The following is a 246,952-nucleotide window of genomic DNA, read 5'->3' as shown; positions in this document are numbered from 1 at the left end:
AACCGCGCGCCGTACCCGAACCCCGCACAAATATTTTTAAACACCGTCCAACGCCGCCGCCGCCGCCGCCCTAAACCCGACCTATATGACTCGCTCCGTGAAAAACAAAACAAACAGATGATAATAATAAACAAATAAAAAGCGTACAGTTCCGGTGGTGTATAGCTGCAGTCGTCGTAGTCGCCGTCTTAGTGTCAACTCACCGTGTCTTCCCCTCATAGTCCACTACTTCCGTAGCGGATTTTTTTTTTTTTCTATCATTCAATCGTTACGATAACTTGACGGAGATCGTATTTGGATCCGACACGCATCTCGTCCCAAGCGCGATGGATATCGGATAGATCAAATGTTTTTTACCTATTCGTTCGTGATAACGGCAAAAACGGACCGTATCGTTATAACGATATCTACGTGTTTATAATATTTCAACCGTAAATACTTCATAATTTCAGGAAGTATGTTCTTATAGTATGGTAACAATGTGTTGTCAAACCACCTATCTTTGCCGTTTCGTATTAAACCGATGTAAAAGAAAGTAATTTATTCATTCGCAACCGTCGCACTAATAATAATATAAGGGTAAATTATTTTGAAAGTGGAACGCACTTGTTGCTAACCATAGTAAAAATAACAATACTAACAGTGAAAACTTATCATTACGTTGGGACAGAAATCAAAAAAAACTGTGTAAGTTATGGTATGTGCATGTACAGCGAAAGTTCGTTTTGTTTGGGTAAAACGAGTTTCTCCTCTAGATGACCCTACATTCACCACCCGTTACAGACTATAAGGAAGAAAAAAGAAAAAAATACAAGGGGTAGGAACACCGACGATCATTAACTGAATGACGCCGTTCGTGTATTATGTGTTGGAAAGGATATTCACTTCCTTTTAACGCGCACTATATCCTATATATAACCAGCAAAAAACAAATGTGACCCAGTGATAACTGGAAACATCAAACGTTGAGAGTGTATGTGTAATTTTTGAGAATTTAAAAACAGTACTTTTACGACAATACGTAATGATATAATCCCTAATTTACTTAAAATTTCATAAATTTTATATATAATATACTGCACAACTGATAGCAAAATTAATACTATATTCATATAATATATTAGTTTAAATTTTAACTACCTATTCTATAATATAAATATTAATCATGATATAAAATCTATAAAATAATTATTTACATATTTTTGATAAGTTAATAAAAGTTTATAAATCTAAATTATTATAACTCATACAATATTTTTAATTTATATTTAAGAAATGTATTATCAGTGTCAAAGAAAAAATTTCATACTAATATTTAAATGTTGAAAGTACACATTTAGGAAGACGTATTAAATTTTGACTTCAGAAATATAATATTATGATAGCAAAGTTTCAAACAAAAGTATTCACCCAACCGTATAAAATGGCTAAATATAGAGTTTGGATTTGTTATCAAATAGTGTTGCCAGAAACACAACAAAACAGAATAAGTACACACGATAACAGTTCTTAAAGTGAACAGTCATATCATGAACGACAAATTCAAATGAAAAAAACAATAATCTCTCTTTCTCCAGGATCAACGAACTGATGCAAGTAGAAAATATAATATGCTTGAAACACGGCTTTTACAGCAAACATTGTTTTAAGTGGAATAATTTCAAATTAGGTCAACAAGTTTACTTAACGTAGTTGAGAAATTATTTGTAATGTACCGTGTTTTATTTTATTTTGAGAAAAAAGTACGTAAATATATACATCGCAATAACACGTAATAAATTTAAATAATACTTATAGATCACTATATTTTTTGCACCATCAACCACTTTGATAAATTAAAATTTATTTGAAATAACAATAATAACAAAAAAATTGATATGGACTATGCTAAAATACTTTATACGACATTTGATCTTATAAAAATAAAATCTAACTTGTAAAATAATCATTTATTATATTTTATGTGAACTCGGGTGTATATAACTTATTGCTTTGAATAAAATATAGCATTAGAATTTCACGGACTACCAATTAAGATAGGTTTGGAAATATTTAAGCAATGAATCAAACAGCTTTCACTAGTGGAACAATATAAAGATATATTTTTCTTATCGTAAAACTGCTTATAATATATGCATACTTATTTTATTTATTTTTTTTTCGATATCGCAATATTTTACTCAAAAATTTCACGATACGATATTGGCATGAAAAGTGTATAAAATATTAAAATGTATCGATAGAAACTCTTTAAGTCACAATTTTTTTTTTTTTACACATGATTACGTTTAACATTTATTTTATGAAAATGATTTAGTATAATAATATACTATTATATTATTTATACCTATCACAATGATACTTATGAATTTAATATTTGTTGATCACTAAGTAAGTATATAATTTCATATTTTAGAATAGAATATTCTATTTTATTTTATCTATTTATTTTAATTTTTAAATTTTACTTGATTTCTTCTTATTGTATAATACTTCATAATTCTAAAATATATTTTGTGTTTAACTATATTATACTATGCTAATGCAATTAATATTAATTAATTAATACAATAATGGGTTATTTTCTGAAATTAACTTTGATTATCGCCTCTTAAAAAAATTATACAATTATTTAAAATAAAAAAAAAAACTGATGTTCTTTTTCAATAACTCTTATAGAAAAGAAAAATAGCAAAGTATTTTAAATATATGAGTTTAAATAGAATAATATACTAATTATATTATAACTTATAAGTCATAAATATTATTTAAGTATAGAAATAGTTTATATTTACATATATAGACCAAATATTTTTTTTTCGAATTCTCAAGCATTACAATTTAAAATTTAGGTACTATAAAATAAATTGTACACAATACAACATAAATGAATAATAATCCTGTCTCGGATTATGATAACAATGTGTGATCTTTTGACATAATTTCATTCCATAAAGAATATTTACAAACAAACATTAAAGTAATAAATTGAGTATCATGAAAATTACGGTAAAATAGAGTTAGTTGAGTACACATTAAATTTAAATAGGTACAACAAATATAAGGAGAGTAAGATAAGGAAATATGCATTTAAATCATTTTATGTGAATGTCCATATAAACATAACTATATTTGTGTAGAGTAATAATAATAAAAGTAATAATATTCTTATAATAATAACAATAAAACATAAACTATAATAATCATTCAAGGTAAAATTGTTTGACAGAGAAGTAGTCAATAAAATCTAAGAAAAATAGTTTTATTCAGTACCTACTTTCTTGAGGAGATATGCTATTTCAACAGAAACACTAGTATAAAAAAATTTTAAATATACAAAAAATAAAAATAAATTACCAAGTTATGTAATACTTAGGTTAAGCGTTATCAAAGTAAAAAAAAGATAAAATACGTACAATGTTTTAGTTTTTAATAATACTATTTTGATTTTAACTGATTTCGTATTAAAAAAAAAATACAATTTTTAGATAGGAAAAGTATGTAACTTATTGTCTGTGCAGTAGGCGTAAAGTATATCACATTATTGAGAAGTCACTGAAATTATGTATTAAATTTTAATACAATAATAAACAATAACATATAAATTAATATTTTATTATGTATACATATAGATATATGACGAGCAGAAATTTGTTTGAATGAATTTGACGATAACTTATATTTTCCGTTATATTTTCCGTGAGTAATGAAATATCAGAATTAAATTTAAAAGTTTAGTAATAAATAAAGAATGATAAATCGTAAAAGTCTATATTATTGTTTGAAAGAAGAATTCTACTATTTGAAAGATTTGGTTTGATAACAGAACTTAAAGAAGACTCTAATAGTTCATTAAATGAGAAAAAAGAAATAGTCTGCACACATCGATTGAAAAAAAATTCTAGTTGTATAAATACATTGTATGGTTTCATTTCAAGCTATAATATACATGTATAAATATATAATATATATATATGGATTAATCCAATTACTTATTGTGACTTTTTGTAAAGATTCTATTAGTTTTGATTAAGTAAAAAAAATAATTGTATAAATACAATATGTAAACAAAATTCATATTATTATTTTTAAATTTGATAATTAAAAATTAACATTTTAATTTTTTTAAATTATTTCATTTATCTTTAAATATGTTTTGGATTCTATCAGCATATGGTATCCTTTTTCATACTATTTATATTAAAATATAAATATTATATACATAGATCGATATTTTTTGTTAAATCGCTATAAAACCTTAAAATAATTTTAATCGTCAATATAAATATTTAAATATTTAATATGCTCTTAAATTTCTTAAACTCTAATAATTTAAGATACATTAGAAATAAACCGAATTTTGGACGATCCTCATTGTTTTCAATGGTTTATACAGATACTATAAAAAAAGAAAAAGATTAAGTTCGTATAATAGATACATAATTATTTTTGAAGCTTAGTATATTTTAGTGGATAAGATAGGAATTATAAGAAGTGAGTAATGTAAAGAATAAAAGTGTATACAGTATACTTAATATTTATTACAGAGTTGAAAATTCCAAATATTTCATTTAATTTCTAATTTTTTTTAAGTTTCATCACTATAGACATTTTTTTTGATCAAAACTATTAACTACTTAACCTAATTTAATACTTACCTACGCTTATTGTGAAAAATTGTGAACATATCGCATATTCATTATAATTTTTATGATAATAATAATAAAAATGAATATTTTTTCTTGTTTATGAACTGTATTTTAAAAGCATTTTGTTAAGTTTCCGTAATTTAAAGAATTCAATTTTTGATTTTAGTTATTACCATAAACTAATTGAAATTATTTTAAATTTTCCAATATATTTTAATATAATATTGTATTTTAAGTGCAAAATTATAATAACATTAAAAAAAATTAAGTTCATTACTATTAAAAATATGTTACATTTACAAATGTTTTTAAATGGCAATTGATTTTGTTTTAATCCTTTATGTTTGTTATTTACCAACACACACATAAACATCACATTTTAAACGAATGCATGCAATCAAGTTAAACCTTGAGCTGTAAAAGGGTCTGTTTTATCTTTCAAGCTGTAGCTTAACCACGGCCGGCGCCTTTAATCTGACCTTTTAATAGAAAAACGGATTAATATCAAATTTGGGAAACAACAGATAGTGTCGCATTGGAGTACATAACCATAACAATTCCAATTTTATTTAAAAATTCATTAAATTCAATTTAAAAAGTGCATATAAGTTATTAAATTAACAACTTACTAATAAAAAAAATTTAATAATTTAGCTATAATTTTAAGTTACATATTAAAAAGGTGAGCTATTGGGTACCATTTTGTTGTATTGTAAGCGTTAAGTAATGTTATGATATGACTGTAATATTATATTACAAAGTAATATATATTAACCATTAATAAATGTATAATATTACTAACACTGTTATACATAAATATTATGTTCAACGATTAAGTAAATTCAATGATACCATTGTGTACGAAAAACGATTCTCAGCGTAGAAGATCAGCCTATACCACAAATATATTCCATGAAATGATTTTTTTTTTAATATTTTTACTTAATTAAATAATTTTATTATTAGTATTACGGTAGTTTCATTGATATAATAACATATTGTATGCATTAAAAGTTTTAAATTTTGTTTTGGAGGTTAACGGTGGTGATGAAATTGATGATGTTAGAGATTGACTGGGAATGATTATAAACTATTTTAACATTTAATTGAAGAGGCTGTAGTTTGTTCTGGTGTTGAGTTGTATTCGGCACTCGGTGAGAATATATTTGATTGTGACTTACACACCAAAAGCTATACAAATTGGGGATTCTTCCTTGGATATTAAGGAAGCTATGAATGATTTTTAGTGTTTTGATGGGGAAGGTCCAATTTTAAATTTTGTGTTTAATTTAATTTAATAGAAAAGATATTTATTTGTGATACCATATAAATTGGTACATATTTATTTATTTTTATCATTTGTATGTTCCTGTTTAAAATAATTTGTGCGGACAATGATAGAAGAGATTTAATAGTAATTTTGACTACATGATCACCTAACTCGTTTCATTTTATGTTTGAATGTCCATGTATCCAAAAACCTTGATTTGGTTATTATTGTTATTTATTAAAATTTAAATCTTAATGAAAATATGTAGGATAATATTTTATGGATTATATGTATTTTAATATAACCGATTGCGCTGAGAAAGTCTATGAAGATGTCGATAGTTTAAAGATGATAGTCGGTTATAAGCTCAAGAACTTTTATAAAGCCCATAGATTCTACAGTAAAAATTTAGCTAGGAAGTTTGTAAATCCATTTTATGTTGTTTCATATTACTGCAGCTCCGACTTTGTTTTGGATTTTTTTTAGTGAAATAATGTTTTTATATTATAACAAAATAACTAACATCGTTATTCGTAATTTAAATATTTATTTTTTTTCAAATTTGAATTTAAAATATCTATAAAAAAAACAATCATAACTATATTATATATTTTTTAGATTTTTAGTTACACGAAAAAGCACACATCATTGTAAAATCAATACATTCATCGCTCCGCTTAGAATCCGCAATTTTACATAATTTTTATTTTATTTATTTATTTATTTTTTTTTTTTTTTGAAAACATTTTTTTCAATTTTAAATCTAAAAAAATAAACTTATTCGCTAATAAAAATGATTAAACGGTATATAAAAGATTATTAACAATATTTTTATTTATTTATTTATTTTTTAATTTGTATATTATTTGTAAAATATATTGTATGCCTATTTATTTAATATGAATTAACTTTAAAGATTTTCATATTCATGATAAAAATGCATACCTATTAAAATTTAAGAAAACATGCAGCTGGTAATTTAACTAACAAAAAAGATTTAAATTTAACTCCCAACTTATCTCTAGTTCTTTGAATATTATGTACTAGATCATTGATTTTGAATTGAATAACGCTCTCAAAAGTGACACACACTAGACATTTGTCTCACATTATTTTTTAAATTTTTCAATCAAAACACCACGTATTCGTATAAATAAATTGTTTTAATTAATAAAACAATATTATGGTAACTATGAAATATAATTAGTTTACTTGTTAGAACAATGAACAATTAAAATAATCAGAGTTAACAATCAATACAATTTTAAAATTGGTAATCAAAACATTATTTGTTGTACATCTACGTCTGTGATGACATTAAAACTTGAATATATATATATATATATATATATGTGAATGTGACCTATATTAATATAGAACCAATAAATTAAATATTGATTACTTATTAGACATAATAAAATTTATTAATTGTTTTTTAAATAAGTGATGATAGTTAGATAATATTACAATATATACAACAAAATATAATGTAATATCTATGCTAATTGAAAAATATTACATACATAAATTAACTAGTAAACTAGTAAATGACAAAAAATAATAAATATTTATTTAAAATGAAAAACTATAGAAAATATTTTATTGACATTTTATAACACAAATGATCTGTCTGAATGTAGGTACTAGATACCTACTAATGGTATTAATAAATAATAATGGTATCACAAAAAATAATTCATGTCTATCACGTTTAATGTGAATGTATAATATATATACATATAATAACAATATATATATATATTGTTTTAAGATTAAAAGCAAAATAAACACAACGATTTATAAACTTTAGTATGTTATTTAGTGTATGCACCATTTATTATAATGAATGAAAATAAATGTATTCATATTGTAATTAAAATTTAATTCTATGTATAACAGTGATATTATTATAAACCAGTATAATATTAATAGTTAATTATACTTATTTAATTATTAACTATTTGATATACCTAGAATACCTAGATAATCTAATTCAAAACTAGAAAATTAGATAAAAAATATTATTAAGTTAACATGTTTTATTCTCAAGTAAATAAGTAGGATATCGTAAAATAAGTTTTTTTTTTTATTTTAAGCATAATTTATTATAAAAGTAGTGCACTCTATAGAATTAGATTTTAAAAATTATCTTATCAAATATATGTATAGAAATTTAGAACATTTGGAATGTTTAGAACCTAATTCTTTACAAATAAACTTCGTTCATTTATAATTTAGTAAATAGTAGTTAAGTCATTTAGTCATTTATTTATATCTCATAAATTATATTAAAATATGCAAATACAACTATTCAAATTAAATTATAAAATTTGTCTTGCAACTCATTAACTAAAAATCATAAAATCATACAAGAAGCTTCGAGTAAAAGTGGTCAAGAAAATGCCTTAGTAAACTTACTAACATATTCCTATATAAACATAGTATAAATAATATTAACAACCTTTCAAGGTACAGTCACATGACAATTTATTTAACAAATGTACATGTACTTAAATTAGTTGTTCAGTATACATGTTTATTATACCACCAATGTGTTTATTAAATAATTTATAGTTTAAAAAAAAAAAAAGTAAACAAGTAAGTACCATTGCTGAATAGTAAATGTTGATTAGGTCATTATAATGAATGTGTTAAATTTGAATTCAATAATATATTATCGTGTTTAAAAAATGATTCTGAGTAGGAACGATTTGTCAGCCTTTATCATTAAGTATATTTAATGATATGTTGTTGTTTTTTTTTTTTATAGGTATTGCTATTAAAATAGTTAATAAAGTATTATTATTTATCAATATCAATCTATATTAAAAAACATGTTTCAGAATCATCGATCAAAATTAAATTTCATGAATTATTTTAGTTTTTCCCAATTACATATTATGAATTAAGATGACCAATCGACTGATATCAATAGTAATATTAAATATTAGTAAATTTAATCTAACTAGAGCTAATACTTATAACTAATCAACTAATCTATGTTAATTAATATTCTAGAAAGTTCAAAATTGTAATTTACCTACTTATAAAGTACCTATATCATATTACACATTATTATTTATTTTAATAATATCATAATTTGTAGTAAACGGTATTCATAAGCTATAAATAAGGTTATTAATTACATTATTTATGTTTATCATATTATAATATACATATTATTCTATTTTATTCTTACTATAGCTAATATATTAAAACTAATCGTTATTAATTAGTATTTTGGGAATAAATTCAAATCGTAAACATGCATCATATATGTTGTTATTTATTTTAATAACACTATAGAAGACAATGCACACAAGCCATGAATAAGTTAAAGTATATTATATAATATGATATATGTATATTAAGATCAAAGGGTTTATCCACTAAAATCGTTTAATTTAATAAATTATAAACGGGTAAATACTAATAAAATAATAAATTCAATATTATGTTTCATTCTTTTTGCATTATAAATTAGTAATGACTATGGTATTGGGTTTAAAACGGTTAATAAATTAATTTAATATAACATTAACTATTTTCATAACAATAAACACATATTAGATATTGAGTAATATTTAATAATTAAATCAACAAATTTATATGTATGTATATATAGAACAAAAGACAAATAACAATATTAATTCTGAGAAATTCTTTTAATTAAATTTAAATAAAATTACATTGTAATATATTATTTTAGTCTATACTCTATAGAACATAATTATATATGATGCATTTATGCCATACATCTTTCAGATTGAATTTATTCTACTTAAAAATATCAATGGGCAGTTTTTGTTTTTCGTAAATTAGTTTTTATTTTATGTCTCATAGAAATATATCTGATTTCAAAAATGCTGTTGAATGTTTAAAACTGTATAAAATATATATATTATGAAATACTGATTTTGATTTGATGAGACTTTAATTTTAATTTAATTTTTATATTACGCGATTTATGATACTAAATAATATTAGCTATTTTTTACATAATTTTATACTGTCTGTTCACAATATTTTTATAATACCGTGTATTAATTTTGTATTAAAAATCAGTTGTAAAGGAAACCGTTTTTATAGTTTATAAACATTTCCACTAAAGTGGTTTCATTTTTAATATTATGGCAGGACACGTATTTTTCAAATAAAACCGGTATGGGTTTTAATTTATTTTTTAATGATGTGTACTATCACATAAACTATTAAAAATAGAACATGTGTATTATTTTTATTCTTAAACGAAAGAAATTTTAATGTGCGTGTGACATTTTTCACGAGATAACATTATTCTGTCGCATGCTATTTAGATACCTGGGTTTATGTACGATGTTCCTTGATTTATTTCAAATGGAAACTGAATTAAGTACCCATCTACCCACAACCGTGCCACGTGTCTTTTCACTCGCGTGAAGTTATACGTGAAGTTATACCATTTGTTAATTATCTTACAACAGCAAATCGTGTCAAAGTCTTCATCTGCTAGTGTTTTGGGATTCGCAAATACAAACGGACTTCAGTCCGTCAGGTTTATACACTATATGGTTGTCTTGAAAGTTCCAATTAAACTTCGGGTGGTATCTGCGTGAAATATTTAAAAATAACTTTCATTGTCCTTACACATGTCGCATCTGACAAATTGATTTACGGACGTATACAACGTCATGATTGTGGCTTAGTCTCACCGCAGGTTTTTGTTACTTCTTCTCTACCACATTGGTCTGTACAAGCTTGTTTATTATTATTATTATTATTATTATTATTATAAAAGGTACAGGTATCTTACAAAATGTCAAACTAGTTTTTAACATTTTAATCTCACACCAAACAGCACCATGGCAGTCTTTCTCTGAGAATGTATAAAAATTACCAAAAACGGTTTTCTCAACGAGTAGCACATCATTCCGGAAATTAAGTTTTTAACATTGATTTTTGTCTTTTATATATTTTTTTTTTTTTTTGTGCTGTTGCACGCGCATACCGTAAGTAATATTTAATTTGACAGTGGCATTATCAATTATCAAATAGATTATATTATGCGCTCCGGCGGGATATCTTTGAATATTAAATTAAAATAAAACATGTGACTTATAATATATACTTTAATTAAACATTACTATTTATCTACTATTAGATAATAATTACATAAGCACAGAAAAGATTTCTAAACATATATCGTTTTAGTCAAGAGATACAACTTAAATTTTATTATTTTATCATAGTTATTTAACTGTATTTATATTATAAACAAAACAAACAACTAAATTCCATGTACCCACATTGTACAAATTCTTTATATTTAAGTATAATTCATTTTAAAATCATATTTTCTGAAAACAATGTAACATTTTTGAAATGATTTATTTTTATCATATTGATGTTATAAAATTATAAACGCATTATGATATAAATGTTTAATAATAATCATGATAATTTCAAAATATATAATTAGTTATAAAATAAATATTTAAAACATAAAATATGTGAATTTCAAATTCATATACATAATATTTTCATTGGAATTTTAAAACCGTAATGTAAAATAATTTAAAATAAAATAACAACCTAAATAAATTATATTAAAATTAAATAATGTTAAATCAATTACATGTATGATATTGTGGATGTGAAAATGCGTTTCGAATATACACACAGTATAATACGAGTAGGTAGTTTATTTAAATAATCATTTAAAATATCTACTTTAATTTATTGTTTAGGTAATATTCTAAAAATTACTTGAGCCTGAAGTTGTAAAATCAAAATTTTCAGCGATGGTAGTATTTTACAAAAATGCACTTTTGTTAAATATTTAATGATTTTAGTAGTATACTTTTGTAAGTATGCAATTATATACAATGTTTAAAATTATACTAATTTTTAATGGGGCTCTTATAATATTATTTAAAAATATTTAGCGATAAAATTAAACGCCATCATAAAATAATGTAAGTTTTATAGTGTAACTTTTGGACGTGATAAAAATTCAACGTTAATTGTTAACTATTGTTACTATAGAACTATAGAAAATCACTACTTTTTTCATCATCATCACGATTATCACATTTTGATCGAGAAAAAATTATAATTACGAAAAAGTTATTACATGATAAATAAAAAATATGCATTAAACAATAAACTTCGGTCTTTGATTCACTCGTCCATAGAATCCCAACAAATACTTAGGTAACATTTCACACTATACGCACTGTTGTGGCAGTTAATATGATATTAATATAAAATAATTGGCTTTATAATTATTTTGAACCAAATACTGAAACAACAGAAAGCACTTGAAGATATGTTAGAGCAGTTTCCTTCAATAATATGTTTGCCATCAAGAGACTCAATATTTTTAATTTTAGCACCATACTTAAATGTATACGTCCGATTAAACATATTTTTTCAAATTATATTTTTATTTTCTATGTAAATAAAATTATTTAAACTTAAAATTTTACCACCACAAATACATACTTTAGGTATGATTTGAATACGTTTGCCATTAATATTAAATTTTATTTAATTAATTTAATAAAATAAATTACACGAGTAAACCAAATTAATTAGCAACACACTTAAGACTAAACATATCGATTATCGACTGAACTAAAATATCAACGCAGTCAGAAACGCTGCTGTGAACTAGGACGATTCGATGATAGTTATAGTGATCACTATACAGTGTCAGTGTGGAGTGTCCTGCGATCGGTATCATGATTATTATTTAAACGACGTAGCACGTTTGACGTAGTGTTGATACGTATTTAGGAAGGTAGGTATTTGAAATAAATGAACACTTCACTTTATAGTTTATAAATGAAAATGAATATTTTATCTATAAAACTTTTTAAAACACTTGAAAGAATCTAACTCACTATCGTAAACTTGTTGTGCGTAACTTTACAGTTAATTACCTTCTCTATTAAAATAGTAAAAATTTAGATGCTCTACCCGTATTTATGGGTCCTGTCAATGACGTATGGTGGCGTGATTATTCTAATTGTATATCTTGTTAATGTCTACCATGCATTTTTATACATATTATAGTGAAAACAACTTGTTTATTCATTATAGGTTTATTACGTGAGAAACCTGACAATATCGTCTATACCGTTTCAATTATATTGAAAAAATTTATAATATAATCTTAAAATATATCATTTAAACTGTTCGAACACGCCTTGATCTTTTACGCACAATGGATTTCCTAGATATGCCCGTTTGGCTTACATTCGAAAACTTGATCTTCAAACAGACCGTATAATTCGAATAATTATTAATAACTCACTCCAATCATTCGTTTCGCCGAAAAAATATGTACCGTAGCAATACACATCACTTTAAGAACTCGTAAACAGGGAACCGGATAAAACGGTCTCGTGCGAAATATTGTGAAACATAAGAATTACGCATACAAATGGCACGCTATAGCTAGAGTGGATTCGTCAAGGTACGAAAACAAAATATTTAGTATTTCGTACAAAACAAATTCCAGAAAATTGTAAATAATACACGTGATACGCAGTGGAAGTATAATTAGCCATATTATCGCGTATAGTTATGCAGCGGCAGCTACATGAAACGATTTGATCGTTTTCGCGAACCTGTAAAATGCCAAATTATATGTATTGTATATACACAAGTATACCTACGCATTACAGATAGTTATTATTTACTCGGAAGCGGTGTTTTCAATTTTAGTTTTATCGGAATCCGAGAATTGTAAACACACATTTCTTGTTAAAAATAGTAATCGTGTACAAAATAAGATCGAGCCTGTAAATACCGGGTAGAGATAAAATCAAATTTGAGTTAATCCTTCTATATTTTTTTTTTCAAGGTATTCTATTTAATTCGGTTGTGTTATGCCAGAGGCTAAAATTTATAGAATCTCCTCCTTCTCACACGCTCCTCACTTCCCTATCAAACCACGAGGCTTATGGTATACAATTGAACTTCCGGGCTTAATCTAGATCCGAACGTGACGACGGGACGCGAATAATTTCATTTGACGTTTCCATCACGTTTTCTTTTACAGTATTTCAAAATATATTATCGTGTACCCATTGTAATATTATAATCATGTGTATTATCATATTTTATCAATTAATAATATATTATTATAAGTTTACTTACTATTGATTTACATTCGACAAATTATTTGGCGTACGTTGTCGTAGTTGACACAACTTATTTAGTATTCTTGGAAGTTGACACAACTACACAAGTTAAAATATTATATCTTAAACACGTCACAGCCGAAATCCAAACAGATTAACCTGCAAATAAGATATTATATTATTCCAAGTATCTATATCATGGTAGAGAAAAATTTAAAAATGAAAAATTGTTAACTTTTGATTTATGAAGAACTGCGAAAATTCCATATCAATTTTTAACTGTTTTAGAATACATGATCGATACATTCGATGAATTATTAAATATTTTTACTATGCACTTGAAAAATAAATCTACCATTAAATCAATTCTATCAACAGAAAGATGAACGATATTATTCTCATGTAAGTATTAATAAATATGCATGTCAATTCAAATTCCTAAACTTATTATAAAAATTCATGAGAATATAAAAGCAATATACAATATATCTGCTAGCAGGTAAGAGGTATTCGGAATTGTTCGTAAAATACATAGTCACAATATTTTTTTTTTACAAGCGTTTGATGTTCAAATGTTGACGAATTGCATCAAAATCACGAACATTTCAAATCATTTTGTAGTTTAAAACTTGTAGAAATAAAATTTATTTTATATTGATAATTACAATTCTGATTAAACGAAATTACATACTTAAACGAACAATAATGATGTTAGTTATTTTGTTGTGATTTAAAAACATTATTTGCTGAGACTTAAAAATATATGTTAGGTAACTATTTATTCTATGAATCTATTCATACTGTTTTAGGGTAAAACAATACTTAAAAGTTAATAACAATAATATAATATGGTTTAAATGTATTGATATATAATAATTATTATAATAACTAATTCCTAATAATATGCAATGTTTTCTAAAAAAAAAAAAAATAAATAAATCTACCGTAATACCAATAGTAAATACTTTGATAACATTATATGTATAATGTATATGTATGTACCTACATAAATATATATGTAGATCATGAAATATACCTAGATATTGATTGACAGACTGTCTTCGCTCAGAATTTTTTTTTCGTATAAAATTATAAACTTGTATCATTTAATTCAAATTTAATATTTCTATTTTAATTGCCACGACTTGATACCTGCTCCTAAACAGCTAAGTAGTAGGTACTACTATGGTCTACTTTTTTTCTCCAATTATTTAAAAAAATATATTTACCGAGAAATTTATCAAATTTTAACCACCCAAAAGTATCAACAATTAGTTCCTATTAAAAAATATATTGAAGTTGAAAATCAAAGAATTTTTCTAACTGTAATTTTGTTTACATTCACAAAATACAAACCATTGTAAAATCCGGTGTTCGTCAATTGTGCCAATTTTTCTATACTCCTAAAATGTATACATATTTTGCATCGATTGATTTATCACAAACTAAAAAGGTATAAATTGATTGTGTGGGAAAAAAAGTAAAAAAATAATAGCCAATATAATATTTAATTTTAATTAAATAAAAAATAGATATGTTCAAAAGTAAAATTTATAATTTTTTATAAATCGTAATAAATTATAAGTGATAGCTTAAAGTGTATGCGTTAACGTTGTAAATCTATACCTATTAAAAATCATAAGTAACTTGTTGAGAATTACATCTTATTCAGACTTAAATATAATCCTACATGTAACAAATTATAAAAATAAATTAAATTAACAATATAATATGAATCTGCGATTTCTGGTGTAACTTGTAAAATCAATAGATTTATCATTTCATTTAGAACCCAAAGCCTTTGAATTAAAAATTTATCAATGTACTTTAAATAGCTTAAGATTAGTCTAAACATATTGAAAAAACTATTGTTTAGAATTTAATATACGTGTGTACGTGGGGTAAATCCAATATACATGTTAGTTAATAAATTATTATAATATACAATTTTAATATAATAATAATTAATAGGTAAGTAAACAATATTTCAATCAAAACCACCACATTCCCATACGTCATCGCATGGAACCATATAAATAGGATTAGAGTTTCTAGTTTATTTCAGAAGGTAGTAATAGTACTAGGGTTGGCTATTATCCCATATTGTAAGACTATTGTTCGTTCTGGACTGTCACAGCCACATCGCCGTGAGTACATTGTCCTTTTCTGCTGTAGTAGAACTTAAGTATATAATTACTTTTTACTACATCATAGTCAATAAACTAATTTAATGATCATTATTCAAAAGTAAAAGTATTCTGTTTTTCACTTACCTTTCTTGACAACATAACAAGCCTAAATTGAACGTGTTATGTCGTTTAAATAATTGTTTTGGTAACAAATCACAGAGTCCTGTACGGCTGTACAGCGATCTTTACATAAGTAAAATGGAAAATCTGTTTCAAGTCTTTACTCTCTACTATTATCTTGTATTTAAAACAATAAATTACAGCAAAATAACTAAAATAGGAGGTATTTGAGAATTAACTTCCAAACTAAATTTCCAATATAATATTAAATATTTTGAATAAAATTTAATTCAACCCCTAATGAATTACAAATTATAATCATATTACTTAGTATTTTAAATTACTTGTTTTCCTTTCCAAAAAAAAAAAAAAATCAGTTTATTTTCCATAATTTTTCATTAATGATAGTGAAAAATATAATATTTGAATTTTTAATACAACATCAATGCAATTATTGTGTATTTATACAATTATTATAAATACGAGTACTTATTATTTTTGTTATCTAAATAGCCTAGTTTTATTTCAAACCAATAGAAAATTAGCTATCTAAAAAAACAAGGGCAGACAACGTTTTCTGTCGCGAGTAAAAAAACGGCAGATCAAATTCATCCTTTATAGCTATTTTAACACAGAATAATGAATATTGAATTTAACCGAAAACTCTGTGGAATACATGAAGGAAAATTTCGTATACATATAACCCAGTCTATATAAATAATATTACCCATACATTTAGCAATCGCGTTTTGTGTTGTATAATATGACAATGTTTATCAACCTTCGAGTCTATAATAATAATGTGTGCCTATTGATATTAATCTAATAATTTTCTCCGAGAAATTTTTATCAAGATAATGTTTATTTTTAATTTTGCATGTTTAAATTTACGCTTGATATTGCTTAAAACATGGTCTTATATTTAAATCCCACTCTTATCCATTCTAATATTTTAATCTAAAATTCGTTGTTTCAATGTTTTAAATTAAATTTATAATTTGACAAAACCATCATTAATAATTTTATAATTATTAATTTGACTTATACTGTATTTATATTAAACACGATTTAAACTATTAGTAAGTTACTTATTACTTTCATAATTATATATTTTTAATGTTCATTATTAAATCATTAAAACGGTAAATAATATAAAAAAAATAATAATAATAATAATCAAGAGGTTACATACGATTGATAGCGATAAATTAATAATCAATTATGGCATGTTTGACTTACACGAAAACAAACATACCTATACATTATTAGTTTAATATTAGTAATAAATGATGATTTTATCTAAATTTTGAACATATAACTTGAACATAAAAATACAACTATAAATTGTCGATGGGTGTTGTTTTAATATAATTATATTATCATGTAATACTTTATATTTGGAAGAGAAAAAATGTACATTTTGTGTTAGTCTGTCAATAATAATAATTTAAGGTCTTTATTAGATCAAATCGAGTCCACGTGAACCATATAATAACGAGTTAACTGGTTGTTGAAGTAACTAATAACTTATATTATGTAGGTATTGTTTTCTCAGTTTAATCAATACATATACTCAATATTGTATATTATATAACATTGTAGTATTACATAATGTATGGACGATTTTAATTATTTAAGTCTAACTATTAAAAGTGTTTCGAAAATCTTTGATTATTTAATGCTTACTCATAAAACTTATTAAAAATAATATGTAGTTTCAGAGAGGATTATTTCATAGAAGTTATAATATAATTTAAGTAATACCATAAACATAATTAATATTTAATTCTAATTGAAATGTGTGGATAATGAGTACCAATAAATACGATTTGTTAACTTTGTGTCCTTAATAAATTTCTCACTTATCTTTACAACTAAATATTAAATGTAAGCAAGTAACTTAGTTTGATAACAATATGTAAAATTTAACTTCATTTTTTTTTAAGAATTGTAAACCTAATTTTTATTTTCTAAGAATTTTTTCCAACCCAAAAAAACTGAAAATATTATAATATGAGCATTTATCAATACTTCAAAAAAATATGAATTTACAATAGTATTGTGCATTTCCAAGTATTTATAATACATCACAATTTTATAAAAGGTTTTAAATTCATAAAACTCAGGTCTTTTCTAAAATTAAATAACAAAAATAAAATAAATCATGAATAATAAATAAATATATTCATAGAGTAAACAAATAAATAAGAAATTAAAAATAAATAAGTTACTAAAAATGTAAATGTATTCTTATACATTTTGATAACTTTTTTAAGCTTTGTGTAGTTTAAATAGTACAACATTTAATGTTGTATTCGTTTATTCGTATATTATTTAAATATATTTTACTATAAAATCTTTATGATAATTTTTACCTGTTGATTATTATGCATTCGCGACTCATATTTTTTAATTTAAACAAAATATGTAAAAAAAAAAACATTATTTTTATTTGGGAAATTCTTCGTTTAAAATGAATAATGTAATTCTATATAATCTCTTCTATTGTCTCGTATTTTTTTTTTGAAAAAAAAATTAAATGTTATTTCTTATGAATAAATTAAATAAATCTAATTTTATATATTTAGTTCACATTTAATTTTTAATTTTTAAACCATGTTTGAAATAACCTAAACATTTTAAATTATAATCAAAATGTTAAGTAAGACATCTCTACTGATTTTATAACGTTGATTTTTCTATTATAACTTTGTGTGGCATTCAAATACTACGGTATTGTTGTTGTCTGATAGGATATAATGACTTATACAAATTTGAGTTCAGAGTTAAAGCCAAACACTGGCATTTCTTGAAATTTATATCAAAACATTTTGGTAAATATTTTTTTTTTTATTATTATTTATGATTATTTAATTTAATATTTATTGTTTTTCTTACTTAATTTGGTTTATAACCTAAGCATGTATATTTAAAATATTAAATTAATTGTAAAAATATTAAGTACTTATATTATTACATTAAATTATTACAATAATTGTAATATTTTATTTTGAAATCTTAAACAAATATTACATAAAAATTATAAATATTATCAACACTTTTTAATTTAAAGAAGAAATTAATTCAAAAAATACACCTTGAATTTTAAAATTAATAAAATTTAACGTATAATATAAAATATACTAGTTATAATAATATATCATTATTTTAATAGTCATTTGAAACTTATCTACAGTATATTAAACGAAGCTTAATGCTCAGAATCGCTTAAGAATCAATTTTAGTTTATAATAACTATTAATTCATGATTTTAAATATATATAGATCATATTATTATTACGTATTGACATCGCTTAAAACATAATAATATTGAAAAACGTGTTAAATATCTAGTATTTGTACCACAAATGAATACAATGAATGGCGTATGCTATTATGTTGGTATTTTAAACCAGATAGAAAAGTAACATTAAAAACAATTACTTACTAAGAAAAACTTAAAAATCGGCGTTGTTAAAATTGAAATCATGATTATTTCATATTATAACGATTTTCACTACATTCGCTCTATCGTTAAACGGTTGTGAGTGACATGGTCATTTGTTATAGTAGACAGAAAACACAAGACCTAAACGTTTATTCTCTCACCCAAGTTTGTTTTTTAAATGATATAGTTTTTCAAAATTTATTGGGATACACTTAATTGGACAGACGTGGTCTTAATGTATACAACGCTAATGCCTTTCAGTGAAATGCACTGGTCGCAAATCATATACCAAGTTTACCCATTCTCTGTCCGTTATTTGCTATTTGTGCGCCTAAAACGCAAAAAGAGCTTTTTAGAAATGAAAAATGGGTTTGGAAGACAAAACGGAAAATATGCCATATCATTAATCTACAATTATTTGACTCTATATAGAACGCTATTTTATGTTTATAATTTAGTAGGTTTTATTATGATACCAAGAAATGGTTAAGCATTTGCATGCACCCTTATAGCAAGACAAATTACATTAAAACCCAGTTGAATTTTGTAAAACTTTTACAGTTACATTTATAATTTCTATTGCTTATTTTGCAAAATCCTGATAAATGTATACATTTTTATGTTGCATAAATTTTTATAAGAATTTAATTTTGGTAGAATTGCAATTTATTCTTATTCATAAATATTTGATAAAAAATGTTCATAAAAAAAATTAACAACACCCATATATATAGTTATTGTAATAAGCGTAGTATAACATATTATTATTACGAGTACCTAATTATTATGTTTCATAGAAATAAAATGTATATATGTGAGCAAATAATGAAGTAAAATATACAAGTTCCTATACAAAATTGTCTATAATAGAAATATGTTAAATATTATTTAGAGCTGTTATATTATTTTTAATTAATTATTCATATTGTTACAAACAAATCTAGTATATTTATTTTCTAGAGTAGATACCTGGAAGTTGATTTATTTATAAGCAAAATATCAGAAAGACGATTCAGAATACTTATGTTATACATGTCAAAGCATTCATTTGTTTAGGTATATAATAAATTATTTTGGTTGATTTATAATAATTGTGAACTCAAAATGTGTACATTCAATTTTTAATTTCAGTGTTACTTTTTAAGAATGTTGTCATGAAATATTAAACAGTATATATTTTATTTTATATCATGGTACAGTTAAATTGATATCTGGATAACGTTATTAATGGTTATATTTCAATAGTATACATAATATTATTAAGTACTAAAAAAATTTCAATTTTTAGAAATATTCAAGAAAATATATTTATCTCAGATAAAATTATGAATTAATAATCTTCCATATGGTTGATTATATGAAATAAGATAACGGGTGGCCATGACATAAATCACAATTGTAGTCTGTCATGAGGAAGATTTTAAATTTATAAATAAAAAGTTACAAAATATTTTACTAACAATTTTTAATCAAAAACAACCTCAGGGCATATGAACGTCTCAGAATAACAAATCTCTACATTTAAGGATACATAATAATACACTATATTATACAGTATTCTATATTATGTTTTAAACTAGATTAAATGCATACATTATGCACAATAGCGATAATTAATTGTTATAATTTATGGGTTATAATGCAACCAAAGCGTATATTTCTTTAGTAAATTTAACTACCTACGATAAGGAAATCGTATTTTAACATTTAGTGATCATCTAATTACCTGATATTGAGTTGCATGCCTAAGAATTGCTAAGCTATTGAGATTAATTCCTAATAATTGACTGAGTTCCTAACAGAGGTACATTTACTAGGATAATTTTGCATAATTTTCAAATATCAGAGTTTGACAATAGATTATAACACGTTTATAACAAAAATGAACCATGATGGGATTAAACAACAAGTAAATTCGAATAAAAATCAAAAAATGTTATGTATGTAAGCGTAAGAAAACGGCAATTTAAAAATCAAAGGAAAAATAAGAAATGTTTATAAATTAAAATACTATTGTTTTAATGATTTCAGTTATTTATTTGGCAATTTTCAACATTCACCAAATACACCTATCGTACTTAATAAAATATTAAAATAATGAATTTGTAATTCAATTTTTTTTTTTAAATCCCTGCATATTCTATGCGTGTGTTTTATTTGCAAATCATAGAAATCAGTACATGAATATAGGCATAATAGGTATATAACCTATATAGGTATATTACAATAGCCAATAGGTATAAAATATATTATTTAATTATTTACTATTAAAAAAAGTTTTAGAATATATGGGTTTTTTTTATTATTATTGATAATTTACAACTTTGGCAGTAATGGCCATTATATATTTTATTTTTGTATATAAATTATAGGTTGTTTTACATTGAGTTTGAGTATATACATTTATTTGCTTCAGGAAATTAATTAAATTTGTATTGAGCTGATAATTGGGTCCAAGGGCTGCGTTGAGGTTGTATGATATTCTATGTTTGATCCTTTCTTAGTTATACTTTAATATGTTTTATTCTATATAATTTTGTTTTACATTGGAGTCTAGAGTTTGAATAATTATGATGATAAACTAAAAATGTTATATATTTAGGTACATACAATTATATTCTTACTGTTATAAATCGATAAGATTCAGTATCTAATTAAACAGACATTTTTCTATTTTCTAATTAACATTTTTAACATATTAAAGTAACTACAACTTGTTATTCATCCATGTCTTCTAATTATTTTAGTTAACCTCTAAATTTGCTGCTATTTCGATCTATTCTTATACCATTATTTATTTTTCCTATAACATTTTAGTATATTTATAATAGTAATATATTATGATAATAAAGCCTCACCTGTCTAAATTAAATTATTTTTATAATAAAATGTTTTAAAACTGTTATGTTTCTTGGTAAAACGTAATAAATTCAGTGTAGCTAAAATATCCATGAATATCAATATGAAATTAAAAACATTTAAAAACTGTAAGTCAAACCGAAGTTGAAACTTCGGTTAGTCAAACTTCGAAGTTAAATCAAACAATTTTTATTCCAACCACGGTGTTCAGTAATTGCCCAATTACCTAATCCCACCTTTTTTTGTATATACACTATCAATTAACGTATAAGTATACAAATTATCCATTAAGTAGTTATTTCAAATTATTCCAATTAAGTACTATCTATACAAGTATCTTACTTATTATTATAAAAATGAACAATGTTTTACTTTTTAAATATAAGTTCTACTAGTTCTAGTATTGATAAAAAAAAAAAAAATATATATAACTTATTTTCTAGTTCTAGCTATTATATGTATTGACTGATAACATTTAATTTTAACGTTTAAAATCAAGTAGAGTAAATTTATTTAAAATATTTTAAATAATTTACCTCAAAAAAATAACATAATATTTTTTAAATTAGTTAAACCTGAGACATTGTACAAATATTTTTATATTTAAACATAACAATTTATTTTGAAGGCAATTATTATTAGCGTTAAATAAAAAAACAAATTTTCACATATTATAAATCCAATATTACTTTGTCTAAAAACCATAATTATAAAGATTTAAGTAAATAAATTAGAATTTAAAAAGTTTAAAAAAAAAGCTAATGTATTTTTTATTTTTTTTTATAGTTGTATGTTATGTGTTTAAAATTAAACTATTTCAGTTATCTAAAATAATTAAAAATTTTTTTGTGAAAATGGTTTTTAGACAAACACATTAGTTATAAATTTAACTATTGATAATTTATTCTTCACCATTGTTATATTATATAATATAAACAAATATGTGTAAGTATTTTGAAAATAAATGACAAGATTTTATCATACGATTCCTAAAGGCACAATAAAAAAAAAAAAAAGATAAAACTAAATTTTAAAATATATTTATCAGCATGATAAATAATAATATGAATATTTTATGTTGTACAAACATATCTAATACACAAGACACAAATATCTATATTGATACACTTCTTAACAAAATTTACAATTGGTCAAACATTTTAAAATCAAATGCTATAACAAATTATAATTTATTTCAATGTTAATTAACACTTAAATATTTAATATTTAAGTATTTGTGCTTTTTATTCAAAATTAAAAGATTTGTTGAAAAAAAAGATAATATCATAAAAATAAAACAATTGAATTAAATACCACAAATTGATAATTATTATATTAAGAATTTGGTGTGAAGACAATTGTCCAATTTTTGAATGAAATTTAACTTCTTTGTCTTTTTAGACTTAAAAAAAAACTAAATGTAAATATCGTATATTATTATTAATTTTGATAGTTTGTAATGAACTTATTTTAATTTATTTTTATTGCTGGGATGTAAATAATACGAAAAAAATATAATACGTAACTTTAAAAAAGTAAATTTTATAGTGAAAATCATAAAATCATTAAGCTAAAATCAAACCTCGTGAAAAAATGGATTCTTAAAAAAAACATTTTTGTTTATATACATGCATAATTAATGATAAGGTTTTATGATCATACAAGAACAAAATTAAAATTGAGCAATATTTGGTCTGAAATAGTAAGTGATCTTTCCGCGAAATTAAATCCCTGGAAAAAAATAAAACAGTTTCCGAAAACTCTAGAACCATGAGTCAAAGTTATGGTTTTTTAATTCTGATTTGCGGTATTGCCATTATGCGTTGTTGTAATAATATACTCGTTGAACGTAACCGCTAGGAATATCAGCGGGTGGAAACTTTTGTTGTGGGGAGGTATCTCGCACACTTTGAACAATAAGATAATGCAAACAGATAATAATATTCTAATAATAATTATAACAACACGCTCACAGTTATCAATTAGTGTTCAAGTATGATAATTACTACACTCGGCGGCAGTAAATCGCTGTTGACAATAATAATTACGGTACATCAGCTGCTGTTAGTGGAAAAGTTCAACATCAAAGATGAATAACCTTACGACAATACGACGATATAGATATTACGAATATTACGTATACGATGATAATATGGCGTCTATACCATACACTGACAGTTAGTAAAACTAAAATAATAATAATTATAGTTAAACAATCACATATGTTGGTAAGTCAAATGGTCACGATAGTGACGACGTGTGGATATATCAAACGCATCCGTTCGACTCGAATCTAGTGGTCTGCGAAGTATTGTAAAAAAGTATGGTATAGAGAATTCCGAAAGTTGCCGCTGGTCAACTCGTACAAATTTATGAATGTTGAAAAAATTTAAAAATGACTTTAGGTAATCATTACCTACGAGTACATTACGTATTATTATGGTAGAACATAATACAATTCATAGTATTATGTTTTATGAAAATTATTTTACGATTACGTTAATTAATTATTAAAAATCTTAAATTGACCACCAGTAGAATATAATACAGTAGAAGATTGTTTACCTAATAATATTACTCAGAGCAATTTGAATTAATTTGACAATTGTCAATTATGCCTGGGTTGCACGTCGACGTTCTTAGATGTTTGCTGGCTGTTCACCAACTACAAACTTTGGCGTTAAAGAGCATACCGACTTGTTTGCACATCACGTGGATCCGGTTTGAAGCGAAGAGGGTTGATTTATGTCATCACTACATTATAATTTATATGTATAGATAGCTGTAAGGCTGGCGGTGGCCGTCAGGACGTCATTTTCGTGACTGTTGTTGCGCGATAACGATAAATCAGAAATAACAATAACAATCATACCTATGCCTTTATACACTGTCATAAGTCGATTATACTCGAGCGGTATTAATATATTTTTATATTGGAAATGTTAATATAATATTGGTATTATAGTTCATGTCGCTGGCGTTGTCACCGTATGCGAATTATTAGGTAGGATATAATAAAGCTTGGCCTTGAACACAACCGTAACGACGATAATATAATAATATTATAATATAATGGCACACAAGACAAACTCATCGTATGAAATCCGTTAAACATGATGCGATGGCAGGGCGTAAAGACGGTATGGGAAGGGGCTGTATGGGGACTTACCGGAGTTCGTACATTATAGCGCAGGGTACCTATCGCTAATGGTTTATAATCATGTATAATATGTTATCATATCGTCGGCTGCTGCCACTGATGCTGTTCGATTTTTGGTATATTGCGTAAGACAAGCACAGTAATAACAATTCCGGTATTCTCATAGAGTGCAAATACGCGATACGCATATACAGGGTGTTTCTTTTGCCGATACCACAATTACGCTGATAATCACTATAGATTCCCAAATATTAAATTTTCGAAATCTTGCACTTATGCCACATAGTTACTACTATACTTGTCTCATTATTTGTACTTTATATAATACTTGTCCATGTTAGATTCAACTCGATAATGTCTGGGTTTACCTATGCCGTTAACTGATGAATTCTGTCGGAACTTCGAAACTGGTTGATGTAAATCAAACGATAAAACAATGGTATTATACTATTATAATCTCACATTTTATGTTTTTACTATAATACAAAATGGGTCAATATTAATCTTAATGAGTTAAAAACCGTGTGGCATCCATTTATTGTTTTATGCGGAATACTAATTTTTAAACCTAAGTAATTATACTTAATTTAAATAATATAACTTTCAAACTCAAAGAATTTGAAAATGTTGAAATGCTCGTACCTATACGTCGCTAAATATGTTTATTTTAGCTATGAAATTCATCTTAGAACTTAGAAGCACCCTGTACTGTGTACACATGTGTATTATACTCTATATAATCAACTAATAAGCTTCGTATGTGAGATCGGTCTTTTAAGCTGCATACAGTTGTGTGATACCAGATGCAACCGCAATCCTTGATACATTCTATTCATCTACGAAATCGGTGTCGTCTCTGTCGCCGAGTTAACTTCGTCACATTTGTACTGGATATGTGATAATAATTCGATAGCTGGATAACGAATCTCTCTTTAGTTTCCACCACCACCGGTTGGTTTATTACATTTAGTATATTCATTACATAACATAAATTCGTATTTGAAATTAGCAAGAGAAATTGAGTTTACGTATTTTGAAATTAGCATCTTAATAATGTACGTCACTCACGAAGTCATGACTAATTAGTTCTTATTTTATATTAATAAATGAATACGTACAATTGTATAATACAGAACTATTATTATATTTCATTATTGTTTGGCATGAATAGAGAAATCGATCATTATATGTTCATCATAAGACTAATTGAAAAAATAGAGGGTTTTGGCATCATTAGTTTTTCATTCAATTTGTGCCCCTGAATTCTATAATGTAATAAGTAAAAATTAATAATTGATTTTTATCGAATATAAGTGTATAGTGGAACGGTATTATATGCCCCAATCGTATAATATATAATTTACTCTAATGAGTAGTCTACTACTCATTTCAGGGATTGTATTGCAAAATCGTCTTCAGTATTATGGAAAAAATAACCTTCTTAATAATCTCCTAATATTAGGAAACGTATCTAATTTTGGTTTTTTTTTTTAATAATTTGTCAGCTTTAAAACGTCATTATTTAAATAACTAAATATTAATAATTATATTTTATTTGTTATGTTTATTGTGTATCTTATGTACATTTGATGTATAACCATATATGTATATAATTCTATCTTAATAATTTTAAACCTATTTTTTTAATATTACATGCAGAGCCGCGTTTAACGGGGGGCAAGGGGGGGGGGGAAATTGCCCCAGGACGCCAAATTTTGGAGGATCAACATAAAATAAAAAATTTATAATTATAATTTTTTTTGTGTGACTGTATAACTATAATAAGTACATATTATTTCGTTTATAAATATCACGAAAAAGCCGCCGTTTACCGCTGCATATCACAAGGCGATAAGAATTAAGAACTTGTTCTAATAATTGTACTGTTATCGTATAAACTATTTTCATTATTTCTGTACGTTTTTTCCTCAAACATATTCAGTTACAAGTAAATCGTTAGTATTAATAGTGTGTTGAATATAATTTTGAATTGTAATTTTTGTAAGGGCGGCATATTTTGATTTGCTCCGGGGCGGCAACATAGCTTAACGCGGCACTGATTACATGCTGTTAAATATCTTACAAATCTATACTTGAGCCTACCAGTTTTTTATTTAAAAATAAATAAATCAGTACACAGTTGGGGGTTTCTGGTGAAAAGCAGCCACTTTAATAAGCACCAAAATGCATCGTCGGATTATGAATAGCCTGATGTCCGGCAGTGATTCGTCATTTTTAATAATTCGTTCTTTTATTAAAAACTTCGATCTAAGCTTCGTAGCGTAGTACGTCTGATAATCTAGTTCTAATCAAATTTGTTGTCAGTATTTCTCAATCTGTGGATCTGAGAATGATCAGACAGCAGTAGTTTGTCGATTAATTTGCTATGATGGCGATAGAATCAGGTCTAACTTAATTCTAGTTGTGTTGTTGTAAGAACATCAGTCATAAGATTAACCAATGGACTCGTTATTGATACACGGTCTGATAACGAAAAATGGTACAGTTGGAACAATGGTTCTTCGACTGATCGCTATGAAAGCAATTGCTTCAAATAGTTAAAGTTAGATATATATCTTAAAAAACTAATATAATAATTTACCAACAACAGAGAGGCTTAGTTGTGAAATGGACATCCAGGTTAAAAAATATAACTATGACGTGATGGCAGTGGCTCTAATAGCTCTTGACCGATTACCACGAAAACGGCAGTTTTAAAGATGTTATCTATGTTATCTAATTAATCGCTGACAGTGCACTTGGAACTTTTTCATTCCATGAATGTGTATTTTTAGTTACTTTCCCAAGATATGAAGCGGCTGGGCTGTTAGTTATTGATTCTGACTCTTCATAGAGACACTTATAAAATTATCTTGAAGCGTTCGTGAAAACAGAATAACAGCTAATGAGTGAGTATTTAATCATGGTTCGGTAAGATATAAATACCAGTCAATGTCGATAGTTTTTTACCGACGGGTATTCATTCGTTTTAACCACTACTCCTATACTTGTTCTGATTCTTTGCAATATTTCATCATGACAAAAATTACAGCACGCGTGTTATGGTTATGCTATAGTTATTCAATATTGTTTATATTACTATTCTCATCTGATTCACCGGTGTTAAACGGCACCAAGCTATAATAATTTTTGTAACAACTGTTGTTTAATATATATTCAGTGCTTTATTATACCGACTTGATCAATGATATGCTGTACACAAGCTACCGATGAGATTATAAAACAATATTACATTTTTTTTTAACAACCCAACACATGGGGCATCTCGTTAGGAGACACGTATTACATGTTTAGGTTTATATTCGTTTCTAGGTCATCTATACGTACGTTCAATATTTATTTTTGAAACTTTGATAATATTGCGATTTTTTATAATGACACTGCAACAAAGTGATTAATAGGCTTGGTGTGGCATGATGATTGGCTTCAGTCGCTAACGTCAAGCATCGTCCGGTGTCTCTAGCTGCCGGGTGGGTGATCATCTGGATTTTTATTGACAAATCCTTGTCTTATCTTCACGTATTCCAAAACTGTACTGTACCCTACCTCACAGTAAAAACCAACTGCAGACTAATAATCATTGCTGTTAAAGGCTAAAATTTATACATACATACATAAAAAAAAAAAAGTGATTAATACCCAAATTATCCAAGTGGCATATTTTTATCATTTTATTATACGCATCATAAACGAAATAAATGATCGAAAAAAAATCTATACTATTAATTTAAATACTATTTTAAAATAAAGTAAAAAAATATTTTATTTCATACAATCTGTACCTGATAAATAAAAAAAAGAAATAAACATGAACTATTTTGAAATGCATAAGTCACTCATTGATAACATTTCAAACTACTAAGTAAATATACTAGGAAAGTTAAAATATATTTATAATTATTTGCTTGATCTATTTTATTCTATTTATTGAGTTAGATATTAAAACATAAACAAATAAAAAAAAAAAGCCAATTGAATATGATTATTTACCCAGTTTTTATATAGTAAGTGATTTAATATCACACAAAATACTATTTTCTCATTTACGTGAATGGCAGTAATAATAATTATACTATTCTCAGACACTGCATAGATATTGTAAGTACATAAGTACAGTTTATTGAAAAAATTCTAATAACTTTATAAAGCTAATCATGACGTTATTATTATTTTTTTTTTTTTAATAAACCGTCATAGTTCATTTCTTATAATTTCCAGTTTGCTGAATCAATTAAAATAAGCTATGAATTCACATTAAGAATAAGTAATTACAATAAGACTCAAAATATATTATTAATAGTTTTGATCGTGAAAATTCTTTGTTATTTCACTCTTTTACATAATGCAAAAAACGTAAAAATTAATATTCACGATTCCAGTATTATGCATGATATTTTAGTGATTCAACTATACCTCGATAACAAACAAAGTTGTTCTCTGAGTATTAAAATTAAACAAACAATCATAATAAATTAAATTCCTTAATCGTATTGAGATTTTCTTGGAACAATGATGATTTATGAAAAGATTTAAAAGTGGATTATAAATATAAACATTATACAATGTATTATGCATATTGGTACCTATAGTACTTATAGGTACAAACGTTTTTTGACTACATAATCAAGTATACCAAATATTTAATCCATACAATATGAGAGTATATTTTTCGAATTTTAATTGAAATTCAACTACAATTAAATTTAATTGCATTGTTCATAAATTTAAATGTTTATTTTAATATAGTATTAGCAATAATTTAAGTAAACACACAGTACAAGAATGCAAACTTAAATTAATTCATGACATAATTTTTTCAACTAAAATTCTTTTGATTTATTTCGGGTGGACAAAATTCTATTTGTTAGATTAAAATATTAATCACTAAAAAATATAAAACTATAATTTACTAATAAAATAGTATGTTTTATGATATTACACAACACTACATGTAAAATATCTTAAGTAAATATATTGTATATTTATAATAATTATATTAATGCAGTTAATTGCTTCATAATAATTTATTTCAACATAATATTATCATGTAAGAAAACATACTAAACATTCTTCTTTTCTTACCTGATAAATGTTTAATTACTAGAACCAATATAAAATAGCTTAAACATTTATAAGTTATGATGTATACAACATAAATCGTATTAGTTAAATACAAATTAGTTAATTTATTTTTTTTTTTCAATTATACAAAGTGTTGCATTATAATTTTTGATACATATTTTATATATCTTTTAAACATATACATATATAAATATATATATTTTTTCATTAAAATGTATTTGCAATTTATACATTTAGATTTTATAAATGGAGTAAGGGGCTGATATATTACACGAAAAATAATTACTATGTTAGTGGGTTCAATAATATTTAATATCTATAAATTATATCTGTTTAAAATGAATTATCTGTACTATGTAAAATCGTGTACTTGTGTTTATTTTATTTACATCTATATCAGTATGATATAGATACAATTGTTGTCAAATTTAAAATGTACTTTCATTACTTTAATATGATATACATGTATCAAGACTAAAATGATGAACATTTAATTTAAATAATATTACTAAAAATCCAGCTAGTATGACTGCAAATGCGTAATAAATAAAATTCATTCAAATTTATGGTAAATGAGTTCATAATAAAATATTGAGTTTACCTAATAGCTTCTTGCTGTATCAATATTTATATATTAACTGAGTGTGATTGGAAATTTCAAAACTTAGACACTCATAAAGTCATAAATAAAAATTTAAGATAAAAATATATCTGCTTACAAAATTATTCTGGACCAACATTATTATTGATTTAGTTGTGTTTATATTTTTAGAACGTTTTGAATAAACTGACAATAAACTGATTGATAAAATGATTCTACGCGCAAAGATTTAAGATGAATTTAATATCATCGATACAAATATAGTTAAGCGTTGAGTTATGGTTATTGTTGTTTTCAACCATGCCATGTTCTATAGTACTAAGTTGTTATTTATTGTCACATATAAAGACTATTAACTCTCAAACAATCACGAGTCACGACAATAAGCAATATCCAATGCAATTTTGTGGTTTTTAAATGGTATTTAACCGATCAAATGTGATTTTTCTTATTTATTCTTATATTTCACTATTAATTGCATCATTCAAGTTCAATTTTTTAATTCCGAAATTAAAATGTCTTCGTTGAAAAATTAAACATTACACATGAACATGCTTTATTAATATGTATAATGAATATTATAACATATTTATATTTACGTACTTATTTTAATGCTTACTTTCTAAAATGTAGTTATTCTTTCAAATATTTCGTTTAATTTAACTATTTGTAAATTTTTGATTCTACCTTCTTCGTCTCTAATAGTATAATAAAGTTTCGTCTGTTGTTAAAAATAGGATCAATATTATGAAGGTAGGCACTTATTATTTACTTATGTAAAAAAATAAATACATTTTTAATAATTATAAGACAAGTTTTTATTTTGACATAGGTACAATAAACATGTTCCTAGATAAATAATTGATATTTGAGCAGAAGCTTTGTATATTTTTAATTTTTAATAAAACTATCAATACAATAGCATTAATCTGAGTTGTAGTAGATAATTAATTATTACGGGTTTCTTATTAAATTATATACTACACATTTAAGTTTGGTCTTTGGTTTAAGCACTGACACTAAAGATGACAATATCCATTAAGGAATTACGTACATATCAGCTATTCACTAATTAAACTTGATTTTCCTATCATAATTACCTTTGTATTTTATATCGATTAAATAATATTTAAAAATAACTGTCATTAAGTTTAATTTAAATTATACTATATTTAAACTATAAATTATAATGATTTAAATATTATACTATATACATAGATATTTTAATAGTTTAAAATTAAAAATTATTATACTAATAAAATACAAATAAATTATTTTTTATTTAAAAATTTGATATAGATTGTTGTATACGTTTTTACCACCGATTATCTAAATTGTTTGTGATAATATTTATTATTCAATATTGTTCGGAAAGTATTTATTTCAATAAATTAATAACACGCACTAAAATATTATCGTGGTAATATTTTCGCCTTGAAGAAATTTCAGAAAAATATAGGTATTATAAAAGTCTCGCATTATTGGTATTAAACAAACATAATAACTATTATATTTTTCAATAGTCGAGAAAAAAATATATGAGAGAACAAAACATTAATACATTTAAATTAAAGGATTCTAAAACAAACTTTAAAATAGGTATTGTTAGGATGAATTATCTTTTGTTTATTTGAATTAAAAAAATAATTTTATTTCATGTTCAAATCATTGTCAACTGGAGTAAAATCATATCTTATGTTAATATGTACGATATTTTCATAATTATTGTATACTTGTTATGTAATTAATTCATTCTTAATTAGAGTAATAATGTTAACGATTTTGAACTGAACAAGATAACTATTTAAAGTGTTCATTGTTATTTTAAATAAAAACTTCGTTCAATAGGTATTGTGAAAGTACTTCAAGATTTTAATTAAATGTGTGTTACATTTTTTCTATCTATTTTAAATACGTATATATTTTTGTCTATGTCATATGTGTTAGTTCGTATACATAACTTGAGCTTTAAATAAATGACGGGCATCATTCTGTTCGTTATTGTGCCAGTGCTACAGCTACAACATAGACAACATAGACTAATTTTAAAATAATATATTATAAATTTCATATTATTGACATTTTTTGGGCACTTAAGATTAAAATCAATTTAAATTTAAAATTGTATGGAACAAGTTTTTACCTTCCAAAATATGAAAAATTAAATTTATAATATTACTGTAAATAGTGTTTAACCGATCTATAAATATGAATTAACGTAAAAATCTATTCAAAAATAGACAGATAAATAATTTTGTTTTTTGAAAACACAAAAATAGGTATAGAATACACAAATTATTTCATTTAATGATATTAATAGAACAATGGAAGTTATTTTCTCACTGTTTACTCAATTAATTTCGTCTAATTTTAACTATCAAATATTTTACATACCGAAAGTACATTTATTGTATAAACAAAAGTAATAAATCATTATTAAATTTCCAAAGGTACCAAAAATATATTATATAATAATTTGTTTTCAGAATTTATTTTTATAAACTATTTTTAAGCTGATTTATTATATAATATAACGTGTATAGAATAATAGTTTGCCTATATATTATTTTATTTTTACAATAAAACTGTACACTGTTTAAATTTATATGATATTATAAAATTTATTACTAAGGTATAAAATAAATGTAAACTGCAACTATTCAAATTTTATTTTTAATCGCTTTCGAACTAATATTGTGTAGGTGTATGAATTGAATTACTATACATATTTTGGATTTCAGAGAAACGTAAAACTATAAACCGTAATTTTGAATTTAAAAACTTTATTAGAAATATTGATTAAATCTATAGTTTAACAAATACAATTTTATAATACATATTAAACTTTTTTTTATACAATTAAAAGTAATATCAATAATAGAAAAATAATACAAATACATATTACATACGTAATCAATAATTGATAAAGTTATTTTTTTAAATTCGTGTAATTACAAAACATAATGATAAGTTCAGATGACCTATTATTTGATAATTATGTAGCAAACGCCAAAATATATTCTCACTTTTAAAATATTAATGATGTTTATTTTTTTCGTGTTTAGTTTCATAAAAAAATGATAAATGAACTTACCTACCTTATACTTTTTATGGGTTATTATTTTTTACCATTCATCATTCATTATTTTGAAAAATTATATTATGCTCGTCGATTAGCTCCTACGAGCTACGGTACAATTTCTACACAGAATTATCGATTACCCGTCGACCAATATCATATGAAAAAAGCACTTGAAGCTTAAAAAATACAATTTTTTTTTTTTTACATTTATTGAGATATTACATGTGAAAATAATAACTTCCTGAAAATAATCGTTTAATGATGCAATTTATAGTCAGACACATATCACGATTTATTTATAAAAATGTCATTGAGACAGTTTTCAACTTTTTGAATAATATTACCTAAAACTTTAATAACATTATTTTATTAATAGTATTGCAATGCATTTAATCATAGTATCATATTATATGGACTATGATAAATTATCATATGATCTCAAGTATCTTTTTCATATACAGTTATATAATAAGAAAGTGTGGTAATCTAAAAACAAATTATGTTGCAATCTATATAGTGTTTCCTTGAAAATCATTAAACTTTGACAGACTTTCTTGACTCATATGTTAATAATATGAGTATGATTAATGTACATTAATTAATGTTGATAGTATAAGAAACTAGATTTTTTCAACAACTGAGAACATTGTTTGAAAAAAAAATGAAAAGGTCATGAGGAAATTACATGGACTGTATTTAATCATATTGAAGAAGGCCCTTATAATATAAGCGATATAATATATCAATTAACCATTTATTTGCGTATTTTTAATAAAGATGTATCTATTATTATTTATTTATGAACAAGAAATTAAAAAAATCTATAATTATTGCTAAGTATTATTATTTTATAAATTTAAAATGTATAATTACATATTATAAATAAATAACGATATTTGTACCTATATAATTTAAAATATTTTTCAAATTAAAATATTCCATTTTTTTTTTTAACACTGCATCACTTTTCGAATTTACGATTTAATAAATAATAAAAATCTGATTGAATATTATTTAAAATTATATAATAGAAAGTAAATATTAGTTTTTATATTTATTAGAAAATATATAACTCGACATGTCAAGTTTAATGAATAGCGAAAACAAAAGTGACCTGAATTTAAAAATAACACCAGGAAAGAAAAAGTGAAAACGATATTAGTGTAGCTTAGATACTAGGGCATAGCTATATTTAGAGATATTATAGGTAGGCAGATAAACTGGCAATATAATCGGAAAATAATTACCGAAGAATTATAAATTTAAAAATTTGCTCGTATTATGAAGACTTCATAAAGATAAGTAAAAAATTGGTTAAGTGAGTAAAACTTAAAATAAATCATATTTAATAAAATAAAATGTACAACCGAATGTTGGACAATAATTTAAATAGAAAACCATACATAATTCAAATGTATCAACGAATATAGGTATCAAAGATATCTAACACATATGAATCTATTAAATATAAAATGAAAACTAAACCTAATGCGCAGAGTTTTTACAATAATTAACTATCCATCAAGTATTTCTCGGAAATTAGAAGCATTTCCAGAAATTCCAAAATGCTTCCATCGATTACTAGGACAAGACAAGATAACCAAAAAATACCAAAGCCCTGCAGAGTTGGGTTAGATAAACTAATATAGATAAATTATTGTATATAACATCAAATATTTATATCAGATTTGACGGTATTACATTATATTATAAAAGTGAGTAATTGTTAAAAAAATGGTCTAGATGTTGAAGCTTATTAAAGTTTCTTTAAAAATAATCATGACCTTATTTATTTTTTCTCATAATTTGTTTAATAGAATAAGATAAAACAATAAATTTCTTGCAAAATTTTATTCATAAATTTACGATAACAATTATAAATCCCTAAAAGTTATTTATAATGTCAAGATTAAAGTATCTATGTATAATATTAAAAATACTGTATTTTTGTGAGAAAGTATTTTTAATAATATATAATAAATATAATAAACACATTTTTTTTGATATTCTATCAAAAATATATTAATTGATAATTTAATGTGTATTACATAAATAAGTGTTTTCCTTTATTTTATGAACCCAAAATTATACATGTTTAGGTTCAATAAGAAGAGTATGTGCTAAGTGAAATTATTAAGTAAATTAATGTTACGGAAGAAGCTGTAATGAAAACTATTTGGTTTTATTTTTATAATTTATTAGATTAACACCACTCTATATACTTCTTGCGCTTTTGGCATCTTCGATTAATATCCGGAATTGTATAATCTTTGAATCAACGAGTTGGAGTCTTGACCAAGGCAACTTTAGAAAGTTTTATAAACATTTTTTACTGTTTTACTTTTTCTTGATTAGTTGTTGGATACAAATTATTGTGATGAATGTGATTAGGTATATAAAGTAGAGAGATTAGAGGTATTATTATTTTCAAATATAAAGAAACCACAGATCCGAAGTTGATTTTGGAAGAGATTTTTACACAAGCAACGGTCAGATTTTAAGTGACATGTTAATAATTAATGTGAGTTTAAAATATTTTTATATATTTTTTTTTAATTAGAAAGTTTTTAGTAAAATAAACGTTTAGACATAAGTTTACCACCATCTTAAATCTGCGTTAAACATAATTTACCATAGAATATATTATAGTTTAAACTGTATATTAAAATGTTGTCTATGGAGCTTTTTAGTTCTTAATTAAACTTTCATTAAAATATTTTAATTATTATCCAACAAAAATTATATAACTACATTTAACGCGTTTGTGATTAATTTCTAAAAATATTAGTTTTGAATTATATATGTATAAATATATATATATATATATATATAGTAGAAGTAGAGTAACAAATAAATATTAATTGTTATTATAACTATTAATGAATATTATAGTTATTAGACTTTTCAATAATATTCCTTAAACAATAGAAATAGGTATATTATAAAATAATGTAATATAATAATATAACAGTAATATAAAAATTATATGATGCTATAATGCCTAATTTTATAAAATAAAATATAAATAAGCTAATAAAAAAAGATAATAGAAAGATGAAAATCAAAATAATAGAACTAGATAATATGTTATTAGATCATAAAAATGGATTTTAATTTATAATATACATACACATATTTTTTAAATAACTATTCACGATTTAGATTAGGTATTTATTTAAATAAAATAAAACTATACTAGTTTGAAAATGTATCTAAACAATTAATGAAATATGTGGTATTTGATATTATCTTCTCTCCGCAGTATCCATTTGATCTATTTGAATATCGAAAATCAAAAATTAAATTGTGTGTTATCTACAAATTAACTCACAAATGTTTTTAAATTATTCGAAGATGAATACATTTTATATTATAAACTGAAAACCACCAAGATATTGATTCCACAAATTATTTATTTTTTTTTTTATTAGATTCTAATGAGTGCATAATTATTTATTTAAATTAATATCTGTGAACGTTAACACATTTGGAATTGTGAAAATGCTTTAATTTGTAATTATGAAGGTAAATCAGGTGGTAAATTGGGTCAAGTTAGTACTTTCTTTTTATATTCTTAGTTAATTTTAAAATAATCAAAGAAAACTAAAAAAAAAAAAACAACAAAAAACGGAATTGTTGACAAAATGTATTTATTATTTTAATGTGAATTAAAAAATTAATAATTAATACATGCTCAAAATCCATAAGCTTTAAATTTTAATTGCTCAGGCTTAAAATATAATAAAATATTACTCATTGAGATTGATCTTTCAATTATAAAAATATATAGTTTTTAGATAGAACTTTGAAATCGGTAATTATAAATAAAATAAAAAAAAATTAAACTAGTAGGGGCCTAAACATTAAAAAAAAAATTATTTAGTTTATTGAAACTTTAAAAATATTTAATTTTAAACTATGTCTAATACGATATATTTATTCATACCGTTCTAAAATACTTCATGAATCATGAGTATTGATTTATAAGGTTATAAGTTATAAGCTATTAACAATTATAAGTAGATAACGATATATTTTAATAATTATAATTGTATGATATATATATATATATATCATGTTTGTTACCAAAAATAGTCCAATATACCATATTAACAATAAAAAAAATTAATTACCATCTAATATTAATACAAATAAATTATAGAATATCCATAAAAATAGAGTCACAGACACATTGTCTCTTGTAAAAAACGTTTTTTGTAGATATGCAATATTTATTAATAAATTAAAATTTAACACATCTATTTTAAACCTACTATGTAGCAGAGAGCAGCTTTCCTTTATCCAATCTACAGTATAATCATAGGAGATGACCTAACTATTTAATATTCTACTAAATTATTTTAGTGTACCTATGACTTAATTTATTTTAAACTAGGTCAACTAAAACCGTTGACAAACAGTCATTTTAATAATGATGGAATATTATAATATGAAATAACAAAGTAATTAATAATGATTGTGTTCGCATGCTATTTAGTAGATTTTATTGTTATATTTTGTTTCCAACGATGAGGATAATATAATAATAATAATATGCTGTATACATTTTACTATTGAATTATTGTACTTGTGTTTAATTATTATACATTTAACGCGTTGGTTATTAATATTTTATGGTTTATATTTTTATTAATTTATGCATTTTTTTCACTTTAAAATTTAAGATTTGGTTTTTACGTTGCTTTAATTTTACTAAAAAGTAATTTTTGTATCCTACCTGTGATTTTAAATTATATATTTTTTCTTTCAGTGATAATATGACCTATTACTTAGTCTCATAATCTTCTTTTGTAGATTTAATTGTGATCGAGGAGATTAAATTATATTCGTTATTTATTCCATTTATTTCCTAACGGCTATTGTATAACCATTAAGATTTCGAATCTCGCAATTTTTTAAACGGTAACGAATGACATTGATTTTTATTTGTTACCATTTCCTTACACTACGTGCTGCAAAACCAATCATCATAATATGTAATAGTTTTCTCCTCTAAAGCAATATAAAATTCAATAATATATTTATATCATAATATTATATATACTATATGTACCGTCTATACCTAATATATATAATAATATGTAAATATATTATGGACGTTTCTTTCCCGCATCACGAGACTCGTTTTATTCCACGTTCTTCATTTGTGCGTTGCCTTTGATGTATACTAAAGGCGGGTACTAGGTATGTACCAGTGGTACCACTTCTTTGACATGTGATTCCAACTAGCTAGTATTCTTCGCGTCGTATATTTGCGAAAAACGAAAACGCACACATCATATTATTTTGTGGGTCCGTGGCAATTCAATACGTGTTAGAGCGACGTTGGGGATGCGGTCTCTCTACTCAAAAGTTACACGTCATATACATAATATATATCTTCTAATTTGGCCCTCGAGAACTCACTACCGTCGACGTCTGATTTATTTATATTCCGTGTATCGGATGGTCGATCAAACCGAATCACCGAAAACCCGAACGGATTGATTTATTCGCACGCACGCACACACACACAAATATAACACTGTACGTTATCCGCGTTTTTTGCGATTTATACGATCGCAGAAACATATTCCCCGAGACAATTTTTATGATATTTTTATGCGTGCATTCGCGACTCCTCTGATAGCTAATACAATAATTGTTTTATGAGCCGTTAAATTGCGGTTACGGTGAATTTGATATGTTTACACACCTTGGCGGACGTTTGGCCAGTCGCCAATGCGGTAACACGGCAAAAACCGACAGTAGTTCGAAACTGTCATCGACACGGTGGCCCGAACCGACGACCAGCCATTGACGACGGCGACGTCGGTGACAACACAACCACTCGGTCCGCCGCCGTCAGTCACCATTATGCATCCACTGTCCCGATCCGGTGAAATATTAATATCGTTACCTGTTATAGCGTGTACGTCGTGTTCATAATATTATTCCACGTGGTATACATCAGTGGAGTGTGGTGATAAAAGTGGAAACGGTTAACGATATGGCGACGGTATTCTTTGCCGTTAGTTTCACAAAACAAAAAAAAAAAATAAATAAATAAAATAGATTGAACACGTCCATCATCCAATCTCTGTTTCTTGCGTATATTATGCTAATCTGATTCGTTTCCGTCACGACAATAATTGTTGCCAAAAAGCCTTATAAACGACAAATATAATGTAAGTAACGTTTTTCGCTGTAAAAAAAAAAACAATTTCTCGTATATCGATGTTCCTTATAATATCAGCGTGGTCGTTTATTGTTTTGGTAGGAATGGCGACGAGACGTTGTCCAAGTCAGGTAGTTAAAAACTTAAGCACTGTCACATGAGGGTTGTTTAAGTTATGACGATAAAATAAAAATAATTACAAAATGACAAATAGAGAATTTTCTAGTGTGTAAGTCATTAATAACAAAATAAACGAGTACCTCCCTGCACCTACCTAGTTATTTTATATTTACTGACGTTTTTGTTGTATCGTCAAATTAGTTAAATTGATTTTTGATGGTAAATCTATTCATAAAATCTTGCATCATTAAGCCCTCAATATTTACAATACCTACTTAAATTTCTAAAGTACACAATGAGTACACATTATTCTCGTAGGTATTGACCTATAAATTATATATATATATGAATATATTTTTACATAATGTACAATTAAATTAAGAATTTTCTATTCTGATTTGAATAAATAAGCTTAAATCACCTTATGATTATACTTGCTATTTTATTTTTTGTGTTTATGCATATAAATATTTTCCTTAAACTTATAAAAAAATAGATTCAAAATAACGTAAATAACTATCTGTATGTGATTCACAAAATATTGTATATAAAGTTTAAAATAAAAATAAGCTTATTATCGTAAAACTAATAGCTTCTTTCCTCGCACTCATAATTTCGTAATTTAAGAAGTATAAAATTATAAATATAATTTACAGAACGGCGTCGTAGAAATTATGCGATGAAATATTTTGTACAAATATAAGATTTATTTAAAAGTTGTTGCTTAGAAAATAAATATCAGTTAAAATATAATATGTTATTCTAGGTACATTTATTATAATGTGATTTAAAAAGTATCTATAATATTTAATATTTTACCATAGTTTCTAATATTTAGGATTATTTTTATTTTTTAAATATCGTGATCCTGAATCAATGAGGAAATAATTGTTTTATTTTTAATTATTTAAATAAAACTATTTGGTTTCCAAAAATCACTTTTAAACTAAGAATTATTTTACTTACCCACACAAAATATGTGTGAATTAACGAAATTGATATCTAGAACAAATTATTTTCCATGGTATAAACATTTTTTTTTTTTCATAATAAAATAGTAATATATCGATAAATTGTAATTATGTATATACGCAAATACACGAGAGGACAATAATATAATTTCCTAACAGTGAGTCAATATAATATATTAAAAAAGTTGAATATTTAAAGGGAGCTAAGTATAAATTGAAGCTCATTATCGAGCGTTACTATAGGTGACTAGTGGATAAAAAATACATTGCAGTTAGATAGGTACACAATATTATGAATCTCTGTTGAACGCTGCTATTGTATTTTTAAATCAATTACCATTTGTACACGACACCATCTTATACCCAATGCATCACAAATTACACAAACTCATCTGTCTGCTGTCTGTGTCAAACTTAGTTTTTTTTTTTTTGTCGTTCCTCGTGATTTATTTCCAATAATTTAAACGACAACCTCCAAGGGCGAAGAACGAGACAAAAATGAATATAAACTTATTCGGAAACTGTGAATCAGCGTTTTCGAACTACCCTCACTATTCATTTATTCAGTTACAAATCGCATGTATATTTCATTCATATCAATTGAAAAGTGATTAGGAAAATAAATGGTGCGCAAAAACGGTCTGTTCGGTATTATTAAAAAATAATATTTTGTTTTACTTGTTACCATCTATTTTAAAATGGTAATATTTAAATTAGATTTATTTGTTTATAAAAAACCATAAGCAACATGCATTGTATTAGAATTATAAAATTGTATTTTTAATTAGTTTAAATAAAAATGTAATGATAATACTTCTTTTTTTTTTTTTTTTTAATTAGCTATTAGTTGAAAACTATGATAGCTCAACCCTTATGATAATACTTATATGTTTTTTTTCCCCGGCCACTAAGGCTATTAGCTGTGCATATGAACGGTAGTTATTTTGTGTAAGGTTTGATTAGTAGGGTTGGAACACGTAGGTGTATGTGTGTATGCCATGGATTCGTAACTAAGAACTCGTGTGGTCACCCATCCAAGAGCTAGCGACGCTGGCCGATGTTTGACTTTAGAACATATTAGTGACCAAGGCCAGCCACCGCGCTACACAAGACATTTTGTTTGATTTATCAATGATAATAATTGGATAAAAATATCAAGTATAGCATTTTAATTTACTAGTTATAGTTATGATATTCATTTAAAAAGTGTTCAGAAAGAATGTATCTATTAAAATATTATTGTTATGCAATTTACATTTATTACTTAGTTATTTAATTATTTTGTATAAAATATCTATAATAAGAGTAATAAATATTAGCAGCTAATTAAACATTCATTTATCAAAAACCACATGGAGTTTATTTATTCAACTGATATTCGAGCGCACACGCTAATGATTTTCATGTGGAAATTTACTTTAGTATCAGTTTATAATGTTATAGTTTGGCGACCAAAATCGTTAAAATTTAAAAAATTGAAAATTAAATAAATAAAAATCGTATAATAATCATCGTACAAAAATGATACGTAAACATAAAACTAATAACTGATGTAATGAGTAATGACAATATAATTTTTTTATTCACATTCATATTTCACACCGATATGTTACATAATTTTCTTAGAATTTCTATATTAAAGTTCACGATAATAAACGTTTATTTTAACATTAAATGCAATATTTATTTTAGTAAATAAAAATGAATAATTATATATTATTATTTATTATAACTCAAGACTTTCAACATATTTTTCATCATAATAAAAAAAATAAAACAAAATAAAATAATTTTCTGAATCAGTGTATTTTATTTTGTGTACCTTGTACACAAAATTTAAAACTTGAGTTTTTAGAAATTTCTAATAGATTTTTATAATATTGAATGAAGGAATAGACAAATACAATAACAATCACTTTGTGAACAATTGCAGTCAATGTCTAATACTAAAAAGGGGTACAATAAACTAGAGAAAATGTGACATTCTGATTTTATGGAAAAAATGTATCGTCCATCTTAAACATGTCTTTTATTTTTTACACTCGACATTTGGCGTCTTTTTGAAGATATTTTTTCAAACCCTTGTTGTCTAACAAGAGAATTGTCTGCAAATGTGATGTATGAGATGTTGGGAAAAATTGATGTAACATTGTTTGAAAAGTCAAGCTGAACGCATTGTTAATACAAATGGATGCTGCGTGATCCAATATTTGAGGAATCATATCTATATAAGTAAACGTGAGAAAAAGATGCAATATGGTTTCATGAGTAAATACCAGCTCTAAATGATAAAAATAAAATAGGTAATTTGGGTTAAAACGACCGTTGGAAAAAATATTTTTCTTAATCTATGAATCACTGTTTATTTGAAATTTTTTATATATTAAAATAATTAAATAAATGTTATAAAGTTTTATTTACTGTTAATAAAATGCAACAGAAAATATGACTTACATATATTTATATGTATTTAATATTCAAATGATTTTATTTTTATTATACTAAACTATAGTTACTCCTTTAAAATTGTCAAGCATTATAGTTTAACGTTTACTTTAAATATAGGTGTTTATTATAAATTACAGTAATTTATGAAATTAATCTAATAAAAATATAAAGTCGAAAACTATAGTATAATAAAATAATAATATCTTGTTCGAAAATTTATCATTTTAAAAAATGTATGAAGCATAATATTTTTTATATAAACAAATGTATACAAACTATTATCTTTAAAAGTATATTTAATACATAATTATGTTTTGTATAAATACCTAGATGTGACAAGAATTTTATATTTTTTTAAAGTAGCCGAATAAATGAAAAAAAAAATTTTATTAAGAACTATACTGTATTGAAGTCATTAAAAATATTTTATTATACCATTAATACTTAGTATAGTGTCAAACTATTATTCAGATATACACTATTATTATTCATATTTTTATCTTACAATACATTAATAAAAATACGTTAAATAAATATGTGCTGCAAGTTATGAATAAATTATATCATTATGATAATAAAAATAAAAATAAAATAAATATATACAGTTTTGCTTTAATTATACATGGAATATTTAAAATTTTACAAATATTCTATACAAACACAAATTTATAAAGCGACAATTCGTATAAAATCGAGTTATAAAACCATACATACCTATGTATATGTATAAAAATAGATATAAATGGTCACTAATTAAAAACAGTGAATTTATTCTTGATAAGCTTGAAATAATATCATGAACCATGGTTATATAAGAATCAGATTCAATAATATAGATAAATCGTTAAATATCTGCTCCCCTAGAGTATTAATGTTAAGATAGGTAATATAATATAAAGACATAACGATGAAAAATATTAAGTAATGGTAATGCAATTTAATACAATGTTATTAGAGTTGTATTTTTATATTATTATTATAAATATATATTACATATTTTAAAAATAATTCTTTCAACAGTTTTTGATATTTTATAACATTCCTAACATTGACCATTACTCAGTTTACAAAAAAAAAAAAAAAAATAAAAAAAATATTAGCAAATTTGATTAAAATTAAGTTTAAGTATGTAAAATAAGATGTCATTCATAAAATATCTATAAGACTTGAAATTATATTAAAATAATAAACGATACAACTCCTAAGGAGTATGATGACTCTAAATATAATATTTATAAGTTAATAAGAATTATAGTTGTAATCAAAAATTTGTTATAAATAAATAAAGATATTTCTATGGATTTTTAAATAATTGATATTTGTTAATTTAATAAAATGATTTTCTGTTAATTGATGATTAAATTAAAAATTTAAAACTCGCATATCCAACAAGTATACAGACTCGTCGATATGATTTTTTTCTTCTTTAAGAAAAAAAATACTGCCCGGGGGGTTTTCTGGATGTGGCTCAAGTCTTCAATAGGGTTTGGCACTTGAGCCTGCTCTATAAAATTAAATTATTCCTCCTTGCTTCTTTTTATTTATTGATTTGTTCATATCTTGAATATCATACCTTTAAAGTTCATCATGGTAATTCTTTTTCTCCATTTTTCTTAACCTATCAGGAGTTTCTCAAGGGAGTGATCTCTATCTTGACCTTTATAATTTTTTTACTTCAGATGTCTCACGAAACAAAAACAATATCTTTGATACCTACGCCAATGATACATCTATCTTATCCTCTAATAATGACTAATAGTGACTCGGGTGATGCATTCGATGTTTTTTAGCACCACCTTGGCCATATAGAAAAATGGTTCTCTATCTGGAATATTAAGTTTAATGTTAAAAATCTTTACATTTTTCTTTTAATCTTAACAAAAAATGTATGCATATTTTCACCCTTCGAGGTGTTTCTATCCTCTCAAAATCGCATGTAAAATATCTGGATATAGTTTTAGATAAAAGATTAACCTAGGGTTGGCACTTCAAACCTTAAAGAAAATCTTAAGTTCAGTTATTATATCCTGTAATATAAAATTAATCCACATTTTCATTTCAGAACAAAATACTATTAATAAGTCAATGTCATGATAAATTTTGTCACGTAGACCTCAAATTTTGGGCTGTGCTAAACCAACGCAACTAAGAACAATTGAAGCTTTCTAATCGATTTCTCTACATATAATATCACATACGCCTTTTGGTGTGTGTCAAATCACATCTTTCACATAGACCAAACATTAAATCAATTGCAAATTTATTTGAAACTCAGTATGTAAAGTTTCATTCCTAATTACTTAAATGTCCAAATCCTTTAGTCACAAACCAGCATACAGCCTCAATTTCTGATAGCCCAAAGTACGTTAGTGTAATGATCTTTTATGTTCGTCTTCTAGCTGAATTTTGCCAAAAGAGTCCTTTAACTAGATATCTCCACTAATTATTTTTTCAGGTCCATATAGCATTGTTTTGTTAATCAATTTGCTTATTATATATATATATATATATATATATTTTTTTTTTTTTTTAATGGATAGATTGTAAATTTTATTTTCATAAGTAAAAAACAAAATCTCACATCTAATATCAAACGTTAAATATTTTGTAATAACTTTATTAGATATATTATATTAGGAATGTGGTTTGAAAGTTTGTATCTATTATTTGTGTCTATAATTTTTAAATTATAAAAAATAATGTGTGAGTTAAATAATAATACGTTTAAATTAAATTATGAGTTCTATAAATGTATAGATAATTTGATTTATCTCGTAGTATTTCAAATAGTAAATACATATAATCATGTAATTTTTTTTTTGTATCTAAAAACTAAAAATTCAGCTTTACTTTAAAATTGATTAAAATAACAAGATAGCTTACAATTTTTTTTATTTTAATAATATGTAAGTGTAAAATGTATAGTTGAGGTAGAAGTAATACTAACGCAGTTACCAACTCAAGTTCTATTACACAAGTAAAACATTGTTGAATGCATTTACAAGGGCTAGAATATTACATTAAATTATATTGTATCTAAGTTATTATATCTGTTTGAACTAATGTACATTAAATTCACAAGTCTTTTTTAAATTTATTAGTTATATAAAATTAATACTACTATATGTATAACTTTCTATTTAATAAAAAAATGTCAAATTTCATACAAAAACAATGGTGAAGCAGAGAATTATAGCATCAAGCTCATCTGGTATTTTTTCGCGAAATACATTTATATAAATTCATCTTTTGTCTAATAAACCAGACTCTTATTATTGTGGATGTGTTTATATTTTTGTTGCAAATTTATTATGTTATATTAAACTTTTGTGATTACATTAGTGATTTTTTTTTTAATAACTATATTATACTACGTTATACACTTATGCATTATCAGCTTATTGATACAACTATTTCTTTCGAAAAAACAATAAACCTTATACATAAGTAATTTGACTCCATTCTCAATGTACTTTTAAAAAAACTATATCACTTCCGTCTCACTGTGGTATTTAGTATTTAACTATTATCGTCTTTAATCTTAATTAGTGCTGTAAACACCAAATATAATTTTGATAAAATGAATTCAAAAACTTAAAAAGTAAATATTAACCACAAAAATTTGATTTTTTTGCAAATTAATTTTTTTCTTTACTATAATTGGTATTATTTTTTATTTAACCTTAAAATAGACCAGCTTTATTCATTCTAATTTTATACAAAATAATGATACGTATTATCAATAAATACTCATCTATACATTTTATAAAGTCGTATATATATTAAAAAAAGTTTGATAAAAATAAAATTAGGTATCAAATAATTTTTGAATTTAATATAAATAAAATTATTTTTTATAATTCAATATAAAGATATTAAAAATTTATTTAAACACCAATACTCAAATTATTTACTAGATTGATCATAATATATTAATAGTAAGCAATAGCATGTCCAATCGTAATAGTAATTGTTTTATTTGGGGTTTTTCGATAATAGTTATGAATTATTTTATTGATAATGGTTATATTAATATATTACGACATTAAACCAAAATTAAATTATTATAACTTTATATTTAAAGCTGTCATAATCCATAATTATAAAAAAAGATGTGAAAACTATTTTCCGAATGTAATACAATATCACACTAGTGAAAGACCACAACATTTAAAAATAAATTTGCATTACACTGTTTTATGACTATTCGTTTAAAGATTTTGTTTCCACGTTTCATTATTATGTTTATCTGTAACGTGTATGATAAACTAATTTAAGAAAGAAACTTCATCTACTCTGACACGTTAAACCACATGACGAAATCACGTTTTTACGTAAATATTAAACATTTCATATTAATTAATTTTTAATGATTAAAAATAATTAATTGAAATCACATATTTGACAATATAATTTGTGTTAAACTTAAAACTAAAAAAAAAATATATATTGATTTTATTGAATTTACTAGGCATATTATAGTGATTCTAAACAGACTATAAGAATGGCGAAAGCACACGCTTGCATACGTAAAAGTGATGGAAAACATTACTCAAGATGGATTTTTGTAGACTTCTCCCTCCTTTGGATATCTTACTAATTTTACTTGTTAGATACGACTGTCACGTAGCAAGAACTTAATGGTTAACTTTTATTTGTCTTGCCCTTAATACACTTTCACGTGTCATGTTACTGTGTTTACTGAGTTTGGAAAAGTTAATACGTTATATTATTATAACACGTCCTGCACCTCATTGGCGGTATATAAACGACCTAGAAAAAATGACCGTTACACACATATGGTATCTCGTTTTAGCCGATCATTAAGTTTCAGCACGCTGCTGCAGTTCACTGTTAATAATAATAATAATAATAATAATAATAATAACAATAATAATAATAATAATAAAGATAATAATAGTAGCAAAGTAATGACCACGGGCTGGAAGATTAAACTTTTATAAATGTATAGTGTTGTATATTATCTTTTTTTTCAAGAGTGAAATTTATTAAGTATACAGCATAATTTAAGGTTTATTTTACGGGTAAATAAATACATATATTTATAACAATACAAAAATAACAATGTCAATGGTTTGGTTCATTTTATAGAAAACGTAAGTCTTGTAATTTCAATAAAAGTAATCACATAAGTATCGTAGTAAGTGTAGAACAAATTGTATTTATAATCATATTGAATAGATGATTGTAGATTTATCGCATTCACTGAAAGATACGAACACGCACTAAATAGTTATAGAAATACTATATACTCGTATATTTTTTTCCTAATAGTGGCATTAGAAGTTTATTTATAAGCTTTTGTGACCCTTCCATGATGGCCAAACTGGCTGGTGTTAGAAAAATAGCTCGAGGGACTAAAAAAGCATTGTCACACGAAAATAAAAACCATCATACGATAGTAATACATTACGATATAAAATTATATAAAATCGAAAATCAAGACGTTTATCTGAAATGTCAAAATACAATGATTTATTATTAAAAAACAATCATTAAATAATAAAGTCTAAAAGTCATACTATGTTTCTGAACGGAGCTCAGTAGTCATTTTAATCCTATTTGTGTTGCATTGACTATTCAATTTCGGCATTGAAGTAAAATGCAAAAAATTAATTTAAAATAACATATCTTAACCATGTATAATCAATTCATAACTAGTGATTGATATTTCATATCATAGATATATGGTATATTGGACGCAAATCCTAAAATTTTCAAGGATCAATTGGTCTCAGTTTTCTACAAAATCTTGATGGTTCTCTTAAGTGCTTTTTTGACCAATATATCGATGTAGTAGCTAATGTTACTATTTGTTCAAAGAAACCCTCCTGTAGGGACGTTAATGGATTCCCTAAATAAACTACTATCTAAATGGGCACTTCTAACTGTAAATAACATTGTTTGTATTTCAATTCACACTTAATTGTTACACTAATTCTTAACATCAGTTTTAAGCTGCTTACAATTTTATTAAATAAATATCTTAATCTTTAAGTGATTTTTAACAAATTATAAAATTAATTTCTTAACATTTTCACTTAGTTAAATTAAATTATAAATTTATAAGACTGATCACGATAGTTTTTATATTATATAATATAATACAATATAAAATACATACTTATTATTTATAATAACATCAAAAATAATTATTGTTGTTTTTATTACAGTTCAGTTATTAAAAAAAAAAAAAGCTTGAATTATCAAAAAAGGGTGTAAGAGGAGCACCATTCTACTATTTATTAAGTTCCAAGCTAATCACTATAACTGATCTGTGAAATTAGAATTCAATGATATATCGATGTATTGGAAAAACGATTCTAAACGTAAACGGTGTATCAGTCTATATCACCAAAGTGGTATGTTTATTTTATTTAGCTATTACAGTCATTTATTTTACTTAAAATATTAAAATAAAATGATCTAATTTTTTCCGAAAATATTGAATTTATTATATTATCGTATTTAAATATCATAATAAGTATATATTTATATCATGATAATAAATAACAAATTTTATAACTCAAAATTTAAAAAATAATTTTTGTTAATACTGTAAAACAGTGAAAATAGATTATTTTATTATTTAATAGTATATTAATAATAGCAAATCAATAATATCTTAAAATAAATTAAAAATTTAATCGCGTATAGTAAAATTCATAATAATATAAAATACCTAAAAGCTTAAGTATACGAATGTTTTTAGATTATAACAAAATTAACAACATAACATCGTTTATGTATCGTTGAAATAAGTTATTTCATTGTATTTGGAACTTAAAATATCTATAAAAATAATTGTTTAAATGCATTCTTTTTTTAGATTTTATAATTTTAGTATAAATTACTTATGAAAAATCTTGTATTATATTTTTAAAACTTAGACACAAAAAGAAAATGTTTATGAATAGAATATTTAATTAAAAAATAGTTTGAAAATTTTATTACAAATAGAAAATAATAATATAAATAATTTATCGCAAATTCAAATCATTTAATTTTGAGGTAAAAATGTTTGTTTTTTATAATTTTTTGTTTATTTTTCCTGATCATTAAAAATTAAGTAAATACTGGGATTTTTTATTTATCTAACTTTTTATCGAAAACCTTTTAATTGAATCAGTTTATCCATAAAAAAAAAAAACACATTTTACTCAGAAACTAAAATTACCTAAGTTTGTCGATGGTTTTATATATGACATTGGAAGATATAGACTCAGTATTTATTTTAGTCTGACTAAACTATTTAAATAATAATTATTTTTCTTACTCAACCATTACAATTTATAATAGGTACGTATTACATATTTAAAAACATAATAAATAAAACATCCTGCGTAGAGATAAACAAAGCTTTTTGTGTATCTTGGTATAAATAAGTTACTAAAATAAGTTAAATAACCACATAATACGTTTAATGTATTCTGTTGAGCTTTAAATTGCTGTAATCAAAATATTTATTCATTATATTAATATGCTTAGTATTTGATATTAATTATTTTCAATTTAAAATATTTATAATTATTGTAAATATTTCAATTAGACATTACTGATACCATGCGTGTCTTCTGCCTTAGTATAATTATTTGGCGATGAAAATATTATGAGCACATAGTAATTTTTAATACGTATAAACAACACGTTTGATTCAACATAATATGGCACTAATTGATAATTGTGACCATATTATACGATTATGATCGTTTATAATATGTGATTAAAAAACACTTGTTTGGAAGTTATCCAAAATAACTTTTGTAAAATAAGTCTTGATACGCTGTGACAAAATTATACCAACTATATTAACGAATAGTAAATAAGAAAAACTGGCTTTTGGGACAGGGAAGGGCGGTATACTGGGTACAAGATTAAACATGATTTTAGACAGTTTAAATGACCGCTAACGAGTTATGCACGTTCTGGTGGAAACGATTTTCATTGACCGCCGTCCAATTCTATTTTAGCTCCGCGATGTAGTCTGTTGTACGCGTTATTGGCTGTATCATGGAAAGCCTATCAATACCAAGAAACCGTTTAAAATGACCTGAGTTGTTGAAATTTGGATGCATTGGCTTATTTCCAAAGTTTTGAATAACATACGCTTTATATACCAGAAACCTTGAACAAATTCGTGAAGTATATGAAAGTATTTATTTATTTTTTATTTTGGACATTTCTTTTTATAATTTCATTCAATAATTTTGATTTTATTGACGGCTACAAAAATATATTATATGTAATATATAAAACGACATAAATAATTTTAGATATTACAATATGCTATACTATAGAGCTATTATTGGTTGAATAGCATTTTCTTCAGATATTTGTGATGGGTCAAATATGGTGTCAGTGTAAGTCTTTTTTGTTAATATTTACAAAGAAGAATATTGTATATACCCAAGTAAAAAAAAAAAAAAATCAATAAACATAATAGTTCAATAATATAAAATGACAGAAATTCAAACAAAATTAATGTGTAACAATACAGATGTAATGTTGTGGCATAGTGCAATATTATAGACTAAAATTACTTTATAGATATTCAAAAATGTTACGACGTCTAATTAAATACACAGTTTCCAAATCACAACATTTCAATAAATTCTAACTTCAAAAATATAGCGCTATTTATTTTCTATATATTAGCATGATTTTCACATAAAGAAAAATCTTTAATGGCAGTTTGTTTAAAATGTTAAGCCACCAGTCAAGCAAAATATATTAAGTATATTAAAACTCTACGTATAAACTCTATATTAAATAAACATCTACGAGTACATAAACAAAACCATTATTATATTGAGATAAATGGAGAATTATTGAATGAGGCGCCAAAGTTATTGTTAAGTTATACTGCAGAAATCCTGCGCGCAGGGCGTTGTTAAGAGGTTGGCCCATACAACCCCTTAAAAAAATGTACGTTGTATAAAAATAAAAAAAGTATAACCCATTAAGTATTGATTACTATTGATTTCGAATAGGCGCGATATTATATAATAATTTATTAATTAATTTTTTTATTTAAGTAGCACTTGATATAAATGTGTTATAATATACATAATTAACTAATTATCAAAATATTTAGTATTTAATATAAAAGTCCAATAAGAAATTAACAAGAAAACCATATAAGGATTTAAATATGATTTACTTTAAAAATTCACGAGTTAAAAAATAAATTTATAATTGTACAAAAAACTAATTATAATTTTAATTATTGAAGATATACATTTTTTAAAGGTAGAAGTAAATTTTGTTGAATTAACACTAACACAGTCCTCACCTACTCACCACATTTATAACACATATATTTTGAAAATATAAATTGAGGTTAATGCAAGTGTGAAAATATAATATTATGAATAGATAAGTATCTATAATAAATAATTATATAGAGTTAAAATAAAATCATTAATTTAAATAAACAAAATTTGGCTATTAATTATTATTAGCTATAAATATTGTATGAAAAAATAATTAAATACTTTATGAAATTAATATATTGTATATATATATATATATATATATTACCTTTATTTAATCATTTCAAGAAAACGTATATTTTATAAGCATTTAAGCTGTTTTATAATATCATTTCTTTTCTTTATAAATTAAACCATTAACATATAAGAGTAAAAACGAATTAAAGTATTAAACATTATTAATTGTTACAGAAATTAATTAATTGTGTTTGGATATCAAAATGTATTTTAAATGATTTGATTTTATTAGAACTAAGTGCACAGCAGTAAGCCAGGCCAATTTCAAGCATTATGCTATGTTTATCTATATAAGCCAATTCAATTGGCTTTTCTTAACATCATAGCTCTGCTTTTTGATTTTCTTGGCTATTAAAATTTGAAACGTTGGTTGAATAAAAATAGTTAAGAATAATATAAAACTTTGACTATATAATATAAATTCATTTAAACAAGGAATATTTTCAAAGTTTACATTTTTATTATTGTCTGACTCAGTCACTCACTAATTTATTTACTTATTATCAAAGTTATAAGGAATTTCCTGTTTATATAGAAATGTGAAATTTGACACAAAAATTGTTGATATTGTCCAAGTAAAAGCAAAAATATGAAAATTAAAATTTTTTAAAACATATTTGTGTTTTAGGGAAGGAGTTCTAAATAAGTAAACCCATTATTAAAAAAAATCATAATTTACTATAGTAATCAAAACATAAATAAAAAATAAATGTCAGTTTGTACCAAAGAGAAATGGAATTAAATCAACACTTAGGATATTGTTATATTATACTGGATACTGTTTATACTGTCTATATTACTCGATTTCACCAGGGCTAAGTACATTTAGATTGGTAATCTTTTTTATGCGTTGACATAAAAACAAAGTAAGTGGGTTTCAAATAATAAAAGTAATTATAATTGTGCTTATAAGTATTTGATGTTGAGATTTGGTTTTTTTTTTTTTTATGTATTTATAAAAATGTTGTTATTTATTATTGTTTGGTAATATTAAATCAGTAATATGATAATATAGCGTACCTTAAATTTTTTATTTAGATACATAAAATTTCAGTGTACTATCTCTGTTGCGCCAAATGACGTTATTTAAAAACCAGAATTATACTTCCATATATTACTGAAGAAACTGTAGAATAATGATAAGCGTCACTGAAGAGACTTTTTATCTGCTCTAGCAACTCAGCTGTTCTCTTTTATATGGATTTTTCTTCTGCATAAAAAAAATCTAAATGTTTCAATGTCTCATTTGCTTAGCATACAATATTACCATTCATAATCACCAACGTTTAATTTTACAAAATTCTTTATTAAATATTAGGAACTCAAGTTTCTCGTATTACCAAACTTATATAGCTCTATATAGGGTAAGTCTCTAAGGAGTTCATATATTTAACTTTAATCATCGCTGTCATTTAAAAGCTAATAACAGTGTTATTATTGAATACGATCGCTTACAATCTTTATATGGCCAAAATTGACTTCTATTAAAACTAAAAGAATTCATCAATAAAAAATGAAAGATCATACTCAGAGGAAAATATGCTTGATTTTGACAACGTTTAAGAGAAACCAATCACTCAGATCAACAAAATATGCTAAATTGATAATTTAAGATAATATTTAAAACAAATATAATTCAGTCAATGCTTATTAAAAACAAAAACAATGTCTACAATAGTGAAGCCAAAAAAAAAAGTTGTGATATATTAATCGAAAAAATTAAGCATTTAAAAAGGCTAAGTCAAAGATAACTTTATAAAAAAAGTTAGCCTATCAAAGTAGGGATATCTCTATTTTGTCCAAATCCGTTTTATCTGTAATAAAAAACTTCGACATCACAAAATTAAATATCTTGAGTATCTGTACTAGATATTCATATTGATCACATATAAGATACCAATTCAAAAACTAGTCAAGTTTTATGCTGAACAAATAAATGAGCATTTTTACTCATGAAAATGAGAGTAGAAATGAAATTGATGTTATAAACTAAAAAAAGAGTAGACTTGGCCACAATGTATTTATAACTACTTTGGTATTCTTAATTAATTTCTTAAGTAGTTTTAAGTTGGATTTTTAACGGTTATTTAGATTTTATAGGGATAATAATTTAAACTCAATATGATATTTTATCTGAACACATTCAAAGTATATATTTTTTCTTATTCTTTGCATACTACGTTACATTAATTTTGAATCGTTTATGTAAGACATTTATATAAAGAATACATTTTCTATACAAATTTTATATTATTATACCAATATTATTTTAATAGGATTATAATTATTTTATCTAATAAGGTATTTAAATTTTTAGGTCACATGCATATTTATTAATACAATTTACTACAAAATATTGCACATTTTAATAATATATTAAAACCTAATACATGTATACATATCTATATGACTATATATCACAAACCAAGAAAGGAATCGCTATTAGCCAGACTCAGATTTACTGAATGGCTATTATTGTTTAAACAATATATAATACTAACTATTACATAAATTAATACAGATAAAATAGTAAAAATGGATTTTCATTTTTTTTCACAAATTGTATTTAATTTAAGTTTAACTGTAATAATTTATTTTATCATATTATAATATTGTTTTAATTTAAAAACAATTATGCTCGCTTGTATACCCGAAAATATTACTCCTACAATTTATTGGAAGTTATTTAATGAATACACACAATTTGGTGTACAGCTCGGTCAGAACACCGTTTGTCTATGTAAATTCGTTAGGCCATTGAGTGTGGGGTTGATGAAAATTAATGGGACCGTGGTGTGCCACAACTGCTGCACACGTTGTAGCCTCGGCGTTCAATATTGGTTATTATTTTATAGAAAAAAGACTTGAATTCGTGTATAAAAATGTTTAATTTTTTTTCGTTAATTAATACAATTTATAATAGGTTAAAATTTACGCATATTATTAGATATTATATTCGTAGGCATAAAAATTATTTTTTAAAACTTTATACTTATACATATTTCAATACATATCGTACTATACCTAATAATATTTTAGATAAAGACTTAATTTTTTTTTCTAATAAACTTTTGGAAGAATTGCACACCACCCACTTTGAACACTATGAGCCACCACTGTAGAATATGACCGTATTTAGAATTTAAAATGTATTTATGAGAAGATAACATATTCAACTTGAATTTTATTTTTGAAAACGATAATTCTATAATTACTTTTTAATAGTACCTTACTAAAAAAAGATAAAACGTGTTATAGAATAAAATAATAATGATAAAGAGATACAAAGTATTGTTTGAAAAAAATTTATTTATTCTTTTTCCGAATGTAAGTATTGTATAGTTAGTGAAACTGAAAACATTTAGTTTATATATTTTTTTGAATAATGAAAATCCGTAAACTTCCCAAACAATTTTTGACCATACAAATACAATATTAATTGATAGATTTTCCATTTCGTTTGAGTATTAAGCTTCCAAACTAAAAAATAATATTCACGCATTATATATACATACTAAACCTATCCAAGCTTTCAATGATCAAAAAATGGCTGTTTATTTTATAATTTTTGACGTTTTTTTTCTTTGTTTTTTAATATGGAGGGTGCTTATTCTGGCAAACAAAAAACCCCTTGATGTATGTATTTATGTATAAACTAATAACATTTTAAGTGGGATATACCGATATGTATTATAAATAATACTCCATAGGGTTGTGTTTATAGAGACATACGCATAAACTAATGGTATTAAAAGAACGAAAGAAGCACGCTCTGGAATGCGTCTAGGGCTAGGTTTTAAATGAAAACGTCATTCCACACCATGATATTATTTAGTACCACCGGGGATAGAGATATTTTCCTATTTTATTTAAGTAAAAACAAAAAAAAAAAATGCACATTAAGACCATTATTGCTTACATTTCGTCATTTAGTTCATTCTTTTAGAACGTTTATTTTGTTCGTTCACAAATCTTCATTATCAGTTGCAGCCATCGGTCATGCGAAACGTAATAATATTATATTCGTAGCCATAGCAACTGATTTCGATATCACAACAAATGGAGCGCGTGCGGACCCCTACGTGTATTTTAATGTATTTCGATATGGTTTGTCATACAGTTTTTGATTGTATTATTTCGTTGGAAGATTAAATCATAAAAATTTGCTTATAATATTTCATTAAAATTATGAAGTTGAAACATTTGCAGTCGTTGACACAACAAGCGGAGGTAAGTAGTCTCTGGGCAATATAAAATAATACGTAGGCAAACTGTGAGCGAAACTTTTTGAAAATTTCATTGCTGTCAGCAACACAATGTGAATACTTATTTCTAGACACAAGTGACGTATTTGTTACATTTTCCGTTAGTATAGGAGAAGGATTCATAAGTAAAGAGCACGTCTGAGTTTAAATTTTAAGGTTAGTAATACCGGCTGCAAATAATTTCTCTTGACGAATAAAATGTTTTTCAGAGAATATTTGATTATGCTAAACGAAGAGTACTTTTTTATTTTGCATATTAAAGAGTTATACATATTTCTTTGAACAGTGTGATAATTTTAGCAATAAAGACCAAAGTAAAATCGTTCTAAAACTTTTCTATAGTTATATTATAAAGTGAATTTGAAGTTCATTTATCACATTTTGGTAGTATTTGTAAAACGCTTACATTTATTATCAATATATAATATATTTAATAAAAAAAATATGGTTTATATGTCAAACTTCAATTCATACAGATTTTTTAAATCAATTTTATTTATATAAGATTACAATAAGTACAATTTAATATTGGACTTTTTATTTGGTAACTGTTTAATTAATATTGTCTATGTAAAGATTATTTATTCAGTTTTAATATTATTCATCAAAATATTCAACAATATATTATTGAGTATCTAACATTCTTCAATTTGAAACTTTTATTTAATCTATAATAATTAATAATAGTAATTTATAGCTTATCTTACTTATTTTGAATAAAAAAAGGTTTTATATTTTAATAAATATTAGTATAATTCAGGTTTATAGATAAATCGAACTTGTTAATGATTATATTTTTTCTATTATTTGTTTAAATTAAGTCAATTCCTTCGTACATCATTTTTAAAAAGGAACTGAAAAAACATAATATTTAAAATTTAAATTTAAATACTAGTCACTCTATTGTTTAAAAAAAATTATTTAAAACAAATTTAATTTATTCTCATTCTATTTGTTTTATTGGAAATAATTGTGTATAAAATAATATAATTATCTTTTATATCATCATTTTAAGTATTCATAATACTGTTTCTTAATTTAATTTATAACATTAACGTATTTTCCAAATAATATATCGATTCTCATACGTATATTTTTAACCAAATTAATCATATTTTATCACGTTTAGAATCACAAATTTTTGATAATGAAGTATTTTAGTTTCAAAAAATAAAAAAAAAAAGCAAATAATAAGCTATAAGTAATTAAATAAAAAATAAACACTCATTGGAACTAGAATTGTATACACTCACTTATATTTTAACTAAGCATTATTTGACTGGGACAATACGTTTTTTCAACAATTATATTTAATTTTATTGAAAATTGGCATACAGATAAATTTTAAATGTTTTCAATTAACTAAATTTTAAATGTTTTGACATCTTGGTATAAAAATTATGGCTCCCAGGGACTAATCAGCCAATACATTTAATATGGAATAATTAATAAAAATTTTGATTTGAAGAGTTTATTATTAACAAAAATAAACTAATATTATTGTATGCAGGTATATAAATATAATATTAAATGCGGCTTTATTTTTTTTTACTATTTCAGTATTCAAAAAATTAATATTCTGTGAAAAAAATGTATTTTTATGAAAATTTTCCAAAAATATTTTTTTTAAGTTTCGATGACCATGTCAGAAAAATTATGATTAATAAATAAAAATGCATTATAAAACTAATAAATATATGAATTATAGTTAACTTATTATTTTGAAGTTAAACACTATAAAATTAAATAATATATTTTTAATTATAAATGCATAATATGTATAGTTTGCCTGAACCCTTCAGGTAGACAGTGCTCCTAGTGGCAATTTTAATAACTAGCGTAATTTTCAAGTCCATTATCATTATGGTATAATATAAGAGTTGTTAATACCTCTATATATCCACATTCGTTATGTATGTTTAATTGTATTTGTTGTTCCGTTTAGATACACATCAAGAACAATACGAATTAAAATAAATATAAGGTTTAAAAAAGTGCGAAAAATAATATACGAATTAAAAAATGATTTAGTTGAAAATTTATTGTATGTTTAATTTTACAATTTAAACTATTAAAATGTTAAAGTATAATACTATTAAGAACTTTTTACTTTTTACAATGGTTAAATAAGTAGTTTTTAACCTATAGATAAAGTATTTTTATTTTTCAGTGTTGAGTATGTCAACCAATGCCCTTGCCTCTTGCTTGGTGTTTTCAAAATATTAATAAGAAGTTATTGATAATTTTATACTTTATGTGTTTTAAAAATTATTTAATATCTATTGGTTTATTAGCGTAAAGTAAAAACTAAAAGATTTGAATTAAAATCTTAACTGTGTTAAAAACAAATAATTTATAATTGTAAGTCAAAAAGTTTTCTTGCCTTTCTACGTTATTTTTTAAGTTTTAAAATAATAATAACTTATACCTTATAAATTAGCTATTGAAGGCAAATGAATTCAATTTATTTTTAAATAACTCTGGATAATTTTGTCCGTAATATCAAATAATAATACTCATATACTACATTACAATATGGATCAATATTTAATAATTGTACGTAATAAATTAATACCTTTAATTGGCATTCTCCTTGTTATTTAGTTTCAAATCATTTTAATAAGAGCTATGAAATTTTTCGAATAAAATTGTTGATGGTGTTATTCCTATTATTTTACTTAGCCGATCGTAGTTTATTTGTATAGTTAAAAGTGCTCTAATAAAGAAAAGGAATAGTTTGAAATAAATGTTGTGAATTGTTTAATACGAAGAAACATATAACACAGATTAAATAACTGACAAAAAAATAATGAAATGAAAATTGCAGTCAAAATTGCAACTATATTATATCATAAATGATTCTTATCCAAGATACATGTTTGAATTTTATACACACTTGTGCATTTTTTGTTGGTAGCTACCTATTTTATGTCCTTCGATCGGGTAAGTTTCGACAACTGCAATTTAAGTGACATCGACAAGTCGGTGGTGACTGTGACTGAGCTAATAGTACAACTTTACATTACATAATATTATATTTTTAACACACTTCAATGTTGTAAGTTTTCAATTACTTCACTAGCAACATTTTCCACGGGTCACGAGTCGTCGACAAATGTCACGATAATATCCAAATTATATTATTATTAATTTGATTAATCATGGTAAACGGCAGTTTAGTAGCCGTTGTCTTCATCACTAAAATAATAATAGTTATTATAATTGCTATAATTTAAGAGCAACGATAGAATAGTAGTAGCGGTGCAGGAGTTATGTTTATTTTCTTTGTTTTCAACAGGATGGTCCGTTCCAAGTGTTGGCAGCCACGTGGTCGCCTAACAACCAAAAACTAGCGGTATGCAACAACGACAGAGTGGTGTTGCTGTTTGACGAGGCTGGCGTGAAAAGGGACAAGTTTCCCACTAAGCCCGCTGAGCATGGGGTAAATATAAAGTGTATGCAGGCCACTATCAGTCCTCACATATATATATATATATACATTACGCGCAAGCAGACTACTAATCGCTGTATTTATACATTTATATACGTTACGACTCGAACATACAAACACTTTCATGGGCGAGCACGGGACGGGTTAGAGGAGTACAATACTACATGATTGGGTGAAGATATAAAGGGTCAAAGAGATGGTGGGGAAGAGAGTCTTGACCGAACGAGACTATAAAACCATACCCCAAGACTAGCCTTTGACCTACCAAACGTTCACCACGCCTTCGTTTTAACTAGTCTATTTTATTTTTATTGAGGTATACCTACATACCACTGCCACTACCACACTACTGCCAGAATTTTAGGTATATGCGGGAAATGAATTTGTACACGTGTATATAAAATCCCTAGGGAGAGATCGTAAGTGAGTGATCGAAAGTGATTGCGAGAGGGAAATATATGGTCATCAAAGTTTCGAGGTACACTCAGGATATCCACGTAGAAGTACGCCCTATTGTTAAGCTATTATTTTAAATGTTATTCGAACGAATTTAACCTAGGTTATTTAGTTAACTACCAATGATAATAAATATTGTTACTTACATTTTTTAGTTGTTAAACAAACACTTGTCCGAATATTTTTAATAATTCATTATTTGACAAGCATTACCAAGTATTGTATTCACACTTTCTAATTATTTTTATATATCAATGAATAATGAAACATCGTTTCAGGTATATTATTTTAATGTATTTTAAGTTATTATTGACTTTGAGAATTGATGAAAACAATAGCAATTGGATTATAGTACTTAATTTTGCATTAGTATATTAAGATAATTGTATACAATTGATAAGTTAAATTTTTAACATAATCAAAGTTAACTTTTATTTTAAATTAAATAAATGATAAAAAATAATAATACCACTGTCAATATAATATTGGATAAATTGCATAATTAGAGGATATAATTACGTAAATATGAATACGCATGATGGTTTTTTTAATAAAGATAATGCATAATGCATTTATGTCAATAATTTACATTAAATCGCCTTTCAGTATTAATATATGCATTTATATATTTTTATTTGGAAAACATTAAATAAATAATTGTGTTTGTATATTATAGTGAATTATTATATTTTAATAGTTGTCAAAGAAATCAAAATACAACACAAATTTATAACTGACATAATTTAATTTATTTTATATAATCTACATTTATATGAATAAAAATAAAAACAGTATATAAGCTTAAATCACAAAAAATCATAAATCCAGATTATAAAAACAAGGAAAATAAATAACTTTAAATATTATAGTGTATGAAATCTAAACTTCCGTTAAGCCATTTATGAGCATTTGTCAAACAATTTTCAAACTTTTAATGGATATCATTCGATATTGGTAGATTGAAAAATATAATCAGACTATTGAAATATAAGTAAAAGTATTAACTAAATTTAAAAACATACACGCATTTTGTATCACTTCAAATAATGTTTAATTTTTAAAACTATTATACGGTTAATACATTTGATAAAGTTATGTAATTAAACTGATAAAGTAAAAAAATAATACAATCTGACTATTAATTTCGCTAAATTTCTTCGAAAAGGTTTGTGGTTTTTGTTTTGGCATACTGACTAGACTAGGGACTTATATTATAAAGCCTCGAAGAAAATCGTATGATGAAATTATGATTGCAATTGTATTATTGGTCTTTGAAATTATGTAATTTAATTACATTATATTGAACTAATATAACACGAAACTCTAGAAATCCATATAAACAATAAATAAAGTTCTTCATAATAAAATTATATATTTCTTCGACTATTCTCTTCAAATATAGATTTTCAAAATAAAACGTATGATTTTACACAAAATTTATTTTATTTTGATCAAAATTTCTCATATTATTTGTTTTCAGTATTATTTAGCATATAACACATATAACTATTACGTTGGTTATAATTCATAATATTTATATAAATAGATTTTTTTAAATTTAAAATTACATATAATTGTGTTATTTTAATTAATAGTAAAAATATATTAAATGGTATTTTTTTTAAACGTCCTTCAAACATATAATATGTATATTGTACGGCGCATACTAGTTGCCTCCAAAATATACGTATTGCCTCTCATCCTGAACGTAAATAAAAAGTTAATTTACACTAGTTGCCTCCGATGACCAGGTAGTTCATAATTATATAAGAGTTGCCTCCCATATAGAATTAAGTAGTGGTTCATCATAAACTTCACTAAATAGTTCCACATAAATAGGTAATGTTTATTCATTATTAAAAATATCAAAGTTAGTTAAAAAAAATAATATTATAAAAATAAAACATATTATACTACTTATTAAAAATATATAGTGCAGTTAAAAACATCAGTCTTAGGTATAATAATAATATGTAGAATAATGTTATAATAGTATTTTTAGACAAACATTTACTGTCTGGGATACGACATTTATAAAAAAAAAATTACACAACTATAAAAATAAAGTCAAACAAAATAGGAAGTAGAACCTATTATTAGTTAATAAAATAAATGTATAGTAATAATAATATAATATAATATACATATAATAGTAAAAATTATTTATAACATTGCTTAGGCTTGTATTTTTTAGCCAATATTTGTAGGTACTCAAAATTTGATATTTTTTTTTCACTCAGCTTTTTTAATTGGGTATCAATAAAAATTATTTTGTTTCTAATTTGTAATCGTCCATGTAGTTTAGGCTTATTAGAACTTAATATTAAAATTAAAGTCCCAGTCTAAATTAATTTTAAAACTTCGATAAATTTGTATATATTAGGATGTGAAGACTCGAAATAGCTATTAAATTTGCTATGGAAGGATTCGCATACTTTGGTTGTGCGATGAATGCTGGAACTTTTTTCTGCCCATATATGAGGTGGAAAAATTGAATCTTCTGATATATATATAACTAAATAGTGTGAAAATTGAGTTATTTTATCATCTAAAGACTGTTTGGCTGCTAGTTCCATTGAAAACATATCTCCAACTTCCGCTGGGTTAAAAAATGATAAGCCAAATATGTACGTTAAATATTGTCTAATCGAATCGTCATTAGAGTACTGCGAAACTAATCCAAGTGACATTTTATGACATTTTATGCCATCAAGCTTCTCCAAGATGAAATTAACAACCTCTTAGAAATATTTGCCCATATACATATTATAGAATTTTGTATGGCTTTTTCAAAGTCAATATAAATTATGTTTGGCTTAAAATTACTATCTATTTTTAAGCACAATGTAATTAATACATTAAATATACCAGTATATGTTTGTTCACTTTTATCCTTAAACTAAATAAAAGCAAGAGGTATGTAATAATTATTGATAAATCCATGAATAGTAAATAATTGGGTAAAATATTTGGTGCAATATTGAAATGTTCCATCTACACATAAAGTATCAATTTTTACGAGGAATTCCAAATCAGTTTTAGTAGAAAATAAAAAAATTCCGGATTCTATATCGTTTGGTAATAAAAATTGTTCATTTTAACAAATAATATCTATCTCGTCTAAAAAATTATGAACTTCATTTCTCATTTTAGGTAAGTTTGGCAAAATTGAGTTAAGAGCTCGATGTAAATTTTTTTTATGTATAATACATCGGTAGTTGTAATAGTATCTATTTTATGGTGTCTTACTTCTGCATATAATAACTTTGAAGGCCTTTCACATAACAATGTTTCAGTGACTGCTTTTCTTTTTAAAGAGTTACTAATTTCTTGCCTATTAAGTACTTGTTCAGATAATGCTACATGATTATTATGGTTCAACTTACTTTCGTCAAATATTACTTTTTCATTTTCATCTACTTTTAAAAAGGCTTTACATATTTTTGTCGTACAGTTCCACCGTTCTTTATTGAAGGCTATATTTTTTTTGAAAACTAAATTTAAAACCTTTAATTAATTTAACACATTTTCCCTTTTCACTAAATATATTTCGCACTTCACATTGATCAATTCTAAAAACGTTTCTAAAAAAAAAAGATTGTAAAAATAATATCGTACAACGAGAACGAGTATTGGAAATCAACTATATACGTTACTTGATCACGTATATTATTTACTATAACTGAACTTTGCTTAGGTCTGGTTTGCATTATATCTTATCATTACATAATAGAGTATATTATCTTAATGATTAGTCGTATAGATAATATAATCGTATCAAATATAAAATATAATAAAAGTCATAAATTACGACTTTGAAATTACAAACTTATTTTGATACATGATGTTTGAAAATGTTTTGAACCACTTTTATATTTATTACCTGACTAATAGGAGCAACTAGTACTAGATCCTTTTCGTTTATGATAAAATGTAGGATACGTCGGGAGGCAACTCGTATACAAATTATGGGCCTTTTTGACTTCGAGAGGCAACTAGTGTGCACCCATATTATATATACTCGACATTCCCTTTAGAAATATTTAATCATTTTTCAATAATTAGATATTTAATCCCATAAATGTATCCTAGTTCATAGGTTTGGTACATATTGTATCTTAATTAAGACTTAATAACTTACTATTTTTTGTTTATGCTCACCCCTCGATTTCCAAGTTGTTATTTTAATGCTCTATATTACAATACCTAATGACATATTTCCCGGCACGCAATAACTTATTTCAATTTTTGTTTTTTTTTTTTTTCGTTCTTTGTCATAGGCTGGTCGTAAAAGTTATACTGTCAAAGGTTTAGCGTTTTCTCCTGATTCTACGAAAATAGCAGTGGGACAGACCGATAATATGGTGTTCGTATACAAAATTGGTGACAGTTGGTAAGTTACGAAAAAAATTCAGTTATGTATAATTAATGTACAATTGTTATTTGGCGTGCACAGTACACCTTGGTACTAGAATTAACCTTGTTAACTTTACATGTATAATGTAGGTATACATGTATATTTTTACGTACACGTTTGTATATAAAATTCGAATTACAGGGGAGCCAAAAAGGTGATATGCAATAAATTCGGCACACAGTCTCCGGTGACCTGCATGCTGTGGATGTCTGAGGGGCCGATAATTTACGGGCAATTAGACGGCAAGATACGGGCTGCCCACTACAAATCCAATAAATCTCAGACCCTGTACGCCACTGGTTCATGCGTCGTGTCGCTAGCCTCCAAGTAAGCCTTTTCTACAGCTAAATGCACCGCACTCAATACGATTATTTGAATCATACACTCAAATTATTCAATGCACATTTTAAAATATTTTTTTAAATTTTAACCATTGTAATACCTAATTTATAAATTAAATGGTTTTTAATATTAAATCTTGGCAATAATGGTTTTGTTGTGTTGAATTTACATAATATTTTATTGATTTTATACAACGATAGCATATGGTCTTTATGGATTATGACTAGGTACCCATTTTTTTTTTTAGTGTTTTGTAAAAAAATCATTTAAGTATATTATAACTAGATATTTATACAAGCATAGAAAATATTTTTTTTCAAATACCAAAACTTTATCCACGTTCATATAATGTATCATAAAATTAAATTTTACAGAATATATATTTTTTTAAATACCCCAAGGACAATTTCCCATCTTAATAGTGCTTGACACAGTGTTTGTTATTTTTTTTATTTTTTTGACCAAAATCTGTTGATTGAAAAAGAGGCAAAGGAATAAAACCATAAAAAAACTACAACTAATCTTATATAAAAACAACTTGGCTGGTTAAAAAAAAAAAAAAAATGATTAAAAAATAGAATATTGATTTTATGTAATTACTTCTTACGACTTACATATTACTCAATTAAAATGCATTAATACATTATGCTACGTTCTTCTTAAATATTTAATACTAACAGATTACAAGATAAAGATGAAGCATAATTGAATATGAATGCAATATTAAAATTAAATAATTTTAATTTAATATTTAATTTTACTAAATTACTCTATTCAAGTATTTAACTAAAAGTTAACATTAGAATTATTTATTAATTATTGTTATACAGTCGACTTTAGGTAACTTAAACCTAGATATCTCAAGTATAAATAGTTTTCCTCCAGAAAACTTAACATTTAGTTGGTTTTTGATAACTTGCATTTTTTCCTCTCTCTGAATTTTATATTACGGGTAAATAATACACAATATTTTATTTTGTATTGATACATTAATTACATTATACATATATATTACAATGATATTGAAAAATATTTAAAACAAAATTTATAAATACATAATTGAATATGATATGTAATTTATATATTAAATATTAACTTTTTCTATTTTAATTTTAAGTTTGTGTTATGTTTGATATAGTGGTTTGGATATTGAAAAATAGATTAAAAAAACTATGAAACCACCCAAACGGGAATTACAAGATGATATTACAAGGCTCTCAATAACATATTCTCTTTTTAATTTTTAGTATTTAAGCTATGGTGGATTATTGTTTGAATATTCCTTTAGTATATGTTGTTTTATGTTATAATATTCCCACTTATATAGTTTAGTAAAAAATATCAATGTCAATTTCAAAATTATAATCAGTGAAATGCACAGTTGAAGTGATCAATTGATTATGTATACATACAATATAAGATATTTAAAATACGATATTGATTTTATTATTATTATATATTTAGTTAATCAAGTCAACATACCTACATACAGTTTTTACATTGTGATATTGAATTTGAAAAAATAGATTTAACCATACCATAAAAATGATTTTTAGCGAAGCTATCGGATTAATATTATTATACGTAATATTAAATAAAAATTCTTAAATGTTTATTAAAATCTTATATTAAAGTAAACTGTTCATTCAAAATACTATAAAAATATGATGATAGTTAACTCAAAATAAAAAATTACATGAAACTTTTGGAAAAGTGTAGTTCTTGTATCTAGTACATCCATAAAAAATAGAAACCTCCATGCGTCTGTTCAATAAGTATCTTATTTATATGATTAAAACTAACAAATTCACAATTAATTTTACAATAATATAACTTAAAATATTATGAGTACTTATGATGCACGTAATACTTTAAATAAACGAGTCGTAGCTTAAAAAAGTACAATATCTGATATTGACGTACAATATTATCTCATATTATCGTGTATTAATATATACTATGTATTTCATCTAGTAGTAAATTTAAACTATATCTTGATTAAATGTGTTAACTGTTTTAGTAATAACAATTTGACACATTCAATTTAATTAGGCAATAACATAAAAGTAAAAAGTTATTTGTACTTAATTAACCAAACAATTTTTCGCAAAAAAAAAAAATAAATAAATATCATTTTAATTTAATGTTTTAGTAAAAAAAAATTCTTACCATTATTTTTACAAAATTAATATTATTTTAAATATTATTTGACTTAATTGTTAATGTTCTCAAACTACAAATCGTATTTTTATTTATTTATGATTAATATCATGATAAATTTAAATAAATATTTATCACTTATCTTTAGTTATATAAAGAGTATAAATAGTATACAATTAAAACAAAAAAATAGTAATTACATCTAGTTGTTAAATTAATAATATATTCTTAGTTAATTAAAGTTTATTAAACATAATCATACTATTAAAATTTACAGTAAAGGAAATAAAATGATTGAAAACGGTGGTTAATGTTAAATTGTTTTGGATAATGTTCTAAATTATTTATTTCTTCAAAATGCTGAAGCGAAAATTAAATTAAAACTATGTACTATAATAAATATTTTGTGTTGTATGAATATGAAGTAAATTGATTTAATTAAAAAACTAAATTTCCTGCATAATAATAATCACAATATAAAATATAGGTATTTTATTTCTTTATAACATGGAATGGAATTCATCTTTTAAATTATTATTTGGCCATCAACAATATTTAATTTAGACAATAATTTTTTTAAATGTATTAGGTTATATTTTAGAGGAAAATTTTACTTCATATTTGGGTAAATTCATGCATATCCAAATAATACAGGGTTGTTTGATTTCACAAAGAATTTCATTAAAAACATTAATAGACGGAATTGGTTTCATTTTCAAGATATTATTCTTTTCTTATTTTAAATAATATTATATTTTTTTAATAAAAATGGAATATGCAATTGCTTTATTAAAAATATTGTACTAATATATGATTTTGAATAATAGTGTATTACTTTATAAAATTAAATTAACTATATAAACTTAGCTTAACATTTTTTTTTGCATATTTTATGATTTTTAACTAATGTATTCAAATTTAATATCACCATACCTATACATTTTGAATTCTGCAGTAGATATACCATTATATGTGATACTGATAGAAGATTTTTGTGTATTCCTATGTTTTTTCACTGTTTTTTTTTTTTTTTTTTTTTAACAAATATTTAAATAATTTAATAATATGATACACATATGTGAAAATAACACTATATAATATGTATATTGTATAATGTATAAAGTATGTATATAATATATTGTCATATATTATTAAAGGTAAAATTGTATACACACATTTTTTGTTAATTTAGTTTGTCAGTATTTGATAATTTCGGGAACTATTAAACCAGTTTTCACCAAATTTTGCATTATACATTCGTTTTTTAATTCATATAAATATATAGAGTAACTTACGCATGAATTTTGTTTGACATCCAAAAAATTTAATATTGTTTGTTTTCAAAATGACATAGTTATCATTAGTTACAGATATAAAAGAAACTATTGTATAATTTTATAAATATATAAATTAACTTATGTTTATACATAAATACTACTCAGCCGATTTTTACGAACATTAAAGTGATTATTTTAGAAGTATTAAAAAAGTGTAGAGTATAGTTTTAACCATGTTCAAAAATTTACGAAGCGCTCAATTCAATTACATCTTAGAGCGAGGTACACTGATCCCAATTTCGATTTGACCGTGTAGAGATACATAAAATCTGAGAAAACCCTATATAGTGCCATTATTTGTATTTGTTAAATTTCTAGCTAGTATATAATATTAGTAAAATATAATTAATATCTGTCAAAATAAATTAGAGTTACTAACTGATAAATATAATTTAAAATTACAAATTATTTAAAATAAAATTTAATTAGGTACCTAGTAATTAAACATACATTATTTATATTTTAATAGTAAAGTGTCTAAATATGTGATTGCTTAAATTACATAAAAAATTGCATCATTGTTTTAAAATTTCAATATGCTTTGACCGAATATATTTTTATGATAATTTAAAATCTTATATTTTTTAACTAACTTCCATTGTATCTACATAACTTGTAGATTTATTTAGCCTTTTAATAAATTAAACAATTATTATAATTATTAAATATAATAATTTGATTTATTATAACATTATTATATAATTATACTAGGTATATTTAATATAATTAAATTAATTAGGTAAATTTATTTAAAAAAATTGAAATTGTATGTAAATCATGATAATATATTCAGTAGATCTCTAAAATGTTTTTCTACCACTGGAGAACATTTAATATCTTCACAAGCAAATAAAGAGAGTAAAAATAATATTAAATTACCTACCAATACAAGCAATTAGTATTATGAAGCAACGTTTAATATTTTGATTAAATCTAACATCGAATACAAAACCTAGATGATTTCAAACAGTCAATTTTAATTACTGTTATTTTTCAGTACACGTGGAACAGCATTTATATCTGGACATTCTGATGGATCGATCGTGAGATATATAATTACAGAAGGGTCATCGACTGAACAACAGGTTAGTTTGTTTCGGTAATTTTTAAAACAAAATATTTAAATTTTCAAAACTAAACCTTTCAAATTAATTTATGCATAAAAATAGTTTGTATTATTTTTAATAATTATACCAGGCATATTTCTTTAGTTTCTTGAAACTTCATTTATATTTCAATCAATTCATACTATAAAACGTTTTTAATTTAATTTAAAAAAATAAAATAATACATGAATACTGATTTTCTATGAAATAAGAAGATTAAATTATGTTTTTAGAAAATGGCAGTTATAGTTCGTTCTATTGAATGGTAGGTTAACTTGGGTATGAATGTAATAAATATGGGTATGCAGATTGCCAATGCTTAGTCCCTAAAATTAGGACCGTTTCCAACCCTCGAGGGACGGTTTCTAATTAAGTACCTATTCCATAACCATTAATCGGTTGCCCTTTATAAAATTATTCCCAAACCGAAATTTTAACCTCATATTAAAGTTACAATAAGTTAAACTGCAACACCTAAGATAATCCAGAGAACTAAAGCAATGACTGATATCACTATAGACTATAATGATATGGTGATGTAAATATTTTTCACAATAAAATCATTAAAAGGCCAATTTTTTACACATCATGAAATTAATTTGTACGCAAATGCAAAAAAAACCCAATATAATCGTTTGTACAGAAATTTATTTTTTTGAAACAACGACAGAAAGAATCCGTTTATTGCCAACCATGGTTATTATTCGATTATACCTTGGAATTAATTGACAATAAAATCCGACGAGGCGTTCATCATATTTATATTGACGGTTTTTTCCCACAAATTTTTGTGCAGATGTCATATTTTATTCTTCATCGCATCCATTATGAGATTCCTCGATATTATGCTCTGGTAAATATGCAACGTTTCGTAATACTAATGATGTATTTTAAATGTATATGCAATGCCATTATACAGATTATTCTTTGTATAATTCGATTATTATTTATTATACATATTATCTTTTAGATACTCCATAAGAATATTTTTAGAAAAGTATGTGTCAAATTTTTAAATTTTACTTATGATAACTATAATTTAATTTCAATAAATGTATTGTTTTTTTTTTTTTTTTATTTAATTTATAACAAATTATTTTTAAAAGAAAGTTACTATTTAAAAAATAATTTAATTTATTTTTAATAAAAACAGAAACTTTATTTTTTATTTTTTTTTAAGCTTCAACTGCTACGGTTATTAGCTTTTAACAAAAATTAATACTTAAATAAAATTGTACATATCAATTTGTTTTAAAAATCTAATTATTTTGTTGGTGTTGTCGTGGATTGGGCTGAGGGCTTTGTATAATTTTATACAAAATATGTGTATTGTATGTATTATAATTGTTCAAAAATAATAAATAAAGTTCCTTTTGTGGAATAAAAAAAAAGATATACCAATGTTGATTTTAACTTAAAATAAAGCCATACATTTATTTTAATTTTTTTGATGAAATAATGTTCATTTAATAATTTTTACAGTAAAATAATCATGAAATTAATGATTACATTGCAAGCAAACATATTATTGTGTTAAAAGCTTATTATTTATTTTTAAAGCATAATGATAAGAAGGGCGATGACGAGTAATATTATGGGTTACATTATTTTTGTAATATTATTATATTATAATATTATGGATAATAATTACATATCTAACCAAAATTGTAATTAGGATATTTATATTCTCGTTTTATTTTTTTTCTTATTAAATGTTTAATAATACAAATTATTTTTTTATAATATTATGTTATGTTAACAAAAAAAAAATAAAAAAAAAATATGTAAATTGTATTTTCAAAGAACTTGATTATGACTCTCCTAAGCAAGACACTTGGATACAACAAGATAGTTCGTAAGTAAAACAATAAGAAAAAAAGATTTCCCAATAAAAATATAATATTTGTAAAAATAATTACAAACTTAATTGCAAAATGGTGCTACTAAGAGCAATCGCTCGGTCTTAGAATTTCCCATACAATTACATATTCGTGTACATAATAATACGTATACTGGGTTATAAAGTACATTGTTAAATACAATGCTTAAATAATTGTGATTTCATTAAATGTATTACTTTTATAGTTTTAAATTATAAGTAGGGGTACCTATAATATCTACGAACAGATTTTTAAAATGTTTTTTTAACACTTACCTAAATTAATTCTAAATAACTTTCGATTTAAGTGGAACTTGTAAATAATATAGGTAACATTATGTGCGTCATAGCACTATTACTCAATCGTGGCTCTATATGCTTGTGAGCTTCGATAAACAAGTGATGTGTTTTGCTAAACCAAAAGACGTGATGACGCTCCAAAATATTTACGTATAAGATATCTATGCATATAACTTACCTTCATTTAAAACTATAGTTAGCTATAATTTCGTTGCACCGCATAACACTTTATACATTCATAAATTATAACACTAAAATGGTCGAGCAGAGCATCGTTCGGACGAAGAGAAAATTATCGGTAGTCGTTGAGGTTATCTGAACGTGTGTATACCACTATACCACACATTGACAATATGGAACGTGGTCAAGATTGCAGATATCTACCACTATACATGTTAAGGCAGATTTTATACCATGGTGGATGTACTTTATACCTATACCGATGTTCAAAGTGTTAAACTGGATTCATAACAGTCATTATGATTAGTTGTAATCGCGGAATTATGCACAAACTACGATCTACTAGAAAATGTCTAATAATTGGCCGAGTTTAATGTGTTAATATGACATAGGTAACAGAACAAGTAAATGTGAATCCACTAAAAGCATGGTTTACGTTGAAGGTAAGATTCTATTTATACATTTATATGTGCGTGTATGACAAAGGAATTTTTCTTATTATTCGAGATTATAAAATATCAGTGTTATACGATTATGCATACAAAACTATTAGGTCCGTTTTCACGAGTGAGCATTATTAAGAATGGTGTGAACTATGCATTCGCAGTTTGAAGAAATCTTAACAAAACGAGTTTTTATCATTTTGATAAATATGCAGAATTTATAATAAATATTATGGTATACAAGTTTAGAAAAATGTAATATGATTTACAAAATTCTGATCTGATCAAATGCATCATCAGTTTTCAAAGAATTACGAGTCGAGTGCAATTATTCCTCAATAGATAATAGCACATTATATAAGTAATTTATATTATTATTCTTGATTTATTATAGAGATAAATAGTAATTATACAAAAATAACTTAGCAATTTGTATTTCAAAAAAATTGAATGATAAACTTCATGTCAAAATTTTTATTTCTTAATTTATACATATAATATATATTATATTTGTATAATGAACGAACTTAATGATTATCAATTACAAACATAAAAACAATTAATAAATAATAAATCATTTAAAAATAAAAATTAACTTACTTTTGTAAAAAAAAAAAAAAACTTAATGAATAATTAGCTTTTTAATTATATTTTGATGAAATTACATCATAACTATTATAATACATACAATTTATTTATTATTATTTTTTGTATTTATTTAAAACCCATTATTTATTTATTTAGTAATTATATTCATAGTGTTATTTATCGTTATGAAATTGTATATTATCAATTTACGATTATGTATATTATATATATAATAACTAGAAATATTTAAAATCCTAAACGAGAGAATTTTTCGATGAAGCCTGGTATTTTTTTTAGAAAATTTAATTAAATAAATATGTTTTTATGACCACTGTTCACTATTTGGTATAGCTTAAAATGTAAATTTTATAAATTATAATATACAAGTATAAATGAAGGATACATTTTTAAAATCAAAATTAAACTTTGTCTTAATAGTTGTGTAACTCTCTGTTCTATAATGATTTCGAGAATTATAATTTAACGTGGGCAGTGGCCAATGTGATGACCTATATTAAATATAAGATATCTAGGGAGTATTTTTATACCTTACAAATATGTTTACCGTAACTAGGGATCGGTAGATAATAGGATCTTACAGTAGGTTTAATAACAAGGACTTATGACTCAATTACAGATATTATTAGGTTGTATTGCCTACTAACTACTTACAAAGTAAATGAATAATGTTTTATAATGTTAGACGAAGGTAACTAAATCATAGTCGAACAGAGTCTCTTAATGCATCTAATGTGGTGTTCAGAGTCATACATTGTGTGTATTTCTCATAAATATTACATTTTATGTGTGTAAATATAATATTGTATCGATCAGTAGTTAATCCTATTGTATCTGCACGATCTAAATAGTACAGAGTTTATACTATAAAAACAGTATGCAAATACTAATACAATACAGTGGCGATTTTACAAGGGAGTGGATTCTAGAAGATCTGAACCCCCCCAGATCACGAGTTTATGTATAGGCTATGACATATTATTCGCTCGGGGCACTCGGATTTTGACTAGCTATTACTATTTTTATATGCGGATATACGCTTAAACATAATTCTAGTGATTTCATCATGATTATTCCGTATATTTGAATGCTTGCTACTTCTATTCAGGTATTTATATTTTCTCTGAAATTATAACGTTTACAATATCTTTTATTTGTTATAACTTATAATAATAGTGTTCGGGTGTTAGAAGAACATACATTAGCTCAACGATAAATTGACAATCACTTCACTTTTCAGTTGTTGTGTCCGTCGAACGTTTAAATTGTACATTTTTAATCTGGTACGAACTAGTTATGAGTTATTTACGAGTTTATTCACAAATATTCTAAATGAATTTATAAAAAAAAAATAATAATAAAACAAAAAGTTAATTTTATCTTGTAGCTGAAATGCTATGTTATGTTTTTTTTCGTTTTTACAAGAATTAAATTTTATTTAGTAATTATTAATGGGTTAAACTTGTTTTATCTTTATATATTATATGATAATGTAATAGGATGGGCCCCCAGAAAAAATTCAAAAAACTGCCACTGATATAATAGAATACCTTTGCATTTTAATACATGATATATATTTATAATTAAAAGTGAATTAAAAGTTATGAGAATCAATACAAACCATGCGATACTGCACGGTTTTAAAAAAAAAAATTCTATACTCGAAGCGATTTAAGTTTGAACTAAAAAATATATGGGAAAGGATTGTAATTATATAAAAATACTATATTCAGTACAAGTCCATAGTGGTCACAAATGAATATAAATAAATATTGATTTATTATTTTTTACTAAATATCCAAATAAAAAAAAATTATATTAAAATGTATTTTACTGATGTAAACTAATCACGTTTTTGTTTTATGCATAGCTACATAGTATATTATATTTGTATTTTGTAACTACAGTATTATCCTTTGGTTGGGTTAAAAAAAATATACTGTATAACGTGATTGCATTTACGAAACGGCTATTTTGACTTTTTTGGGATTATGGGATATTGGGATGTAGGTAATATTGTATTTTTAATCTTGAAACAAATATCCTTTTAAAAGTATACGTGTGTAAAATTTCAAATTTCAAATGAGTGTTTAAAAACGTGTAACTCAGAACAAAATGCTTTCTAATAAATAAATAAAACCCGTTAAGGGATTTTAATCCGTTGTCGTTCAACATAATAATACAGTATACCATTGAACGAGGAAAAATTTTGAAAAAATAGTATGAAAAACAAAATCGTCAAAACACTTTTAACGACAGGACTGAACGATTATGCAGGGAAAGGGATGTTCTCCGACGGAAACTAATTAAAAACAAAACGCTCTCTAATAAATAAATAAATAAAAAACCGACGTGGGATTTCAATACGTTGTCGTTCAATAAAAAAATATAAAATACATCATTGGACGTAAAAAAAAATGTTGAAAAAATAGTATGAAAAACAAAATTAATGAAACACTTTTAACGGTGAGATACTAACTATTTTTTTTTTTTTTTTTTTTTGGAGGGGGTATCTCCAACATAGACTATTCTACAGTCATAAATATAACATACCTATAATACGCTATGATACTATTGTTAATGATGTTCTAACCGCGAAACAAAGTCATATAGTTTATGCATACGTACGTAGTTATTGCGTGTTACCGCACAGTGTAGGAAATCGATAGTATTATAAAGTTACGCACAAAGTTCGTTTCCGACGTGAATGGCGGCGATTTCGGGTTAACCAAAAAGCATAATATACGCTGCAACGCGTGATCCGCAGACAACGCGTAGGTACCTACATGAAAATGTGACACAGGTTTAGACATTGTTTTGCACGGGGCCTAAATCATCAGTCCCTGAGAAACAACAAACGTATTGAATAGCGGTCTTGTCCCGGGTGTGTTGCCGTTTCAATATTATTATGAGTATAATATTATGTCCAGTTAACGCGTGACGCAATAAATCGTTCATGCTGTATTTAGGACGTAGGTACACTCAACGATCCGCGCAGCATAATATCTAGCGGCGTGCACGCACGCACTCTCAGCCATTCGATTTGAATTTGTACATTTTATTATTATTCTCTCCTTATCCTATAATACCCTTTTCATTCTTTTCCCGTCGTATTTCTATTCCACCAGCACCGACTGCTGTCTCTTAACATTTTTGCGATAAGCCGCTGCGCGTTCACTCACACGTGCAAATAACGACATCGGTTTTGTGATGACTGGTGCTTGCCTCGACCGTAGTCCACGAACATCTTTAGCTTATCTTAAGCCTTGAACATCCAAAACTGGGCTGGAACAACTTTCCTACCACCATTACAAAAATGTACACTTGACTGATAAAAATTATCTTTAAAACAATTTAAAAAAACGACTTGAAAAAAATTCCTTAAAATATTACTTGTTTCGACCTGGTTCAGTGATAATTATATCATATTCTATTATCTGTAAGATAATGTATACTTAACAGAATACATTAGGTACGCCATATAAAATCTTATTTAGATAACTGGGATTTAATTTCAAAATAATCTGTAAATTAAGATGAATCATTTACACGTCTTTGTTTTGTGTAAATACATAATATTATACAATTGCAACGTTACACATATTGACTTTAATGTTTTTTTTTTTTTTTTTACAGTACACATTTTAACTCTAACAAAATAAAATTACAAGTAGGTATACTGTACAGTCAATACTATCTATAAAGTTCATAGACCTAACCTATTGATAGGCAAGTGTTACAGAGTAGTTCCAAGTATTCCATATCTAAATTCTCAACCTACCAAATACGAATCAAAGTCTCTGATTAAAATGATATTTGTATGTATTTATTTTTATTTTTTTTTATAAATATTATTAAGAATGCGCCTTATTAGTTGGACTCAAAACAGTTATTTTACAAAAATTTTGTTAAACTAAGAACTTACATTTGAAAGGTACCGTTATAACTAAATAAGTGGATTTAACCTAGATAAATTACCAATAAAAAAAAGTTGAAATTATTTATTGAATTCCCTGGGATTTGCATTCTATTAATCTGAGCGAATAGACTATAATTTTGACGATAAGTAGATGATTGTATTAAATGGATGAACGTATTAAACACACGAGTATTAGTTTGAGGGTCATTAAAAAGTATTTGACTCAGTAATTCAGGACATATAATTAAGGAATTAAGTGACTTATATAGTCGTCATATCAATTAGTTTTCTTCTTTTTTCAAGCGATTTGATACTATTTTCTCTTGTTAGTTTCTCAAGCAAAACATTTATCTTGTTGGTCCTAAAAGAAAATACTCTGAAAAATCGGTTTTGAACGCATTCTATTTTATTAATTAATCCAGTTTGATGAAGATTCTATATAACTGAACCATATTCCAGGATGAAATTGACTAGAGGGGATTAAAATATTTTGAAACAACTAGGCTTTTAAATTCTGAAGAATTACGCCATATAAAACCGAATACTCAAAAAGCTTTACTACATCATTATAGTTATGTTGTTATCTAAAGATAAATTATTAGATAATAGAATGCTTAAATCATTAATCTGGGTTACAACCGTTAAATCTGAATTATTCATTTTATATTGAAAATAAATAATTGATTTATACGTCGCGAGAGTGAAATTTGCGAGCATTTATGTTCAACCCATTAGCCGTACACCATAGATAAAACTAATCCAAATCCACTTGTAATCTAATATAGTCTTATATAAATAAATAGGTGTACATAGATTTAAGTCATCTGTGGAGATTGAAATAATTGTTTTTAAATATATCTTTGACGTCTTTCATAAAAATTATAAATAATAAGGGTGATAATGCCCACCTCGCGGAACCCCCGATGTAACATTTATAGCCAATAAGACACAATTACCAATTTTTACTTATTGCGTTCTACCATTGAAATATGAATTAAACTAGTTGAACATTTATCCAATAATATCGTTATATTCTAGTTTTTTCACTACAACAGACAAGTCAACCCTATCAAACGCTTTCCTAATTTCAGTGTAAATCGCATCACCTGTATAATTTTGCTAACTAACGATACAAGATCAGTATAGTAGACTAATAGATTGGTTGTTGTTGATTTCACATGACAAAGTCTGTGTTGTTTATCTGAAATTACATAATTAAATACGACTGTGAGTTAGGGTACTAACAATTTTTCAAAAATTGCTTTTCTATTAAATTTTTTATTTTATAAAAAATATTTGACTGCACTGTTTAAAAAGTTATTGAGAAATTGATGCACGTGGTGAAAAAAATTAAATTATAGAAGCAAAGAACAAGAACGAGACAAACAAATGGGTTATATGACGTAAAGTACACATAATACGTACATATTTATGGAAGACATAATATAATGAGAATGAAAAATAAAGATGTTCCAAACTCCGTACCTATATCCTACATATATCTATATAAATATGGACGTGAGTACGTGTGTGTGTGTGTATCTATGCATGAGTATATGTCATATATTATTCGTATGCTATGGTAATTCCAAACGTCCGAACGCGACGTTGGTTGCGCCACTATAATATGAAATACTATATGCCATATGGTATTATTATTACGGTCTTTAAGAAAATTGCTTCGTTATAAAATTCAGAAAACTTAATTGGCTTTGCAAAAACTGTGTCCAATCAAACGTTTCAATAATATTTAATTATGAGTACATACTATATAGTGTATTATTGTACACTACAATGTACAGTATTATTGTGTTACAATTTACATGTAAGTACAATACTGAATAACAATGGTAGTTTTAGTTATAGCATTAATTTTATTTTATTTATTTTATTTTTGGACACTATGAGTTTTATCTTTATAAAAGGAATAAACCAAGTTAAGTGATTTCATAACACTTTTAGGTATACTTATTTTTATCACAATCAAAATAAATATTTAAGAAATTTCTTTTCATATGTAAAGGGGACTCTGAGTCTCACTTTGATTTATTTAATTTTTTTTTTTTTTTTTTAAGTTAACAAAAATGCTCACATAGCTATACTGAAATTATAGAAAAGTTTTAAATTTATCCATAGACTAAACTTTGTAAAATCAAATAAATTTTAATACTAAAATTATAATTATATATTTTATTTTATTTCGTATTTTAGTATGCATAAATAAATGTAATGATAAGAATATAAAATTTCAATTTAAAACTATAATATTTCTTCCAAATAAACTAAAAATTTGTAATCTAAAAATTACAAATTTAAAGCTTGATATCTAATTACTTATACAATATACATACATGTAATAATATATTCCTTCACTTCATGTTCTTTAAGTTTTTGTGATTTTCAACTATGCATAAAGTATTTTAGGTCCAATAGTGATGCAACATTTTAGTCGATGAACTATTTTTTGGATGTTTCATTCTGAAATTAACTACAATTGAATATTTAGGATACATTTAAATCAGATTAAATTTATTCTAGAGTTCCAGTATTTGATTTTAAATACAAAGAAAATTACATAATACATTAAAAAGTTTAATGATAATCGATTCTAATAAATGAGTTTTGTTCACTGTTAAAAAAAAATATCAGCAAAGAAATTAATTAAAACTCAATCGTAAATGGGTGTAATAAAAAAACAAAATTAAAACTTTTTTTGAAGAAATAACTTTTGAATACATATATATTTTTTTTTCGATAACTTTTTATATAATTTCTTTTATACATTTCATATATTTATTAACTGTATTATTAATATTTATTGATAAAGTATTTTTATTTGGATACAAAACTACAAACATATAAATGTAAATAAAAGAATACAATAAAAAAATATAAAAATAGTATGACTAGTTTAATGAAGTGTGTTTTTAATTTTTAAATATTTTTTTTTATAAATAATAAAAGTTATTATTAATTGTACAATATATATATTTAATAACGAAATCTGACACATATGAATATTTTAATTAGTAAAAAATTTAGATTTATTTATATAAGTTTCTCAAATAAAGACAGATACATATTTTATGATCTCTGGGTCTAGTGTGAACCTCTATCCTTTTTTCATATCTAAGCTTAAATAGTTTGTCAAGTAGATAATTTCTGTTCTGTAAAATAGGATTACTTATTAGTTATTATTTCAGGGACGCATTGTTGTTCATCCAGTCCCTCCGTATGCGTTGTCTTGGGCTTCCGGATGTATTATCGCAGCAGGATGTGATTTTTCAGTGCAATTTTACGACCAAAACGGACGATCCTGCAAGCAGTTTGACTATTCACCAGACAGTAGTTGCCCTGACCAAAAAGAGTTTACCGTGAGCTGCAGTAGTCCCAGTGGACAAGCAGTTGTTATTGGCAGTTTCAATAGGTTCGATTTATAAATATTATAATTTATTGATGGTTTTGACAAAATAGATTAAAAATTTTGAAAGAAAAAAATAATCAAACTTTTAAAAACAAAGTCAAATCACATTAACTATCATCTATCAATGTGAAATACCTTTAAACTATGACATATAAACGTTTAAATACATATACATAATTGTTATTAAATACACTTGACATATTTCACGATAATATTTTTTTGAAATATTTATTAATTAGTTACACTGAAAGTATCCATACTAAGAAAATATAAACGCTGTTTACTATTAGATTTAAATTAATCATTAATTATATTTGTTGAGCATAGTATATTTAAGTCGTAAAGAGGCTCTCGCCGAATGCTCATCATAATTTATTGAATTTTATTTTATTAATATTCATATTTTATTTTATTTTTCTTCATTAAACAATAATTTTGCTGTGAATAGTATTGTGACCTATATATAAAACGCACATTAACGTTTTTCACTTTTCCCTGTAATAATTATTTAAATCCTACATTTGAGCTTGAATTAACTTTATGTTTTTCGTTATTTTATACTCTCTGTGAATCTTTTGAAGATATTTTCAGCTTAACATATTATGTGCATCAAAGCAAAAAAGGATACATTCTTTATTAGTGAGAGTGTACAATAATTAAACAGCACGTGTAAGTATTATGTGCTGTGTGCACATACTTTAATATGGATGTGATAAACGAGTTTGGAATGCGAGACTCAAATATCATTTGTAACCATAAAGTTTCAAATTATGTCTAATGTTCAACTTCAGCTAATTTAATGATTTTTGGAAAATAATTTTTACTTTTCATCATCAATACATTTTATAGAATCATACATTTACAGTTATATTTATATTTTATCAAAAACAATTTTTAATATAACAGGTGAAACATTACAGTTATTTAAAAAACACAATAAAAAAAAAAAAAAAGATTATTTATATAATTTATGTACATTATATGAGCTATTAACATTCATATATTAATAAACTTTTATATTTATTAAACACAAATAAATGTATGAAACATAAATATATAAAATCATATTATACTTTACAAACGACATTAAATAATGGCGGAAACATTTTAAAACGGTAATACAATATTTCTTATAGTTTTTTCGTCTTTCATTAAATTTAAAAGTTAACTACTAAAAAATTATCGTATCAATACCAATAAATAAATGCAGGAAATTTTCATGAATAGTATCGTATATACGTTATAGTTGTTACCAAGCACTATGCATATAATAAAGGCTAGATTTTTTTTTCTATTTATAAGTATATTTTTAGTTGATTATTAAAAATATTCTAAATAATATGAAAGTATTCAAATTGTATTCTGAATTTTATTTGATAGAAAATAAGCAAATTATGGTTACAAACCTATATTTTTTTGAATATTTTATAATTATGCTGTTATTAATGATTATCAAGGTATGAATGGAATATTATTATTTATGTTCAGAAAAATTAAGCTCACTTTTCTAATATTCTATGATTTTATATAATAATTGTATTAAAGTTACATTATATTCATTGATATTTTTGTAAATGGTTAATGTTTAACTTAGATTACGTTTGTACTCGTGGAGTCCATCTAAACTAACATGGGAAGAAGAAAATGTAATGTATATACCTAATATGTATACAGTTTCAGCATTGGCCTGGAAAAGAGACGGATCACGTATTATTTGTGGTACTTTATGTGGAGGCATAGAACTCTTTGAATCCGTTATAAAGTAAGAAAATTAAAATATTTATACAAAAATTATTTAATTTATTTAATGCAAATTTATTAAAAAAAAAAAAAAATAGTGGATTGATTATTAATACTTTCAATAGTTTATTAAAACACAATGATTGTGTGATTTAATACATAAGATTAATTAATTCCTTGCTGATATTTTTTAATAAACAATGAATAACATTTCTTCTTATTTATTTATTTTCTATATTAAAATCTATGAAAATAACTAAATTTTACATATATAGAGAGCCACGTACTTATTATAATTTACTGTAGAAAAAATGACATTTTTCATTATTTATTTAATACGATATTTAAACTACTGACAGCTTACAAAATTAATCTCTCTAAAAGACTATCTATGTTAAATATTCGATTTATATCTTATGGCAACATGAAACTTTATTTTTTTAATTTTTTCCATCATAAAAAGTACAAAAAAAAAAAAAAACATAGTACCTAAAACATATTATTTTTAATCGCATTAAATAACCTAATTAAAGTTTATTTGAGTATGGATAATATCAAGTCTTTTATTACATTTTAAAATTTTTATAAATTGATTATAATCATGATAAATCAAATTTTCATTACCTATATAGTTATAACAGTAGTAAATTTGAATAACATGTAAGCTATTATAAATTATTATAAATAATTGGTTATATTATCTTATATTACTAAGTTAGGTATAATAACGTAACACAACTGCTTTTAGGCGGACCATATGGAAAAATAAATTTGAATTGACCTATGTTGGTCCTAGTCAGGTTTTAGTAAAACCACTCAATAACGAATTCAACAACCAATCATCACACGGTGTTATACTTAAATCTCAATATGGTCATGAAATTGAAGACGTTCGACTAATGGGAGAAGATCGATATTTGATTGGTCGTACAAGAGATACTTTGTTATTGGGTAACTGACTGTTAACTAATTTTTTAAGTAGATATGTAATACCGATGTACTTATAAAATAACAACAGTAAAAAAAAAAAAAAATTAAATACTTGAAATCATAATGTATCTATTTATTATTTAATCATGAAATGGTATACCTAGGTTCTGTTAATAAATTGCATAGCCTTAAATGTTTCTAAGAACGAAACTTACATTCCTAAAGCACAAACGAAAATTAAATAAACATAATATACATTAATTAAAACATTGCCAGTGTAATACGTTATGCAACTCTTCTGGCATTTAATAATAATCTTAATGTAAGCCATTGTAATAGGTGATATGGAAAGGAATTTGCTGAGCGAAGTTGTGTGGCCTTATTCTGAAAGAAACGAGAAATTCTACTTCGAAAATCCAAGTGTATGTTTAATTTTCAATAGTGGCGAATTGACCCTCGTAGAGTACGGAAACGACCAGATACTAGCAACCGTCAGGTAATCAAATATGTGATAAAATACTCAAAAAAAATCAACTGCTTCGCTAGGGGCTGAGGGAGGGGTTAATGTAATTTTACTCTTTTTTTCTATCAATTTTTAATTACAAAATCATTATCTGATATAGACGTGATTTAAGCACGGGAAGCATTAATTATAACTAATTGTAAAGAGAAAACTGTCACATCACTCTATAAAAATCTTACAAAATAACGACAAAACTGGCCGAAATAGAGGACCATTAATTACAATTAAAATTATACGCAATACCTATAAATATAACGTATAATCAAAATAAAAACAAATACAATTAAAATAATCTTGGTTGTGTTGTTACTTATTATGTTATTGACTAGATGCTAACGTAATAGTTATTAGATAATTTGATTTATTAGGTATCAGATTTTAACTTATGGTTTATATGACGCAAAGGGAATAGATAATAAACAATTATGAATAAAACGTTGGTAGGTATAATATCTATAACTTTGTCAAACTATAATACATTATTTTTTCTTCAATTCATAAAAAAATGTTCATATAAATATCCCAATATAGGTTTATACAAATATAGATAGTGAATATAAATATTTTAAAATCTTCACTCGTTGTCATATTATATTGTTTAGTTATAATTTGGGAGTGTTTTTAACAGTTACAATGTACTTTTGGTATGGTGTATTTACGATAGAATAACACAGCAATGGATCATTAATTATTTGGAATAGTCATACGCGAAATACGCTATGTGATATAGAAATTTGGTTTTGTTAATTCCGTTAAAGAATTATGAACAATTGTTATAGAATCGGTTTTGCGTAAGATAACCTTAATTCAAAATAATTCAGTCTTGTTTTATATACTTAAAAAATGTACATTAACTACTTCTAAATATAAATGCAATGTAGTTTTACTCTGATAAATAATGTTATCGTAACGATTTCAATCGTTAAATGATGACTTCATATATTATTATCTATATACTTGTAAAATTATATATTTTTATACAAACATTTTACTTTCAACAAAATTATGTTTAAGTCATAATTTGTTAAATTTTTAACACTAAGATTGATTATAATGTTGTGAAGTTTTGATATGGTAATTATATTGGTTTGGTTTAATTTAAAGAAAATTTGAATCGAAACACATTGATTCAGTTTAAAATTGCGTACATGGGAATTCATAAAGTTATTTATTTTTACTATCACTTTGTCGTTGTTCTTATGTATAAACAAAATATATATAATTCATAAATTTCTAAGAATTATTAAAAAAATGATATAATAAGCTATTAATGATTACTACGGAGAAAAATTGAAAAGTTATCTGTGTTCGTAATAATTTTAAGATATTAAAAATCTTTTAAGTAATGAAAAGGTAGAAAATTATTCATACTTCAAACGATAATAGAATTTAATATTATCAAACCACGTTTATGTATATTCTACGAGTTTTAAAAAAACAAGAACATTTTAATTTTCGTCGTATTTTTAAATCTGATAATATAGTTAATATTTTTCACAAAAAATCACATTGTATATTAAAGGTGAATATAATATAGTTTATATATTATTAATGTGTACACAAAATATTAAACTATGTAAAATGTACATTTAAAATATAATCGTTAAAAATACATTAAAATCGAATATATTAAATGTTTCACTTTTAATTAATTATATAAAAAACAAAGAATGCTATACATTTAAGTTTCATAAAATGTCTATTAAAATTCATTAAATGAATTCATCCACTGTTTCTGAAGTTTTACTAAAGCTATTTTGTTGTGAGGTAGATTATTGGCACGGAATCGATCTCGTATTTTGTGGAATATACTCCAAAATCTCTTCGCGATTTGTCATTTAAGCTGCAAAAATCACATGCCTATATATATCATCCTCAATTTTATACCTGTACTTATGTAATGCAGCAATATAATATATAGATATATTGTATTTTTGTTTTTTTTTTTTAGAACTGAGTTTGTAAATCCTCATTTGATCAGTGTACGGCTGAATGAACGCAAACAATTCAACTCAAACGAAGAAAACAAAAAACTCGCCTATTTACTAGACTTAAAGACAATTTGTATTGGTAATAGAAAATAGTATTTTATTATCAACGTCCTATTTTTATATTTTTACTTTTCACTACTACTCTATGCTCATCGTCGAATTATTATATCTTACTAAACTATATATTCTACATTTTACACCGATTTTTATAATTAAATGGAAAACTAAAAAATGCTAGTCTTGGACACTATACTGCTGGTATTTAATGTTGACTTAATTATAATCCAACTTTATCCATTTTATATTATTAATTTATTATATAGTTAATAAAGAAGTTATAATTTGTTTTCTCAAACTGAAAGGTGAAAGTATCTATTTGCTTTTATTAAAAAAGTATACTCTTTATTCTTTATACATATTTTTTATCGGGTACCTTTCATAAAAAAACTAATATATTATTTAAATTATAGTTATTTAATAATTCATTTTAATTTTTAATTGACTCGTATGTACATTTTATTTATTTGGCTATAGAAAATATAATTTAAAAATATTTATCCTTATTGAGCAATGTGTAGTATAGTAAAGTATTTTTATTTAAATATATTTCCTACCTGTTTTATATAAACATTAGGCAACACAGTTGAAAAAAATTAAGCACAATGTCATTAAAGATACACAAAGAAGAAAATCTATTGATAGAATCCTAAAAATTAAAATTGAATTTATTCTTTTTTTGTTTATTTTATTTTTTTTTAATTTTCTTCAAAATACCTCTATATTTTAGTCTCTTTTAAGTCGATGGGGAATATTTAGTGGCAATATAAGAGACATATTTTTAATGAAAGGGTTTGTATGGTTGATTAGTTTTTAATGAAATTTTTTGTAGTTAATTTATGCAAGTTCATTAACTACTTTTTATTTTATACCATTACGAAGGACTGTATTTGTTATGTACCACAGATAACTTGTGTTGAGTCTTAAGGTGATTAACTTGAAAAACTTGAATGAGGCAAATATTTAAGAGTTTTGCAAGAATTCAAATTTGAATTCCATAAAATCATAATGGTCTAATAATTGATTTGTACATGAGTAGTTTACTATTAAGACTCATGTTTGATTTAAGTACATGTCGAAGTAGGTAGAGACGCGAGTTAAGTTGTTTTTCTTCTTTTTTGGTATGATTTTACCATGTTAACTTTTTATCTGGATAGCAAGTTACTCTGTATACTGACGAAGTGAAATTTGTTTTTCGTTAAATTTAAGGGAGAAACATTTTTTTTTATCTAAAAGGAAACTAAAATTATATCTATGACTCAAGGAAATTGAGTTGTATTGTGTTTAGAACGAAATCCAAACTGAAATTTCGGTTATATAATATTATGTTGTACAATAATTAATATTAAATAGTGAAATTCAATGTAAAATTAGTTTTTCAATGAGTTTTTCAAATGTGAATAGTAAATTGAATTAGGAGCCAAAATATTTAAGTATAAACTAAATTGTTCAGATTTGTATTTAGCTAATTCACTTTTTAAATTAGTTATTAAACGATTGTATATAGTATATATTTAGTTTTGTATCAATAACATTTCGTTTTTTGCCTTAATTTTCAAGCGTGATAAATATTAGATTATCGTTTTTATTATTTCTGTATTATACAGTAATGGTACTGGTTTTCTCAATAATTTTCCTTACATAATTTTAAAATCATATTTTTGATACCTACCTTTTTGAATCATTATTTTTTTATCTTTTAGTGGATTTAGTTGTAGGAGTTGTTGATCTACAGATTGGCCACGCGACAAAAATTGATTGGCTTGAGTTGAATGAAACTGGTCATAAGTTATTATATCGAGATAAAAGCACAACACTTACACTTTTAGATGCAAGAACTGGTCATAAGGAAATATTATTGAATGGGTGTTCTTTTGTACAAGTAAGTTAAATAAATTATGTTTCTAAAATAACAACTAATTTAAATAGTTTTTTAATAAATGTAAATTAATTACAAGTTAGTTCATGAAAAATAGTCATATTAAGTAAAAAATATTTATTTTTAAATTTGTACAGTTCAAAAATAAAATCGCTATGATAAATATTCATTTTTATCTTGCTCAACCAATTTACTGCGAAATAATTTAATTTATAATTATTTTTATTATTATTATTATTATTATTGTTAATAATAAGTCTTATTAATTTACAATATATATTTATACTTATTAATAAAATGATAATAGGAATTAAAAGAATACTAAAATAATTTTTATTTAACTAAAATTATGATAATAGAATATTATATTAGTAATACATTTTTCTTAGAAATTTAAAAAAATCCGTTTTATTTTTATGCAAATTCTATAAAATAAAATTTCCTTTTGGAGAAATCATAAATGAGAATTCCATTATAATTCACTAATGAAGTCATAAAAGTTATTACTGTAATAACAATAGCAATAAAATTAATTTTTATCAAAGATATTTGAACTATTTACTTAAAATCAATAACTAGTAATTTTATTCTATATCTAAAAACTAATTAAATTTGTTTTCATTTGAAAGCCTCACGATTCTTGAAAACTAAAACGTTGAATCATACATGAATACAAGATAGGTACTTCTTATAGTCTTACACAGTGGCGGCTCGTAGATAGGGGTGATGGGGCGATCGCCCCCCTTCTAAAATTATCATTTATTACAAATTTATAAGTTTATTATCAATTTTTAATTTTATATTGTAGTATAATATTATCAAAAATAAAAATTGTGTTTTCTATAATATTTACATTATTAAGTATTATGAAAACATTATCAGATAATGGGAGTTTAAAAATAAATCATTCAACACTGTAGCTTCTGAAAATCGATAACCGATAACGATTTACCAAGATCCGCGAGCAGCGCATGCCATGCTTGGGCGATGTTAAAAGTCGCTCGTCATAACTATGATCGGAATACAAAAACTAAGAAGGGGGAACACAATAATAATACTGCCGCCGGGGCGATGATTTTAATCGCCCGATACACATGGATTCCGAACTTGCGTATATTTATTATTTACTTTGTGCAGTCATAACTCGCAATTAATTATTTCAATTTGATATTTTTTTCCAAAAATATATACTGGAATTATTAAGTTTTTAATCGTGGATTCATCCTCACATAAAAATTTTATTAAATTAATTTAATTAAATAACCATTATTAATATTATTTGTGTTCGATACCTACTTTCCATAAATAAGCAATTTTATATCGCCCTCTCACTTTCAAAGCACACGAGCAGCCACTGGTCTTACATTTAACAATATTAAATATTATTTTCAATTGTATCTTATTAAAGGTTGCTTATATTTACAAGGTTAAAAGGAAATTATAATTAATCTGTCAAAATAAATTTATACTAATATATACGTAACATGAATATTGAATAATTTTCCAATGCCAACACACATATACAATAGGTAAAAACACTTCTAAATTCATCAAAATTATTTTTAAATGTGTAAAATAATCATAAAAATTCTCTTGCGCGGAATCCGTCTAATAGATTCATTGTTAATAATTTAATAACGATATTGTTTTTCGTCAAAACACTATTTTATTATAAGAATTTGAATCTATTTCTTTTAACATAAAATTATTTAAATATTACACGAATCATAGAATTATTAATGGCTTTTAGTGTATTTAGTGTTACATGTTGAAAACGTTGTTCTGGATCCCGCGAAACAGTGAACAGTTTTAGTTAATAATTATGAACAGATTCGCATCGAACACAATAATCGTTTTACTAAATAATATCAGATTATTATAGACACAACTCAACCTATGTATAACATTGTATTGTATTTTCGATGAACAGTGGGTGATTGGCAGTGATGTCGTCGTAGCTCAGGGACGACAAGGCGCTTGTGTTTGGTACAATATCGACACGCCAGACCGAGTAACTGTGTTAACAGTGGCTGGCGACGTATTGTCCGTCGACAGAATTTCGGGAAAGACAACGGTAAGTTGTAATATAAAAATACATCAATGGTTCTTATGTTGTAGACACGTAATATTCATAAGTCATAACTCATAATTCATTGCATTGCAATTTTTAAATTCGTAACATAAAACAACAGATGAGCGTACAATAATTAATAGGAAAACAATAGTCGAAAATAGCAATTCGTTCTTCGTCACAGTATTTATAGTAGTTTGATGTTATAACTATTTTTTTTTCGTTATATTTAAAATCATTAAATACAATAATTATTTTTATAAGCATATAATTAATATTATATTTCTACAAAATATGCAAACTATCTTCAACATATTTATTATTTGATAAAAATTTTAATTATTTTGATACAATTTTAAATTATGAAGTTTTTTGAACAAATATTTTGATTTATTAGTATTTTTATTTTGCCTATAACTATTATTAAAATTTTAACTAATAATCATTTCTTTGAAAAAATTTTAACCTAACCTAACCTTGACATTGAAAATAAAATATATCAAAAATAAAATCTTTGTACACATAATCATATTTAATATATTTTAATATAATACAGAACTTTAAAGCCTTTGTAATGGTCTTCTAAATATAAATCTGATAAGAGATAAATTTTATCATTTCATAAATTCAAATTAAACACAAAATAAATGTATAGAATTAATAAATAATTACTGAAATAAATACGTTATAATAATTTACTTAAATAGTAAAATAAGTTAGGGCTCGCTGTGTAAACTTTTATGATAATGAACATTCTTGATTTCCAGATAAATAATTGATATGAATGAACAAGTTTAGAACGATCAAAATTAAAACGATTAATTATATTTTTGTCAATTTATAAAGAACAACAAATAAAGTTAAATCGTTTTTTGTTAACTTATAATTATGAAATTATACTTCGCATTAATCATAGTTATTCATATATCATAATAATAAATACGCTCATACATTTTTATTGATCTATACAATAAACAGAGTAGCATATTACTTTAAAACCAATTCATAAATACATTCCATTATTAAAACGTTTTAAAAAAGAAAAGAAATATGATTTTGAAGAAAATGGATAACTATTTATATTAGTTTTAAGTAATTAGATACTATTCAATTTTTCTGATGGATACAAAGAAAACATTAGATACAGTATAAATAACGACAGGACACTTGGTATAAACTATAAAGATACAAATGAAATATTTCAGTGCATACTTGTTCATTATGATGCACTTTATACTATCATGTTATAATAATTAAGGTTTGGTTTTAAAAAATGTTCCTTGGTTACATTTTAATTATTGTTAATCAGACCTGTCGACGTTCGACTCGGCATAATTTTTACAATGGCAAAGTAATATAGTTATTAACATTAATAAGAATCCGAAACGATGGTCAAAATTTATATAAGTCAAATACTACCTACTTATTTACTTGGCACCCCTATCTTGATTTCCGCGAATGCGTGACACATTAAAACACGTCGTTATTCCCACGAACTGTAGATGGACTTTTTTTCATATGTTTAAGAGTTTATTATGTTACCGGGACAAACTAGTTAAAAAAAAAGAATAATATTTATTATTGTTACTTGATAATAGTGCTCTATTAAAAGCAATTTCATGATAAGGACACAATTTAACACCTAATGAGAAGTACACATAGGCGAGACGTACCTACTTCGACTCACACATGTACGCACGCAAGCAGACATATACAGCTGTGCACTTAGCTAACTTGATACTTATTATGTACTTGAAAAACTATCTATAAGTATTGTTTTATATTATCATCGATATTCCATTCACGTAAGAAAAAATATTCAATGAGATTTAGAAATTATTTTTTTTGAATGGCAAAAATCTTGCAATAAAATATATTTGTAGGTTTCTATTCACGCATATGTCTGATAAACATAAATGAATGTTAAACCTTTTGATTCACCACAATCTCTTACATTATTATTTTTCATTTTTTTCATCTCTTAAATTATTCATGGTTATCTAAGTATAAGTGTGAAGTGTACTTAGTTTAACAGCTATAATTATTATTATTTAGCTACTAAATTCCTGCTACAAGGAATATATTAGTGATGGTTATTAGCTAATTATTATACAACAAAACAAACAGTTAGAATAATGCAAATAATTGGTAAAATAAAATATGGGAATAACTGTTTAAATCAAAAAACATTCTCGATTAGAATATCATACAATAACAAAAAATTAAACTATTTAATGTTTCCGTTAAGTATTAAAATTGAAATTAAAGCCATTAAAATTCTTAAATTTGTACCTTTAATAAATGCAATACTAAAGTTTGCAATTAATGTCAATGAAACAAAAATAACAAAAATTACACAAAAAACGGAGATTTTATATAAATTTGTTAATGAAATAATATAATTTTTTGATTTATTCAGGAACTTAATATAATGAAAAATTGTACTGAGAAGAGTATTACTTAAACATTTTTTTAGCTAGAATGACTAAAAATATCAATATTTTGTTAGATAATTTGAAATTACTATATAATGTATTATGATACAATTTCCCGTACACAACATTTAATTACCTTCTCAGTTTCTAGATCGATTTTTTAAATTTTGTTTTATATTTTATAATTATTATTTTTAGTAAAAGCATGTAATATCAATTTAATGTAACTTAATTGTATTATGAAAATATACTTAGTAAATTCTTCAAATCTTGGTTCTTGTGTTTTAATCATTTAAGCTTTAAAAATTTCATTATGAATCAGTATCCTATGTGGATCTTATAATTTAAAGTGGAGAAGTCATGTAAATTCCATTACCTCCTCGTTTTAAATTAGTAAAACCCCAGACTCCACACTATTATACCATTTAATAAACAAATTTCAGCTCAAAAGTGTTTTCTGAATTTGATAATAAGCTTTGTTAACATAAAAGTATATTATGACATTATTATAATTATGTATGGTAATTAAAGCATTATTGACTAAGCAATATATCTAATAATACACGTAATACGAATTTTATATAAATATATTGTAAGTGAATAATAATTTAAATTAATAACTTAAATTTTATTAATTTACATATATCTAATTTTTAAACTATGCATAATATTATTATAATGTGTTATATTAGTAAAACAATTATTATACAGTTTAAAAACTAAAATAAATATTTTCAGAGGCATCCAATTTTAAGCTTAAAAGTTTATAAAAAAAATTATTGTTTTTAATTATTTTTAGACTTTAAAGTATAGATATGAAATACTTATGAAAAATTTTGTATAAAATGTTTAATATTAATATATACAAAAAAAAAAAAAAAACAAATTCCTATGAATTTTTAATTATAAAATAATTTTCAAATTTTTTAATAATGACAAAATTGTAACATTAAATGAATATAAATATATATTGTGTTTATGTGTTTTTAAATTATTTTTTTTTTAGATAATATAAGAATAACTTGTGTAGAATCTTGTATTAAACTTTTTAAAATCTTAACGTAAAAAATAATTTTTATTGACATTTATGAAAAAAAAATAAAAATTATTTTATAAACAATTTAAAAATTGTTAAAAAAAATTTAAATCTTATACTGTGTAATTAAAATTATATAATAAAAATTTTGTGAAAATTTCAAGTACCTGTCTATTATTTATTTATTTATTTTTTTTTTTTTTGAATTATAATAAAACATCAAAAATAATTAATTATTTTAAAGGTGAATATATATCTTATCAAAAATTGGATTTATATTAAAAATACCCGTTTTCCTTAGTTTTTTGTTTGTTTTTCCCAATTATATAAATAAGTACTAAACATTTTTGAATTTTATTATTTGAAAGTTGAAGTATAGACTAGATCCAATTTTATATTCAAAACTACACACATTTTTGAAAAGTGAAACATTTTATCAACGTTTCATCTACTTATCCACAAAATAAAAAATAAATAAAAAAACATCATAATATTTAAATTAATACATTTTTCACTTCACTTAAAGTTTAAAATAATTCTAGAATATCTAAAAATTATTAAACTTTGTATTATATTTACTCATATTTTATATTTTTTGCAGAAACATTTAAATTGTATACTTTTAAAATACAACATAAAGTCAACTTACTGTCCTTATTTATTTTACCATTATACAATTTTACTAAACCTATTATTTTAATAATATTTATGTAAATTGTTAAAAAAAAAAAAGCTTTACAAATTTTATATTGAATAGAAATAATTATTTTTTATTAACTTCTCATCTAAGAGTTAAAAGAAAAAAATTATAAGTTCTACTAAAAAACTATTTTTTTTCATTAACCATACTATAAATACATCAACAAAAATATAAACATTAAGTTAAATGATATTAAAAATAGTATATTGAGAAAATTACCAAACAACTTTTAACTATTCTATGGTTTTTCAAAATGTAATACTTTATTTTAGTTTTTATATACTATTATCATAAATCAAACGAATAATATTTTCAAACGATCATTATTATCACAAATTTACATTTAATTATTTACATAAGTTAAAAATATACAATTATAAAGAATTGTTTACAATAAATCATTTCAAATATAACTTTATCATGTTAATTATATCGTTTACATTTTTTTTAAAGAAATATTTACTAAGAGAGATAAATCATAATGAAGTAAAGTAATAATAATGATACAGTTAAAGATAAAAACAATGTAAAAAACAATAATATAAGACAATTCTGTAGCTAATTTACATATTTTATTTTTTATTGTTCTCATTAAAACATAATTATGTATAAAAATAACATTACATGCTGTATATAATTTGTTTTACTCTTTATCTATATGTTTTCATTTAAAAATTATTCAACTAAGTTTCAAATATTGTAAATAATTTTGTTTATACGATTTAAAAAAAAAAAACTTTTTCTATTTTTATTTATATGCCATTTATGTAGGTATACGTTAAAAAAAATGATCTATTCTTGAATATTTTTTATTTTTTTTTTGTGTTGATATATGTATAACAATAATATTATGTTTAATAGTCTCTATTATATTTTATTTCATATTTGTTCGTAGATTCGTTGCCAAGAAGGTGAACGACATTACACTTACGACTTGGACGAACGTCTTGTAGAATTTGGCACAGCTGTACACGACAGCGATTTTGGACGGGCTATATTATACCTGGAAAGTTTGGAGGACAGTGATGATCATCAGTATGAAGTTGATGGAATGTGGCAAAACTTGTCAGATATTGGCCTACAGCTAATGAACTTGCCAGTAGCTGCAAGATGTTTGGCAGGTGTCGGTGACTACTGCAAAGCATGGTATTTGCAAGAAACGTATAAGTTAGCTGAAAATTTCGCAAAGGAAAATAGTAATGTATAATTAAATATATTACCTTAGTTTTTAAAAATTATCGTTTGGTATTAGACTTTTATATACCTAATTGATTACAAATTTCATTATAATAACTAAATAAAATACGGGTATTATAAAGTTTCTATAGTTGCGTTTGAAATAATAAATGTATTTTATCAGGTATTTATATTAATTGTACACATATTTTGGTTAAACAGACAAAACAATAAACCTTATTGTTACTATTATCTCAGCTATAATATTTATTTATAAAATTAAAATTAATTAAAATATTTTATGTGAATAATAAAAAAAAAAAAATGATATAATTTAATGGATAGCAATCTTAAAAAAATCAAATAGAAAAATTTGAACTCCTTAGATATGTTTTTACATTAAGTTTGCATTCATATAATGTAAATAATTATTAAATACATATAATGATAAATAATAGATATTTGCATTTTTTACTCAAAATACTTATTATTTAAAAGAGTATAATAGGTTCTTTCAAAATGATCCTAATATTATTGGAATTAGTACAAATTATACTTTTATGTATAATAAATGTACATAGTTTCATTGATTATAAAACGTGTAAATATTATAAAAATATATATTAAAAATAATGAGATTAAAACAAAAATAATAAATAATTATTTTTCAAGAATTAATTCTATTTTTTTAAATGAAAACGTCATTTTATAATATTGTTTGTTAATTATATCTAATTTATTTATAATTTAATCTTGTTTTAAAAATGCAGGAGTTTAGTGTGGCCAATTAACAATTGAAAAATACTTATAAAATTATTAATTATAAAATTAATTACTTATTTGGTATAAATGAATGTATTAATCAATGGTTCTAAAATTACAATTTCAACATATTAAACTAAAAAAAAAACGTTTTACCGAATTAAATGTTTCAACTTCTTTGCATTCAATACTCATGTAACGTTAATTTATTATAAATCTACTCACTCAATAAATTGTCTATTTCTATTTTGATGTTACGTGATAGATACAATTAAATAACAATAAAAAAGCAGAAAATTTTTAAGATATATTTGGGATGAAAAAAACATTTAATAACATAAGAAACAGTCATTTAACTTCCATGCACATTAGTGTAATTCGTTGTATACTCACGCTGGACTTATTGATACTAAGTTTTAATACAATTTTACAAACGAAAACAGTCTTACAAATTGATTTATATTATTAACAATATATTTAATTCAAATAATATTCATAGTTTTCATGTAAATGACATTCATTGAGTAATTAGAATAATTAAATGTTCTAATTATATATATATGTGTGTATCTATATCAAAAATTATTTGAAGATAAATAATTATTTTACGAGTGAATATCGAATTTAGTTAACATTTGAACTAAAAATTCTCATAAAAATTGATTTTTATCAAAATTTATAAAAAATGTTTATTTGTTTTTTACCAATTAAAAAAAATAAGTATTGAGAATTTTCTAATTTTAGTTCTTTTAAGTACAAACTAGATCCAATTTTATATCCAAAATTATACCCATTTTTGAAAATTGAAGTATTTTATCACATTTTTAAAATAATAATATAAACATTTGGTGAAAATATCAAGTACCTAATGTTATATATATATATATTTTTTAAATACCTACAACATATAATATCAAGAAAAAACGTTTAAAGAAAATTAGTAATTATATGGATGAATAGATATTTACTATTTTATAAAAAATATTACTTTTTGAACTTTTAAATTTTCTAAATGCAGTTGTTATTGTGAGTAATTGCTAATACACGAAACGAAATAGTAGCTAAGACTAAAATACTAGGATTTCTATATATCTTTATTATAGTTGTCTACAATAATGCGTCACATACATATTTTATTTTTAATTCTGATTTAGTATATCTTTAACCTTTTAGGTATCAAAGTATAAGAAACTCGTAGATATTTATCAAGTTTTTTTGTATTTATAATTTCCATGTGCACATATTATTTACACGTATTTAATGAACTGTGTTTCTGATAAGTTATCTTATTTATGTTTAATTTAATTTATAAATTTTTAAAGTACGTTACGTTTTATATCGATTCACGGTTTAAATTTAATTTTCAATGAAAATCGAAATTTTTTGGTAGGTGTATAAAATTTCATTTATTTTTTTACATTATATAATATATTGATGTGAACCAATAGAGAAACCATAATATTTCACTCTAAAAATATATTTTATTTAATAGTTATAACTTATAAATTATAATATAAAAAACTTATACTATCCGAAAATATTGTCGACAAAAACAATTTTTAAAGTGTATAATAATCAAAAATATATTAACACTTAAAAAAGAAATTTAATTTAATTAAAATTAAATTAATTATATACGTAAAAGTTTTAAGTTTCCAAGTATAATATTTTTAAATTATAACAAGATAATTAACACCAGTTTTTTTTTTTTTTCATTAAAATAAATACTTTTGTCTGATTTTGAAATTAAAATGTCTATATAAAATAATACTCTTAAAAAAATACGTTAAATTATAATAACTTATATGTAAAGTACACAAATAAATAAATTACACGATCGATTCACTTATATTAAAAGGAGTATAATATAAATAACTCAAGAAATACAAATTATTTTTGATCAAAACTAATAATTAGCCACTTGTTGTATATTGACAATCATAGATAAATATCTAAGATTAAATTTAATTAAACTAATTCAAACTACCGTCGATCTTAACTAATAATTGTTTCTTTTTTATTCTATATTTGATACTTCATAACAAATTAATTACTTAGAAATAACGATTTGTCTAAGCCAATATTTTGTTTAACAATTATTTTAAACAAGTAAGACATTTTAAATTTTCTTTTATTTGTATTTGAGAAAATAAAATGTTTTAAGCCTGTATCAAAATACTTATATGATTAAAGTTACTTTTATGAAATTTATAACATTTAGTATAATTATAGGTTAGTTATTATATGGATTAGTAAATGATATGGATCTTTTAATAATTTCAATAAAAAAATCCTATTAAATTGTAATAATAATTATTTATATAAAATATCGATTTTTTTTTAGATATTATAAATAAATAAATTAATTGTTGTATATTTTTTTATGAGATGTAATTAATAATGACTTAAGGTAAGTCACTTAACATAACTTTAAAATATAATATATGCTATATTATTATTAGATTAATTAAAAAAGCAAACTAATAACAAATATTAAATATTAATTCTTCATTCTTCATTTAGTTATGACTTAAAAAATGAAATCTTATCATTATTATTATTATTTTTTTTTTTAAATCAATACAATAGTTATCTATTTCAAATTTTATTTAATATTGTTTATATTTATTTAAAATATTTTGATGATTATAGTAATAGAAAATACCATATCATGCAATTAAAACACAAAATGTATTTATGTTAATGAATTGTTTCGTGTAGGTGGTGACCTCCCATTAAATATCCATTCAATTACTGGTATAAAAAAAGGTTACATTTCTTAAATGGTTTAATGTAACATAATAAAATTCCTATTTGTGTAGATAAATAAATCTAATATAATTGTAATATTAAATGTAAAGTATTTAACATTTTTTTATCAATAATAATTATATTTACGTGAGTATTTAATTTTGCTTAATATTCATAATATAACATTTTTAAGATCAACATTTTAAAAAGCTAGGCGAAATGTTTAATACACTATACTTACCATCGTGTTTCTATATTTCTATACAACATGTATATACAGACACAAGAAATGATTAATTTAAAATTATAGTGTTTTCTTAATCTTTCGACCAACAGATTCACTGTACTTACCGTTAACGGTCAATATTCATTATTATTCAAGAGAAATAATGAATGAAAGCAAACTGTAAAGAAACGATATCGTAGGCGGTAGTTCATGCTGTATCATTTCAGCACACCGAGGCCATTTATCTTTTGAGGCAAAAGAGAATTCCAGAGAGAATATTTCCCCATTTATAATCACCCAAGTCGTTGTGGAGAATCGCACGGTCGCGACATTTGCAATTATCATAATTTATCGGGTTGATAAAGAGACAAATGTATCGTAAAGGATAAATGACTGAAGGATGGGTGTAGGGAAAAATATGTCTACTATCAATGGACTCGGTACCGCGGCTGTGCAGGATTTATACACACTAAGTTGCAAATTGCACACGGTGATAGACATTGGAAACCCGATCAATGAAAGCGTTCAAGGAATTCTGATGAAAAGAATTTACGGTGTTAAGCTTTTCGTTCGCTATTGTTCTTTTCTTGACGATTAATGTTTTTTCTTGTCACCGTGGTTCAGTGTTGTATGCGCGTACCTTAGTTATAACATATTAAGACTTTAAAAAACAATACTCTCGTATATTTTAATATTAAATATACTTTAATAAGATAGGTATAAGTTTATTTTTAATATTTTGTTGCTCCCCCCTGTATTAGAAAATATTCAGAACACACGAAAACCCATAACACTTTCTACATTCATATCGTTTTACAAAACGATCTCAATAGATATAAATACAACCAGATAAAAAAAAAAAAAAAACTTTTTTTTCTAAAATAATGTAATACAGACATTCCATTAGCTATATGTGGACGCACATAATTTATTATATTTGATAACACAACAAAAGTTTCTTTTAAAATGTTCATTGACGCCGAAGATACTATTCTAATCTATCCGAAGGAAAACATTCGATATTTTATTAACAGTCAGAATCATTAATAATATTGTCAACTCCCTTTATATTGTCTATTTAGTTTTACTATTTCACTTTTCTTTTAATATTTTTAAACCATCAATAGATTTTTTTTTTTTTACAAATTAGCTCTATTTGTTTCAAACAACTAAATCACATATATGTTTTTATAATTGCAATTATTTTAAAATAAATAAAGATTCTTTCATGTATATTATTGTATTAAACACACTTGTAATAATTAAAAATAAAACCAAAAATATTTTTTTAATTTATATAAATTAAAACAATAAGCAACGCAATGAATTTATTATTGAAACTTTATAAAGACTATTTCTATTAACTAATTTTTGACCAAAATGCTATAGATTGTATTTATAAGAATATTTATTCACATATTTATGATTCAACATCGAAATATAGTCACTATAAAAATAAAATATAACTTAATTTAATGAAATTAATCTATGTATACTAAATTAAGTTTCAAAATTATAATTAATATATTTAAATTTTATATAATATACAATACATATGTATACATAAATGTTTAACTTGTAATATTTTATTATTTTAAACAAGTTTTTAACTATAAATTATTTATATAATTCTTAAATAGTATACTTAATTATATGGTTTTATAAATAACGTACTAAACAAAATAGATTAATTAAAAAAAATATAATCATTAAAGATCATTATTTAATCACAGTAATATTAATAATTTTCGTTTTAATTGTGTACTTTAATGTATATAACTGTATTACAATAGTTTTTATATTATTATTTTTCTGTGGACATTTTACTTTGAGCGAAACAAGCTTTTCAAATATTCGCATAACTCTCACTAAATATTGTGTATTTGTACTGATCTTAACCCATTGTGGACTTATTTAACGGAGTGAATGAATTAATATAAGTAGTTTTTTGTTTTATTTTTAGTAGTTTTTTTGTATTACAAGAAAAATTTATCCGAAAATTGTTATTGATATTTAATTAAGGAACACCAAAAAGCATGACATTGACCAAAAACAACTTAGAATATTACTTTTTAAGTGCAATAGTTTATAATTTTTAGCAAAATTTAGTAATTGTAATGCTATATTTTCACATCGAAATAAGCAAAACGAGACCAGATTTCAATACGCAAGTCTTGTCTTCAATCAGGCTTTATTCATTTTTTATTTCAATGATTATTTTGGATTCTGAGTGGCCTATGGACTTAATTGTTTTTTTTTTTAATTATGTTTTTTTTATTTTATGATTGTATCTGTCAATTGTCCAGTTTTTCTGGCGCAAAAGAACTTCAAAAGTACCATGTAGTAAATTTTCAGATTAGAAAAATGATTAAGTTAGTGTTTTTAAGAAGTCGTTTTTCAATTTTCTTAGTTGTTTTTTGAAGTGAGAAAAAAATAACCAATAAATTACAAAAAAATAAATTAATGGCATGCCATTTTCAACAAAATCGACTTAGATCATATATTTTTTTTAATTGTTGTTTTTAAGTTTTGTAAATTGAATTATTTAATTTCTCATATTTTAAGTTAATAGTAAGTAATAATTTGTTTAATTTAAAAGTTATATAATAATGAATGATTAATGATTATTAATAAGAACTGAAAGGTTTTTTTAAGTGAAATAAGAAAAAGATAAGAAGATTTTTTTTGTATCTACAAAATAAAATTTTTATGTTCTATTTATTTTGCAAATATATTTTGTAGTTATTCATATCTGTTAAATTATTCATATTTATCTCTAAAATTTAATAATAATTGTGCACAGCATTGTTCGATTTAATTCTAAACATTATATTAGTTAAGTTAATTGAACTGTACATGGGTAATAAAATATATTTCCTTATTAGAATATTATTTTTTTTATATAATAATATGCTCATATATTACTTTCATACTTGTATAAAAAATGTATTGAACCCTTTATTATATTATATTATAACCTTATAATCTAAAATTTTTCATAGAATACACACATATTATAATTTTTTACGAATTCAAATTATTTTTTAATAAAATTAAATAAGTTTAATAAAATTAAACTCATGTGTTTATCTATTCATACTATAATAAAACAAAAAAATATATATGCAAGTTTTAATTACATTTTTATAAATATTTACAAGTAGTCACAAATTTAAGTCGCCATAATGATTTTTACACAACTGATCTTTTAAATTTTTAATAAATTATTTTAAAACAATGTTTGAATCTGATTTGATTTCATAAATATCCAAGTTTCACTTTCACAGAAAACGTGATTAAAAATGTTTAATGTTTTTAAATTATTACATAGGCCATAAAAATAAATAATAATAATTTTTTTTATGTTAAAATTTTAAACGGTATAATTATTTAGGTGCAACATTTGTTATCAATATGATTTATGCTTACTTTTAAATTATAAGCAAAAGTTATGTTTTTAATTGTACGACGAAAGGGTTAAAGACCATATTGTAAATATTAATAATACCTAATTTTAAATTTAAGATGAAGTCTCTGTGTAAATGTATATTTGTTAACTCAAAATTAACATAATTTGAAATAATATTTGTTTGTCTTATCATTTAGATCTGAACAGTATTAATATTAACATAAAGGAAATACTTAATTTATAATTGTATTAATTGAGCATTCATATTAAAACTAATGTTCAACTAACAAAACTTAATAAGGAAATTTAGCATTTTAAAAGTTTATTTTTATTATGATTAGAACGAATTGTAGGATTATCAATAGCCGAAATGGTCAAATTATGCAAAATTTTGTGCAATGTGGAAATTATATAAATTATCTAGAATGACCTTAATGGAAATACCAATTGTTATATGCATTATTTATTGTGTTAAATATTCAAAATGTTTATTATTATTGTATTTGTTTATCAAAACCTAATGTGGTGTAAGAAATAATTATTACAGTGCCGTAATTTCTATACATTTATCTGTCACTGCGTAATAATATTGTCTTTTATTTGTATTACATTGATAATAATTAGTTCATGAAACAGATTACTTGGAGCCTTCTACATAGTGTTTATTTCTGAATATTTATAAAATAACGAGTTTACATAGAATACTCATTTATTTTTGAGCCACTGTGAAGTTTAAATTATTACTTGAAAAGTTTAATGTCTCTTGACCTTAGCAATATGAAATGTATATTTAAGAATTGTTTAAAGGTGCTTTTGGAAAAATATTAAACAGCATTCATCATTCATGACTAGTGTGTTCACATTTATAAGTTTTTTTTTCTGAATTCATCGTAATTCGTCAGTTCATGTTTATGCATAATATATAAAAATACATTTAAAGTTTAAGTATCGATAAAGTATTATGCACGTATGTATGCTATAAAAATATGAAAATTTGTTATAATAATAATTTATACTAATAACAATAAATGATTATACACGATGGAATTATACAATTATTGTTTTAATACAAATAATTATATATTTAATTTTAGTTTTTAGTATTACGTAAACAAATATTGTATTTAGCTATTTACGATGTTTCGAAAAAAACAGTACATTAGTATTAAATTATCGGGAAAATAATCGACAGTAATTATAAATAGTTAATACAAATTAATATCATGAAAATATAATATAATACCAACCAATTATTTATGTCAATTTAAATTAGAGAACTAAGTTATAAAAATAAATGTTATCTCATATATTCACTTATAAAAAACAATTAAATTATAAATTTAATATTTCAAATCAAATAACTAAATATAATTGCTTAAAACAACAAAATGAGTTTATTTTGATTTTAATTTAAATAGAGTAAATAAGAATTTCTGTTTTCGTAAGTAAAAATAAATCATGAAATTATTTCATTTTTTTTTTTTATATGGTCCAAAATGAAATTTAGGAAAACAATAATTATTTTTCGAATATTAAATAAAGTATAAAATTATAGTATTATAAAATTTAAATTGATTATTTATACTATATTCTATTGTTCAAAAAATTTATGTTTGATTAACAATGTTTAAATTAAAAATTTTGTGAAATATTTCATTTGTACAAATTAATATTATTTCATATTTGTAATAAAAACTTATATGTCAAAATAGAAGCATATTTGAATTGTTTCACAAGATAAAAACAAACTCTATTGTATTTTAATTACAATTATTAATTAATTTAACAAAATTTAATTTAATAAACTAAAATTTACGCAATTCGTTTTGTTTTTTTTATTTTATTTATGTTTCAAATATATTCTAAAAAAATAAAATTATAAGTCTAATAGCTTATGAGTTAATTTAGATTCAATCAATCAAGTGAAAATAATAGTGAAAAGTAATATAAAATTGATACAAGTAGAGATTGTTTAAGAATTTAAATATGATAACATTTTCTTAAACTACATTCTAGAATAGAATAAAATACATACAATAACTTCAACTAAACAGCATTCATCAATTTAAGTATAAAAATAAATATAAAAAAAATAATTTACAAAAAAAGCAATATTTAATAAAAAAAAATTGTTTTCTGAAATTTCCAAAGCTTTTTGATATTTATGCAATATATTGTTAAGTCTATTCAACTACTGAAGATATGTTAATATTCTCTTAAAATTGTCTATAATATTTATAACTTAAACTTAGTATTATTATTCATAAATCCTATTTCAAAACTTTTAATTAATACATATTTTATAATAATAAAAGCTTATAGGCTTATTATTTGAAAAATAATAATATATTTGACCAAACGATTGATTATAATCTTTAATATTAAGTACAGATTTTTACATATGGACACATTTTATTAATTCAATTTAATATGATAAAAGTCAGACAGTAACATATTATATCGTTTTCAATTCTCAAAATAGTAGTATTTCATTGCAAAATGTAATTTATTATTTCAATAGAATATGATCGAGAAATATTTTTTCTTTGATTTATTAAAAATTAATTTAAAGATGTAAGAAAAACATAATAAAGATAATATATTATATATATATATGTGTGTGTAATTATATCTGCCTGGTTACAGAAGAATATTTATATATTTATACTCGACGAAAAAATTATTAATTAATACTATATTATCTCATTATTTGCATAATTTTTAGTACCATTATTTTTTTCTAGATAATGACGGAATGGATTGTCCAGAAGTGTGGGCTCGAATAGCGGTACTTAATGGTCAATTGCAAGCAGCCGAAGTGCTATACCTGGAACAGAATCAGGTGGAAAAAGCGATTCAGATGTATTTGTCATTACATAAATGGGAAAACGGTAAAATGAGACAATTTAATGTAGAAACTATTATAAAATGTATATTGCTTAAATATATAATAGTATATTTTGTATATTATAATTTTAGCTATTCATTTGGCTGAATCCAAAAACCGTCCAGACGTCGATGATTTGAAATCACAATATCATTTTTGGCTATTAGATACGTGTCAAGAAGAAAAGGCAGCTGTAATTAAAGAAATGGAAGGAGATAAAAGGTCGGCACTTCAGTTATACATAAAAGCTGGTCTTTTTAGCAAAGCTGCAAAGTAAGTATAAATAAATATTCTTCTTAAAATAATACAATTTTATTACTGCGCATCTGTTATAATCATTTATACATTATATATGTCATACTTATGTAGATCGCAATATTATGAGCGCTTAACTTACATACTAATTTTATTAAAGCATATTTCATACGATCTCTGGTTTATAATATAGAATGTTTGAACTTTACTATATATACGATTCAAAACCGAACGAAGATAAACAATGTAATAAATAAAGTATAAATTGTTTTACCAAAATAATTGTTATTTCACATTATTGCTTTTTTACAGATAACTAATAGCTTTAAATATTATATCGTACGTCTACAAATATATATATAAAAAACTACATATTTTTTATTACGGCCTGCGTTTACCACAGTCCCATTATTAAATTATTTTTTATTGATAATTTCGTTTCAACATTAAAAGCTATTAATGTTATAATATGTATCAAATTTATATTTATTATTTATTCACTTTTTTTTTTTTTGAAATTGGTTTCGTTTATAATTTGTTTTCTTTAATTACTACATATACGTTAGTATATTTGTATATTTTTAATTTTGTGTTTAAAAATTATAATTTTCTTTTATTCATTGCTTTAGTTTGAAATCCTAGAATTTTATTAAGTTGATCTGCTTAATTGTTTTTTTTTTCATCAGTTTCTATCAGCGACATTCCATTAAAATATATTTTATAATGAGTGAGTTAAATTCCATGATATAAGTATATTAAGGTATCTTCTTTAAATATTAAAAAACCTTGAGTTAACTTTGATTTTAAAATGCCTTGTCTATTAAGAATTTATCTGACATGTTTTTACTATTTTAGTTACTTTTAAGTCACTGGTCTGCTGTTATTTTTATTACATTTAGTTTTTAATTATGTTTTTACCGTTTTTCGTTCAATTACAAACAATCCTTTTTGTGATGGAATATGTTCATATTTTTTTTTTTTGTTTGTTTATAAATTTGTATTTAAATAGTTAGGAATAGCCATTATTGTGTGTCTTGGTTCAATATATATTTAACTACCTACCTCTAGGATGGCATGGAAGTGTAGATTGAACAGTGATCGTTCATATTTTTATTTTTTTTATATTAACGCTATGGTTTTTATAGTGACTGAAATTTTAACTTCTACATTTGAAATTTGATGCATTGGTGTATATTTCTGTACATTTTTCGTATTTATCTTTATTTATATTAGACTACATTTTCTAAGTTAATTTTTTTATATTTATTTTTAGTGTACTTAAATTGGTTTTAATTATGACATCTAAAATTCAAGCTGATTATAGTAATTTTAAATTTTCACTATATTTTTCAGTCTTTGTTTTATGTATTTTATTTGGTTTAGTTTTGTATAACTGCATTTAGCGTGTGTGCCATAGGCATAAGTATATTCTTCAAATGTGAAGTGGAAGATCTACCTGATATAATTTATATTCTTTTAATAGGGCTTGATTTTATAGCACATATTATAATGTGTAAGTTTGTCTTATAGGTAGGCTTAATTGTTATATTGAATTTTCGTTAATATATTTTAATATTTTTTAATCTTTTATTTAAAAATGTTAAAACTAAAGATTTTTGTTAAAATTTATTTTGTTCATCATTTAGTGTGCATACAAATTTAATGAATAATACATATTTTTTTCTCTTATTAAATATAAACACATCTAAATATTTAATTATTAAACAATTTTAACGAATTATTCATTTCGTCATGATATAAACCACATAAAAAATAATACTAACTGAAGAGTTACATAAATAATATATAATATAATTATTATTTTTTTTTTTTATAGTATGTTGGATTTTATATTTTGATTTAATTAAAATAATCATAATATTAATGTATTACTAGTTATAAATTAATTTTATCTTAGTATTACTACTTTATAAATAAAAAAAAAAAAAAAATTGGTAAATGATTAAATTTTTGTAGTATAAATCCATTAAACATATTACATAGTTCATAGATTAAATCATAACATTAAAATTAAAATAATTAGGGTTGATTATAGCAGTAATTAATACAATAATGATCAAAGACTAACGATAACATTATCGGGAAAATAAGGAAGTCGTTTGTTTGAATATTGCGAAAATGTACATAATATATTATTTAAAAGAAATTCTTTAAGAATTTTAATTAAAAAGCAACTTCTTTTTTCGTTTATTTCAAATCAAGAAATAAAGTTAAATTCAAATCTATATAAATAAAAATTATTTTTGAAACTGTATATAAGGTAAAAAATCTTATTAATAATAATTCTAGTAAGAAATGTATCAATACAAACTGTAAATCATACATCAACTTGTTTCAAACAAAAACACATAGATTCAAAAATAAATTATATGACATTAATCGTATTTATTTTAAATGAGTAAGCTTTAAAATACGCAATGATTTTAAATGTAATATGTTCAATAAATATCACTTCACTATCAAAAACAGATACATTTGAATTTCAATAGAAAAAACTTGCTACATTAAAAATATCTAAGTAAAAAAAAATTGTAAAATTTAAATAGAAATAATAGTATTGTTTAAATAAATGTAAACGATTTAATAATTTACAGATCAACTCAAATTATAACTTTAACAAAAAAACTTGAACGTAATACATAAAACTTCTACAGAATATTAACAAATTAAAAAAATAGTTGTTTAAATTTCGTTTAAAAAAATAGAACATTATATTATACATTTTGAAATTTAAACTTTATACCACTGAATATTGAAATTTAGAATTCACGTTTTCAGTGACTTTTTTTCGTATCAAACTTAGTACAACCTTATTGCGTGTATAATAATTGATAATTATGTACCAAGTATCTGAAATAATAAACTGCAAAGTTTAAAACTTTCCATACGTGCATTTTGAATGGTATTTTAAAAAGTAACATTCTTCGTAAAACGTAATAATAATAAAAAAAAGCTTATAATCTACGTAACATATTATTGAATTAGCTGCATTATTACTATTGAACCACTTCAATTTATTTGATATCCATATAATATAAAAATACATTATACTTAATAACAATACGATGAAAAAGTTTGTATTGAAGAAAAAATAAGTTAATCAATTTTACATACAAACCATTAACTTTTTGTAAACTTCTGATATAATCGAGTTCCAATAAGTATAGTCGTGCATTTTATTTATTTAAATATTCTTTTTTATAAATATCGCATGTATTAAAAATTTAAATTATTCTTCATATTTAATCTCACATATAAAATGTGTTCTATGATATTTAAATCACATCGTTTTAAAAAGTAGCATAGTTAAAGAAGTTAAACAATTCACAAACTACAAATGTATTATTATTATTTTTATTATTTTTTTTTTTTTAATACAACATATTAATACATACATATTTTTTTTGGAATATTATTTATGTGATGCAATAGTTTATGATTAAAAAAACTGAAATCGGTTTTTGCGTATATAGCTGATAGCTGTACTTATTGCGTGAGCGTGGTATAAAAATATAATTCAAATTGAAATCGTATAGGCTCGTTCAAGATGACCCAGAACTTTTGGCTGATTCAGTTGTGGAAAAAGTACTATCGGGATTACTAAGACTGGAAAACTATCACGTTGCAGGAGAACTTTGTCAATCACAAGGGAATCCTACCAAAGCTATGGAATTTTATTGTAAAGGAAACATATACGCAAAGGCTGTGGAGTTAGCGAGATTCATATCTCCATCAGGTGTGTGAATTTTATACGTTTATAACGTACGACTTCGTATATGGACAAAATATGATATCATTTTTTCGTTCCATCTGAAAGTATTAGTGGGTAAATTTTAAAATGCGCAAATTTCTTATAGCGTAGTTAATATAATGAAAAGAACTTACAGCGGTTTAACATAATGTAGGTCAGTGGTTCCCAAACTTTTTTTCCATCACGGCACGTTATTATTAAGTATTATAAGTCACGGCACACTTTAAATATATATTATCTACTTTCCAATTATAAGTGGTCTATATATATATATATATATAAAGTTCAAGCTTTTGCGGCACATCTTTCAAATTTCAAAGCACACCCTTTGGGAAACACTGATGTAGATCATATTATGTAAATATCTCGTTGATCAATTCAAAGTGTTGTTAAGTTAGATTAGCTTATTTTTCACACAATTTACTTGAGCAAATATTTTTTGTATTAATATTAAAAAAAATGTATATAAATTATAAATTTTTTTAAATAGAATGATTTTAATCAACCATTTACATAATTACGAGTATTGTACACTCGTACATAATAACTATAAAGTTGTCTAACAATAGCTCAAAAATGTTATAAAAAATATCATTTTTAACTTTTATCAAACAATAATGCTTCACATTGTAATAATAATACAATTTACAATTTGAGCTTTAAAACTTAGAAATTGAATACCTACTATATTACTTTCAAAAAATATTTTAAATTTCTCAATACTCTTTAGAAATAATTTTTTTTTTTTTGTTTTAGATTAATATAGATATCAAATATTATATCTAACTCAAATGTATTGCTTCATTATTGAAATTTGATTTATAATTATTGTCAATTTTTTTATTTATACTCTACAAATTTGGTTCTTTAATGATCAAATTTTATCATGTTCGCGTACCTATTTTGCATATAATGACGGTGACATACGCCCAAGTATATAATTATTATTTAAGACGTATATTAATGTGTCATAATAATATTATTACACATAATAACGTTAAAGTTATGTTAGAGTGCGACGCAATATATATATATGCAATAAGGGTGTATTTCGTGCTACAGGACACCTTTTACAGAACCAATTTACCAAAAAATTTTAGATATCAAAACATTGAAATATAAATCTCCTGAGCTTTATTTTGTTAAATAATTTTTCAGAGGTAGTTTCTTTAGAAGAAAAGTGGGGAGATTTTTTAGTTAGCCAGAAACAACAAGACGCTGCTATTTCTCATTATATTGAATCAGGGAATACAATAAAGGCTTTAGAAGCTGCTATTGGTGCTAGACAGTGGAAAAAATCAATGCAAATTATGCAGGTGAATATCATAACTTTCTATATTTGGCTTTAATAACACATGTATTGTTTAATTATAATGACAAAAACATCTAATATTAAATGATCAAACGAATTCATCTGTATTGTAATATTATTCTGATCAAAGATATGTAAATTGATTAAATATAACATTTTAAATTTAAATACATATAAACTTAATTAAATTCAATGTACTACAAAATTATTAAATACTTAAATATATTTATCCAATTTTGCTAATATTTGCTAATAATAATTTTACAAGAATAAGTTATTTAATATTAGCTATAATATTAAGTATTATAACCTTATATTATCTTTGTAGATATTAAATACAAATAGGCATTTATTAAAATACTTGGATTGAAAATTCAGTAATTTATAAAAATATTCTGTATACATATTATATATTAACCGATCTTGACAGGTGGTATTCGTAGTAAATTTAATAATGCTGAATTTACCATATCTTAAATTCCGTCAAATAAACCTATAATAATTAACTAAAAATTAAAATTAACACATTAATTTGGGTGGTTTTAAACTTAATATAAAATATAAATCTAAAATAATTGACAATTGTATACCATTTTAGATTTGTATTTTGTTCTTATACGGATAAAAAATATTTACTTTTCTTGAGCCAACCAATCCTTATGTGTATACTTCACTTTCAAATACAAAATTTAAAAAATTGGCTTCTAAGTGCAATGCCAGTATAGGGTTATCTATGTACAAAATTTTAGAACCCTAAGTACGATAGACTCATCTGTGGTGCTTTACATACACATAACCATTGCGTTTAAATATATAAATATAAATAAATAAGTCTATATTACTTGGTAGTTTGATATAAATTGTAAATTATAATTATAAAAGACAAGAAATAATAGATTTTATTTGAATGGAAAATTAATAAAAAGTGTAGGTAAAACTGAATTATTATTTGTGAAAACAAATAAAAATATTTCGTAGAATTTAAAAAAAGTCCATGCTTTACTGAATATAGAGATACATTAAAAATGTATGTTATTTTATCATAGTTCATTTTTTATTAAATGCCATTATTGTATCACAATGATTTACTAACACAACTTGTTTATTTAAAAAAAAAACCTACCTTTAATTCAAGTGTAGCTAAAATTTTAAATAAATATGATGAGTTTTTTATATTGAATTAACATCAATATTTTCATAAGTTTATTGATAATTCATTTTAAGGAAATTAAAATAATTGTTATTGTTACAGTGTATATATTTTAAATCACACACTATTATTTTACGAGATGTTAAAACTTTTAAGTAGATAATAATTGTTATTTTCAGATTTGATGTCTGACAAAAAATCGACAATTTCAAAATTGTTTTATAAAATATAACATATAAATTCAAACTTTAAATCATTTTTTTTAAACTACAGGTTATTGAAGATAAAACATTGGTAACCAAATACGGATCTCATTTGGCTGAACATTTTAAGACAGTAAACGACTATAAAACCGCTGAGAAGCTTTATATGGAATGTGGAATGCACAGAGAAGCTATTCATCTCTATTTAGAAACAGGTTAATTTAATTAATTTATCATATTTTGTGAACGATTAAAATATTTATGTTTTTTTTTCTTTTTGATATTCAATCATTATTGTGAACATGCAGGTAATTGGGAAAAAGCACATATGCTTCTAAAGAACAACCCAACCCTGACAGACTTGAGTGAAGAATTAGAAACTTATGGCAAAAAGTTAGAAAATATGGGTAAGATTAAGGAAGCAGAAAAGCTTTATATAGCTTTGGAAAAAATAGATATGGCAATCAACATGTACAAAAACTGTCAACGATACGACGAGGTACGTGCGTCTCAACGATTAATCCTCTACAGCAGGCGTAAAACGCAAACCTTACGTTTCCAATAGATGATGTCTCTTGTGAGCAAGTACCACAGTGATTTAGTGAGCACCACCCATGTCCATTTAGCTCATGAGTGTGAGACTCGGGGTAACTACAGGGCGGCAGAACACCATTTCGTCCAGGCTGGAGAATGGAAACTCGCAGTAAAAATGTATCGATCGTTGGATATGTGGGAAGAAGCGTATAAGGTACCTACACCATTATATTATTCCGTCAAAATGTGTATTAAGTAAACACAATACCAATATATGTACGTATGTGTTCTTAATATTTTGTGTTTATACAATTATAGTTTATTGTGGAATGTAAATCATAAAAGTTAAAAATAATTGGAAAATGAGCGGATGAATATTTTACACTTAACCAAACCACATTTGATATTCATGAAATTATATAATTAATTTTATCTCAGAAAAGTGACAGGTGTAAGCTTAAATAACGCTCAATAATAATAATTGATAATAGTTTTTTTTTTTTCATGAAATTAAATTGATTAGAATGGATACGTGTTTTGGTAATCTTGTATATCATATTATTTAGACCAAAACACAAAAATTTGATTAAAAATAACTGAACAAAGGAAAATTAAGTTTAAAAAAAGGGTTATCTAATTTTACAAAATGTTTTTAAAAGGAGTTATAAATTATTTATATTAATACTTTTAATAACTATAACGTCATAGTTTAATAGGTTATTATTATAAATATATAGTAGGTTATGAATGCTTAATATCACTGCACTATCAAATACTATTTCATCTATTATGGTAACATGGCAACGGAGTAAATGACATGCAACACAGAACTGACGTATCCTTTTACATAGGTACAAAATTTCAATCTCCGAGAACACCGCTCTTATAATAACAAACCAAGGCACAGTATATTCTCAAATTTCAATTATTCCTTTTGAAACCTTCAATACCACAAATAATTAAACTATGATTTGAGAGAGTTAGACATTTCTCTATTATATTATATCTTTGAATTATTAATCTTATAATGCAGATAAAAATAATAAATATTTAAAAAAATATTAACTCATGTAATACCATATAATATATGGTATATATGGCATATATTGTTATAAAAATGATTTTGATCACAAACAAATCTTGATATTAACTCGATTTTACATGACTGTGACAGTGAAATATATCATGAAAATTGAAACTCAAATGATTTATTAATCATTCCATGCGAGAGAAAAAACAATTATTCTTTTCGAAAATGATTTTGTAAAATATTGAAATGTTCTGTGATATAAAGGATAAATATAAATACGATTTTATTTAAAACTATGATAATAATATAAAAACATATAGTGTGAGTTTTCCGTTGAAAATTTGTTTCTGAAAAAAAGTATTTACAGTGGATAACTGACTTGTGAATTAAAAATAAATAACTTCGTTATATTTTTAGATTGCAAAAAACAATGGTGGAGAATACGCTGCTGAACAAGTTGCATTTTTGTGGGCTAAATCGTTAGGTGGAGATTCGGCTATCAAGTTACTGAATCGCCTTGGTCTTCTAAATGAGTGTATTGATCATGCCAGTGATAGCTATCAAGTAATAAAATAATGATAATATAGTAATATAATATTGTTAAATACGGTTACCAATCCAGTACGTTCTGTATTAAGGTTAAATAATTATATCCGATTTAATAATAATATCAAAAAATTAATTATCTATATAATAATTAATAATTATATAAATCTAATATATATTAAATATATTTTATAACTAAATACTTGTAGTTTTACGTATAATTTTTTAACAATTAATATTTTTTTTACAGTTAATAAAATATAGTAAATTATTTTAATTAATAACTGATCATTCGACAGTATTCATTTTTTGAAATAAAAATAATTTAAGATTATTAATATTTTAAAGCAATCAAAAAAACCGAAAAATATTTATTTTTTATACTATTAGTCTTATGAGTTTATTAATAAAAATATTATGTTGGTAATTTTAAATAATAATCTAGTCAAATTAAAAAAATATATGATTCAAAATTGAATTTTTATGAATTTATTCATACCGTTTATTATCTTATTGAATTTACTAAACGTCTTAAAACCTAACCCCTTCCAAAAAGTATGAAATCTACCTTTCTATTTTTTTTTTTAATAACTCATTAATTGTTTTATTTAGACAAAAAAATATAAACATAAATTATAAATCATAAAATTTAATATGGAAATAAACTATTTTTCATACATACATTTTCACAAAATGACGGTAACTAACATTTTTTTTTTTTTAGTAAGTAGGCCTATTAGAAAATTTGAATTCTTACATTTTTACATGTAATACCACTTTTTATTTTATTTATAATATATTATACAATACCATAAATTACAGGGTTTTCAATTTATTCAGTGATGTTATAACTGAACGTTTGATAATACAAACACATTTTAAACAAATGACGAAATTGATTCAAAAAATTTACGGAAAGCTGATTAGAGGCACATACTTACTATATACTTTTCCAATGGATATATTAACAAAAAAGTTCTCATACCAACTTTTTTGTGTATTTCCGCCTATAATTTTCCTGTTTACTTTTTTTTTCTTAAGTACAATAATTAACGAGTAATATAGAAAAAAAGTGGGGGATTATTTTACTTATTTTAAGGAAAGTAGAGAGCAATGCATAAAAGTTAGATTTAGGGGCTTTTTGCATGTTCAATAGAATGGCACACTTATTATGTTTATGTACCAAAATTCAATTTTGGGTTATTTTTTATAATTTTTGAATATTTTTAAATTTATTTAACTAAGCTATGATAATACTGAATTTTTATTAACAAATGTTTTTAAATAGTTTGATTTTGCTTTCGAATTGGCTCGTTCAGGAGGTGCCGAGCGTTTGACTGAAGTGCATTATAAATACGCTCTTGTGCTTGAAGATGACGGTAAATTTCAAGAAGCGGAAAAACATTTTGTAGCTGGAATGAAACCAAAAGAAGCGGTATTAATGTAAGTAGAAGTATACTCGTAAAAACCATTTAATAAACGTACATCATACCCATATTGAACTGATTAAATTATATTATAAAACTATACTTTTGTTTGTTATAATCTCAAATTTAATCTTGATTGAAATTAAATTCTATTTTTAACAATTCCATAAACTAAAATTTTCAAATATTTTTAGAGAAAACCCGTGTTGCTACAATCGATAAAGCAGATTCCATATGGCTAATTTCCAGTATAAAATTACCACATGGTAATTCACAAATAACGAATTATAAAGCCTTGTATTTTGGCATTCTTTTGAAACTAAGCCAAACCATGCACACTATAAAAATATGACCTTAATAAATTTAAGCAATTTAATAACGGCACATCGCACGAGAGATAGTTCACACAGTGTCTTACATATTTTCAATTCAATGAATAACTAATGTTAACCTAATATAATAACATGATACTACGCCATCGGTGATAATAATTCCACCAATAACACGATACTGACAGAACTCGACGTTATGATGGTCGGAAACACCGATTAATGCTTAATATCATAATATTGTATAATATTTGTAACACTATAACGATGCGGGAAGGCGTACTCTGTCATAACTCGACATGACTACAGTTGAAAATACTGATTAATGTAATATCATAATATTATACAGGTTGATTCACTAAGCATTATTACTCCGTTTTTCCTTTAGGTATAAATTTATTCAAATTCTGTTTTTTGAAATTTTTAGTGTAAGACCATGTTTTTAAATATTAAGATTTTGTATAACATTTGAAGAGTATCTTGTGAAAAGACCAACTTATTTATTTTAATCAAAAATCATTCTTATTTCAAGAAAATAATAAGATAACTTTTTTTATGTATCTAATTTGAAATTCGAACGAGTTATTTTGAGCTTTTAATTTTGTATACTAGATCTATGATAATAAATTTAGAATATATTCAAAATTAAAGTAATAATTATTATTACTACATTTATAAATATTTATAAATTAACATTTTTTAATAACTAATATAAAATTATAAATATTTTCAGAATATATAATCAATATATTAAACATTTAATATATTTTGAATATTTGTAAAAATATTTTTAAACTTATTATGCTTATAAAAAAAAATCATGAGTATAAATCTTTAATATTTTTAAATTTCTTTAGTAACAGCGCTTATAAAGAACCTAGTATTAAATTTCCGCCAAACTTTTTGATCTAATGGGAAATTCGTATCATCATTTATAAAAAAAAAAAAGTAGGTAAGTAAGTACCACTCTACTATACATTAGATTTCGATTGAGTCACAATAATAGATCTGTTAAATTTTAATTCAATGATTTATCATTGTGTTCAAAAACTATTCTGAGCAAAAACGATTCATCAGGCTAAAATAACTAAGTGATAATGTTTTTTTTATTTATATATATATATATATATATATCTATTAAAAAATTTATTTTACTTATCTACTTTAGTAGCTAAGATAGCTTGATAAATTGTTTAGTATTTAATTACTGTAATAACACATATTTATAACATATTATATTGATTTTCGTCCAAATTGTAACTTAAAACGTCTATAAAAAATAACTGTCCTAAAACATTTTTAAATTTTATGATTTCAATGTATAATACTTATTACTTATAAACAATCTTGTGCTTACGTAATATCCGAGTTTAAATACATTTATTATTAAATAGAAATAGGAGTGAGCATGCTTGATGAATCATTTCATGTAAAAATATTAATTATAACATTATAAGTTGTTATAACGTAGTGTTAAATATTTTGAAAGACATATCTACGTTTAAAAAAGCATATACCATTTCGGGCTTTACGCAGGTACATACATAATCAGGATTGGGACAACGCGGAACGTGTTGCCGAACAACACGACAAGAGTGCCATGTCCGACGTGCTATTGTCCAGAGCTAAGGTAGAGTTTGAAGCGGCCAATTATCCGCGGTTCGAGGCGTTGATGTTACGTTGTCATAAGCCTGAACTTATCGTCAAACAATATCAGGTACAGTATAATAGTTAACTACAGGTTTACTATAACACGCCCCATAGCACACTATTTACTATAATACACAGAATATTATTTGGGTTTTGGATACGGTTTGTAATTGATATGGACAAATACGCGTTAAATGATATTAATAATAATACATCATATTATAATATATAACATTATAATATCCTTGTTGAACAGTTATACTAAATAAACAATAAATAAGACATTAAGCGATCAGCAATAACCAAAATTAAAATTGTTATAATATTTGTCAGATATGAAGTCAAGCAAGTAATACTATGCCTATAAATTTAGTTGATACAATTGCCTAAAACTATAAACTAACTCTGTTCAACTGTATTCAACACTTTTGGTAAATAAAATAATTTTATAACTTATTTTTTGAATTGGTTAGAAGAATAAATGTATCGTAATGTGATAGATATTTCAACTAAACATTGTAAAGCAAATAAAATAAGAATATAAAATACGTATTGCATACTTACATTATTTAAACCAAATAGATACATTTCATATGATAGTACAATATTAACTTATAATTGTAAGTCCACAAACTATATATAATTTTTGTATATAACATAATGTTTAGCAATGAATAACTTAAATAAATAAATGTATGGAAAAATATAACTTTAAAAATTAAGCCGTCATGTACAGAACTAAATATTTGTAGTGATGAATGACATGATAATAGTTATTTTAGTAAATTATATATATTTTCTTATGCATTTTTTTATGAAATAACGCCATTACGCACTGTTGAAAACATAAATATTTTTTTCTTTTAAAACAAATTCGTCCGTAATATATTTAAAGAGATTTACATTATATATAAAAAAAAAAAAAAAAAACTATAGTTAGTTTAATAATTCTTTAGCAATTAAATATTTCTTTTTTTTTTATTTGAACGCTTTAAAAAAAAAAATCCATCTAAACACATTTTGTTTAATATTTTATATATATTTTAAGTGTTATTGGTTATAAATTCAAATCTGTCTACTAATATTTAAATGTGCATTAATATAGCAACAAAATATTTCAGCACTATATTTTACGCAAGAAACCTCCACAAAATAATCTTAATGTTAATATCTAAAGCAGTAAAATTTGCTAATTTTACAATCTATATTTTATATTTGATCCTAAAACCGTATTCCATTGATTATTTTTTTATTTCTTTAAGCCAGGCAACACATGAGTATAATGTTTATGCAAACAAACATTAAATCGATAGAAGCAAACGAGCTTTATGCATATTCCACATGATTGGGTACACAGTGAAAAAAAGTTCTAAATGTAACTCATAAATGAGAAACTAATTTTTAAGTTTCAAATTTAGCAGGCATTTCACTTGAAAAAAATTTTAAAGCTTTTGATTTGGTTAAAAAAAAAAAAAATCCATTTGATCGATAAAAGATAAAAATAAATAAAAGTAATGTTGATTATCATATTGTTATGCTCTAATAATGATTTTGTGTAGATTTTTAATAAAAAAAATGTTTTGATAGACGAATACGTTATAATTCCTAGCTAATAAATATCAATAAATTAAAAAAAAAAATTATCAAATAGCATTAGTCAAGTAACTAATAATACTTGTAATATGATGTTCACCTATCACATGTATTCCAAAATCTTGAAATCACCTTAAGCATAGAGTTCAAGGCTACTAAATGTTGTTCAATAATATCAAATTAATATTAAACAAGTTACTTCGCATTAAGTTTACAAAAAAATAAACATTCTAATTTGATTTCTCAAACTTAACTTGCAAAAACCCTTATAATATTCTAAAAAAAATATAAAATCTTTAAATCATTTTAGTTATTTAAAATTAAAACAAATTTTTATATTATACATTTTTCTCTATTTTGAATAATTATAATATGATAAAACGTATCATATATTTTGAATCTCCCTGTATACATACATTTTTAATTTATTTAATAAAAATAGTATGCTAAAAATGTTTTGTTAACTTAATGCTAATTAATTATAATATTTTGAAGTGTACTTTTTTTCAAAGTGAATTGAAAGCTATAATTAACGACGGAAAACGGCGTCTAAAATAAAATGAACATTTTAAACATTAATTTACATAATAAATTACGTTATAAAAATATATATACATATTTTTAATATAAAATAAAATGTGATTTTATTTTTTAATATATCAAGCTATATATATATATAATATATAATATATATCGGTAAATAATAACTATTATAATTTTGCACCAATGACAGCTATGTGATCGAATATCTATTTACAAGTTTGGCTTATCTATACATCCAAACAAAATTATAGTTAATTACTTATAATAAACCATTAGTGTCTAATTTAGAGAGCATATTTCTCTAAATTTTTATATAAATGTTTAGATATAACTCTCATAGTTTATTTGTAACATCAGAGATTTTACATTTTCTTTGTTATTTTAATACGAACGTATACACATAGTAAATATATTTAAAATAACTCAAAATATAATAAAATATGTTAAATACTGATGTGTTAAATCTTCGGCTAAAAAACATCATATATAATCACTGAAGCATTAAAAATAATTATTATTAATGAATTTTCACTGAACATAAGCACAAATTAATGCTTAATGACCTGACAAACTCATTACTAAAAAAAATGTTAAACTGAAAATACAAGTGCATGTATAAAACAGTTTATATATATAATATATAAAATGTAACGCACACCTGTATAATGTATGAAATAAAATATAAGTTATTCCAAACTGAAAAGGCGTTGAAAGTTTTATTTAAATATATTTTTTTTAATGTATATTTATCAGTTTATCAGGTACATCTGTAAGGGTTACCAATTTTGATTTAACTTAACCTACATTAGTTGTATTTAGGTTTACCTTTAGCGAAACATTTAAAATCCTTTTTCTTATAGTAGCACATTCACAATACATTTTCATTTAATGAATAGTTAAGTATAACAAAAATATAAAATTATAATTATTTTTCAATTTATGCATATAATAATAGCACATATTTAACAAAATCGATTTTATTATTATGGATTTCAGTAATTCACTAAAACATAATATATATTGTAATGATATTCATATTATTACGCCACATAGCTACATATCTAAATATAATCATTATACTCAATTCACACTATTCATAAAACATAACAATCAAATTTTCTTTTTTTTTTTTTCCTTTTTTATTTTTATTTATAAGAAATAATAGCAGTAACAATATCCATCGAGTAAGCAGCAATGGTCCGTGAATGAAGAGTATGGTGTCTAACTCAAACATAGGTGTTAATGATATATGGCAGGCTGGAATTATATTAGTAGACTGGCCGTATCATAAAAATAGGGGCTCTACTTATAGTATTTACCCTTGGTACATGTTGACAGATTTGTTATGTTATTGTCGTTTATTATCAAAGATACATATATATAGCCTATAGTATATACATATATATATGTATAAATACAAACAGATTTAATAGTTATTTTTATATAATATTGAGGTACATAGGTATAGATATTTATTGTGTTGTTATTGTAAATATTGTATAAAATTATGTTATCATATAAATTGTATCTGAATAATTTGAATTTGTTACATAGTTTAGAATATAGGAATATAGTAAACAGGTGTATAGTACATTTAATTGTTATGTTTTATGAATAGTGTGAATTGAGTATAATGATGGTATTTAGATAATTTTGAGTAAAAATTCATTAAATAAACTGTTATACTTTAATCTTTTCGAGTTCAATATTGCTTAGCACTTTTTTCTTTTAAAGTTAACTCTAATTAAGCAGATAAAACTTTAAATATAATTATCGTGACAAGATAAAATACGAAACCTCAATTAAAGGTTAATAAATTGTACGTATCATGAGAAGTAAGGTATCTTTTAACTTCATTAGATGAATTTATGAATGAAATAAAAATAAAAATAATTTTAGTATTTGAATTAACTTGTTCATTAGAATATTTCAATTAATACCTATCTCTTGGGGCCCGTTGATCGTTAACGTTCCTGTGTCTAACTACACAGTATTAATGTTTTAAATGTATTTGGCTTATTTTTTCTTTTTTAATATATTTTTATCTTATAATTATAGTGTCTTAGGTAATACACTTGTTTGTTACAAAATAAAATAACTGTACACTCGATTGTAATTAGCGTAAAAACTAATATCTAAAAATAATGAAGTTTTAGATAAAGTCTGTTTCAGAAGATATTAATAGTAGGAAACAAAAAAAAAAAAAAAATTATGATGTTACAGGAAAAAGGGATGTGGGTAGAAGCATTGAAGTCGTGTCGTGAATACTTGCCTGCCAAAGTAGACGAGGTGCAAGCAGAATATGACAGGGAATGCGGCGCTCGAGTGACCAGAGACATTAACAGTCTGTTCGCACAAGCCAGCCAGTGGGAGCAAAATGGAGAGTTTAAAACGGCTGTGGATTGTTTGCTCAAGGTATACTCAACGAGATCATTATACATTAATTTTATTATTTTATTATAGTATAAATATTCTAAACTATTTGGTTAGCAAAATGTGTAAGTGTTGTTTTTATTTTCTTTAATTTTCCATGGTAAATATTTCGGTAAATTTTTTTTTTTTGTTTTCTTGAATGCATCATGCTTTCATGCCTAAGTGACTATTATATTAAACGACATTATAAGGTCATAATCCATAAAATATTAATAAATATATTTTTTCATTGACTCAATGCAGTATAACGTAAAAAAAAAAATGTATTGTTAAATACCTATTATGAATTTTTTAAACTTGTAGAATTAATTCAAATATCTACATAATAATATACTTTATATATATAATAAAACACTATCATAGATGCAAAAACATTAATAATCTCTAAAAATATTTGATTAAACATTTTTTTTGCATGAAAATATTCAACAAAAGCGACAATTTGAGAATTTTTCCATTTGAGTTATCTCTTTGAATTTTATCCATAGACTGTATTAATAAATATTTATATATATGTGAAAAGGTCACTTCAACCAACTGTAAGGACGACCGTGTTATATCAAAAACGCTCAACGAAGCGACACGAATGACATTAAAATACTTAGATGGCGAAGAGTGTGTGGACGCTGCTAAAAAGTTAGGTAAGTTTCGAAAGGTTGTATAACGAGTTTTTTTTTTTTAATTTTATTTACTCTATCGTATACTGTAGTCTGTATGAACTATGAAGTTTTTAATTATAGAAATTTATGGTTTAAATCTAGACATTTATCATCGTTTAAATAGTTTAATTTAACATAATATAATAAAATATGTACTTAAGTATTCAAATTTCACTGATTTAAATATATTTAGGTATGAATATAAATATAACAATTTTATTATTATTTTCACTCGTTCAAACAAATATAATATCATACAATTTATATTCAGCTAACGAGTAATTTAATATTTTAATACAAACTTCGTCGAAACACCGTCTTCTTTTTGCAAAATAAATTGAGTGTTATCATTAATCCCATTATCCTTTTCCAATACTAGAAATTACAAAGGAGAATGATGAATATTTTCTATATCGATTTTGACACGCAATTTATAACACGGTACCTCCACTGCCTCTTCTGGAGATTTTCTAGCTTGAAATAAAGCTTTTTCGATACATATTAATGGAAATAAATTGAAGATTTAATAACGTTAATCTTATTGGATTACATCAGCAAAATGACAGATTACCACTTTTTATAATTCAGTTAGACGTACTAGTTATAATGTGTGAAAGCTTTGTACGGGTCAGCTAATAATTTAATTTTTGCTGAGCTGCCAGCTGATACCGACCGTATACAAAGTGGCGGAAGAATGGCAATTCGTTTGGAAGTGTCAGTCAGCGTTGAACATTCAAAGTAATATTACTATAGATATAAAAATAATACGTGTATTTTTGTCTGAAATCTGTATAAAACAACTTTTAAATTACTTGATTGTTAATGTCGAACAATAATTTAATAATGATAATTCCACTTTTTAATAATAAAGCGTTATTAATGCATACAATGTACATAATATACACAATGTAAAACAATTTTCTATATTAATGCTTGTAAATACATAAAACAGATTTATTATAGTAATATCATTGGTTGTATAATAACTAAAAACAAAAATATATGTCGTCTAGGAAATCGAAAAAATAGACAATAATAATATCCAAAAAAAAGTTCAATAAATAAATATTTAAAAAAATTTAAAAGAAAAGATAAAAGAGTTGTCTCTATAGTAGTTAACTTAATCGCATATATTTTAGTTTATATTATAATGTGCTAAAGTGTAGAATAGTAAAACGCCAAGATTTTGTAATGTAATTTGAATTGGATTAATTTTATTTGGTAACTAAACTAAAATTGTGTTTAGTTTAATCTAATAAAAATACACAAAATGTAAAATTATTATTTATTTTATATCTCTATACAATTGTATAATACTTACCTAACATTTTTATATCACACAACAGCCATTTTTTACATAAACATTTTTATGTTAACAGAAAATTAGTGTAATACACATAAGTGGGTCACTCTATATTAAACTATTACCATATATTTTTGTTTTATTTTATTATTAAATATACAAAGTTAAAACATATTTATCGATTAAAAAGTATGTAATTTTTTAGTGATTTATGTATTTGTGTGGGAATTATTAGTATTATTCCTAAATAATTTTTTACAGGACCGCGTTTAATAGAATACGAAGAATACTTATTGGCAGCTAAAGTGTTTGTATGTGCCGATATGATGAAAGAAGCAATAGACGCATTTATTGCTGGTGATTACTGGTCTAAAGCCAGAAAACTATCTTCTGAACTAGATTCTTCGTAAGTTAAATTACTTTTCTTGATACATTAATAATATTTAATCCGTCAAATTGTCAATCTATTTTAAATTAACCTCAACTATCGATGCAAATCATCAACTATTTACTCCAAAGTTTAATAAAATTAAAAAATATGATTCGATACATACCTCCTATTTTCACTAAATCAGTTTATTAATATCTATATTTCTAAGAAAAATGAAGGGTATAAATAACATATTTTGATAATATTATTATTGTATGTACAAAATTATATTTTATAGCAATAACATAAATCTTATGAGACTTAAGTGTTTGGCAACAAAAGTATTATATATGCATTTCAGACAATATTTTAGTATTTTGTGAGAATCAAGACTATAGTTATTAGCATCAAACACAAATGTAATTAATTTCTATTTGTATTTTATTTTTCAATCTAAAATAAATTGAATTACAATCAAACCAAACAACTGTTAAATTAATTTTATCATGAAAATAAATTAAACGAAACGCATAATTTGATTTTCAGATTTGAGAGATATGTTTCGGAGTGTTATAAAGATAGTCTTAAAAGGGAAGGAAAACCAGAACAATTGTTGGCTGACATGGACGTAGAAGAAGCGCTAGACATGTTATCAGCCCAAGGCAAATGGTCCAAATGTTTAGACGTTGCCCGACCACATGGACAAGTTGTTCTTCACAAATATATTGCGCTATATGCCACAGACTTGCTTAGGGTAAATTAAGTAGAATTTAAACTTTAGTTGTACATGTCAATCGGAGAATATCCAATCCGGTTGATTTTTGCTTTATTGTTTTTAAATTATTAAATTAATAGTGTTTTATTTTAAAGAATAATAATAAAAAAAAATAAACATTAAAATATTTTAGAAACAAGAAACAGTTAACAGTATAATATTATTAAATGACAGCATCTACGCTTAAATGGTTAAATACTAAAATAAGGAAATCCAAATTTAAAGTATTATAGAAGTATAAGTTTTTGAAATACTACTTATATAATATAATTTTTTAAACCTTCATTTATTTAAGGATTAATGATTTATTTTTAATTAAAGTACATAACAATATATTGATTAAATTATTTTTTTTTTATCAATCTCAAAAAAAAAAAAAAAAAAATGGTTACAATTATTAACTATTGGTTACAATTTGATTTCGTGACAATGTTGATAACATAATTGCAAAATTAAATTTAATGTAAGTGTGGGGAAAAATATAAAATATATCTAATTTAACATTATATACATATAAATGTACAAAATTTATATTTCCTTTTCAGGAAGGTAATGCTTTTGAAGCATTGAACTTGTATATACAATATGACGTACCAGCCTTTCCTCAGAATTTCAATATATACAGACGTATAGCATTAGATGTATTCAGTAAACGAGGGATGGACAAAGTAGAAAGCTACGATATCTGGGCCAAGCTGAGAGATATGTTTTTTAAATTGGTATAAAATCAACATTACACAATATTATTACTATTGATTTATTTCAGCATAATATTTTATTTTTTATTTTAGTGAGTTAACCAATCCAAACGTTCATGCACAAATAAATCGTATTAAACGAAAATGTTGACTAAAAAAAATGTTTATAATTATAGTCATTATTATAACTATGATTATAATACTGTAATATTATAGATTATACTGTGATATTTTTACTTTTTATTTAACTTGAAAAAATAAATTTCACCTAAAAAATTACTTATAATAGAAACTATGTTAAATTATAATCTGCTAATATTTATTAGCTTTAATTAAATAACTTTTAAGGCAATACATTATCTCACACGTTTGAAATTACGAAAGCATTATATTATTTTTTTATTATTTTAATCTCAATATGTATGGTTTGTCTATTATAATAGGACATTGCAAAATATAGTATGCAAATAAATAAACATTTCTATCATCAAATATTGAGTGTTTATTAATACATTCTATAATATCTTAAAACATCGTATCATACGAAAATGTAAATTTTATTTGCAACTAAGTGTATTCAATTAAAATATGTAATAGAATAAAAGAATAAGCTCAAATCAAAATTCTATGAATGTAAGCATATTTTTTAAGCTATAGATATCTAATAGAATTCGTTTAAGTATATTTTGTTATTATTGATTTAATTAAATCATCGTGTTAAAATATATTAAACACACACAATATTTATTCAAATTTATGTTTTCATCTATTATATTATTACAATTTACAACAAATATTATAATGTGTTTATGTAAATGGTTTGCATTTAGTCTTGCGACAATAGCAGTTCACAATATCTATACATATTATGCTGCAAGTTGTAAAAAGGTACCATCTTTACAAAACAGACCACATTCTCGTGGGAATTTCGATCTCCAAAGTTTATAAATAATTCATGGCCTTTGTCTCATAATGTGTATTTTCAAAATGATCTGGATCGAAATACAGATCCAACTGAATTTGAATAATAAAAAAAAAAAAAAAACCAAAAATACAAAGATCATAATATAATAATATCAACTTCAAATGTATGGACTTGTATTCTATGAATTTACACTCTGTATGTGGTAATTCCAGAAACATATATTTTTGTTATATTTGATCTCTGTATACTTTTTTTCAGACAAATATTTTTAAAAAGTGCATGAGTAGGTAGAGTTATACTACGAATTCGAATACATATAGTTTATTTATTACAAAGCATACAATAGTTTACAATTTCAGTAATAAATTCATAACTTTACTGTTCTGTAATAACTTTTACATAATTATTTAGTTAGTATTATTGCTATATTTACTTATATACTTATTAAAAACAGTTCAGTAGCTATATAATTTTTAAATTGATAAAATTGAAATTACAGAAGCATATCATAATTACTAGGCGTATTGAGCAATTAATTATTCTGGTTGTATAAGTCATTAAAAACTAAAAACCTAACTGTTTTTATACATTTTTTTTTTTTAGTATATAAACTTCTTAAGTTTTCAAAATAATAATTAAAACTGAATTCATAATTTTTCAAATGTAATTATTTATCATTTATTGGATAAATTCGGATTAATGCATAATCCAAGACTAACTTCCACTCGGACGAATAATCAATACTTTGTTTTCTATGTCTTATTTGCTTTACTCTACCTATATTAATTTAACCGATTTAGTATATGAGTATGCATAAAATAATTTTTATCTTCGAAAATGAACGTTACACGATTGTTGATAATTTAACTAGTAACACAATATTCATACAAATGCTTGGAAGAAATTTAACTGTAGATAATATAATATAATATAGTGATTTTTCAGATGGAAAATATCAAACAATCGAATTCAGAAATTTGGAAAGAGTTTGAAAAGTACATGTTCATATCTCATTTATACGCCATGCGATGTGCTTTTTCTGAAATATCGTCACTCAGCGCATTGGTTGTGAAATTGTTGGTTGCTCTTTTAAGATACACGGACATTATTCCAGCAGATAAAGGATACTACGAAGCAGGAATCGCAGTTCGAGTATGTAAAAACTAATTATACAATTAGCTAGTTGTATATTAAAAATGTATTTCTCCAATTCTGAAAGTTGAAGAAATGATAACTCATGATTAATCTAATCGAATTGTAATTTAAACTGATAACTTAATAGTATTATTATACGTATACAAGCTAGTGAATTTTTTTTTAACTAGAAGGATAAATATTGCTGAAAACATTGTATACTTAAAATTAAATTATTTTATTTTTGAAACTCTCACAGTTTTACGTAAAATCACTAAAATAAAATCTAAGACTCTACATTATATATTTTTATATCGTATATTCAACTAATGTTACGTCGTAAAAAATAAAAACATTTTTGAACATTATTTACATCATAATATTTTCATTCAAAATAATTATAAGCCATTGCTCACTACCTAATTACAGCTTTCACTATGTCCTTTGTATATGTTAGACATTATATTAATAAGAAAAGGAGGTGTAACGTAACATTCAAAATAATTAATATAGTATTCAAAATCAAAGGTCAGGTTTATAATCATAAACAGAATACAAGATAACGAGCGAAAATCATATATAGACCTATGTGTATCATATATTTATCATATACCTAGACAGATCTTTAAATGAGAACATTAAAAATTCCTTTTTAAAAGATCTTACTCCATTATACCAAAAGTAAACAAATAGAAATCTACAATATTCAATAATTTTAATATTCAACAGATAATATTTTACTTATCGAATTGAACAACAATAAATTATTTTATGTTTAAATGTCAAAAACATTAAATTAATCGCGTTTAATTATGCAGGTGTTATTTATTTGCCTATAAAATATATCAACAAATTATTTAAGAGTAATTATTTAATCTTACATTAATAATTTTTCGCAATTATTATTAAATAAATTAAAATAAAGTTAATTGTATTATTTGTTTGTTTAAAATATTAATCAATCTTGTGTGAATGATAAAAGTAAAAATTATGTAACAAATATAATTTTTACCTTGTATTATACCGCTCTATTACTCGTTCAATCATTTTAATAAATGACCATTAAGTTTTCATTTTCAAACACTAATTTATTTTATATTAATACAAAATATAAATACATGTTTGCGTTACAATAATTTTATATTATATTATATCATTGTATATTAAAAAAATACATTATTTTTAAAGAAAAATAATTTAAGTATGAATATTATATCATGTTTTAGTAAACATAATGTGAACATTTATCTTTTATTACTATTTTAATGCAAAGAAAAAACTTTTGAATAAAATAATGCTTGAAATAGAGGTCGTCTAACTTAAAATATGCATTTTGTTGACGTTAATATTATAATAAAATATATTTTTGGTTAGAAGTAATTGTAAGTTGGTGGTATCTATATAATGTTAGTTTTTTCATTATTTAAAATAAGTCACCTTTACAATATTATTGTACTTTGGTATTAAATTAATTGCTAGGTACTTTTAGTGAAAACTAATATCATAAATTCATGAATACACTAAAAAAACTTTTTTAAACTAAACATTAAGGTGATTAAAGAGATTAAGCACAAACACGTATATTATACCAAGTATTAAAAAATTACTTTTATCTACTTAATGATTTAGAGTTGATTTTAGCTTAAAATCACTCCATTAAAATTTTATTTATAAACAAAAACCTAAAAGTATTAGCAGTTAATACAATAACTTAAGTGGTAAAAATAAATTAAAAACAAATACTTATTTATTAAAAAAAAACTCAAAGAAGTAATAAGTAATAATCTTAAAATTAATGAAAATTTATATCATAATAATATTTATCAGTATGAAAAATTTTTACTTTTTTGTACCATTGAATATCACAGCGACAAAACTAGTATATTTTTCTTAAAATATATACTATGTTACATCGTCATAATAATGAATTCAACATAAATATATTATATTTTATTACATAACTTTTTACAAGTAACAATGTTCAGATTTATTCTACATAAGAATATTAAGTTTGTATTAGTAAACTACATATTTCAATTTATAGTATTTTTTTAATACTTAAAAGTTGTAAGCTTTTCATACATATATATTATATATATATATTAATAACCATAAAAATTTACAATATATAGCTTAATTTGTATTTTCAATACCTCATTACGTAGTTGAATATATATTATACGTAATATAAGTAATAAGTATAAATATTCATATTGAAGTATAACACAAATAATAAAATATTAATTTTGAATTTTTAAAAAAATTTAGAAAAACTTTTAAAAAATTTGTAAATCAACCAGACCACTCTTTGAATTATTAATTTATCAGTGATCTTTTTTTAGATAATTTATTATCATTGAATATATTGATAATTTGTTATTATAAGCATTTCCAAAAAGTGAATTTTAGTGAAAAATATATCTATTTTTAAACAAACAAACTGTTTTTAATTTATTGGATGCGTACTAATAATACATAGAAGTATTAAATCTTAGTTCGATTTGCTTATTTTTATATTATTACTTTAAAATAAATTTTTATTTTTAATTATTAATTTTTTTGCCACTGAAATTTTGATTATTATAAGAAAAAATGTTAAAATATAAATCTCTCATTGAAATTATGATTGCTTATATTTTTATAAATGGAGAGTAGGGACGTATACTTTAAAGTGCATAGATTTATCGCTCTTATGTACATTAGGTATTGTTTAGGTCACTATTATAGGTGTTAAATTTTAATTCAATATTATATAATTGTACATGAAAAAAGATTCTGTAAAAAGATAGTTTGTCAACTTACATCACTAAGTATATTCCATATTTTTTTTATTTCACTATTGATATTGTGGTACCGTGCATTCATTGTTCCACTCAGAGTCTAAAATATGATTATTTTTGAAAAAAATAATGAAGAAAAGCCAGATTTCTTAAATTTTGATTGTTTAATAATAAGCTATCTGGTGATCATTATTAACAAAACTCGTAATCGATTCAAAGGTGTTGACGTATAAAAATATAATGCTTAATATATTTCGTCTAATTCATATAATATTATATGTAAATAATAAATATGTATATTTAATAATTTAATAGTAATGAAATATAATATCTAAATAAAAATTTATTACTATAAAAAGTATCAAACAAAAATTAAAAAAAATATTTTAATCATTTTAAAGACAAGACCAATACAGTATTATTTGATATTTATCTGAACCTAACCTAAAATAAAAATAGCGTATTATATTTAATTATTCTAAAAGAAAGTTCCTAAAAATTTTTTTTTTAAATAGTCTCATTATTTATTAATACCGAATGGTTTCAAACTTCTACCCCCCAAATAACCACATGATTCAAAATTAGGTATGTACACAATAATAATCCTTTTTCATTTTCAGCAGTAATAATTTAGTGTGATAAAATTAAAAAAACAAACTTGTGACCTACGTATTTAGGTAGATGAAATAAATTATCTTATGGACGACACGGTGAAGGGTGTGTCGCTTTACACAGGCTACCGAAAAAAAACGACTGCGCAAGAGATACAGTCGGTAACGCTAACTTATTTACCTACCTACTTTGTGTGTAATACAATGAAATGTTATTTTCTATGATACATCATCTCTTTGCATAAAACTCCCGACTTAACGAGTCAAAAGACGTTGTCCCCTCTCTGGAAACGTAATTTTCTTGAATAAATAACAATATTAATCCCTGCGCATTTAGCACTAACAAATTGGCTACGCGGCGTTTAATAATAATAGGTACCGTATACGTATCGTATAATATAATATTCGTGTACATTTGAAAACAATGTAGATGGGTAGGTCGGTAATAATAATAATACGCGGAGTATATATAATATATAAATATGTTTTATGTATATGTGTATATAGTAAACGATGCAGCATTCTGTATGCGAACGTTATCCGTTTCGTGTCTAAAATAACAACGGCCGATTTTAACCGATGATGTTCATCTAATTTCCCTTAAAGGTCTACTAATTAATCGGCACACAGTTTTAAAATACAATTTAAGCACAAACCTTCAATATTCCTAGCGCATCAATATTATTTTATATATTATTAAATAATCTCCATCAAAATTACATTAATAAACACGATACGTGTAATAAATTGAATATAAGTTTTTCGATTTACTGAACTTTTAAATTATACTTCTCAAAAAACAAGCTTAAAATAAATTAAAAAATAAAAATCAAGTATAAATAAAATATTACATAAAAATAACACTTATACCTGTAATTAATATATTATAGTCAAAACTATCAAATATATTATTATTTATTACATTATTTTATCATTATTTCAAAAGTCACACCAACAAATGTAAGCTTGAAAACGATGGTAGAATATTAGTATTTTGAGTTTCAATGGGGCAATTGCTGCATTTTAAAAATTATCGAAACGCAGCTCGGTTAAGCCTAAAATAATCAAGGTTTTCAAAAAACAAATGATTGATTTCATTTCATATTTATTCAAACATTTATTATTATTTACTATTCCTATCGTCAGTTTTAAACATATCAAGGTGCTGCATGTAAACTAGGTTAAAAAACACTTACCCCGAAGTTCCGAAAAGTTTTTAAGTACCCGAAAAGGAAAAAATAAATTCTAATAATGAAAATTTTAAAGCATGTAATACAGCGTAAAGATTTTTGAATTAACATTTTTTAAGTGTCTCAGATTCTAGATTTAGTTGTATTTAATAATCTAAAATGTCTGATTATAATGTGTGCTATATCAAGGTAGTAATAACCACGCTATTCACTAAACAGATTACGTTTGGCAGTATCGACCATATGTCCACATCCATCTCATGTTATCTCACAATCAGACTCCTTATAGATAAAATATAACCTACAATGTGCCTTTCATGTGAAATTCACCTTACACTAAAATGCATTAAAAGTTAAAACTAAATTACGTAATTATGAAAACCTTTAAATAAAATTCAACTATCAAAAAAATGTCCGTGGACCAATTATCTTAAGTTTTGAACTCTTTCATGGATTTCAGACTTTTTTAATAGTGAGAATTGATTCCGCCAGTAAAAATTCTATCGATTTTAAGTTTTAAGTTTTGGTAATTCAAGATTGAGCTATAGTATTTCGTACTGAAAAATTGTTTACTAGATGGACTACGAAAGATGGGTTTTACCTTTACCCCCAAAACAAAAACTAAAAATAATATTTTCATTGCTTTAAATTTAATATAGATGCTATTTATAATTTAACATACAATTTTGTTATATTTATAAACCTAACACATTTCTTAGTCAATTTAAATGAAAACTCAGTAATTTAACATATAGTAATTTTACCAAAAATTAAAAATTGGGCAGTATTTAATAAAAAATTAGATCATAAAATATTTACCTGTTGAGTAATCATCATTTTATTATTGTCAGTGTCGTATATTCTATTTTTTTGAGAGGCAAAGAATTAATTGTATACATATATCTATCAGAATGTTTCACCCGATGCAATAAATTCATTTCAAAACCATATTTTAAATATTCAGAGTTCGCACTATCATATTTGTAATAATACTTTAATTATAAAATTGAAGACAAGTTATATACATAAAAATTAAGTAGACAAATTAAATATTTAATACCTATTATTGTACTTCAATAAAAATTCCAAACGTCGTTTTTTATTTAATAGTTCAATAAGAACTTCATCTGCAGTTTTTTTGGTAATGACAGTTTATGGACGGTATAGCTAAGCTGTTAAAATTTCCCTATTTAAAAAAAAAAAAATATAAGCTTTATTAAATTTAAATTTAAAGTATTAATTATATATTTGAACAGTATTTAATATATAATACTTTTATCATATAAATAAATAAATGCCAGTATTAAAAATTTCAGACGATAAACAAATTAAATCATAAAATTGACTATAATTTTAGATTACTATTACGAGACACGAGAACGAAACTCTGATCAGATAATTGCAAACAATAAATAAGAAATCAAATCATAAATTAAAATAATATTTTGATTGCGCCTGTATACTACTACAAAAATAAACACAAAATAGCCACAGGTCACAACCCAAAAACAATTTACTAATAATGATAAACAATAATTAATATCTAGATAATAAGATATATATATGTGTGTGTATGTGTGTGTATAATTAATGTATCATGTATATTTAGCGTAGATCAAATTAAATAATATAGTTAAAAAGTAACCAGCTTAACCACAGAGTTAAATATTGATGGTTAACGGTAAAAATTCGATCAAAAAACTAAACAATATCATCATAACCCCTATACTCTTTTACAAATAAAATGTATATAGTACCCTAAGTTTACTAATTTGAATACCTACAAAACTATGAAATGTATTATTTTTTTTTATTTATTTACTGTTATTAATTAATTCTTTACTACAGGTACAACGGTAACACTCTTTAAATCCTAAATAGTTAGGATACTGTTGTTACAATAAAAATTATTGTATACTTATTAATTCAGATACACCATACACCGTACACACCACATATTATTATTATTATTATTATTATTATCATTATTATCATAATTGTGTCATCCCATCCCATTTGGCTTATTAACTCGTAATAACTATATTATTAAAATAAAAATGTGCCCCATTTGTAAGCGCTTTAAATGTATTCGTTCCGTTGTAGAACGGTAAACGTAATGCGGAAGCATTCGTTTTCCTGAACCATTATTTGGACATAACGGATGCCATAGCGGACGGACAAAGCGAGATGATCGACGACACAGACTTGCAAGGCACTGACTTCCCAACCAACATACCACTACCGCAAACCATGCACGTTGAAAATGAACAACACGAACAAGTCAGGGAATGGATTCTAACAAATGCAATGGACCGAGATGTCAGTCAGGTGAAAAAGCAAAACCTCGTATTTTTGTTCATGTTTCGTGCACAATTACTTAAAGGTATTAATTATTATTATCTAAAAGGTTGATATTTTCAGTTCAGTACGTTAACACTTTATAGGTAACATTTTGTATGATAAATAGATTTTCTGGACACAGATTAATAGTAATAAAAACTGTATGTCCTCTCAAAATTAATCTCTTTGAATCAATCTTTAATCATTTTTTATTTTATTTTCATTTTAAATTTCAGCACTTAATTTCTAGATTAACCATAACGTAGTATTTTAATTATTTTATATATACACAGGAATATGTGGCGTCTTGTATGTTATACTACTAGGCCTGATGATCTTAGATTGAATTACGAGTTGTTATGGTACCTTTTGCAAAATAATTTGTCCAAAATAACAAAAAATGTAATTATTCGCTAGATACCTATTGGCAGTGGTGGCGTGGAGGGGGGGGATAATTAAGTTTTCTTTTAAATCACAATTATCTAATAATGGTCCTAAACCAAAAATTAACTGAGTTTGTCTAAATTGTAGTTGTTTTTATTATATGTAAATTATAATCTCTTTACAAAAGGTCTTGCCTGTTTATATTTAATTAATACAATAATTCAAATTTGAAGATAATTTGATTTAACAACCATATTGAGTCGGTTTTTTTTTTATAGATTTCAATTAATTTTCCCAAAATAAGCAAACCGTATAACAAAATTGGGTTATTGGAGATATAAAACGGGACATAATGTACATTAGTTTTGAGTGGTATGCGTTTTTAATACTATATTAATTTATAAAACAATTTGTCATGTCACGCGAAGTTTTTCCTATACGAAATAACATCATGCTCTGTTTAATAACAATCTGTTAAAGAAAAAATAAATAGGAAAAACGAAATAAAGACAATAATATTAAAGTGGCCTATAAAAACTCGGTATGTAAGTCGGCTGGCTGTCAGTGTCCAAAGTACGACAATCGTCGAATTGTCTCCGCCATTCAAAAATCGTTTTACTTCTTTTTTTTTAATAAGGTCTCATGTCACGCATTTGGAGGGTTATCGATTTCATTGGCCGTAAGCCTTAAGGTTCGATTGCAATCGAATAAATAAAAAAAAAATTAAAATATATATGTACAGCAAGAATGTCTTGGGAAAAATTGGTGATTAAAATTCATGGGTTAATATGAATTACAGTTTTTCGCCACTTGAATAAATGTTAATGTAAGTATGCAATTACAATTTAAAAAATATTGAAATATAAGCGCATTAAAGTATACGAATGCATGAGAAGTTAAAACAATTTAATTGATATTCTTAATAACAAATGAATTTAAAAAATGTATTCGTTTAAAAAAATAAAAATAAACTATTACTTTGTAATAAATCGAAATGTATTTTATCGCAAGCTATTTCGAATTTCGTACGTACATTATAATTTTCATTTAAAAAATGTATTAGCATACTTTCATTATAAGTTAAATAAATTTACCTAAGCATAATATTTAATGCGGTCGTATTTATTAATTTTATTTTTTAATTAATTATAATATGATTAGTTGTCGATCAATGACTTTCTTGTGACTAATTAATTTATAATAGTTTTATTTATTTTTTTTTTTTTTTTGATGAATACACTTATACAAAAATTCGACATAATAAGTGTGCTATTAATTTTTATAATTAATAACATGTAAAAAACCTCGCTCTAAAACTTCTTAAATTATAAATGTATATATTTATTTATTTTTTATATATTATATATAAATAAATTTTAGTCTTTTTCACCTATTTTTTTTAGACAATAGTTTCTATGTTTATATACGTACATATATTTGAATTGAAAATACTTTGTTGAACAATGTATCAGGCTAATTAATAAAATATTTAAATAATTATATAATGTATTATTATCAAAGAATCAGAGAGATCCTTTTAACTGATTTGAATTTTATATTTAAAAGGTATCACAAACAATTTATTACATCCTGAACGTATCTAAAATTTTATAATTATTTATAGCTGAATAAAAATCATTAAATGATACAAAGATGTTTTGATCTCAGAACAAATATTTTTTTTTATCATCATCAATATATAAATCGCTATTATAATATAAAAACATACAAACGTTGTTATTGACGTTGCTAAGCTGTTAAGCATTATTAGCTTTTTCATAAAAATACATGTTTTTTTGAATTTTACTTTTATTCAATTGGTAATATTATTCTAGTGCACAAAAATATTAAAAACTCTTCACCAAAGTTCCCTTCATATAAATAAAACCAAATGCATTAAATATTAAACATAAACGTATAATTATTGTAGTACCACTAGGTACCTCTAGGTGGTTGTAAATGTTTCTTTAAAAGGTAATTTTTTTCTTAACAACATTAAATTTTAAAATGAGTTTAAAAAAAATTACTATAAAAATACTACTCTACAGGATGGACTAGTAAACAATTCTGTTTCGGTTTGAGGCTTGATGGTTGTATAAAAACTCCATTATTCACCTTGTATTAATAGTTGTAAAAGGTTTTTATCGTCCTGTGTGTTTAGTTGAGAGCTATAAAATTTTACCTCGTAAAATATCTCAAATACATTTATATTATAATATATACTATATGAGTACTTCCACTAAGCCACTATTTTTTTTTAATGAAAGTAGGCTCAACGTTTTTTTTTTATACTTTTGAACTGATGTAAAACAACAAAATTATTGTTATAATTTTAACAACTAAAATAATGGTAAAACATAAATAAGAATAAAAAAATAAACGTTCACTAAATTATTATTAATTGGTAAATGAAAAGCAAATACTGTAGTCTATACAAAGGTATGTAAGATATCTACCTAATAAATCACCGGTCAAAAAGTCATTGTCAAGTATTTATACTGTCTATACGAGTAGTATTATACTAAGTACTACTGCTGGTGGAAGAATATAATAAATGGAACAAAATTGAAAATACGATTAAAGCCTCATCAAAATTGAAATAATAAAAAGTAGATAGTATTTTTGAACTTTTCTGAAAAACAAAAAACAAAAATAGGTAGGTACTTACATAAATTTCATTTTTTCGCTTTGGGGATTTGTCATTCGCACTACAGATGCAACATTTCGTCTACTGTAATTCAAAGGTCAACCCATTCTGTTCGTAAGTTTTAAATAATTTTCCTTGTCATTGTTGTACGCCCACGTATATAATATATGTGTATGATATATACATATATGTGTATACTATATACATATATGTGTATGATATATACATATATGTGTATGATATATACATATATGTGTATACTGTATACATATATGTGTATGATATATACATATATGTGTATACTATATGTATACATTGTTATTGAAAATACAATTTTCATAAATTTCATTTTTGAAACAGTGAATATATCGTCACACAGTGCACACAATGTAGTTCATATCAGATTGTATAAAAGTTATATGTAATAATTAATAATATTAATAATGGTAATAAATAATAATATAACATTATACATTTTGTATAGGAGCATATAAGAATTTTATTTAGATACATAAAATTGAATATTCAAGAAAAATATACCATATTATTTAATATATTATGTATTAGTCATTTTACTTATTTTCTTTTATATATAAATTTCAAATTCATCCTTATTTTGAAACAAATAAAATAACGTTATCTCAGAAAAACACATTTTAAAACAATCTGTGTATTTGAAAGTGAATTAAAATAGATATAAATTTTAAATTTAAATTACACCTCTAATATAATATGTAATTTTATTTTAATTTTTATACTTATGTTTTTTCTTTTAAATTGTATATTTTCAATAAACAACAAGTAATATTTGCAGTAAAATATAATACTCTTTAATTTAATACATTTTAAATATAATTTTCAATGTTGAGAATAACAAAATTTAAAAAAATAATCTTGCATCATATTCATTTTTAGCAAATTGTTGGTCTCGGTGAAAATAATATTTTTCGTAACACATTTATTTTTCAATATACATTTGGACACTTAATCTCCTCAATCCTCTTATTTGCATCTATGGATGGATAGAAACTCCTACCCAAACTGAGTTCGGTAATTTTTTTAAATTTCTCTAACCATGAAAACATCCTAAGCACACAACTGTATTCTTAAACCATTAGAGTTATGTAGGTTCCTTTAGGTACATAGGAATAATTATAATATAAATAAAATTTAATATTTCTATGATTACTTAAATTCTTGTTAATTATATATACATTATAATATGGTAATGATACCTATGCTCTTATTAATTGTTAACGTCTAATGATAAGAAAAAAAATGTTTAACTTCACAGTATAAAATTATCGTCAATAATGAATTATTATAAGAATGTTCATTTACATTTCTTCTCATATCAAAATATATGAATTAAATAAACTTTATTACTTATGATTAAAAACATTACAAATTATAATAATTTTTCTGTAGAGATACTTAATATGTTTGTACATATTATAATATTGTTCATTGATCTGCTAACAATGACAAAAATTAGGCTTTGAAATAATTATATGAAACGTACTTTACGCTCACGTAAAATATTTAATTATCCATCCCTAGTTGATTTTGTATGTATATTTATGTTCATAATAATATTTTATCATACAGCTAAGGGAATACCAGATACAAAGGTACGAAAAATTGTATACTATACTGAAATGTTTAAATTATACATGTATAATATATGCACAATTTTATAAAATAATAATACATATAGGTACCGATAAAATAAAATAATAAATATAAACATTTATATAAATAATAAACAAACGTAATTCGAAAACAATAAATATGTACGTTCTAAAAAACGGAAATTGAATTACATATTAACATAACATAACATAACTTACCTATCTAAAAATGGTTTTCGAACACTTTAATCCAAATCATAACATAACGGTCGGTGTTTAAATTTACAGTCATATTTATACAGACCCCCTGGCGTCCTCCCACTATGCAAATATACTATTTTTCGATTATTTTTTTTTTTATAAATTATGTAATAATAATAATACGAAATAATTTATAAAATATATTTATTATAAACAATTAACAAATAATATCATAGTCTTAAATTGTAACGGTTGGTGGCTAATTTTTCAAAATTTTTCATGTTTATATTTATCTGTTATCATATCAGAAGTTATAGATTGAATATTTTATTAACACAAAAAAAAATATATTATTTGTTTATTCCAATATATGCCTAATTAATTATAATTTATTCAATTAACGTATTTTATTTTATAATTCATTTTATTACAATGGTAATAATAGTATAATGATAAATATTTACATGCATAAACAATATGTTATTAAATACTATTTACTATTACGTATAATTTAATTATTACATACCATAAAGTTATCAATTTTTATTAAAATTAATAAATGATAATTTATCGCTTGATTTTCTTTAAATAATTAAAACAAATGAGCAGATAAACGTTTTTTTTTCTTAAGAGGATATAGTTCACTGTTTGTTTTCTCATTTAAGCCCATGCGCACACAAGTAAAAAAGCATTATCAAATCTTTTCTTTTTTTTTTTTGTGTATGTTTTTGAGTAATATCACTTACATTAAAAAATATAGACAATAGTATTTTCAAGAGTATGACATATCGATTTGTTTAAATATTGATTCAAAACAACTTGATTCTCATTAAAAGTGTATAATTTTATTTATTTTTTTTTTTTACAGTCATTAGAAGGTAAAATAATAATACAATATAAAATCGACACTTTCAAAAATAATATTAATTTTAATTTTTATAATAAAAGATTTTACTCTATGGTTATTTGAAGAAAATAAAAACGATTTAATGTGAATACGTTTTACCTATGTTGCTTATGGGTCTGAGAAAGAAAACAAATATTGCACTGACATCTTCTGAGCTAGTGAACATGGACCTGTTACCTTCATAAAATAAAGTTAATACGAACGAATTAAATTTTCAATTGAACTTTCCAAAAACTGAGTAGTTACTAGAATAAGCAAAAGGTAAGAACCTGCGGTAAATTACCCAAAACTCTTACAAAATGTCATTGTTAATCGCGATATAGTCATAAAAATTAATTAAAAAGTTTTTAATGGTATTTAATGTTATCCTAGTAATTACATAGTGTATAATAAGCGTATACTTTTGTTTCCTATTTAAAGAGTTGATGTAGGTTTTTATATTTAATATTTGTATATTTCATTTTATTTTATTTTTATTTTTATTTTTTTACTGCAGTACGGATTATATTTTTATGTTATATAAAATATATACTAAGCAAAGCTATATTACCCGACTTCACTCGGAAAAATATAAAATACGACGTTCTATATCGATTTGACATACTACCTCAGTTCAATCAGTTCACAACCAAATCATCAGTGTCGGTGTACGTTAATCTGACTGAAATGGGCGATCTGCATATGGCAGATTGGATACAACATTTGCGGTGTATTTCGGTTTTAGTATAATAACTTCATTATAAAATCAATTTAGGTTAGATTATTTTGTTTCCGAACATTAAATTCAAAATTGCATGCTGTGATTCAAAATAATATAAACTTGAAAACGTTAGTGATAAAAAAGTAAAGTATAACTTTTTGTTTAAAAAATTTTGTTTTTAATGACTTAAATCTTCAAATGACGCAATAATAATATTTAATAAACCTCGACACTTAATGAGAAAATTAATGTTTACCTTTAAAAAAATAATTGTTTAAAATCACAATAACTGATACTTTCAGTTGTATAAAATGTAAATATAGGTACTAATAGTATTAAACAGAAATAGAATAAATAATTAAGTAGATACACACAGAAACGTATTTGTGGAAGGGGCGTGGGTAGGTACCAAACTTTGACAGGGCGTCAGGCGTCAGAGTAACATAATCTTAAAACGTGATAAAATAGTTATTTTGTATCATATTCACGATAAATTGTATATCATTATCATGATCAAATAGACAAAATTGTAGAATGGTAACCTGCTGCGTAATAGCAAAGTCACTACAATGAATTTTAGTTCCAATACGCGAATGGCTTACAGTTATCTCTCTTTTCCACCCATCCAAACCACCTCTCTCACGTGCATATATTACTTTATATACATTATACATAATATAGCTTTTGCCCACGACCGTCATTTTCATTTTTTCGCAAAACCTGTACAAACGAATTTTCGTAAACGAATACACATTACGTAGTGAATTGTTAAGACCTTGTCAAATATTTTTTTCATCAGTATTGATTCTACTCCTGGTGTTTTTCATGTTGCAGATCAACTGTAATTTATTTTTCGATTTGTTCAAAATAATGACTAGGTACCCTGCAGAAAGATTTTTTAGGGTTTTACCTAATTCTAGTCATAAGTCTAAAGAATTAACAGATGCTGTGTTTTTAGTTTTAAAACCGCGTGGATTAAATGTAAACAACTGTCGTGATCAAAATAACAATGATGCTTCTAACATGTCTGGTATATTATTATATTCAGGAATCAGGACTTCAATATTTCTCATTAAAAAAATTAATCTTTTAGCTAAATTCGTAGATATCGTGTTCATCAGCACACTTTTTAAATGTTGTTGTTGAATACGCTATGGACTATTGTAGAAATGCTTCTAAATTCTTAATATACCTACTTAAAAATATCTATACATTTTCCAGTGTCTACGTATAGATGAAAAATTCTCCAAAACAGTTTAATTAAAACAGAAAATGTATCACTTTCATAACTATTCGATTAAGATATTCTTGTAATATCTGTTGCAAGTATTAGTTTAAACTAAAATTGAAATAAAATAAGTAATAAACTATTTTTTTATGAAAGATGATAAATCAGAAATGTCAATCACGAAGTCAGAAGCTAATAGATTATATTTGAATAAAAAATTGATTATATATTTTTATTTTATTTTATTTTTTCGATTATTTTTACATTATGGGGTGATATACTAGAAAGATTAAACAAAACTAGTGAACAATTTCAGTCAGTTGAGATTGATTTAGAAACAGTTGTAAGCTTTTACGAATCATTAATTCGATGTGCAGGTATATTAGGTTCGAGGAGTATGCATATCTATGAATAGAGAGCAATTAATAAATCGGGATACAAAACATATCGATAATTACGCAAAAGGAAAAGAAAATTAATAGCAGGTAAAAAAAAAAAAAATAAGAAATACATTTTTAAATTCAAAATTCTTTTGGGATTAATACTTATTATTATGCTATTATTGATAAACTACATTCTGAACTAGAAATATGTACTATGATAAAGTCAATAGAAAATTTAACTCTTATTTAAAAAAATAAAATGACCATTTGCTTCATTTTCTAACGAATGTATACAATTCAGAAATTATTTAATAAGTTAAACAGAAAAACTACAAGAACTGTTTCCTTACGTAGGTAGATAAAACATTAAAAACGTATCTACGCTGCCCAAAATTCAATTGTTCAGGTTAAATCGTATTTGAGGTCGAGAATGACTGATGATCGTCTTAATAGGTTAATGATACTGTTTATTGAATCTGCACTTATCATAGGTAGATATGAACTTTGATGAAATTATAAATATATTTGAAAAACAAAATTCACATAAAAAATTAAAGTTGTTTTTTTTTTTTTTTACTTGATTAATTTACCACAATACATATTATGTCTATATTTAAAACAACCTTCCCATATCATAACAGTATTAACAGTTTATCTTTGAGAGCGTTTAATGAACAGTGCTCCGGGGCGCCAAAAAGCTATAAATACGTCTTTAGGTGCAAAGTCAATAAAGGATGGTAAATAACTACATAATTGTAATTAAGTGAGGTTAATTGGTGAATATTAATTCATAATAATAAAAAAAAAACAAAAAAAAAACAGTGCTTTTAAAAATTACATTAGTAGTATAATAGTATTATACTATCATATATTTTCTAAGCTAACCTCACTGTACATACATAATCAATATCCACCACTATCGATTTAATTATAATCATGTTTTACATATAGGTATATATATTTAGCTTAATCGCTTTCAATTTTTACGGCACATATTTACAATCAATTTCAACAATAAATGGTAACTAATTGACTAGTAGGAATAACCCATATAGCCCATATAGGTATATATATATATATAACTGCAACTGGGGTCATAAAATTATTCAGAAACGGATAAATAAATAATAAAACAAAAAAATAAAAATGCATCTTATCGTACATTATACGTTCTAATAGGGTCTATTTTTTGTTCTATGCGATTACGTCTGTAATGACGTCAATTTGATTTAAAATATTCATTATAATAAGTCCACGGGGACATGAATCCCACTTCAAATATTTGTATTTCGTCACAGTAATATAGTATAATATATTTATAATTAAATGTTAACCGTTCTTTTTTTATAGTTTGACATTTTTTAAATTGTTCCTCAACAATAAATAATAAATTCTGCAGCGTTCAATAAGCGTTAGTATAATAACTGAGTGTGCCGCCCCTTTATTCGAATGGCTATCATATAATACAAAAATTGTGGTCATACGACGGTGGACAATCGCACTTTACTATAGCTTTTGAAGTTCGAATATAATAATATATACGCGTGGCCGAGTACCTACATATTACACAAAGATTTAGTGAAAGTAGTCTGTGTTTGTTGTGTGAAGGGGAATAAGCTGCCGATTATTATTCTTTCCCTGTCGAATGAAGACACGATTATTATATTGATACCTACACATTTGGTAAGTACCTACTAAGTACTAAGCAGTTATTTACTAAGATACAAACGAGGGACGCGTACGATAACAATAATATTAAAAATTAAAACCGTAAAAATAGAACACAAGTAAAATATTTGTAAACTCACCTAGGTACCTACTTTTTCATTTCAATGCTAATATTTATCAACTGATATAACAATTTTTATTCTAGAAACAAAACTATAATTTTTTCACTACATCAGTGCCGTTTTAGTAGACGTACCTATTGAATATTGTAATTTAACTTGTTCGACTTCTACAGAATTTAAATACGTAAACTATTAAATAACGCCACTGTGGTATAGTAAATTAATTTAACTAATCGTGTTTTTTTTTTTTAAATAATAATCATAATTAGGTTATTTATCAGTAGGTACGACTCACCACATAACGTATAGACGGGCCACCAGCTGCAGAGAGGAGGACAAAGGGGCCATTACACCCATGGGATTTATTTAACTGTGTATAATTTAATATCGCGCGTATTTCATATCATTAAGTTACAGAATATTATGGTTAACAATATATTTCCGGAACGAAAATGTTTGATTATGATGTAAAATGCTATTATAGATAAATAATTAAGGTACCTTTACCGCAACATAACTAAATCAAATACCTATACTAATAACTGATTTGACCATTAAATTTTAAAACCGTCCCCGGGCGGAAAACCGTAGGTGTTCTGCCGGTGTGCTTTGCGCACGATGATACGAGGTCGACAGCTGCACACAACCGTAGTTTCCGGATTAATTCCGAATTAACGCCAACCCCGAAAACTTTTATGATATGATGTTCACAACACAAAAAACAAAAATACACCTAAACGCGTTATGTCGCATATCATAATAATATTGTCGTCGGTTTTACAGAGTTTGCCGACGGATCAGAGGAAACTCTACCCGTCGAACTTGACGGCGCCGGACGGGGGCGTGTACCCCGTGTGCGTCGTGTCCGGGTGGCCAGTGATCGATACGAAAAAGAGTCACGCGGTGACGTTCGAGAACGGAAGGATGGCCATCAAGGACGATTGGACCAAAGTGATGACCGTATCAAAAACCGTTCAGTCGTCGGCCGTAAAACAGACATTGGAGTTCATTGCTAAATGGTGCGGACCGCCAGTGCAACAGTACTCGTTCCATTGAACTCGAGCGAGCGCCTGCCGCCGTCACGATCCATCTATAATCGTATCTACCGGCATCATTTTTTTTTTTTTTTTGTGGGAAGAGAATAATTGAATAGTTAAGATTTAGATCCAACCCCTGCCTACAAAATAATTTCTAAAATAAAAATAAAAATTCGGTTGTCTACAGACGGACCTGCAGAGAGTATTGAGATAATAATAAACAAAAATATTTGTACACACGTGTACACCAGAGTTTAGCTTTGAAAAATTGTTCATGACAAACGATTTTTTTCTATTTCTATTTCATACGTCATAATAGCTTTTGTCTCCCCTCCTCCCTCCAGGGCCTAAAACTTTCTAATTTTTGTACTACACACTACATTTTAATTATTTGTTTATAACAAGTGATGTAAAATGAATAGTAATAATATAGAAAAAAACATTGGTTATTAATTGCTACACATTTTTTAATTTAGCAGTACACATTTCATTTTTTGTATTACACAAAGTGTGTCGTAGTACACACTCTCAACGTAAATGGTGATTATCGGTTCAAAAACAATAACACATGAATTGTTGGTACGCCGTAAAAACTTTTTTTTTTTTTTTTGACAAATATAATATTAATTATAACATATTATTATACATTTTGAGAACTGTAAAATACATGATAAAGACTTAATAAAAATATTTAAATCGTGTAATGATTAATAATGAGAAAATTATTATCAAATGCCATATTATTTTACATAAATTAATTTAACTAATACACATTATAACCTGGAAGTTATATTTTTAAATTCAAACACGTTTTATTGTTACTCAAACACACTTATAGGACGAGCGTGTGTAATCGTTTGATCGGCATAATCGATCAAGCTACAACCAAAATAGTCATCAACCCACTGTGAACAAATCGCCCGCTGATGGGAGAGGCGCAAGACCGCCTTTAACGCTGGGCAATTGTGCTAAATCCGGTAGATTTTGTAAGTGAGTGTTAACCTCTTGTCGCACTTGGCAAACTTTTTGAAGTTTACCTTGATATTCCTGAAACGTAAACAGTACCAATTATTATTGATTATGCATCCGGATGAATTTTGCCGCCATTATATTATTATGTTTTTGCGGCCAGAGGCGGATTTCCCGATAGGCAAAAAAGACAACACTCAGTTGCTTAAGGCGACCAAATGTAGAGAGCGAAAAATTCTGTTATCTTTTATTAAATTACATCATTTGTAAAGAAAAAAAAAATAGAAAATTCCTTATTTTATATCAACAAAAAATTATAATTTAATAATATATATTTCTATTTTGATTCATTATAATTTATAGTCATAACTCATAATAAATATAAAAATAGTCTATGCGTACCGATGCCGCTAAACCAAGATACTGGATGTCAGCCGAGTTGGGTATAATAATATTTAAGAATGAATTCATGTTTAAATTTAATTCAATAATCCCAGTGGTATTGTTGTTATCGTGAGCTATATTTTTCAAAGTAAGGCAATTTTAACAATTGAGTTAAGTCTTCTTGTTTCGTTATCATATAAAGATATTATAAAATCATTCACTCATCAAAAAGGCAAGATATCAATTTCTTAAATTAAAATTGTCAAGTTAAGAATTAGCAAGTAAAAAAATTGATTATATCTGTTTTATATTCCTATTATTATATGAAATGTTTTAATGTACCTCGTACTTTATTTTCCAAATAATGATTTTAATTTTGTTTTATTAATGATAGTTCATAAAAATTATCATTGCGAGCTTTTATTGAAATTTGGTGTCAATCTTTCTTAAGTAGGCTAATTAACTAAAAGCTAAAAAAAATAGTCTAAAAATTCAAATGGATTTAGGTACTATAATTTTAATATTTAAAATATTTTAGAGGGGTATTAGAGCTTGTTTACTTATGATAAGGGGCCGTAAATTTTTAGTGTCTATAGCCACTAAAAAGTTAAATCCGTCTCTGTTTGGGGTACATTAAATATGTTGTTAACAACATTTTGTAAATACTGTGTGCTTGTAAAAAAAAAATCGAACGAGACTAAGGAAACAAGAATGAACCCATAATGTTAATACACATCGAAGGGTTTTATTGAGTATAGCGGAGTATACGTAACTTTAAAATACACGTTTTCGTTATATCACCCCACAAAACTTTGGTCTTATCGATGATTTATTTGACCATAGATTTTGGTGACTTGATAATTTTCGAAAACTTTAATAAGTTTAATAAAAATGATCAATATTTTATGGAATTTCTTACATTTATCTTAAAAGTAAATAACCGATAATTATATTATTAATATGTATTGTAAAATATATTATTCTTAATTAATAATCGGAATAATTGTTAGTATTATAGCTATTGAACCTAATTAGATTAAAATTAAACTAAACGATCCAAATTATAATCACAAGATTATTTTGCTAGTATCGCAAAAAAAAAAGAATTTGTCGTAAAATTATTATTCATCAAATTATTCCATAATAATTAAATAATATTAATTTAACACGATTACAGAAATTTAAAATTTAAAAATAAATAATTTCCATGTTTGAATTTACCTGATTATTTCAGTAAAAAAAAAAATGTAATAATTTTAATACAAGCCGAAGGGTCTCCCCCATTCCCAAATGAAAAACACAATTTAGAGTGGAACATAATATTATACATTTTATAAGTATCCCCCTCTCTCTTAAAAAAAAAAAAAAAACGAATACTCCGAAATGAACCTATATACACTACTGATTTACATAGTATTTATATCTCAATAAAACAAAAAATATTAAATCCTTTTAGCTTTTATTATTTAAGTTTTTATGGTTTAATTTATTTTTATTAACAGAGAAATACCTAATATGAGTTTATATCACTATAACATTTTTATAAAGTATACATAAAGTAATAAACATTATACATGCAGAATAACTAATCTTGTTTCATTTTATTTCCTTTCTATTATAATTACCTAAATAGTAATGATAAGTTCAGCATCATTAAATTTACAAATATTATTTATTTTTTCCAACGCGTACTAATGGATTTCGACCCCAGGTTAGACATACATTTACAAACAGAATGCAACTATCATACGTGAGATTGAGGTCTGCCCTCATTCTACACACCCTAAGAAATTATTGCCTGTCTTGCGACCAGAAATGTTTGTATTATCCTCAGATATAACGTCGTTATTATGTTTACATAATAGCGAGTATAGAACCATTGAAACTAGCGTGACGAATTATATAAAGAAATCCCATCCTATCTACGGATCCTGAGGAGTTCTTAACCATAAAAATAAATATGTTTCTATTCATAAAAGAGGACAATCCTTACGAATATGTCGCTTTATTATTTTTATTTTATAAAAAGCCTCAAAAAATATCAACCAAGACAGTCTCCTTAGGAACTACGATTAGCATGGTGTCGGTAAATGTGAGTTTAAATAGTGTATTTAAATGCATGATTATAACATAGATCTGCAGACAACAATTTTGTCAAGAAGCTTTAATTCACGTGTTTTGTATTATTAACAAATGCTGCATGTATTATAACTATATATTTACAATATTTAATATAAAATCTTTGTTCTCTTAACCCTAAGGTGAGTGCTTTAATATATATATATATATTTTTAATTTTTTTTAACACTTCGACCATTGAGAATAAGCAAGTGTAAAGGAAACATTTATGATTTTACTATTCCTTAAAATCTATGTAATAAGATAAATATTTCCTAGATTCTGCTAAGTTTTTACATTATTCCAATGTAGATTTTAAGAAGACCCGCATGTGTTATCTCTGCCACGTAAACGTACAACATAAAAAACCCATTTTGTGTAGTCGGTTTTTATTGATTTTATATTTTACTCTTTTAATTTTAAAGTAAAATTTAACAACATAAAATCCTTTCAACTTACTAAAAAAATAAAATATTAATAAAAGTCTACAAAAATCTAAATAATACCTTAGATTTATATTCTTATAAGTAATAGTCTCTTAAGTTTTAAGTTTGACAGTTTGACTTCATTCTTATACTAAAGCTAATAACACAAAATTGGTTTTACCACAAGCTGATTTGGTTTGTAAAACAGACAATATATTATGGGTAGGTTTTAGAGTGTGACATAATCATAATAAAGAATTATGATATTTTGCAATAAGCCTTAGCCTAGTATACCTATGACTAGTGTTAGAATTTTTCCTAATCCATTAAAGCAAAGCAAATTATGTAGATTTATGATTATTTTAACTATTGAAATAAGTAATGGTTAACTATATTTTTATCCGTAATATAAAATTTAATGATTGAAGTTTTGTAGATTCTTAAACATAAAAAATTTTCTTTAACAAATGCTTTTTTATCAGTTATAATAAATTTAAAAAAATATGACTATAACTTGCCTGTAATCTTTGTTCTGCTTGATCAATAAGGTCTCTTTGAGATTGAATGAAATCGTGCAACATAGAAGAGACTTTTTTGCGGTCTTCCATTTCACACACCAGTCTAGTATTATAATCGGTCAACAATGCAACAGCATCATTAACTTTACGCAAAAGTTCTTCACCTTCGTCTTTACCTAAATACAATAAAACAAAAATCAAATATTTTTAAAAATATTAGCTAATTTTTAAATATATTAACATATAATAAAATATATATACGTTAATTGAACAATTAGAATCTATACTCATTAATTAAGACAAGTATGAATTGTCTAAATAGTACTTTAAAATAAAAGTCAACAATTATTACAATGGAGGCAATATACATATTACATATTGGGTAACCTGGCATAAATAAATAAATAAAATTTTTTTTAAACAGCAAGATAATGCACAGTTCACAGTTTTCAATAAATACATGTTACAGGTCACCTACTTTCCATGAATCAATATAGCAATACAGTTAATAATAAATTTACACATTGTAAAATTATTATTAAAATGGTTGAAATAATAAAGGAAATGATCACACAAAATGTAGAATTTAAATCTTAACAAACATGATAAATCCCAACAATATATTACAGAAAATAAACAATTTACATAAATGTTTTACTATAATACACGTTTTTAGAACTAAACAAGTTAATACAAAATAATAACCTTTTAACTGAGAGAGTAAACTGACATCAGCAATTTCTGGAGGGAGCTTAGAAATTCGTTCTCGTACAACTGCATCACATGAAGGTGCGTTTTCTAAATCCTGAAAATCAAAAATTATTATTTATTTTATAAATTTAATATTTTTAAGCATATTGAAACAAATTCCTATGTATCATTTTCAAATTATTAATTGCACGTTTGATTAAAAAGTTTCAATTAATTTTTTACTATAAATATATTTATGCATAACGTAATGCATTCATCACTATATATTTATTTATTTTTTTTTAATTTGATTATGAGTAATTAATTAATAAAATATTAAACAATAATTTTAAATCGAAATAAATGTAAAACACCAAAATATTATCTGGTATTAACTACTAATTTACCCATTTCATCTTACAATTTAAAAGCTTATAAATTTGTTTTTATAATGTTTAATATTTTAATAACATTTAGCTTCAAAAATTAATAATAAATTAGTATTGAATTTAAATTTAATTAAAATAAAAATGATTAAAAATTAAATCAATCAACTAGATTTTAAATTAATATTATTATTATTTTTTTTAAATACAATTAAAATTATGGATAAACATTTGTAACCTTAAGAAACAACTTTTAAGTGTGCATTATTAAATATGATATAAGAATTAACTTTTTTATGTTAGTATATTAAATTTCTACTTTCCAGATAAAAATTTATGTTGATAACAAATATTCTTATTTTAAGTTACATTTTTTTTAGTAAAAAATCTAAGATTACAATATTTTAAGATTTTTTTTAAAAATATTAACAATTGATTTTATTATGTTGAAAATTATATATAAGAAAAAATGAATATTTTTTTCATTTGAATTAAGACTATTTACAAAATACAAATAGTGTAAATGAATCCAGTTAGTGCCTTTTATATATCAAATTTCTTTTCTTTTCTTTTCAAACAGAAAATTAATTTTGTAGGTTTTTTAAAATTTGGTAAATACAATTTTAATAATACATTTCATTTGAAAATGTTGACAATATGTTTTATAGTAAAGACAAATATAGTAAAATTTCAAAACATAAGATATTACAGCACAGAATAATATAATAATCAATAATATTTCAATAATTTGATTTTAAATATTTTGTTTTTTTTTCTTCTAAAAATAATTGAATAAATAACTCATCTATGTACATTTAGAGCTTTAATTAATTCTTCTGGTTCAGGAGGATCATTGACAGGAGTTTTAGGAGATAAAGTCACATGCAATTCTTTGGTACCATCCACTTCAATAATAATTTCTTTATCTTTCTTTATGCCGTTGTTTTGAGACTTTGTCTTCTTTAGTTTGTGATTATGTGAATGTTTTACTTTTTTATTTGGTGGTTCATCTTTAGGCTTTTCCTCTGTTTCTTTAACTAAAATTAAAAGGACAATTAAGTTAATTAAAACTGACTACTAAATATTAACAAAATATTATACCAAAAGCATCCTTGAATTCGTCTATTTGGATTTTACTGTAAACACCTCTTTCTTCCCATATATTCAACAATCGTGTCAAACTCTGTCTGGTCTTGGAAGAACAGTTGTTTAAAGATATTTGGTTGAATGCTTTGGCTAATTCTTTGCCAAACTCTAGTCCATATTCAGGACCCTTTTTTTTGCTATTCTGAATAACATCATTAGCCAAGTACATTAATGTCAATTGTTTGGATTCTGAACCTGGAACGACAAATTTTTAGTTAAAATTAATAAATATTTTAAACTAAAAATACAGATAAAAAAACAATTTTAAAATGCATAGGTTAATATTTTTCTTTTTAAGTATTCTTTTATGAACATTAGAAATATAAAAAAAATACATAGATCATACATAGTATTTTGTGGGTGAATGTATAAAGCAACTATTATTGATTATTCTTTAATTACCTAACATATACTAGGTATTTTTTTTTCATTATTAAATGTGTAATAATATGATTTATGAATGTTACTTTTTCACAATTTTAATTGTTCAGTATAAGTTTACATTTAAGTTTTTAAAATATAATTTAACTTTATAAATATTTAGATATTTTTTATATAAGTATGAAAAAAGAAAAAAACAAATGCTGAACTCAAAACTCAAATTTATATGACATATAATTTTCAACTATTATATAATTTATATAAATCATAATGTAAAAAAATAATTAACATAGCACATGCTACATGCTGTAAATTAAATTTATTTTCAGAAAAACAAATATTATAACAACCTTGAATAAACATTTCGCAAGTCATAAATTATAATTGTACATTAAAATTTTCACCGATTTATTTATACTATATAAAACAGATTAGAAAACTACAGACTTCAGTACCTATTTTCAAATAGATTACAATATGTACTATCAGAGAAATATTAAATCCTTGATTCAGTAATGGAATTACACAAAAATCAATTTTACTAATAACTTTGTATAATTACAACATATGTGTTAACAATTAACTATAAATAAAGTTAACACTAATTAAATGTAATCAAAATCATTCTTACATGTAACAAAACTCATACCATTATTGTAAACTACCAGATACTCTACATATTAAATCAAAAATACAAGTATATTTAATTGTATCTAAAACTTAAATAACTATTACTATTAGACTTAATATCTAATAATATAATTTAAGAAAACATTGTGAAACAAAATAAATATGATCAACATATACCTTATTATTGGTATAAATTTTGTTGATTTTAAATAGTCTTTGAAATGTAGTCATACTGAAAAATAACTACAATAACCATAGGTAGCAATTAAAAGTAGACATATTGTCTTATAAATATTTAGAAAATTTTTTTTTATTTAAAAAAAGTGCTTTCAATTATTTTTACATACTTTTTCATAACACGTCAATCAATAATAAAAATTAAATCTTCAATATATTATTATTTTAATCAAGGTATTTGTCAGTAAGTATATCAAATACAAATATAATAGATATTTGAAATTATTATAAGATAACTTAACTAAACCAAACAATAATTAAAATAATGTCTATATTATCTATTTTAACCATATTTAATTCTACTGAAAATGTTTCTTACCCGCCAATATTTCTTTAGACCAAATCTTGACAACAGTATGAGCATACTTCCGATGGTGAATCAACCAAAGGGACAGAGTCTGTATACTCTGCTGGGATGAGTTCAGTTCTTTCAGTCGTTTGTTCAGACCTGCTTCAGTAAAACTCGTCATGGTGTATTCTGCTTGTTCTTCACATCCGACTTCAACAAGAACAGTACAATATCGCCAATGCCCAACAGTTATCACTGTTGACAAACCACATAGTTTCACGTTACTGACATGATTTGATTAAACTATGCCCCCGTTCGGTCAACATTGGCTACATTAAGTGGATTAATTATAATCAATTAATAGTGCTGATGAAACAAAATAATAAAAACTAACCAACAACTCCACAGCAAAGTCGGTACCGAGTCTTCTACAACGTATGTACACCTAACCTATGTACGTTTTCCAGGTGCACAGTCAATGAGAAACAATTGAATAATAAAAAAAAAAAAAAACTGTTATGTGTGAAAGTTATTACTCAATAATGATGCACACCGTCAATCCGATTTATTATTACTGACCGGGCTCACGACCGGTGAGTGGTAACAATATTCAGCAGTTTGCACGGTCAGACAACAACAACAAAATCACAAATAATGCTTAGTGCTTATTGCTTACTGTCTACTGAGTAGTGAGTACCGGACGGCGGACACTAAAACAGCAAAGCTCGACAACTGACAAAACCATCACATGTTTAATGTTTATATATCACACACGATACTGTTTTAGCCAAGGAAGACAAAAACCAATGGCATAACCTCATCGTGTTTCGGTGTAACTTTAGAATAGAAATGATTGAAACTAGTAACCGTGGTAGTAGACAACGTTATCTAAAGTCGCTCGCTCACGCATTATCAGCAAGTTCTACGTGCCCGTTATCATGGCACGGGGTTATATATTAAATTATTTGATAACCCTTTCCTAAACTAAATACTAAATAGATAAATACCAATTTCAATCAGTTACAAATATTTAATATTCTGACATAGTGACTTTTAAACTAATTTTCATATTGAATTTTTTTATTTTATTTTTTTTAAGTAATAATAAAATATAAATATTAAAAATAAGCTCATACTAAAATTTATATTGTTAAGTGAAAGTGCCTATACTAATATATTTGTTTTTACCATTTGAAAGTTTTTATTGGACATAATTTCTCAAGCAATATATTTTTTAAATGCTATCATAAACTTAAGAATTGTGTATAGATCCTATCGATCAAACCGTTAATTAATGTTCGTTTAAACTGTGATCATTAAAAGTAAACAACTTCAAGATGACATCTAATGTATATGATGATTTAAATGTCGATGACTGTGAATTCTACGTTCAACGACATAACATTCAACAAATTTTAAAAGACTGTATTGTTCAGCTATGCATTGTAAAACCAGAAAGGCCTTTAACATTTTTTAGACAATACTTTCAAAAATTGGAAATGGTGAGTACACATATTAAATTACTACATTATTACTTTATCAATTATTTGTATTAGTATAAGCAAATTGTATTATATCAAAGCATAAATATGAATTATGGACATATTATTGATCTACTTAATAAAAGATAGAATGTTGATGTTACAATAATATAATTTTTATTATGAAATTAATATTTAATTAATATTTACAAGTAAACAAAAAAGTTTTAACATCACTTTTATCATTGATGAAATTTGTTAAATTTTCTATTATAGGACATGTAATATCTAATGATTTATTTTTGTTACTAATTATACTTTCTAACATGCCCAAGTCTAGAGAGGGCATTTGGTTTTGTAATGTTCATTTTTAAAATTGATTGTTATTTTTAGTTGATTAAACAACTCTGTTTTGTGAAATATTTTTATAAAAACCTTTTTGTCTAATCATACAAATATAACTTAATTAATTTTTAATAAATACAGTAGTATTTTGAAATTTACATAATAAATTATAGTTATTTATTTACATTGCTTGTAATATCAATTTAAAGATTAATATTAATAATATTATTATAAATTTGTCTAGTTTTAAAGACAGATCATAAAACACAGGTTATTAAATATATTTTCTTAAAATCTAAAATAAAATATGATAAAATTTATATACATACCTATCTACCAACTGTTCTAGCTATAGTTAATCAACTTATTATAAATTTATTCAATATAGGTATAAACATACTAAATTATTTTAAACAATTTTTGTCATCCATAATAATTAATTTAAAATTGTCATACCTAATTGTATAAATGATGACATGTATATTATTTGATACTATTTTTTTGTTTAAATCAAAACAGCTTTGTTTTTATCTTACAATTCTATATAATGCATTGGAATATTGTTACATTTCAGAATCTATTCTTGTCATTAACAAATTGACATTACCAGAAAAATTTGTCTATATATATATTAATAATAATAATAATAATAATAATAAAAAAAACATTGATCAATTTAATATTATTTATTTATTTGGTTTGGGGTCTTATAAAATATTGGTATTTCATTTAATTATATTAATACTTGTGAAAAAATAAATCTTTGAAAAATACAATTTAAACAAATTTAAATTCATAAAACTAAACATTTAGAACAGCATTGGTCTTGAAAATATAAAATTATTTTGTGAAATATTTCATAAAATATAATTTCTACGTATTACTAGTTATTTTATAAATTCGTCACAAGTAATTAACACATCTTATAATCTAATTTGGATCTTGAATTATTGTTCACATGTAATAATAATAGTAGTTTTAGTAAAAATATAGTTAAAAAGTAAAAATGTATATAATGTATGAAACGATGTTACCCGTTTTACAATGAATAGTTTGTTGGGTGTTTGGTATAATTAAGACCATCGTGATTAATGTGGATTTGGTATCATCTATCATCTCCCTTAAAATAACTAAAGTACCAATACAAAAAACAAAAACAAAAATGGAGTCATACAATGAATAATTAGATGTATATATAAAAAAAAAAATAATAATAATGAATACTGACAAAAATATGTTACTCGGACAAAAAAATTAATTTGTACACAGTTAATGGAGGCTACTAATCTTAAAATCTAAAAAAGGAATACTAAATTCTTAATTTCTAAATGTACATAATAAATTTAGCATTCTTTATTCATTTGAATTTATAACATATCTGCATGTTAATTTATAACATTATTTAGACACCTTAATAAAATATCAAGTTAAACAAAAACTTAATGTAATGCTATAGTTGTGTCACCTATTTACTTAGCTTTGTACTATTTAATTAGGTTTTTTTTTTTTTTGTTAACATTAAATATAATAATAATAATAATTTAAATCAAGAGCCGATCATAATTCTATGTTTTTTATACTATAAAAATATGTATCATAATAATAAACTTAAAACTTAAAATTTTGTAGTTTTATTTATTTGTTCTTGTACATAGATTGTAATAATGTATAATTGTTTAACTTTAAAAAAATATATTGTCAGACAATAAAACATTACTTATTTTATTAGGTATAACTCCTTAATAAATAATTAAAAACATACAATAGTTAGAAAACATAGATATTTTAACAACCCCAGTCAACTGACATTTTATAAACTAGTACAATATTAAAAAATTTACATTAAGTAAAATCCCCTGAATTCAGAACAATATTGATTTGGATTTATAATAAAGTAGTACCAGACAATTGATTTAAACAAGATACAAATCCAATCAATTACATTTAAAAATATATATTATTAATAATTTATACTCATTCAGATGGCTTTTGGTTAATGTACTCTGGTTTCCATAGCTGATTGCAAAAAAAGTTATTTACTAAATTTATGTCATTGCTAATAGCAGTCATTAACTGATCAGATACTTTCTTACTATCTTCTTTATTAAAAAGTGCCATCAATGGCAAACAACCCTGTGCAAGATCCTTAGCTAAAGATACTTCTATTTGATTTTCTTCTTTTTCCATCATACGTTTCATGTGTTTTTGGCGTGCTTTAATTATCAATAACTCTCTAACAGTTTTTAAACGTTTATCTGATAAACCAAACAGATTAAGAAATGCTTTCTGACAAACATCTACACAGTTGTAACGACTTAATGATTTTCTTGATGTCTCAGTTGAATCACTTTCTAATGACTTGTCATTTTCTTCTTTGGAATCCAAAGATGCCACTGAAGATGTTTCATCAAAGTCTGATTCTTCATCTTTGTCAGAATCACAATTTATGTCTGTAAAATAAAATATTTATATAACATTAGTTTTTTAAATTTTACTAAAATATGTCGACAACTAATTTATTAATATTTGATAAAAACAAAAAACAAAAATGTCTATTATTTTTATTCCAAAAAGCACACTAAAATTATGGGTTAATTCAAACTAAGACATTTTAAACAGATGATCTTTAAATTTAGATTTTATAGAATCATACTGTAATGTAATAATTAAATTATCGATTAAGATAATTCTTGAAAAATCAATTTATTATATTTTTAGAAAAATAATATTCAAAATTTGTTATATTTAAGTATCCAAGTTAAACTACTAAATTATTCAATACCTATAAGTTATTAATTTAAAGATATCTGACTTATTTATAAAAAATAATTTTTTTTTTTTTACAAGATTATTGTCTATAACTTACTTGACATAAAATCCTCGGATACAAAAGAAGGTATTCTGTACTTGCAGTGAATCCTTCTTAATAGTTTACCATTAGCTGTGGTCTCTTTACTAAATAATCGATTGGCAACAGGTCGAGCTTCAATAAATTTCTGTAAAAATTTATTTTGCACATCTTCGCTGTCCATTTCCACGAAAATTTTAAACAGCTCATCCTTGGAACGTTGTGGTACACGTTCTGAACATTTCTGGGGACATTGGCATAGTGTGTCTAAAAATATAAATTTTTAATTAATCCAAATTAGTTACTGAACATTTTATTCATTATTGCTATGTGTTCATAAATTACTTACCCGGTTGGGTTTTGGTCTCTTTAATCTTTTTTATGACGTTGGTCTGTTCTGGACTCATGTCTGATGACATCTTTCTCTTATCACCAGGTGCCTCGATCACGTCGTCTGCAGTGTTTTTTGACTCTATCCGATCTGCCATAGTGCTTTCGTATATCGTATTTAAATATAATAAGCACCTAATAACTATAAATTGTATTAATATTATTCTATTACTAAATACTATGTCTGTTTGCGCGTAGTCAGTAGAAATGTTTCAATTCCATAAGATCGACGCCCGGTCGTAGGGGGTTAGTCACTTTGTGTCTGTGTGCGTTCGACGGTAATCCCAAATGTCAGGGAATTGGCGGCTGCAGTGTCAATAGTAGTAGAAACCATACGAAATCTTTGAGGACGGTGTGAGGAGAGAAAAAACGGAAAGACTCTAAACGTGAACATTCGCCAAATCAGTGTTATTGTTTTCGACCGTAGAAAGGTGGGAAGAAACACATGCCTCTCCGAGATACATTGCTGCCAACCACGCGCGCTTTTACCCCAACTTCCCCGCCATTCGACCGTTTTTCGGTGACCCAGTGAGTCGCGCCCCGCCGCCGCTACCCTAGTAACAATGTTGCAACGTTAAGACGACAAATAATATTTTGGCTACACACGAATTGCGTCCCGAAATAAAAAAATTGATAAGTGGGTATACGAATTGCGTCCGTCTTAATCTAAACGACTACACGAATTGCGTCCGTCTTAATCTAAACGACTACACGATTTGCGTCCGGCCTTATTGTATCAATTTTACCCGAAGATGAAAAAGTACAGCAATTCTCCGATTATATATTAAATACATACATTAAGCCTGATTGTGACTTTCCGCCTTCTGTGTGGGCAATGTATTCATGTTCTATAATTCGAACTACGAATAGTTGTGAAGCCTTCCACTCCAAGTTTAATAGTATGTTTTACTCAGCACACCCAAATATATTCCAATTTATAGATGTTTTAAAAAATGTACAAAAAGAAACTTATATTAAACAACGAAGTATTCATGTAATTAAAAACAGACGTATGATGGTATGTGAAAAAGAAGATTATTTAAGACAAAACATGGCAAAATATGAAAGTGGACAATTAACCCGCCTTGATTATATTAAGAAGGTATCATTCAAGTTTTTACCAGTTTTTTAATTTTATATTTATAATTTTTTTTTATTATTGTTTATTTAAATTATTATATATTACATTCTTATAATTTAAACCTACACATTTTCATTTTACTTACTTCTAATTGCATACCAACGATAAAAATCGATATTTTTAACCTACCGGTAGTCATAATTTGCTATCGACAGTCCTAAGTCTGTATGAAATGGGAAGGAAAATAATGTTTTTAAGTTGGGACGCAATTCGTGCAATCGTTAAATATGGTCGGGACGCAATTCGTGTAGTCGTTAAATATGGTCGGGACGCAATTCGTGTAGTCGTTAAATATCTTTGGGACGCAATTCATGTGAAAAAGGGATTTTGGGACGCAATTCATGTGCAGTGAATATTTTTATCATTCTTGTTATTACTTTTACTATTACGTATAACGCCCGTGATGGCTAACCCCCCGCGCTTTTTATCATGATATGAATCAAACTATAAACATTATTGACATTCACTCAATTCGTTTTATTTCTTTTCTTTCTCTCCTCCCCTACTCAAATGACACATAACGACCCTGGACGACTATTTTTCACGGTTCAGTAACACAATTTCAATGTTAAATCAAAATTTTTTTTACGTGGTCATCATAGTATCTATACTATACACGAAGACCTGCACCTATAATAAAATATGCATCCAAATAAATTTTCGTTGACGTGTGCATTGCAATCGTGTGTTTCGATCATTTATGACGATATGCGTTTGCCTAAAAAACAAATGACCTTATCCGATCACAAAAAAACTACCCTTTATGTTAAAGGTTATAGCACTTTATCTGTCTATATTATTATGTAGGGGTCTCATTTTTTCGGTTTTCTCTCTCACTATATAACGTTGGAATTAAGATTATTTATAATTTTTAGGTTATTTAATCATTCATATTATTCATAACATATTACAGTAAACTCTTGGTATTCTGGTTGTCCTCCGCTTTGAAATATGTCGGATTCTAATATTTATGTAAATTAATTTACATGCCCAAATTTTCAAAATAGAAGCTAAATTTCTGCATGCTTACTTGACCTCAATACGCCTGCGCGTTATTATTTATTTTTTTTTTTAGGTTTTTTTATTATGTGATGAATATTTGAACTTTGAGGTAATTAAACTATTCAATGTTCGTTATAATAATCAATTATTTTTAATGTTATATGAAATTGACGGAATATGGTTATGTAATTTATTTATTAGGTATTATTGTTATAATTGATGGCGTTATATTAGTTACTTCCAATCATATTCAGCCACAGAAACGTTTAATTGAATGGTTAAAATTCTAATTCGATTTCGATACTTACTGTGATAGTCCTCAACCATTTGATAGTCTTTGAACTACCTCTTTATTTAATTATGTTAATCAAATTATTAACTTTTTAGACTGGATCATTATTTGTTTAGATAGTTCTTAAATTATTTAAAATTTCAAATTTTTAGCTTCAAATTTATTAAACCACTCGATTATTTTTCAATTATTTCGGTAAAAAAATATCGAATTCTACAGGATGTCAAGATGGTAAACTTGTCGATAGTACTTACATTAGGACTCATCACATTACCAATACCGGTAATCCTCGTATACATTATTATAGCGAAAAATGTCTTGGGATAAGTTATTATTTATTATGCGTGTGCGACTAAACCAGTCGTAGCGTTAGTTTTATACTGTTATAATATCTAATCGTTTTCCAGTTCCCAGTTTTCAGTATAACGTATTTATGTTTTACGGTGAACTGTTAGAAAATTGTTAATGAACGATTGATTACTTGTATTGTTTTAAAATATGAAATAATTAGAGATGGGTTGGATTGATTCTTAATTTCACTGATTTGTATGGGTAAAAAGGAATATTCTTTCAAAAATTTCTCATCAAAGAATTAAGAATCGGATTAAATCAAATAGAAATCGATAAAAGTTCGATTATCGATTTCAAATTAAATTAGAATCGGGAGTAAATATCGATATTGAAAAGAATCTGAATTGATAAAATTAATTTCGCCTCCATGAAAAAAATTTGAAATCCAGCCATAATTGTTATGTAATGGTTAATGAATAATTGTTGTAAAATAGAGAATCCATCGATAAAATTGGAAATAAATAATTGAAAAGAATCGAATATTTAATAAATGGAAACTGTTCAGTTAATATATATTTTAATATAATTGTGGTATAGAAATTGTTTTGGTAGAAATATAGTCATTAACTTATTTGATGGAAATAAGGAAGGTCCAACGTTTTGGTGGAAAAGTGTTACGCCCATTATAGCAGGTATGTAAAATAGGAATTGAATCACTCTCAAATTATTATTGTCTGTCAAAAAAATTAGTAGTTTTTAAATATCAAAATTATCAATTTATGTGGGTGCAAAAATATTACAAGAAACTTAAAAAATTTATTTATATATAGGTATATGATTGTATTTAGTTTTTCGTGATTTTAAATTCTGACTGTCATACTAAATATTCTAGTAAATAATACTTATCAATGCATACTTAAATTATGATTATCTCTGTGCCCTTTTACTATATTGTGTACTCATCTACGGTGATTTATAAGATACTGTATTATTATAACATATAACATTAGTTAAAAATTTTAAATTCGAATTAATTATTATAAATATAGCCTCATTATAATTAATAGATAGATTGTTAAACAAAAACTATAATATGTTATCTATCATATAATTGGGGTCGCAGCATTAGACAATTGGTATAATAAATAGATGCAGTAGGTAATATAGTAATTCAGAATCAATGTACTTACTTATTTGAAATATTAAATATGCTAATATAGCCCTTACAGGCTTTGACATATATTTTTTTTAGTTCAAACTAGTCAAAATATGTATCATAAAACTTATTTTATGGCTGAATAGGTTAATGCATATACTAATATATGTTCTTTTAATTATCAATAATAATGCCAATTAAAGAATTAGTTTAATAATAAATATTTACTAAAATGTTGTTAAAGGTATGTTTTGTTTTGCTGTGTATAGACGCAGTGGAAATAAAACAACCGCTGTCGTTTTGCGCTTGTAGACGCTTGCCATGTCCAGATTAATAGTTGCTTCCATCTTTATGTAAAAAACGAATAATCAATTTTGATTTAACTCCAGTAAATATTGCTTGATAATTGTTATGTTAGTAAAGATATTTTTGAAAGTAGGTAGTGTTAATCTGATAGATAAGGTGTTGTTGTAGACTGATGATGGAAGAGTGGTTTCATAATATTATTACACCACGGAATACGCCAATACGTCAGTATAACATATTTATTAGTTATTAGTTATTACTGAACTTTGGTTTCAATAAGTAAATGATTATTATTCAATTCAAAACTGAAAAAAAAACATTGTTCTAAATATTTTGTTTGTTGTATAAACATGTTTTTTTACGCATATAATATAATATACAATATTATAATATTGAGTTAACGGAATAAAAACAGTAAATAAAAGTATTTTTTTAAGTTTTTTGAGACAAAAAGATGTATGGTCAATGGTCACAATTGTCTAGTTTAGACACTGCAGGAGTAACGTACCTAAAAAAAACGGTAAATATTTACCTTACTTAAATTAGTTTAACAATTCGCGTAGAATTGATCGGTAAACATTTCAAAAAATAATAGTTATTTTAATATTTTTTTAATATTGTCATGACCTGATCAATAACAAGACATTATATATTTAACAAAATACTTTATTAAAAAATTTTCAGTAAATTCTATAGTTAAGATTTTAAATCGTATTATTTAAAAAAAAAAGTGATAAATTTATAAAATTTGCTTACTATGATCAATTAAATTTTAATTCTTATTTTTTATATTAAATTCCACTTTAAGAAATTACGTATAATTTTTTTAATAATGCTAGTATACAATGCTCATGCTCCTTTTCATTTAAAAATTTTTTAATTAATAATATTGACGCGAATACTTCATTTTATATACTATTCACTGTCACGTCGTATCTATCAGCATTTTTTTAAGTGCGTATACCGATTTATATTAATAGCACTTTTAATATTTTCCATAAACCTGGTTTTATTTAGAAACAGTTTTTTTATTATGAATTGTATAATATATTAATCATTCACAATAAAAAACATTGTCATTGTATCTAATAATTTCTAGTTAATAATCAAATACTTTTAATAAACTAAAACAAAAAAAAAGTTTAATGTTGCTGTAGCACTTAAAAATAGAAAATTTTCATGAATTATAATCTATATTATTATTTAAATAAGTCTTTAAAATAAAATGTATTAATAATCATTAATCACCATTATTGAATATGTATATTTTTGTATAGTATTACTGATAATGTAACATCAATAAAATTAGTCTCATTTGGACCAATAAATATTTCGATTTAAACATAGTATTTGAATAAATTTTATTATTTTTCGATACATTGATGAATTTTAGGTAAATGTGTTAAAAACTTAAAAATATATTCTAATATCACTCTGATATTTAAATGATCAGTAGTCGTATTTAATTTAGTTTAATTGATCATTCAACACAAAAATGAAATTTCCATAGTTCACAAAATTTCATTTTTAAGTTTAGTCCATAGGTATAGGGCTACTAAACTTCCCTTATAAATACGCCTATGGCTTATTCTATTGCAGAAAAACTTTATTGACCTGTAAAATGTTGCACCTATTGAAAGTATATCATTTTCAAAGCTTATATCATTACAAACTTCTATCTAAAAGTTTTCCCCCTATTTTAATTATACGAAAAAGTAAAGTTTGACGAAGGTGTAAATGTTTATAATTTTAAATGCACAAACTTTTCTATTGATAACTTTAGTCATACATGATAAACCTCATATTAAATCTTATTATCCCTATTATTATAACAGTGAAAAAGTTATTCGACTTTTTTATCTTAATTTTTATTTTTACTCTACAACTTGTCTACAGCTAATACTTTTTCTCTCTGTAGACGAAATGACCAAACTTTATAAGTACAACAAAGTATTCAAAAATAACTGCATTATTATCAGAATCTGAAAATTTTTGCTCTATATCTATTATCTGATGAGAAATAATCACAAGTATCATAGAAGATCTCGTCACTTATAAGCAAGGTTAGGATTTTATAGCACTTAAAATTGCATAAATATACGTTATAATATTACCTTAAATATCGCTAAATATGCTATAAATTCCCAACCCTGCTTATAAGTTATAACAATTGTATAAAGCCGATCTTTAAAATAACATATAATTAGTAAATAAATAAACTCCATACTTATATTATCTATTTTTATGATTAATATTTAATAAACATTACCATAATATTATACTTTTATAATACTACATAATATAAAATTAGTTTAATGAAATACAAAAAGTAGGCTCGCGTTGGAATTTAACATAATACTTCTTATTTAAATATAGTTATCTGTATAGATCACTTAATTACAAAATTATTTTATTGTACGTTATTTAGTATTATACACTATACTTACTTACCTTTAAATTAAAAATAGTCGTAATATAATTTTCAATATTGATAAATGGTTTATAAATAGTAGTAACTAAATTACAAATACAGCTTTTTATTAATTTATTTGTAATTTTCTATGTAAGTCTGAACTGTATGACTCATATATTACAATTTATTAATGATTAATGAGATATATTTTTTATAATATTTATTGCGAACAAGTCACATCAATAAAGAAGTGTTTAGATTTTTTTTTTACCAATGTTTAATTTTAAAATACTTACTTTTATACGATTTTGAATCCATTTACATAATTTTATTAATTTTATTTATATTAGGTACCTATATATTAAATGAGTATGGTAATGTATAGAGCTTGTCTTATTGTTAGTTCAAAATTGAAGAGTACTGGTATTTAAATAATTACTGATTTAAAAATAATATTTTACTATACAATAAATAAATATTGTTATTTTGCTTAACATTAATATTTATAAATTTATAATACAGTTATTAAAGTCATCACTCATCAATTATTTGTTATCAATTAATCAATTAGTTTATCAATTAAGTACTACATTTAGTATCTAATTTTATACTTAAATATTTATTTAGAAATACTTTTAGTAAAAAAAAACTAATTTAATTTTACAAAATAATTTTCTTTTATATCACTGTATCAGTGTTATAATATTTATAAGTCATTAAAATACCTACATCTTATTGTATAGATATATTATAATTGAAATAAGCTTATTACATTATATATTATAATAAAATATTGTATAGTTATACAGTAATATTTATAATTCGCTGCAACCTATTCAAAGAGAATAATTCATAATTATAATTTACAAAGGTAAAAAACAGTGCTTATTATTTATTATTATTATTTTATATTGTATAGCAGTGTTAAATTATTAAATCTTAAAAACCTTTGATTGAAGTTTGGGTTACTAATATTTTGAACTTTTTTATGATCATTGGTCAATCATTGCTATGATGAAAAAAAAAAATTGTTTATTTCATTTAAAGAATAGTAAATTATAATATGTTACCCTGTTAATCAATGCTCATTCTAAATTAACTTTTATTTTTAATAGTACAATACAACGATTATAAATTTGAAGAACATATATGTAATACTTATAATTATAACTTTATAAGGGAGGAAAACGAATGAACAATATAACTCGCTCTTTATAATCTTATATAAAAATTACTATTATGAATACATAAATATATTAGGCAACGTTTTATTCTCAATTATTTTAATAGAAAACGTTCAATAATAAATTGTACAGTTTTATTTATCGGTTACTTTATAGGTACCTCCTAATATCCCAGAATATCGTTATTAGACTAGTGGGGCTATAAACAGTATAGAGTATAAACCTACTAAAACAAGGACATTATTGTTTTATTTTGAGATTCCAACTATACTTTATTAATGTATAATAATTTTCTCTTTTGTTTTTACTCCATGGAGACCGTCTGAAAGACAATTTAATTTTGAATACTCTTTGAAAATAAAACTGTCATGTTTGTGAAAAGAAATAACTGCAGTTTGTTTCGATAAAAATATTATAATATTTTGTTTGAAGATTGTTGTGTCCACTCTACCATATGATCTGTCCGTTTCCATGATACATATAAAATTATATATTAAGTAGGTACTCGTCAAGTTTTCACTTCAATTATCTTCTCTTAATCATTAACTGTATACATAAATATGCCTCAAACAGTTTTTCTTCTATACATCCACCCTATGGCCGTGAAATATGTATAATATATAATATTATATATATATTTATACATATTACACACATACAGCGTATCTTAAAAGTTCAACAAACCTAAATTTATCACGGACTTCAAATTGTATGATGTTATCAGGTATCGTGATAATATGCAACATAAAACGATAAATAATAATATGTAAATTGTATACCATAAAATCTTATCAGTTATTATCTACTCTTTTTATCATGGACGTATAATGCCGTAAGTGATCCTTTGTTCTTACTACTAATTTAAGATTTTCTAACATTCTTGAAATGCAGTTATGATAACATTTATCTGTGTTAAAGACTATAGACACTTATCTTGGTGGTGTTAAAATTATAAAACATTAATTTTCATGTTTCAAAATATACAGACAATTTATGTCGTTACAGCTCAGAGTATGCATTTATTAATACTTTCCTTCAGTTTCGTCCCTGTTTGTCATTGATCGGTCACTGTTACATTCTATTTATTATTTTAATCAGTACACAGTAGATTTTATAGCAATATGAGAACTCTGTACAGATCAGTTGCTATTAATTGATCATGTCAAACAATTTATTATATTTTATTTTTATTTCATTAATTGCCACAGTATTAAAACGCAATTTCGCATTTAAAGTTATAAACGACGAACTTTGAATCTTCTAGATATTACATTGAGATGTTCAATTGCGCGTACTCAAAATAGGGATAGAACAATTGTTCGTGAGGCTCCACAAAACGCATTGACACGTACCCACGTATACCACTTATTTAGATATGATATCAAACGTTTTTATATTCAAGTTTCCCTTTCAGATTCGATTTTTACTCGTGTTATGTATATATATGCGTATAAACGCAAAGTGCACTCGTTTACGTTTCGTACATTGTACGTTTATTAAGTATATAATTATTATTGCTATAGGCACCTAATTCGGCAATTCCAGTTACGTATGATTGAACGAGATATCATAATAATACGCATAGACTTGCTGCTGCGGGTTTACTATGAATTATATTATACTAACGGCTGAAACAAATATTGCTGGATCTCCCGCGGGCATTTTTGACGCGCGTGATACATAGGTTGTCCGTCTGGTAGCGCGGCAGTGGTGGCAGAACTTTCGCGTTCGTAGCGCCAAAGGGGGCGTCGTCGTGTATAAAGTTCTCCCACCGCCTCGCCACCCCTACTAATGCTGGATATGTGTGTATACGGACTTATATATCTTTTATACACAGTGATTCAATTTACTAACCATACTCACTCTTTTTTTTTTTTAATATTGTAGTTATTAATTACCCGATTTTTGGAATTTTTAAATATACCTTAAAATCATATTTTCTAATTGTTGAGATTTTTTTACACTACCTACTTAAGAAGTATCTAGTAGCGATACGAATTTCTGTTTTTAAAATGAAAAACCTACTTATATTGTAAATTATTTAGTTGAGACTTTTCTGAAAATATTGCCATATTAAAATCAAAATTCGAACGAATAGTTATTGAGTCTTATAACTTTGTATAATAAGGATAATAGATCCATAATGGTGGATTTAAAAATATGAAGGCTATGGTGACTTGAAAATTTTAGTCATTAATATTAATCCATCAACATTTATAAATTTTAAAAACAATTCAGTATAATAAACAATGGATCTAATATATTACACCTATTTTGTATTTTTATAAAACTATTTTTAAGGACATTCTCTTGTATGAAAATTTTAATTATTGAAAAATTATTATTTCTAATTTTGAATAAAATATATCAACATTTTGTAAAATAATATCCACTAAATAATTTACAGTAAAAAGAGGGAGGACTTGTTTGAAAAACAGAAGTTTGTATCATCAAAAGACTCTCCTTTCTTATAAGTAGTACCTACATACATTTTCAAGAATTTAAAAATATGGTCTTTAATAATTATATTTAAACATTTAAATAATCAAAATTTGAATAAATACATTATTAAATGAAAAAAACGTGAGCTAGCACGCTTGGTGAATCATCCTGTATACCTAGTCGAGAATCCGAGGACTTCTCGCGCCGCCACCACTGCTTTTACGCTCTCCTCGCGGTGGCGTTACTGTCGCTTGTACCGTTTGGCCGCCCGCACAGTTGCCTGTATAGTATAGATACGCTGTCACCGCCGACGCCGGTGTCTTGTGTCGTGCGCCGCATTTACACGCTATCTCATCGTATATAATATTATTATAATATACCGCGATATTATAGTTACGATAATAGTATTAAAAATAAATTACAACGGTTGTGATACAATCCGGGTTTTTTTTTTGAATTTCAAATGTTTTTCTTGCGATTCAAATTTTAATAATTAGAAAAAAGTTTAAAAAATTAAAATACGAACGTTATAAGTGTTATAACGATACATTACGCGATATCGTCATCGTTTTGAAAACAAAACAATAAAAAAATTGTCACACCATATATTTTTGAATTTTTCAAACCATAATATACATATAATATATTATATTATATTCAGAGGAAAAAAATCAAAATATACCATCCGATTCGTCGTTTTATGACATCATTGCAAATTCCCACAAAAAACCATGTCGGCCACCAAGGTATACTATTTGAACGATTTTTTTCTACTTTATAGCTTTTAAGATTACACGTCTAGTTCATATATTATCCTAGTATGAAATATGTAATATATATATATATATAGTTTAAAATCTGCCAAACATGCCAAATATAATAAGTTATTAGATGTGAGTAATTTATGCGCTTAATCGTGATAATAGTTTGTATAAAACCTATGCATTGTTTATAGTAATTCTATTATAGTAGGTACCAAGTTTTTGATGAAAAAAACAATTTTACTAATTTGTTAATCATGCGAATTTTACAAGAAATAGAGGTAGATTTATTGCTCTGAAAAAAGGGGGAAAATGAAAACCTATATAGGCTAATGCCAAAATAAGTGAAGTTCGAATTTTCATTTAGGTTATCCTAGTCTTGAATAAAACATGAACTAGAAAAATTTTTTTTTGTGTATTTTTACCTATATTTGTGTGAGTACGTAATAAATAATTTAAATGGTACAAATACTCGTATATGTGTATTGTGTATGTATTAATACGAATATTTATGTGTGTGTGTGTGTGTGTGCCAAAGATATAATATAATCGCTTGGTGGGGAAAAACTGGTTTAAACTCATATGCACTTTATGGTCGTCGAGCTTGTATGTATTTATGATATATAAGTATCCTTAACTACTATCTAGGTACTACTTCGATGTAGGTATAGAAAGCAATGCAATGACATTACAAAATAAAAAATAGCAATTATTTTAAACGACCAATTTGTAATGTCTAATAAATTATGTAGTTTTATTTGAACAGATTAATTTTGTCAAATTTATGCCCTTTGAATTTAACTGTTCGTAGACGGTTATGAAAAATGGTTATTTAATTTAACACAAAAAAAAAAAACAAATAAAACTATTATTTTTTTTAATAGGTTATTTGGTTGTATGAGTATTAGATATTTGGATATGTACACTTTGTATATAAGTATTTCTATTGATACAAATTAATTTAGTTTTAAACATATTGTTCAAAACATTTACGTTTTTTAAATTACATAGGTAGACAAGAAGAAATATCTTTATGTAATAAAAGTTTTACTTGTTTGTTTCTTATGTTTTTTTCATTATTTACAAAATCAAGAACTCTTTATTTTAGTATTATTATAATGTATAAAGTCGAATCTTTATAAAATTTCATACCTTTTTGTAATGTAAGACATTTTTTATATTTTTTATAATAAATGAGACAAGGTATTTTATTTTTTTTAAATTTTATGTATGATATATATTATAAATCAAGATAATTAGAATAATAAAATATATTTTAATCATCAAATATTACAGATATATTTAAAATATATACAATATTAAATATAAATGTATTAGTTTAAAATACGTATAAACAAAAATTACATTGAAATATTGAAATACATCTTCTTGTACTTCTAAGTTCACTATCAACTACATTTTTTCGCAACTTGATCTAATTTATTGCTTTCAGTCTATTTGATTGTAATAGTGTAAGTAACATATCAGTAAACATTTCCTCCGTGTAAAATTAAATAGCTATAATATGTCTTATCAACGTAATTACCTAAAATTGTGCTATTATTTTAAATTATTTAATAATTAAACTATTCGCTCTCTTCATAAGCTAAAAAAAAATTCTAAAAACTTGTTTTGATTTTTAATAACCTTTAGTGCTTTATACTTAATTGTATTATATTTCATAAAAACAATTTAATGTAATTTTAATTTAGTATTATTAGCTTAGTTCAATCATATATTTATTTTTAAGTTTAGACTAAATACATTATATAGAGACTTGATTAAAAAAAATATGTACTTATGATATTATCTGTATGAAATATATTACTAAATATTAACTTAAATATTTTTTTTCAATAGTTCTTATTTTGACATGTAACTTTTATTTAATAATAATTTTAAGCCTCTGGTATATTACTAAGCTTTTAAGTATTTTCGTTATGATGAATTGTACTCATAGATCTTATTGAAAGTTTTTTTTTTTTTTAAACAGAGTCGACAAATTCAAAATATTAATGCCGATTTTGTGAATAAATGTTTAACGTTGTGAAATGTCTGTGCCATTGAACTTCATAAATTATTTAAATATGTATATTTATATTTATCTTCTTTATATATATATATATATTTATACATCTGATGCTTTAAGTATGGTTGAATGGTTTTCATTTCCAATCCGAAGAATGAGAACAAATAGAATTCTGGTGTCCGATTTGTCTGTCTACATGTAGTTTACGTCGGATAGTATGCGATTGCATTTTTATACGTTTGCTTCGTTAATTCGACACTTTCTTCTCTCGATTCATAGCAGGATAGTTTAATCATGAAATTGTTTATAATTTAAAAACTTAAATGTAATTAATATATTTTTATTTTTTTATATGTGTTGAACATTTTTTCATCAAATGCCAATTTTCTTAATAGGTATATTTTTTTCTCGAAAATATGTACTTTTAATTATTATAGTAATTATTATACTCACAATTTATTAAATAATATACAAATATTTAATTATTTATATTTTTTATGTATCTAATTGAATTTTATTGATATTATTATGCCGATTCATTGGTTATTTCTAATAATTTATTTCTAAAATAGACTTATTAGTTACTTGTAACGATATAATTAACATTACTTGCTTATTTCGATAATTCATTAGGTATTAAATATCACCACGTATATATAAGATATACCCATTTATTATGTTTTCTTTTACACATCGATTACATTTTATAAAAACGATTTCAATATTTTGTAAATTACATTTTTTTAATTGTTTATAATTATATGTTTAACTTAAAGAAGTTATTCTTAAAATATATTTTAACAATAATTTATTTAATTCATTTTTTAAGCTTATAAATTGATGCTTAAAGTTGTAAAACAGTATTTTTAGTTCATCATAAAATTAGGGTAAATTAAATTTTGACTTTTAATTTAAATTAAGATAGTTGTAAAGTTCGCCTGCATAAAAATTGTATTGTTATACAAATAGTGCTTTAAAATGAAATATGATAATGAAAAGTTAGAGACAACATTGATAGTTAATATAATTGTGTATTGTTTTATAACCCCAGTGTAGTAATTACTCATGTTAATGGTCCTAAAATACGTATGATTCTTTTTTTATCACACATTTAATTCTTAAAAGTAAAATAAATAATTATAAATACCTCTTTAAAATACTATTAAATAGTGTAAATGAGTTATAAATTTACTTAATGTCATATGTATAATATTTTAATGCGTTAGGAATATTAAACATACATTTTTTTATTAACTGTTTTCATAAACTTTTATGTAAAACTTTATCATCTAAAAACAGTCTAAGATATGAATAACTTGTAACAATGATATTGATTAATGCTATCATGCCACAGCGTCTTCATGCATTAAAAAAATAAATAAATAAATAAATTTAAAACTAATTTAGTACCTGTATTAATTTATTCGTGTATTATAAGAAACATTTAGTTCAATTAGTGCAAAACATCTTACCTAATATAAACTTCCATAATGATAAAACATGTACAATATACGGGTAATGGTGTTTGTAAATCAAACGTCATTTTCTAATATGATCCCAGTCGAAGAAGCTATTGCAATTTAAAAGCTGTCACTCAAAAACTGTATTACATATTCTAAATTGGTTTCGTATAAAATACTTATTCAAAATCAACTCTGAAACATCAACATCACACCTTTAAATTGTGTTATGTCATGACTAATACAATTTTTGTATATGTACTGTGATATTACTATATTAACAATGTTTCCTATGTTTTATTTCAATATCATTAATTTTTGACATTAAGTATAAATACACACGTTTATGCTGTGGTTGTATTCCCGGCTTCTTCTTGAAGTTTGTGCGTTTGTTTTATTACATTAAATGCGTTAATCGATTGAAACAAATAAAACTAGACAATTTGATTGGTGTCAAATTAAATACTGTAATTGCCTCTACATACTGTAATAGGATTTTATTAGATTTTATATTATTTCTTCTATAAAATAAACACTATTTTTTGGTTAAGATTAATTTTTCCCTCTTTGACATTGCGTTAACTTTTGATTTTATATATTATTATCTTGCTTAAGTGATAATGTTATTTTTTATCTGCAAACATTTTAATATAATTTAACATAATATTTATTCGATCTTAATTTTATATATTATATATAATATAGATATAAAGTAGCTATATTATTTTTATACTTTTTAACCTTATATATATATTTTTTGTATTTTATTATTGTGTCTTAATATTTATTCAAATATCGAAAATTTTAAGAACTTTTACTTTTTAAGTAACAGACGTATCCACAATATTAAAATCAAAATAATTCTCCATGTTTTTTTTATTTATTATTGATCTTAGATTTTCTACACAATACATTTAATATTTAATATATTTTAAGTCTATAATTTATATTTTTTATACATATTGTACATTATTTATACCTATCACTTCTTATATTTATTTTATTATCAGTTATAGTTAAAGATTTTTTTTTGTTTGAAAGGTCAAACATTTTGAGTAAAACTCAACAAAAAAACTATTAATATAATACTAGGGTAATTTATAGTATAATATTCAACGTTTATCTCAAATAAATAAAAACTTTTGCAATAATGGTGAGTACACGTTTAAATAATCCCTAGAATCACAACCATTTGTCAAACAATCGAAAACATTTTTCCGCAATCAGTTATTGTTAATACCGAAATTTTTTGATTTAATAATATATATTTGTGCGGAATTTTTAAAATCGAATTTCATAGGTGCCACGAGGAGGATAAACTAGGGTGCTCTTTTATTCCCTAGCTCAAAAAAAAAAAGAAGAAAAATATTTAAAAAAAAATTAAATAGTAGTGAAAATGTTTTATTTTACACAGTTATTAATGTTTTATTTATTATTAAATAATAACTGTAAACCACTAGATTATTTTTCATATAATTTTAAAAGTGTACCTTTACTCTGTATATCTCCCTGATAAATATCCTGGCGGCATCTATGTCTACCTGTATTGTTAATTTGCTAAAATATACATATTACACTAATACCTATAATGTGCGCTGCTAGTCGATACCTCATAACGACCAATAACAAGTAGTAACAAACAATAGTTTGTACTTATAAACAAATAACAGTTTATTTTGTATTAGGTATTGTAGTTGTTATATTAATAATTACCTTGACATTTAAAACGTTTGAAATTCAGCATTGTGGAAATCCTTATTTTGAAATTATTATAGAAATGTACTTCAAATTTTGCAAAAAACACAGTTAAGAATGACCATTGTGAATCTGTTTTATTTGCTTGGTTAGGTAGTTACGTATTATATTCTGCGAAGAAAGAAAAAGCCGTTGCAGTTGTCGAATTATGTCTACGCCTTTGAATCGAATATCCATGTTATAAGTCGTTTATCAATCCTGTTGAGCTCACGTCAATATTACAGTAACCCCGCCGTAGCTAGAAGATATTTTCTTCTTATCGTCGTCAGAATGACATCGGTCCGCAATAGCTGTAAAATTGCGCAACGACTTTCTTTTTATTGTTATTTTTTTGTTGACGTTAGTACACTGTTCACGTTTTACCGAATATCCCAACGTTCGTCGGAATGTCGCCCACGAAAACCTTCTCTAATATACACTCTGTAACGTGTTATAAAAGCGGCAAAGTTCTAGGATTCGTCTGTATAGTATCATTAGTATCCATACCTATATGGTACATTGCTATCATGAGCTTCTTTTCGGTATAAAACTTGCCGTTATAGTATTAATAATAATGCGCTTTTAGTGAGTGAATTGAACATCAAGTGTATCGAATATCATAGCCATGTTTACGTGTTTGGCTATTGTTATAAAATTAATTTCTATAATTTTTATTTTTTTATGAAGTGGATAATGATATCATTCACGAAATACTTTTCAAAATTAAAAAAAAAAAATTACTTGCCGTTTTTAATAAAATATAATTTATATTTTTATAGAAATGTCCAAGTATAGCATATACTTAATTAACAAGCTTAGGGTATTCTGTCGCTAGATTGTCACCGTTGCCGAGCCATCGAGATTTTGTACGTGTTTAGAGGTTCGGAAAATCTACATAAGTAGGGAAATTTTTTTCCCAGCACACAACAAAACGCATAAATCCTATTTTTGAGTAGGCGAGAAAAATGACGCACACGTATTATATACATGTATAATATTCGTATCGTAAATCAAAGATTTAGTTGCTCGTGTTTGCATGTGAAATTCCCGCTCTACACCCGCGCACAGGCCAAGTTATGTGAGTTGCGTAATTATATATTTTGTCAAACATACACACCTGCTACGACGCATAAAACATTCGTAGTACATTTACACATATTTAAATTGCTACAAAATATAGGTATCTCCAATTCGTTAAATAAGTGACAATTTTCAAAGCAATACTACAACAGTTATTAAAAAATAAAATAAAAATTATCATTATACGATGACAAGAGCACGATCCAAATACGTCACTTTTCCATTAGCGCCCGTCTGTTTAGGTCATAGGCAAAATTTAACATCCGCCATTGCCGTGCAATGTTTTTTTATTTCTATATCGAATTTCCGTGTCAATCAAATGGTCATTACAATAAATTAAAACGTTTTATTAATTACGATGATATTTTATACTACTCGTAACAAATTTTTAAAAAGAAATATTACGTAATATAACATCGAAATTATTGGAAATCGATATAGTTTTTACGCACCACTGATAGCAATGTCCATTTTAGTAATTGACTCGTTAAATTCTTCCTTATAAAAATATGAAAGAATAATATGTATAAAATACATTTTTTTATTATACCATTAGTATAAGTACTTGTTATAGACATACTATGACATAATATTTAATTATTTAATTAACAACAGTTAAAACGTCTAACATTATATCACATATTATTATTATTAAACACATTTTTTTTCGTACAAAATATTTGCTTAATATAATTTGTTAAGTATATATTTATAATTTTTTTTATTAAATTTAAAAATAATTGTTAAAAAATTAGTTTTTAAACCCAGGAACTTTTTTTGTGAAAGTAAAATAATTCTAGATACCTATTAGATTTATACTATAGCTGCATGGTTAGGGTTAAAAATAAAATTGACCCTTTGGACGGAGTCGTTTTTTAATGGCAATGGATGTATACATATTATCTAATATCTTAAACTATAAACACTACCATATATTCATTTATTTTTTTATTATGACCTTATAAATTTCAAAATAATCTCCGAAATTATCAATTTAATAACCCAATGAAAAATAAAGAAAAATATTTAGACATCGTATTATTATTATGTCGTTTTTATAGTCACTCGCTTATCCCAATTTATAAAAAAATAATTACCAACATGTGTTGTATTATGTATGCTTATTTACCTCCATTTGGCAACGATTTTGAAATGTTTTATAATTTTATTTTAGGTATATTTAATGAACAGTTTACGTACACTTTGGTTTATTATGAACCTAAATATTAATTTTCTCGTATTGTCTATAAAAGAGGTTCCAAACATCTTTTTGCGTTTTTCGTGTTTATTATGAATCATTCGCGTATTAATGATTAAAAATCAATAAATTTATATCAAAATAATAAGAATGTAAAAAATTATAATATTTGTTAATTTGTCTTGTTTTATCAAAAAAATTACAAAACTTTAGCGAGAAAGATGCAGTTTTGAGGTTTAAATTAGCGAGGAAATGCTAGGTTCCATTGTACTTAACATTATAGTTTTAGTTAAGTGATAGTTCGATGTATATATTAAATACTATAGATTATTTATAAAATATAATATTTAATTATAGCTTTCATAATTATTATTAACAAATAAAAAACAAATTTATTTTTCTTATCATATGGCCCTTTCACGCATTATCCACTATATAGCCTTCTGCGAATAGGTACCTACAGTTTGAGAACCTCTGACCCTATATAAATATGCACTAAGTACTATTTACCATTAACATAAGTTGACCCATAAATCAGAAAATATTTTATAGGTTATTAAAAGAATAAAAAAATTTAAACAAATGTTTTATATACATGATTTGTAATGTGTGTATAGCAGTGGTTCTCTATCTTTTTAGGACCGCGACCCAAATTTTCTTCCAAAAATCTATCGCAACCCCCTAGTTTTACATTTACAGAATCAAAAAAGTAATTTCAAAAAACAAATTTTTTTATTACTTATTTACTACTTTATAATAATAATAATTGTAATAATATACTTATAATAATAATAATTTTAATAATATACTTATAATAATAATATAATACTTAATTAATAATTAGGCGTACGTGATGAATGTGCTTGTTTTCTGCTATTATTGTTAACATCGACGTCAATTTTAGATACTTTCAAATGCAAGAAGTGCGATAATTGGAGCTTGTTTCTGTGTTTGTTGTTGATGCCCACCATTGCCGAAAATCCAACAATCTGTATAATAAAAAAAACTTCTCGCGACTCCCCTAAAAATCGACTCGCGACCCACAGTTTGAAAAACCCTGGTGTATAGCATTAATAGTTTAAGCAGATGAACGTTTATATCATAATTTTTTAAACACTACACCAAATTAATAGTTGACAAGTTACTACAATGGCTTTTCGTTTAGTTTTTGTGTGTCTTTATATATATTCGTTATCAGCGATTTCCAAATATTTTTGGTTCACGTATTCTCAAAAATAAAAATAATTAATCGTGCCTCCCTTAAATAAATGAAACAATTTTTTTTATTAGTACCTATAGGTTTTTACTTCGCGCCTCATAGTCTAGGAACCACTGACCTATATAATAGTTAAGTGTGTATATTAAAGCATCTGTATCATAATATCATGTAGAATGTACTTAATAAATTAATAACTAGATGTATTCATTTGATTCACTCAAATACAGAACTTTCTGACCTTTTATAAAAATTTAGTTTACATTCATAGTCCTTCGGTACTACAAACTAAGAACCAAAACAAAATATAGATTACAGATACAACTCCGGGCACCACAAGACGCACAGTACTCATTTCATTTTTTCGAATGATGCTGATGACTCTTATAGTGACGCGAAATATTTACACAGTTATACACAATCTTAATCTCATATATTATTTAATCTAATATTTATCATCACTAACCAAAATATTTTTTTTCTTAATAATTCATTGTTAATATTTTGTATACTTACTCAAATTATCACACTTGTTTTAACAGTAACTATATGCTGGCACATTTCAAGTATACTAAATAAATTAAAAAATACCGAACATTCAAACTATCTCACAATAACTACAATTATATTTCAATCAATCGAATAATTTGATAAGTATAATAACTAATAAGTAATAGCCTAATATATGATACAAATTAATAACATTAATTAATTATATTGTTATAATATTCGGCATCAATGTCAACATTTGTGTTTTAAATTATGACGTCTACCATTAAAAGAAAAACTAGGAACTTTTTTTGCGTTAAAATATTATATATATTATTATTATTGAGGTATTTAATTTAGTATTTAGTATTTACTGTAATTATATTAATATAAAGAATTCTCGATTAGACTACTCGATTCTTTTAACTAGATTTAATTATACATATTTTCTTAAGAATACAATTTCATAAATTAAAATTTGTTTCATTAATTTTATATGATGTATAATGTATTGAAGTATTGAATACAATAGTTATTAAATGTGTGTATGCATACTGCTCGGCTCTTATGTTTCAATTGCAAAATGTTATAAATTGACCACTAGAAATTAAAATTCTGTTTTTTTTTTTTTAATTTATAAATAATTTGTTAAATTTTTTGGCCAGTATATTGTTTTGTTTTCCGTTTTTCGGTCTTGGTTAATGAGAAAACCGAAAAATGCTGTTGGCTCTCCTATATTTTTAATCTAGATATATATATATATATATCGATAGATACATCTGGAAAACCTTAAACGCGTTTAAAAAATGAAAATGACATGCCCTGAAGATATTTTGTTTATCGTGTTTATATTTCTATGAAAGGTCAACATTACTCTTGTTAAATAAGAAACCTTTTCATTGAACTAAATAATTTGCACGAAGACTTAATCGTGATTTTCTTTGTAAATCAGAACAAACACTCTCTCGGCTATGTGTACACTTCAAGGCTCTTATTTTTATATTATTTTGTCGAATTCTTTATAATCTCCATCGTAGTTCTCTTGACTAGCGATAGTCAGTTTGTTTGATACATATTTAAACCTATATATATTATATATATTATTCATAAAATTGTAATTTTGTAACTTATTATTTTTGTCAACCTTGAGTGTCGCATTTGTGATTGTGGTAGGAGTTTAAAAAATATGTAACGAATCGTGTTTTTTCGTGTTTGTATAATATATTCACTAGGAATGTTGGCTACCGAATTTAAAATTATAAATAGATAGGTCAACTGACGTCAGATCGTCTTCATTCTGGCGTCTAAACAAGGTATATTCAATGTAACTGCAACTCACGAGATTCGTTTCCCAAATATTGTTATTATGTTATCCCCCATGCGTGCACCCCACAATGTTTTTATCGCTTTGTTTAATTGATTAAAGGAAAAATGGTTGGCGTTTGATAATTATATTGGATATGTTCGTAATATCAAACAATAAAAGTCACGAACGCGAAGCATCACGATATAATATCATATCTACTATTATAGTCACCCTATGTGCACCTATATCTTCTAAACGGCAAACGTTATTGGATCGTTAACCCGTTGCTTTAATATACTCGTACTACAATCATTATGATTTGGTATTCTATATTGATCGTTTTGACATGTATTATTATTATAATTGAAAGTACAAAATGTACGGTTTTGTAATTGTATATTTTTGTATTATTTATTATTATTATTAAATATTAATTTGAAAATTAAAATAATTGTTAAATAGGAGGAAACACGATAGCTAACACGTTACTGTTTATTGTTCACGTCATTCGGTGCAAAATAAGTTTTTGACGAGGGTGTATTATACTGAATCAAACGTAAAATGTATGGTATATATTTTTTTTTTGTTATTATGTAGGTATACCTACATTTTTTCCTCGGGGAATAATGTTTTGAAATTTGTAATAAGTGTATAAAACACAAGTATTCATTACTTTAACAAAAATAAAAAGAAGTTGGAGGACTAACACATTGCTATGAAAAATAATTTAATTTGAGACTATGGTGCTTATACCTTTGTATTCTTTAAAAATATCTGTAGTTTTTGCTTTTATTTTGATTGTTCAATCCATCCATAAATTTATCCTCCACTATAATATGTAATTTCAAAATATAATTCTTTAATTTAACCACACGATAGTGTATCTCTGATAATATTGTTTTAACATACAATTTTGAGAATGAAAACTATTATATTCTTCAATCAAATGTTATTTTTATATAATTATATGAAATTTATATCAAATTAAAGTCATAATAGCTTTATATTATTCGTATTGTATCCCTTCAAAGTTTAATAAAATTGCTCAAAAATTGACCCTTTTTAAAATGCATAAAGTGTCAACACATTTTATTAGTACCAATTAAGTTAATTCCTATACATATAATTTATGAAAGTAAATTTAATTATTTTTCTATTATACCCACTACCTTATCAGTTATCTGCAATGCTCATTTAGTGTACGTACATGGTTATTAAATAATTAAATTGTTTTACGTCCTAATAAATGCACAAAATGATAAATTTATGTTCAATAAAACCATTTTTGTATTGTTAGTTTTAATATTATAAAATAAATTAACCTAGAACCAAACTAAAAAGTAAGAACATTATCTGTTATCTATTGTCAGTTTTTAACGATATTTTAATTTTTAAACGAGTGTTGTATGTAAAATACTAAAATATAAAAATGTTTATAACTCGTTTAAAAAATAAAAAATCGTAAAAACCAACGTGGAACAACAGATAATATTCTTACTTTTTAGTATCATCAATAGTCAATTCACTCTAATATTAAATCTAACAATACAAATTTGATTGTACTAGTATTCATACTAGTTCAATAACTAAATCACTAATATTACTATATTTCGTTAATAAATTTAATTTTAATATATTTCCGTTGAGATTTTTTAGTACTGAGTAAATACTAACACATTGATATTTTTACAATCTAAATCAAATCAATTTTAAATGTCTTAAATTATTAAGTATATATTGTCTTAATGTAAACCACAAAAATTAGATTTTTTTTCTTTAGCAAATTATTTTTGTTTTCTCTGTGCTCTGTGCCTAACAGTTACATTCTTTGAAAATATATTAAAAATCAATTAAGTATGTACAATTATAAAATTTTAAATTAATTACTAAAAAAAACAGTGTGCCCGATAAAATTAAATACGCTTCTTTGTTATTTAATTTTTATGTTTACTCGACACTTATGCATTAACTCTGGATTTAAACATAATATTTTTTGGGCGTGATTCAAGTAGCGAGAAAATGCTACGTCAGTGAAAGTTTGTGTTATTTTAGCGCCATATGAATGTTGAGGCTACCGTATATCATTACTCGGAATGCCTAAAATATGTTGTTTAATTGAACATTTTGTTGAATATGATGTCCTCGAAGTAATAATGACGACAAGCTTGCAGTACAAAAGTTAAAAACAGCCCTTCAATGTCAAAAAAACATACAATAAACTAGCACAAAGTTAGTTGCCTTGACGTTTAAACCCATCAACGGGAAAAAGGTTGAAAAGTTTATCTAAGTAATCTTCAAACTGATATATTCTACATGGATTTGTTGAAACGGTATACACAAGCTTACTAAATTTAAATAATGGGTTTTTAGACGTTAGAAACTATAGCTTTGGTTTTTATAGATTTTTTTCATCTCTAGTAGTTACAAACGTCATATTTTTTTCTCAGATATTAATTGTTTTTTTTTTCATATCTGCAAAAGTTTTACACCGAACGCTATAATATTAATATTTAAAATGAATCCTTGAATAATGTACTGCGAAGGCCGAAATACACAAAATTTTAGTCATGAAATGTCTTTCCAGAATGAATTCCTTCGAAGAAAGAGAATGATGTATAATTCATATTTAAATTTACAACGTCTTTTAGTTTCTTAATAACTCGGTAACAAAATACGCGCGTGCTTCAATTTTAATAAACAAAATTAAATATTTTAAACTACATACATACACATTAAATGTGGAGCACAACAATTTTTGAAATGTATTAATTTTTAATGTGACCCTGAAAAAATTTGTTTGAACTGAACACATTTTTTATTGATGGCTATAAAATAAAAACAGTTAAAAGTTACAGATTTTCTATTATATTATACAAAATCGCATAACGCGAAAATCAGATGATATATTATATGTACGACTATATGTATGTATAGTACATCTTGTATATTTTGTAAAATTATTTTACATAATTTATGATGTGTGAGACTGTTTATTACAAAAAAAAATTCAATTGGAAAAAAAAATATTTATTTGTTGGCATCACATAAATATTTGAATACGACGAATGTTTGATCAGTTTGAAAATAAACAATATGATATAATTTGCAATAATAAAATAATAAATGTTTTTGATTTTCATTTCTGATCCTGTATAATTTACGTTTTATATTATTATATTATTCATGTACTCCTGCGATACCTGTAGAAATATCTTTATATAGTCTCTCAGCGATTACTATTAATTTATAATTTATATATAATATTTTCATGATGAGTTTGACCTGTCGTAAATAGTAATGTATACTATCGTTACAGTGTTCGAGTACACTGGAATACGTATTACCATTATTATCTTTGAAATGCAATTTCGATTCGATTAGTTTAAACGTTATATGGTTATGGTCGTATTATACCTACTCGATCAAGTTATGTTTTAAACATAAAGTCGTTTGGAACAATAAATCACGGAAACAAGGTCATTTTAACGGGAAATGCAGTATTGTTATGGTGATAGGAGTAGCAGTATACTATAGTGATGTGGAGAGTAAGAAGATGGTTAATGATTTAGCGCGGGGACTAGAAAACATCAAATAAAGCTTATTAACCACAAGGCTGAATTCCAATTAGTATCATGTTATTAAATACTCGTAGGCGCATCTAAGTGTGTCTACTGCAAAACCTAAATTTAACCCTATAAACTAGGTAGTTGTATAGAACTGCTATATTGAACTTTCAATAAGGCTTAATATGTTAAGAATAGTTAATCAAACTCAAGTACAATATGTATACCATTTAGTTAGAGCAAACATCGTTCAAATAAACTATTACTGTTTAATTTAGGGCTCAGATTTTGATAACTTGAAAAAATTTAAAAATTCCACTATTTTTTTTTTTTCTAGAATTATTTTATTTAATAAATGTTTATGTACGTTTAAAAAATGTTTAATTTGTGAGTCATTTCATTAATTCTGAAACAAAAATATTTAAAGTAATTTTTTTTTTTATTCCTGGAAATTGGTCAAAAATAAAAATATCTTAAAAACGTTGAAAATGTTTTTATAAAATGCCATACAAGTTACAGTCATAGAATTGCTTGGTTAAATTTAAAAAATATTTTAATGTGTATTTTTATATTAATCATTTGACTAAAAACAATTCAAATTATGTTAAAAAATTCTTGAAGTAAAATGGAATCTTTACACTTACAAATATATTATAGTCTTGTACTCGTGAAAAAAACTTCGTTTAAAATATTATACATTATGTATTTTTTTTTTCTCGTGGGTATTTATTATTTTTGTTGTTATAATATATCAAAATATATATTTAATATATTTATAAATGCAGTAAAGCATACGTTTTATTAGTTTCATTTATAGTAATATTAAACTAATAGATAATAATTATATCAAAATACTCTAAAAGATATTAAGTTGAATTAAATAAGATTGAGTATTTTTGGTAATAAGAATGTCTCGCCAAAAACAATCCCTTGCTCGAAACATGCCTGTATGTTTTTCTTTTATTCTGTATGTTTATAGTAAATTACAACGCGACCAAGTTAAAATAATTGTTTAATTGCGAGTAATATTTAAATTTCATAGATAAATAACAATTTTTATATTTAAAAGTTTTAAACACATTTAAGTGTTTTAATAATTTGTGCAATGAATTTGTTACTACTAAAAATTTAATTATTACTTATTAGTACATTGTATACATACTAATATAGATTTTTTTCTATACCTATTTATTTTTAATATTATTGGGTACTTAGTATTATTATCTAATTCTTTAAATGTGTGTATGGATATTTATAATTATTTTTTTAATTATTATTGTCATTATTATACTCTATAGTCTATATAATTATTTATTAAAGTAAAAATAACCAACAATTAAGTAGGTATAATATTCAATTTATTTTACCAAGATAAAAATAATTTATAGGTTGTATCTAAGTTTGTTTAATAATTAGTTATGTCATTAAGTATAAAGAATCATGGCAAAATTAATTCATTTTTTATATTTTTTTAATGTGCTCAAAAAAATAGAATGATTAACTCTTTTATAACTATCTACTCGTATAAATTTAATTTTAAACTAAATTTTGAAATGCAAAATTCTTTAATACATTTTATCGAAAGTAAATAACAGTATAATGTACATAATTTTCAATAAAAATTAATATTATTAATTTGCTTTGTGAAAACTCGTAAAATGATATTCAATACGTTTTTATTTTATGGGTTTTATTTGTACAATCATTTGGGGCAATTCATTAATTTTAAATTAAAATCGTTTCATTCGGTTTATTAAAATTTTAATACGTTTTCAAATATTGTAAACCCTGAGATCATGTTAATTTTATTGATGTCAATTATTTATGTTTCAATCATTGAACCAGATATATTTTAATTAAAATACGTTACTATAGTTTTAGTAGACGTACGTAAAAAGTGTGTGATAATGATTCGTTTGATCTTAATTCGTTTTTATCGTAGTTTTGTATATACTATTTCTTTATGACTTAGCGTTAGACTAGGATTTTCATTAAATTTTCATTTTCAAGTGCATTATCTCACAATGATATCTAATATCTAATTTTTCATATCGGTCAAAAAAAAAAAATTATGAAAGAAGGAAAGAAAGAAAGAAACAAAAAAAGAGGTAAAACAATATCAACAGCCGTAATGGCAGTTTATAGGCGGCCATGAGCCATTAAGTCCCGAAAGGGCGCAATTCCAGAGAGCCGACGTTGACCTAGTTTCGAATACATAAAAAGAATACAGCAGCCTGTCAGATATATGTATAAACATATACTGGCACACTAATCAACCTCCCTTTTGTGTACTTTCACTGGTTATTTTCGAAAGAAAAAAATAAGTATTTATATAAATATAGTATATTTTTTTTTGTACGTGCATTTATCTGCTTTATCTGCATTTTTGATATGATTTTAATATCATTAAAGTAAAATTATATTTTTTTTTTCAAATATTGTCTTTGTATACTGCCATTCGGTCATCCCATTTTAAATGTGATATGAAATAATTAACAAATTTTCAACTTGGAAGAAATAAAATGTTTGTCTTTGTGCAGAGTTTGTGTACCATAAACGTTTAAATGCCCATTAATAAAATTAAATTGGTTTAGGTATTTGATTTTTTTTTATTAGATTGTTACATACACTTCAGTTATTTAATAATTGATTTTTTTTTCGGTATTTATGTTCAAATGTATTTACAATTTATCTATTTCATTGTGAATCTAAAGTGTTTATTATTATCAATGCTGATGTGCATTCTCAATTAATATATTTTAAAATGTCAGAAATACTGATTAATAAAATTAATATACAACTGTAAAATATAAATTAATTTTGAACAAAAAACCCTATCTAAAAAGTACCCAACGAATTTATATAAAAAAAAAAAAAAAAAAAAATATGAAAAAATGAATTTATCCTGTAATACATGTAAAACTCTGTATGTTGATTAACTGTTATTATTATGAAAAACAGTATCTATTCGCAGAACGATTGAACTAGATTATAATATAGTGTTCCAGTAAAAATGTTTCACATCAAACACGATTTTCGAAAATATGTGCTGCAATACTTGTATAGTAGGGACTATAACACCTAATGTTCTAATGTTATCCCCACTGTTTCTTATAAATAAATCAATAAATTGAAAGAACCAGTATATCATGTCGTTAAAACTGCTGCAAATAGGAATTTTCTCTAGTTCAGTCTTACCTTTTACGTACTTATTGCGTTATACTTACTGCACATGCCTCACTACATCATATTCTACGTGTTATCGTATTATACGTCGTATATTGAAATGATCCCATACGCTCAATAGATGCTTTCTAAAAAAAAATTACGTATCAAAATTTGAGAATAATTTGTTGCTGGTTTCATAAATATTAATAAACATATCGTTGTGAGTATTTATATAGCATATTATGTAAATTTTGTTTATTTTTTTTAATAAATATTTCTATAATCAATGTTTTGTTTTGCATACAAATTTCAATTCTTTCTATAATAATAATAAAAAATAAAAACTAGTAAATGATATATTTTCAACGTTAGAATTTTTGATATTCATTATGTATATAAATAAAGCATTTTTCATAAAAATATGATTTTAAATTTGATATAAGTTTCAATGAAAGCATTTAAAAGTGCCTCTATTTGTCTATTTACTACTTGAGAATATTAAATATGAACATATTTTTTTCTAAATTTGTTGATGTTTTCATTAGTTTAACAATATACACTATGATACGTTATAAGAATAAAAATTAAACCAATTCCATTGAATATATCGTAAATATCATATTATTTGTATAATAATAAATAATTTTAATTTTTTTTGTGAACTATACCTAAATGGCACTGCATTAATGTAATTAAAAATATGATCGTCAATAAATTGCTTGGTTTGTTGGTTCAATTCGATAAACAAAAAAGTTGTGTTTTAATCTATAAATTAAAAATTTCTTATCCCTTCCGGTTTAAATGTTACAAAAATCCATAACTTTAATATTTTATACATTATCAGGTTCACTGCGTTCGTAAATGCACGATAAAAACGGTAAAATCTTTAATTCTTCATTCTCAGTCCATTAAATTTCAATTAACGTTGATCGTGTAAAACCGTGTATATAATAATGTTGTTGTACATCGAGACCTCAATCATAGCACATAATGTATCGGCGGCCACACGTATTTCTTCCTCGTCGTACATACGATATTGAAATGGTTTTTATTTTATTTTTTCGTTTTCTGTCTTGTCGGCCGTAAGTTGAAAATTGGTTTTTCTCCCGCGCTTTCATACAATAGTGTTAATATCTTTAATATGATCTACGATTAATGCTTTTGGTACAGACACAACGCCTAGCCCCCACTCTAGTTCCCAGTCAATCTCACTCTATACCGACCAGCAATCTTATATAGATATATTGTAATGTACAAAGTTCAACGAGCCACAAACACCACAGAGACAAATAATCTCGACAAAAGTAATAATAAGTGGCATTGCCGTGCAACATTTGTTATTTTACACCGCAATTGTAGTTAAACGGCGGCGCGGGTCGTTATAATCGTCTGAAAATTAATTCCGACCGATTTCCTCGAGATGCGGCCGATACGTATACACTCGTGTCAGCGTGACTACAATAATACCTAGCCGACCGTTTAAGACGGCAATTATCAACGTGCACGACGATTATACCCGTTTGGAACAACTTTCGGTCATTATTATTTATTTAAAATACGCCATGATAATATTGTTATATTAAAAAGACGCCGCCCGCTGCTGCAATAGCTTAAGCCGCTGTCGTGTCCGTGTCCGCGTAATACCGTCGTCAACGTATCCGAGATTCTCCCATCCGCACTTCTACAAACTTCGCTATTTGTAATTATAATTATTACTGTTATCGTTATTATATCATTGTTGTGTACGGTTCCCATTCATCACAAGTTCTATCGTTGTCGCTAGCTTGTTTTCTTCGTTTAAGCTCTGCTGCCGTGTATCGTGTGTATACGTCATGTATAAATGGGTGTAAGGCAAAGTGCTTCCTACGTGTTTGTACTTATATTAAATGACAACGGAGTGTAGTCGTGCGTGGGTAAGGATGCACTACTGTTTTATGACTGTTGTTGTGTTTCGTTTTGAAAAGAAAAGCCCCGTGGTCCTTGAACACGAAAATATAAAACTTTGAAGCTTAAATTTCTAAGAGGAAGAAAGTAAGTAAAATATATTAAAAACGAAGAATGCACCTACCTTTTGTTATTATAATATATATTATAAATATAATGTGTATTGAGGGCGATACTCGAAACCGATTAAGGGGGTATTTACTGTACGTTAAAAAAGATAAGAACTGTTCGAGAGAAAAACGCAATAAATGACATTAACGACAGCATATTATGAAATTTATCTATTTATTTACACATAAATATTTATCTAATGATTTTGCCTTGGGCAATTTATTTACATTTCATGTAAAACTAATGATATTATGTATTTCAATGTTTAATTTGGGGGTGAACATGAACATTTTTCGAGTGAAATAAATAACGTGTACTTTGGTCGATCGGAAACCGCATGTATTGACAAATAAAAATATGTGGGGGTGGTATAATAATATTTAATCGATTTTTTCTTTTTTAAGTTATCGTTGTTTGATATCGTGCTTATTTAATTAAAACGCCTATGTAATACATATACCGCCATCTTGTTAAGTCCTATGGAAAAACATCGTGCACGCAAACAAAATGATTCTATATCCAATTAATTATATAGGTAGGAGGACCTGCGTAGCACGTGGGTATATAATATGCTGGGTTTGATTTCCGTAAAATAAAATAACATGTCAAACGTTGTTTAGTGTTTTACTCCCGATATGTAATTGGTCTAGTGTTGATTTAATTGCGTGCGTTCGTGTATAGGATTGCACAAAAATTAATTAAACGGATTTTCGTCAGATAACTATATAATGTATATAAAAGTACATTGTGTTACTAATACAACACGTATACTAGTAGTGTTTATATATATATATATGTATATATTTTTTTAATTTTAATGATAACATGATGTACAGTGCGCGGTCTTTATTTGCTCGTGCATAGGTATACGGTGGCTGAATCAGATTACAACTGACAACCAATTAATGTATAATACGTGTAATTATGGGTATATCGCTGAATGCAGTACCGTGTTGTACACGATAAACAACAATACAATTATTATACGCACACGCCAACGGCGAGTACATAGTAAAAAGTAAGAAAACTGCAATAATATATATTATTATACGATACTATGACGCTACGCTAAATATGATGATTTCGCCGGCGAGGAAGTGGTGGACGTGGCTGTAAACGCGTATTACGTGTTTTCGTATACCTGCTACCTATAATATATCTAGTAAACTTTTAAACCGAAATCCCCCAGTGCATAATAATAATATAATGTAACTGTTGTAAATTTACGAGTAATTATGTCACCCCTAGGCATAACAAACTGTGTACGCAAATAATAGACTGCATGCCATCGTCTTTAAAAATACTACATAATATATACTTGATACTATATGCCTATTATATTATTGCCGCTACTTTTACCATCACATTATTACATCAGATATGATCAATTACACGCGTATTAATCGTTAAACACATTTGTGCGCTGTTTAATATTTACTGAGTAGATGTAGTACTAGTCCTCGTGCGTATACTTATTACCTGCCCGTCTACTCGGGCATAAATACAGCGTGACTCAACAAGCATGGCCCACCTTTGACAATTATTTGCTTTTTAATTTTTATTTTTTAGAATTTATGTATAGTCATATACTTCGAAGGACATATTTTCATTTGTTTAGATTTTTAAAATAATTTAAAAAGTTATGAAAACTTTTTTTCAATATATAACACCCCCTCCCCCTGTCACAATTAGCGTTTTAAATTGTTAAGAATATGATATTTTTTATTAATTGTATGTATATAAATCGAAATTTATACCTTAGTAGTATTTAAGTTATTAAACTTTTCAGATAAATGATAATAATTGTCAATAAAAAGCTGCAATGTAAATTAACATAAATGTCGTGAACTTCATAATTACTGTAAACTAAACATTAACATGTTAACACAACTGCATATTATATAGTGTATTTTATTTTTTGAGAACTTTGATTCTTCGTATTATTAAATTGAATAACTCAGAAACTACTCATTTGGTTTAAGTATGTCAACTTTTTTAAAGTATCATCTGATGATGTATTCATAGTAAAATGTGGTTCTTATTTGAAAAAAAAATAAGTTTGTTTCACTACAAAATACTCTTAAACTATGTAAAATATTGTTTTAAGTAAACTCAAAAAACATGGCAAGACATTTTGTGTATATAATTTAATAACCCAATGAGCGCTCATTATTCTTTCGAATAACAAGTTAACGAATATAATACTTTTTTATATTATTTATTATTTTGAACATATTATACTTGTCGAAAAAATAATAATCTAATGCACTATGCATTTATACAGTTTCGGTAATTGATGTGAATAAAAACCAAATAAATCCATTAATAAAATATGTATTTTAAAGGTGTCACGTAATTTTCATACTGAGTTTTGTTTCAAATGTTTTCTACTTCATCAAACACAGTCAAAAATGTTAAGTTTCGACAAAGTTTCACAAAATATAAATTAGAATATATAAATATTTATTTTGATTTTTCGATTATCATATTGGGCTACGTTTTTGAAATACACTCAAAGGAGGTTGTCTATTTTATTTACTCCATTATAATCAAGATCAATCTGAAATCTCAACATATTGTTTATTATTTTATCATTATGCGTATCTTCATAACATTATTACGATAGTATAAACTATAAAGTATATAGTAAATGTTGGAAATTGTTCATTTATTATAACTTGTAAGGATCAAAACATTTAATTTAATATGGATTAAATTTGTTTTTTATATTTAAATAAAATAATTATACTGTTTAATATTAAAATCCTACACGTTATATACAATTCAACACAGTAATAATTAATGTAATTTTTTTGTAGAATAGTTATTCTTATATACCTTTAGCCGTTTGCTTATTTATTTATTCATACCAATTTACCACGTATGATAATTGTATTCATTACTTTATCATAAAATTTGCAAATAAATCTTTAATCAAACACTGTACATTTAGTAAGCTTGGTAATACTCTTAATTATATTGTATTACATTAATTATCATGCATGAGATATGTAAACCCTATTAAAAAAAAAAAAAGAAATGTTTGAGTAATTTATAATTTTTAGATTAATAAAGTTAATGAATTGTTTTAAAATAAGTTAAAAAAAAAAAAAAATGTTACAACTTAGGAATGTATTGAAAGCTAGCCAAGTGATATTACATTTCAAAAACTCAAACTTGGCATGGCAGTGGCAGCGTTTGTACTATTGATAAATGATTTTTCAAGACCAAACCGCTGGTAGACTGAGAAACGATACTTTCTGTATTCTAATACAAGTTTCGTCATCAATCAGCGTTGACCGAATAATAATTATTGATCATCAAGGTTTCATTTTTGTCCATTAAATTAGTAATGCAAACTCTCTAACATGACTGGCTGTCTAATTTCAAAGCAAATGTTTGGTAAATTTACGAATCATAAATAAAACTTGGCAACTAAATTTTAAATTCAACTACGTATATGAAAAGCTTTAGTAATTTTACATCCATGCAGTACCTTTGGCGTATACTAACTGGATCATATATCGCACAGAAATTAATTTTTATTATTAAAATGCATATGTATTTAATTATAAAATTATTAAACTGCATAAAGTAATTTACTTTATCTTCATATTCATATTTCTATTATGCCTACATTAATTTTTTTATATTGTTCGTTATAAAAATAAATAGCTACTTCACATCCTTTGAAATATTCATAAAATTGTTCATTATTATTTTATTATAAACATTTCCATCGCATGATCTTTGACTAGTTGGTTTATTTATGAAACCAATCTGAAGTTGAAGCATGAATTTTAATTTAATAAATTTGCATGATAATAAAAATACAATCAAAAATTTTGCGCTCTGTGCATTTTGATTTGCCAAATGTTGTAATCGAGTTAAATAATACTTATAGGATTCAAATATTTCACGAGTTGTGTTTAAAATACATTTTTAATAATTAATATAAATGCGTTTATAAAGGTCTATACAATGCATTGACGTGAACGGTAAACAGAAAACGTGTGTTGTATCATGTAATAATTTTCTGCTTTCTATTGCATAGCTAAACGTCATAAAGAATAATTTAGGTAAAAAACTACGAGGGTAAATAATTTATCATTATACGCTAAAATATTTTTAAATTATGCTAAATTTCTATAAAATATTAAAATATTTATTTAATGCCTTTTCAGTATACATATTCAAAAGTAAATTTCATTAAGTGTATAATTAAATTCATTAGAAATTTCAAATGGCAAATAGATACCAATTTGTCATCATTTTAATTATAAATTAAATCTTAGAACAATTTCTGTTCAATTCGAAATATATTATTTGTCTTCATACATTTATTTCGTTTCAATTGGTGTAATTTAAAATATAACTATAGTCAACATACCGTCAACAAATATTTTAATATATTACCTTAATGAAGATCTAAATACAGTGATAAACGGATCCAAGAAAAACACTAAGTCCTTGAAATATATAGATACGCTAATTTTAATTTTACAATGCAACATCACGTTTTACTCAATGTTTTAAAGTATAGAAATATTCGTTACCAACATCAATTATAATAAGTTCATTTTTAACGAATATTTTACACACAATATCGCCGAAATTATAAAATTGAGGTTTTTTTTTTTTTGCTGAGTACCTTCTTATTCTATATTAATATGAAACAAGTGAATAAACTTAAACTGTATAAATACATGTCTACCTGAAATTACTCAGATATCAAAACTATTATTTATAATGGCGATTAACTTGATTAAATGCTTATAACGGAGTATAACGGTAAAAGATTTAAGTTGTCAAATCGAAAACTTAGTAGATATATAGCTATTCAATAAAATATCACATGTGTATTTGATCGCGATAAATTTCGTTTTCTTGTTGAGTTATAAACGTATTTATTTATCTGACAAATAAAATATACAAATCTAGAAATTTTATTCCGTTTGACTTATTTATATTACATATACACGATTGCACGTATTGCAGGAATCATAATAAATTAAGTGATTTTCAATAATAATTATTGTATTGACTTTTCTATTAATTATTGTGTTCATTTTCATATGAGGAATACGAATTATAATTAAATAATATGATATGCACTCGAGGGAAAAAGCTCATTATATGTTATAAAATAAATATTTTGTCTTCGTTTGACTTGCTAACATCACTACAAATAGAGATTTTTAGTAAAAAAAAATAAAAAAATGAATAATTCATCAATCATCAAAGTATTTTATGAAACAATACTGCGTGTTTTAATTAAACCCGTCATATAATATTTAATCAAAAAATATAACAGATTGAATGCGTTGAACTTTTATAATGCATTATGGTTTTGATTGAATTTGAAAAAATATTGAATATCATGCCCAGATTATCATGTATCAAAAACGAAGGCGAAAACATATAAACGAAATTTGAGCCTAACGATGTACTTTCAGGGATGTATGTGGATGACGGATTGTTAGCTATCCGTCGAGTATTCGTGGAATAGGCGCGTGAAAAAACTCGTATATTCCTCCCACCCCTACCAGGAAGCTCGGCGTTATGTATTTACTAAGTCGGTCGCTTACATTTACCGACTAGTGTTGGATTCGGTTTCTTATGAGTCGTTCGCCAAAGATTGATGATCTAGAGATAATACTTGATGGATCATTGTTATTAGAGCTTTTTATTTAATTGAAAACCATAATTATCGTGGAGTAGTACACTAAAGGAATAAGAAAATTGTGCCACTACAATTATTATTGCCGGAGCAAAATGTTTGTGTTCATTTAAATTTAACAGGCTTGTTAATTGAAATTATAAACATTGCATGTAGTTGATAATGTTTTTAAAATTTCAGTTATGCGATAAAATCGATTTAGTTAAATTATTTTCGACTATAAAATATTATAGATAATTGTATTTATCCAAAAGGATAATCGTAAAATTTAAATAGATGTAAGTGATTTGCTCAGTGAAAATAAGAGCTATTTCCAATAATCATTAAAAACTTAAGTAAGTTATGTAGAAATTTGTTTCATAGTACTAGAAGTTTAAAGCGATTATTTTTATTTTGCATATCAAGCTCGTTTTTTCCTCTTAAAAACATATTTTGCTATATTTGTATTATAAGTACATATTTCACATATTTCGTTAAAATAGTTTTAAATAATATGTGACATAGAAAATAATATTTTATACGTACTATACAATATTTATTTTTAATTTTCTATAAATTAAAAAAAAAAAAAAATTAAAATAATTAAACATATAAATGATTAAAAAAATCTACCTATCGTGGGTTTTCCCAATTATTTGTGTGTAAAAAATATAAAGTCGGTCGATAAAAAATACGCCAAATACAGTCAGTCGATGTTAATTTGTCTGTTGGTGTCGTACGTGTCTGGCTTTAATTTAGTTAGTATAATATTCTAGACTATGTAAAATTTTTTTTTTTTTTTTTGTGAAAAATAAATTAAAAATGCCTTATTTTAATTATAAATAAATTTGTAATTTTTGAGTTTTTAATGAAAAATAAAATATTTTTAAGAGTATATTTTAGCATATTTGCATATTTTTAAAGCATTAAGTCCCTATTCTTAGTGATTATATTTATTGCCATACTGTATTAAGTTTTTTTTTTTTTTTTTTTATTTAAACTTTGTATATACAATTAGTTTCAACAATTATAATACTGTATTAAGTTAAATGTCACTATTCTGTTCCTGTAGACAATTTCGTTGATAATATTCATAATGTTGGTATTTCAACAAATGATTTTAATTTCCCGTCACATATGCAAACATTTTATATGACCGTATGATTCAATCAAAAAAATAAAAATAAAATAATAAAAGATGAAATTGAGATCGATGAAAATTTGACTATAATGTGAAATTTGGTAGACTTATTGAAAAAAAAATTGTTAGTTTTATAGGTGGCTGTATAATAAACCCGTTATTTTTTGATAAACGTTTTAAATGAGTAAATCTATTAATTGTGTCTACTTATTGATCTAAATATTGGATATATTTGTTTGTTTTTTTTTTTTTTTTAATTATCAATTTATATCTAAGATTAAAACACGACTGATAATAAATTCATAAAAAATAGTTATTTTTCATAGAAGGAGACGTATAAAAAAACAAAAATATTATTGTTATTTTATTCTATTTTTTGTATGTAGTACACTTTTTAACCAAAAAAAAGATGTTTCACGTGTAAATATACACGTATATTTCATAATTTTCAAATAATATTATGTTGACACGTAAAATATGTAATTGAATAGGTATATTGAGGATATACTTTGAAAATTATGAAATGAACACGTATGTCAAAACATTTTTATTTCGGTGTACGTTAGATATACATATGTATCATAGTAAGTATCAAACATTATACGTGACTGATCTATATGACGTGAAATAATGAATTATTTAATAATCTGTGGCAAACGGCGGTGAAGTTAAGATGCGCCAAAGTTTCTACGAAGTGAAATGCGGTTTACACTTAAGAATTTCGTCATTTTGTACCTACAATTCTCCATAATACAAACTTCTGTAAGTTCTTCTTCTATTAGTGCAGTAAAACAATATTTTACATCATTTAATATAATACACTTGTATGTATGTGTTCAAAGATATACCACGTTGTTAAACTATAAATTATTAAGCGATTGCAATTTATTAATATCGTTAACATCACAAGCACTTTAATTTTATTTTTTATAAAAATGAAATTATTGTTGATTCGCAATCATATCACTGTCGTACTTTATATTTTTTAATTCCAATTTTATTAACTTTCAATTACCCTTAAAAGATTATTATAAAACTAGTATCAAGTATAATACTTAATAAGGTTAATAGTATTATTTATACCAAATACGTCTTCTCTTATATTTTGTCACACTGCAGGCGACCAATTTCATTACAATTATTATTGGTATAATAGTGTATTAACGAAGAGAAGTTTCAATTTACAAATAACACTTTTAGTTTCAAAACTTAAACATTTATTTTTTTTCGGAGTAAAATCAAATTAAAAAGTTTCAATTGAATTATCGATTTACTAATCTAATTTTAAAATTGGAACCATTAAATGTATAATATTTATGCGTACACATTCCGTAAAATCACATATTTTTGAATAACAATCTCTTAGACCCTAAAAAACATATTTCACTCAATTGCAATAAATGAATGTGCTATTATGTGCATAAAATAATATCTAAGATTTTTCTTCAAACATACGTAGGTTTAATAATATAATGTATTTAATGCATTGTGTGCTACCCAAGAAAACTATAAATCTGTATCATATCGTTATTATTAAAATAAGTTGTTGGCTATATTGAAAATTATATATAAAAACTATTTCATAGTAAAGTAATATAGGTAGTTATAATTATACCAATGAAAATGTAAATTTTTATATTTTTTTAAAATTAATTATTTTGAATTTAATTGTGTGATTATTAAATTTATTTTATGAGTTAGCTTGAATTATCGAAGCGTATATAAATTATGAAACATTAATTTTCAAGTTTTTCTTTCCCTTTTTTTTCATGTACCTTAAAGTACTTAAAAACTTAAAAGTTTAAGGTAAGGTTGGGTTTTTCGATCGGAAATTTGATTTAAAACTTTAGAGTTGTAAATAATTATTTTATAATTAAAATCCTTCAAATGTTCATTAACTATTATTTATAGTATTAAAAAATAAATACCTTTCTAAATTAATGAAATTTTCCAAAATATTCTAAAGGCGTTAGTAAAGGCTGTCGAAGTTAATTTGAAATATTGATATAACATCCACCAAAGTGGCATACTCCAACAGAAAAGGTAAAGCATTTGTTTATGATGGGGGTACTTTAAATTAAATTAATTAAATATTCTCATGATAGGTATAGTTTAATCAAAACCCTTCATTATTAAATATAATTGTATTAATATATTAACATTATGTTAGTGATTAACTTTTGTTATTTTATGTCTTTAGTCATAAACGCATAACTCATTAAAATTTAATTTCAGTTATTTTATAAAAGTATTTTTTCAAGAGTATGGAAAACTTGAGATGTATAAAAATCTAAAGTTTAAAACTGCGTTTTTATAATAATAATAATCTTTCTATTCTGGATGGAATCACCGTACCTATGTATTTTTTCAAATAAATAAATACCTACAAATCTTAATTATATGTATTAATTGATATACTATGTAGGTACTTGATAAGATCAATTTTGTCGAAATAATTTAAATTTTAACTCACTTATTTTTTTTACTTATTCATATGAAAAATATTCTACTAATTAACTAACTCTTTTAACAAAGATTTAAACTTGAAAAAATCAGTAATAATGATGTTTCCCCAGTAATTATTCGAATTTTTCCCCAAGTGATTTCTAGCATTTTAATACATGTTTTGCAACCGAATAACTAAAATAACAGTTTGATTAATTCCACAGCAATACCACTGACAATTCGATTAGGAGTGACCTTTGCCTGTGTGTATGTGTGTGTGTGAATATTCCTAAGATTTTTATTCTGTGCATAAGTGCGGTAGGTTACGTTATTTATCAATCTTCTTTTCAACCCACGTCAGCCGTGCACTACATAAATCGATTTTCTTCCGTCCTATACCAATGAAAAAATAGTATGCATATAAATATTATATGAATTTTTCATAGAAAAAATCTAAAGGTTTCATCAATATCAACATCATTGGCCACCAAGTTATTCTTTATCATTATCAATCTAGAGTTGATTTTATTTTTTTTATCTTAAATATAAATTATTATTATATATATATATGTGCGGTTTTTTTTTTAATTAAAAAAGTTGTATGAAAATTTCGCATACTGTAGTATTCTGTTCTATGATTAAACCATTTTCAGTTTGTTAGGTAACAATACCGCAGAATTATTTAGTTTAGTTTTAGTTGTAATCTTAAATTATAAAATTTCAAAGTTTAGAAATAAGTGTAGTGATTAAAAGTTGGAAAACTTTAAAGGGTCAAAATCAAAAATTGTAAGTAACAAAAATAAAATAAATTTCGTAACTTATATTTTCATAAATCCTTTTGAGACTAACGCCCTACACTGTTTTAAAATATTGGTAGTTTCTTTCTCAGCCATACTGATTTTCATGAATAATTATAGGACATGCAGAAAGTGTGTTTAGTGTTTACATCAAATTATTTTTTATAATCTTTTTTTTTTTTTTTTTTAATTATTCTTTTACGCAATTGTCATTTATAAAATGGCATTGTATTCCCATCGTGATAAATTAAATTAAGATAGTAAAAAAACAAAACTTGTAAAAATTATTGTAAAAGTATTTATTTATTCACGGCTTGTATACTTTCTTATCTGCGCTTTAAGCTAGTTAATAACATTTAAAGTTTTTATTTATTGCATAATTATCAACATTAATGTATAATGTTCATAAACCGTTTTACAGTTTTATTGCTTTTGCAGGTTTTTAGTTCTCACCCGTTTATACTATACCGCGTTAACCGTGAAGGCGGAGCTAAGATACACACTTTTCTTGTTCTATTTCAAATCATTCAACTTAGTAACGTAATAACTTAAATCTTAATAAATAATAATGTAGCAGTTGTCAATGTTATGTGTCGTTTATTTTTATTTTTAAACATCTTAACATTTTCAAAACATTCTTAAAAGTGTCTATAATTCCTTAAAGTTTTAACGCATTCTATTTAAAAGCACAGTATCGACCGTGACATTTATTATATTATTATCAAATATTTAAGACCTTTGTCGTAAAATCTTACAAAAACATTTTGTTTATTTCTTACAACACAATATAATATGTAAATATATTTGTTTCTAATCATTATTTTCGTGAATACTATATAGCTATTTTATTTGGTTTCTTTTCAAATAGCGCCTACGTTTAGCATGCTCACATTAATATTTGAATATTATGCCACCCACTGTGATAAATTTGTTTTTTTTTTTTGCTCGTATGACGCGCGAGGTTAAGTCTGTATTTGTTATGACGTGGACATTTGTGATATTTTAAAAGCTACCAAAGCATTTAAAATTTATTTTCGAATTTTAAACAACACAATATAATATATTTATGTAATATAAAGCAACACCTATAACCTTGCTTATAAATTATTTTTTCCACAAATCAACTATACGAGGATCATTTATGGACTAAACAAAACTTGCAAAATCCTTTAATCTCATTTTAACATCATTTTTTAAAATTATAATTTGACCGAATTTTATATTTCATATTTTTTCTGTAGTATGACAATTTAAAAATTATAAACATGTAAAAAAAATGTAAACATTAATGCAATATACCTATAATATATATATATATATATATATTAAAATTGTTTAATGCAATCAAATTTCATTTATTTTTCAATTCTTAATTTTATTCCACTTTTTTCATCTGATGCTATTTAATCAATATAATTGTAAAAAATATTAATAAAACTAATTTAAAATAAGTGTACTAATATATTAATTTTATAAATCAATTTCATTATATAATAATAATTTGGTATAATATGAGAATGATCTTACAGTTATATTTTTAAGTTATACTATATTTTACTAGAATTCTAAGGTCGCTGTTCAAAAACTATGCAATTAAAGAACTAATATTCATTTTTATTCATTTATCATAAACAATATGATAAAAATATAAACATGATACATCCATTGAAACGACTTAGCTTTTAACATTTAAAAAAAAAAATGTATTTTTCCAAACTATAGTTCTGACAAATGGTGAATGTCCTGTGTTTTGTAATGCTATAAACTAGTTACCTTCTACTATAAAAATAAACTAAATTTAGAGTAAATGAAATACCACATACGTATTTTGTTATGATGAATGACTATTACTTATCAAATAGAAGTCAAGTTTTTGAAAAAAAAACGCGTGTCAACTATGACATATTGTTTTAATTTAAATTTCTGTCTGGCATACTTTTAGTTTTATCTTTATGAAACGATTGAGCTAATAGGCGTTATTAATTATTCGTGTAAATGCTATTTTTTTTTTTTTTTTTTTTTTTAACAATTTATATAGGTTAGATGATCATTTGTTAAACCCATCTATAATGTCACAATATTATACATATTATACAATTTATTAAAAACGTGTACAAACTACGTATTTGGTAATTTTTTTCTATACATTATATTACATAAGTGCTTAATACTTTTACAGAAATATCACAATGCATAATACTTCAGGACTTTAATAATATACAGTATTATTATCTTCGTGATGGAATTTTAATTTAACAAAAAACGTTAGCGTTTGTGTTTGTTTTTTTTTTCCTTGAGATACCTAAGTTCAATTTTTCATAGAGTCATTGTTTCTATTTCGATATCACGTCGTGGAAAAATACTTATACACAACAAGGCGGCAGAGGACACTTGGTGTCGTCCGCGCAATCGTAATAGTGTTACACAATACAAAATCCTGTACTCATATTATAAGTACCTAGGTACTATGCAATACGTGCCCGACAAGGATATATAATATGTGCAGGCGATGAGAATGAGGTGGTTTATGTGAATGTATCATGTGTGTGCGTGGAGTACGTCGCCTTGTCATACAGTTTACATTTACGTATGCATAATACTATGCGGTTGTATAATCGAACGATTGAAGGGAGGTTTTCCGCAAAAAAAATATACGTGGAAGTGCACACTTCGAGGAAGTGTACGATGACCCGCGGAAATTGGGTCATAATATATTATTATTATCATAATATTGTATAACTGTTCGTTCTTCTTTCCGGGACGGCCGGAAGTACCTCAGAGGCCGAAATTACAACAACGCTATTCGACCGAGTAAAATGGACGCAAGCACTCCCCGCAACAGAGTAGCACAGATGCCGTCTTAAAACGATGATAATAATAATAATAACAGTTATCATCTGTTCACAGAATCCTCTTGAAAAGTAGTTTATTTTTTATGAGATGAGTATGTTTCCGATCACAAGTTCTTTGCCGTTAATCGCCAAAATACTTACCGATGACTTCTAGGTACTTCGTACGGGTCTGATATAAATTTTCGTACGATAGACTCATCATTAATGAAAAATTAATTAATGAACTACCCTTTGCTGTACGTCGCATTATGTTTTCCTCGCCAAAAATTCGATATATTTGATTATTTCGCCGTTTAACAGTAATATTATTGTTGTTGATTTTAGTTTTCTTAACTCATAGGTTGGTTTAAAAATCCAATTCTCCATTCTTAGTCGATTGCTGGCCTTTTTTTTTTAGGTTCTTAGACTTTTTGAGTTTTAACAATATGTCTCTTGCATTAATTTCCTTAAATTCCTCGTACTTTTCCCCGAAATATGCTAATGGAATAGTTGTCAAATAAGGTCGTTTGTCATACCTATATTCGTAGTTATAATATATGATGTGGTGTATTAAATATCCCTATCACTAGTAATGAAAAATGAATGACTGATATTATTTATCACTGCAGCTTTAAAGCTTTAATCCCTTCTCTCCTCTCCTCTCACAACCCCATATCAGTACTTCCGCTGTACTGACCATCTGTCTTGTCGTTTGTGCTATTTGTGTATACAGAGTGCGTCACTTATAATTGACAATTTTATACATCGAAATAGTCCATACGCTCGCCCTCAACCCTGTACATAGCTAAAATGGCAAAAAACTACGCTCGTCGCTATGTGTATAATAAATACGCATTTATATTTATATCTATACGTATAAAGGTACCATAATTCCGCCCGGACGCCAAAATATTACATTATAAACCCACGTCTCGAAAACGTGTGCGAATTCGAGATCAGACATTCCACTCGACGAATGAACGTATAAAATAATAATAATAATAATAATAATAATAATAATATATATATATATATAATATTATTCAGTGGTAGGATCACCTCGGCAATGGCGACGATTTGCTTATTGCATTTCTCGTGACAGATCTCGGTGTGGCCAAACCATATCCTTATTTTTTTTTTTTTTTTTTTTTTTTTGTCTCCGACTGAGCGCTTTCTTTTAGTTTTCATCTCCTTTAGTCCTTTATGTTGTATATTTGATTTGCCTCTATTCCATTAGTCTGTTTTTATTTTTATGATTCCTTATCTCGCGTTTTTAATCGCCTCACCGCCATCGACCAACAGAGACCACTTTTCTTATTTCCACATTGAATGCACTCTAGCACACAAAATGAATATTCTCCATTGTCAGATTTTTGAATTTTTTTTTTCTTTGCTCGTGTTATTTTTCTTTGTTATTCTCGTCGTATTAATACAGAAATACGCAAGCCACAAAAAACTATTAAAACCTTCTTTAAATTTTGAGATTTTTTTTTTACATTAATGGAGTTAATGTCACCTAAAAATCTGTTTTTGTTGATGGTGTTTATAGTGTTTTTATATCTTTATACGATCAGTAAAATTAAATCCATCCTGTATCATAAAATTGGTTGCTTGATTTATGGGAAACATTTGTTTTTAAAGAAATAATTAGCTTTTCAATTTGCCAGTTCTTTTTATTCATAATAAACTAATTTAATGAGCTTCACGTTATACTGTAAAATAATCGATTTTTCATGATGTGAATTATGTACAATTTCAAAATAATCAAATTTTTTCAATATTTATTTTATATCCAAAATTATGATTTAATTTTCTAAATAGCATAAATCATTCTTAAATTTTTTTCAACCTTATTTATATATTTTTAATTTAGTTAGGTCAACTCATTTAAAATGTAAATTATCCTTTTGATTCTGACATTAAACACGAACGAGGTTTTGCAGGTTACTGAATATTAAGAATATTCCTATCATCGGCTTAAAAAAAAAAAAAACTACTGTTGTATTAAAAACTTTAGTTTATTTACATATTTCAATAAAAATATAACGGTTTTAAATTAATACTAGAAGAAATAAGTAGGTACAAATATTAATTTTATATTCATTATTTCACTCAATATTTATAATTTTTAATTTAATACACCTAAAATAGGTTGGTATGTTATTATTTTAGTTGAAACAACGTTAACATTGGATGGTGATCATCATAATCTTATGTTGTGCAACTTTGAATTTAAATAAACGTCAGATTAATAAACACGTATAATGGTAGACGAAAAAAACATGTAATGGTATAAATAAAAAATAAAAATTCAAGTTACTTTATATTTTTTATTTCAACATAATATTATTACAATTTAATACAAAATTAAATTAAATTCTTATTCCAACATAAATATTTCCTCTCTGTTAACGAACGTATGATTATGCATAACATCGATTATACCCTAAACCCTTTGATTCTTTTCTCATATGTTTAGTGTACTGTTTATTGAATAAATATTATAGGGTAAACAATATTTGTTTGATGTCAGTCGATCGACTGATAAACATAATAATCGCATCATAATAGTATATCTACCGAACGTGGGAGTCGCATGGTTATAGAGTGTCCATGTAGTAGTATACTATATACGTATTACATATTATTATTATTATTATTATTATTATATTATTTGTATTTATATTACCAGTCATATTAGACTTGTAAAGTTTTCTTTGAACTGCACACTTAATATTTTAATGTTATTGTATCATCATACCTAAACCATATAGATTATTGTGTTCTTCAAGGTATATGCTTGAGATAAAATTTATAATAATTAAAGCCTCATGGATGTTGATGAAATGATAACTTTTTTCTATAAGTATCGATCTAAAACTTAGACAAATACTTGTCTAGCTGAATTACTTGTTAAACAACATATAAATCTAAACAAAAGTTTATTTTCAAGGAGATTTTTTTTATAATTATTTATTATTTTAAATCATTTTTAGTTATTTTAACCTGCTTTATATAATATAATTAGTTAATTTAATGTCGTAGTTTTATTTTTTATTTACAATTTATTTATCTAAATTATTACATTTTATTTTTCGTACATAAAATCTAATTATGTTATCAATGAATATAATTTATTAATTTTAAAAATAATTGAAGGGTCTTAATAATTTTAAGTATATTTTTTTGTATATATTTCCTAAATATTAATTAATTTTGCTATGGACGACAATAATGTAGGTTTTTAGTGCGTTTGTTTAGAGCATCAATACTCGGCCCCAAAATTAAACGATTAAACGCAAATTATGTTATACATTTTTCAATTATTTTTTAAAGTTAGATTTTCTCTTAACTATTTTTTTTTTTTTTTGACGCAGGAACAAGAGCAGGGGAACGACAACCAACACGGAGAAACAGATGAGTTCTTTCAGTCAGCACCGACGTCAGGTCCTGCGAGTCACGTCCAACAGTCGATCCGGCGAAGAGGTGGCATATCGGCTGAGCACGTTTCTGAAGAAGAAGCTACTAGCTATGTCAAGAAAGTGAGTTGAGCGTGTTACTAAGATACTTATACGCGTAAAAAAAAAAAATAAAAAGGAAATCGTATGTACGTCATTTTATTATGATGTCGTTCATAATAGCGCAATCGGTTTTGTCACGAGGGATTTAAGTTAATAAAATGATGACAGTCAAATGCATTTCACCGGTATTTGTGCACACTACACATCTCATGAATAATTGCGTGATATTTTTTTTTTTTTTATATAGTCGGCAAACATATTTATGTATAGTAGTAGTGAGTAGTATTAGGTAAAATATTTAAAAACTTTTGACTACATGAAATATTGCCATAAAAAAAAAAAAAAAATGTACTACAAGATTAATTATTTCGATTTAATTATACTTATTCACGAAAAAATATTGCGATATCTCACTTATTTAATATTCAAAACTATAATTTTAAATACTTAATTAAACATTTGCAACATGAATACTCATAAAATTTTATCGATCTTGTTAACGCATCGATCAAAATTTTATTTGTTTATGTCTTCAACATTAAACATAATTTGTGAATGCAATTTTTCCTGTTTAAAATTTAATGTACTATAATTAATTATTTATGAGGCTCGTAATATACATCATTGGTTATGAAGGATTTTATACTCTATGTTATTACGAGAGTCAGTTCTGCATCTGAAATATTATTATGTTGAAGGAAAGAGAAGTTAATCGTGTAGAAATATCATAAAAATAAATTCATTTGAAGATCTATTTTAACGGTATTTGAAATCTTTTATCAATTATTAAAATCATAAAATTATATTAGTAATATATTTTTCATTATACCTATTACCTAGTGACTATAGTATTTAATAACTTGTTGGTATTTGCTAACTTATTATAACCTCATTTTACATTCTAATATTACCCATTCGCATGATAAGTAATAATAATTGTTAAAGTAATATCAAAGGTCAACTATATTAAGATGGCTGGTATTTTTTATTATTATTATTTTACTTTTAAGAGTGAAAGTATCAAACTCGTTCTATTGCTACAAAAATATATGATATTCATATAAGAGATATAGTTCTCTGTACTATTTAAATTGTTGACCTTTATACTCAATTGAAATCATAAACTGCATTAAATTACCTATGATTAACGTCAATAAATGTTAATTGCTTGTAATTAGATTTAAAATAATTTTTAAACGATTATTAATATGAAAGTAAAATATTATATTAAATATGACAGTAGCTTATAATAATCTTATAATTTTGTTTTTTGTCTATCCATGCGTGCGACGTGTAAGCAACTTTATTTTTCGCTTCGTCAAACCAAGAATTCACGCTAAGATAAATATAAACCTATTTATTTGAAATTTGAAGATTCTAAAAATATCCATTTTCACCTATGTATCTTTAATGATGTCTTAATTTCATAACTTTTATTTTTAGATTTTAATCTTGTGACGTTTTAAAATGTATTTATTAATCGATGCATATACACAGCACATTAATAAAATAAGTGTTTAATAATAATATATGTTAATATCCTTTTATTCACATAAAATAAATATCCTTATTATTTACTTTAAACCCTTTTTATCTGCTGTAAATTTATTTGAACGAATTAAAATTCAGTATCACATCTTTAAGATACTGAATAGTTTTCTAAAAATAAAAATAAAATTATAAATATTAAAATTAAAGATGAATTATCATGATACTAGAATTTTTTGTTTGCCTTTTCAAGTTTTAAACATAATACAATAATTGAATTGTATTTTAATGCTATTTAATCTAGTGACAAATAATTTATTTTTATTTTAAATTAAAGGATAAAAAATGCATAAAAATATCTAAATTTTAGGTAGGTACGTATCTAATTGCTTGGAATTTATACAGTGGCCCTCCTACACGTGTTTTTGAAACTTCTTGAAATTAAAAACTTGAATCTACCCACTCAACTTGCTTTTGTATGTTTTATTTCAAATACTAACAACTGAAATTAAAAAGTAAAGACATTGGACATATTTCTGAATTGAGATCCAATGGTTTTACTAACCTAATTAATAATTACAATACATTCCTTTTAAAGTATAACTTTAGGATAATTATATACTCTATATTTTTGACGTCGCATAAACATAAAAAAAAGAACCGCATTTGAAATTGGTTTAGAATCAATCTTACAATATTATATATTCGTAAGCACTAATTTATGTTATATATTTTATTCATTTTTGACTAATTACTTGAAGACATTAATTTTCAATGAGGTTGATACACAAATACTAGATATATTATGACCGTTTGATATTTTTACTGTTGAGAGAGTTTAAATTAAATATATTGCATAAAAGTGTTGTAAAAAAATAATTTTGTTCTCATAAAAAACATTTATGAAGTGTCAGTATGTCACACCAGTTTTCCTGAAATGCCAACTCTTAAATTATGGTGTATGAATAAAAAATAACTTTTTTATTTTAACTTATTTTATTATATTTTTTCCTCTTTTTGTGAACCTTTACCATAGTGGGCTCTAAGCTTTCACAATTTATTATGACGTTATGTAGGCAGCAAAACAAAAACATGTTTTTTTCTTTAATGGTACTAATATTTTAGAAACTATCTGTACCATACGTACAATAGACGAGGTTACTTTGATAACACAACCGTTTGAAAGAAGTATGAACAAAAAACAATGGACTAAACAACTTTCTATACTTCACCCTAATGAACAGTCTATTACAAAAATGTGTATAAACTTAGCTGTTTAATGTTATGTTTTTACTGATATTTTTGTAATTAATTATATTCAAGTGAAGCTAGAGGTCAGTTACTATATTAACTGTTAAACTATTTAAAGGACTTGCAAAAAAATCTAAACAAATAGACTAAAACCTTGGGTCATTATTTATAAATACTCGTAAATAAAAATAAAAATTTTCAGTAAAAATATTTAGTTACAAGTTGGAAAATGTCAAGCTTACTTATGTAATTAATAAAATACAATTTTATTGATGACAATTCACCTTCCTCTTATCAAAGTCATTAGTATGTTTTTATTTTAAAAACCGAAATTTTATTAAGTTCATATATTTGACTCGTTTAATCACTGATAAATAATTGTTTGTTATAAGGTATTAACTTTATTGTACGAATTATTTTTTGTCTGATAAGTGTTGTACTTTTATTGGTAAATTATACCTAAATAAACATTTAAATTTTTTTTAAATTTGTTATTTATCAACTTATAAAATATAAGTTAAATAACGTAATACTTTATGTTATAGTATCTATAATACAGCTAACGTTTATATAAACCTTTTACACATTTAGTAAACATATTGCGTGCTAGATAAAGATGAAGTGAAAGTTATTACTTTATTAGAACATCTAAGTCTAAATGTATATCGTATTTCAATATTTATACAACTTCTTCGTTTGTTTATTAAATTGTTTTTTAATATTTATTAATTACTCTAATTTTAATTAAATTTAGCATAGTATACTTTAGTATTTTTAAAACGTTTTGAATACCCCTTTATTTGAATTAATCGATTCTAGAATGATATCTGTATCTCATTCATAATATATTAAAATAGTTATTTTGTTTGAGTGATAAATACGATAATTTTTAAGTTATTACTTATTAATATAAGACATAAGTATAATAATGTGATAGGAATTTATAGTTTATATTAAAATAATCATTTTTTCTTCGATACATTTCAGGTAGTACCAAAAGACTACAAAACAATGGCGGCTTTGTCGAAAGCGATCGCTAAAAACATATTGTTCTCTCATCTAGACGAGAACGAACGGTCGGATATATTCGACGCAATGTTCCCGGTTACGTTTCTACAGGGCGAGTCTATTATTCAACAGGGTGATGAGGGAGACAATTTTTACGTAATTGATGTTGGCGAAGTCGAGGTAAGATATCCCATATACTTGACCATTTTTTTTACCGATGATTCGGTATTCTGTACTTCCTGTCTGGTTGTCCATGTACATTGTACGTAGATATAATTACACAAAATATTAACGTTTTTTCGCACTGTGTGTTACACGATTTAGGTGTACGTAAACTCGGAACTGGTGACAGTTATCGGTGAAGGTGGAAGTTTTGGAGAGCTGGCTTTGATCCACGGTACACCGAGAGCCGCCACGGTACGTGCTAAGACTGACATGAAGCTCTGGGGCCTGGATCGAGACAGTTACAGGAGAATACTTATGGGGTCAACGATTCGAAAGAGAAAAATGTATGAAGAATTCTTGTCACGCGTCTCTATTCTAGGTAAGCACAGTCAGTTTATTCTGGCCGTTATATAATATGTAATTACGACATTAAATTAAATCATTTGATTTTATAAATATGAACCAGTGTTCATTGCATATTTATGCTGTATTTCTGTAGTAATAACATATACATACATATTCACTGTATGTTTATATATATATACATATATACACACACACACACGTATCACGTGTTTATTGGTGTTTATTGTAGGTATATTTAATATGTAATTCTATACATAGCATAAAAATAATTTTAAAACTAAAATAATTAGGAAAATATTTTAAATAGAGAACACTGGTAGTCGTATGTCTATAGTAGTATTATTAACTAGTAGATGTCTAAACTGAATTTCAAATTGAAATTAATAAAAATGAAGAAAAGCTTTCCAAATCGTCTTTTATAACATATTTTGTAATAACCGAAAGCAATTGGTCTTAGAGTTATTTTAATTTTATATTTATACCATCAGCATAGTAATTTAATACTAAACAACCAACTTACATAGATTATTTCAAGCTATTTGAGTCGTTAGTGACAGACATAATGGTTTTTATAAACTTCATATTATTCTAGATAGGTATAACTGTTTAGTGAATTATTAACCCGAATCTATCCAAAGTTTGGTATTACAAACCGTCGTCGAAAATAATTACCAACTAATCATTATTATTCTAATCAATCAGAAAAAAGAGTTAATAATTTATCGGCAGATCATATCATTGTTTTACCCTGGCATTTATTATTATACGGTCAAATGACTTGGCGATTAATTCAAGTTCTTAATGAGTCGCACAACTTTTGCAAACAAGAAAACCATTGTAGCAGGATAAGTTTATCCATAGCAACGTTTAGAACATGCGACGATAAAACTGGTAGTAATCAAACTGATTGTATCGTAAAGACAGACTTTCAGTACCGCCACTTCTTTATTCCCCGTAGAATCCTCAGAACACGTCCCATAATGTCCAATGATAACTACACAGACAAAAAACGATAACTTCAACGATGCAAGACTGTTACCATAAATGGCGTATCCTAATGGCAATTGTAGTATATACAGCGGAAAAACAAATTCTAATATTCTTAGGTGCCTTATTGTTATTCCGCCGAGAAGAGACTATACAGTTTGTGTATTATTATTGTTGAATCAATGAAACTACAATTTTCATCTCAATTCCCCGAAGTCGTTAACATATATTTCCAAACGTTTTGACCATTCTATTATTTACATTTTATCAACTTAAATTGTAAGTTAAAAAAAAAATGTAGCCGATGTTTTTAAGTATATCTAACCTAACCTATTTAAGACTTTAAAATTTTTGTTATTATACAAGGAATATCCTGTGGAAATACTAATTTCTGGTTTTCAAACGATAGCCTTTTTTTATACAATAAATAATTTATCGAATATTTTTTTCTGAAAAAGTTAATGTATCAAAATCAAAATTCAAACAATAATTTTAGTATTATTTAACTTTGTGTACCAAAGATAATAAATTGATCCATGATAATATGTTTTGAAAATATAAGAGCTACGGTAATACAAAAATTGTACTAATTTATACTAATCTATCAACATTTATAATTTTTTTAAATTATCCAAGTATAATAAATATTAGATTCAATGTTATATGTACTTGATATTTTTGTAAAATCATTTTTAAGGACTATTATACTTTGATAATTATTATATTAACTGAGAAACTACTCGTCCAAATTTTGAATTAAGTCTTACATAGACGTTTAAAAAAAATTATCCACTAAACGATTTACATTAAAAAGAGGAGTTTTCCACAATATACTCCATGTGTAGAACATGAATTCTCGAAAATTTTTAAGTGAAAATATTGGCGTAACCCTGTGTATAAAAATAATTAAATTGCATTAATATCCGTGTTTGTCTGATACAGGTTATATTATACTTTTATCTATTCAAACTCGTACAATATGTACGTCTCATATAGAAAATATAAATCAATTGAAAACTGATTATGCCTTGAAACTTTGATACATCACTTATTACCTGTACACTAACCGAACACTGACTCGTTTTGTGACTGAATTCCAATTGTTGTTTGCGGTTGCTCGATATTAATTCGTACGCCGACCATCAATTTTACCTTTGGTTACTGCTTCAATGCTACGCATACAAAAGAAAGGGTGTGACCCAATTGAAACCCCGAATAACAAACAAACCTGATTTCATGTTGTATACTCTAATATTGAGTAAAATCATACGTTTAATTGAGCAATCGCTGATATGCCAAAATAATTGGAAATAACTCAAACGCGAACAGTGTAATAATATATTCATTTGTACGTATATGCAATGTAATTTTGTATTTTCGCATACAATACAACGATCCGCGACCACACAACGTATTATAACTTGTAATACGGAATATGATTTTCAATAGCTACCATAAATCGAGCTTTGAAAAATCCGACCAGTATAAAATATACATTACAAGAGACTTTGTTAAATAAAATTTAAATTCCGATCGTTTATTCTATCTAGATATCGATTCTATCTACAAATTCATCCATAGTTGTGCAACAATTTAATTTATTCCATTTTTTTGTAGACCTTAAAAGTTTTCAATACTAAAGTCATTTTTATTTTGCGTATTAGTAAATCGTTCAGTCGACCATAAATTTATTTTGTATTCCCATTTAATTTATTCTTACTCATAACTCAGTAATAGTAATATAAACGTTTAAAAACACACGTAAATAGCTCGACACATAATTTTTTTTTAAATATTAAAAAATATTCAATAATTTCATGTTATTAAAAAGAAAAAAAAATCATAATTACAACCCACACAATGTTTATATCAATTTTCAATTTTATTATTATTAATTTATTAGTCTGTCAAAACCTTCTATCTTAATTTAACTTGATGCCTTTTAAATATATTCTATTCTATTTTGTATTAAATGTTTTGAATCTATATCTACAAATTTATTTATATTCTCTCTTAATTTATAAAACTTCATGATACATTTTAAAACAGTTTAATATGCATAGGCTGTAGTCCGGTAGTCGCCAATGAGATAGTAAAATAGATTACACAAAAAAAAAAAATATTATACTTATTATTTTTCATGATTAATAGATATTATTAATATCTATTAATCATGAAAAATACTCTTAAAATATCTATCAGTATAATTATACTTACTTAAATTTTGAACCTAAATTTTACTAAAAAACATTTTGAATAATATGTGTGTGTGTGTGTGTGTGTATTAAAAAAAAAACTAATAATGAATTGGATTTATAACACATGGTAGATATCTGTATTAACTAAGAAAAGATGCATCGCTATTGGTAAGATAAAATAGTCTTCTAATAGGTTTATTAGCTAAATAATTAAAAGCACAGCGAAAAACGTAGAAAGGAAAGGAATGTCAAGAAGTACGTTGATGGATCTTGAAGTTGATTAAATTAAGAAGGAACGGGGAACCGACTTTTCCGGTTAATAACTCATTTAATGATTAAAGCCCAATTAAGTGTCTACGTTTCGTAAGGGTTTTAGTATTAAGTGCGTAAGAAATATGACAGTAATCTTATAGTAGATGTTAAATGTAAAGAATAAAATCAAAAAACTCAGAAATTTCTGTTGGACCATTTTAATCTGATATGAATAGACAGAGATATGCAGATTCTAAGGAATAATGCTGTATTTTAAAATCGGAGTGCATTATACAAAGTTTTTAAAGATGAATCAAGTTTAAAATCATAAGCAAGTCATTTCATAAATCTCAGCATTCTGTAAGTTGACGCAGTATATTAATATGACGTTCTGGATTGAAATAATTATTAAATTTAAAACCCGTGTAATCAACGGTATCAAGTTGATACCATCAACACGCGAAATAGTAGAATCAAATAGTTCATTAGGCCATTTTAAAGTAGAACAATTTTTGTGAATCTCATGACATGACATTTTCAAAGTTAAATTCTAAACATATAAACTAAAACCACTCAACAAAATTATTGAAATCACTTTGTAACTTACGGTAATTGTAAGAGAATTTATATACATAAAAACTTTCATATCATCAGCAAAACAGAGCAGCTTGCTATGATTTAAAACCTTTGGAACATCAAAACAAGGCAAGAAAATATCAGAAATATACCAAACACATTGACATTAGAATATATATATATAACTGATAAATAACCTAAACCATGAAATAAGAGGCTCACCAAACTCTGACGCAATAAATATTTTAATTTGTACAACGTGATTTACTGAATCGAAAGCTTTTTTAAAGTCAATAAAAAATAGATTTAGTTGAGCATTATTTTTGAACGTATTAAAAACGGATGAAGTCAAAACAAGATTTTGTAAAAAAGCAGAACAATCAAATCGAAAACCATGTTTTTTTTTTCATCAAATATTTATTAACAAGTTGTTATTTATGTTTTAAAATGATAGATTCAAATAATTTGAAAATATGAGATTATGTAGAAGTATATCTATAACTTGAAACATTAGACAGTCTACCAGATTTTGAAATTAGATTAACCTAACTCAGTTTAAGAATAGTTGTAAAAGTATCTTTATCTAGCAACCGCCTAAAAAAAGCAAGGTGAGTAATGAGTGTACGTGATAATCGATTTAATTTTTTATAAGAATTCACCAGATATTTGATCGAAACCTATTGACCAATTTCCTTTTAGCAAAAATAATCATTCAAAGAGAAATATGCATTACTATGCGAGTCAAATGTAAAGATAAAAAATAGCTTATTATCAACATTAACATTATCTTTTAAATAAACTAATGAAAATAGAGTCACAAACATATTTTCACTTATTTGTTTAATGGATTATACTACTCCATTATATGTTAATTTCTTAAGCGTATCACTATCTACCGGGTTTTTCTTTTTGTGATTCTAAAAGCTGCGAGGTATTTTTGATAAAAAAGATTCTACACAACAATGATATTCGTTTTGACATTTTTCGAACATAAATTTAAATCGAGTTTGAAGTAACGATACTTTGTTATAGTTGGAAATATTAGAATTCAATTTGTATTCAACACAAGCTTTCTTTTTTTGTAACAGGATATTTTTATATTTACTATGAGGGAAAAGTTAATGTTCAAAATTTATATTTCAACAAAAATATTAAAAAACGGAAATGAAAGCATCTAATAGTGCGTTGAATGCCATTTTAAAATCAAGAGACAAAAAGGAGAATTAATTTAAGGCAGATATGTTAGCTTAAATATTAAAAATTTTGATCGATGGATGAAAATTTTTGGTTATCCATTTTTGTAGATTATCCGTAAATTCAACTCGCCTTATGTAGAAGTAAAGAAGTGAAGATAATTGTATTATGTCTAGCACGCAACAAACAGTTGACGTTCAAGTTGGGTTTTATCTCTGACGAGCCGAAAATCTTCTGAGAACTGATCAGATGACCGTTTGAGTTCATTATATCAAAACAACAAGAGTTTGGCTTACTTTTTAGTAGAATAAATTAATTTTAGTGAATAAGAATTATTAAATTGTTGTTTACCAAATGATATAATTTAAAATTAGATGGAACAGTCTCATCGTAATACATTTAAATATTATCTACTTTGAATTTGCCTTGAGATATTCTATCAGTCTCTGTTGAAGAAATAAATCCCACAACACATTCGATAAAATATCACATTGAATACATAACAATCACGTTCAAATGTTTCTCGCAGAACTTGAGTGGTATTAGAGAGGTAATAAACTGAAGAATTTTTGTTTTCGAGTCTGGTAAATTTTAATTTTAAAACTTTCACTTTTTAGCATTCTCCGCTTTGAACTCCCTAACTTGTTCTGAAACTTTTTTTCATTTTTTTTTCTAAAGTTTTCAATTTTAAAGTCTGCGAGTCAGTACTCGGTTTTGAAGGACATTAATATTTTCATTAGGTTGTCATTTGATGTACCAAATGCAAATCTACTTACGCCAGTCTTCGTATAGTTTTTATACCAGCATTATGTTTAGGACATTGATAAGCATAGCAGATTAAAAAAAGGGGAGAAATAAATCAAGAAAAAAATAATGTTGATTTACTGCATTATGTGTTACTTATTTTAATTGAACAATATTTTTGGATAGAAGAAAAAATTATAATTATCCTAGCTGAGATAAACAAATTAAAAAAAATTGAGTTAAGTTACGTCACGAATTACTTTTTTAAATAATTTCTATCTTTCTGAATATTTTTTTTTCTAATATAAAGTATACATTTTAAGTACATCTTGTTTTTTTACAATTCATTAATTAGCAAATAATAATAGTAATACAATTAGAAATATTATTTGTTAAATACTTAATTGTTACCTATCGAAACACTGAATGCTTTATTTCTAGATTTTAATAGAGATCAAATTGATATATAAAACGCATCTTACATATCTATAGAAAATAACATATTACCCATCTTTTCTGCATTTAAAGAGATTGTTCTATAATCTCATATAAAATTAACTAACCAATAAGTTATGATAACTTAAATAATTAATAACTCATATTATAAAGTTCAACCATCGTATTTTTTTTTACTATGTGTTTTAGTAAATTATTCTTATACGTATTATTTTTACCATTTATTTACTTTAATATGATTTGCTGATTATAGTTTGAATAGATTGTAAAAAATAATTTAAAATTTAAAACTATAAATTATTTTTAACTAAAAGTCATTTTTTTTTTTTTAACTTTTTTACATGTTAAAAAATAAAATTACCATTTAGTTTTGAAGTTTACGTACTCTACGAATTTAAATATTAATTGGCTTTTTCAGCCTTACTATATAGATTTATCTTGTAGAACATAAAAAAGGTGGTAATTTTTACAGAATTTTTTTTGGTGTATTAGATAAATTAATATTTATTAAATATTATAACGTGATAAGATTACTTATTTTAAAAGAAGACGCTATATGATTTTACATGTTTTATGATTGATGGAAAATAGTTTGATTTTTATCAAAATATGAAGTTGAAAGAAACTCTCAAACGAGTATAGACATATTATGGAAGTTTACCATTATATAAACTGTGTAGTGCCTAATAATTTGTTTAACTCTGGTTTTTCCTTTATCCATTATAAATACTAATTTTGTTTGTTCACGTATTGTAAACATTGTTAGAATTTTTTCAACACATCATATATAATTTAAAGGATTTTAAAAAAAATCGAATTTATTTAAAAAGAATATCTAAATAAATATTTTATTTGTTTCACAATCACGTATTCAATAAACACGTCTATTGAAGCCCCATATAAAAGTAATAGTCGATTATAATAATCATTGAAAATAATAAGAATTTAAACATTAATATTTAACATACTTATTTACAAAAAATTTGATCAAATAATCATTTAAAAAGTTTCAATTAATTATATTATCAAGTTATGTATTATTTTATTGAATAATAAACAATATTTATTTTATTTTTTTGAGATTATAATTTATTAGAAATTACATTATTTTTACTAAGTGCAAAAATATTATAGTTTTTGATTTTAACAATTATAACTCAAATTTCAAATAAAATAAAAAACTTTGAAAAAGTTCTTGCCAAGTACATAATACATAATAAAATTGTACAAATATATTTTTATATAGATTATAAAAAAAACTAGAGCTTATCTGTCAAATGTATTAAATAAAGTATTAAACTTACTAAATGTTTTATGAAACTTGACCGAACATATAAATGGCTGGCTAATATGCCATATAATTGACGATTTTTTTTAAATGCCAACAGTCAACGATAAAAATGAAAATGGTATTGCCAAAAGTGCTGTTATATTTTTTTTTTTACATTTTAAATGTCAAGATTATTATTACTGGCTTGTTAAAACCTTGATCCAGATTTGTTCACTTAGTATTGATTAAAATCAATTGTATTTTTAACCCTCATTAATGATAGTGGGAAATTTACCTTTCATTTACACAGTATTAAAAAAAGGATGGGTAGAATGTAATTAAAGAGTATCGTATCCCGAATGTTCTACATTTAAAAAATAGATCTATTCATCTTTGTTAAAGAGTAAAGACTAATGACCACGACGAATAAAAAAAAAGAGAAAAACATAATTATAATGGTTTACTCCGGAAAATAAATATTAAAAACGGAACCATTCGCGCGTCTTTTAGATATTTTTTTCGTTCGTGGTAGGCAAAAACAACAAAACCTTGTGTATACAATGAAAATAATTATTTTAATTCCGTAGAACAATATGATGTAGTTTGCGCATAAAACACCTTTTATGATTAATGATTTTGTATAATGATAAAAAATAGCAAGAATCTAATAGATATATGAAAACAAATCCCAAACATACTTAGTATACGTGTAAAATACTTTTTTTATTATTATGAACACTTTGCTTAAAAATTGTTATCAACAACTAAGTTTTTAAATCATTAAAAAAATAAATATATATATATATATTTTTTTTTACATTGTATCTACTAGTTTTTCACACATGCTTTACTTTGTATATTAAATGTACGCTCTTAAACAAAGATAAAGTTGATTAATCGTTTTTACAAATTTGAAACTTAAATTTAATATTAAATTACCAAATTATAACGCATATTATGCTTATGAATGGATAGTTATATTACTCGTAAATATCAGATATTAATTTATTTACAATGTTAAACAACATTTTAAAATAAGTAGTACTAAGATTTAGGTAAACAAAATCATTTTCAACATATTTCCATCACAAACTACATAATTTATTCATTAATATTATTTAAATTGTATTATTCTAAATGTGTGTTATATCTTTATAATTATGTACCTGTACAATACAATGTATCATAATGATACAAGTTTTTTTTTTTTAAATCTAATTTTATTTTTTATTCCTGCTATAAATCTTATCAGTACTATTTGATAGTGTAAGTAAATGAAATAATAATTTATAAAAATTAACCATTTTATACCCTTATCTTTTGACTGTTATGCTTGATAGATAATTACTTGCATTTATTTTTAAAGAAATACATAATTTCGCTCATACACATTTTTGAGTTTTTAAGCATGTTCCGACCATACACCGATTCGCTTTGATATTTCAATTTATACACAATATCAGGTTCGGAAATCTGTGAAAGATCCTTGAGGGAAAATTCAAAACATACAATTATTATATAAATCTAATTTATAATTAATGGCTGTTAATGCTCCGTCGTTTGAATCAAAACTCGTGATTATTGATTTATTTAGCACTTCAATAATATCAATTATGGTTTTCTATTTACCAACCACATAGCCCAATAATAATATAGTTTAATTTTAGGTCAGTTAGTGTTTATACATACTGTACATACTCCAGCTAGTATTTAGCTTATGTTATTTTTTCTAAACTCCGCCGAAGTGACCATATTTATTGAAATGTTTCAAGTTTATTATCGAAATAAATAAAAATGTTTGTGTATAACCTACTCACAAACAATGTTATCGTCTTATATATTTCTTGATATTGGTATCCATCATGTTAAAAAAATCTGTTATTAATCTGCGCTGGTTTTTTTTTTTTTTTTTTTTTTCTTAATAATCAAAAATCTATACTAAGTTTATGGTGTTCTTTATAATCTTCGAAAATATGTTTAAATGCGTAATATCTTTAATTACGAGTTAATGAAATGTGTAAAAATTAAAGGTTTTTCCGCTATTATTATCTTTTTGATTTTTATAAAATTAGTTTTAATCAAAATATTGTCTGTTCTTCGGTAATAATTAGGTACTTCTAGACTTAGATTTTATTTTAAACGAATTTACTGAATATTTTTTTTTCACAGACCGCATGCAATGTACTAAAAACAACAACAATTTAGATTCACCGTTTAATTTGTAGATATTTATAAAAATATACAATACTCGTAATATAAACTACGGAGAAGCGCGTGAAAAATTTATTAAACTTTTAGTTGTATGTAGAAACTATATAAACCCGAGAGTTTTATTAACTTTAGTTGATATTACCTACGGGGAAACTAAATAAGAGATGTTAAATCTAGCTAGTTTTATACGGGTCCTGAACGTGATCTTTATTTCAAAATGCGGTTATTGAAACGTTGGTGGATTTGTCTGAACAAAATTAAACCATAGTCAAAATTGCTATAAAGAATTCTTGAAAATTGTTAATGAGGTATTTTAGCGTTGAAAGTTTCGTGCATTAGAATTTTTTTTTTTTTTTAACATATAACATATTAGCTAACACGAAAAAAAAATAACCAAATTATAATTTTTCAAATACAACTTACTAAATAAACTTCATTTACAAACATGTAAATAAAAATAAAAACTACGTACAATTTGTGAATATTTTTACTACTGAAATCCGTCAAAAACATATTTCATGTATCGCACAGTCGTTGAAAACGTTTAATTTGTACTTTTTTGCCCATCTCCTCAGAAGTCACTCTCCGTATAATTTTTTTTAATTATATTATACTGTCAGTCAACGTCGATATTTACCAACAGTAATTATTACTGTTATCTGATTAAACTCTGTTCATTCAAAATTACACTGAAAGCGAAATGCCTGTGCGATATGGGCATAATACATCGGTAATGTGTGTAGATGGTTGATAACTATCAACATAGTACGACAGGGCGCTTTGAAAATATATTAAAATACGTCTATATATATAGCCGTTTCAGCACTTTATTCGAACCATTAATTACTATTCCATTAATAATATGCGTATGCATATATCTATCTATATTGCTTACGGGTGTGCGGTCGACGATGGACGCTTTATGCGGGAAAAATACTTTTTGGTAGGCAATTTTATTTAGTTTACAATCACTAATAAAAACTACCAAATAATTTTTTTAAATAATTAAGAAAAAAAGTAAAAAAAAATCAAAAATAATTACACATCACAAGTATTTGTCAAAGTCGATTTTTTTTTTTTTTATTATTATTATTTAAAATTGAACAACTGTAAAAACTTGAATTTATTACCAAATTTTCCCATTAGTGCCCATTTCTCATATGTATATTGAATATTTTCTAAATAATTTTGACTCTTTTTGAGATATTAATAAGTATCTTAAATTTTAAATTCTTATGAACTTATATTGATAACATTTTATTTCCAAATCAAAAAGCTTAGATAATTTAATACATTTATAGATAATTCTTTTTATAAGTCATTTTTACAACAGAACCAAATATTAAAAATAGGTACACTTATCCACAATTATTTTTAATAAGAATTATAAACTCTAATTTAGACGAAACTTATTTAAGCTTAACGTAAAATAACGATATCTCCTCAAACTTGTTTTTGTTATTTTACTGTTATTTGACAAATATTAACTGCTGAAATTTGAAATTTTCACCAATTGTTTATATTAATGTTTTCTTTGTACGCAATACTTTTATATTCATTTAATCCGATTTTAAGCTATTTATACTACAGATATTCGTATTTACACAATTCTATTGTACGTCACGCGTTGAAATAGACTTATCAGTTAATATTCATGATATACGATGTCAAAAATTAGTTCAATCTACCATATTACTTTTAGTAAAAAAATAAATTACTGACAATAATATAAATGAATATGAATATTTCTTAAAAATAGAGGTGTACAGTAGTATACTTTAAATATCGTGTTGCATCAAAATTAACACAATATTTTCTTATTGGATTTAATTTAAAACGTCCCTTAAAATAATCTACTCAAAAACGAGATACATTTACACTTGAAATCACCTATACAGCTAAACAACTTTCCTGTTTTTTTTTTTTTGTTTTTTTTTAATTGTGTTTACACTATTCTAATAATAAATACAAAAACTCTAATATTCTAATTATTAAATTTAATGTCATGATAACCGTAATATAGAAAATTATGTTATTTTTTATTAAGAGTTGATAAAAAAATGTAATTAATTTCTATTTACTTGTTTTTAAATTAATCTATTGATAAATCTTACACCTGTATGTGTATGTGTGTGTTTGCAGAAAGTCTAGACAAATGGGAGAGACTGACCGTAGCGGATGCCTTAGAACCCGTATCATTCGATGACGGTGAAACAATTGTCAGACAAGGCGAACAAGGAGACGATTTTTATATAATCGTTGAAGGTACGGCGCTCGTCCTGCAGCAGAGGGTCGAAGGAGAGAGTATGATCGAAGTCGGCAGACTCGCGCCGTCTGACTATTTTGGTATGTATATTTTCCTCCTATATTTTATTTATATTGTATACTCTGTAAATATATACATATATACTATGAGTATAAAAATGTATAGGTACTTGCGACGATAACGCACTCGAGTTAACGAGACCGCCAGCGGTTTACGTTTTGCGAGAAGCGAAACTCGAACGATGAAGTAAAAGGACCGAGAGTGGTTAGAAATAAAATTATTGACTCCACTCTAGTCTTTCCTCTAACCCCACTCTTCTCCACGCTTTTTATATTTTTTACCCAACCGCACACATACTTCTTGCCCACTCAGATATAATGCACCGGTATGGACGTGCATACACGTGCAATATTTATACGTATATGCAAAAGTGACCTGCAAAAGTTGTATAATAATAATAAGTCTATCGTTACTCCTGAGGATCCCAATAGATTCCACGGCATTTGATGCCGTCGATAAATTATAATTTATATTAAGGATCACATTGGTGTTGATTATGCTCGAAATGTATTTTTGTTAATGTAATATGTATTGTACCATTATTTATAAATATTAAATAATGTAATACTATTTATATAATCAATAATTGTGCTAAAAACTGGGTGCAATGAAAATAATAATTCTAAGCTAATCCACCCTATTTACATAGTGATTCAATGAGTACGATCTAATAATATTACGTGAACGTTGACAGTCCACGCATAGTCATACACCAGGGCGATTGTTGACATTTACAATTATTAGTGTTTGGTAAATTTTGATTTCACTTGAAACGCGATACTATAAGTTGATATTTTCAATAGTTTTAAATATTAATACGTTATCGTTCTATAGCAATATTTCGTGGTGGTCGAGGGTCTATATGTCATTGAAAGAAAAAAATGTGACACGAAAAAAAAAAGCAGTTACAAGAACTGTGGGATACTTTGCTGCTATAATTTCACGACAACTTACTGTGTTGTAGTAAATAAATAAAAAATAATTACGACATAATAAATTTACTATTATATAAAACTATTTATTTATCTATGTTCGATTATTTAGTCTATTCTATCTATATATTATATTTGTATCTCTAATTATTATTTATGACCCAAAATTATTGGTAAATGTCAACACTCACGGTCTGACATCTTATTGCATATATGTATATACGCGTGTACGTCATCTACGAATCCAATAAATTTGAAACTCTTGTCACGCACACACCGGATTATCGAGAGTTTTCGTCGGTATCCGGCTAAGCGTACGTACAAATGCTGATCTCCATCCGCCCAAAGTTCTACGGTTACGGTGAAATGTTACGAAATCATCCGAAAAACCTTTCGCCGTCTGCGTCAATTGAAACTCGGACCCGGCCGTGATGAAAAATTGCTCTCGTTACAAATTATTGCCTATTGCCCGTAACATCTCCCATCCTTTGTATACGGCCGCCACGGATATTTACGACGCGTCTAATGCATTCAATTTGTATACTTCCCAAACGATTGTCGAATTATTGTCCACCGGAGACTCGGCTCGATCGGACCTTAAGCGCCCGATATCGATTGCAGTTGTAAAAACGCTGTTTATTCGTGTCATTGATTGAAATGCGCGCAACAACATCTTTAACGCCGCTGACTAATTGATCGACGTCACTAATAATTACAATATCCTAAAAATTCTGTTACAGGCGAAATTGCACTGTTACTAGACCGTCCAAGAGCAGCAACTGTCATCGCCAATGGTCCGCTGAAGTGTGTGAAACTCGATCGGGCTAGGTAATGTATAATAATACTATGTAATTTATCCTCTCCGGTAAAATCCATTAATTCCGTTTGCCGGATATCAGAGAGCTATTAAAAGCCCCCTTGTGTGTTATACGTAGTGCGCCACAGAACTCTTTAAAAGCTTAAAAGTCTGTCTGGACATTGATCTCCGAAAGATATGATATTGAGTACTGAGTAGCTTCCAGACAACGTTGTGCGTTTGAGTCGTTTGAAATAATAATATAATATAAAAGACCGTATTTTACGATATGACTTACAATGTTTCAATTTTTTGAATTGTATATTATACTCAATGTAGGTACGTAGTTTATAATGTATGTAATTGGACGAAAGTTCTATGTGTTGAGCAAATTATTATTTAAAATATTTATTTATACATTTATCGTCTTAATGATTGATTTTAATACTCTTTTGAGTCTTAAATATTTTAAAATAAAAACTCTTTTGAACATGGTGTAAATCAAGTCAAATAATTTTTAAAAAGTAGTAAAAAAATAAATTTCAGTCTAAATTACTTTTATTTTATTTTTACTTAACACTAAATAATTGAATAGATTTGGGTCAGTTAATTTTAAATTAATAAGTCGATATTGTTATTTTTATTTTTTTATTTATAATATTTTAACTTCCTTGTATGGTTTTGTAGATTTACAACACATAATCGCATTTTTCCTTGCTCAGTGTTTAGTGACAGTATTCACTCAATAATTCGTTTACTTATAAACCTCTATTGAAAAAATAAACTAATACAATTTACAAAAACCATAATATGTACAGGTTTCCTTGAATTATACTTTACTAAAAGCTTTTTACTACAAAAAAGAATATAATCTTGTCTCTGAGAATTATTTAGGTTTTTTTCCATTGTGAACATTTCCTGTAGTTCAGTTTAAGGATTTTAACCATACAAAACGATTTATATTCCATTCTCTTAAAATATATTTTGTTCGAAAGTTCAATGTAATCCATTGCGTGTTTATATAAGTCAACGTAATTTAGATTTGATTCTTCTTTTGTAATTTTCAACTTTATGTTGAATAGTATACTTCTTAACATACTTTTATATATATACCATGTATGTTTTGAGAAAATACGACAACCTAAAATTATGGGTATATTTTATATGAGATTTGGTAATCGCCACTTAGATCCACACCATTTGTTGAAATTATTTTTTAGTCAATGTCATGAACAAAGCGCGAAATGATAAAATGGTTCTATGGATGACTTTTCACATTTTTACCTTCCATAGTTTTATTGGGGTCACAAATACCATCAATCCAATTACTAACAGAAAACTATAATGTACCGATGAATATTAAATAGTACGTCAAGCAATTAAATGGTAATATCGTGATTAAAATTGTATGTACCTTAGCCCTTATTGTACAAAAAGAATGCACTAAGGGTTGAAGTAATATTTAATGATATTATCCCGGGACAACTCTGCATGCGGTTCGACGCGGTACTTACGCGTTAAAAAATTGTTTTAAAAAAACCTCGTGGGGTTAAAAATTTAAATGTGATCTGTGATAGAATTCGCGTACCCCTCTCCTGGGACATCGTATAGCACATTATATTATTTAAGATAACTCCAACAATAGATTTATATACTAAATCTTTTGTGATATAACATAGATTTAGAGCTATATATTTTATGGTATGAATACTGCATTATCACTTTTCTAATTTTAAATTTAACTTTAAACGAATTCAAAACCTTGAGTTTAACATAATATTTATTTGTTACACTCAGGCAATTTCTTTAACTTCAAAGTAAAAGTTTTGTTTTGCCATCTTGTGGGGTATAGACATATTTCACTTTTAATATGGAAAACTTTTTTATTGCCTTATTCACTTAAAACCACATGCCGTCTCAATTAAATGTTTACAGTTTTGTTATTTTTGCATTTCTCTTAAATATTTTAATATAATTTAATGGTACTTAATCATATATCATGTTAATATAATACAATTTTACATAATTTTTAGTTTATTTTATTTTATTTGCACGGCGTGTAATCAATTCAATATGCGGCCATTCGTAGAATTTTCCTTAATTCATCAGTTAGTAAATACAGTATAGTTATTTATTCTATAAATACAAATAATAATAATATGATGTGTATGATGTATTTGCATTGTAAAAATAATCTGTAATATGCTCTGGTATTTATTATTAACGAGTTTAATAACATCCCCTAGTTGCAATTATTTATTATGTGTAAATATAATATACATTTCTAGTTCAAAAAATAAAATCGATTTTTGATTCTTCAATTTAAATTGCTTTTATTAAAATCTAAAATTGTCGAATTTCCATTGTTTTGTATGCTTTTAGTACCACTATTTTCTCTTTAAATGTTTATCTATTTATATTTGATATTTAAAGCTGAATTTTTAATTGAAAGAGCAATAAACTATGCATAAATTATAAATCGAGTATAGTATAATTATATATTTAATGAATATATTTTGACAAATTTAAATATTTTTAACGATTAAAAATGTTTTGAAAATATTATTTTTATATTCTATAAAATAAGATACACTTTATAGTACTTTCTAAAAATATATTTTGTTATTTTTCCTTTAATATCTTTAATTTTAATTAATTATAACCGCTTTAGACTAACATTCATTTATTGAAAATAGGTACTTTTGCATACGGATAAAATAAAATGAATAAATTCGCTACAAGTTTCCTGTCTAAACAACGTATTTAAACATCTATGACTTAATTAATGCGTATATATTTCATAAGTAATATACAATACGATATAAATAATCTAATGCACTCCACTGCCAGTTACTTTCGCGTATTAAATAATAATTTATTTAATTAAGCAGTTTACCTTATCTATGCACACAGAATATTTATTGTTTTTCCTTGCTGGAAAAACTTTACCTGTACGCTATTTACCCTATCTACCGAGTGCCAGTAAGTAAAATCTGTAAACGACCTGACGCTTACAAAAATCCGGAAGTGAATTCATTAATTAAAACTGATTTTCCAAGTAGAAAATTGTACAATATGTACCGAGAACACGGAAAACAACGCAGTAAAATGTTGACATTCTTCAAAAAATGTTTTAGAATTTTTACTGCAACTATGAAAAACGATTTATAATATTAAAATTGTGTACGTGTCATATTACATATATCCACTAACTGTAAGTTTCAAATTTCTGTATATGAACAATATGTAATATAATACGTAATATATAATAGTATGTAAAAAAATTGTCGAAAAATTACTAAACAAACATAAATAGTATTATAGTTCTGTCACTGGTAAAATTAATTTCTATAACGATACTTAAAATAATTACTTATAATGCATATAAATAAAGTATTTATTTAATCTATATTTTACTTTTGGTGGAAATTATTTATACTTTACATTTCAAGTTTTTCCAATTATTATTTGAAATTTTATCAAATAATTGGTTAGGTATTACCACGACTAACTCAACTGTATATTCAGTTCAATTATCACACTTTATTGTTATTTGATATAAATCCTACCCATTAAAATCACCTAAATGCTTGATAATGTATCATGAAAATATAACGTTTCCCCTAAACAAATAGACTTGGTGCTTAAAAAGACAAGCCAGGCGAGTCTTTAAGATATAATAGAACAAACATTAGTGTATTGAATTTCACTTGTGATAACAGTCAGTAACAAAAATTTGCCATCTAATCGATCGATCACAATAAAAACTTCTCTCAAATTAATAACTAAACTACACTTTTTTCATATTTCTATTACAATATATCAATTTACTGACTTGTTTTCCTAAAAATACTTAATGTTTCATTCAATTTTCAACAGTCATGATAAAAAAACAATATCTTTAACGCCTACAATTTGCATTTATTGTAGAATATTTAACTCAATTATGAACTAAAAAGTATATTTCTCATATATTTTTCTGCATTATGATTTATAAGTAATGAAAAAAAAAAACAATTTCATTATAATTATAAAGGTTATACTATGATCAATGTTTTAAAAATGTTTGTAAAAAACGACGACAAAAATGAAGAAAAACTTGGCTTCTAAAGTATCCTTGGTGAAAAATATATAATATCATAGTAAAATGACTTATTATTATTATTATAATACGTACGTATGTATTGTGATAGACGTGGAATTGTCACCAAATACGTACGAAATTAAATTCTTAAATTAAACGTATTCTCACTTTTTTTTCAGGTTTGAAAGAGTGTTGGGTCCATGTGCTGACATATTAAAAAGGAACATCACACAATATAACAGCTTCGTATCCTTATCCGTATAGGATTTATATACAACGAACAATAATATTATTATTTGTTTTCATTTTCAGAACTATTACTTATTGGTTATTATTTTATTATTATAAATTTTCGTTACAGTGTTGTATACTATTAGGCAATTATAATTAAATCAAATTTCGTAATTATAATTTTTTTTTTTTTTTTTTTTGTTAACGCGCTATTATTATTATTATTATTATTATTATTACTACTATTATTATGTGGATAAAAATTGTAAAAAAAAAAAAAAAAAAAAAAAATGATACTTACTATTTCAATAATATAAATATTATTGTTACAAATCATTTTAAAACTAACATTCACGAAACGTTGTCAGTCAAAAACGAGATAGTAAGTCGTATGTAGCTCTTTTTGTTTTTCGTTTTCTTCCTTTATGTTTAACTAATTGATCGACTCAACTGACTTAAAACTACAAAAATATGTCCTGTTCATATTATATTTAATTACAATTATTATTATATTATATTATACGCTACTACCGCATATTATTTTTACTGCGTTTTCTCCACTACCATAGTCAACGGTCGGTTAAAGGGTTAACAGTTTTACATTATTCAATATTTATATATATTTTTTGTATTCAATAACGCTGTTGACGTTTTGCATTTAAATGTGTTGTATACAACAAAAATTATTCAACTACGTAACGTATTATACCACTAAATAGTTTAGAGATGATTTTAATTGTATTATGTATGTAATATGTTTAATTTTTTTTTTCCGTTTTATGAAACCAAAAGATGTGTGCCGATATTTTAATTGTTTCGAAAAGTAATATTATGTATTTTATACACCTATATAAGAGTCAAGCACTTTGAAGAGTCGATTAAAATAAAAAAAGTCAAAAAATATTTGTTTCCGACCATGATAGATTGTTTTTTTTTTTGCCTTTCACAGAAATGCGTGTGAGAACGTGTTTTTATTTGCACGTACAAAAACAAGAAATATACAAAGACCCTAATCAAGAATGTGACGCGGAGTTCAGGGGTCGAATGCTGTCAAACAAATGTCTATGTAGCGTATAATATAAATAAACAACTTAGTGTCTTCCAGAAATCTTTATAAATGTTTGTATCCTATACGAATAGGTAATCAAACACGCGTTTTCCTCCTTTACAAAACCCGGTGACGACACATGGTCTGAAGGATCATAATAAATCTAGTATGTCTGATAAAACTTACAACACGAGATTGTATTTTGACAGGACATCGTTATAACGAAGAGAAATTAAGGTTATAGGATATGAAGTTTTAACATCGTATCAAATTATAACGAGTTACTATATGAATCGTATGATTTGCGTAATTTTACCTAATAAGCATTGTCATCGGTCATGATTGAAAAAAACAAAACTTAATAAAATCTTTTGATTTTCTACTCAATGCGTGTAACACGATGAATTAATTGCAATTCAGCACATACATTTCTTTACGCGGTAGATTTTAGATGAAGAACGATAAAACTAATTTTTTATTTTTGATATTACAGAACCAAAACCGCGATCACACGAAGAAACACGCGATTCTGAAAAAAATCTTTATACCGTCAGGTTTTGTCGTGGTATAACAGTGTGATTTAAATAACAGAAGGGTTGTTGCAGGCGGCTCTCATAAGTGAATACATTAAAGAAAATTAAAAACTAGCAAAGAATAAAAACAATTTATATTTAAGGTAAACTGTATTTACCAAGTATAAGTTTAACCGTAAATCTCAATAATAATTATTTTTTTCTATTTCTATCAGTAGAGTAGATATGTATACATTATAAAATAACCACACTACGCTGAAAGTAGAACAGAATACTAATGGTAATCATTGACTATAAAATAAGATAATCTACGATTTAGTGATTATCATTTACACGTTTGTAATACATTATAATTTATAATATTGTACACATTATATTTATAAAACATAACATTTTTACATTTATTTCCGCAATAATTTTACATTAAATACTCAATTCAGTATAATTTTAACAAAAATATTTTTAAAGTAAATTTTTTTTATTTAGTATTTTTGCTATAAAATATTTAAGGGGATTCTAAAAATTAGGAAAACTTGAACTTCTACACTTCAGACATAATAATAAATAATCGTAAATATTAAAAAAATCAATTCATAATGATATACTAAAAATAATATAATATAGTATTCACTAATAATATTATCATAAACAGACGAGTAACAGTAAAAACCGTATAATTATGTTTAAAATAGAAAAAAACAATATATGTATAACGTTTCAATATAAAACTCATAAAAAAGTAACTTAGTAAAATATTCTTCTTTTCTATACCCACCAACGTTAATTTAACAAAGATTTTGACATAAAAATTACTTATCATTTATTTAAATTAAAATGTAACAACATATCACATGTTACAATAAGTTTGTTTAATATTATTAAATAAATGTGTTATATATGTACGAAAAATGTGATGTGTGTTATGGAGTGTAAATAATGGAGACTAAGATTTTGTTTGATAAGGAAGTTAAGGCAATTAGAAAGGAGTTAATGATAGTTATTAATTCGTCGAAAAATTTGATTATGATGTGAAGAGGCTGATCAGGTGGTACTTCGCTAAACATGATTTCGGCGTATGACGGTATTTCTTATTGATTTGAACTGGGGACTTCGTTTTTACTTCTTCGGGGTGCGAGTGGCACGGCAAATGTCGAGATGGGATGATTTTTTTACAAAAATTGTTAATACTTATTGCTATACATTTATGTTGTTTATAATTACCAACTATTTTCAGCAGATAACCAAACTTTCATTTTTATTGAATGGTTTTAAAAATACTTTACACTATTAATGAAAATGAAAATTTACTACGCAAGCCTGTGACTCGTGAAATTCGTCGATTTCAATTTAATTTAATCGACGCAATTTTGCCGTATCAATCATTTTTCTATAGATGTGCCGCCGATACCAATGGATGAATACGCTCACGCACATTCGTCGTCTCTTGGGATACTATTAATAATAAACAGGAGTGGTGAGTCACATTACGTCATCAATTTCGCATTGTTTTTTGCAATTTGTCATTTAATATAGTTCTTCTCGGTGTCGTGTTTTAAACAGTTATCCGTGAAATATTATGTATGCGTTCCAGCATGCGATCGTTGCCTGACACTGGTGTTTGTACGGCAATAAAATCGTATCATGTGTTACGGTGGTGAGATGTGATAAAAACAAAATAAAAATACCTACCCACTCAGTTACGAATATATACCTACCTAAAATATCACCAACCAGCTGAACATTTGTTTACCTTCTCAAAAAATATCGTAAAATTCAATTCAAACTCCAATCAGAGGTAGGTATCAATAAACACGCCGCCGCCAATAATATCCCAGATGTAATGACAATGATAAATACGCGATCCAAATACGTATATTATGCGCATCGCATAAAAGCGGAAATCACACCACAAAATATATCCTAAATATATATATTTAAAAGCATTTATTCAATCGTTCATAATATTATTACTCGTCAAAGGAGAGCTAAGAAGCTTTATCCCTCTCCCCTTTAAAAATGCAAAGTATTATGTATTTATTTATATAGTAGATAGTTAAGATAGTCGTCAATAGTCTTGAGATCTATACATTTAAAATATAAATAAAATTGTTAATATTATTATTAAATCTTATCTATAGTATATTATGAACTAAGATTATAATTGTATTTTTTCTAAAAAAATGCAATTTTTCCAGTTTTATAGATCCACATCTGCTTTTGTTTACACGAGTGTTTCCAGGAAATTTTCCACAAACTCGATACGAATCCAATTTACTTGAACATATGTATTTGTATTTATGTAGGTATTTATTTTTTACGTAGTGGAGGAAAATAGCACTATACAATTCAACGTATGATAAGTTAAAACTATTTTTACACCAAGTACGAGAAGTGATATTAATTTATATTGCAAAATTAATAAAATATATTATAAAATGTATCTACTAAAAAATTAAATAAATATTCCATGTAAACTAAAATTATATCACAATGTATACATTTAATATATTGTTCGCACTGTTATAATAGAACCTAATTATTCGGAAAACCAATAGACTAAATATTCGGTATATTATTATATAATATTATGTTTAGATCAATTAATAGGTAGATATACACTAAACATCATTTTCGATTAATCAGATGACACGGCATCCTGAATAGGCAATTTAGCTACACCATTGGCATTCGGCCATTTTCCAGCTGTTTCATACTACAATCACAAATTAGTGATATTAGTGAATAAGTATACAATTGAGGTAAATAACTATTCGTGTCATATTATATAATATCTATAACCACTGAATTTAATTTTAGAGTTTAAATAACTGCCAAGTATAAAATATATAATTAGCAATAATAACCTCAATTAGTAAATATTTAGAAGCTAAATTTTGTGATTACCTATAAAAAAAAAACATAATTACTTTGGAAGTCTAAGCCTGATTTTACAAACTAAATATTTACATATAATTTATAACATCGTTTTCCCGCCTCCGATTTGATCACGTCTAACGTCCCTTTCATTTTTTCATACGTTCTTTAAATTATCCCCTTTCCCGCCTGAACACTCAACAATAACCCTATGGTTTATCATATTACCCACACTATCTACAACTGCCATAAAATATCTTCACAGCCCACCTAATATTCCTTTTTGAATATTCCAATACTCATCATCCAAAATATATTCACATTTCAACAAAAAAATATTATATTGTTTTAACCATACAAATTACAAACTATATAATTTGATTTTCCAAATTAATTTAAACAAAGGTTTAATTATCAAGCAAAGTTTAAATATAAAAAAAAAAACTTTGGCTATCGACCAACTATAGCGTTCTATAATTAAGACCTCTGAATCCGTTTATCTATATCTACATGAATAAGTTATATAATTCATACTCGTATATTAAATTATGCAAAAATACCACTTAAAACAAGAAAATATTTTAACAACAGCGTTTGTATTTAAGTGGTTTATTATTACTCTTGGGACCAGAGACATTTTTGAGTGTCCTCATAATATATTTTAGACAATATCAAATACTTCTATATAAACGACTATGGCCTATTATCACAAATGCAATATTTGTGAACCATCGTTAGTACTTTTATTTTAGTAAAAATAAAACTTCTAGACAAGTGCTAGATTTTTGTGGGAGAGAGAAAGTTTATTGTTTACCAATTGTAACTTTTGGACCAAAAAAAATGATTAACCTAATGTAAAAAATAATGCAAATATGCTATAAATAAATAAGACAAAATATATCCATATATAAAGTTTTTAAAATAAGACGCATTACATGTGTTTCTTACGTGTGTCATTGATCTTCCAATCACAGAAAGCCATTTTGACCAATACAACAACTAACCAGAACCATACAAAAAAAAAAATGTATTAGGTAAAATAGTATTTTTTCCATTACTTTTAAAATTATGTTGTATAAAAAAACAATGAATACATTTTTGTTTTAAAATAAAGTTTATATATAAATCATTGTTGCAGTAAACATGAAATAGAGAAAATATGGTATGACAAATTCAAAGAAGAAAGGGGTTTACTATACTTATACTTTCAAAGAACCCAAAAGCTTCTTTTATTCCATGCACTGCGCACAACTATAGTAATGGCTTTTCGGTGAAATAATATGATAGTATTATCCCCGTACCAGCCAACCATAATTTATATTTTGTAAGTCAAAGACTGCAATTTTATTCTTGTTCTACTGGAAAATATTGACGACATTGTTCTTCTGAAGTCCGTTGGTTTTGAATCAGTTGATACGAATGGAAAATGCGTGTAGGCGTTTTAAAGACGCTCTTAAATTTATGTTAACATCACGCCTCCCAATTATTATTCTCGACTATGGTCTCGCAAATCTCGAGGACGGACCCACAGTCGTTTGACTCTGGTAATAACACATTGTGCAGAGAACGAAAGCGCCGAGTAGAGTCAAACATTTATCGTTGCGTTCCTCCCGCCGCGGCACCGGAAGCATTTCCTGAACACAGGAGTGTACGCACGGGAACCGCCGAAACACACGCCGCGTGCAAAATAAATAGATACGAACTGCATAATTACGAGGACACACAAAAGGATTCGCATTTACAATATGACGCGCACGTCGTACACCATATACCGCTCTATATATACCGTACCGACTGCGCGCTGCAGGAATATTTTAGCGGGCGCCTCTATTCATCAACGGCGTATTATAATATTCATCACACTCGTGTATGCGTATAATATACTTCGCAGGACGTTTGTACTGCTGCCGCCACGGAACTTCACTCGTTAACCGATGATTTCAGTGCTGGGTGTATACGCCTAAACCGACATTACACCGTAACTGTCGGCCATAACCCGTGATTACGACTAATAAAACGGATATATGTTGTATTATTTTGTACGGTGCATTGTACGCGTGCACGACGCTAACGGCTTGTCTAAAATTAAATCTCTACAACAACTTATATTTATACACTTAATATTTTTAAATGGCTATAGTAAAATTATTTATCAGTAACTTTGTATTACAAGTTCAATTTTTTTTTTCACGGTGAAATAATTTTAATTGATATTTATCAAAAAAAATTTTTAAAAAATGTGAAAAAAAGTCAAAATATTTTCAAAATCATACCATGTAAACAAAATACTATTACAAAAATTTGGTGAAAATTTTAAGTGGTATTTTATAAATAATATGATAGATTAATTCTCTTGCGTAAAAACTCCTGTTTTTTCTTTAATTTTAGATTTTGAGCGGAACAATAAATGTATTTTTTTTATCATGAAGTTATTTTATTTATATTATACATATAAATATATGAGAATACGATAAGTATTTGATGAAATTTTTCAATTTTCAAAAATGGGAATTGTTTTAGAAATTGAATTGAATTTTACTGACATTTTATCAAAAAAAAAAAAAAAAAACCAAGTGTGAATCTACATTAGCTTTCTATGAAAACTTAAATTTGAAATATTTATGCTATTGAATAGGTAGGTACAGCTTTTGTTTATGTTCAAAAAGTATTAAGTGTAAGAACTTAAAATACTTCATTTTAATATAAATCTTTTTCTACACACAATGACATTTTCAAAATATTTACAAATTTTTAAACTGTTTCAGACTTATTCTGCATAACGTATTACGCGTAGTTTTGCTGGTATTGACTTATACGTTAATAGTGGTTCCTAACCCGGAGGAATTCCCTTTCCCCAGGGAGGAATATATTTTTTATGACATATATAACGAGAATTTTATTGTTGAAATAATTATATCATTTTACAATCAGTAAAATCGTAAACAAATTAGTTTTTGGACAGTTGCCCATCGATAACAATTTATTATACGAGTATCTCTGCGAGTCAGGCTTTTCCACGCTTTTGCAGATAAAAAACAAGCAAAGAAATCGGTTGGATGTGGAAAATGATATCCGTTGCGCATTCTCAAATATAACCCCACGGATTATGGACTTAGTAAGAAAAAAACAAACTCAAATTTCTCATTGAATTAATTTTACCATCATATTTAATTATTATTTATAAAGTTGCATTCAAAAATGCATTAATTATTAAGTTGATTTGTATTTTATTTTTAAAATTATGATAAAAAAAAAAAAATGGCATTAGTTTTATAATATAATATACAGTAGAACCTCGATTATCCGGGGTAATGATGGGGAGAGGGTCACACGGATAAATGAAAATCACGGTTAATCGAGACTTTTTATAATAATGAAATTTTAAAAATTTTGATTCAATTATAATTAGAAATATACATAAGAAGACGTATACATACAATAATGTTATACATACGTCCTACATCCATAATATTGTATACCTATAACAAGTTATTAGGGCTTAAAATATGAAGTTATCGTCAAAAATGTCATTAATACGATTGTCGATATCGAGTATTATGTTTAAAAATGTTCGGAAGAATGGGCACGGTTAATCGCAAACACGGATAATCGAGTCATGGATAATCGAGGTTCTACTGTATATAGTTATTTTGCAAAATTTATTTTAACGGCTTACTAAATATAGGTCATTTAATTTCTAATTTAAAGGAAGGAAGCGTGAGATTTTTGAAAATGTACAAGGGGAAATGGAATAAAAAAAGTTCGGAACCACTGTGTTAAAGCAGATGATAATATTATATGAATTATCACTATAAAATATATATACCATGTTTTCGGAAAATATCAATTAAATTACTAATATCTGTGTAATACCATATCCTTAGAAATATTATAAACTGACAGTCGGTAAACCATCTCCAGTTAGAATCGTCTTATTGGTTTATTGTTTTATTCGAAATTACAGAGTTAGTCAACCAATCGATGACGATAAACACTAATTAGTAATTAGTAATTATCTTCTGAATTAGTGAATGACTTCGATGATTTCTTCTATATGTATACAATAAATTGAATAACGACTTTTTCTTTTTTTTTTTGTATTTGTAAAATTACGATAAAGCAAAAATATATTTTTGATAAATGATGATGGAAACGTTAATAAATGCGTACATTTCGAGTGCATTATCAAGTTCTACGTGTTACGTTTTATGATACTCATTATAATATTTGGTTCATTGTATAAAATAATATATTATATTTCGCACGTTCCAGCAGTTGCATAAATATAATATATATTATGAAGGACGGTAAAAATGTCTGCAAATAATTGTGACTTTAAATATAATATTATCATATGAATAAACGTGTAAATTACTTTACTGATTCGTATGATATAGGCTGTAAGTATAAATTATTAAGGCCAAACTGAAATAAATTAGGAGACTTGTAAGAAATCAATGAACATGGTATAATCTCATAACAATATAGAGTTAAAACATTTAATTGCTTAAACTTTTTTTGTTTCAATAAAATATATTATTTAACATATTATAATATTATTATTTAGTATATTTGTTATTAAATCATACAATTTACAAGATATTTTAACTCTATTTAAAATGTTTGAATTGTTATAGGTGTTATATATATATGGCTATAATTTATTGTCAACAATATTGTTATAAAATCTGAATTTAAAATAAAAATCAGAAATTCAGAAAGTATATTTTAAATCGTGATTCATTGAAATATGAAATTATTTAACTCTGAGTACATCAGAAACTTGTGTAAGTTTAAATTTTAATCGGAATCAATAGCTTATCCGTTTAAAATTCTAACGTAGTTTCAAATAATGTAACAATGATGAAATCTAATTATTAAAATCAATATCATATTTCCTATTTGACAATAATAACATGTATATATGTATATGTGAAAAAATGTATATAAACACTTTAAAATATATAAAACAAAATGTAATGTTTAAACTATTTTTTTCATTTATAATAGAATAACTGATAGCAGTCAATAATGAAAAATCAAACAAAAATCTCATTCAAGAGAAAAGTTTGATAATATGGTCTAAATTACAATTAATAAATTTATATAGGAAGTATAACCTTACGTTATTTTATTAATATAACTTAAATATTGATAAATATATAATTAAAAAAAAATTAATAACAATAAGATATACCTAACTACAAATAGAATGCTTCACTATCAAACACCAAAATGCTTTTAAAAGTTTTATGATTAATTATCTATACGACTCGTTTTAAACTTAACTGAATTCTAGATATAATATGCAGGATGTCTCATGAGAATTAACTGATATGAACTCTGAAGTGTCGGGGTAATGTGGTTTCCAACATTTTAAATAAGTAAATCCTTGTAAGACTTTCGGTAGTTTATTAATTATAATTAAATATTATTTCAAATCATTAATCACAAAAAAAATAGGTGGTAAAATATGAAATAAATAACTATTTTTTTTCAATGAAAACTAAAAATATATTTACGTATAAAAAGTTTCCGGCGTATTGAATTAAAATATCAATGAATACCGAAAGTTACCATAAACAATTATTGTATTATCAAAAACAATTATAATAAAATTTCCCTGCAGATAAATAAATAAACTTACACTTTAAAATCATAATATTTCGATTCAATTAAAAATTGAGAAAGAAATATTATACACAACTATATAATTCATAGAGACAAAACACATTATATAACTATGCAGGAACGGTTATTGATTTTTAAAGAAATATGTTATTGAAACAAAAAAAAAAAAAATCAACTCAAGTACTATACTAAAAATATACTGCAATAGTATTTTAGACAAGCTACATAAAAGATATGGTATTTAAGTATTCAATACATCCAAGTAGGAATTTATCGCGTATTTTGATATGTATATAATATACATTATTTAGACACTTTCACACGTACGTTTTAAAATAGTACAATAGTATTATGTCGGACGTTGATGTCACCAAACGAACTTTATTTATTTAACAACATTATAGAATGTTGACTCATTCGGGTTTCGGATGCATCATGTATGCCAGATAGTAAACTAGTAAAGGGTCTTTTGTTCGTTCGATCAAAGCGAAATCGTTCAAAGAATTCAGGTTAGATACACGTCAAAAGTTCAAAAATAAATTATTAACAAACCTTTTAACATAAACAAAATTAAAACTTAACACAATACGTTATAACTTTAGTCGTGTACACTGTACCTATTCTATACGTTTAAGTTTATTTCTTTTAATAATCAATTAATCGTGAATTCAAAAACAAATTTACAATTTACAATATTATTATATTTCTAACAATTTTTATTATTATTTTTTTTTTTTTTTTTTTTGTTAACTATTCACGACTTACTATGAACAATTAATGACATGTTTTATTATATTTATAGAAAATGTACTTATTTTTTCTGATAACATTTTTTAATAAACTTCTAAGTCCAAACCTTAAACTCTAAAAATAACATAAAAATAGGTAATAACTATTAAATTCTTATAATCTTATTTTTCAATTTCCCATTACTTATAACAAGAATTGATATAAAACTATTGATAATGAAAACAAAACACCGTAAAATCTGTTTATAGTAATTTATATTTTGTATTACTTGAAATAATTTATTTTGCCCTCCTGCTATTTCAGCACTTAAAAAGAATATATTTTTCATGAAAATACCTCAGACCAACTTTTGTTATTTTTGAATTTTTAAAAAGATTTGTTTTAAGTACTACACCGTTGTTATTGTATACTCGTTGAGTGTATTTATACACTTTAATTGTTTATTTTACTTCAATATATTTCACAAAAAGCTTAAACAATTACTTATAGGTACTTAAAATTATGACAAACGTTAATGAATACAAATAAATTGAATTCAAAAACGTTTATTTATTGTAAAATATATATTAACTTAAGCTCTCTAATTTTTGTTATTTATGATTACAAGTATGACGTTCGTATTATAAAATAAAAAGTGTTTGATGTCTATCAATACATTTTAATAGGTGAATAGGAATGTTTCTATTATAACAGATTCTTTCTTTAGTTTGTACTTAACATTTCCTATCTTAACTATTCTCACACTTTTTTTTTTTAATTTCAAAAAGGTTGTTTACACAAGCATAGGTAATTAATAATTTCTTGCATCTTTTGATTGGACATTAACCTTATTGTCCTTTGACGCGGACAATGTTTCAAGTGTCTTCTTTGACACTCTCTTTTCTTTATTCTCTTTATTGCATCCAAATTAATTTTCAGTCGATCGCGTTTTCGCAATTTGGAATCCGTATACCTCATATATGGCTGACTTATAATTGAGCCCGTTTAAAGAATATTTTTTTGTGATGATTACCTCATACTCAATATCCCATTCCTACCTTTTGACTACACATAACGGACATAAGTGAGTAAAGTGCTAAGTTTATCTATTTAGTCTCACGGATCGCCGACTCGCAGATAACCATTAATTTCTTTCAAAACTACTGTCAAACTCTATTTTAAACCGTATTCATTTATTCTACTTACGAAAATAAGTTTCAGAGTTTTTACACTTTCAACTACTGTTCCCCTTCGTATTCCTATACTATACTATTTATGTCTAATTCGCCCTTTATCCAATTGTCGAGTCTTACCAATGAGAATCCATCTTTTTCGATCTAATTACCTTACAATAATTTTTTTATAGTTCTGAATCTATTGCATTTTCTAGTAATAACTTTTTTGTTTATAGTTTATAGTAAGTATATACAATGTTACTTAATGTGATTTCATTCCTTATAAAAGAAAATTTTTAAATAAATAAATAAATAATATCATTATATATTTTAATTTCTTTAATTTAATTTAAGCATATAATAATAATCAAATGTAGGTACTGTTATATTATATTATAATTAGTAATAAATATTTTAAAATATACATTTGATTATGAGAATATATTTATATTTAAAAAAAAAAAACAAAAGTGAGCAAGTGGGTACCGCTCTGTTGTATTGTAGGTGTCAAATGGATCACTATTATAGTTGTACTTGACTTGGATTCTATGATACATCATTTTAATTAAAAAACTATTCTGACCGAAAACTGTCTATCTATAATATCAGTTTATTTCATGGAATGATTTTTTTTTTTTTTTTTTTGATAAAGTTATTGAAGACATTTATTTTACTTTTACTTTTAGTGTAAATTATACGATAAATTATATAATATTTTCTTAGTTAATGTAGTATTTAATTACTATAATAGTAATATAAATTTATTTTATACCCTATCATAAAAATTTATACAACTCAAAATTTAGTTTTAACTTCCTATAAATACAATAAAACAACAAAAATAAATGAAGAATATCAATGCGTATTGTAAAATTCATAATAATATAATGTAAGTAAAAGTTTTAAGTTTCCATGAATAATATTTTTAAATTATAACAAAATAATTGACATCGCCATTTATTTTATCGCTTAAATAAGTTATTTCGTCCAAACTCAAACTTTAAATGTCTACAAAAAATGCATTTCTATATTTTAATATTTTTGTACAGATATAATAACAACTTATGCGTAATATTTTCATTTTGTATTTGATTTTCAAGAATTTTTACCATGTAAATAATTTTTCATCGAAATTTATGTAAAAAAAAAAAATAAAAGTTGAAATTATCTCATGCTTATAAATAACTTAAAAAGAGTAAAAAAAAAAAAAAATATATGTATTTTATAAATAAAACAATAATATAAACATTTTGTGAAAATTTCAAATATCTACGGTTATTCGTTTTTAAATTACAATAAAAACAAAAATTGTTTAGAGTGAATATCCAATAAATTGTAAACATTTTAACTTCAAATGCTCATAATAAATTATTGGGCTTTCCGGTAAAAATTTTTTATATAAATTGAAAAAATTATAAAAAAACTTTATATTAAATTTACAAATCTTAGATATAAACAGAAAATGTTTATGTCTTTTTAAGAACAAAACAACTTGTATTTTTTGAGGTTTTCATGAATTTTATAAAAATTCTATAATTAAATGTTTATAAAAAAATAATGTACCCATGAATCTTTTCATTTGAAAATATACCATCTAATAATTAAAATCTTGTATTGAATATTCAAACATTTTTACCATTCATAAAATTTTTATTTATATTTACTAACGAATTGAAACAAAAAAAATTTAATTTAAAATTTAAATTGTCTATAAATTACTCAAAAAAGTTAAAATATTTTTAAATTCATACTAGATATTAGAGAATATGATAATATAAATTCTTAGTGAAAATTTCAAGTATGTATCTGGTGGTGATTCGTTTGAGAATCATAACAAAACAAAGAAATCAATTTTGTCAAAATCTGGTTTATCTTCAGTTTAACGTAAGAATTTTAATTTTTCCTTAATTTTTTTCCCCGATTTAAAAAAAAAAATCCTAATTGTTAATTTTAACTTCTCTAAAACACACATCAGTGTAAAATCAAAACATTCATCGCTTTGCTCAGAATCTAAAATTAATTTGACTAAAACATTATTATTTATAAATTAACCAAGGAACATGCTAATATTTTCAAAACTGAGAAAAACGCAACTTCTATATATATATTCGTATCTAGTGCTCATAAATATTTATATAAGTTCCTTACGCATATTTTTAAGATAATAAACCTAAATACAAATACAATCTGTTTATAATAATATATTCAGACATATTTTCTACAGACCATTTAAATTGAAATACATTCGTGAAAACCAAACTTAATTTATGGCAAGTAATAATTAAATCAAAATTTTCATTTTCAAAAGTTAAACTTTAAACACTTAAATAAAAGTAAAAATATGAAATATTTTATTACAGAGCTATGCCATTAATTTTCCTCATAAATATTGTGGTTTATTTAATAATATTGCATAATAATAATAAGTAGGTATAGTGTATGTAGAGTATTAATATACTATAAAGTAAACCACTGTTACTATCCAAAATAACCACTTTATTCGTATATACATATTTACTAAATTATTTATTACGCTTATATACGAGCATGTTGTATAATATAATTATTAGACTGATAATCAAATTATAACTGTAAATATGATCAAATCTTAAAATTAATTTTCAGCTCTGCCGTGTAGAAACAACCAATATAAATGTACGATACAGGTATCTAATAAGTACTAATAACTAATAAAATACACGACAGTTCAAAAGGAAAAATTACCACACAAATTACACTTTACGACGTAGTATTAATGTTAGTTTAATTAATGTCGTTTCGATATTATTTTAATAGTTGAAAACGTATTCAACACAAATTTTTATTACAAAAATAATAATACTCTATTGTTTATCAGCTAATAATGACATTACTCGGTATCTCAAATTCTGCGATTAAAATTCAAGAAACCTATTTTTAAGTGTCGCCAATAATCTTCAGTCGACTGTATGTCTTTTAATTGGATAGATATTAGGATAATATTAAATACCACACTCTGCTACTTCATCGTCATTATATTCTATGATTTAATTATCATATAAATCAGTTTATTTGTAAAAATGTTTTATGGGTAGTTATTATTTTATTATTAAATACATAATAGAGGCGAAAACAATCATACGTATATATTTAGAGGTATTACGAATTCAAAAAGTGTAGATCTTGTTTTATTTTAACTGAATTAATGTAGTATTGTTCTATAATATCTATAATAATATCCATCATTATTCTACAAAAACAATTTAAATATATGTTGTACGTATTTATATTTTGCACGTTGTCTTTCAATATGTATATTGTTGCTTGTATCACTTAAATATTATGAGTGCTTTGTTTACTAAAATATTATTTCTGTTCAAAATACAATATTACATATTAAAAATGTAATAAATTAACGTTATTACACGGATCAGCAAAATAATGGATTTTTAAATAAACCAAGTTCATAAACATATTGCATCTATGCACCAGACACCTATCAATATTTATAATTTTTCATTGATCCTAATTTCAGAAAAAAATTCTTATTTTTCTTAACATAATATGTAAAACATTTTTAATAATTTGGTTGGTCATGAGTTCGTGATAATTTTTAATCAGTACAACGCAGTACAAGCATAACATTTTCTTCGTTTTTATTTGGTAAAAATGTATTTGGTATTAAATTCAAACAGTTATTTTTAATTGCCATTTAACATCGATGAATAAAAGAATAATTATCATCGACTGAAATTCATAAAAAGAAACAAAAATATCATAATAATGAACATTAAACATTAAAGAACAGAATACGAAGTTTTCTATCCCCATCTAAATGTTTACATTATTTTTTCAACCAAAAAGTATTGATGAGCTATTGGTAGTTAGGAATTAAATTTAAAAACAGAAAGATTGGTTTTCAAATTATACGAAACACTACATAAAATTGTTGTATTTTACAAAAATTATTCGAAAAATAAAAATGACATTTTTATTCCTTGTGAATTCTTAATTTTGAACGTTCATCATATTGGTGAAGTTTTTATAGTAGAATAAAAAAAATTCAAACGCACGTGTCATTGAATACTGAAATACACCAAAACTATTTAAGTGGCTACAAAACTTACCGATCCCATAACTTCACTACAAAATAATGTCCTTAGACTTTAATGAAATACCATATAAGATATGAGGAGCTACTAATCTTATATAATTTTGATTACACCTTATAAACTATGGCAAATTTTCGAACTTTTTTTATCGGTTGAGGTTCTAAAATATTTAATTAACCTAACTCACTAGTTTTATATTAACTCTTATATTAATTACAGCTATGTATTATAAACTCTATAATATGACTTTAAATCGTTCAAATTTTCGTTAGATACAATTTAAAGTTTTTTTTTTTTTTGTACTAGTGATGAAATATTTTATCTCTATACTCAAAATTGTCAAGTTTAATTGTTGAAGATATTGAAGTTAAAACTATAAACTCAGAGCTTGTGTATTATTTTTATATTGTGTAGCGAATTGGACACTTCAGAAGCCATCCGATACTGTTGTTGTAGATTATTCTTGCGATTAGGTAAGCAAACACGCGAGTATTAAAGTAATAAAGAACATAATTTATTCTATATAACCCGTAATCCAATTTATAAAACAATAGTTATCGAGATAAAATTTAAAACTGTAAAAGAAAAAAATTGTATACATTTAAAAAAGTTAATAATTCACCTTTTCAATATTGAATCTAACTAATATAACAGATAGTGCCTCGAGTACAATTAGTACCTATATAATTATAGTAAAGTTAAATGTAATCGTCAAATTTAGAATTTGGTACTTAATTTAAATAACAACTAATTCGTTTATTACATTTTGAACTATTTTCGAATAATATGGAATAGTTTAATGAAGTCAATTAGAGTGAGCGAGTATCCTTGTACTGAAAGTTCAAGTCTTACGCTAAGTAATACCCAAATTTATTCAACTAAATAGTTAGGTTATCCAATTATGTATTTTATTATTCGAAGGAATATATACATACTAGATTTATATGTATGAAGAGTCTTATCGTATAAACGATTAAAATAAATGGTTATTATATCTTAGTTATTGTATTTAAGCTGCCTATTGAAATTTTTTTATTGAAAATCATAGTTATTGAGTAGTCATAATTAAATAAATATTTAATATTAATGTTTCTTAAACAAATAACAGTGACAGAATTAAACATTGTATATTATGTGTTTTACTGTAATGTTTTCATAAAATCACTCGATAATTATTTACAAAAAAAAAAAAAAAAATAACAAATACATATAATAAGTTTTAATAAGTTTTGTAAAAATATATAGCTAAGTATAAACAACTAACTTATATTAATTGGTTCTATCGAATAAAGCA

General features: G+C 24.7%; 4 protein-coding genes across 7 annotated transcripts; 2 read left to right on the top strand and 2 right to left on the bottom strand.

The window, feature by feature from the left end:
• Positions 1-57,944: 57,944 nt before the first annotated feature.
• On the top strand, positions 57,945-147,777 carry LOC112595046 (intraflagellar transport protein 172 homolog). The gene is made up of 31 exons (XM_025340121.1): positions 57,945-58,027; positions 61,361-61,504; positions 66,250-66,362; positions 66,528-66,713; positions 71,223-71,310; positions 81,862-82,085; positions 83,677-83,844; positions 84,571-84,773; positions 85,092-85,248; positions 87,227-87,345; positions 89,027-89,205; positions 91,133-91,276; positions 96,340-96,640; positions 106,513-106,659; positions 106,748-106,928; positions 110,468-110,667; positions 111,841-111,998; positions 113,418-113,562; positions 113,656-113,846; positions 113,913-114,095; positions 115,329-115,475; positions 116,746-116,900; positions 118,750-118,930; positions 123,223-123,414; positions 123,956-124,073; positions 125,656-125,800; positions 126,311-126,518; positions 127,085-127,258; positions 129,108-129,314; positions 135,981-136,205; positions 146,872-147,777. The coding sequence occupies exons 1-31, from the start codon at positions 57,986-57,988 to the stop codon at positions 147,142-147,144; spliced, it is 5,298 nt and encodes a 1,765-aa protein (XP_025195906.1). The 5' UTR covers positions 57,945-57,985; the 3' UTR covers positions 147,145-147,777.
• Positions 147,778-147,858: 81 nt separating this feature from the next.
• On the bottom strand, positions 147,859-156,094 carry LOC112595065 (regulation of nuclear pre-mRNA domain-containing protein 1B). 3 transcript variants are annotated; one of them, XM_025340152.1, is made up of 8 exons: positions 155,835-156,094; positions 155,693-155,748; positions 155,329-155,627; positions 153,717-153,956; positions 153,429-153,652; positions 152,245-152,344; positions 151,540-151,715; positions 147,859-148,172 (listed from the first exon to the last, which is right to left on the bottom strand). In XM_025340152.1, exons 3-8 carry the CDS (start codon positions 155,477-155,479, stop codon positions 148,023-148,025), a joined length of 1,041 nt encoding a protein of 346 aa, XP_025195937.1. In that variant the 5' UTR covers positions 155,480-155,627; positions 155,693-155,748; positions 155,835-156,094; the 3' UTR covers positions 147,859-148,022. The 3 variants fall into 3 exon arrangements, with proteins under 3 accessions (XP_025195937.1, XP_025195940.1, XP_025195938.1); XM_025340155.1 differs by having other exon boundaries at positions 155,329-155,553; XM_025340153.1 differs by having other exon boundaries at positions 155,329-155,553; positions 155,693-156,094.
• A 541-nt stretch (positions 156,095-156,635) lies between these two features.
• LOC112595062 (cAMP-dependent protein kinase type I regulatory subunit) lies at positions 156,636-229,782 on the top strand. 2 transcript variants are annotated; one of them, XM_025340149.1, is made up of 7 exons: positions 156,636-156,800; positions 206,899-207,063; positions 210,769-210,969; positions 211,114-211,333; positions 223,351-223,554; positions 225,207-225,294; positions 229,526-229,782. In XM_025340149.1, the coding sequence occupies exons 1-7, from the start codon at positions 156,636-156,638 to the stop codon at positions 229,608-229,610; spliced, it is 1,128 nt and encodes a 375-aa protein (XP_025195934.1). In that variant the 3' UTR covers positions 229,611-229,782. The 2 variants fall into 2 exon arrangements, with proteins under 2 accessions (XP_025195934.1, XP_025195935.1); XM_025340150.1 differs by lacking the exon at positions 156,636-156,800 and adding an exon at positions 171,097-171,335 and having other exon boundaries at positions 229,526-229,610.
• Positions 158,923-160,788, bottom strand: LOC112595064. Its single transcript, XM_025340151.1, has 3 exons — positions 160,322-160,788; positions 159,991-160,239; positions 158,923-159,574 (listed from the first exon to the last, which is right to left on the bottom strand). The coding sequence occupies exons 1-3, from the start codon at positions 160,458-160,460 to the stop codon at positions 159,099-159,101; spliced, it is 864 nt and encodes a 287-aa protein (XP_025195936.1). The 5' UTR covers positions 160,461-160,788; the 3' UTR covers positions 158,923-159,098.
• Positions 229,783-246,952: the final 17,170 nt, after the last annotated feature.

The sequence above is a fragment of the Melanaphis sacchari genome, unplaced genomic scaffold (assembly GCF_002803265.2).
Source record: "Melanaphis sacchari strain LSU unplaced genomic scaffold, SCAv2.0 Contig24_pilon_pilon, whole genome shotgun sequence".
Taxonomy (NCBI): domain Eukaryota; kingdom Metazoa; phylum Arthropoda; class Insecta; order Hemiptera; family Aphididae; genus Melanaphis; species Melanaphis sacchari.
Note: the sequence above shows the minus strand (reverse complement) of the source record. Positions and strands in the feature narration are given on the sequence as shown.

What these genes read in the sequence shown, in the direction of transcription:
- LOC112595064 (XM_025340151.1), bottom strand. Translation starts at nt 160,460, where the DNA reads ATGGCAGATCGGATAGAGTCAAAAAACACTGCAGACGACGTGATCGAG. An exon ending in AGAGACCAAAACCCAACCGG is followed by an intron (nt 160,240 to 160,321) that starts GTAAGTAATTTA and finishes TTATATTTTTAG; the next exon opens with ACACACTATGCCAATGTCCC. An exon ending in ATCCGAGGATTTTATGTCAA is followed by an intron (nt 159,575 to 159,990) that starts GTAAGTTATAGA and finishes TTTATTTTACAG; the next exon opens with ACATAAATTGTGATTCTGAC.
- LOC112595046 (XM_025340121.1), top strand. Translation starts at nt 57,986, where the DNA reads ATGAAGTTGAAACATTTGCAGTCGTTGACACAACAAGCGGAG. An exon ending in ATTACATAAATGGGAAAACG is followed by an intron (nt 106,660 to 106,747) that starts GTAAAATGAGAC and finishes TTATAATTTTAG; the next exon opens with CTATTCATTTGGCTGAATCC. An exon ending in TCTTCTGAACTAGATTCTTC is followed by an intron (nt 125,801 to 126,310) that starts GTAAGTTAAATT and finishes TTTGATTTTCAG; the next exon opens with ATTTGAGAGATATGTTTCGG.
- LOC112595065 (XM_025340153.1), bottom strand. Translation starts at nt 155,479, where the DNA reads ATGACGAGTTTTACTGAAGCAGGTCTGAACAAACGACTGAAAGAACTG. An exon ending in GTCTAAAGAAATATTGGCGG is followed by an intron (nt 153,957 to 155,328) that starts GTAAGAAACATT and finishes TTGTCGTTCCAG; the next exon opens with GTTCAGAATCCAAACAATTG. An exon ending in TTTACTCTCTCAGTTAAAAG is followed by an intron (nt 151,716 to 152,244) that starts GTTATTATTTTG and finishes TATTGTATTTAG; the next exon opens with GTAAAGACGAAGGTGAAGAA.
- LOC112595062 (XM_025340149.1), top strand. Translation starts at nt 156,636, where the DNA reads ATGACATCTAATGTATATGATGATTTAAATGTCGATGACTGTGAATTC. An exon ending in TTGATGTTGGCGAAGTCGAG is followed by an intron (nt 210,970 to 211,113) that starts GTAAGATATCCC and finishes TACACGATTTAG; the next exon opens with GTGTACGTAAACTCGGAACT. An exon ending in GTCACGCGTCTCTATTCTAG is followed by an intron (nt 211,334 to 223,350) that starts GTAAGCACAGTC and finishes GTGTGTTTGCAG; the next exon opens with AAAGTCTAGACAAATGGGAG.